Source organism: Manis javanica, chromosome 12, assembly GCF_040802235.1.
Source record: "Manis javanica isolate MJ-LG chromosome 12, MJ_LKY, whole genome shotgun sequence".
NCBI classification, from domain to species: domain Eukaryota; kingdom Metazoa; phylum Chordata; class Mammalia; order Pholidota; family Manidae; genus Manis; species Manis javanica.
In genome coordinates this window covers 72,503,161-72,723,606 of record NC_133167.1, presented here as the reverse complement: position 1 = coordinate 72,723,606, position 220,446 = coordinate 72,503,161, and the positions used below count along the sequence as shown (strand labels likewise).

General features: G+C 45.0%; 2 protein-coding genes, 1 long non-coding RNA gene and 1 pseudogene across 8 annotated transcripts; 1 reads left to right on the top strand and 3 right to left on the bottom strand.

Moving 5' to 3' along the window:
• The first annotated feature begins 14,044 nt into the window (after positions 1-14,044).
• LOC140845103 (ADAMTS-like protein 3) lies at positions 14,045-126,797 on the top strand. 4 transcript variants are annotated; one of them, XM_073218857.1, is made up of 7 exons: positions 14,045-14,210; positions 73,808-73,940; positions 75,469-75,534; positions 85,909-86,382; positions 104,325-105,012; positions 112,286-112,415; positions 121,157-121,644. In XM_073218857.1, the coding sequence occupies exons 5-7, from the start codon at positions 104,614-104,616 to the stop codon at positions 121,204-121,206; spliced, it is 579 nt and encodes a 192-aa protein (XP_073074958.1). In that variant the 5' UTR covers positions 14,045-14,210; positions 73,808-73,940; positions 75,469-75,534; positions 85,909-86,382; positions 104,325-104,613; the 3' UTR covers positions 121,207-121,644. The 4 variants fall into 4 exon arrangements, 3 of the variants coding, with proteins under 3 accessions (XP_073074958.1, XP_073074956.1, XP_073074957.1); XR_012123789.1 differs by lacking the exons at positions 14,045-14,210; positions 73,808-73,940; positions 75,469-75,534; positions 85,909-86,382 and adding exons at positions 95,580-96,852; positions 118,647-118,743 and having other exon boundaries at positions 121,157-122,003; XM_073218855.1 differs by lacking the exons at positions 14,045-14,210; positions 73,808-73,940; positions 75,469-75,534; positions 85,909-86,382 and adding an exon at positions 95,355-95,492.
• Positions 95,497-159,648, bottom strand: LOC140845101 (ly6/PLAUR domain-containing protein 3-like). Of its 3 annotated transcripts, none has more exons than XM_073218854.1 (5): positions 158,679-159,237; positions 157,775-157,921; positions 157,325-157,486; positions 151,495-151,587; positions 95,497-95,581 (listed from the first exon to the last, which is right to left on the bottom strand). In XM_073218854.1, the coding sequence occupies exons 1-5, from the start codon at positions 159,232-159,234 to the stop codon at positions 95,577-95,579; spliced, it is 963 nt and encodes a 320-aa protein (XP_073074955.1). In that variant the 5' UTR covers positions 159,235-159,237; the 3' UTR covers positions 95,497-95,576. The 3 variants fall into 3 exon arrangements, with proteins under 3 accessions (XP_073074955.1, XP_073074954.1, XP_073074953.1); XM_073218853.1 differs by lacking the exons at positions 95,497-95,581; positions 151,495-151,587 and adding exons at positions 155,597-156,613; positions 159,244-159,648 and having other exon boundaries at positions 158,679-158,810; XM_073218852.1 differs by lacking the exons at positions 95,497-95,581; positions 151,495-151,587 and adding an exon at positions 155,597-156,613.
• Positions 141,491-145,618, bottom strand: LOC140845108 (uncharacterized). The gene is made up of 3 exons (XR_012123802.1): positions 145,498-145,618; positions 143,849-143,940; positions 141,491-142,018 (listed from the first exon to the last, which is right to left on the bottom strand). It is a non-coding gene; the product is annotated as an uncharacterized lncRNA (long non-coding RNA).
• Positions 159,451-162,465, bottom strand: LOC140845102 (GATA zinc finger domain-containing protein 1 pseudogene; annotated as a pseudogene).
• Positions 162,466-220,446: the final 57,981 nt, after the last annotated feature.

Below are 220,446 nucleotides of genomic sequence, written 5' to 3'. Positions count from 1 at the left end.
TGTTCCACTTGTCTGTGGCTCTGTTCTTGTGCCAGTACCAAATTGTCTTGATTACTATGGCTTTGTAGAAGAGCTTGAAGTTGGGGAGTGAGATCCCCCCTACTTTATTCTTCTCTTTCAGGATTGCTTTGGCTATTCGGGGTCTTTGGTGTTTCCATATGAATTTTTGAATTATTTGTTCCAATTCATTGAAGAATGTTGCTGATAATTTGAGAGGGATTGCATCAAATCTGTATATTGCTTTGGGCAGGATGGCCATTTTGACGATATTAATTCTTCCTAGCCATGAGCATGGGATGAGTTTCCATTTATTAGTGTCCCCTTTAATTTCTCTTCAGAGTGACTTGTAGTTTTCAGAGTATAAGTCTTTCACTTCTTTGGTTAGGTTTATTCCTAGGTATTTTATTCTTTTTGATGCAATGGTGAATGGAATTGTTTTCCTGATTTCTCTTTCTATTGATTCATTGTTAGTGTATAGGAAAGCTACAGATTTCCGTGTGTTAGTTTTGTATCCTGCAACTTTGCTGTGTTCCAATATCAGTTCTAGTAGTTTTGGAGTGGAGTCTTTAGGGTTTTTTATGTACAGTATCATATCATCTGCAAATAGTGACAGTTTAACTTCTTCTTTACCAATCTGGATTCTTTGTATTTCTTTGTTTTGTCTGATTGCCGTGGCTAGGACCTCCAGTACTATGTTAAATAACAGTGGAGAGAGTGGGCATCCCTGTCTGGTTCCCGATCTCAGAGGAAATGCTTTCAGCTTCTCACTGTTCAGTATAATGCTGGCTGTGGGTTTATCATATATGGCCTTTATTATGTTGAGGTACTTGCCCTCTATTCCCATTTTGCTGAGAGTTTTTATCATGAATGGATGTTGAATTTTGTCAAATGCTTTTTCAGCATCTATGGAGATGATCATGTGGTTTTTGTCTTTCTTTTTGTTGATGTGGTGGATGATGTTGATGGATTTTTGAATGTTGTGCCATCCTTGCATCCCTGGGATGAACCCCACGTGGTCATGGTGTATGATCCTTTTGATATACTGTTGAATTCTGTTTGCTAATATTTTATTGAGTATTTTTGCATCTACATTCATCAGGGATATTGGTCTGTAATTTTCTTTTTTGGTGGGGTCTTTCCCTGGTTTTGGTATTAGGGTGATGTTGGCTTCATAGAATGAGTTTGGGAGTATTCCCTCTTCTTCTATTTTGTGGAACACTTTAAGGAGAATGGGTATTATGTCTTCTCTGTGTGTCTGATAAAATTCTGAGGTAAATTCGTCCGGCCCCGGGGTTTTGTTCTTGGGTAGTTTTTTGATTACTGTTTCAATTTCTTTGCTTGTAATTGGTTTGTTTAACTTTTGTGTTTCTTCCTTGGTCAGTCTTGGGAGGTTGTATTTTTCTAGGAAGTTGTCCATTTCTTCTAGGTTTTCCAGCTTGTTGGCATATAGGTTTTCATAGTAGTCTTTAATAATTCTTTGTATTTCTGTGGAGTCTGTCATGATTTTTCCATTCTCATTTCTGATTATGTTGATTTGTGTTGACTCTCTTTTTCTCTTAATAAGTTGAGCTAGAGGCTTATCTATTTTGTTTATTTTCTCGAAGAACCAGCTCTTGGTTTCGTTGATTTTTGCAGTTGTTTTATTCTTCTCAATTTTGTTTATTTCTTCTCTGATCTTTATTATGTCCCTCCTTCTGCTGACTTTAGGCCTCATTTGTTCTTCTTTTTCCAATTTCGATAATTGTGATGTTAGACTATTCATTTGGGATTCTTCGTCCTTCTTCCAGTGTGCCTGGATCGCTATATACTTTCCTCTTAGGACTGCTTTCACTGCATCCCACAGAAGTTGGGGCTTAGTGTTGTTGTTGTCATTTGTTTCTATATATTCCTTGATCTCTATTTTGATTTGTTCATTGATCCATTGATTATTCAGTAGCATGTTGTTAAGCCTCCATGTGTTTGTGAGCCTTTTTATTTTCTTTGTAGAATTTATTTCTACTTTTATACCTTTGTGGTCTGAAAAATTGGTTGGTAGAATTTCAATATTTTGGAATTTACTGAGGCTCTTTTTGTGAGCTAGTGTGTGGTCTATTCTGGAGAATGTTCCATGTGCACTTGAGAAGAATGTATATCCTGTTGCTTTTGGATGTAGAGTTCTATAGATGTCTATTAGGTCCATCTGTTCTAGTGTGTTGTTCATTGCCTGTGTGTCCTTACTTATTTTCTGCCCAGTGGATCTATCCTTTGGGGTGAGTGGTGTGTTGAAGTCTCCTACAATGAATGCATTGCAGTGTATTTCCGTCTTTAGTTCTGTTAGTATTTGCTTCACATACGCTGGTGCTCCTGTATTGGGTGCATATATATTTAGAATGGTTATATCCTCTTGTTGGACTGAGCCCTTTATCATTATGTAGTATCCTTCTTTATCTCTTGTTACTTTCTTTGTTTTGAAGTCTATTTTATCTGATATTAGTACTGCAACCCCTGCTTTCTTCTCACTGTTGTTTGCCTGAAATATGTTTTTCCATCCCTTGACTTTTAGTCTATGCTTATCTTTGGGTTTAAGGTGAATTTCTTGAAAGCAGCATATAGATGGGTCTTGCTTTTTTTTTTTTTTTTTTTTTTTTGAGAGGACAGCTCTCATATTTATTGATCGAATGGTTGTTAACAACAATAAAATTCTGTATAGGGGACTTAATGCACAATCATTAATCAACCCCAAACCTAATTCTCAACAGTCTCCAGTCTTCTGAAGCATAATGAACAAGTTCTTACATGGTAAACAAATTCTTACATAGTGAATAAGTTCTTACATGGTGAACGGTGCAAGGGCAGTCATATCACAGAAACTTTCGGTTTTGATCACACATCATGAACTATAAACAATCAAGTCAGATATGATTATTCATTTGATTTTTACACTTGATTTATATGTGAATCCCACATTTCTCCCTTATTATTATTATTATTAATTTTTTTTTTTTTTGAGAGGGCATCTCTCATATTTATTGATCAAATGGTTGTTAACAACAATAAAATTCAGTATAGGGGGGTCAATGCTCAATGTACAATCATTAATCCATCTCAAGCCTAATTCTCGTCAGTCTCCAATCTTCTGAAGCATAACGAACAAGTTCTTACATGGTGAACGAATTCTTACAGAGTGAATAAATTCTTACATGGTGAACAGTACAAGGGCATTCATCACAGAAACTTTCGGTTTTGATCATGCAATATGACCTATAAACCATCAGGTCAAATATGAATATTCATTTGATTTTTGTACTTGATTTATATGTTGATCCCACATTTCTCCTATTATTATTATTATTTTTATTTTTAATAAAATGCTGAAGTGGTAGGTAGATGCAAGATAAAGGTAGAAAACAGTTTAGTGCTGTAAGAAGGCAAATGTAGATGATCAGATGATCAGGTGTGTGCCTATGGACTAAGTATTAATCCAGGCTAGACAAGGGCAGCAAGACATCCACGGATGCAGAAGATTTCTCTCAAAGCAGGGGGGGTGAGGTTCTGAGCGTCACCTCTGTTGATCCCCAAATTCTCACCTGATGGCCCCCCTGCGACTGTGCCTGTCTTAGGTTGTTCCTCCCTTGAGGAATCTTACCCGTCTCTGGCTAACCAGTCATCTTCCGGGGCCATACAGGGAAATGTAAAGTTGGTAAGTGAGAGAGAAGCCATATTGTTTGCAAAGGTTAGCTTTTTACTTCTTTGCAGATTTATGCCCTGTGGCTTCTATGCCCAGCACTTGTCTCGAGGTATCTTTACCACCTGGAGGAATTATGATACTCGGTAAATTCGATATGAGGCACGAATTCTATTTAAGGTTTGTAATTAGGAAGGAAGAAGAAAAGCTATAGATGTAGCATATGAAGGAAACTTGGGAGGATTGATTATTTCTTTGACATATCTTCTTGTATAGTACCTTAAGTATGTATAGGTTTTAAACTACTAACTAATTTGCACACACATATTAACATAATAGGAATACGGTGACATAAACAAAGCAAATCTATAATTACCAGCCATCTCCAGTGAAGCCAAGAAAACCATTTAGGCACCCTAGGCATTTGTGAAAATTTATCTATGATATGATGGATATTTTCCAACTGTACTTGAACCATCAGACAAATTAAAGCAGCCCATTTCTGGGATCTGTTCACATCCCATATGTTCTTTTAACCATAGATAGTCTATAGTCATGAGATTTTGGGGTGCTACAACTTGCACCCCTCCCAACTCCTGGTTGAGTTCCAACAGTACAGATCCAGTCAAATTCGTTGTCTCACTGTATGCACATGCCAGCCTAGACATCTCCCTCCTCCTTCTTATGGCAAGTCCAGGAGACGGTGGGCTGGATGCAGCCACAACCGCAGCATCGTCCGGATCCCTGTGGAGGCTTTTTGATGATCATCCCCCGGCACAAGTCCTCCAGAGAGTGCTGATGCCGGAAGCTCCTCCTCATATCGTATCTTAGTTCATTTTCTGGGTATCCAAGCTAGGCCTTGATCTTCTGCGTAGAAACAAACAGATCCTTTGCCCACACTTTGACATGCCCTCTATACCACTGTGCAGAACTCATTGGAGGTCAGCACACAGTAACTGCTTTTTTTTTTTTTTTTAATTAAGAGAAAGGAATATTATCAGAAAAGAGTACCTCCATAGCTGATCATCTGACACCCTTTAAGTGATCAACATTAAGGATATTTAAAGCATGCGTTGATCTTTGATTTACCAATAGTTTTATCCTGTTAAGGAGTAATCCCCCTTTTCTTTCTTTCTTTCTTTTTTTTTTTTTTAATTTTTAATCTACACTTACCTGAAGAATACTATGTTTACTATGCTCTCCCCTATATCAGGTCCCCCCTAACAACCACATTACGGTTACTGTCCATCAGCTTAGCAAAATGTGGTAGAGTCACTACTTGTCCTCTCTGTGTTGTGCAGCCCACCCTCCCGTTTCTCCCTCCCCCCCATGCATGCTAATCTTAATACCCCCCTTCTTCTTCCCCCCCCTTATCCCTCCCTGCCCACCCATCCTCCCCAGTTCCTTTCCCTTTGGTACCTGTTAGACCATTTTTAGGTTCTGTAATTCTGCTGCTGTTTTGTTCCTTCAGTTTTTCCTTTGTTCCTATACTCCTCAGATGAGTGAAATCATTTGGTATTTCTCTTTCTCCGCTTGGCTTATTTCACTGAGCATAATACTCTCCAGCTCCATCCATGTTGCTGCAAATGGTTGGATTTTTCCACTTCTTATGGCTGAGTAGTATTCCATTGTGTATATGTACCACATCTTCTTTATCCATTCATCTACCGATGGACATTTAGGTTGCTTCCAATTCTTGGCTATTGTAAATAGTGCTGCGATAAACATAGGGGTGCATCTGTCTTTCTCAAACTTGATTGCTGTGTTCTTAGGGTAAATTCCTAGGAGTGGAATTCCTGGGTCAAATGGTAGGTCTGTTTTGAGCATTTTGATGCACCTCCATACTGCTTTCCACAATGGTTGAACTAATTTACATTCCCACCAGCAGTGTAGGAGGGTTCCCCTTTCTCCACAGCCTTGCCAACATTTGTTGTTGTTTGTCTTTTGGATGGCAGCTATCCTTACTGGTGTGAGGTGATACCTCATTGTAGTTTTAATTTGCATTTCTCTGATAATTAGCGATGTGGAGCATCTTTTCATGTGTCTGTTGGCCATCTGCATTTCTTTTTTGGAGAACTGTCTGTTCAGTTCCTCTGCCCATTTTTTAATTGGGTTATTTGTTTTTTGTTTGTTGAGGCGTGTGAGCTCTTTATATATTCTGGACGTCAAGCCTTTATCAGATCTGTCATTTTCAAATATATTCTCCCATACTGTAGGGTTCCTTTTTGTTCTATTGATGGTGTCTTTCGCTGTACAGAAGCTTTTCAGCTTAATGTAGTCCCACTTGCTCATTTTTGCTGTTGTTTTCCTTGCCCGGGGAGATATGTTCAAGAAGAGATCACTCATGTTTATGTCTAAGAGGTTTTTGCCTATGTTTTTTTCCAAGAGTTTAATGGTTTCGTGACTTACATTCAGGTCTTTGATCCATTTTGAGTTTACCTTTGTATATGGGGTTAGACAATGGTCCAGTTTCATTCTCCTACATGTAGCTGTCCAGTTTTGCCAGCACCATCTGTTGAAGAGACTGTCATTTTGCCATTGTATGTCCATGGCTCCTTTATCAAATATTAATTGACCATATATGTTTGGGTTAATTTCTGGGGTCTCTAATCTGTTCCACTGGTCTGTGGCTCTGTTCTTGTGCCAGTACCAAATTGTCTTGATTACTATGGCTTTGTAGTAGAGCTTGAAGTTGGGGAGTGAGATCCCCCCTACTTTATTCTTCTTTTTCAGGATTGCTTTGGCTATTCGGGGTCTTTGGTGTTTCCATATGAATTTTTGAATTATTTGTTCCAATTCATTGAAGAATGTTGCTGGTAATTTGAGAGGGATTGCATCAAATTTGTATATTGCTTTCGGCAGGATGGCCATTTTGACGATATTAATTCTTCCTAGCCATGAGCATGGGATGAGTTTCCATTTATTAGTGTCCCCTTTAATTTCTCTTAAGAGTGACTTGTAGTTTTCAGAGTATAAGTCTTTCACTTCCTTGGTTAGGTTTATTCCTAGGTATTTTATTCTTTTTGATGCAATGGTGAATGGAATTGTTTTCCTGATTTCTCTTTCTATTGATTCGTTGTTAGTGTATAGGAAAGCTACAGATTTCTGTGTGTTGATTTTGTATCCTGCAACTTTGCTGTATTCCGGTATCAGTTCTAGTAGTTTTGGAGTGGAGTCTTTAGGGTTTTTTATGTACAGTATCATATCATCTGCAAATAGTGACAGTTTAACTTCTTCTTTACCAATCTGGATTCCTTGTATTTCTTTGTTTTGTCTGATTGCCGTGGCTAGGACCTCCAGTACTATGTTAAATAACAGTGGGGAGAGTGGGCATCCCTGTCTGGTTCCCGATCTCAGTGGAAATGCTTTCAGCTTCTCGCTGTTCAGTATAATGCTGGCTGTGGGTTTATCATATATGGCCTTTATTATGTTGAGGTACTTGCCCTCTATTCCCATTTTGCTGAGAGTTTTTATCATGAATGGATGTTGAATTTTGTCAAATGCTTTTTCAGCATCTATGGAGATGATCATGTGGTTTTTGTCTTTCTTTTTGTTGATGTGGTGGATGATGTTGATGGATTTTCGAATGTTGTACCATCCTTGCATCCCTGGGATGAACCCCACTTGGTCATGGTGTATGATCCTTTTGATATACTGTTGAATTCTGTTTGCTAATATTTTATTGAGTATTTTTGCATCTACATTCATCAGGGATATTGGTCTGTAATTTTCTTTTTTGGTGGGGTCTTTTCCTGGTTTTGGTATTAGGGTGATGTTGGCTTCATAGAATGAGTTTGGGAGTATTCCCTCTTCTTCTATTTTGTGGAACACTTTAAGGAGAATGGGTATTATGTCTTCTCTGTGTGTCTGATAAAATTCTGAGGTAAATTCGTCCGGCCCCGGGGTTTTGTTCTTGGGTAGTTTTTTGATTACTGTTTCAATTTCTTTGCTTGTAATTGGTTTGTTTAACTTTTGTGTTTCTTCCTTGGTCAGTCTTGGGAGGTTGTATTTTTCTAGGAAGTTGTCCATTTCTTCTAGGTTTTCCAGCTTGTTGGCATATAGGTTTTCACAGTAGTCTTTAATAATTCTTTGTATTTCTGTGGAGTCTGTCGTGATTTTTCCATTCTCATTTCTGATTATGTTGATTTGTGTTGACTCTCTTTTTCTCTTAATAAGTTGGGCTAGAGGCTTATCTATTTTGTTTATTTTCTCGAAGAACCAGCTCTTGGTTTCGTTGATTTTTGCTATTGTTTTATTCTTCTCAATTTTGTTTATTTCTTCTCTGATCTTTATTATGTCCCTCCTTCTGCTGACTTTAGGCCTCATTTGTTCTTCTTTTTCCAGTTTTAATAATTGTGATGTTAGACTATTCATTTGGGATTGTTCTTCCTTCTTCAAGTGTGCCTGGATTGCTATATACTTGCCTCTTAAGACTGCTTTCGCTGCATCCCACAGAAGTTGGGGCTTAGTGTTGTTGTTGTCATTTGTTTCTATATATTCCTTGATCTCTATTTTGATTTGTTCATTGATCCATTGATTATTTAGTAGCATGTTGTTAAGCCTCCATGTGTTTGTGAGCCTTTTTGTTTTCTTTGTAGAATTTATTTCTACTTTCATACCTTTGTGGTCTGAAAAATTGGTTGGTAGAATTTCAATATTGTGGAATTTACTGAGGCTCTTTTTGTGAGCTAGTATGTGGTCTATTCTGGAGAATGTTCCATGTGCACTTGAGAAGAATGTATATCCTGTTGCTTTTGGATGTAGAGTTCTATAGATGTCTATTAGGTCCATCTGTTCTAGTGTGTTGTTCAGTGCCTGTGTGTCTTTACTTATTTTCTGCCCGGTGGATCTATCCTTTGGGGTGAGTGGTGTGTTGAAGTCTCCTACAATGAATGCATTGCAGTCTATTTCCCTCTTTAGTTCTGTTAGTATTTGCTTCACATATGCTGGTGCTCCTGTATTGGGTGCATATATATTTAGAATGGTTATATCCTCTTGTTGGACTGAGCCCTTTATCATTATGTAGTGGCCTTCTTTATCTCTTGTTACTTTCTTTGTTTTGAAGTCTATTTTGTCTGATATTACTACTGCAACCCCTGCTTTCTTCTCACTGTTGTTTGCCTGAAATATGTTTTTCCATCCCTTGACTTTTAGTCTATGCTTATCTTTGGGTTTAAGGTGAGTTTCTTGTAAGCAGCATACAGATGGGTCTTGCTTTTTTATCCATTCTATTACTCTATGTCTTTTGATTGGTGCATTAAGTCCATTTACATTTAGGGTGACTATTGAAAGATATGTACTTATTGCCATTGCAGGCTTTAGGTTCGTGGTTACCAAAGGTTCAAGGTTAGCTTCTTTAGTATCTTACTGCCTAACTTAGGTCGCTTATTGAGCTGTTGTATACACTGTCTGGAGATTCTTTTCTTCTCTCCCTTCTTATTCCTCCTCCTGCATTCTTCATATGTTGTGTGTTTTGTTCTGTGCTCTTTTTAGGGGTGCTCCCATCTAGAGCAGTCCCTGTAGGATGCCCTGTAGAGGTGGTTTGTGGGAAGCAAATTCCCTCAGCTTTTGCTTGTCTGGGAATTGTTTAATCCCACCATCATATTTAAATGATAGTCGTGCTGGATACAGTATCCTTGGTTCAAGGCCCTTCTGTTTCATTGCATTAAGTATATCATGCCATTCTCTTCTGGCCTGTAGGGTTCCTGTCGAGAAGTCTGATGTTAGCCTGATGGGTTTTCCTTTATAGGTGACCTTTTTCTGTCTAGGTGCCTTTAAAACTCTTTCCTTGTCCTTGATCCTTGCCATTTTAATTACTATGTGTCTTGGTGTTGTCCTCCTTGGATCCTTTCTGTTGGGGGTTCTGTGTAATTCCATGGTCTGTTCGATTATTTCCTCCCCCAGTTTGGGGAAGTTTTCAGCAATTATTTCTTCAAAGAGACTTTTTATCCCTTTTCCTCTTTCTTCTTCTTCTGGTATCCCTATAATACGAATATTATTCCTTTTGGCTTGGTCACATAGTTCTCTTAGTGTTGTTTCAGTCCTGGAGATCCTTTTATCTCTCTCTATGTCAGCTTCTATATGCTCCTGTTCTCTGGCTTCTATTCCTTCAATGGCCTCTTGCATCTTATCCATTCTGCTTATAAATCCTTCCAGGGATTGTTTCACTTCTGTGATCTCCTTCCTGACATCTGTGATCTCCTTCCAGACTTCATCCCACTACTCTTGCATTTTTCTCTGCATCTCATCCCATTGCTCTTGCATTTTTCTCTGCATCTCTGTCAGCATGTTCATGATTTTTATTTTGAATTCTTTTTCAGGAGGACTGGTTAGATCTGTCTCCTTCTCAGGTGTTGTCTCTGTGATCTTTGTCTGCCTGTAGTTTTGCCTTTTCATGGTGATAGAGAGAGTTTGCAGAGCTGGTACAAGTGACCGCTGGGAGAGCTTTCCTTCTTGTTGGTTTGTGGCCTTCCTCTCCTGGGAGAATAGCGACCTCTAGTGGCTTGTGCTGGGCAGCTGTGTGCAGACAGGGCTTCTGCTTCCTGCCCGGTTGCTATGGGGTTTATCTTCGCTGTTGCTGTGGGCGTGGCCTGGCTGGGGCTGCTCCTCCAAAATGGTGGAGCCCCGTTGGAGGGGGAGCAGCCAAGAGGCTATTTATCTCCGTAAGGGGCCTCTGTGCTTCCTGCTGCCCAGGGGGTTAGAGTGCCCAGAGATCCCCAGATTCCCTGCCTCTGGTCTATGTGACCTGTCCTGCCCCTTTAAGACTTCCAAAAAGCACCCTCCAAACCAAAACAACAACAGCAACAATGAGAGAGGGAACAGAAAAAAAAAAAAAAAAAAGGAAAAAACACGCGATTTTTTTTTTTGTACTCAGGCGCCGGTCCCAGGCACCCACTCACTGGTCCTGCTGCCCTGTCTCCCTAGCACCAGTGTCCCTGTCCCTTCAAGGCTTCCAAAAAGCACCCACCCACGAGTTCCGCAGGGAAAAACGCGCGATATTTTTTGTCCTCAGGCGCCGGTCCCAGGCACCCGCTCACCAGTCCTGCCACCCTGCCTTTCTAGCACCGGGGTCCCTGTCCCTTTAAGGCTTCCAAAAAGCATTCGCCAAAAAGAGAAAAAAAAAGGGGAAAAACGTGTGATTTCCTCCGTCCTCAGGTGCCGGTCTCAGGCACCTGTCCACCGGTCCCGCAGGGAAAAACGCGGGATATTCTTTGTCCTCAGGCGCTGGTCCCAGGCACCCGCTCACCGGTCCCACCACCCTGCCTCCCTAGCAACAGGGGCCCTGTCCCTTTAAGGCTTCCAAAAAGCACTTGCCAAAAAAAAAACTGCTGCGGTTTCTTTCCACCTGCAGGGAGCCGGGGGGGAGGGGCGCTCGGGTCCCGCTGGGCTGGGGCTTGTATCTTACCCCCTTCGCAGGGTGCTGGGTTCTTGCAGGTGTGGATGTGGTCTGGATGTTGTCCTGTGTCCTCTGGTCTCTATTTTAAGAAGATTTTTCTTTGTTATATTTTCATAGCTCTATGTGTTTTTGGGAGGAGATTTCCACTGCTCTACTCATGCCACCATCCTGGCTCCGCCCCCCTAATCTCTATATTTTTAAAATATAAAAAAAGTTTAATATTCTAATTTATCCTAGAAAGTATTAATTCCAGAAGATATGGAAAGTTAAATTAACACATTTTTTGAGAGAAATTCTCAGGGTGTGCTTGCTAAATTGAAATTTACTCCCACATAATATATTTTGATAATAGCACATGCAAATAACCAGAGTATCTGTTACATCTTGCTCATTTGGAAACATATGGAATACAAATATCATATGAGGTCTCTCTCCCCCTTGAAATCTAAATGATGTTTGCTCAAATCTCTATTCCAGAGTCTTGATCATTCTTTTTCTGTTTGCCCTGTTAGTATGATCCCAAGACAAAACACAAAACCCTTTCACAAAATGTCAAAGTAAATGAAAATTTTTATATGATTGAGATAGGTCACAAAAATTACTGCCATGAATTAGAACAATGTAAATTCATACATTAAACATTATTTTTCTTGGAAGGCCTTTTAAGGCATATCACCGGTGGGAGTCTCTCATTGTCCTGTGACCTCATATAATTGTTTGTTGTCCTTGCTTTTCTTTCTCCTCTTTTTGTTTCACATGGATGGTAAACCGTCTCCCTTTGCTGCTCATACCCATGATTTTAATACCTCAACCTTGCACCTGATGGTTCTCAACCCTGACTGTTTACAATAGCCACTGGACCTGGCCCCGGAGCTTTTGATGTGTCTCAGATGAAACCCAGGCATGGATATTTTTAAAATGCTCTTCAGATAATTCTTGAATTCAAGAGAATAATCAAGTCATTCTTCCAGATATTTCTCTTTCTATATCTAATCTTCTAAGTGTAAGTTTGTATTGTTCTTTCTATATCAACACTGACCTTCTTACTAAGAGAACTTCTAGAGCTCGATGATAAGAAAATAAAACTTACAACTTCTTATATGATCACATCTTTACAATCTGAAGGCACATAGCTCTTCTCACATTTATTTGAAGGCAGTCACAATTATTATTCTATCTTTTGGATTTTTATGCCAATTTTTGGTAATATGAATTCTGAAAATTTCTTGAATCTTTCTTATGTGTTATCCATGTGCACAATCTAATTGTTTGACTGACTTTTCCACTTGTTTTGTTTTTAGTTTTGTATCAACTTCAGCTGTGTAGAAATCTGATACCGGGTCAATTATGTGAGCTGTAATAATTCTTTACATTGCAATGACCATGGAGTAATTCCCATCTTTAAACACCATGCTTTGAATAATTTAATAAACAGTTCAGAGATTTTAAAAAATCATTGTCATGCTGCTTGTTGTCACTTAAGTCTGTAATTACAGCTTTAATCTCATTTTCTTGTGAAATCTTGTGAAACTACTTATTAGAGAGGATAAAATAGAGGCACTTAAAGTGATTGTGGATGAATGTTTGGAAAAATATATGGGTTGGATGTGTCATACATAACATGTAGGAAGAATTATATAGCCAAAATGATCAGTTTTTCACAGAGAGAAGGCATAACCTGGCAAATGAAAGTCCTCAGAATTTTCTTACTAGTCTTGCCTGTTGATTGAGAGTCTGGGATGTTCTATGAAGCTAGGAAGTAAATGATAACTAGTAGCATGTTACTGGTAATTGCCAATATTTGGATCTGGCTGTGAAAGAATAAAAAAAAAATGACTTGGCAGCAGAAGCTAAATGAACTTGACATAGTACAGGCAATTTCAAGCGAAAATTTGTGAAAATTTATTGAATTTGTTGGTTTAGGATAAATTCTCTTAAATATCTGTTGAATAAAAGAATATTAGTGTTCATCTGGCTCAGACAGGCGGCACTCACCGCGCGGGGGGCCCCGCGGGACGGGGGCCAACGGGTCGCGGGGAACGAACAGACCAGCCCACGCGCCCACCGGCCCAAGCTGAGGGGTCGCGGGCGGAGCCGAGAGGGGGCGACCGAGTGGAATCCCGCGCCGCCCTGGCCGCGCGCGGAGATCGCGAGAAGCGAAGCGGCGGGCTCCCAGGCTCCCCGAGCGCTGGGCCCCGCGCCTCAGTAGTAGCACAGTGCCGCCGCCGCCGCCTGCACGCGGGACCACGGCTGGCAGCCACAGCGCCGCGCGGTCGAGGGCCTCAGACACGCGAAGGCGCCCGGAAAGCACAAGCGGTCCCAAGTTGGCCAGCCGGAATGTGAAGAAAAACATTGCCCTGCCCGGCCTCCGTCCCGACCCCACCCAGCCGCGCTCCCACTGGCTGCCTGCCCCGCAACGCCGCGGGATCATTGGCCGCGGGGTCCGTCAGTCAGGGGCGGGCCGGTGCCGCGGCGAAGGCAGCCATTGGGCGCTCGCGGAGAAACGTTAAGTACCGTTAGTACCGTTGCTACCGTTGCTACCGTTGCGAGTGCCGGCGGGAGAGAGCGCTCCCGCGGCACCCTGCGTGCTTCGGTCCGTCGACCCTGCCCGCCGTCCCGTCTGCGCAGCGGAACCGGCGGAGACCAGATGTTGATGGACCCGCGAAGTTCTGGGCTCTCGGTGTGCTCGGCTGCGCCTTCCTCCAGATACCCGTGCGCTGGCGGCACCGACCTCGCCCCCAGCCTCGGATCGCCTCCTCGCGCCCGCTGGGCTCCCGGTGCCGTAGTTGCCCCTACTCGGCTTTCCCGCAGCAGGCGGAGGGCCAAAGCGGTCCAGGTGAGGGAGATCGACCCGGACTTCAGGCCGCTGGCCCGTCAGGACTTCAGCCAGTCGAGCTCTGCCACCTCTAGCCGGTGCCATCGGGCGGCTCGACCGGGAACCCCGATACCGCGCGGGACTGCTTTCGGCCTCGGCGGCCGCTGAGGGCAGCCGCGCAACACGTGGGGCAACCTGTCCCACGCCGACCGCATCGCTAAGGCCGTCGAGAGCTCGGCGGAGAAGCGGCTCCCGCTGCTGATCTGCGGTGGAGGGTCCAGAGCGGGACCCACGTCAGGGATGAGGGCGACAGCGACGGCCCTGCGCGCTGGAAGGTAGGTGGCCGTGGTGCGCGGCCGGACCCGGACGGGGCGCGGGGAACCTGCCCCCGCCTGAGGTCGCGGTGGAGCCGGTCAGGGGGCGGCCGTGCAAGTGGCTCGGCGGGCAGCGGGTGGCTCGGGGGGCTGGGAAGCGGCCGACGCAAGTGGTGGGCTCGCGGGGCCCGGCCGGGGTCGGGAGTCGGCGCGCCCCGCCGGAGGGGCTCCCCGGGAAGGGAGGGAGCGGAGCGGGTGTTGCCGGTGCGGACGCCCGACCGGCCGGCGAAGTTCGCCGGGACAGGAGCGTAGGGGCTCGCCGGAGCCGCTGCTGGTCAGTCCGGGCCCAGCTGGTGAGCGCGGCTGCTCTCCGCCCCGCTGCGCGCGTCCGCCCGGCCTGGAGCTGCGGCGCCGCCCTGCTCCCGCCGCCCGGGATGGGGCCGCAGGCGGAGGGGCCGGGCCGGGCCGCGCAGACGGGGAGGCCGCGGGCGTTTGCGTTTTGTGGATTTATCCGGCGGAGGCCTCGAGGGCAAGGTCCGGGCTAGCCGAAATTCAAGTGTGCCCCGCCCGGAGGAAGCGCCTTTAAAATTAAAAAATGTTTCATGAGGTGTCTCTCGTGTTTTTTACTTGGGAGTGAAGTTTCTTTCCTTTGGTCTGGGAACTGTCAGTCCATTTTCTTGTATTTAAAAGTTTGTATCTTTCTGTCATTTCGGTTTGTAATCTGCAGCTGAGTAATTTATAACTAGCCACAGAGATTCTGAGACAGGGACCGTGGGTGTAGTCAGTGTAGCGTGAGGGCCTCTGGAAAAAGACCCCTACCAAAACTCCCTATTAAACAATTAAGCAAAATCAGAGTCATGTTAATTCTCCAAAGTAAAATATCAAACTAGGAGTATAAGCACTCTTTAGTGAAGATTAGTTGAAACTAAGAAGCCAGGAGTAAGTTGACCTGGAAGGTTTGAACATCCCCCAAATAAGAAAATACCATACCTCAGCATGGCCCATGTGTTCATTGTGTCAATTAAATGAGGCTATTGTAAAATTTACTTTAGCCTGCTCAAAGGCCCAGTTTATCTTTAACTTTGCCCAGATGCTGCTTTTCCTCCTCCAGCCCCTAATCAAGTAATACATAACCTGGGCGATTAATATGGCAAGTAAACCGAGTCACAAGCAACACAGTGAAAGGCAGGAAGGATCCCATCTTAAAGATAAGATTGCATTTTAACACCCAGGAAGAAGTAAGATTCTTTGTTATTATTATTGTTAAGGTGTTACTGATATACAGCGCTATGAAGGTTTCACATGAAAACCAATGTGGTTAATACATTCACCCATGTTATCGAGTCCCCCCCATACCCCTTTGCAGTCACTGTCCATCAGTGAAGTAAGATGCCACAGATTCACTATTTGCCAAGAAGTAAGATTATTTATTTATTTACGTATTTTATTAAGGTATTATTGATATACACTCCTATGAAGGTTTCACATGAAAATCAATGTGGTTACTACATTCACCCCTGTTATCGTGTCCCTCCCATACCCCATTGCAGTCACTGCCCATCAGTGTAGTAAGATGCCAGAGTCACTGTTTGCCTTCTCTGTGCTACACTGTCTAGCCCCCGGCTACCCCCCCCCTACCATCTGTGCCAATCAAAATTCCCCTGAATCTCCTTCTCCCTCTCTCCCCACCGGCCCTCCCTCACCCCTCCCCTTTGGTAACCACCAGTCCCTTCTTGAAGTCTGAGTCTGTTGCTGTTTTGTACCTTCAGTTTTCCTTCGTTGTTATACACCACAAATGAGTGAAATCATTTGGTACTTGTCTTTCTTCGCCTGGCTTATTTCACGGAGCATAATATCCTCCAGTTCCATCCATATTGTTGCAAATGGTAGAATTTGTTTCTTTCTTCTGGCTGAGTTGTATTCGATTGTGTATATATACCACATCTTCTTTAGCCATTCATCTACTGATGGGCACTTAAATTGCTTCTGTATCTTAGCTATCGTAAACAGTGCTGCAATATACATAGGGGTGGGTATGTCTTTTTGAGTCCGAGAAATTACATTCTTGGGGTAAATTCCTAGGAGTGGAACACCGGGGTCAAATGGTATTTCTATTTTTCGTTTTTTGAGGAACTTCCATATTGCTTTCCACAATGGTCGAATTAACTTACATGCCAGCCAGCAAGTGTAGGAGGGTTCCCCTTTCTCCACATCCTCGCAAACATTTGTTCTTAGTCTTTTCGATACTGGCCATCCTAGCTGGTGTGAGGTGATATCTCATTGTGGTTTTTATTTGCATTTCCCTGATAATTAGTGATGTGGAGTATGTTTTCATGTGCCTGTTGGCCATCTGAATTTCTTCTTTGGAGAATTATCTGTTTATATCCTCGGCCCATTTTTTTAATCGGGTTATTTGCTCTTTGGGTGTTGAGACTTGTGAGTTCTTTATATATTTTGGATGTTTACCCGTTGTCGAATGTGTCGTTTACAAATATATACTCCAATACTGTAGGATGCCTTTTTGTTCTGTTGATGGTGTCCTTTGCTGTACAGCAGCTTTTAAGTTTGATGTAGTCCCATCAGTTCATTTTTGCTTTTGTTTCCCTTGCTCGAGGAGATGCATTCAGAAAAGAGGTGCTCATGCTGATATTCAGGGGATTTTTGCCTATGTTGTCTTCTAAGAGTTCTGTAGTTTCATGACTTACATTCAGGTCTTTGATCCATTTCAAGTTTACTTTTGTGTATGGGGATAGACAATAATCCAGTTTCGTTCTCTTGCACGTAGCTGTCCAATATGCAAACACCAGCTATTGAAGAGGCTGTCATTTCCCCATTGTCTGTCCATGGCTCCTTTATCATGTATGAATTGACCATATATATGCTTGGATGTATATCTGGGCTCTCCAGTCTGTTCCATTGGCTGCAGCTACGTACGGGTCCCTGAGCCTGCAGCAGCAGCCTGGGAAGCTGCCCAAGTCTGCTGATGGAAGAGGTGCAAGAGCACCTGCCCCAGACGAGGCTCAGGATGAGCAGCAGGAGGAAGAGGAGCAGGAAGCAGACTAGGGTCCTGGGGTGCCGGGTGCCTCCTGTCCAAAGGGGAAGCTCTCCTCTGCACACAGCCAGGGTACCAGCTGGGTCGTGGGCCCGATGACAGCAGCTACAGGGCCACGCAGGTGAACAGAAGAGGCAGGTTATCCCAGGTTCCCCCCGTTATCCTGCTTCCACCCTGTCCTCACTACCCTCTGTGCTCCTGGTCCTGTGCAGAGGATCCTGTCAATCACCGTCACCCATGGGGTCCCTGTCATGGTGAGGCGCATGAGCATCACCCACTCACAGAGGAGGAAATTGGGTCCCAGAGAGGGAGGGGAATCACCCTTGAGCCTGACAGGACTGTTCGGTGGTGGAGCAGAATCCCAGCCCAACCTGTCTTTATTACTCCCCCACACCCAACATGGCCCGAAGCTTCCCTGAGGCTGGGGAGCAGCCCACCCCTTGCGAATGGCCCCAGGCCAGAAACTTACCTGACTCTGGCCCCTAAGTTTAAATGTTGCGGGACCTGAAGAACAAGAGTCCCTTTCTGCCGGCCCTCTGGCCTGGGGGCTCCAGCTGGCAGGACAGGGTGTAGCTGCAGGACAGAGGGGCACCTGTGAGTCCCTGGAGCCACATGTCAGGGGCCCTTCTCCCAGAGCCTGCCAGCAGCTAGAACCCACACGTGACTCCTGCCATCCTCACCTCTCTTCCTCATCCAGGGTCTCCACAGCCTGGAAGAAGGATCTGAAGTGCTCCTCGGGTTCGAGGTGATGCGTCATGGCCACGTACTTGTGTATGAGCATCTCACGTACGATGGTACTTTCCTGAAGCAGAGGAAGGACAGGATGCACGCAAGGAGGGGCGTGAGGAGCGGAGCACTGGGATGGTCCCTTATCTTTGCTCAAGTGGGAACCCGCCTTCCCTCTGATGCTATCCAGCCCTGCCTGTTTCCACTGTTGGGTCTCTAGCTCCTCCTCCAGGAAGGCGGTCTTGATGCCACCCCCATCCCCCACCCGACAAAGCCTTGAGTGTCCTCAGCTCTGGGCGTGCTAACTTTCTCAAGACATGTCAGACTCAGGGGTTGGGCCGGACAGGGTCCTGCCCAGGGGCTCTGCACCCCCCACCCCCACTTTCTGTGGTGGGGTGTTACAGTAGCTCAACTCTGTCTTTCTCATCCTGTCACCCTGGAAGGCACCAAGGCAGCCAAAGTGCATCAGAAACAGCCCCCTGCACCCAGAACGAGGCCCAAACCTCCCCACCCTTTCTCAAGTTGGAGGACCACTGGGGCCCTCCAGGTGACAGGCCTGCCAGAAACAGCACCCAGACCTAGGCCAGGAGGAGGAGGTACTGGACTGGGGAGCTGAGGCCAAGCTTCCCATGCAACTCTCTCTGATGACTCTGTGATGACACGGAGACTGAGGCCTCAGGCAGGAAGGCATGGGCAGCCCCTTCCTGTACTTCCTGCCTTGAAGGAGCAACATCCCTCCCCGTGGGCATGGCCTGATGGAGAGGCCATCCTGCTCAGAGGCTGCAGACTGTAGCCCTCAGCCCCACCTGCCCTGGGGCCAGGAGCTGCGCTTAAGGGAGGGTGGGGTCCTTCTGTCTGCCCTCTCCAAGGAGCCCAGCCCCTGGGGTGGAGGGGAGACTCCCAAGAGGCAAGTGGCCTGGTGCTGAGAGCTCCGGCTCACTAGGGTCTCTCTCTTCTTCAAAGCTCACCATCCTGCACACCCTGTGCCCCTCTGGGCTCACTGACATCATTGTGTTCCAGGGGTTTCTCTAGGACGAGCAGGCCAGCCATGAACAATCCATAGAAGGGGACCATGCTGTGCCACTGGGGTGGGGAGGTGCCCTGTCTACCTCAGGGGCGCCCGTAGAGCCTCCACTGAACCCCTCACTCGCAGCCCCTAGCTCCCCTTGGACCACCCCTGCTTCCTTCCACACCCTCCCTTCACCCTGCTCTCCCCTCCTGTCCCTCCCAGGGCTGGCTTTTGGCCAATCCCAAGACCTGTGGTCCCTGCACCCATCCTCCAACTTCTCTCTATACCCAGCTGCTCTCTCCCTCCTGGTCACCCCAGTGCTGGCAGTTCAGGGCTGGTGGCGCCAGCAGCAAGTGCAGGGTCGCCCCCACTGCCATGACCCTGGCCAGGCCACTCTCACCTCCTGCCTATCCTCAGATCCCCGGAGGAAACGATGCTGTTGCATCACCATGGAGGTCGCCTCCTGCAAGGTCCGGGACACTCAGGTGCTCATGCTCCCCTCCCACATGGCCTCCCACAAACCAGACCTTCGTTGGTGGATGCCTCGCCCGAGTCCCCTGGTACTGTGCTGTTCCCACCTCCAGCAGGCTCTCAGCTGAGGGTGAATGCAGCTCCAGCACACACTCATACTCATGGGTGTCCTTGGGCCGCGGCCGGCCTCCCTGAGAGGCTTCCTCACTTGCAGAGGATCAGGGGAGTTCCGTCTGCCTCCCAGGGTGCCCTGAGCACTCACTGTCACCTGGCTATCACCACGGCTCCCCTCACACGACCAGGTGGGATGGGCACAAAGCTAAAGGCCATCTTGTGCTCCCTGGACCTTGCTCACCTGGGAGTCCCGCACCCCAGGGTGACAACCTTCCATGACCAGATGAGGAGCCTGAGGCCTCAGAGGGGTAGTGATGGGCTAAGGGGGCCCTAGGGAGGGGCCGACCTTGCTCAGCCATAGGCCCCACCCCTGCTGCCAGCCCAGTACCAGCCCTGACCAGGAGCCTGTCTTCTGGGTCCTCACTGGATGTCAGGCCCCCAGTCAAGTGGAGCCAGGGAGGGAGACAAACAGGACACCTTGGGGGCCGGGCGGAGCCTACTTCTCCCATCAGCTGTCCCCTCTCACCATGCACACCTCGAGTCAGCCCCTAGGCTGGGCCACAGCACTGCAGAGGGCTTGCCCCAAGGATCCCCTCCCTCCAGACCTCTAGCCTCCATTTACCTTGAGGAGCTACTTCTGGTTAAGCCACTTCTCCTCTATTAGCCTCTTATGCATCCTGGAGCTCTTCCGAAGGGGAGGAGAGAGGAGGGAGACATGTGGCCAACATGTGGAGGCTTTGGGGGTGTTGGACCCCTTTTCCACTAGCCTGCATGAGGCTTTCCACCATGGCTCTTAGCCCTGGGGAATCTGAGGCCTGCAGTTCTCCTGGGGGCGGATTTACTTTGGGACAGGTGGCTGTCCTTTGGGCAGGGACCTCCTGCTGCAGAACACATGCTGAACATCTCCCATTGGCTTCAACCCACACCTGACGAAGAAACCCGATTCCTGAGGGGGAACCGCTGGCCTAACCCACGGGAGCTCTGAGAGCCCACCATCCTGTAAGCCCCTGTCCCCAGGGTCTGCCGCCTCTCAGGAGCCCCAGCAGACTGAGAGGACACTGCCAGACCTAGGGGTGGTGTCTCTGGTCCACTCAGGTGATCTGGTCCCCTCAGGTGACCTGGTCCCAGTGACAGGACTACCTACCAGGAAACATGTCCCCAGGTGCATTGCAGACGACTCACAGCAGGGCTCTGCAGGGCCAAAAGAATGGCGTGGAGGGACGCAAAATTCTCGAGGTCCAGACACTCCTGGGACGGAAGACAGAGCTGAGAATGTGGCCTGCTTCTGACCCCCTATGAACTCCTGTCCTTAAGGAGGCAGACATCCAGGGAGCCCAGCACACCCAGGACCTGTTGAGCAGCCCTCCTGGGTGGAGGACTGTATCTCAACCCAAGGAAGGGGCCAGGGATGGCTGTCCCACCCCCAGGGCCTGCGAGTCCAGGTCAGCACGCCCCTGGCAGGAGGGGCCCAGGGACCGGGCAGGGTCAGACTGTAGTCCTCCATCCTGAGAGTTGGCCAAGGAGGGGAGAAGGTCCCAACATGCCAGGATGGACCCTGGGTGCTGTTCTATGGCACACCTTGGCCATCTGAATCCAGAACTCTACCACTTGGGCCCTGTCCCGCGCCGTCATGCCTGGGGCCCCGAGGCAGGAGGAGATGACCAGGTTGGCTGCGTCATCAAATTGTTTTATGATCTTATTGACGCTGGGGGCCAGGTGCTCAACGTTTCCATTATATGACTGGCTCCTGTAGCGGGTCATGTGGTCGGGCACTGCCACTTTGGTGAACAGTTCCTGGGGATAGCAAGGGGGGATCATTTAGCTGTGTCCACAGTGCCCCTGGGCCCAGGCAGTTACCTGTCAGAGCTGGAGCCCAGGCCACTGAGGATGTGGTGTGAGCCTTATGGCAGTCCAGGCTTTGGACTCCATCCACTGAGGCACCCAGGAACGGATGCACTGGACCCCACAGTGGTGGGGAACAGAGGGGTTCACTGAGAACAGGCATCCTCCCTCACCTTGTCCCTGCAGCACAAGGCAGCTCAGGCCTGCATGTCCTGGGGCATCTGCCTCCCATTCTGTCACCCCGTGGATCCCGCTACCCACTCAGGTGCAGTTACCCCTAAAACAACTCCAACCAGGCCTTTGTTGTTGTCTGTGTCTCCCATGCAGTCAGGTACATGGCAGAGGCCTCTGAAGTGTGGAGGCTGTGGAGGCCTGCCAGGCCAACGGCCTGAGGACCTAATGCCATGGCAGCACCTCTCTCAGCACCCCTCTACTACACTGCCCCTCCCACCCCAGCCAGGCCCTGCCCACCTTCCCTCTGCTATTTCTCATTGGTCCGCAAGGATCCCTAAGTGCCAGCCCTACTGTCCCTGTGGTCAGTGAAGGCTTGGGGGTGAGGAGAGTTTCTCAGGGCACATGGTGGGAAGGTGGCACGTCGGCCCAGATCACAGGAGTGCACATCGGGACAGCAGGTCTGGGGCAGCCCATGGCACAGGGAAGGTCCACCCCAACTTCGATCCTGCTCCACTCACCGCATACATCAGGGTCAGCTGCTCGGCCACCAGGCGGGGGGGGAATGCCAGGATGGTGGACTCTGGAGCTGGCTCTGCCTCTGCCAGGCCCGGTACCATTCTGGCAGGTGCCCTGGGCCCTGTGCCCGAGGGCTCATAGGGCTCAAGCTCAGGGCTTGGCGGTGGGGCTGAGGGCACTGCTGTGACATCCTCCAGCTCTTCAGGGGCTGAAACAGATGACACTGGCTGCAGCTCCAGCACAGGGGTCTCAGGGAGCTCCTGAACTGGTTCTAGCCATGAAGCCAGCCCTCCCTTTGTCTCTCGAGCCAGCTGCGTCTGCCGTGGTTCTGGGGCAGGGAGGACACAGAGAAAGGGACACCCCAGGGCTGATTCCCCGCACCTTACAATGACAGAAAAGCCCTCACTGTGTTGAAGGCAATCCCTGTCCGGGAAGCCCACCCTAAACGGTTCCCTGGCTGCAGCCCCTCACCTTCCAGCTCTGCCACAGTGGGCCCCAGGTGCTCCTCCTGGGCCAAGTGGTGGAGGACTTGGCCCTCTGGGATGGATGAAAGCTGGCTGCCATGGAGGATGCTGGGCACATGCTCTGGGGCTCCCAGGCACGGCGCCTAGCCTGGCCCATTCTGGGGCTGGGGGAAGGCATGGGAGTGGAAGAGTGAGAAGCCTGGTCTTCCCAGCCACACTGCCCTCCCAGCCCACCCTTGTGTGGGCCTGGCCACTCTGCATTCCCCTGCCTGTCCAGGCAACTGCTCCTCCCCCTTCTTGACCCTGTGTGTCCTGGGACCCCATCCTTTCCCATCCTCCCAAAGAGGAAGTCCCTAGTCAGCAGCCCGCCTGTGGGAATCCAAAGATTGGTCACCTGCTGGGTTCTGAAGGCTCATGGGGCTCCACCTCAGGGCCTGAGACCACTCCTGGGTTGTCCCAGATGCTCACCGCACCGGGTATGGTGGGCTCTGGACCTGGAGCTGGCTCTTCCAGGCCCGGTGCCAGTCCAGTAGGTGCTGTGGGCCCCAGGGCTGAAGCAGGTGACACCGGCCATAGCTCCAGCATAGGGGTCTCTCGTGCTGTCCTCATTCTCCATTTCTTCCTCACACTTGTCCAGGGAACCCTCCGCCTGCAGACCTTATTCCCACGGAGAGTTGACTCCTCTTCATGCTGAAGGGGGCAGGGGGCATATCGTCAGCAGGAAACCCAGGAACCACCAGGATGAGGGAGGTTTGCAGCCACCCGAGAGTCCCCAGCCCCCTGGGGTGCAATCAAGGAGAGGGAAGGGGTGCCCCCAGGCAATGAGATTCCAGGCCCTCTGGAGTGGGACTGTCGACCACTCTCGTGGGGAAGCCCTGGGAGGGCCCTGGCAGGTTGCCAGGTTTGGAACGGGTCCTGAGTGTAGACAGCCTGCCCCAGGCCTAGGGAGATGGAGTAGGTGTGAATCCATCCACCAGCAACTCCACGCTCCCCAGGGTGGAGTTCCGAAAAGCCAGTGCCTAGTAGCTTGGGAGGTGCCACCCGGGGCTGCCTGGACCTCTCCTCGGGGAAATGTGGGCCTCAGTCCCTGCCCCTGACATCAGGGACACAGGGCCATCTGCATATGACTGGTCACTGAGGGAAGGAGAGGACACACCCTGGGCTCAGGACTAACATGTGGGTGGAAGTACCTGGTCCCAACACTCACCTCCATGTCCTGAATGATGAGAGCAGAGGTGTGACACTGACTGCCCCACCAGGGGGCCACCACCTCACAACATGCTGGCACCCAGGAATGGCCCCCCTCCTCCCCAGCCTTCAGTCCTGCCCATACCCCACACCCACCACACACACACAGAAGGGGTGGAGGTGAAGGTCATCCCGGGATGGGTCACACTTGGGGCCTGGACCTGGAGTGGCCTGCTCTGGGCAGCCCTGTGTTACCTCGGGGTTCCTTGGACAACACGGACAGAGGCATTGGAGGTGGTCTCTGAGCCAACGCCCACAGCGAGCAGGAAGACTGTCCCTCTTTGCTTCCCTGACTTCCATGCCTTCAGAAGGGTCTGCACAACAAGACCGTATGTTGCTCTGTCGAGCGTCTCCGGTCAAGTGAGCAGGACTGGGGTCTGTGTCCAGGAACTGGGCACCGGGTCACTATTCAGGTTCTACTGGGCATGTCATCAGTGACATCACTTCCTGAAGGTTCCATTTCATGGGCCCCTCCCTGCATTCAAACACACCCACATGCCCCTCTGGGCTGCTGACTGCCCATCCTGGCCCCCTTGCCATGCATGACTACACAAATCTCCACCAGAGCCCTCCCCTTGCTCTTTGGCAATGTCACTAGGGTCCCAGCTCTGAGGAGACGAGCTGAGCTCAGACCTCTTTTTCTCACCAGTTCCCTGTCCTGATGAACCCACAGTGCCTCCCAGGAGCTACCCAATGTCCCAACCTGCACAGGCAGGGTCATGCCAGACATTTCTCCCTAGGGACATCCTCAGGGATATATGGATGACACCTCCAACTCCTGGGGGCTGGTGTCATGTGTGTCTGACACACAGGCTCAGAGATGGAACAATGCCAAGCAGGCTTGACATGGGGTGTGGAATACCACGCAAGTCAGGCCCGGGTTCGGGCCATGAGATCTTGAGCAAGTCATCCCCCCTCTAGGCCATTTTCAGGTGTGCACCTTGAAGGGGTGGCAATGACAGGAGACCCAGGTGTTGTCATCTACTCCCAAGGCATCCACCTACCAGAGGTCTCCATTCTCTGAGGACCATACCCAAGGGCCTCCCGTTGACATATGTGATGGGCATCCTTGTATGGTGAACCCAGTAATCCCTCCTAGGAAGCACATACCCTGCGACCACTGCATGGTGTGAACAGCACAGCCAAGGGGGTGTGCTGTCACAGCCACATTGCATGACAAGCAGTTACTTCCCCACTTTTCATACTTTCTGTACAAAAGGGTCCTGACACTGCCCAGGGCAGTGAGCTTGGTAGCCCATATCAGTGTGTATGTGTCATGGCTTCTACGCACATATTCTATTTCCCAGACATAAGGGGGAGGGGTTTGGATGCAGCAAGAAAATGGATACGTTCATCCATTTTGTTCACGGTGTGACATATTTACGGAACAAATGTCATGGTTAAGATCACAGAATTAAGTAGCTACTAGCTCATTTTCAACATCCAGCTTTAACCACTTGGTAGGCATTTGACTGCGGATGAGTCACTGACCTTGGTAGCACAGTTTCTCCACCTGTCCCTTGGCTGTGATCATAGGATCTTGATTACGTGAGGTCACAGAGAGCATTGAAGGAGTTACCCTGGGAAGAAGGCTTGGAAGGCCTGGCACATCACAAGTGCTTCATCTAGTTAGTATAAATCTATTGTTACATTCCTCTAAACTGTAAGCTCCAGAGGGCACAGAGCTAAGGGGTCAATGCAGAATTTCCAGAACCTCCCACGTAGCCATAGTCCACTTACAGATCAATGGTTGTAACCAGTGCAGGGCCTTACAACCTCCAGGACAAGGGGTGGAGAGGAAATAGCCATTCTGTCCTCCCGTCCATTCCTGATATGAACTGGTCTGGCATCTGCCAAGCACCAAAAACCCACTCACGGAATTCCTGCTAGAAGGGGCGGGTAGGGGAAGGAGAGCACCATCCGCGGCTGGACGAGATGGATGGTGCTGAGCCTGGCTAGTGACCATAACAAATAAAAGCCTTTCTACCTGCCCTTTCCCTTGACTGATTTCGGTTTTGCAGTCTCATAGGGGGACTTGCCCTGGCCTGGGAACATCTCTCCCTCCAAGGCTATATCTGGCATAGTTGGCAGGATCTGGTGAACCTGAAATCGGTCCTCATGGTTCCCTGTTGGTGCGGACTGCTCCTATAGATGGTGAGGAGGTACTCTTAGTTCCCTAGAGGCGGTGGGGATACATCTGGGAACACCCCTAGGGATGGCAGGGATTCCCCAGGGGATTCCTGTGTGGGTGGTGAGGCTTCACCTGGAGATCCCACAGTGGAGATGGTGTCCATGGCAAGTGCCTCCTGGAGAAGTGACCCTCTCCCCAGAATCTGGGGAAAATGGGGACCCTGGAGGTAGTGGAGTCAGTCCCGTGTAAAATGGGGGACTCGGGAACTGAGTGGCCATAACGTGGCAGGAAAAGTGGGGTGGTTGTTTCTCACAGCATTAGAAAGGGTTACTAATGAGAGAAATGCCCTCCAGTGGCAAGCGTCCAGGAAGATGAGTTGTGGGGTGGTCTGAGAAGGGAAAGAAAACTGAGGTCACACTGCTGAGAGACACACTGGTGGCAAGGGAGGGGGCAGCACAAAATGGTGGCGGAGGGGGAGAGGGTGGGGGTCGAGGACGGGGTGGTGCCTTCAGCCAAGCACATGGCAGGCTAGGAGGTGCAGGGGACAATGGCAGGGTGAGGCTGAGGACAGAGCTGTTGCTGAGCCTGCTGCCTGAGGCACCAACCCTCCCATATTGAAGGCCTACCCAGTTTGTTAGGCAAATAAAGATGCAACAACCTCAGGTTCCTCGCTGAGTGGAGCAGACCCCACCCCACTGTGGAGCACTCCACGCTCCATGCCTATACCCAGGCTGAGCTGGAGCCTCCGCCTACATGGCCTTTGCATCTTTGGAGTTCAGGAGTAGAGGGCATTGTTCTGTCAGGGTCAGAAATGAGTAAAGTGGCTTCCCTGACTCGACTCACCCATCTCTCTGGCATAGGATACAAAATGCCCGTGAGCACCAGGGAATGATGTACTTTTGGATTGCCAGACTGCAGCCCTAAGGGCAGTTTGGCCTAATCAGGGTGAGTTGCTGTCTTTCCCTGCTAGTTGGAAAACATGCAGCACTCCAGCAGGTGCTGGGGAGCTGGGCATGGAAAGTGTCAGCTGTTATGTGGACCGACAGGGCCCCTGTGAGGGGTTGTTCACCAGAGGAATGAGGACTCTGGTGCTCCCTACAGCTCTTCCATCCTTCTCTGGGTCCCTAGTGACTGTTCTTGCTCCTCCACGTAGGAAAACCCGTAAGTGAGGTCACTCCTGCTGCTCAGATCTGGGGGAGGCTGAAATCAGAAGAGCTCAGAAGGTAATATGGTCTGTGACTGAAAGAAGAGGTTTACAGGGCCCTGTGAAGGTCTCGAGGACCCAGACTATGGGTTGATTTGATAAAGGCGGAGGCAGTGAAAGAAATATTCCATGGAGAGCCCAGTAGAATCTTCCTAGAACTGTGGCACCAATTAAAGCCAAAGCAGCGGTTCAAGCCTCTGACGTACAAGACACGGAAGCCAGAGGCAAAGCCCCTCTTCTGGCCCATGTGCCTGCAGGACTTCCTGGGTCCCTGACCACACAGGAGGGTGATTGGGGATTGCCCCCACCTTGTGGGTGCGGTGAGGACTGAAGGCCACATTGTAGAGGAATGCAGGGAACAGGGCTGAGCCACCCTTCGTAGAAACTACGTGAGGCTAACATTCCTGGACCCTACCCTAAGTTAGATAACTAGAAGTAAATGACCCCCCTGGGGTCGAATCTCATGATAAGTCACATAGGAATGCTTGTGCAAAGGTCAGGCACCTGGTGTATCCCTGTTCCAATTTTATTGGCCAAAGTATAGAATGTGTTTCAAATTCATTGGTTGGGGTAATGTGCAGGCTCTGGTGCGATGACTGTAGGAATCCCATATAAACCATACCTAAAGTTGCTTGGGGGTCGGCAGCTCGGACTCGGCCTGCGTGTCAGGGGTGGTGCTGTCGACTCCAGCTTGCTGGCTGAATAAAGGCTTTGCTTGGATTTTCATCTCCATGTCCGTGTGTCTTGTTCTCTGGGAAACCCCGGAGTCCTGGACCCTAACACACATGACATGTACAATTAACAATTCACTGGTCCCCAGTGAATGTACAATGTGTTCTGGCACTGGTGGAGAGTGGAACTGAATGTTCTGTGATTTATGGTAACCCTGAGTGGTTTCCTGGGACTCCTACTGTGATAGATGCTCGGGGGTAAGGCAGTTAGAGTGAAGAAAGCCCAAAATACATTGGGAATGGGGCATTTACCCCCAAAGCAGTACACTGTGTATATTTCTCCAATCCCTGAATATATTTTGGGGTTGGATACCCTGCAGGGCCTGTGGTTACTGACCACTGCAGGTGAGTTTAGACTGAGGATATGTGTGGTAAAGGCAGCTCGGAGGGGACTTGCACTCGCCCATAGCTGTCTGTACCTCGGCAAGTGACAAATACTAAGCAGTATGTATTGCCAGGGGGCACAAAGAAATCGGAGAAACTCTACAGGAGCTGGAGAAGGTGGACATCATAATGTGCACTCATAGTCCTTTTACTTCCCTGGTGTGACACATCATGTTGAGGTCCTTGCTAATGCTTTCTTCTCTATTGACTTAACACAGGAGAGCCAGTAACAGTTTGCCTTCATGTGGGAAGGCTGGCTGAGGATGTTCGATGTCTATCTGCAGGGACATCTCTGCAGTCCCATATGAGTCATGGATTTGTAGCCCAGGACTTGGCAGCATGGGAGAAACTGCCAACAGTGAACCTGTTTCATTATCTTGATGACGTTATGCTCACATCTGATTCTCTTCCAGATCTACAAGGTGCAGTACCTAGAGTGCTGCAGCATCTACAGGAGAAAGGATGACAGGAGGGACAGAAGTTGAGACCAGCTATCCCTTTCTGCCTGGCCTCCTGGTTGGCTGCTGGTGGCAGAGGGGGATCTGTGATGTAAGTCTGGGGAGAGGAAATCCCAGGGCAAAATACCTTTAACAACAGAAATCAGTCAAAGGAAGAAATAAAGTTTAAAATTCATTTATTGCTTACAAACTGCAGTCTGTGGGCTTCTCTCTTTCCTGCTCCAGCAGAAGCAAAAGCAGCCCTCCCCGTCTCCTCTCAGGTACAGCCGATAAGCCCTCCATTGCGCAGGAAATTACCCATTGGTATGGAGATGAACTCCTCTCCACCCCTGAGGAATGATACAAATGCACTAAACCATATTTCTTTCCACCTCTGATTGCCTACTGATATGGAGATGTACTAAAACCAGGCAAGATATATTGGAAATATTACAGTTTTACCCACTCATGAGCTCTGGTGGAAGATTCTATAAAGGTCCAGGCAGAGATGCCCTGTGAGCAGATGAAAATGTAGAGCCAAAGGAGGGCTATCTGGAAATAAGTGGAAGAATCTAAGAAGGGAGGGACTTGGTTGGAAAAAGACCACACCAGGCAGTAATCATAGAGATATTCTGAGGCCTTAATGGGAGGCCAGAAGAGGAGACCAGAGCCGCCTATTCTGGCCCCAGAGGGGAATTGGGGCTAAGCGGCAGCTGTGGAGCTGGATTTCAGTCAACCTGAGTACCTTTTCCTACAGCTGGAACTGGGGGGAGAATGGAAAAACAGGGACAAGGGGCATGCCCCATGGCGTCAGGGAGGAGAGTTCCCTTCCAGGCAAAACGCACCCCCCACGGACCCACCAAAGCTGCTTTTCTGCCCCAACCCTCCCTTTACCAGAACCCCCACCTTCCAGGCAGCTGGCTAAGCAACCCATTAAGGCCATCTTCCTAACTCATAAATGAACCCTTCTGTTCCATGGGTTCTTGTTAATGGAGTCAAAGAATGAACTTGGCAAACACTCAAAAGTAGGAGAGCAAGAATGAACTTGGCCAACACAAAAGTAGGAGAGCAATGGAGAGGCTTTTATTTAGAGATGAAGCGTGAGGACAGAGCTCCTGGCTCATGCTGGGAGGGGCCAAGAGAGTCCAGGGTGGTGCGTTTTGTAGGGCATTTATAGGCGGTTGAGAGACAAAGGGCTAGGGATGCAGACCTGCTAAGTGGTCCCAAAGTGTTTATCTTTGAGGAGACATTAAGTTTCTTATCGGTCTTCTGCAAAATTAGCTTAACACAAGAAATGTACTGCTCTGATTCTCTCAGGATAGCAGCTTCTTGGTCTCGGAGCATATCATCCAAGACGGCCTGCTCTACTTTCAAGGTGGGCTGAGTTATTGTCTGTCTGTTAACGAGTATGTTAAGAAACTTACTTTTTAACATCATGGGTTTTAAAATGCAATCTTATCTTTAAGATGGAATCCTTCTTGTTTTTAACTACATACATGACTGGGCTTGTTTGCTGAAATCAATTGTCCAGGTTGCGTATTATTTTATTAGGGCTGGAGGAGGAAAAGCAGCATCTGAGTAAAGTTAAAAACATAAGCTGGGTCTTTCAGCAGGCTCAGGTAAATCTTACCATAGTATGACTTAATTGACACAATGAGGACTTGGGTTATGCTGAGGTATTTGCTTATCTGGGGCATAGTCAAACATTCTAGGCCAAGTTCTCCTGGCTTTTTAGTTTTAACTTATTTCACTGAAGAATGCCTATAACTCTCAGTTTGATATTTTTACCTTAGAGAATTAATGTGACTGACTTTGCTTAATGTTTAACATGGAGTTTCATAGGGGTTTCTTTGCACATTGTTACATTGTTCTGACTGTGATTAACCTGCTTTTCTTCCAGAGGCCCTCACCCTACTCTGTCTAAAGCCACAGCCCCTGTCTCACTTCCAACCCAAGTATTTGCAAAGATGAGTAAGAATTTGTTCATTTGAACAAATCCCCTAGGTGACAGGCGCACAGGGAAAATTTCCACTTTGCTCTGCATCCCACTCCCCACCCACCAGGCATGCTCTGGGGAGTAATTTATTAGGAAGAGGCCCTGGGCCCACAGAAGCAAGCAGCTGTCACCCAGCTCCCAGCAGGGCAAGTGGGCTGGTTGGCCTCAAGAAGGACATGGGGACTGTGTCAGTTGAATTGTTGAAGAAAATCCCTCTAGATTTCTACGTCACATGGATCACTCACATTCCACCAGATGCCAGTTGAGACAGAGACCAGAGTAGGGTGAGGGCCTCCAGAAAAAAGTAAAGCAAGATAATCACAGGAAAATGTTAACAATGTGCAATGAAACCCCTACCAAAACAAATAATTTGCAACCTGTGTGATTTAGCAAGCAAGCCCAGTAATAAACAAGTAGTAAAAACAGGAAAGATTCCATCTTACAGATAAGATTGTGAGCACCTCACTGATAAGGTCTTTGGAGCAGAATCCTGTAAGGAAGGGCATTCCTGTTAGGGCTGCGCTTCCAGTGATGAGGGCGGAGGTGGGGAGGGGAAGAGCCTCCTATTTTTCGGATGTCTTGTTCATCATTCAGACTATGAATAATTGACTCCAAGCACATAAACAATACGGCCTTAAAGAAGGCACGGGTTCAGGTATGTAGAAAGGCTAAATGTGGCTGATTAATGCCAATGGTAACTATTATTAGGCCGAGTTGACTTGAAGTTAATAAAGCTGCAATTTTTTTATGTCGTTTTGGGTAAAGGGTGCAAATAGCTGTAAACAGAGTTGTGGTAGCTCCTAAACATAAAGTTACTGTTCGAATTATTTTACTGTTTTCTATTAGAGGGTAAACTTGCATTAAAAGAAATATCCCTGCAACAGCTATTGTACCAGAATGAAGCAGTGCTGATACTGGGGTTGGCCCTTCCGTAGCAGAAGGAAGTCAGGGATGTAGGCCAAATTGTGCAGATTTTCTGGCTGCAGCCAGTAATAGTCCTATTGGAGGAATGTTTGTGTTTTCAGCACTGAGAATAAAGATTTGTTGAAATTCTCATGAGTTTAGGTTGGGAAGAAATCATGCTATAGATACATAGGAGAAATCCAGTGTCTCAATACGATTGTATAAGATTGCCTGTGTATAGCAGCAGTATTTGCAGCTGTGCACCCATATCACCAGCCAATGATTCCAACTCCTTCTCAAGCAATAAAAAGTTGGAATAGATTGTTTGCAGTGGTTAGAATTATTACTGTGATTAAGAAAGTTAATATTTGAAGACTCAATTAATATAAGGGTCTGACTCTGTTTATCATGAGGAGAATTCTATGATGGATCATGTGATGAATAGTGCTATGGTATGTTATAGAAAAATAATCTAATTTAAAGCTTGTTGATATTTTTATGGTTTGATTTGTTATCCAGTGTGGGTAAAATTGAAACATTTCCAGAGTATCTCTCCTGGCTTTAGTACACCTTCATATCAGCAGGTGTTCAGAGGTGGAAAGAAGTATAGCTTTAGTGCATTTGCATCTTTCTCAGGGGTGGAGAAGTCATCTCCATATCAGTGGGTAATTACCTGGGCAATGGAGGGCTTATCTGTACCTGAGAGGTGAGGGGGAGGGCCGGTTTTACTGCTGCTTGAGCTGGAGAGAGTGGTGGGCCGGACTGCAGTTTGTGAGCAATGAACGGTTTTAAACTTTATTTCTCCCTTTGACTAATTTTGGTTTTTAGAGGTATTTTGCCCCGGGATTTTCTTTCCCCAGATTTAACACCCAGTGTTGGTTAGAAATGCCTGTTTCTTTGTTTGAGTGAATGAATGCTATTGCAGGGATTATGCTAATAGCAAAAGCAAATGCAACTATATTTTTACGTACATATTGGTAGGACTAATTAAGATTGGTACAACTGATATTGTTAGTGTTATAAGTGAAGAGCATACTATGATATTAATTACTTTTTTTTTTTTTTTTTTTTTTTGAGAGGGCATCTCTCATATTTATTGATCAAATGGTTGTTAACAACAATAAAATTCAGTATAGGGGGGTCAATACTCAATGTACAATCATTAATCCATCTCAAGCCTAATTCTCGTCAGTCTCCAATCTTCTGAAGCATAACGAACAAGTTCTTACATGGTGAACGAATTCTTACAGAGTGAATAAATTCTTACATGGTGAACAGTACAAGGGCAGTCATCACAGAAACTTTCGGTTTTGATCATGCAATATGACCTATAAACCATCAGGTCAAATATGAATATTCATTTGATTTTTGTACTTGATTTATATGTTGATCCCACATTTCTCCTATTATTATTATTATTTTTATTTTTAATAAAATGCTGAAGTGGTAGGTAGATGCAAGATAAAGGTAGAAAACATAGTTTAGTGCTGTAAGAAGGCAAATGTAGATGATCAGATGATCAGGTGTGTGCCTATGGACTAAGTATTAATCCAGGCTAGACAAGGGCAGCAAGACATCCACGGATGCAGAAGATTTCTCTCAAAGCAGGGGGGGTGAGGTTCTGAGCCTCACCTCTGTTGATCCCCAAATTCTCACCTGATGGCCCCCCTGCGACTGTGCCTGTCTTAGGTTGTTCCTCCCTTGAGGAATCTTACCCGTCTCTGGCTAACCAGTCATCTTCCGGGGCCATACAGGGAAATGTAAAGTTGGTAAGTGAGAGAGAAGCCATATTGTTTGCAAAGGTTAGCTTTTTACTTCTTTGCAGATTTATGCCCTGTGGCTTCTATGCCCAGCACTTGTCTTGAGGTATCTCTACCACCTGGAGGAATTATGATACTCGGTAAATTCTATATGAGGCACGAATTCTATTTAAGGTTTGTAATTAGGAAGGAAGAAGAAAAGCTATAGATGTAGCATATGAAGGAAACTTGGGAGGATTGATTATTTCTTTGACATATCTTCTTGTATAGTACCTTAAGTATGTATAGGTTTTAAACTACTAACTAATTTGCACACACATATTAACATAATAGGAATACGGTGACATAAACAAAGCAAATCTATAATTACCAGCCATCTCCAGTGAAGCCAAGAAAACCATTTAGGCACCCTAGGCATTTGTGAAAATTTATCTATGATATGATGGATATTTTCCAACTGTACTTGAACCATCAGACAAATTAAAGCAGCCCATTTCTGGGATCTGTTCACATCCCATATGTTCTTTTAACCATAGATAGTCTATAGTCATGAGATTTTGGGGTGCTACAACTTGCACCCCTCCCAACTCCTGGTTGAGTTCCAACAGTACAGATCCAGTCAAATTTGTTGTCTCACTGTATGCACATGCCAGCCTAGACATCTCCCTCCTCCTTCTTATGGCAAGTCCAGGAGACGGTGGGCTGGATGCAGCCACAACCGCAGCATCGTCCGGATCCCTGTGGAGGCTTTTTGATGATCATCCCCCGGCACGAGTCCTCCAGAGAGTGCTGATGCCGGAAGCTCCTCCTCATATCGTATCTTAGTTCATTTTCTGGGTATCCAAGCTAGGCCTTGATCTTCTGCGTAGAAACAAACAGACCCTTTGCCCACACTTTGACATGCCCTCTATACCACTGTGCAGAACTCATTGGAGGTCAGCACACAGTAACTGCTTTTTTTTTTTTTTTTTTTAATTAAGAGAAAGGAATATTATCAGAAAAGAGTACCTCCATAGCTGATCATCTGACACCCTTTAAGTGATCAACATTAAGGATATTTAAAGCATGCGTTGATCTTTGATTTACCAATAGTTTTATCCTGTTAAGGAGTAATCCCCCTTTTCTTTCTTTCTTTCTTTTTTTTTTAAAAATTTTTAATCTACACTTACCTGAAGAATACTATGTTTACTATGCTCTCCCCTATATCAGGTCCCCCCTAACAACCACATTACGGTTACTGTCCATCAGCTTAGCAAAATGTGGTAGAGTCACTACTTGTCCTCTCTGTGTTGTGCAGCCCACCCTCCCCTTTCTCCCTCCCCCCCATGCATGCTAATCTTAATACCCCCCTTCTTCTTCCCCCCCCTTATCCCTCCCTGCCCACCCATCCTCCCCAGTTCCTTTCCCTTTGGTACCTGTTAGTCCATTTTTGGGTTCTGTAATTCTGCTGCTGTTTTGTTCCTTCAGTTTTTCCTTTGTTCCTATACTCCTCAGATGAGTGAAATCATTTGGTATTTCTCTTTCTCCGCTTGGCTTATTTCACTGAGCATAATACTCTCCAGCTCCATCCATGTTGCTGCAAATGGTTGGATTTTTCCACTTCTTATGGCTGAGTAGTATTCCATTGTGTATATGTACCACATCTTCTTTATCCATTCATCTACAGATGGACATTTAGGTTGCTTCCAATTCTTGGCTATTGTAAATAGTGCTGCGATAAACATAGGAGTGCATCTGTCTTTCTCAAACTTGATTGCTGCGTTCTTAGGGTAAATTCCTAGGAGTGGAATTCCTGGGTCAAATGGTAGGTCTGTTTTGAGCATTTTGATGCACCTCCATACTGCTTTCCACAATGGTTGAACTAATTTACATTCCCACCAGCAGTGTAGGAGGGTTCCCCTTTCTCCACAGCCTCGCCAACATTTGTTGTTGTTTGTCTTTTGGATGGCAGCTATCCTTACTGGTGTGAGGTGATACCTCATTGTAGTTTTAATTTGCATTTCTCTGATAATTAGCGATGTGGAGCATCTTTTCATGTGTCTGTTGGCCATCTGTATTTCTTTTTTGGAGAACTGTCTGTTCAGTTCCTCTGCCCATTTTTTAATTGGGTTATTTGTTTTTTGTTTGTTGAGGCGTGTGAGCTCTTTATATATTCTGGACGTCAAGCCTTTATCAGATCTGTCATTTTCAAATATATTCTCCCATACTGTAGGGTTCCTTTTTGTTCTATTGATGGTGTCTTTCGCTGTACAGAAGCTTTTCAGCTTAATGTAGTCCCACTTGCTCATTTTTGCTGTTGTTTTCCTTGCCCGGGGAGATATGTTCAAGAAGAGATCACTCATGTTTATGTCTAAGAGGTTTTTGCCTATGTTTTTTTCCAAGAGTTTAATGGTTTCGTGACTTACATTCAGGTCTTTGATCCATTTTGAGTTTACCTTTGTATATGGGGTTAGACAATGGTCCAGTTTCATTCTCCTACATGTAGCTGTCCAGTTTTGCCAGCACCATCTGTTGAAGAGACTGTCATTTTGCCATTGTATGTCCATGGCTCCTTTATCAAATATTAATTGACCATATATGTTTGGGTTAATTTCTGGGGTCTCTAATCTGTTCCACTGGTCTGTGGCTCTGTTCTTGTGCCAGTACCAAATTGTCTTGATTACTATGGCTTTGTAGTAGAGCTTGAAGTTGGGGAGTGAGATCCCCCCTACTTTATTCTTCTTTTTCAAGATTGCTTTGGCTATTCGGGGTCTTTGGTGTTTCCATATGAATTTTTGAATTATTTGTTCCAATTCATTGAAGAATGTTGCTGGTAATTTGAGAGGGATTGCATCAAATCTGTATATTGCTTTGGGCAGGATGGCCATTTTGACGATATTAATTCTTCCTAGCCATGAGCATGGGATGAGTTTCCATTTATTAGTGTCCCCTTTAATTTCTCTTAAGAGTGACTTGTAGTTTTCAGAGTATAAGTCTTTCACTTCCTTGGTTAGGTTTATTCCTAGGTATTTTATTCTTTTTGATGCAATGGTGAATGGAATTGTTTTCCTGATTTCTCTTTCTATTGATTCGTTGTTAGTGTATAGGAAAGCTACAGATTTCTGTGTGTTGATTTTGTATCCTGCAACTTTGCTGTATTCCGATATCAGTTCTAGTAGTTTTGGAGTGGAGTCTTTAGGGTTTTTTATGTACAGTATCATATCATCTGCAAATAGTGACAGTTTAACTTCTTCTTTACCAATCTGGATTCCTTGTATTTCTTTGTTTTGTCTGATTGCCGTGGCTAGGACCTCCAGTACTATGTTAAATAACAGTGGGGAGAGTGGGCATCCCTGTCTGGTTCCCGATCTCAGTGGAAATGCTTTCAGCTTCTCGCTGTTCAGTATAATGCTGGCTGTGGGTTTATCATATATGGCCTTTATTATGTTGAGGTACTTGCCCTCTATTCCCATTTTGCTGAGAGTTTTTATCATGAATGGATGTTGAATTTTGTCAAATGCTTTTTCAGCATCTATGGAGATGATCATGTGGTTTTTGTCTTTCTTTTTGTTTATGTGGTGGATGATGTTGATGGATTTTCGAATGTTGTACCATCCTTGCATCCCTGGGATGAACCCCACTTGGTCATGGTGTATGATCCTTTTGATATACTGTTGAATTCTGTTTGCTAATATTTTATTGAGTATTTTTGCATCTACGTTCATCAGGGATATTGGTCTGTAATTTTCTTTTTTGGTGGGGTCTTTGCCTGGTTTTGGTATTAGGTTGGCTTCATAGAATGAGTTTGGGAGTATTCCCTCTTCTTCTATTTTGTGGAACACTTTAAGGAGAATGGGTATTATGTCTTCTCTGTGTGTCTGATAAAATTCCGAGGTAAATCCGTCCGGCCCCGGGGTTTTGTTCTTGGGTAGTTTTTTGATTACTGTTTCAATTTCTTTGCTTGTAATTGGTTTGTTTAACTTTTGTGTTTCTTCCTTGGTCAGTCTTGGGAGGTTGTATTTTTCTAGGAAGTTGTCCATTTCTTCTAGGTTTTCCAGCTTGTTGGCATATAGGTTTTCATAGTAGTCTTTAATAATTCTTTGTATTTCTGTGGAGTCTGTCATGATTTTTCCATTCTCATTTCTGATTATGTTGATTTGTGTTGACTCTCTTTTTCTCTTAATAAGTTGGGCTAGAGGCTTATCTATTTTGTTTATTTTCTCAAAGAACCAGCTCTTGGTTTCGTTGATTTTTGCTATTGTTTTATTCTTCTCAATTTTGTTTATTTCTTCTCTGATCTTTATTATGTCCCTCCTTCTGCTGACTTTAGGCCTCATTTGTTCTTCTTTTTCCAGTTTTAATAATTGTGATGTTAGACTATTCATTTGGGATTGTTCTTCCTTCTTCAAGTGTGCCTGGATTGCTATATACTTTCCTCTTAAGACTGCTTTTGCTGCGTCCCACAGAAGTTGGGGCTTAGTGTTGTTGTTGTCATTTGTTTCTATATATTCCTTGATCTCTCTTTTGATTTGTTCATTGATCCATTGATTATTTAGTAGCATGTTGTTAAGCCTCCATGTGTTTGTGAGCCTTTTTGTTTTCTTTGTAGAATTTATTTCTACTTTCATACCTTTGTGGTCTGAAAAATTGGTTGGTAGAATTTCAATATTGTGGAATTTACTGAGGCTCTTTTTGTGGGCTAGTATGTGGTCTATTCTGGAGAATGTTCCATGTGCAATTGAGAAGAATGTATATCCTGTTGCTTTTGGATGTAAAGTTCTATAGATGTCTATTAGGTCCATCTGTTCTAGTGTGTTGTTCAGTGCCTGTGTGTCTTTACTTATTTTCTGCCCGGTGGATCTATCCTTTGGGGTGAGTGGTGTGTTGAAGTCTCCTACAATGAATGCATTGCAGTCTATTTCCCTCTTTAGTTCTGTTAGTATTTGCTTCACATATGCTGGTGCTCCTGTATTGGGTGCATATATATTTAGAATGGTTATATCCTCTTGTTGGACTGAGCCCTTTATCATTATGTAGTGGCCTTCTTTATCTCTTGTTACTTTCTTTGTTTTGAAGTCTATTTTGTCTGATATTAGTACTGCAACCCCTGCTTTCTTCTCACTGTTGTTTGCCTGAAATATGTTTTTCCATCCCTTGACTTTTAGTCTATGCTTATCTTTGGGTTTAAGGTGAGTTTCTTGTAAGCAGCATATAGATGGGTCTTGCTTTTTTATCCATTCTATTACTCTATGTCTTTTGATTGGTGCATTAAGTCCATTTACATTTAGGGTGACTATTGAAAGATATGTACTTATTGCCATTGCAGGCTTTAGATTCGTGGTTACCAAAGGTTCAAGGTTAGCTTCTTTAGTATCTTACTGCCTAACTTAGCTCGCTTATTGAGCTGTTATATACAGTGTCTGGAGAGTCTTTTCTTCTCTCCCTTCTTATTCCTCCTCCTCCATTCTTCATATGTTGTGTGTTTTGTTCTGTGCTCTTTTTAGGGGTGCTCCCATCTAGAGCAGTCCCTGTAGGATGCCCTGTAGAGGTGGTTTGTGGGAAGCAAATTCCCTCAGCTTTTGCTTGTCTGGGAATTGTTTGGTCCCACCATCATATTTAAATGATAGTCGTGCTGGATACAGTATCCTTGGTTCAAGGCCCTTCTGTTTCATTGCATTAAGTATATCATGCCATTCTCTTCTGGCCTGTAGGGTTTCTGTTGAGAAGTCTGATGTTAGCCTGATTGGTTTTCCTTTATAGGTGACCTTTTTCTCTCTAGCTGCCTTTAAAACTCTTTCCTTGTCCTTGATCCTTGCCATTTTAATTATTATGTGTCTTGGTGTTGTCCTCCTTGGATCCTTTCTGTTGGGGGTTCTGTATAATTCCATGGTCTGTTCGATTATTTCCTCCCCCAGTTTGGGGAAGTTTTCAGCAATTATTTCTTCAAAGACACTTTCTATCCCTTTTCCTCTTTCTTCCTCTTCTGGTATCCCTATAATACGAATGTTTTTCCTTTTGTATTGGTCACATATTTCTCTTAGTGTTGTTTCATTCCTGGAGATCCTTTTATCTCTCTCTATGTCAGCTTCTATACGTTCCTGTTCTCTGGCTTCTATTCCTTCAATGGCCTCTTGCATCTTATCCATTCTGCTTATAAATCCTTCCAGGGATTGTTTCACTTCTGTGATCTCTTTCCTGACATCTGTGATCTCCTTCCGGACTTCATCCCACTGCTCTTGCATTTTTCTCTGCATCTCATCCCACTGCTCTTGCATTTTTCTCTGCATCTCATCCCATTGCTCTTGCATTTTTTTCTGCATCTCTGTCAGCATGTTCATGATTTTTATTTTGAATTCTTTTTCAGGAGGACTAGTTAGGTCTGTCTCCTTCTCAGGTGTTGTCTCTGTGATCTTTGTCTGCCTGTAGTTTTGCCTTTTCATGGTGATAGAGATAGTTTGCAGAGCTGGTACAAGTGACCGCTGGAAGAGCTTCCCTTCTTGTTGGTTTGTAGCCTTTTCCTGGGAGAATAGCGACCTCTAGTGGCTTGTGCTGGGCAGCTGTGCGCAGACAGGGCTTCTGCTTCCTGCCCAGTTGCTTTGGGGTTTATCTCCACTGTTGCTGTGGGCTTGGCCTGGCTGGGGCTGTTCCTCCAAAATGGTGGAGCCCCGTTGGAGGGGGAGCAGCCAGGAGACTATTTATCTCCGTAAGGGGCCTCTGTGCTCCCTGCTGCCCAGGGGGTTAGAGTGCCCAGAGATCCCCAGATTCCCTGCTTCTGGTCTAAGTGACCTGTCCTGCCCCTTTAAGATTTCCAAAAAGCACTCTCCAAACCAAAACAACAACAGCAACAATGAGAGAGGGAACAGAAAGAAAGAGAAAAAAAAAAGGAAAAAAAAGGAAAAAACAAGCGATTTTTTTTTTTTTTTTGTCCTCAGGTGCCGGTACCAGGCACCCGCTCACTGGTCCTGCTGCCCTGTCTCCCTAGCACCAGGGTCCCTGTCCTTTCAAGGCTTCCAAAAAGCACCCACCCACCGGTCCCGCAGGGAAGGAACGCTCAATATTCTTGGTCCTCAGGCACTGGTCCCACGCACCCGCTCACCAGTCCCGCCGCCCTGCCTCCCTAGCACCAGGGTCCCTGTCCCTTCAAGGCTTCCAAAAAGCACTCGGCAAAAAGAGAGAAAAAAAAGGGGAAAAACGCGCGATTTCTTCCGTCCTCAGGTGCTGGTCTCAGGCACCCACCCACCGGTCCCACAGGGAAAAATGCGGGATATTCTTTGTCCTCAGGTGCCGGTCCCAGGCACCCGCTCACCAGTCCCGCTGCCCTGCCTCCCTAGCACCGGGGTCCCTGTCCCTTTTAGGCTTCCAAAAAGCACTCGCAGAAAAGAGAAAAAAAAAAGGGGAAAAACGCGCGATTTCCTCTGTCCTCAAGTGCCGGTCTCAGGCACCCGCCCACCGGTCCCGCAGGGAAAAACGGGGGATATTCTTTGTCCTCAGGCGCCGGTCCCAGCCACCCGCTCACCAGTCCCGCCACCGTGCCTCCCTAGCACTGGGGTCCCCGTCCCTTCAAGGCTTCCAAAAAGCGCTGGCCAAAAAGAGAAAAAAAAAAAAAGGGGAAAAACGCGCGACCTCCTCCGTCCTCAGGCACCGGTCTCAGGCACCCGCCCCCAGGTCTCGCAGGGAGAAACGCGGGATATTCTTTGTCCTCCGGCGCCGTTCCCAGGCACCTCCTCACCGGTCCCGCCACCCTGCCTCCCCAGCAACGGGGGCCCGTCCCTCTAAGGCTTCCAAAAAGCGCTCGCCAAAAAAAAAAAAAAAAAAACTGCTCCGGTTTCTCTCCACCCTCCGGGAGCCGGGGGGAGGGGCGCTCGGGTCCCGCCGGGCTGGGGCTTGTATCTTACCCCCTTCACAAGGCGCTGGGTTCTTGCAGGTGTGGATGTGGTCTGGATGTTGTCCTGTGTCCTGTGGTCTCTATTTTAGGAAGATTTTTCTTTGTTATATTTTCATAGCTCTATGTGTTTTTGGCAGGAGATTTCCACTGCTCTACTCACGCCGCCATCTTGGCTCCCGCTGATATTAATTACTTTTATTTGAAGTTGCACCAATTTTTTGATTCCTAAGACCAGTGGATAACTACCATCCTTTTAAAAGTTTGAGAAAGCCATATATTTACATATGGAAGCATGAATTAGCAGTTCTTGCAAGTTTTTTTCAGTAAATAAGAAGTCAGGGTCTTCTGTTATCAGATTCACAATCTGATGTTTTTGTTGAACTATATTTCCAGTAAAGTAAGCCTTGGATAATTTGGGGGTTAATAGATAGTATTACAAGGGGCAGTATGTATAGGGCTATTACGAGTATTCTCTCATGTAAAGGAGGGGTTAATGTTAATGTGATGTGTATATTTACTTCATTGAGTAGATATTAATATATATAAAGAGTAGATGGTCATGATAATAATATTTGTTCCTTTTTGAATAATGGTAGCGTGAGATCATGAAAATGTTGCTATTACTACAAGTAGTTCTCCAACTAATTGTAGGTGGCAGAGCTAAGTTGGTTAAACTTGTTCGAAGTCCTCAGGCAGCTATCAGTGGTAGGAGTGTCTGCAATCCTCATGCTAGTATCATAGTTCGACTGTGAATTCGTTCATAGTTTGTGTTGGCCAAGCAAAATAATATAGATGACGTGTGCAATTACGAGGGCTGTGGCCCTTATGTGGCTTCATGGTGTTTGGATTAAACTTGCTGTGATTACAAGTGCTATCTATGTAAGTTACAGATGAGTAGGCAATTAGTGACTTTAAATGGGTTTGTTTTAAACAGATATAACTTGTTATAATCATGCCTCATAGAGAGAATATTAGAAACGGATAGGCTATGAAAGTTGTTATTGGCTCAAGTATAATAGTAATGCGTAATATTCCATATCCCCTAAGCTTCAGTAGGACTGCTGCAAGTACTATGGATCCTGCAATGGGGGCTTCAACATGGGCTTTGGGCAATCAAAGGTGTAGGCCATATAATGGTATTTTTACTATAAATGCCAATATACATGGTAGTCAAATCAGTCAAATTGGATCAAGAGTTGTTTATAGGTTTTGCTCAGTATTGTAGTAGTAGATTGAGAGTTCATATTATATTTTGAGTGTATATGAGGATTACTAGGAGAGGAAGTGAGCCTACTATTGTATAAAAGAGAAAGTAAAATCCTGCATTTAAGCAGTCTGATTTCCTCAGCGTGTAAGGATGGTATGAGTTGGTACAAGTGTTGCCTCAAATAGGATATAAAATATAATAAATTCAGAGGGGGTAAATGTTATAATCAATAGTATTTGAAGTGTAATTAATATAGTGACAACTTTTTTCAGACTAAATGCTCATTAGATAAATGGGCTTGACTAGCTATTAGTATTAGAGGTAGAAGTCCTATTGTTAGTGTCAGTAGAGGTGCTGATAAGGGATCAGAGAGAAAAAAGTGAAGTTTAGGCTATTGCTGTCATGCTGATTTAGGGTGGATAAAGATACAAGGCTAATTAGCAATCTGTGAGATGTTATGTTAATTCATACCATATTGTTTGATAATCATGGTAGAGAGATTAGTATAACTGGGAATAATTAGTTTTAACATTGGAGAAGTTTAAGTTTTGTGCATAATCTGTGCCATATGTATTGGATACTAATACTAGTAAGGACAGGCCTAAGGCAGCTTCACATGCTGCAAATATGAGCAGAATATTGGGTACTATGCTAGCTAGTGTGAAATGGGTATTTAAGATTGTAATAGCGAGTATGATAAATAAAGATAATATCATGCCCTCTAGACATTGTAGTGAGGATATAAGGTGTGACGCTATATCAGTATTCCTATGAGGGAAATAATAAATGGCAATATAATGTTAGCAAATACTAAAGACACTTGATAGCTATGGGCAAGTCATGACCTAATGAGTTGAAATCATTCATTTTAGCTAAACTAGCTATCATTCAGTTCATTTCTAGGCCCTTTGTGTTCATTCATAAGCTAGGCTGGTAGCTAATAGCAAAATAAGTAATAAGGCTATTGTAAGTATCAAGTCTAGATAGTTTGTCTGTGATGCTCAGAGAATTGATAGAAGTAGTGCAATTTCCAAGTCAAATAGTAGAAATGTAATTGTGATTAGGAAAAATTTTGTAGAAAAGGGCAGACATGCTGACCCTATGGGGTCGAATCCACATCGTAAGGGTTACTTTTTCTGAGTATGCATTTATTGTGGGAGTCAGAATGCAAGTAATGTAAGTAAAGATGCTAATAAAGTGTTAGTTGCTATCGCTAGTAGTAGGTTTATTATTTTCTTCTGGTTTTTTACCAGAGCCTGTTGTTGATTAGAAGTCAACTATACTGTGCGTACTGAGAAAACAAGAGCCTCATCAATAAGTGGAGACATATAGAAGTAATCATACTATGTCTAACGAAGTGTCTATTTCAGGCAGCAGCTTCAAAACTGAAATGGTGGTTAGATGTAAAGTGATATTTGAGTTGTTGTAGAAGGCATACAACTAGGAAGGACGTCTCTTACAATTAAGAGAATGGGGATAATTCCTAGATCTAGATTCACAAACATGATTTGACCAGGGACCATCATGGGATTGTACAAATAAACCAGCCATCCGTGGTTAAGTTGTGGCCGATCTCTATAAAGCCCACTAAGTTGAAATGTATCAGGGCGGCCCGAATGATGATAAAGAACCCTGGAGCTCCTGAGGTTTGGGACAACGGACAGAACAATCTACAACAGACGTGCAATCTAGAACCACCACTTGTAACCGTGTGACCTCACACAAGTGTCTAATTTTTTCTGTGTCTCATTCTCCTGACTTATAAGTACACAGGTTGGGCTTTGTCCCGCCAGGGACCATTCCAATCACAAAATCCAATGACTTTTATCTATGGGTGATTTGGCAAATATGGATGGTAACACTATCAGTGGAATTTAATAATCAAGAGAAAAATCAAAGAAACGTTCTGGAGGCGGAAGTATAGGGATCTGACAAGAGCTAGGAGTCCAAGGTGCTCGGGATTTCCAGTCCAGGAGCCTAAGAGAACAGCAGCACCAATGATTGACTCAGCTAGTTGGACAGGATGGCTGAATCCACATCCAGTGTGTGCTGTCTGTGGTGCTGACAGGCTCTCTGCCGGGAGAGTAACTCCCAGGGCGTTGGAGGAAAGGGGGTCTCGGAGGCCACTTCCCTCTCAGAGCAGACATTTCTCCTTCAACACCTCAGCAATGGCAGAGCCCGCTGCTTTGAGAGGCAGCTCATTCTCGTGTGTGCAACCTGAGGTATTTGCAAGACTTTCCTCCTGTTGAGCTAAAATATACCTCCTTCAGATTTCTGCTTTCTTAAACAGAAAAAAACACATCCATGTCCCACCCCATGGGGCAAGTTCTCATGAATTTGAAGAAAGCTGTTTCCCAAGGGTATTGTCTTTCCCAAGCTCATCATTCTTAGCCTTTTCAGTGGTTTTCACGTGGTGGTGTTTTTAGACCCCTCACTGACCTCATTGCTGTTTTCAGAACACATTCTCATCTGTCAGTGGCCCTTGCAACTGTGCTCCAGCTCAGCAGGGCACCCTGGGGAGCGTGGATCACTTCTGTCTGAGAAGGCACCGTGCCTCTAGTTACACGTGCCAAGAGAATCAGCACATTACACTATGACATGTGCAGAACTTTGCCACGTGGACGGCTGTCAGGCCTGGATTTGAACCCAGAGGAAGGAAGTGTAGACGAGGTGACTGACCCCAGAGTAACTGATTGAGCAGAGAGGTGGGTTCACGACAGAAGCTTAGAGCTCTGGAGGAAGAGGGGGGATGAGGAGAGTGGACAGTGAGAAGTGGAGTGGAAGGAGGAGGGAGGGTCAAGGGAAGGTCACTGATAGAAAGACCAGGAACAGAGTTTAAGGGCGGCCCAACAGACCGCATTCAAAGCCCACAGAAAGCCAAGGGGAAACTGTGATGACGGAGGAAAGGCTGCATACGTGAACAAGGACGTCTTAACACAGTTCATTTTAGGGTAATACCATGCAAAGCGTGGATAAATAAATACTGCAGAGATTCAAGAAATGAATTCCAAATTAGAAGGAATGGGTATTTGACTGAAGAAGGAGCGAAGGTGGGCAGTCAAGTCGGTAGAAAAGAGTGGTTAGATATGTATGTTGGATTCCGCTGCTGTTTTTGAAGTTAGGACAGCCTTACATATGTTAAAAAATATCATAAGGATTTTAGGTAAGTCCATTAACATCTCCATACCTCCCAATTGTACAAGGAGGCTTTAGGCTAAATGCTACTGGAACCTTCTTCCAACCCTGGCCTCCTATGAGTCTGTAAGGGAAGGAACCTATACAAAGGCAGTGATTTACGGCCAGAAAGGGAGTACGCAGTTGTCATACAAGGAATGTTATAGAGTTTTCAGCCTAGAATGCTGTGTTCTACCAGGATCTTTTATTCTCAAAAACACTATTAGATAATTGCTCCTTCTTTGGGATGTCCTCTTGGTTAATGTCTGGTTTCCCAAGGTACAGCTGGAGTCATTTGTTCCTCTTCCTCATTCTTCCCTTATGTGTAATTAACTACCGAGGTGTGCCAGTCATGTCTGCTGAAATCTCTCGAGCTCTAACTCCTCTCCTACCACATCCTTGTCCAGGTCTTAAAATCGATTACCAGGGCATCTGCAGCAGCCTTCTGCTGTGCTCCCCACTTGATCCCCTCAAACTCCTCTTCAAAGTCCTTAGAGCAGTCCCGCTGAGGCACAGAGTGGATCCTTTCTTTCCAGCACTCAGAATGCCCCAGGGTTTCCCCATGGCCCAAACATTCACGCTCATTCGACAGACCATCAGGACACAGCAGGGTGGCGCCCTGCCTGGCCCCCAGCTTCATCTCCAACCACTTCGTTGCTTTGCCCTGAATGGGACGATTCAGCCATGCTGAACCATTGGATGTTCCCTGACTACAGTGGGCTGTAGCTCCCTTCCATCCCCAAGTCACACTCTCCTCTCTTTGCAGAATGGCCCCCACCTGCTTAAGTCTTTGCAAAAAGCTTTTTGTGTATGTGATTATAGAAAATTTCAGACTTCTTTAAAGAGGAGAGAATAGTATAGTGAACCCCGTGTGTTCACCATCCAGCTTCAACAGTTACCAGCTCAGGCCACTCTAGTTTCATCCACCCCACCAACATGCCCCCACACCCCCTGGGCCATCTTGGAAGCAAAATCCCAAACACTGTATCATTTCATTTGTAAATATGTCAGTACATATCTCTAAAAGAGAAGGATTCCTTTTTTTTTTTTTAATAGCTACAACACCATATTTTAAAGTGGGTCCTCAAATCATTTTCATTAGCATCACCTATGGTGCAATTTAAAATGCAGATTTCTAGGTTCCACTAAGTCAGACACTCCGGCAGCAGTTTTGTTTGTTTGTTTGTTCTGCAAGGTATTTTTTTACAAATATGTTAAAATATACATAACATAAAATTAATGAAGGGGATTAAGAGGTACAAGCTTCCAGTTATAAATAAGTTCTGTGGATGTACAGTCAAAAATAACTAGGGAATGCAGTCAGTAATAACCGTAATAACTTTGTTTTGGCCACTGATAGTAACTAGACTTACTGTGGAGATCGTTTTGTAACGTATAAAAATATTGAGCCACTATGCTGTATACCTAAAACTAATAGAATATTTGTATGTCCATTATATTTCAATTTTAAAGAATGACCATTTTAAACCTTTTAAGCATACAGTTAAGTAGCATTAAGTATACTACCATTGTTGTGCCACCATCACCACTATCTGAAGGGTCCCCACCAGTAAGATGGCAAACTTCCGGCTTCTCTTCGGGGTCCTCAGTTCCCGCCGGCGCCACCTGAAGCCCAATCACCTCTCACCCCCCTCCCAATCCCAGCACCTAGCCAACAGCCACCAGCCCCGTAGAAGTGACACCTCAATCAATTCATGCCCCCTCCTGTATAACCCAGCACCTTTCCCTAATAAAGCGGAACTCTCCGGTGAATTGCTGCTATGTGTCGCTCCTTTCCTTTCATTGGTGCCGAAACCCGGGAGACGGGACACCCCAACTAGGCCCCGTCTTCCCCCGACACCAGCAGCAGCTTGCCCTCGTCCTCTTTTTCCAGTGCTGGCTCATCACACTCACCACTCCTCTCTGGCCTTTAGGTAAGTTTTCCCCCCGGAGTGGGCCACTCTTCCCCAAGCTATCGCAGTGCCATTGACCGTGATCATCCGGCAAGGCCCTGACGCTCGGGGATGAGGAGGGAACGCTCCCCGCCTCAGGCCTTCACGGCTGCAGCGGACCCTCAGGCCCCTCCTCCAAAAGCCATAAATCCCCGCCTCAAGCCTTTACGGCTGCGGCGGACGCTCAGGCCCCTCCTCCGACAGTCAAACGCATTCACCATCCCTTCCATCAGTGCTGAAAGTTTTTAAGCAAAATTTCCCCGCGGTGGGCCACTCTTCCCCAAGCTATCACAGTGCCATTGACCGTGATCGTCCGGCAAGGCCCTGACGCTTGGGGATGAGGAGGGAACTCTCCCTGCCTCAGGCCTTCACGGCTGCGGTGGACCCTCAGGCCCCTCCCCAAACAGCCATAAATCCCCGCCTCAAGCCTTTACGGGTGCGGTGGACGCTCAGGCCCCTCCTCCGACAGTCATAAATCCCCGCCTCAGGCCTTCACGGCTGCAGCCGACTCTCAGGCACCCCCCTCCAACAGCCATAAACGAGGTGACTCCTTTGTGGATGAGAACGCTCCCTTTCCCCCCCTCCTCCTTCTGCTCCGTCCGCTGAAAACGCCTAGCGCTAGGTACCTCGTGACTCCGGCACTCTGCCTTCTTAGGGAAGTCTGGGTGACGACCCACACTTCCCAAGAAATTCCGACTCGTATACGAGTTTACGCAGACCACCAAGGATCATCGGGGACGCCCTTTGTCTCCTTGTGGTCTGCTTCCAGTCCGAGGATCTCCGTTCGTCTTCCCCTGTTTGTCTCCTTCTCTGTCCTTTAGCCATGGGAGCCTCCTCATCCCTCCCTGAAAGTTCACCTCTTGAATGCCTGCTTAAGCATCTGGCTACCCTCTCCCTAATGCCTGATATAAAACCAAAACTTCTCCGTAAATATTGCTCCCAAGACTGGCCGACATACCCCCTAGACAATAAAAACCAATGGCCTGCAGGGGGAACTCTTGATCCTAACATCACTCGCGATCTTTTTAACTACTGCCAGCGCCTGAAAAAATGGAAGGAGATTCCCTATATCGAAGCTTTCCGCCTCCTCCTCTCCCCGCCCCCTCCCAAGTTCTCCTAGCCTGCAAGCCGCCGCCCCCGCAGAAGCCTCCTGTTCACTCCCTTCCCCTTCTTCTCCTACAACAGCCCTTCTCCCTTCCTCCCCAACCATCTCCTCCCCCATCTCACCTCCTCCACCTTCATTCCCTGCAGATTAAGCCTGAGCCTTTCAGCCCCCCTTTAACTAGGTCCCAAGAGCCTCCTCCATCTTTGCCCTCATCACCTGTTTCTCCCCTGTTAGGGACCGCCTTTGTCTTCTCACATGTTTGTAGGGAGAATGGGAAAGCACCTCCCCCCATGTCTGAACGCAGCATGGGAAAGCACAAGCTAGAGAACAACCGGTGCAGTCCTTAGAAGTTATCTGTCCACAAAAACATATCTTGCCAAGACTCCTCACTCTGAAAATAGGGAGACCTTGAAGATGTGTAGAAACACCGCCCCTGCTTCTAGCTATGCCCTTCCCCCACTTGCCGATGTGGCAGGAATAGAAAACAACGCACTCCATAAGCAATTAACTGGAGCCCTGCTGTAGCTCAGTAGAGCATGGGACTCTTAACCTCAGAGTCATGAGTTCAAGCCCAACTAAAGCAGCAGAGGCAAGCAGCTGGGCTGCTAGCTGGCGACATGTGGGTCCGATTCTATCTTCCTTTATTTTCTTTGCCCCCCTTCTGCACTTCAGGACCTGCTCGACTAGGCACGGCTAGACCGCATCACTCCCCCACAGACTGAGCCAGAACCCTTCAGTCCCCCTCAGACTCAGTCCCGAGAGCCTCCCAAAATTATCGCCCCCCTCCGGGAGGTAGCAGGATCCGAAGGCAGCGTGCGCGTTCACATCCCTTTCTCCTTAAGAGATTTAGCCCAACTAGAGAAACGCTTAAGTTCCTTTTCCACTGATCCCATGACATACATCAGGGAGTTTCAATAGACCCTCCAGTCTTACAGCCTCACACATCATGACATTTTCATGCTCCTGGCCAATACTCTCCTCCCTGAAGAGCGTAGACGAGTTTAGGACTTCGCCCAAATGCAGGCTACTGAAACCCACAGGACTGACCCCACTTATCCCCCTGGCCCCACTGCTGTCCCCGAACAAGACCCACACTGAAATTATAACACCGCCATGAGTCTCCGCTCTTGAGATATTTTTGCCTCCTGCTTAATAGCAGGTCTGAAAAAGGGCAGCTGTAAAGTAGTCAATTTTCAAAAGCTCCAAGACATAATTCAAAAGAGAGATGAAATCCCCTCCGAGTTCTTAGACAGACTCACTCAAGCCCTATTACAGTATACCAGCCTGGACCCAGAAACAACTGAAGGAAGACATGTCCTTATGACATACTTCCTAGCTCAAGGCTACCCCGACATTAAAGCTAAACTCAAAAAGTTAGAACAGGGCCCCGCTACCCCACAGACTGAGATCCTAACAGTGGCCTTTAAAGTCTTCCATAAGTGGGAGGAGGAGAAAGAATGCCGTAAACAAAAGGCTGATCAGGCCAATTTCCAGATGTTGGCCCAGCTGATAAAACCACAACCTGGGCGCCCCTCTACAAACAAGCCCCCCCAAGAGCTTGTTTCAAGTGCAGAAAAGAGGGACATTGGTCAAGGGCGTGCCCCTCCCCCAGATCTCCTACCACCCCATGCCCCAGATGCCACAAAAAGGGCCACTGGGGATCTGATTGCCCAACCACCCGAAGGGGAGGCTGGACGAACAACCCCCATCCTAAGCCCGCCGTAGTGGGGCTGGCAGAAGAAGATTGATGGGGCCCGGGGGCTTCTCGCCCGACCATTTCCATCACCAAACAGGAGCCCAGGGTTACTTTAACAGTAGACAGTCACCCCATTTCCTCCTAGATACAGGAGTCACCTTCTCAGTCTTGTGAGAATACCGGGGCCCTACCACGCCAGCCATTACTCCTATAGTCAGAGTAGGAGGTAAACAGATTTTCCTATTAAACCCCCCACCCACCCTTTTATGCACAATCCAAGACAATCCCATACCTTTCTCCCACTCCTTCCTGGTTATGCCCCAGTGTCCCATCCCTTTACTAGGACGAGACATCCTTTCCCTCCTCCACGTTTCCATAACTATATCCACTCCCACAGCCCCCAGTACTCCCTTTCTGATGGCCCTCATAGCCGACGACCCCCCTCTACCCAATGAAAGCTCCGGTTCTGCCCTCATACACCCTGTAAATCCCAAAGTTTGGGACATTACAAGCCCCTCCGTGGCCCTATGTCCCCCTGCCTCTATCAAATTATGTGACCCCTCTCAGTATATCTGTCAGGCCCAATACCCCCTAACCACTTCAGCCCTCATAGGCCTCCAACCCATCATTCAAGCAGACCCACTCACTCCCCATTTAATACCCCCATATTAGCTGTTAAAAAAACCAATGGATCTTTCCGCCTTGTCCAAGACCTTCGCCTCATCAACATAGCCATTGTCCCTATCCATCCCTTAGTTCCAAATCCATACAGCCTCAGCATCCCACTTCTCAGTCCTAGATCTCAAAGACATACCCCCATATTAGCTGTTAAAAAAACCAACGGATCTTGCCGCCTTGTCCAAGACCTTCGCCTCATCAACATAGCCATTGTCCCTATCCATCCCTTAGTTCCAAATCCATACAGCCTCAGCATCCCACTTCTCAGTCCTAGATCTCAAAGACCCATTTTTCTATCCCTCTAGACCCCTGCTCCCAAGATTTTTTCATCTTCACCTGGACTGACCCATACACAAGACATTCTAAACAACTCACTTGGTCAGTTTTGCCACAAAGCTTCCGAGATAGTCCCCATATTTTTAGACAGGTCCTAGCTCAGGACCTCAAACAGTTTCATCATGATCACTCCAAGTCCACCTTATAATACATAGACAATCTTCTACTCTGCAGTCTCTCGTGGGAACAGTCTCAACTTGACACTGCCTCCCTACTTAACCTTCTAGCTTCCAGAAGTTACCGAGTATCCCCCGTCAAAGCTCAAATCTCTTCCCCTCCTATCACTTACCTCAGATTCCTTCTATCTCAACAAAGAAAGTCCATTACCTTAGAAAGAAAATGGCTCCTCTCTGACCTGCCCATTCCCAAAACCAAGTCAGAAATCCTTTCCTTTCTAGGCCCTTTCTAAGCCTAGCTAGATATTTTAGAACGTAGATCCCTAACTTCTCCCTGCACCCTGTTGGCAAGACCCCTATACAACCTCAGCAAGAGCCCCCCTAAAAAACCATTATCCTCCTCACCCCGACACTCCTTCATTAAGCTCCGTCAAGCCCTTGTAGAAGCCCCAGCTCTCCATCTTCCTGATTTGTCGAAACCCTTCTCATTATACATTCATGAGAGGTCCAGTCAAGCTCTAGGAGTCCTAGGCCAATATGCTTTGCCCCAGTAGCTTATCTCTCCAAGCAATTAGACCCCACAGTTCGGGGATGAGCCCCCTGCCTACGAGCATTAGCCGCTAGACAGCTCTTGCAGGAAGAAGCTCATAAACTGACATTCAGGGCGCCCCTTACCATTCTGTCCCCACATCACCTAAAAGATCTCTTAACCTACAAAAGTTTACAGACTCTCCCTCCCTCCAGACTCCTGACCTTACTGTCCTCTTTCCTCCAAAATCCCGTTCACCCCCTTTGCCATCCATACCCGAATCATGACTTTTTCCTCCTTTACTGCTCTCTCGCCTTTTTTTCCTCATTCCTATTGTCTTCCCCACCACCCCAGCCTCCTTTGTATGGCGATTCAAAGTCAGAGAGACTTACGCACAGCATCAAACAAAAGTTACTGCCCTCATTGCCACACCAGACTGCCCTCTGAAAAGCTGCTCTGAGCCTTTATACCTCCACTTTCCTCCCTCCACTGAAGTGTTCACTAGCAGCTACCCTTATTCTCCCTACCTCTGCTTCCTCTATGACCAAAAACAAGCCTATTGCAGGCGATGGCCAGACACCTACGGGAGATGTCCCTACTAGTCTTGCGCCATTCACTACATAGGTAACTTCCAGTACCCACAGTATTACTCCTCCAACCGTTTCATGAAATATCCCAATGGCTCATTCTCCTTATCAATCCCAGATCCCTGGGACTCTCGATGGGCTGCCAGAGTCACAGCCTCAGTTTACTACGGGGGGTCCTCGACCCCCCACAGTACCCTTCATATCTCTCGAAAGTATGTTCCCTCTCATTCCCAGATCTCTCAAGTTGCATCAGATAGCAGACATTCCGAAAAAGTCATTATCCAAACTCTTGATAGTGCCTCTTCATCTTCTTATCCCCACCCCTCTTCCCATTTCTCCTACTCTTCATTACAGCTCATTCAGGACACCACCATCTTTCTCAACCACACCCTTAACACAGCCAATTGTTTCTTGTGCGCATCACTACAGCGCCCACTGCTGGCCGCCGTGCCCCTTAATATTTCCAACTACTCCTTCCATGCAGAAAGACAACCCCTCTGCCCTCTGGCAGACATACCCCTATGGGAACCAGAATACGCAGATAATCTCACCATCCACCACTGTGTAAGCCCAACTCCACCCCCTTCCAGCACACTTCACTGCCTCTCTATCTACACCCCTACCTCCGGCTCTAAGACTTTTACGCAACCGGGACACTTCTTTTAGTGTAATAGCAGTCTTTTCAACTCACTGCCTCTCAACTCCGATACACCCTGCATTCTCATCACCCTAATCCCACAGTTAACACTTTACAGCATGGCAGAATTTCTTGAGCTCCAACCTCCCTTGCCCTCGCGCACAAAAAGAGCTGCTTTCCTTCCCATCATGGTCAGTAGCTCTTTGATCACCTCAGCCATTGGGGCAGGGTTTTCGGGAGAAGCCTTGGGTCACTCTCTATAGGCAGTTAGAGATCTCAACGCCAAACTTGAGGGAGCCCTGACATCCACTGCCGATTCTCTAGCCTCTCTCCAAAGACAGGTCACTTCGCTAGCTAAAGTCACCCTTCAAAACCGGCGGGCCCTAGATCTGCTTACAGCCGAGAAGGGCGGCACCTGCGTCTTCCTCTGGGAAGAGTGCTGCTATTACATCAACGAATCTGGCATTGTAGAAACTGACATTACCAAACTCACCGACCTTGCCTCCAGTCTCCACTCTGCTTCCAATTCCAACCCATTCTCGTCAACACTAACAAACCCCCTCCTCACCTGGCTCTGGCCCATTGCAGGCCCCATAATAATCATTCTTCTCGCCTGTCTCTTCTTACCCTGTATAATAAAGTTCATCAAATCCCAAGTCGGAAAAATCTCTAATCAAGCTTTCAACCAGCTTTTACTCAGGAACTACCAGCTTCTGGCCACAGAAGATCCCTCACCCTCACGTGACCTCCTCACCACACGCTGAGATGGACCCCTCTCTCCACTGGAAACTGTTCCTGGAAACAATAGCCGCAGACGCCTGGCTCCTGACACCCATATCCTCTTGGCCAACCTATGGTTACAGGGAACCTTCATTGATTTCCAACCTGAAGAAGTCCACATCTACTTGTCCTTACTGTGGGGAGTCCTATCAACCCTTTCCTCCCAGTCCTCAAGCCCTCACTCCCTTCTCCGCCCCTGTTCAGCAGGAAGCAGCCAGAGAGAAAGCAACGTCCACAAACCCATAGAGGAGAAAGGGGGGAATGAAGGGTCCCCACCAGTAAGATGGCAAACTTCCGGCTTCTCTTCGGGGTCCTCAGTTCCTGCCGGCGCCACCTGAAGCCCAATCACCTCTCGCCCCCCTCCCAATCCCAGCACCTAGCCAACAGCCAACAGCCCCGTAGAAGTGACACCTCAATCAATTCATGCCCCCTCCTATATAACCCAGCACCTTTCCCTAATAAAGCGGAACTCTCCGGTGAATTGCTGCTATGTGTCGCTCCTTTCCTTTCACTATCCATCTCCAGAAATTTTTCATCTTCCCTAACATAAACTCTGTCCCCATTAAAGATGAACTTCTCCACCCCACCCCACCCCCAGCCCCAGTAACATCTATTTTATTTTCCACCTCTATGAGTTTGTCACCAGCATTTTTAGCAAGAACCTCAGGTGATTTGGAGGGATGCATCCAAATTTGGGAACCACTGGATCAGATAGTCCCTAGGGTATGAAAATAGTGTTCATTTTATTGAATTGGAAAAGGATGATAGAACGTAAGCTACAGTGGCTTCAGACCCCACCTAACTTTGCCTTGTTCACTGAGCAAAGCTAATATGTGCTTTGCTGCAGAAGCACTGTGGCCTGGAAGGCTGAACTTGTGGCACCTGTTCGTGCCTGAGGGGCCACCTCCTCTCCATCTTCCACACGTTTTCCCTGTGGTCTTGGTGCAGTTTTCCTTTATAATTCACACTACTGGTGTTTTTTTGGCCTGTTCCTGGCTGTCTAGTGTGAAGTTTATAGTTTCGTCCCATCACTTCTGACTATTCATTCCCTCAATTTACAAACAAAACCACAACATATCTCAGCTTCCAGTTCATCCTTTTATTGCCACTGTCTTTTGTGGTTTGGGGATGCTTGCTTGTTGACACACTGAAGGAGAAGATGAACTTAGCTGTGTTCCGGATCCCTCCAGGAAAGCCTGCCAAGCCTGCCCAGGGGAGATCAAAATATCTGCCTTCGTGGTTTACTGTGAGCTGAGCTCTGAATTTACATAGGGAGCAGATGTTCAAGAGCTTCTTTTTTCTTTACTTAGGAAAAAATTAAACCTATACCTTATAAAGCTAAGCCAAGGCAACTGCAGTTTTGACCCTCTGAGGTTTCAGCTGTGAAATGTGTTGACATCTGATACAGTTAGTCGTCTCGAAGTCCTCCCCCGGAGCCTTCCTGGCTTCTATGAGATTCGCAAGACTTCAGGCTGCCGTGTTTCCCCCCTCTCCTGTTTTTTCCCTATGTGAAAACCAAGGAAACAGGACAGAATTTAGAACATTTTGTACAATTTCTTCATTGCTATTTTGGCTTCTCCATTTGTAGAAGTCGTATTTGCTAAAATCGAATTAGGTTGTATTTCAGGCATCCGTTTTTCTCACAACGACGGTAACAACTTCTTCTGTGTCACACTGTCTTCCCTTTAATTTTCACAATGACCCCGTGAGGATGCATTTTTGGGGAGAGGAAGCCAGAATGCAGGGAGGTGAGGGGATTGCCCAGTGGCTGCAGAGCTCCTGAGTGGTGGATGGTGGTTCTGTGGCGTGTGGTTCTAGGAAGAGCTCTGATCTGAATTCAAGTCTCACCCCTCCTTAGGCTAGTCTAATAAAGTAGACAGAGAAGTTAGTGATTATATTACGGTACTGGGAGGTTCAGGGTCAAGTATGGCTTCCTGGGAGAGGTGGTACATGAACTGAAGTCCTAAGATGTATGTAGGTGTTACAAGAATAACATACCAGGCATTTGGGGTTGCATGCAGGCCAACTGACCCTTGTGGGATATGCCAAGATGTTGAGGTGCTGAGTGTGGATAGGGGCCTGCAGGGTAGGAAGGTAGTAAAGACAGCATGGGTGCAGCTGGGAAAGTAAGCAAGTTTTGGAGGTCTTCCACAGTTCACTGAGGAAATTGGACTTCATCTGGAGGTAGTGGGTACAAACCACTTAAGAATTCTAGCAAATGATGTAATCACAGTTACATTTTAGAAATTCCTGCAGCTTGTTTCTCATTATACACTATGATAAAACTGTAGCAGCTCTCATATTGCAACTAGTTATCTCCTCAGGACACATTTACTGGGATGAAGTTTCTGGGCCAGAGGACAGGTACACTGAAGGCATATAATTTCTACTTCCAATTTCCTTTTTACAAAGTCAGTGCTGATTCGCCTATAAATAGCAGCGACCCAGCCCACCCTCTTTTCCACACTTTCAGGAACATGGGGAAATTACCTTTTTGAAAAAATGCTGTTTTCTAGTACTTTTTATGTTTTCATGTTTTACACTTGGCTTTAATCCATGGAGAGTTTACTTTGACGTGTCATGTGTAGTGTCAGTCTAACTTAATTTTCTTCCAAATGGTTAACCAATTGTCCTAGCACAATCTATTGAATAATTTGAACTACTCACTTGGATTTTAAAATACCATCATTGTGTAAACTGACTACTCATTGCCAGTACCTCACTGTTTGAATCTCTGTGATTTTTTAGTGCTTTCTTCCATCAGGCTACTAAAGTGCTATGTAAAAAGTTCTTGACTGTGCTCACCTAACTATGCATAAAACTTTAGGGTTGTCTTGTCTATTTCCAACCTCCCAAAAAATTGCCTAAGAGTTGGATTGGAACTGCATTATATAAATTAAAAATTGCATAAAATTTATTAATTAAATATAAATTAAGGGAGAAGACACATCTTTATAATTTTGAGTCTTTGCATTCAGAGACATGTGTTGTTCTCTCCATTAATTCAGATCTTTGGGGTTAGAATCCCCTCCATAGATTGTAGTTTTAATCATATCAGCCCTGCACATTCCATATAATGATTTCATTTGCAAGCTCACAGAATCTTGTCAGTTTTCTTACATTTTTTTATGCCTTTGTTTGCTCATCTGTAAAATCAGGAGAATAACATTACTTGTTCAATAAGGTTGTGAAAATTATATCAAGTAGTACAAGTGATATTCTTAGCACAGTGCCTACAGCTAATAGAAAGTTAGCTGAATTCTGGGGGATCTGGTAACAACAGGACACATAGGGACTATTTTAGTGAACTTTATATTTTTCCAAAAAGTTTCAATTAATTTTACTATGTTTCATAGTCATAAAGTCATCCTCAAATAATGATAATTTTGTCTAATGCTGGCTATTCTTTCCTAATATTCACACCTGTCTTGTGCCTTTCTTATCTCATTTTGTTATCTTTATACTTTTTACATTTCTGAAGTCATTTCATTTGTATCTTATATAGGTTTTCAAATTAGGTTAAGGTCATTATACTTTAATAGGACCGTTTAATTCATTTAAATGTACAATCATTACTTATAGTTCTGGCCTTCATTTTAAGTGTCCGCTCCTGCCTGCCCTGGGGCCGGATCCGCTTGCAGGTGCGGGTGGATGGCTGGTGGGAGTCAGTCCCAGTCACCGTGGAACTGAAATCTCCGTCTCCTTGCCGGTGCGGCCGAGCTGCTGTCCCTGCTCTGGGCCCCGGCACCTCTCCTCTCTCAGCAGCAGCAGCAGTTGGAGTGCCTCGAGCTTCTCATCTCTCTTTCCTCCTGTTTCTGCATCTTTCTGACTCCAGGCAAACAAATTTCTCTGTTTCTAAGGACTCGTGTGATTAGATTGGGCCCCGGGTGACCTCCCTGTCCTGAGGTCTGTGACCTTCATCACATCCTGCACAATCCACTTGGCCATGGAATGTCACCTAGTGGTCAGGGCAGGCATTTTTGTAGGGCCGTATTCTGCCTCCAACTCCAGGTTTCTATGTGAAGAATCACTTTTTGCCCCTTTTCCCTGGAAGACAGTTTGCCTTTCCAACTGTATGTTTGGTACATTTTTACAGGTTTCATTTCTGAACATTTTTTCTGTTCTGTTTTTGAACCTCTACTTGAAGAATCCAGTTAGTTACCTTCAATATTGGACTCTTTAGGTTCTCTCTCATTTTGTCTCTAAAAACTGCACTTAAAATAATCAATTTTAGAGAGGTATGATTTGCATGCGGAGAACTGTGTCTATTTAAAGTGGTGAGTTTGAAAAGATGTCCAAGCCCCAATCAGGACACAGGACAATTCTGTCACCCGCATAGGTTTTCTTGGCTGACCATGCCTCCCTCCACCCCTCTAAATGCTTTAAAAGCTTCTCTTTCTCCTTCTCTCAGCACTGCACACACTTCCAAGTCTTTCCTCTTGATCACCAGCTTGATCATAAGCCATGTTTCTTCTGTTTGTCCCTGGTCCTGAATCACCTGTTAGATCTGTAACAATGCTGTTATATTTCACATTGGTTTCCTCAGCTCTGTACTGTTATTCTGCTCTTTCATCATCTCATGTCTAAGCTCTCACCTTAGCAAATTGCTGTCCTTAAGTTCTACTGTGTGCAAAGATGTGGCTAACATGCTCTGTTTCTCTGGCTGTGTTTTGCTCAGAGGTGGTTCTTCTAATGTTTTTGTACAACTGTGCTCTTTTCTGTTCCTTTTTAAAAAATTACTGTGGGGAGAAAACAAGAGTAAAACAAGATTCAGAACTGAGTGACTATACATTTTTTTTAGTTGCCCTGGCTTTTTCTCCCCCCAAACTATTCATGGCTGATCTGGACAGCACCGACATCTTAAGAGGACAGCCTGAAAAATCTAGGATGCATAGGAAAGCATGGTGTCTGACCATTGTTTACCCTATTGGGAGTCGAGGCGAGCCTTCTGATTTACTCCTCCTCCTCTCAGGATTCTGAATTACTAGACACAGGAGTTCAATTTGAATGGAAAAAAAATCTGCTTCCCATTAAAAAATAATCCCAAATTTTAAGTTTTTATTACTAAGAAGGAAGGAGGAAAAGAATGAATCACCATCAAAAGTACAATATGTACATGGGCAGAAAATTCAAACATTTAAATATTTTAAAAAGCTACAGAACAAAAAGTATAAGCCTCCCTCTTTACCCACTCCGGTCCCTGGCACTTGCAATTGCTTCCAGAAAAGAGAAGTTATACATAAATCATCATATATAGACATATATGCTATAAATAGATATATACTATATCTCATATATATATTGTGTATGCATACATATATCCTTTTTTATATACTTAGATGAAAGTCCATAGTATATGAACTACCCCATCCTTGTTTGATTTAACCATCTCTAAGAGGAGACAATTCCTTATCAGCTTGTAGAACTGCCTCCTCCTTGTAAATGCCTCATGTTATTACATGGTAAGGATGTGTCATCTCAAATTTAATCAGCCTCCCCCTTTCCAGTTCTGCCATGGAAAGCAGTAGGAAAGAAAAGAGGAACTGCAGAAATCACTCCAGCGCTCCTCCATCCTGGGAGGGGAGGCTGAGCAAGCCTGCTCGCGGAATATGAGGATCAGGGAATAGAGCTCCCCACTGACAGCGTTCAACACAGTAAACAAAATTTGGGGGGTTTATTGGTATTTCTTTACTGGGCTCAGATATAGCAGTGGTGCTTCATTCTGCCAGTGGGAATATGCTATTGCAGACAACCGTACTGAAGTCTTGTCTGGAGAAAGTTGGATGACTGAGAGGCCCTTACTACCCATCTTTCTGAGATTTTAAACATTAAGTTTTGGAGCTGTACCTTAAGCAGACATCTTAGCAGTATTTTCTGAAGTTATTTAGTGCAACAGTATCCTGTGAATAGAGGTCTGTGTTCACTTAAATTTATGAAATGATGCCCATCATATTCCCCTTGTAGGTGTTTCTAGTACGTATTCACATAGCAGCGTCTGAGGGTAAGTTTGTGGTAAATAAACCTGGTGAACGTCACTCAACTCAAGGGTTCCGGACTCACTCTGTCACTGAACCTCTTGCCTGTCCCTTGAGATCTCATGATGCAACTGTTGCTTCAGAGTGTATTCAGTATGTGTGTCTGAGCCAAATCTATTTTTTAAATTAAGTGTAGAAATCAATAAACACACTCTGTAAAGGGCTAGATAGTAAATATTTTAGGCTTTGCAGGCCAGTCTCTGTTGCAAACATTCAGCTCTGCCATATAGCAAAAATATAGCCATAAACAACAGGTGAACAGGTGACCTGGCTATCTTCACTAAATCCTTTGTGAATGCTTAAATGGAATTTTATGTAATTTTCATATGACACAGGATATTATCCTTCTTTTGCCTTTTTCCCCTTAATCATTGACAACTATAAAAATCGTTCTTAGCTGGTAGTCTGTACAGAAACAGGTGGGTCAGATTTGACCCATAGGCCATAGGTGGATGACCTCTGACTTAGTGGACAGTATTTCAGGATGAGAAATAAGTGATTTATTCAGCCAGATTGTGCAATACCCTTGATGTTTTCCATCAGATTAGGAAGTTTAGAGTATTTATATATTAAATAGAAGATTATTGATACCTCATCTACTCTGCAGAAAGCATTTGTTATCCTGCAGTTCTGCTCCCAAATATTGAGACTGTTTAATAATAAAACTCTGCCTATTAACAAAAGACAAGCTCAATGATGATTTTTTTGAATAAATGTTGGTGAAAATCTCCATATTATAGGAGACATCAGGATAGAAATAATCTCTCCATAATGTTTTATTTATGACCAAATCTTAAAGAAAACCTTTCAATGATGTCATGCATAGATTTGAATTCTGAAACAGACACAAAAGTTTGTTATATGTAGAGTGAAAAAATTCTTCTGCTTCTACTAAGATTTGAAAATCTGTTAATTATATAACAGAGCATCAATAACAGTGCAGCATTCAAAAATGTATTGAATCCTCTCAGAATGAAGGTAATTTTTTGCTTCATTGAAGGCTTGTCACTCCTTTCTGTGGCTCCCTGGCTCCCCGCAGATTCATTCCGGACCCCTGGTCAGCCTGCAGCACCACGTGTGGGCCAGGCCTTGCACGGCAACGTGTTTGGGAGGTATTTGACCCTTGCAAATGGGGCAGCTGTGTCTTGTGTGGCTACTGGTTGGAGAGATGACTAGCTGAGCTTGAGCCAAACATGCACATTGGCAAGACGCTAAAGGGGGTTAAGTCATTCGAATAGCTGCAAACTATGCCTTTTCTTTCATTTTGCATTATGATTCTATATTCTAGGAAGATAAAGGAGAGCGGGACTATACCCTGAGCACAAAGTTAGGTTCCTTTGGCCTGAGCACCTGCATAAGCCAGGTGGGGAGAGAGCAGCTGATGAATATGGAATAAAAAGGAAAATGCAGAATTGAGGTCAAGGCAGTCTTGTGCATAAACCAGTGCTACAGATTGGGGCCGCCCGGGATTTACCGTCTCTGGTCTGCTCTCACTCAGAAGTCATCCTCAGAACATTTAGGTCATCTCTGTACACTGGGCCAGAAACCAGGGCAGAACACACATGCTGAGATGTGCGTGTGCGTGTGAGGAACACGCAGAGCCGGTGGCCTTGCTAGGGCTGGAAGAGCAGTGCAGTCAGGTGGCCGCATGAGGTGGAGGTTGGCTCCAGCTGACTCAGGCATCCCAGGGTCCCGAAGGGAGTGGGCAAGCAGGGGGCAGGAGTCCAGACGGGCCTTCTCCAGGGATGTCTGCTGGCAGTAAAAAGTTAGAAATAATCAATAGGAAAGCTACATCTTCTGCTCACATGAAGGAGACTCGTTTGTCTCTTCAGGAACCCAGAGCCCCTGACCCCTTACCCCTTGACTTGAGCTGTCACGGAGAAACCTGGGCTAGACATGCTCTGACCTCAGTCCTGCCCACGGAGGAAACGGGGCCTTCTAAGGCAGTTACAGGCATGCTCCACTCCCCCAGGTGGTCGCGGATGTGTTAGTAGGAGCTCAGGCCTGGTCGCTGTGCCTGAACCCCTACCCTTTCTTCCCCAGACCCAAGTAAATTCTCGACCCTTCCCATCCAGTCCCGTGACGTAATGGTGTCTGTCTTTCTCCTCTCCTGCCTTATTCAACCTCTAAACACCCTACACACTGTTCTCTAGCTTTGCCAGCCTGCCCTGCCAAAAACCCAGATAAAGCAGTGTACACTTTGCCCACCGGCCGCAGCTAAGCCACTGCCTGTCCTATGGAGTTCTACAGGTGGCATCTGGGAAAAGAAGACCTTGCCGTCTCCAGATTCTCTCTTCCTCTCTTGCTTCTCCTTGGTTCTTAGAAACCCTTCTCAGCTAGCTAGGAATTCAGCTCTCCTGGTTCACTTGTACCCTGGAGGTCTGCTGCGTCTCTTACCTCCAGGGCCCATCATCTGTCACTTTCACACTGCCTCCTGTCTGTGGCTGCCTGAAACTGCTCCCTCTGAGGTAAGTATTTGGGACTCGATTCCTCTTTTGTTATACCTTGGGAACCTTAATACTGGCATGCCCTTGGCAATCTGGGAGCTCATTTCTACTTTGCTGATGAGTAGAGGTAGTTGTTGAGATGCGAAAACGGTCCCCTATTCAGTTACAGTTACAGATGACTGGAACTTTCCATGGCATTCCTACAAAATATCAGCCCTCTGCCGTTTCTGAGCCCAGCGTTGCCGCAGTTTCCCCCAAGGACTGGAGCTTTGTCTTCTATTGTGAGAGCAGAAGTGAGCCCTGGCATTTCTTGTACAACCCACACGAACTTTATCAGTCTCCAGTTTTCAATCACTGCATCGAGAGGATCACTAGTTCATCTGGGTTCCGGCCATCCTTGAGTTCAGACCTTTTCCTCCCTAGAAAGGCCCCCTGCATTTGGGAAAGCAGATGGCACGTTGGGTCCTTAGCTCTCTACAGACCAGTTGTACTGCCCAATGACACACGGCGGGGGACCCCATTCAGCTGACTGTGTCAGATGGCATCTCCGAAGGCTGATGCCAGGATGCTGGACTCCGCTGTCGTGTGCCCAGCACTCAGCAAGATAGGCCTAGATTCCACCTCCAGGATGGCTGGAACCGACTGGAATGATTTTCTATTTTTATTGTTGTTAACAGCTTTATTATGATTTAACTCACATACTGTACAATTTATGCATTTAAGGTGTACAGTTGGGTGGTTTTTAGTATATTCACAAAGTTGTGCTACCATCACTGCAGTCAATTTCAGAACACTTTACTTACCCCCAAGAGAACCCTGCATCGTGCGCGGTCACTCCCCGTGTCCCTTCTAAGCCCGTTTTCCTAGCCAGTGGCAGCCCCTGGCAACTGCTCATCTGCCTTCTGCGTTACGTGTAAATGGAATCACAGATGTGTGGTCCGTGGGAACTGCCTTCTTTCACTTACTATAACGTCTTCAGTAGCAGTTCACCCCTCTGATTGCCTGAATCACTTCAGTTCTTCTTATGGCTCACATACTGTTCTACTGTAGGGATAGACTACATTTTATTATCTGTTTATCAGTTAGAAATATGGATTATTTACATGTCTTGGGTATTATGAATAACACTTCTGTGGGCATTAATGTACACATTTTCTCACGGATGTGTTTCCGTTTCTCCTGGGTATCTGCCTAGAAAGGTAAAATGACCTTTGAATCCACTTCAAGCCTACAAGTCATGTGAAACTTCACTAATTGACTTTATCCTCACTGGCACTGCGCACCTTTTGGCCAGCTGGGAGAGGACAAATTGCCTTGTAATGAAGTGAAATTTGGGTCAGAAGCTTCATGTGAAGGTGCCATCTGTTTTCCGGCATCTGGTTGTATATCTGGAACACATTTTACAAATTTTAACTCAAATTTTAGCTAAACCTGGTAATCTTTAAACACAAACAACTGGTTAAACAGCAGTTTAGCCTTATACGGGTGTATTGTGTCATACAATCCTAGAATAATATGTTTTAAATCAACCTTGGACACCCACTGTCCCAAACTTTACAATTGGGAAACCAAGGTTTAGGAGCTACCCCACAGTCCAAAATAGACAACAAACAAACCATTTAATTCTCCTTTTGAGAGGGTTGGTTGAACTCTTAAGTGCATACGGTAGGCTTCCCAACTTGGCAAAAAATGCTGTTTTTAATTTCTTGGGTTCAAGCTTAAAATTTCTTTCTAAATAAATAAGTGAATTCCATAAACCTCAAAAGCTCAGACATGAAACCAGAATCTATAAAGGTAAGGGACTGGGTGTCTATTTTGTGCTAGATGCCACGGCTCTGCCCTGGCTTCTGTGCTCTGTGTTGGGTTATGAAATGAGTGAGACACGGTCCTTGTCGTGATGAGGCAGAGCTCTTGGTGCTTGGCTGTACTACTTACAGGCGGTGACACTTGCCTGTCTGATCCATTTCCATGTGGTTTTGGAGAGTCGGCTTCTGCAAGTCCACTTACTTGTGCTTATAAACGTCAGTTTTTAACTCTGAATCTGGATTACAGTGGGGGAAAGCGCAGTGACTGTAAACCACGGGAAAATGGAACATTCACAGACGTGCGGTTATTCCTGTTTCTGGTAGAAAGATAATACATGCAAATTACAGATTTCTGGAAAGATAAAACTTTTGGTCACATCCTGATAGTCTTCATACTTTTATTTTCCGATTTGTCCTCACAGCCATACGGGAAATAAAAATAAATCCATTTGTTGTTGGCATGGACACTTAAGAACCTTTCCTAAGTCAGCTTTCATACTGGAGTGCGACAGAGAATCCTTTCTTAATCTCCAAAGCATGAAGAATCTAGACATATTCAGTGTCCTGCTTCCAGAACATATGTCCATATGTATGGAGCACTGTGTGTGTGTGAGTTGGTACACGTACACCCTGGAAGATAGGCTCACTTTTTTAATAGCTTCTGGTAAGGTTTTATAATCTGCGATGTCATGAACATGCCTTATCAAAGTTTTTCTTTTGCATTTTATGTTACCTGTTGCATCAATGACCTTTCTTTTCCACCTCTTCATGTTCTAACAACACAAGCTAGTAATACATGCATGGACTTTGACCCCTTGGACCCCTGTCTCTTCCACTCTTTTTGGGCAAGGAATTTAAGTTTGTCAAGGTTTCTTTTTGTAGAATGAGAAGGGCCACACCTATCTCATTAATATTAATGAAAGGACTGAAAATAATAATTAAACAAGGTGATGTTAGAATGTTTAGTCACAGTGCCTGACACATGGTATGTAGTAAATGTTAGTGGGGTGATTCTTTATGACTAAATTTCTTTAGTCAGATTGAACTAGACTCAGTGCATCTTAAACTTAATGCATGCTGAACCCCTTAAAGTGTCCAAGAATTCTTATGAATTCTCTAGGTAAATAATCATCTGGAATTAATGATGATGTCATCTTTCCTTTTCCAATACTTATTTATCTCATTTAAGTTTTATATCTTATTGGATTGTCTAGAACTTCACCAACAATAGTAAATAATGTGGATAATGCTAGCCTTGCCTTGGCCCTGGAAGTAGCAAGAACTCTCTAGTGTCTCATTCAAATACAGCATTCTGAAATAATTTATTGCATGTTTCTTTCAGGCACTGGGCTAGGATATAGTGACTCAGTAGTTCTTGCCTTTGGAACTCAAATCATCTAGCGGGGAAATGCATTAATCACATAACCACATTCACGTATGTAAAATTACAGCCGGTTGTAGCAGCTAAAAAGGAAACATGTGGGTGACCTCTTCTTGAAAGCATATCTCCCCGGGCAAGGGAAACAAATGCAAAAATTAACAAATGGGACTATATCAAGCTGAAAGGCTTCTGTACAGCAAAGGACACCATCACTAGAGCAAAAAGGTATCCTACAGTATGGGAGAATATATTCAAAAATGACAGATCCGATAAAGGGTTGACATCCAAAATATATAAAGAGCTCACACACCTCAACAAACAAAAAGCAAATAATCCAATTAAAAAATGGGCAGAGGAGCTGAATAGACAGTTCTCTAAAGAAGAAATTCACATGGCCAACAGACACATGAAAACATACTCCACATCACTAATTATCAGGGAAATGCAAATTAAAACCACAATGAGATATCATCTCACACCAGTAAGGATGGCTACCATCCAAAAGACAAACAACAACAAATGTTGGTGAGGTTGTGGAGAAAGGGGAACCCTCCTACACTGCTGGTGGGAATGTAAAGTAGTTCAACCATTGTGGAAAGCAGTATGGAGGTTCCTCAAAATAGAAATACCATTTGACCCAGGAATTCCACTTCTAGGAATTTACCCCAAGAATGCAGCACTCCAGTTTGAAAAAGACAGATGCACCCCTATGTTTATCACTGCACTATTTACAATAGCCAAGAAATGGAAGCAACCTAAATGTCCATCAGTAGATGAATGGATAAAGAAGATGTGGTACCTATACACAATGGAATATTACTCAGCTATAAGAAAAAAACAGATCCTACCATTTGCAACAACATAGATGGAGCTAGAGGGTATTATGCTCAGTGAAATAAGCCAGGCAGAGAAAAACAAGTACCAAATGATTTCACACCTATGTGGAGTATAAGAACAAAAGACAACTGAAGGAACAAAACAGCAGCAGAAGCACAGAACCCAAGAATGGACTAACAGTTACCAAAGGGAAAGGGACTGGGGAGGATGGGTGGGAAGGGAGGGATAAGGGCAGGGAAAAAGAAAGGGGGCATTACGATTAACATGTATAGTGTGGTGGGGGCACGGGGAGGGCTGTGCAACACAGAGAAGACAAGTAGTGATTTTACAGCATCATACTATGTTGATGGACAGTGACTGTGAATGGGTATGTGGGGGGGACTTGGTGAAGGGGGAGCCTAGTAAACATAATGTCCTTCATGTAATTGTAGATTAATGATACCAAAATAAAACTTATAAAAAAAAAAAGGAAGCATGTGGGGCTATGAAGGCAGAGAAGAGGAGGAACTTGGCCTAATTAAGGAAGTAAGGAAAAGCTTCTCTAGAAACAATTATACTTAAATCTGAAAGATGAGGAATTAATTAAGCAAAAGAGGCATTGGAAAGGGTGGCACAAAGAGAATTTCCAGCAGAAAAAAGAGCTTGTGCAAAGGCCCCAGGTGGCAGGAGGGTGTCTGGTACCTTCCAGGAACTGCAGAAGGCAGGCACAGCTGGAGTTCATGGAAGCCCGGGTTTCATGTGAGATGATGCTAGAGAGGAAGGTAGGGGCCAGGCAGTTAAGGCCTTGCTGGCTGTATTGATTTCTGTTCTTATCCCAAGATCAAGGGGAAGCCATTCAAGTGGGAGTCACATGATCAAATTTTTATTTATTTCAAAAAGCTTAATCCAGCCGTATTGTAAAAAATGGATTAGAAGGGATAGAATGGATGTAAGGGAGGCCAGGTAGGAAGCCATTGCCTAGTCCCGGTGAGAGCCTGGGCTGGGGCGGTGGGGTGGCGGAGACGGGCAGCAGCAGTGTCCCTGAGCAGTGCATAAAGGTGGACACCTGTCTGTGGGGTGGGCAGCCAGAGTGGAGGCTAAGTCTGAGTCCCGGAGTTGTTTTCTGAGATGATGAGAGCTTACAGGAGGTCTGGCCAGGCAGAAGGAATTGTGAGGTCAGTGTATACACTGTGCATGGACAGCAGTGAAGCTCGGGGCCCGGACAGGCATCTTCAGGGAGAGAATACCTGTCCGGAGGGCCTAAGAATGAGCTTTGAGGACAGTCAGCATTTGCCAGTTGAGTGGAGGATGCTGAGCTGCAGTCAATGAAAGTAAGAGTCAGCAAGACAGGAGGAAAGCTGGGAGGGAGTGGCGTGGTGGCGAGCGCAGTTAGCCACGTGATGGACACAGGGCTGGAGGTGAGAACTCGAGTGTGTGGGGGGCTCAGCGCGGGGGGTGGTGGTTCAGGGGCGCCATGGACACGGAAGCCAGGTGGGAAAGGATGGAGGGAAGAGGGACAAGTGACAAAATGGAAATGAATAGAATGGATTACTGGTTTGTGGCAAACTTTATGATCAAGAAGACAAAGAGAGGATGGCAGCCAGAGGCCCTGTGGGTTGAGGTAGGTGCTGTGTGTGTGTGTCATGTTTGATCACAGAGAGTCTTGGGTAAATTTGAAAGGCCGTGAGAAAGTTCTGGAATGAAAGTGAAAGGCGGGGTGATCAGCCCCCTTCCCAAGAAGATGGAAGGGAATGCAATCCAAAGCACAGTGGTGGAGATGAGGTGAAGACGTGGCTCCCCCTGAAATGGGGAGACAGAAAAGGATAGGATGGATTTGAGAGCAGGGTGATGTGTTCCTGTCTGGTGTGTGCATGCAAACCTGTGTGCCAGGTGTAAGATAAATTCTAGCTGGAATAAGCAGGCAAAGAGAGGCAACAAAGGGCCAGGTAATTTATTTAAATACCCCCGGGTGAGGTTCTGTGGCCTTATTGTCAGAGGCCAGAGAAGTCACACACGGTTAGGGAGGTGGGGCGCTTATAAGGGATTAGGAGGGGGAGGAGTGTGCAAGCTATCCTAAGGGGTGTTGAGAGGTATGATTGGCTAAAGGTGACATAATAGTCAAGTAGAAACTTTTTTCTTTCCAAGAGAGAGGAGGCTGACATCCGGCCTCCTCTTAGTTGGCACATCTGGATGGAATTGATCTGGATGGAATTGAGGGAGAGCTGTCCCCTTTCCATATACGGCACGGACTTTTGGGTCTGGTCTGTTCTCCCCTTATGGCATCTCTCTGTTCTGTTTGCATGTCCTTGTTTTTCCTTTCTCCATCCTAACATTCCAGCCTTTTGGTCATAATGGGCGACGACTCAATCTGGCTACTTCCGGCTGACAAGGGGCATCATGTGGGTTTGAGGCTGGTATTAGGCTGAAGAAGGGGGTTCAGTGGGAGGAGGTGCGTAACGGTGAAGTAACGTCTGGTTGGTGGCAACCCGGGTCATCTGGGTTAGCCGCTGTTGGAGGAAACTGAGGACACAAGGGGCAACTAAGAGTAAACCACAAACTGTTATTAAGAGGCCCAGTAGGGGCATTAGCCAGGCTGTTATGGGGGACTGGAATTCTGGATCGAGTTTACATTTCAATGACTAGTATTAGGATTTAGTATAGATAAGACTGCATTATTGAAACAATACTTTTCTCTAAAATCACCCTTATTTTTATTAGAAGTAGTTAGATTAAGAAAATAACAGTTGGCTTGATTATTTGCATAAGTGCAGCAAGAAGAGCAATTGATTACATGGGCTCTTTTAAATATGGTTTGCTGGAACTTTTTGTAAGGAATTTCAGATTGGACTTTTAAGGGCTTCTTGAGGCTAGAAAGCCAAGCCAGACTTGCCATCAGGTTGTGCTTGCAGTACCTGTAGATTTGGATGAATTCCTCTCTTGAGGTTCCTGCACCTGCCAGGAAGTGACCTTCTTTACTCACCTGGTAAAGCTGCTGGGAACTCTGTAAGCAAGGTACCAGGCCAGTTTTTTTAAGGGGCTTTGTTGGCTTTATAAAGTCAATCTTAGTTCCTTAAAGCTGTCTGTTTATATCTGAGTTTACACACATGTCTCTCAGGTATGACATTCCAGTCAAAGCCTTGGTAATATAACCAGTGATTTTAATTGGTTCTCTTACAAGGAAAGCAGATTCTTATTGAACTTGTGCAAATAAATATACTGCCTTGAAATATAAAAATAGTTCCTGAGAGTTTTTAAATTCTGGAGGGATCAGGTAGAGAGAAAAATAAAGTTTTAATTCTGCTTATAAAGGCAGTCATTTACTAAACTGTTGTCAGCTTAAGAAAAAAAGCTTAAAACACTTTATCAACAGCATTTGAAACAAAAAGCCACAAAATCATCTTCTTCAGCTTACTTAATCTTATGTAACCAATACCTGTTCTGCTGAAATCTAGTTCTTTACTAGTGTAGGAGTAATAAAACAGTGACTATAAATGGCAAAAGACTTACAAATGACAATGGTTAAAGATCTGATGAGAGCTTACAGCAGGGATTTGGTGGGTGAACCGACAGGCGGTTGAGGTCATCCTGTGTTCTTTTTTACGGTGCTGACTGCAGTGTGCTAGCACTTACTGGAGGGTTTTGCACACACGCAGACCTGAATGTATTGCTGTGTGTGGGTGCCCTCTGTTTAGCTCTGTGGAGTACAAAAATGCTTTCCCGCAAACAGGAAAACACGTGAACTCGGAACTGGCTCACTGTGGGCTCATTTTAGCACACTGTCTATGGAGGCTGTTCCCGACATGGTACATTAACAATCTCTGTTTTGTTCTCTTCGAACCCTGCAAATCATGACAGGCCTCTAGCTGTACTTTCTTCCAGGTACTCTTGATATAATTGGTCACTTCCTCTTGGGCTCTAGTGATGTTTCTGATGCCCTTCATAAGGCCAAGTGTCTTTCAACAATCCTTAATCTTTACCAGCTGTCTCCTTAACCGGTTCCTAAAAAGAACTCACCTATTTGGACAGCTGTAAAACTTGCAGTTGACACCAAAAATGGTACTGTCCTTCTGCACTTGGCTGGGCCCATAGCATTTTATTTTTCCCCTCTGTTCCGTTTCCTGGGAGCTGATCCAGTGCTCACTCTATCACACTGGCTAATCAGCAGAGAGAAGCCTGTACATTAGCTATTTTTTTCAGTATGGCTGTAGGTTTCTGCACTAGAGCATCACAGGGCAACACTATGTGAAGCAGATCTATTTTTTTCCTTTTATAGATTTTTCTCATCAGGGTTATAGTAGTTTTGTAAGAAGAATGGAGTTTTCCACTCCCTTCAATCATCTTAAATGGTTGACATCAGAGATATCATCTGTTTAAAAATTTGAAAGAACTTTTTCTAATGTTCTAATGGTTCCTAAATGATGTGTTCTTATTTTTCCCTCTTGGGAGCCAGAGGGCTGGGGGGAGCACCTTGACTGGATTTTACCCATCCTTTCAAGCCTCCCCCCGACTTGACTATAACTTATGGTTATAGTCAAGGTCTTGATTTTTAAGTAAATTCCATAATTTAGATGTTGTTGGAAAGAAGTTATCCATTTCATGACACTTTATTATCCAGAGGTGTCCATCTAGCCTCAAGTTGCTGTTAGTCACTTTCTTCTCTTTTTTCCTTGCCATGAATGATGTGACATCTATTCATTCTTTTTGACCTAGGAGTTATATAAGAAACGGCTTTTAAAAAATTCTAGTGATTGGGTGTTGGGGGGTTAATTGTTTGTTGTTAATTTAAACTTGGACTGTATTATGGTTAGAGACTGTTACCTGCATAATTTCTGGCTTTTGGAACTTAGTGCATTTTTCTTTATAACTAAAATAGGATCAATTTTTGTTAATGTTCTGTTGGTACTAAAAAAGAGCATATTGCATCCATTTCTAAGGCCCAGGGTTATTTGGTTATTAAGTCAACATAATTTTCTTATTCAAATCATTTTTCCATATTTATTTTACAACTTGATATACTAAGTGCTGGGTGGCACTTAAAGCTTCTGACTTACATATTTTCTTCATTGTTCTGGGTATTTCTTACCCGGTGTATGTGTGTTATGTTATTGGCATGTTGATCTAGTCAAGACTTGTTTGCAAGAAACCCCACTCAAACTAACCTGAAGTCAATAGAAGGGGATATATTAGCTCATTTATTGGCTCTGCTTTCCCTCTCCGAGTCCATGGTTTTACCCTTGAATCATTAATTCATTTCTTGATGAAGGCTTTGCATATGTTTTTTGCCAAAAAAATCCCCAAACACCAAAATGATCCTCTCATTACGACTTTATGGAAGTCAAATGTGAAGTGGATAATGTTGCTTATGCTACCAAGGAATTTATTATAAAAATTTTATTGAAATCTCAGCACTTGATTTACATCTTCTGAATGCATTCTTGCAATTACTATCCAAATTTTGTTAAGTGTAAAATAAAGAAAACTTATTTTTATAATTTTTACTTTTACTTTGAAGATAAAGGTTTGATGATGCCTCTTGACATGAAGGGGTGTCCAAGTCATGCTGTAGATGCAGAAGGCGGGGTGGGAGGGATCTCTGTGGCCATCCTTGGAAAATATGTTCTACCTCAATAAGTATGCTAAGAAATCTATTTACCTTTTACGTTCTTTTGCATAGACTTGCTTTAAGCCAGCAACATTTTTCATGAGTGTTACAAAATTTCACCCATATGGTTGAAATGAGATAACTATGGTGCTTTAAGACCCACGTGCACAATCTCCAGAAAACATCCCAACATAGTCTCTGTGGATATTTTCTAAAGAATTTTGATTACAAATTAAAATATATATGAAACATAGCTGGATTTTTCTCAGATTAAAAAGAAATGAAACCTGCCAGAAGATAAACATCTATGTCCCAGTAAAGTCACTAAGGAAGTTGGACATTTGCAAATGAGAACTAGTTGTTAAACTATAGCATTTGTCTCCTTGTATCTCAGGTTAGCCAGTGTTTATATTTTTTAAAAAGTTCATGGGAGATGCATGGAGGCTTAAGATGGGGCATCCTGCCATGGCCAGAAATGTGAGTTTATAGCTGAAGAACGCAGGGGAAGCTTTAGTGGAAAGAACTGAACATCACAAATACGTATTTTATACACACTTTTGGCCCATACCGCATTCTGTAAAACACTGTAAAATGATTGAATTGAAACATGGCATTTGGAAAAAGAACCACAATCTTATAACATAAGGGAACACACATTCTTGCATGAAACCAAATATATTTGCATATTTCAAATAGCATTGCGCTTTTTATTTCTTTTTTTTTTTTTCATCGAAAGTTTGATTTATATTTTGTTCAGTTCTGATTTCCTTTTGTCTCAGCTGACAAAGAATAGTAGTTGAGACATAGGCTTTGGGGTCAGATGGGCCTGTCTGGCCTCAGAGGAAAAATGTGCCCCTGAAAGTTCCTATTTGAACAAGGAGCAGCTGCTGATTTGAGAAACCAGCTAGCTGTATTACATTTTGGAATCCCTCGTGTACAAAAGAGAGACCCTTGAATTAGAAGGCAGGAAATCTGATTTTTAGTTTTGCACCTACCACTTTGTGTTGTCTTAATTTCTCTCTAAACCTTAGTTTTCTGATGATGAAATTAATAAAATGAAGATAATGATACCATTCTTTTGACCTCACGGGGTATTGTGGGCTCAGCTAATGTATTTGAAGGCACTTCATACCATCAAACCACTTGCCCGCTGGGAGGTATTTCTGTTGTTTGTCTGGCAATACAGTATCACCAATCACAGGAACAGTGAGTGGGAGCTCAGAGTGCCATGAAAATTTTCATAAGGCTTGTACATCAGAGTTAGCACATATGCAATGATATGTAGAAAATATTATTCTTTAGTAGCTGATGTGAAAACTCCTTTTCAGGAAACAGCTGTCTGTGTTTGGAAGGAACATTTTGATGCTTCGTTTGAGGGAACTTTTTATTTGAGTCCATTTGGAATGCAGATACGTCTGAAGGTAGATAAGGAGCTGGGGGTGCTCTTAAAGTTTTGAGATGAATGTATTTGGGGGAGAAAAAAGAGAGGGGCTGAGTTTAAAAGGAGACTGAGAGAATATTAGAGACTGGGAGCCTTTGGAAAAATGGGAGCAGTTGTTTTCTCCCATTTGTGCCCAGAAGGCAGCCTACAGCCATGCGTTGTGGTGAAAGGGGAAGTGGCTTCAGAACCAGAAGCCCAAGAGCCTGTTCTCTTTTTCCCTGCAGTAAGTCATTCTAAATCATTTACATTGTTTTCTCTTTGCAACCAGCAGGGCGCCAGGAAGCCATAGCAGTGTGCTTGCACACCCAGACCCAGCAGACAGTCAATAACACCTTGTGTGATATGGCCCGCCGTCCTCCAGCAATGAGCCGAGCCTGTAACACGGATCCCTGCCCGCCCAGGTGCGTGCCATCTTGTGCTCCTGGGACATGCTGTATCTGATGACAACTCTCTCTTCTGCCAAGAAATGCATGTGTGTGTAGACTTGCTGGTTCACCCAAGATGGATCAGCCTCGCCTACCTCAGTGTTCTCCCTTCTCGGCCCAAATCACGCTCCGACCAGATTCTTGCTTGTGCACACAAATACTGCCCTGTGGACCTTTGTTTGCATCCAGTATGAGTGAACATAAACTGGCCTGCTGCTGGGAAAGCCGTGAGGTCAGCAGTTCTGTTCTCTTTCTCTGATCTGTCTCCTCAAGGGCACTTGTTTGCCTAAATTCGCATCAAAGAGCACAAGATCTGACTTGGAGAGGCCCTGGGTCACGGTAGATACTTAATGAATGACCATGTGCCCTCCTGTTTGTTAGCTAGAATTTATCCCAGTATGTCATTACACTTCCCACTGACTTGCCTTAGATCTCAGAATGGGGTGTATAACGTTACAGGCCCCAAAGAATGGCAAAGTTGACTTATTTTGGTCTCCTAGGTCAAGAGGTTGACCTTAAAAGTTAATCTGTCTCCTTGCTTAACTATAAGACCTTGGGGAATTTTACCAGAAGGGAGGGTAGGTTTTCCCCGTGTCCCCTTAGCCCTGGGTGTTGCCGGCCACAGAATTATAACTCAGCATCACTCGGTTCTCACATAAGACCTTCCAGAACCTGCGCCCTGCCTTTCCCTTCTTCTCTCCTTTACCTGTATTGTCTGGAACACTTTTCTATGATTAGAATCAGTTGCCAAAAATTTAGAGTCTGTTCCCCATCACCCCCACCCTCTCTGCCAGGATCTCTTTGCTGCCTCTTAACACTTACATCTGCCCACTGAATGAAGTACCTTTATTGGCTAATGGCAAGTTTTGCTATTTTTAGGAATCTCTGTAATTAAGAAAGCGTATCACACCCCCCTGCCATACTGGAGTAAGGACAGGTCTGCTTTATGTTTATTTAGGACATAATTTGCGCCTCTGGAATTCTCGTGACCCATCTGATTTTGATTCCATGGAAAGAGTTGGCTGTGATGTAAAAACTCCTGCCTTTTGGTGTGAGAGTAGGGATCACCCAAGTGAGTCCCACCTGGAATCCAGCCCTCCGCTTCCCAGAGACGGGCCCTTGCCTGCTGACTCTCACCCTCCATCCTGGACAACCTCGGGAGAGGCAGGTCCCATGGGCACCCATCCTTGGCTAGAGCACCCCTACGGCGAGCCAGGCCATGGTTCATAGCCTTTATAGTATTCCTGACTTCAGTTGTATGCTAAGGAGATACAGACACACCTCGTTTTATTGCACTTTATTGCACTTTGCAGGTACTGAGTTTTTTTTACCAATCGATGGTTTGTGGCAGCTTGGCACTGAGCAAGAGCAGTAAGACCTTCCAGAACTGCCCCCAGCTGGCGGCAGCACCATTTTTCCAACAGCAGTTGCTCACTTCATGTTTCTGTATCATATTTTGGCAATTCTAGTAATATCTCAAACATTTTCATTCTTATATTTACAGTGTCTTTGGTTAGTGATTAGGACTCTTTAGAAGCTCAGAGGATGGTTATCATTGTTTAACAATAAGGTATGTTTAAATTAAGGTATGTACACTGTTTTTATTTTAGACATACTGCTATTGCACACATAATGGACTACTGTATAGGGTAAATGTAACTATTATGTGCACTGGGAGACCAGAAGACTCAGTGGACTCACTTTATTGGGGTGTTGGCTTTATTGCAGTGGTCTAGAACCGAACTCTCAATATCTCTGGGGCGTGTCTGTGCCAGGAGCTTCCCGGCTTGTGTCAGAGCCATGGTGATGTGCTTGGCTGAGATGAAGCCACAAAGACCTGCAGGCTGACTTTGGTGGGCCAGGCCTAGAAACAGCCTAGGGAAATTGCTCCCCTAGGCCCCCTACCCTGGCATACTGCTTTCCAGAGCAGTCCACAGTGGGATGCTCGCAGAGGCCCACAGGAGAGACAGTCCAGGAGGGGGTTTGGGAAGGTTTGGTCTGACTCCGGGTGGGATGTCTACTTTGTTAGGTGTGTTCAGAGTGTTCCAAGAACATCCAGTATGGGGAGGAGAGCCGGACATACCACGTGGGACATCCCCTGTATCCTTAGGGAAATGGCAGCTATGCAGTGTGTAAGCCTTAGTCACCCAAGTTACTTATCTAGGTTTCTTGGGCTTTTTCTTATTCTAACATTGGAACCACTGACTCAGACTTTTTGGAAAAGCCAGCTTTTCTGTTTTCCTTCTCTGACACATCCCTCCCCTGAGGCTACACAAATGGGAAGTGATGACTACCTGTCTGAACTGGGGTAAGGGATGGGAGGATATCAAGGGAGGGGAAGAAACAGAATTCACTGCTTCAGCATGCTGGAATCAGGCGCTGCGTCCCCTTTCTCTATATTAGCTGGCACTCTCTGGAACAGTAACCATAGAAGGAAAGTACTTGAAATTTGTACCAACTTTAAATGGTGACCACGGTTTGGTCAAGCATGAAATTCTCATAGCCATAAACAAAGAAGACTAAAAAGAAAATATTACCCCAAAATTTGAGGTGAATTTTATTTCTAGATTCAAACCATACTCCATATCAGCATAAAGCTAGTCTTCACCACCCTACTGTCTTGTATTTCTAGCCTAAGCCATTGGCAAAGGAGGATATTGGCAAAAGTATATCAGATGACAAACAGAAAATGAAAACAGATAACAGCATGGAAGATGCTTGCAGTGAGAGGAATTTGCAGGTCGCAAGGTTCAGAGGGGCTGAGAACAGAACTCAGTTTTGTTGGCTAAAAATAACCCTGTTGTGATCTTACTCCGCGAGTGAAGACAGCCATAATGTGTCATCATATGATTTCTTCAGGAAAAAAAAAAAATGAAAATACAAAACAGTTCATTCCCTTTCTAAAAATGAGTGTACACACTTGTAATCTTGTAATTACGACCTAAATTACATTCAATATAAGACAGCAACTTGATTTCTTAAGTTTTAGTTCAATTTTTCATAACCAAGTCAGAGTCAAACATTCTTCCCACTATTTATGATAGGATCTGAGTCCGTTCTTAGAGGGAGATTCATACCAAGTGGCTTTTTCGGGTTTCAGTTATCCTCCAAAATCACAGACGGGGCACTCCTGACGACTTCCGTCACGATGTTCTGTAAATCTGTCCTATCCGTTCCTCACTGCCGCTGCCTTAATTCAGACGTGTTTTGCCTGAACTGTTTCAAGAGGATCTAAATACACTCCTGCCTCTTATGTTTCCGCTCTGGCCCATGTGCACATGTGTTGCTATGAAAGATCTTTCTAAACTGTAGAGTGACTGTGGGAACCTCCCACGTAAACCCTTCAGTGACTTTCCTTTCTTTGCAGATTAAAATCCACCTTCTTTTTTTGGCGTGTGTACTGGTTTCCTGGGCTGCTGTGGCAAAGCACCACAACCTGGGGGCTTAAGCAACAGAAACTGCCCACCTCCCAGTTCTGGAGGCTGGAAGGCCACAGGCTCCGTGAGGGCAGGGCTGGGGCGCCTGTTGCCTGCCTCTCTCCTAGCTCCGGGTGGCCTCAGACCCCCTTGGCTTGTGGGTGGTGCCCTCCCTGTGTTTTGATGCTGCCGCCCTTCTGTGTGTCTGTGTCCAAATTCCCCGTTTCATAAGAACACTGCTTGTAATAGATCAGGGCTCACACCCTAAAGACCTCATCCAAATGTGGTCACAAACACCCTGTTTCTAAATAGTCATATTTATAGATACCAGGATTCAGGACCTCAGCATCTTTTGGGGGAAACAATTCAATCCGTAAGAGCATATAAAGTCCTTTGAGCCTAGTTTAGGTTCTTGAACCACTTGGCCTGTCAGTACCACCTCTCTCCCCACCCCACCCCTACACCCACCCTGAGGACCTGGCGCAGCAGCCATAGGAGATTTGCGTGGTGACCGATGCTTGGGCTGTCTATGCCTTCGGACCTTTGCACACACTGTGGCCTCCGCCTGGAACCCTTCTCTCCCATGCAGTAAGTTAGTTCTCCCCCGCAGAAGTCATCATCGGCTCACTGCTGAAGCATAATAGGAACCTAACCTGAGACACTTGATAGGGAAACACAGCAGTCAGAAGAGAGCCGGGAATGGGTCAGGGTCGGGGGCAGCACTCCATGTCTACCCCTCTCGAGGAATTTCAGACAAGCCCCTTAGCTCTGGACCTACCTTCTTAATCTGAATGATGATGAAAACTGCTAGACTTTATGATCTCCAAAGTCCCTCTCAGCTCCAGTCCTTCCTTGTTGAGCCGCACTTACAAGTTGCATTTTTCACTCAAATCTCCAGAACTCTGCCTAGCCTTTTTGCAATAATCCTCCTGCCTATTCATGAGCAGTTTGAGATGCTCAGGGTTTGTTTCAGTGCTAAGAGCAACAGCCTTTGCTTGGCCTGCCCGGGAGGTCAAGGCAGGGTTGAGGCTAATGTATAGTGCTGTCTTCCTTTGCTCTCCAAATCACAGCAAGGTTTAGCATAAAGTCTAGAAACTGTCTGGTGAGGTGTGCTGAGGGCTTCATGCTGTTTTATTTGTGCACTGGCCCATGTGCAGTATTCCCTTCCCCATGTCACTGTGCCTCAGCAAGGCCCATCACCTTCTCCAGCAGCACCTGGCCCACGGAGCTTCCACGCTAGGAATGACAGAGCACACACTGTGTCCTGGCCGCTTTGCAGAATTAGGAGTCTGTTTTTCTTTTATGTGATGGGAAATACTGTTCCTCATTTCAAAATTGCAAATTTTATAAACTTTTTGACGGTTGAGAGTTATGTTGGAAAAAACCCAGCAGAGACAAAGAGTTGATGCCAAAATAAAGGTAAGTTTACAAAAATGTTTTAGGTTCTAGGAACCAGTGGTGTAGGAATCACAGGAACAGGGTATTGCACAATATTTTCCATATAAATATTTATTGATTCCAAGGGCAATAGCAATAAGATATCACCCCAGGGGTAACTTACCACTGAGATTGGGCTGGACAGTCGGTGGATCTTTATTTACCCAGAGGAAAATGGATCTGATGTATTAGCCTGGACTCTGCAAGGTAGGGTGGTGCATGTTTATTTGCTCTTACGGCATTGCTCCCCTTACCCTACAACTGCCGAGTGTCTTCTATTCATGGAGTTTGCTTTTTCCAGGAGAAAGCAGCAGCTGATAGAAACAGGCATGGTTACATAATGGTTCCACTAGTGTGAGGAGAGCTTTCTCCTCTGGCAGGATTTAACACTGTTGGGAGGGAAGTAGGAAAGTAAGAGGCAAGACTGATGTGTTTCTATACCAACTTGTTCCCTAGTTCTTGAATTTTAAAAAATTCTGTATTTAGTCCATTGTCTGTTAATGAGAAATTGTTACCCACTTCTTGAATAAAAATGGCTCCATTTCTCATCACATGTACCTATAATTGATTCTTCTAGCTATATACTTTCTCAAAAGATGATCATCCTAAAATCATCTAAAATAAATTACATATTTAAGCTGCTTATTGTTTTTTTAGTGAAACAAAAGCCATGTATTATTTACCTATGTAGCCTATGTAGTCCAGTTGTCATTAATGTATGGCTTAGATATCTATGGTTAGTGATTCCCCTCATCTCTAAAGCTACTGGAAACTTAGATAGGATCAAGTATAATCTAACTAACTAATAAACTTCCAATTAAGATGGTGTTTTAATTTCTTATTCTGCTCCAAATACAGATCAATGATAGATGCAGGATGAGAACAGGGAAATTAAAACAACATACCCAGGGCAAAATTATGAAGACAACTGCCTGGGCTAGGAAAGGAATAGAGGTGTGAAGTGGTGGGTGGAACTGGACCTGTGGGCCTGAGACCCCAGAGCAGTTGGGGTGAATGAGAATTCAGTTCCTTTGGAGCCATAGGGACTGAACATCTTTCATTTGATTCATTAGAAAGGACCCAGGTTCACTGCTTCCTTGTGAATGAATGCGCAAAAAGGCTGTTGCTAATCACAAGCTGAAGCTGCTGTGTCGCTGAGGCCACTCACCCAGGGACATGGAGGACAGACACAGAGAGACCCTGTGACCGGATGCAGCCCCAGATTACCTGTTAGCGACTGGATCTTCAGTGTCCGCACGGTGCTTCTCTGCCATGTTGTCCACATGAGATCTGTTTCTAGACTGGAGACTGGAGGGCTAGAGGGAGGCAAACGAAAGTAGACAGGGAGGGTTAAGAGATGGGGGAAAGAATAAAGGGAGGTGGAGACAAGAGCCTTCTTTCAAATTGAGCCTGCAAAATGAAATGCCAAAGCACGTGAAGAAATCTAATACTATTGAAGATAGCCAACAGATTCAACAGTCGAAAGATGAATTTACCCCAGGTGAAATTAAAATACAAAACAATCTGAAAAAGACTACATGTTAGGGTCTTTGGTGATGCAAGTTGATAAATATCCATATAAAGAACTAGAAATTGTGAAACATAAATAGCAGGAATGAAGTAAGAATAGGAGAGTATTAAAAAAGAACCAGTTAGAAAACCTAGAAGTTTTAAAAGTCAGTGAAATAAAAGAATAGTCTGTAGACAATTAGAGAAAGAACTGGTGACTTGAATAAAGTGCTGGAGAAGCTGAATGAATGAAAGCACAGAAAGTTGGAGATTGGGGGAAAAGTAAAGGAAATTAAGAAATAGGAAGGTAACAGCGGAGAAACAAGTATGAAACTATTTACAAAAACTTAAAAAAATATATCTACTCCAAGTATCAAGAGAAATAAATGAAAATAAATCCCCGCTTAGAAACATAATAGTGAAACTATAGAAAATCAAGAAAGATGAGAAAATCTTAAAAGCTACAAGACATGAAAGACATATTATCTACAAACAATAACAACTGGAGTGTCCAGAAAAGCAAAGCAATAGCATCCTTAGAGGAGTAGGGGAAATCGTGATCAACCTAGAGCTTAATTTGTTAAACTGTTATATCAAGTTTGTGAACATGGAATGTCTGTTTTTAGCCATGAAATAGACAAGATATCCTGAGCCCTTCTGCTAAAATATTTAGAAACACTAGCTATTCATGTAAAAACCACTTGAAATCCAGAACTAAGCTTGAAGGAAGTAAAAGGAATCCACAGAAAACAGAGAAAAGCCCGAATCTAGAGTGGTAACCTCGTATTAAAGTTAGTGCCTCCACAGGGGACAGTCGCCAATCCCAGGAATCCTGACCTTTTGGCTTTAACAGTTTTTTTTCCTGGCAACAGACAACTCTTTGAACCCGCAGACATTAAAAAGTGGAACAGAGATCCCCATATAAAGCCAGGACCTACCTCAGCGAAAGATCAAATTAGAAAAAAAATCTGCCCAGAACAACAGATTGCAAGGAAAGTGATCTCTTTTCAAGTAACCCGGATTTGCTGTTCCGTGGGGAAACCTCCCAGCTTTGTTTATTTTTTGCTCTCGAGCTAGTTAATATTTCCAGGGAGGATTTCTGCAGTCTTTTGCCTGAGAGTAAAGAAGGGGTAGAATCCAGGTAGTGTTTTCTGTGAGCCAAGGCAGGGAAGAGGTCTGGTGGTCCCACCAGACAGTATGTAGACCCTCACTTAACCCCTGTTTTCAGGGTAGTCCCCACTTTTTGCTATTCTTCAAGCCTGTAAGGAAACCCTAGTCTTCTGGGCTTGGGAGAATAAATCCCCTACATGTCCAGGATAGACAAAGGGATTTCAAGTTTATATAGATTTTCAAAGAACCTATTTACCTTCAGCTGTATCCCACTTTTAGAAGTGTCTTGTATCTGATCCTTTTCTGGATTCTTGCTTCTGGACTTTCCCAACTATCAGCATAGTTTTCGTATTTCTCCAGGCTATTAAATTAGTCACCACCTCTCCATCTTCTCTCCAGCTCACAAAGTGTTTCAGCTGCATCTCTCACAGTCTCGTTGTCTTTGTGGATATATGTCTTTGTTTAATCCCCTTACTGTCTTTTTAGTGGGTATTGTTTTGGGTGAGGGTGGAAAGGAACAGAAGTAAGTGCGTGGAATCACTCTGATATTTCCTGGATCACTTTCAGCCCCTGGGAATAACACACACACACAGACACACACACAGTTATATTAAAGATTTTTTTCATACTCTGATGATAAAATGAGTGTAATGTTAAAATCTACTGTGGGAGGTAAGGGCTATGCAAATATTGCCATTGTTATTTCTATTTCCTTAGGAGAGAATTCTCTCATCTCTTGAGTGTGTTTGCTGTCTTTCATGTCATTAAATTTTTTTTCTTTCTTTGGACCAGTTGGTTTGCGAGCCCATATTGAATGGGAGTTATGTGTTCCTATTTGGAACTAATGTGTTGACTTGAACAAATACCTCTCCCCACAATCCCCAGATCAGAACCAGGTCTCCTATCGCTTCTTTAGGCTTTGGGGGAATTGTTGCAGAACCCCTCCCACAATTGTATGATAGCTTAGCTCAACAACCAGGCTGAAGGTTATCTCCATTCTTTCATGTCATCCCAGGCTGCTGACAAACTCCAGCCACATACAGGCCCCAGTTGAATCATATGTCTAGTGTTCAATTATGGGTCTTGGAGTCTTAGCCCTACTCCTGTGTTCCTAGAAATGAGCTGCGTGTCAGTCACCCACCTCACCATGGTGCCATTTGTTTCAATTCCTGGTACAAATTGAACTCCTGGCTGACATTGCAAATTTCCAATCCTGGCATCCAGTAAGCCTGGAGAACTTCAGTCCACGTCAGCACCATTTCCATTTGATTTCTGGTTTACTGAGATGCTGATTTTTTTTTTGTTTTAATAGGAGAATGTCTTTACCCTTATGTCTTTAATTATTATTGATACTTTTTTGAAACAGAGGGGAACTCTGATATCTTGCTCTCTTCCTCTGCTCCCCCGCTACCACTTGGGTTTTGGTAGCTTACTTTTGTCAGAAAATTTTTAATCATGAAACATCTGTTGAAATTTGTTAAATGTTTTTTTCACCTCTGTTGAAATGATCACATGATTTCTTTCCTGTATTTTGTTAAAGTCATAAATACCAATTAAATTTCCAAGGTTGAACCAGCTTTGCCTCTCTTAAATAACCCCTACTTGGTCATGATGTAATATTCTTTTTATATATCACCTCATCGCTAATATTTTGTTTAGGATTTTTACATATGTGTTTCTGAGTGACATTGACTTAAATTAATTGGGAAGTTTTACCTTTACTTATATTTTCTGGGGAGTATATGTAATGTTGAACTTTTTTATGCCTTAAATGTTTAGTAGAATTTCATCAAGAAAGCCATCTGACGCTGGAGTTTATTTTTTAAAATATTTTAAGTTACACATTTAAGAGAGAGAGGACTATCCAGATTCCTCTCCATTTTTGTGTTAGTTTTGGTAAGTTAGTTTTTGTAGGAATATTTTCAGTTCATGTAAATCTTAAAATTTATTGTTTATGTAGTGACAGTACATTATTGATATGTTTTCATCTACAGATATTATATTCTTATTCTTTTTAATGCCTTTGAGATCCTCCCTTAAATTCCTGAAGTTGGTAAATTATGTATTCTCTTTTTTGTTCTTTCTGTTTCACCATAAATTTATCAATTTTGTTAGTCTTTTGAAGTGCCAACTTTTGTTTTCATGTATCTGTTCTCATCTTGTTTTCTCTCTTCTGTCTTTGGTTTAATTTGCTGGTCTTTTTTTAACTTCTTGAAATGAATACTTAGATTATGATTATTTTCCACCTTTCTTTCTTTTTAACATATTCATTAAAGGCTATTGATTTCCTTCTGATCATGAAGGAGAGAGCTCTCTGGTTTCTCTTCCTATAAGGGTACTAATCCTATCATGAGGGCCCACCCACCTTCATGCCGTCAGGTAACTCTGATTACCTCTAAAAGCCCTAATGTCCTCACACCATCACACTGGAGGTTGGGGATTCTACATAGGAATTTGGGGAGGGGCACAAGCATTCAGTTCATGACATGTACTGTGTATTATGCTTATCCTTTGATTATCTTGTTTCTATTTCACTTAGGAGTTATACTTCTCTTTTACTTAGGATTTAGAATATATAGTCATATGTAAAAAATTTTTCTTTATATATATTTGTCATGTTTTGCTCAGGTTTTTCCTACCTTCATAATATACATTAAACTATTTTAATCCTTTTTTTTAAACCTTTTAAAATAACATTTGAAATAACATGGGCAATTACCTGTTTCTTGAAAATTTGTAGGAACTCTACAAAATTAGCAGGACCTAGGCCCTTTCTTGAGTAGAACTTTTGTAGCTTCTTAAAAACATGTCTATTTCATCAAGATTTTTGAATGTATTGTTAAGTTCTCTATGTTCTTATTAAAGTTTGCTTGCTTGATATGCCAGGAGCTTAGAGAAGTGTTTTATAGCTTTTAACATTTTTTATTACACATCCTTCCATTTTTCTTGTATCTAACAGCTTACACTTCATTCCTATTTATGCTTTTTATCCAGGCTTCATACTTGTATTCTTTCCATATCTTCACTGTGAACTTTTGCCTTCATAAGTAAAAATTTTACTCTTTTTGTCCTATTATATTTGTCTTGAATCCTACCTTTTATTTCTCATTTTTCCGCTTATTTACACAAGCAAAACATTTTTATTCTAGAAAATCAGACATCAGAAAAACTGGAAGTCACCTTAAGATAAATACTAACTTTTTTAAAGATAAAACACTAATTTTTTTTCAAAGACTTGACTTTTTCTAACCATGACTGTTTATTAGAAGAAAAGTCAGGAAAAAATACTGGCAAGAATAAAGAAAATAAAAATCTTTCTCTTGGAAATCATCACTGTTAACATTTCAATGTATAATGATCTGGACATTTTTTTCTGCATGCATTTATATATAAATGCATAAAATAATATAATCATACTCTAAGGTACTGAATGGTCCATTTTCTAATAAAAATATATCATGAAGATATTTCCATGTCAATAACTATATACCTACTTTATTTTTTAATGGCTACTGGCATTAAGCTGTATGAATAGCCCCATTATTTATTTGGCCTTTCATTGTTAAAGATCTAGATAGTCTCCTTCCATTTTGTAAAATTTAATTTAGTTTTTTATTTTTTTTCTATGACATACTAACCCTGGAGTGAATATCCTTTCCATGGCAACTTAAAGCATTGTAAAATTGTTTCCTCATGATAAATCTCTGTGGTAACTAGTTAAAAATGAATGCTCACTAATAATTAAATATCCACAAATTAAAACAACCATAATGTGCAATTCTTCACCCAACAGATGGGCAGAGACTGTTAAAAATTCTGTTGTCCAGGGTTGAAATGGATGTAGAATCTAGGCCCTCGCAGGTGCTCCTAGTGGGACTGCAAACTGAGAGATTCGTCCTTGATGGAACTTGGAAATATGTGTCAGCAGCAGCCACCCTGGTTTTTCATTTGTACAGATGTTTCATGAGAAAACCTGATTTTTCCAAGATCTTACTGGAAAGGAATCACTTTATAGTACGTGTTGTAAATTCAATCCTAACAAAAAATTTTTCTTAGGTATAGTCCAAAGAGTGAATCCAGGTGCCCTGAAGTTTTCCTGAAGTGTGCTTTTAAGCATTTAAAATTTCTTTTGACAACTATATAAATCATCTTTGCCTTGGGTCTTTGTTCAAAACAAAACCAAGATTTTATTATTGATATATGGTGGTAAGATGGAGATAAAGTTGCTTCTTTTTTACTCTGGACTTTCTCAAATGGGTAAAATCTTTAACCACTTTCCTGACATTTCTTGTCTTTAAAACTTGTGTTCCTGTATTTTGATCCCATACATTGATGGGGATGCTGTGGCTCTCAGGTCTGTATATGGGGGGGGGGGGTGAGGTCTGGGAGCTCTGAGAACCTTAAGTGTCCATGCTGTGACTGGTGCATGTGGCCTCAGGGGACAGTCACTTGCCCTGCTTGTCTTCTTACAGGTGGCACACCAGCCCTTGGGGGCCCTGCTCAGCCACCTGTGGTGTTGGAATCCAGACCCGAGATGTGTGCTGCCTGCACCCCGGCGAGTCCCCAGCCCCTCCTGCAGAATGCAGAGATGCAAAGCCCCACACCTTACAGGCCTGCAATCAGTTTGATTGCCCTCCCAGCTGGCATATTGAGGAATGGCAGCGGGTACGGCACACTGCAGGCCCCAGGCATGACCACGAGCGCTCTCTGTTGAACTAACGTGCAGCAGTCCGGATCCTCTGACCCCCCTCCTCCTGCCTTCTCAGTGTTCCGGGACATGTGGTGGGGGGACTCAGAACCAGCGAATCACTTGCCGGCAGCTGTTAACAGATGGCAGCATTTTGAGTCTCTCAGATGAATGGTGCCCGGGACCCAAGGCATCTTCCCATAAATCCTATGCGAGAACAGACTGCCCTCCACAGCTAGCCTTGGGAGACTGGTCCAAGGTAAGGCCTAGCCCCACCTCTGCAGCCCCTTCTTTTGGCCTCTCCTGGCTTTCGGCCTCTAAACACTGCCTCCACGGGATGAGAGCTGGGGCCCCTGGGAGGTGGGGAGGGCGGCCAGGGAGCCACATTTCAGGGGCCGTGCGCTCCTTCCTCCCCAGGGCTGGGCAGATGCCCTGGTCTGGGCCCCCAGGGACTCATCTTCAGTTTGACTCAGTATTATTTAAGCAGGACTCGCCACCTGCCTCCTAAACCAGACCCCATCACCCCCTTCTTTGGAACTGCCCAAGTCATACCCTCACAATCAGCGTGGTTCTCCTCCCTGCATCGCCTTGGATGGAGTTATTAGCCCCATCACTTCCACTCGGTGCCCCTCTGCATTCAATTACTACCCGCCGGTTTTGCCCTTTAGCATCTCAAACTCAGATTACTTGCGACAAGCTGAGTCCAGCACATCGTTTCCCTGCCGGAGGGATTTACCACAGTCCAGCGAAGATCCCTTATTTGTCAGGTGGGAAAAATTAAACCCAAATAAGTGAAGTACATGGCCTGAGCTCCCACAGCTGGCAAAGTGGGGGCACAATCTGTGCCTTTCAACTTTGTTCCAAGGGGTCCTGCACCCCCTGATCTCCCCACCCATGTCCAAACCTCCTCGCACCCCAGTGTTCTCATCCTTGTGTCCACCAAGTCACCCGCTTGTTCAGGATCTCCAGTGGCCATATAGCCTGCAAAGCAAGTGTGATTCCCTGGGGACCCTGCAGGGCTTTCCTTCAACTGTTGCCCCTTGCATTCTAGCCCTTTATTCTGCACCCAGTCCTGTGCTCCCGTCTTGCATGCTTGACACCGACAGGCTGAGGTTCTGGCACAGAATCAGAAGCAGGTAGTTGAGGCATGGGGTCAGAGGTCTGTGACCACCAGTGGGGCTAGAGAGGCAATCTGACATCAGAAACAGTCTCTGCAGATGAGAAGGGTCAGTACCTGATGTTGATGGTCCTGAATCCTATGGTGCTGGGCTCGCATCTGCCACTCTCATCTCATCCTACACCAGCCCTGGAAGTAGGCATTGTCTCCATTTCTGTAGATGGGGAAACAGACGTACCTTCAAGTTAATAACATCCCCAAGGGTAGAGCCAGGATTCAAACCTGGGGTTAGTGTGCAGGGTGTGTGGTCAGTCATGTCTTTGATGCAGAAGCACAGGGTTTTGTACCAAACGGACCCGTGATGGACCCCAGCCTAATGCCTAAAACTGGTGTCCTTGTTCAAGACCCTTAATCTGTTTGAACCCCATTTTCCTTCTAAGTGCGGTGGTGGTTGTGAGGATAACCTGAGATATTGGGTGTAGGGACACCCAGGAGACAGACCCCTGCCCACCCTCCTGAGGAATAGCCCACCTTCCTCTGCCTGTGTGTTCTTCAGCTTTACATTTTCCCTCTTTTAATTGTCTGGCTCAATGAAATGGTAGGATTTTAAAAATATCTTAACTAACACAGCAGGTTGTCCTACAGGCCTCTGAGGGTAAACTTAAATGTTGCCCCAAACCCCCAGAAAGGCTCAAGAAAAGAGAGAAGCCCCGCTCTCCAGGGTCTGCAGAACAGCAGAGGCCCAGGTCCAGCCACTGTGCCCCCTCCCTCGGCGGGGCTTCCATGGAGCTGGAGCTGCCGCCATGGCCGGGACTCTCCTCCAGCTGGGTCGCCCTGCAGGCAGGGCCTGGACCAAGGGGCAGCTGCCCAGGTGTGGTGTCCTCCCAGGCTGCAGCGGGGAAGGGGGGATGGAAGTCTGCCCTGGGGAGCTTTGTGTGCAAAAGCTTTGCTGTACTTCTGCTCCTGTGTCCGCGTGGAGTAGGAGAGGCCCCAAGACAGCTTTCCTTTGGGAATTCCTCTGGGTCTGGGTCAGGCCTAGCAGAAGGCCTCTGCGTAGGCTGGTGGGTGGGCAGCATCTATCGCGGTCACCCAGCTAAGCCCCAGCAGCGCAGTCGGGCTGCTCCCCGCTGTCAGAGGTGAGGCGTCTGGTGCCCGTCTCCGTGAAGCTGGGACAGAGCTGCAGGGAGGGGAGGCCACAGCTTCCTGCAGAGAGCTCTTGGCACTGGGAATGCTTTGTGTCCTTACTGCACTGAGCGTGACACAGGGACCAGCCAAGGTGGCGTCTTCCTACAAGTTGGGAGCTCATAAGGCAGGAGGAATCTTACGTCCGCCACCCAGACCCAAGGAATCGGCATCTGCATGCCAGCAGGGTCCCCAGGGGTAGCGAAACAGTTCCGGTTTGAGAACATTTCCCAGGCCGCCCCTCATCCTCATGTGTCCGAGCTAGGAACGGCCTGGGAAATGACTTCTTGGGGCAGGTACTGCTCTCCCTTGAGGGCAGAGGCAGGAACAGGAGTGGTGGGAGTGAGCAGGGGCCGTGGCGAGGCCAGGCACCTTGCTTCTGTGTGCCGCCAGGGAGCCCCCGGAGCCGCCCGGGGTTCTGACCCAGCTGTGCTGCTCTAGGAACAAACAGTCCTTCACAGTTCCACCTTGCGTTCTGGAACAAACTCTTCCTACTGGCCTTGTAGAGATGAGATGGGGAGACACCCCCTGTTCATTTTCTCTGTGAGCCGGTGAACCTGGGTGGCTGGTTATTCCACGGAAGTGACACCCGTGGCTGGGTTTTTCTCATTCCTGCCTTTGTTCCTCAGCTCTGGTCATTGTCCTCCAATCCCGGATCCTTCCCCCACTCTGTGAAGCCCTCCATGCCCTGAAATCATGCAGCATCTCCCAACCTTAACTCACAGTGACCCCAGTCTTCATTGCATTTCAATGGGGAGCTACTTCCTGACCGTTCATACGGTCTTCCTGTATGGCTTATGGTGTCCCTGAGGCCAGTGCCTCTGAGATTGCTGACAAGTCCTTGGGCCCAAGAGAGCTCTGAGCGGGTAAGCACTCTTCCTCAAGGGTCCTTACAAGCTCAGGAGAAAGGCAGTGGTACTGGAGTGGTGATCTTTAGACAGGCTCAGGCCTGTTGACCAGGACGAACGAACCATTCCTTAGAGCCAGAGGAAACTGAAGAGAAGGTCACCCACCCGAGCAGGGCTGGACCTGTTGTAGGTCCGTTTCCTAGGCAACCATTCTCAGGCAAGAGCAGGCTGTGCATGCTCCAAGGGTTCAGTGCGAGCACAATCAACACGTTTCCCCCTCCCAGGCAAGGCCTGGTCTCCAGAAAACCTCCAGCTGGAAGAGTGGGTGTGTGCACACTCACGGGGAGGCAGAGCCGGCCTCGACCTTGGAGACCAAAAGCCTCCATTCAGACTTGGGTGCAGCCAACACGCGCTGCCCAGCAGCTCGGGCTTCCTACCTGGTTCAGCTTTTCTCCTGTGAGCAGCAACTTCACTTCAGAGTAGCTTTGTTACGTCAAGGACGCTGGTGCCAAGCTGCCATCCTCTCAGCGCTTTCTGCTGTGCTAGTCCCTCTGCCATAGGATGGCTCACTCGGGGCAGCTGTCCATCCTGGGGTCCTCGATATGGGCCCTCCCGCCCTCCCACCCCCTCCCACCCTGGAACTGGCCACTAACCCAGGACACAGAGAGGCTGAGGGGTCACACCATAATTTCCGTTTTCCGCAGAACCAGCCCTCTAGGCCGGTCGCCCCTTTCTGGGACACTAGTTCAATTCATGGCATGTTTGGGCTTTATTCACTTGCTGCCTCATTAGGTTTCCTTGATTCCTTAAACCTGAACCATGTCTTAGGCAGAAAGGAGCCTTCAGCTCTTACACTGCTTTTCAAATTTAAAGAAAAGAGCATTGACTTACATGGGGCAGTCTTCCCAAACGGTGTGTTTCTGTGACCCACATACCACCTGCAGCCTGTTTTGTGGCCCCATCCCTTGACTGAAATCCAGTAACTTTCCTCATCCTTTATTCTCTGCACTTTGATGGAGCATTTGGCCATTTTGTCTCCCTTTATCTTTCTCCTTTTTGGTATTTCTTGGTACTTCTTAGTTGCACCAAGACTGCATCTTTACAACTGGGTCGTATTCTCTCAAATCTCCAAGACTCAATATCTGACCCTCTCATTTCTATCCCTGAATTTTTGATTCCCTGCACAGTTGATTCTGTGTCCTGACCTTTTCTCTAACTTCTACAAGTGATCCTCCATCTCCAGGAACAGACTATAACCTTTAGTTCAATACCACACCCCCAGCTCTCTGAAGAGGACCCTCCTCATCATGGGGAAGCATAGGGATGTCCTCCTCCCAGCCCGCCGGCCCTGTCACTCCCCATCACTGTCAGGGCACTACTATCCATGTAATCGTCTCTGACTTCTTCAACTCCTGTGTTCAGTTACCTACACCTGCCAGCTCTTCAGTTCTTAAAATACATCCATATGCTAAGTACAAAGGAAAAGCTCTCTATAAACGATAAATTTCAAGGAGAACAGCTCAAGGTATATCCTGGACACAAGGATTTCCAAATATGGCATGCTAATTTTCAATAGAATGATTAATTATGACTCACAAGGTAATGTGTTGGAGCCGGTTCATACCAGCTTGCAAGAGCCAACTGTGGTCTCTCTCTAACTCATGCTCAGTGATATTAGACTGATAGCTTGAAACCAGCCATGATTGGAGTATGTACACCAGGGGCATTGGCCAGTGTTATAATCAGCTCGCTCCCCAAGAACTTGTAAAGCATTTACAGCACACAGCTGCATGAACGGGCTCCACACACACATGCACACACACTCTCTTATTGATAAGACAGTTTCAGTTTATTGATGGTACTTAGAAGGAAAATGCTCTCAAGAAGTTCCAAACTCTGGACTCTTTTTTACAAAGCCTAAGAACCTTGGTTGAGCTTCTCTAAGGTTTTTTTAAATCTTTATCTTCATACTTGGTGTCTGGTAGAGCTAGGACATATCTGATCTCTAGATGAAGATCCATTCTATCAGTCATTATCCTGAAGAGTTAGTTTGGTCTTATCCAGGGTGTTTGATCCGTATGCATTAGCTCTGTTCAGATATTCCTTCTGTGAATAAAAGAATATTCCAATTTTCAAGGTTTGGTCTAAAGCCTTCCTTTTACTCTTTTTTTTAGGTAGTATTAATTATGAGTTTCTACTACTAATCACTATGTAGATAACCACTCTTTTACTTGAATAAGTGTCTTTCTAGATGCAATCTGACAGTTTATTCTTATATTTCGACCCATTCAGAATATACCCAGTGTATTCAGGTCCTCACACTTCTCTCTGTTCCACTTACTTTAAACCTTGCACACACATACACACACATGCACCTGAATATGTCTCATTTTCTCAACTGATTGCAGCTGCCGTAGGGGACGGGCTCTCTATGCACGTGTGTGTCTCCCACTTGGTGCTTGGCAGATACTTGTTGACAGAGTTGAAAAAAGACCTCTAAAGCTTCTCCTAAACCAAATCTTGTCATTGCCACAGCCCTTGAAGCCACCGGCACTCGGCCAGCAGACATTTATTGAGACAACCCAGAATACAGTCTTCAGTGAGTTCCCAGTTTGATGACACAAGACGGATGAAAACTTGTGTAAAAAGCCAAATAAATGTCTGTCCACAGAACTGTGTGAAAATCGAGGGGAAACAGCTGTCTGTCGGGTCCCCAGAAAGTGTCATACAAGATGCAGCTTGAGATAGATACCATGGTAAATAAGAATAAACTGTTTACAGTAGTTCCTTTAAAAATGGTTAGGAGCCTTCCAGGGAAGCAAAATCATGATGGCAGCATTGTTGTTTACTCTCCCCAAATCCCTCATTAAAAATAAACAAGCAACTGGAAACAGAGCAATTAGGGTTGCCAAAGGAAAGGAAAAACACGCAAGTAATAACTTCCGCAAAAGTGATTCAAGTGAGGCCAAGCCCTATGCAACAGGAGAGACAGTAGCTGCTAGGCAGAGATTAAAGGAAATTGAAAGGGTCAAGAATCCTGAGGCAGAGAATCACTAATAAATGCTACCACAGGACACAGTCCTACTCCGAACAGAGCCCTCAGCAAGTAGAGCTGAGGCCAAACAGTCCAGGACCCAGTGTGCGGCTGAGGGCAGCCCAGGTCCCGCAGACCCACCCGGGGAACTCAGGAAGGTCAGAGAGCACCAGAGGGGATCACATCCTATGCCCCGAAGAAACACCCAACAGAATCTGCCGGAATTACAGCCCAAGCTGAGAAGGAATGCAGGTAAAGGAACGGGAATGCTCAGACCCTTGGGCCTGGAGGAGTCCAGAAGGTACAGCTGTCAGAATTGTGAAGAAAGGGCGTCTACAAATGATTCTCCCATTCACAATAGGGAGAAAAAGTCAAATGTTTATCATTAGAAATGGCTTTTGAGTGGAGATCAGCAATGACTTAACTTCCTGTTACATGAACAAAAATAGTTAACAATGGTAGTTTAATAAAAAGTGGACATTAATTTTTCTTGTGTGGGAAATTCCTAGATGATGATCTGACTTGTTAAAAAAGCAACTCATAATTGGGTGAATGATAATTTTAACTTATTTGTTCAGATACTTACAAAAAGCTTTTCTCTGTATGGAAAAATATTAATAACTAGGGCTTTCTGTTAAAGATGACAACAAAGGCATTTTTAAAAATTCCATTCCCTTCCTTTGAAATTCAACAAAAATCCCACAAAGAGAATGAGAGAGGGAACACTGTCTTCAGTGAACAATGAAATGGCCACAATCCCAAACTATAAATTAGGAAACCCACCAGCCAGAGACCATAAAATCTGGACCAGAATGAGAGGGAAGGCTGAGAGCTGACAGACACTCCCCCAGGGGCCGAGTGGGGTATAGATTTCCCTGGGAAGAAGTGTGACAGTCCTGGAAGTGACAGTCTTTGATTTCAGAGACCAGATCGAGGACAAAGCACGAGCTGCCGCTGGGGACAGAGCCGTCCTGGGGGGACCGGAGCTGACGGAGGAAGCACCTGTCAGGCCTCCTGGCTCCAGGCTGAGGAGATGAGGTGGTGGGCAGGAAGGGGGGGCGGCAACTGCCAGGTTATTACGCCGTGAGCCAGGTGTGTCAGAGGTTCTTCTCTGAGTCACACCACCCATGTGAGTGCCCAAATCTGAAGAGAGATGTGGGCAAAAGAAATAAGAATTTGGTGACAGAGTTGAAGATGATGAACAGAGGAAGTGCCCAGCTCACTGCCTGCCACTGTGTGATTCACAAAGTGCTGGCTGCATTCAAAGCTCAGCATAAAATCTATGCACCCAAACCGAGGGGGAAATTGAAGGGGAAAGGAGCAGGAAGCAAGAGTCACGTGCACAACATGACATCACAAAGATATCGCCCAGAGTGACGTTTCAACATACAGGATTGTGTTTCCGAGGCAATTACAACTCTGGTATCTGGGGGAAGAGCGGCTTCTGAGTGAGGTTTGAGTTCAAAAGGAGATTATAAGTCAACAGAAGGAGATGACCAGCCAGGGAAAAAACCTGAAAAGAATAAGTTCAAAAAAAATAATGTAATAAAAATTATATTACAAGCAACAACAAAAAAAATGACTGTAAACAGATATGGTGCACAAGCTGGAATAACTCCCATAAAATGAGATGGAAGGGAGTAAAGATGTTGAATTGATTTTTAGAAACAATGATGGATATGAAAGGCAGACAGATAAGCATCACGGATATTTGTGAGAATGAAACAGGTGGAACAAAGAATGTTCAGGGATGATAAAGGGGAATTAACTTCCCTAACAGGAGCTTTGATCTGTGAGTCATCACGGTGTACCATGCCCCAAGAAAGGTGACCCACTACACAGCACACTTCAGGAGCTGAGCTTCATGGAAGAAGATTCCACAGGCCTCTGAGCCGGGAAAGGCAACAACAAAAAGCCCCTGCTTGGCCTCACACATCACCCAGCATTCAGTGCATAAAGGCAGCGGGACGGGGTCTGCACGCTCGGAAGGGAAAGGAAGTGTGACCCACAGATCATCTCTTCATCTGGGCTGCTCTTCATGTCGAAAGGCAACAGAGGCGGTCGGAGAACGCATTCCCATGAGCCCCTCCGGGAAAGCCAGGGCCCTTCTTTGCCCCCCGCAGGGCCAAGTCACTGAAGGAGAAGGAGGGCATCCAGGCACTACAGGTGCTGGTGAGAACTATGGGAGCTGAGCGCTGAGGTTGGTGCAGGACAGAATTAAGACTCGTCAGTCCGTCAGGAGTTGCATTTCAGAGCAGTGTAAATATCAGAAGCCTTGCATTATCTAAAGAAGAGGACGGAAACTAACTGGAGGTTGGGGGTGTTGGGAGGAAATGCAAAGGTGCTTGTTTCCTCATCCTTCCTGGTAGCAAGTCTACACTTTGCTAAGTCAAGATACGTCATTAAAAACAACTATCAAAATCTCTGTTTGGTTTCTTTTATCTTCTTTCTTAACTTTAGAGGATTCTTTGGAGAATTATTCACTTGGGGGGAGAAAGAGAAAATATGTTCCACAACCTTAAAATCTTAGTTTCTTTTTTTCTAATTCACCTAATAAAATTGTTAATTAAAGCTGCACATACATGAAATGATCATCAAATATCTATTGCTGTACACACACTGGTTATCAAACATTGATGTTATGAGTTGCAGTTCAGGTGATTTTTTAAAAAAATGTTATACTTTTTTTTGAATTGTTGGTCATGGGTATGTTTTGTTTTTATTCAAAAGCAAAGTCATTTTGCAATATAAATAAATTCGATATCAAAAGTAACAGTGCCCAAAGTGAGCCATGGCAGGAAAGTCCTGGAAACTAATTAAAGAAAGACGAGGTGGAAGGAAGGAAGGAAAGGGGGAAGGGAGGGCAGGGGAGAGGAGAGGAGAGCCCCCCGGATCCTGAGTGACCTTCGAGCCTGGGAAGCAGCTTGCTTATTGGCACCCCCTGTATAAAACTCCCCTGCATTTCACCATCTGAGACTTGGCTGTTGCCGGCCAGGCACGTGGCTCACGCTCCATCTAACTTGCACAATTCTCCTTGCAGTGTTCTGTGAGCTGTGGTGTCGGAATCCAGCGAAGAGAGCAGGTGTGTCAGAAGCTCACAGCCAAAGGCCGGCTTGTTCCCTGAGCGAGAGGGTGTGCAGGGACCTGCCCACAGACCCCTTGTAAGGTCTTGCCAGATGCCTACAGGAGTAAGTATGTGAAGTTCCTGCTTCACCGGATGCGCGGACTCTGTCCATCTTGTCCCAGTGGCTTCGTTTTCCACAGCAGCACATCTAATCTGTAGGTAAAGCAAATCAGACAGAGCTCCGAATTGTTTAAAGCAGCAAACAGCACAACACTGAAGACCAAGATGTAGTTCTCTGAAGAGGCAGTTTTAAGGAACGTTCACTCGCTTAAAAGATGCATCTTCTAGGTTTCCTCGCTTGGATTTATACTTCCTCATATCCTTTACTTTACCATCATTTCTTTTATTTAGAATTCACAAGCATTCCATGTAGGACTGAAGCCAATATACCTTCTGGTTTACTTTGCTAATGATATATTTGGATTCATTCTATTAAAAATAGAAGAGTTAAGTATGTTTAAATACTTAAGTACTTTTCTTATGTATAGTCTGAAACCAGCAAGGATGCAAATACGAAATAATTTTGGTTTTAAAAATAATTTGGACCCTTCCTCAACTAATTTTAAATAATAAGCTTAGTATAAAGAATCAAAATTATGGCTTCATTATATACAAAAGCTACTATGCGTGTAGCATTCGACTATTTTCAATACACATGACAATATGTATTACAGGTGCATATGTGTGTTTCAGGTAGGAAGCTGACAGGTGAGTTGAGGGCCCTACAGCCACTGAAAATAAAGCAGCAGAGTGGTGGCAGGAGGTGTGGCAGAGAGGTGGGGACAGGCACACGAGGAGCACACCCAGTGTCTGGGTCTGTTTTCCTGTTTTGTTTTTCACTGTCCTTATCGGTAAAAAAATAAACAAACATTAATTCCTTCAGGTCCCCTCCTGAGCTTACGATAAGAAAAAAAATCAGAAATTAACAATTATTTTAAAGTTGCTTAGGAAGAAAATACACATATATGTATTATATACACATATAAAATCTAAGTTTGCCAACAACTTTCCTGGAAAATCTCACAACACAAAGTAAAAAAAACAACAATAGCTTTAAAAAAATTGCTAGTATTTATTGTGTGCTTACTGTATGGAGTTCCTTGCATGTGTATTAACCTACTTAACCAACAGCAAGACAGACATTATCCCCATTTCGAGAGGAGGAATCACGGCTTAGACAAGGTCTGAGACTTCACCGAAGGCCTGTAGCTGCCAGCTGGATCCCGTGGCCTGTTTGACCGCAAGTCCGTCTCATTCCTGAGCCTGTGTTCCTCCCCGCCTCTCTCCTGACTCATGGACGATGTTAACTTTTTTCTCTGGGAATTCTTTGAGGACAGATTTTTAAAATCTTGAGATCCCCCAAACTGGAGATTCCACATTTTATGATATTTTGGAATTCAAGAATATTTGTGGCGTATGGCACGGTATGATGCTGCGCCAGCTGCTTATCTGTCTGAATTTTATTAATTGTGGACATTTGCCTAGCAGGGGAACTAGATCATAAACTGCCTTAAAGGAGAAGTAATTACTTAGAAGTAAGATTGGAGCTTCCTCTAAAATAATCACAGAATAACATGTGGGAATACGTCGTGGTTATTCGGGCATGCAGTGTGGTACCAGATGAAATTATAAATTATTATGGCATGCAGTGGAGAGCCAGAACAAAATTGCAAGTTTTAGGGAGAAAAAAATAAAAAAAAGGAAAAAGGCAGTCGTATTTCTTCTTCACCCCACCCCACCCCATTTCCTAGCCAGTCAGCGTTCATGATGACCTTTCTAACACCCTGAGGACTTTTTTCCCAACATTGTCAATTCACGGACCCCCATCACTGTGGCATGGTGACCCCTTAGAATTCCCCATTGCTTGGCACTCAGAAATAATGTCCTGCTCTTCACCTTCCCCCACTGCAAGCCTGCCTACGTCTTTAATGCCTGTCTGCGACCTCTGGTTTTCCGTCCCTGTGGTCCCTAAGCTCTCTATTGTTACACTAGACACCACTCCTCTTAGCTGGCATTCTCTGGTCACTCGTGTACCCAGTTCAGTAGGCAGATGCTTCATGCCCTTCCTTGGCCCATCACTGATTGCCCTTCATCTTTGAGCTGATACTACTTTTTGGGTGATTTTCGTTTGTTGCTTGGTCCCCTGGCCTGAGATACTAAGATTTGCCAAAGGAATAATACCACCATGCTGATCAGACACACGGCATATTTGTGCTGCCCAGCTTAGCTGGACAGTATGTGTTTTTTTCCTGTTGCCTAAGAATTCCCTAGAAATCCGCCATAGCAGCTATGTCCTAGTTACTGCACTGACATCTGTTTGATGAACTTGTCTTTTAGTCTAGTAGGAATATCAAGGCTGTGTGGTGTAAGGTCCGTCGGCTTTTCTTATGTCTTCACCTCAAATCTACCTACCCTACTCTGCTTCCCAGACTGGACATGTGTGGTATTGATTATAGGCCTAATCCCTCCATCACCGAAGGGCATCTGAGGACAAGAAAAACCAAATCCAGCTGTGCTGTGATCTGTATTTCTTTTAAAGCTCCACTTCTAGGGATGTGCCTCAATCGGTGCCTTGGGTTTAAGGCACCCTCTTTGGAGGAGTGGATTCCTTGATCTTTATTTTGACCATTTGGGTGTGCAGTGGGGGGAGGGCAGGTAGCAGTGATGTTCTAAGCACCATACAGTCCAGGTGAACCCCAGATAATCCCTGCCTTCTCCCACCTCAGGCTTTTTTTTGCCCTTTGCTTGAATTCTTTCCTCTACCCTATCCAGTGACTTACTTACATCTCCCTGCTCTTGAAAGGCCTCCACAAGCCCCACCCTCCCCAGCAGTCTTCCTCAGTTGCCCTTTATCTCTGAAGGGTCATATAACACTGTGGTCCAGCTGACTCACCTGAGTTCAAATCCCAGTTCCTGTAAGACCTCGTCCTGTGACGTTGAGCAGGTTATGTAGTCTCTGAAAGTCTCGGTTTTCTCATCTATAAATGGGCTTAGTACCTGCACCTGCCTCATAGGATTGTTCTGAGAAAAAATAACCTATAAAGTGTTTAGAAACAGTAGTAGGCACATACTGAAGGCTCAAAAACATTAGTTATGTTGATGTCACCACCTCTCTCTAAGACCTTGTATAGCTGCAAAGACAGGATAAAATGTGGTAGGGTAACTTGTGGTACATCTTCTGTACCCGGCTCAGTGCTGTGCCCTAAGGATAGAGGCGTGTCTATCCTGCCTGGGCGCATGGCCTTCTCAGTGTCACAGGATAGCATTTCTTTGTTAATTCATTCAGCAAGTATTCCTCAGAGGCCACTGTGTTTTAGATGTTGTGATACAAAATTAAAAGACACATTCTCTTGTCTCTAAGAGCTCCTAGTTCAGTGGGCGATAAATATGATAACCAGGAAGGGTGACGTGCTATTGGTGCCGTTACTGGATGAGAGGGTGGCGTTCAGCGCCCCTGGGGGTGGGGGGCCGGGAAAAGCTTCATGAAGGAGGAACCCTTGAGCAGCATTCTGAAAGATGAGTCTTTTCATCAGGCCCTTGGGAGGGAGGGTTCAGGAGAACGTGGGAGAGGAGAGCAGGGACAGAGGCAGGGGGCAACAAATGAGTCGTATGTTTGGGGAAATTGCAAGGAATTCCGTAGGGCCAGAACACAGGTTCAGGATGGGTTGTGACAGGAGAATGCTTGAGAAGTCAGCTGTAGAAGATACAGAACCCCAGGCTAAGGAGTTTAGACTTTATACAAGAAGGAAATGATATGGTCTGCTTTTATTTTGGTTTATTTACTCTGTACAGATACATGCTGTACAGATGTACTGGATAAATATGGGAGTGTAGACAGCGAGTCTGGCTGAGGGAATCCGGCCGGGTCCAGGGGAAGAGCGTGAGGAGAGGAGCAGTGGGGATGAATTCTAACCGTGTTCCCAGGGTCTAATCTGAGCACACGATGCCTGACTGGAGTTGGGAGCTGAAGATGGGGACCGTGGTGTGCTTGGAAATGTCTAATGGCCAGCGGTGGGGCAGGTGGTAAGGGGGAGAGGAAGCCGTCATTTGCTGTCTCTGCCGATTTCTGTGGTGCGAGTTCCCCCATCAGGGCTGATTTGGGGCTACCAGTGCGACAGCACTGAAGCTGGAATAGACACCGACAGTCTCGCACACCCGCGAGCCGGAGCATCAGGCCACACCCCGCTGGGCAGGGCAGGGTCCGGGTGCCTTCTGGGCTCTGCTTGAGGAAGCTGGTGGAAAGTGATGCCATGAACTCCAGGGAAAGGAGGATAATTGGGAAGGGACGGGGAGACAGAGATAATGTGTCTAGATGACAATATTCCAAGCTTGAAGTTGCTGGAGAAGATTTCTAGTAAGCAGTGGACGATTAGGTCTGGAGTCCCAGAGGAAGGCCCGGGCTGCGCAGATAAACTTGGGAGGCATCAGTCTGGAGATGAGTTACAACCACAAGTTACAACCACAAGATTGTCAGGAAGAAGTTTAGTGCAAGAAGAGAGAGAGACGAGGTGGCCAGGACTGACAGCTGAGGGCCGGGAACGGCCCGGGGCAGCCCAGACGGGCAGCTGTCACCGAGGGCCAGAAGCAAGCAGGGTGGGGACTTTTTCAAAGCGGATGACGAGGGCACTGGAGGGAGGCGTGCAGTTGTCACGGGGGCCGTGGGTGGCCTTTCCCAGAGCCCTCCGCGGGGAGCTGTGGGCAGAGGCCGGCTGCCCTCAGCTGCAAAGCGGGCAGATGCCCCTTTCAGGCCCAGGGCGGCGTTCGCTCCAGCGTCTCCCAGGCAGCTCGGCCTCCGCGCCCCTTCCGCGGGTCCCCACAGCCTCCCCTGCAGCCAGCCACCCCGCTTCCTCTGCCTCTGGCCCCGGACGAGCCTGAAGGAGGCTGGAATGGCCCAAGTTGTCATGAGAGCCCCCCGTGAGCCTGTCAGACCATTGGTGCTGGTGGGAGGGGTGCATCCCACCCTGCCAAGTGGCACCCTCAGGGCCGGATTCTGGGGTGTGGGCCTCTGGCGGGGTAATGGGAAGGCAGACAGGCCACCAGGCCTGTTCGGAAGCTGCTTGAGTCAAGTGCTGGTGAGACCAAGTGTAAATGCCGGGCCCAGGTGGCATGGGGTAGAAACCTGGCACCAAGATGTAGCAGTGGCAGGGACATGACTGGAGTTAGGACAGGACACAAGCAGGCAGGGAGCTGAGGCAATCGCCCTACATAGCCTTGAGCACCTAGAACTGGCCTTTAGTGGGTACAGTGGGCTGGCCCAGAGGCCCAGAAGGGGGACATCCAGAAAAAGATCTTGTCGTTTTCTAGAAGAGCCCACAGATGTTGCATTTCTCACATCCAGCGTGGTGGGCCAGGTGGAGGGTTGGGCTGGTAGCCACGCATGGCCCCCAGCGCCTGCAGGATGAGGCGCCTGACCACCCCGCAGAGCACGTGACAGCCCTGTCATGTCAGGCTTGGCCAGCGTGGCACTTAGGAGCACGTTCAGATGCAGAAGGAGGCCGTCACCCAAGAACTGTGTCTGATGACACCATGCTGCAGGTGCTGCTCTGAAGGCACTCACCGGGGTCCGGTCCCAAGAGAGGAACTGGCCCGGGCTGTGGAACTGTGCAGCCTGCCAGGGCCTGAATCCCAGGCCACGCCCCAGGCACACCTGCTGTGAGCTGCTCTGTATTCTGCATGAGCAATTGCACTTAAAGTGGGGTGGAGATGCAGCCAGAGGAAGCGGCTGGCTTCTCATGGTGCACCCAGCCAGTTGGCAGGTTCTTCACCACGGCTGAAGCCTGCCTGCCATCTGCAGACTCCCCAGCTGCCTCAGGAGTCAGGGTGCCATCTCCGTGCTTGAGACCTGGGCACCAGGCTTACAGCAGCCTCAGGTCACCCTCGGCCTAAGCCAGTCAGCCAGACTAGTGTCTTCATTCCCCACCTGGGCTTCTGCACCATCCCAGTAGGATCAGAAACACTCAGGCTATGACCTCATCCTTACCAGCCATGGCTACCGAAACAGTGTGTGTCCACACGTTCCTCAGCTGCATGGATTCAGAAGCCTGATCTCAACCCCATTTGTATTCTGATTTTGAAGAATGAGTTTCAGATGCACATCGATCTTCTCCATTGTCCACCACCAAGGGGCCAGTGACCCCACAGCGTGTTCATCTGGAACCTTTTAAATCATAATAAGAGATCTCTATAGTAGATAATACACATGTATGTATAGATATTATGGGTAATGTATTTATGTATATTTTGAGAATTCTGGCACCAGGCTGCACACAAATACACACACACACACACAAATACATACACACATACCCTGCCTTATGACAACAGGCCACTTAGAAGTATGTATAAAATGTAACCAGATAAGTAGATATTCTAAAATTCTAATTCTGAATTCTAAAATTAGAATCAGATATGCAATAAAAAAGGAGCCAGACAAGGCAAATGCATGATTATGTCTTGAATTTCACACTCATGTACATGTGGCACAAATCTGGCCCTAGACTAACCAACAGCAACAGCTGTCTTGGATAAGGCAGCCTGGCCAGTGTTCATTGGACAGGACATGAAGTAATCACTCGGAGCAGATCACAATGATTCCTGGTGCTGCCCAGAGAGAGAGCCTGCTGTGGTCTTACCGAAGACCCTGCGGTTGTAAAGACTGGCGGGTTTGCAGAGAAAACACTGCTCCTGTTTATGTTCCCTTCCGTCTGACCAGCCGCATCCCATCAAACTGTCTTTCAAGTAAAAGAAAGTGGGTCAGGAACTCCTCTCTCTCTACTGTGGCATAATCCACTGGTAATTTGGGGGGCAGTGGTTCCCAGACCTTGCTGTGCATTTCAGCCACTGGGTGCTTTAAGAAATTCTGATGCCAGGCTGCACTCCGTTAATCAAAATATTTGGGGATGGGATCCACAGCATTGAGATGAAAAAAAAAAAGTAACATACAGCAAAGTTTGGGAGCCTCTGCCTGGAGCACCTGTGGTCGGAGGTGCTGTTGAACCTGTGCACACCAGTGTATCCAGACTGGCGGTTAAAATATGGAACTCCTTCCCAAAGGCTTGCTAGGTAGCTTCTGCCTCAACCCATGACTATCTTGCAGCTGCTTGGGCCCCCTTCCCGGAGCTGCCTGACATCCCTGTAATCTAACAGCGACGGGGGGAACACTCAGAGAAGCAGTGTTTCAGCAAGACCCGCTCCAGGGCCCCTTCAGCACCTGCTCTGGCTGATGGTGCCCTTTGCTGGGTGCATTGTTGATTATTTTGCACACCATCTCTGCCTTTGATAACGGATGAACTACAAATTTACCAGGGAGTCCATCATTTTTTTTTTCCTGCTTTTGGTCTCTGTTGAACAACTAAGTTCAAAATTTTATGCTATCAACTAAGAAGAAAATCTATATACTGTAACTGGCTGGGGTGAGTTTGACATCCTTTGTGGAGACTCCACATCCAGTAGGGAAACATGTGCATGGTGGGAGATGTGTGCACAGCAGGAGACGTGTCACCAGCTCCACTTAGATGAGTCCAGGGAGCGTCCCCAGGCAGAACTCTGGACGAGAGGCCTGCCTACCAATCGCATGTCTATGGAATTTACATGTAAACTCAGTGCGCTTGTCCTTCACCAAGAACATTCTCTGCCATGGAAATTATGGGTCTGCCCTGCTGTATTCCTGAACCTACTGGCACCACCACACCCTGGCAGGCAGCTGACCCTCTAGTGCTTGTGAGCCCCCCAGGGGGACTCCAGGAGTTGTTCTGGAAAACCTGAATACCACTACACATGCTGTTTATAGCTAGCGCCTGTGTGCTCCAACCAGGAGGACCTGCAACTGGGGTTCCCCAAGGGAGCGAGGCCCCCAGGAGCTTGATTTTGTGAACCCAGCAATACCTTTGATGTGAGCCAGCGTCCCCTCTCCCTGGTGCTAGGAGGCCCTCTGGGCCTGTCCCTTAACTGCCCACAGACCTAAGCACATCGTCAAATAGGAACCAGACTTCCACCCCCATCACTCCCAGCCCCTCACTGCAGAGCCACCCAGAGCACACTGAGGCCTTCCTGCAGGTGAGCTGCGGGGGAGCAGCCTCTTCCTGCAGATGGGATCCGAGGAGGGTCCGCGTTGGCTCTAGCCCGTTACCTGGAGCAGATGCCCAGGAACAGTGGCAGCCAAGCTCACCTCTGAGTCCGCCTCTGGTTGCCCTGCTGCGTGTTGGCTGGGCCTGCCTGTCAGCTGTCAGGGGTCGCAGCCACCACATCTGAGCCTGTGAGGGACCCGCTGCTGCGCCATGCACTTAATGCAAATAATCACAACCCGGCTTCCTCTGACGGAGGGGCTAACATTACCCACAGTTCACAGGTGAGAAAACGGGCTCAGAGAGGTGGAATGACTGGTCCAAGCAGCAGAGCTGAGATGCACACTCAGATGTGTCTGGCTTCAGAGGGCCTGTGCTGCCTCTTCTGCGGTCTCTTACCTGCCTCATCCTCCTCTTCACGAACTCCAAATGCATTCGCCCCTTCCCTATGCTCGCTGCCCCCCTCTGACCTGGTGTAGCTGTGGCCAGGCCATGCCAGCTCGGTCCTCCCTGCCGGATGGCAGAGACACCCATGCCAGGCAGCCCCCGCTGATGGAAGCACTTAACCTCAGGCCTCCAGGCTTTGTACAGCATTGTACATGTTTTCGTGCGGTTCAGTCAAATGTGCATTCTTGGCTGCTAAAGACTAGGTAGTTGAGGAATTTACCCATCCAAGGATGTAAACCATTATTCATGTTTTAGTACTCAAATGTTTTAAAAGAGGAAAAAAAGATACATTTGTTGACATAGATCAGCCCTGGAAGATTGCTGTCAAGAAGTTTTCATTATTGATATGTTTGCTTGTGTTTTCTTTTCTCCTCTTTTTCCTGTAGAAATGAAACCAGAGGTAAGGTCAAACTTGGTGAGCAGGGCCCTCAGATCCTGGGTGTCCAGAGAGTCTATATTCAGAGGAGGGAAGAGAAACGCATCAGCCTGACTATTGGAGGCAGGGCGTATTTGCTGTCCAACACGTCTGTGATTATTAAATGCCCAGTGCAATGATTCCAGAAATCTCTGATCCAGTGGGACAAGGATGGCCGCTGCCTGTGGAACTCCAGATGACTCGGCATCACCGAGTCACGCTCACTGAAGATCCACAGCCCCGCCGCCCCCGACATCGGCATGTACCGGTGCATCGCGGGCTCGGCACGAGATACGGTGGTTCTCAAGCTCATTGTCACTGACAACCAGCTCATTGCACCCCCAGCCCTCAGGGAGCTTGGGAGGGAGTATCCCGGGCTGGGCCACGAAGAAGCCAATGGTTTGGAAGCCATGTGGCATAAGATGAGGCAAATGTGGAGTAACAAAAACGAGCTTTACCTGGACCACGGCCAGATCAACAAGCAGCCTTTCTTGAGCGCTCTGTTGGGCCACTGCAGCGATTCTGCAGGAAACACCAACTCCTGGGAGTCTGGGAAAAAATGGTTTGGAGCAGCCATTAAGCAGGGAGCACACAGCATGGATGCTGCCCAGTTCGACGAGCTGATAAGAAACATGAGCCAGCTCCTGGACGCTGGAGAGGTCAGTGACGACTTGGCCTTGCAGCTGATCTACCAGCTGGTGGCCGACTTAGGGTGCAGCCAGACCCCATGCAGTGGAGGGGTACCCATGGGGAAGTGCCCCCCTCAGCCCTGAGGGGGGAGACAGGAAGTGTGCCCCAGAGCTCCAGTGGGACGAACTTCAGCAAGCTGACCTTCAAGCCACAAGGGCCCACTCTCATGTGGCAAAGTCAGCCTTCCTCGGTCTCATTTAATAGAACGGTGACTTCAAGGATTTGCGGGATGGTGTACATTACAGAAAGAACATAGGTCGTCAGTATACTTTGTGAGCTTGTTACCCCCGGGCGGGCCATGTATACATGGACCAAGAATGGAGAACCCATACAACCCTCAGAAAAGTGAGTGAAGTAAGAATTTTTGGGATACCTTCTAGATGGTTCACTTTGTGATACTTTCTTAATGATGTTTACAGCTTCCTTGAAAATATTTTCAAATTCTTTCTTCTAAGAACGTGTTTCCAACAGCATTATTTGGGAAAGAAACTCCAAAATGTCAGGATGTACTTATCATATATGCACTGGAATTTGTGAAGTTAAACCACACTGTCCCAGTCACTCTCCTGTAGGTGTGACACAAGACTGGGTATGGGAAGCCTGAGTTTAAGCATGTGTAGACACTGCAGAGCATTCAGACAAAATCCGTACAAGGCCATTAGGAAGTAACACACCTGCAGTGATCCTATATCAGGTAGGAACTGCAAGTTAGAATTCACAGTCCTTCCAGGTCTGGGACACAAGGCCCCTCATTTGAGCTCCCTTCAGCTCCATGAGTTGGGCAGGGCAGGTGTTAATTGTTTTCTGATGAGGTCATTGAGAAACAGAATCACATGACTAATTCATGGCCAGTCTGACCCAGGCACCGTATCTCCTGAACATTCCCAGCAATGTTTGAATATCACACGAGGCCTGAGTAGAAAGATCTGGCATCTGAAGGAGTTTTCTATATTGTGCAAATTTTTTTCATAAAATCCAAAACTAAGATGATAAGGCTCTGAGTTTTTTGAGATGTTTGAAACACAGTATTAAGTCATTCATTTTATTGTGTTCTCTGTATCGGTGCAAGAATATCACATATCATTCATTTTACATAAAATAATGGAGGATAACAGAAATATGAATTCACATTTGCATTCTCTGTTGCCTCTAAATCTTGCTGTTGTGCACATAGGACTGGAGATGTTTTGCTTTCTTTTAATTTGCATTTAAGCAGAAGCTGTACCTTCTCTGCCTCTAGGGACTGTTAAGAGACAAACAGAACTGCAGATGTGAAATTGTTTGCAGACCATCAGGTACTTTAGAAATGCAAGTTTTATTTTTGTCACGCCTTTTGTACATTGAGCCCAACATGTGAAACATCGGAAGAAATCTAGGTAAAAGAAATCTAGGTAAAATTCAATTTTTTATAGTAAATTATTAGGCTATGTCTTAGAATAAAAATGTAAGACGAATCTCATTTTTAAATTTTTTGCCCTGGAACTTTGAACACAATATGTAATGAAGTTTTAGAAGTGGAATAAACCTTCCAGATCAACTAGCTTAGCAATTCTTAAATCTTGGATCTTAGGACCTGTTTAAAGTTAAAAAGGGATTGAGAAGCCCAAAGAGCTTTTGTTAATATGAGTTACATCTATTGATGCTTATCATACTGGAAATTAAAACCAAGAAACATTTAAAATATTTGTTTATTAAACTATCTAGAAATAACAGTAAGTAGCCCATTACATGTTCACATAAATTACATAGTTTCTGAAAAGTGATATTTTTAAAGATTTACTGATAACAATGGCATTGTTTTACATCTTTGTAAATCTCTTTAATGCCTGACTTAATAAAATACAGCTGGGTTCCCATAAATGCTTCTACACTCATCTTCCATGTATGTTGTTTCAGTTGAGATTCTAGAGAAAATTTAGCTTCATACAGATATGTTGGTTGGAAAAAGAAGGAATATTTTAATAGCCCCTTCAGATAATTGGCTATTCTTTATTACTACACTAAAACTGGACAAAATGGTAGTATCTTATGGGTTTATTGGAACATTCAATCTGAGACCATGTAATTTTGACACTCTGTTACAATGAAATCTATTGTTTTATCTTGAACTTTCAATGGATCTTTTACCTATACAAATTTTATGACATTGTGCATTGGGCATTTGGAAAATATTGGCTGAGTTATATAGCTCTTCCAAATGTTGACACATTTGATTATTCAATGTAAAAAATATTCTTTAACATTTACCCATCTCATCTCATCAGAGAAGCCTCTGAGTTTTGGGAAGTTACCAGACTCACACTGGAGGATACAAATTTCCCAAAATTTGATTTTTATTTGAATACTTGAATTTTATCACAGTCAACAAGTACTGTCAGATGTTTTCCTTGAATTGTCCAGCTCATTTTCATTCATCTAAAAAAAACATCTGGCTTATATACCCAAGTCCTAGTAATCATAGTTTATCTGTCATTCTTTCAAGTCGAAAAGAAGCAACTAGTTCAGCTACCAGTTCACACTGTCACACCGACATACTTAGGCTTGCAGAAGGGCTGTGTGTGTTCACACAGAATCTTAGAAACATCTGCACTCAAGGGCTGAGATTTAGTAAAATTAATGAGATTTACTGCCTCATTAAGGACATCCTTAGGGAAAACTGGCATGTTTGTTTTTACTGTGAGCGTGTGGTGGTCAGGAATACAGGGACTTCTGGGGCCCCCAGGACGCACTGTTTTCGTTCCTTCTGTCATGCCAGCAGTTTCTACCTCTGCTACTCTTACTATCCATGCAAATGTCAGCACCACAAAAATGGCAAATGATGCCTTAGTATTGTTAGGAAAATAGCCTTGGCCTCATGGCCACCCCATGGTCCATGCCCCACCCTAGGAGGGCTGCTCAACAATTTCATTTTATAAATGGTGAGGAAACAGAGGCTGAGAAAGGTAAGTGATCAGCTGACCTATGGCCACAGTAGAACAGGGATGAGCTAGGGCATGGTCACTTTAGGTAAATGTTTGTTGAAGTCAGTTGATTTTAAAAAGTTTGACTTGATCAAATGGAATTAACACTAGTGTCCGAGGCTGAGACTCCTGGAGGTTTTATATAAAGAAGTTTTGACATGGTACCACCTACTCAGATGTGTTTCTGCCATACTTTAAGAATCAGCCACTTGATATCTGAAGCAATTCCATAGGGCCATTAAAAGTTCTTGTTTTAATTTTTAAGAGAAAAAAAAAGATCCATTTTCATTTCCATTTTTTTTCAAGCTTACCTAAGTCGTTCAACTTATGCTTAATATCTTTTATGTAACAAAGGTCCGCACTTCTAGATATATTTTTCCTAAATAAGTAAGTGTATTTATTTTTCTGAATCTCATAAAGCTTTCCAAGTGAAGCAATTCAGAAATGGAATTATGTTTCTGAGAGCCTGTATCCAATAAGAGGAAACCGTATAGACAAGCATGTTTTGATGCCAGCTGAGTAAGAAATCTCAGGAAGAGAAGGTGGGTGGGCCCCGGAGGCTGGTGCCGATGGAATGAACAGCTCTGTTGTTACTTCAAGATTAAGGTTGTGCAGCAGAGACCAAGGTTAGATCCCTGTAAGAACTCCCCACACTGGTTCTCCAGCCCAGGGACCCATCCAGGCTACATACCTACGCGGCTCACCCTGGCAGCAAGGGTTGCTGTGCTCAGCTATTCCTAACCTCAGTAATTTCTCACTGCACTGTAAAATTGAAGCCTACAAAATAAAGGCATTTTCTGAGAATTGCCAAATGATACAACATATATATGAAATGATTTGAGAAAAGATTTTAGTGTATCATTTTTTTCTAGTTACTAGCTACACTTTTGTTCTTAATCAGCTATTCCTTTATAGGGATTTGACAGTGAAAGTCCAGTCCTACCAGCAGCTCCTCTGCCATACTCCTGGTTTTGTGCTGGGCAATTCAGCTCTTAGAATTTCTGCCCACTTCTGTAGATTCCATGTGTGACTGGCAAGGGGGCTCGCATCCTTCTAGTATATTCCCTCTATGCCCTTATTCTGTGCCATTCTGAGCATACATATAGTCAAAGGTTTTCGAGAATTTGCTGTATGAAAGTCACTGTGCTAAATAAGCCCAGAAAACACACAGCTGTGAGTAAGATTTGGTCCCTGTGCTTGAAACGATCACAATCTAGTGGGAAGAAACAGAGATTTCACCAAATAAGTACATGAACCGGAGCAGCAGGAGCCCAGAGGGGCAGAAGATAACTCGGGGTGTTGGGGAAAGGTTTACAGGAGAAAGTACGTTTGATCCAGGAGTCAGGGAGTCCATTGGAGTTTGTCCGAAGGGTAACATATGCAAAAGCTCAGGGTGATGAATGAGCATGGAACGTTCTGGAACCCGTGAGAGGTCCATTATGGCTGGACCCTAGGATGAGCAACATGCAGTGACAAGAAATGGAGAGGTGGCCCAGCTCAATGGGCTCATGTTGTCCATGAAGAAACATAGTATTTTGTGGTCAGAACAGTCTGTATTGCTAAGATCAGTAAAGTGGGAGGGGGGCGGGGAAAAAGTACTACATGGATCATTGATCCAGACTATTAAGAAGCAATTTCAAATCATTTAAGAAAAAACATTTAAATTGAAACAAAAGCAGACCATGCCCTCCTTTCCATCCCCTGAATAATCACTCCCCCGTCAGGATTCACCTGACCAACTCTTGAGTCTCAGGTGGCGTCTGCATGCAGGTGCTTATGAGCCTCAGCAACTGGGAAACGAGGAGCCCGCAGAGGTCAGCCCTGCCTGTCAGCCACATGGTCCAATCCAGTGCGATGCCGCTGTAGCGTTCTTACCTCCGCTGACTTCTTCCTACAGGGACAGTGTGACAGTGAGTGTGTAACTGTCACCCAGCAGCATTAACTCAAGACCCACTCCCAGTGTGAAAATCTGAATTAAAAATCCACACCTTGTTAGGAAGGATTTGGGCAGAAAATGAGGGTTTAACATTCAGCAAACTAAGGTTTGCTAGTTTATCTCTTTTAAAACGTGGTGTGTGGAGCACTGAGTCCATCCAGAAATCTGTTCTTATGCCAAGTGTGATAGGAAGACTGAGTCTCCAAGCACTGTCCAGCCCGGCCACCTCCGTGAGTTTAACACAAGGAGAAAGACTTTCCCACTCTCTAGTTGGTATAGTTTCCTGCCGGTAGGCAGGAGACCTGACAGGATGATCCTCTGGGATCCTTACCAGCCCGAAGTCTGTAACCTGGCAGTCTTCTTTCTTGTGACCTGGTGTCGTCCTTGGGCAGTTAAACGTGCTCCATGAATGCATCCTCTTTCTAACTGGCCTGCAGAGTGGTTTTGGATGGAACCAGAAACTTACAGATACGGAGCCCTACGAGGAAAGAGCAAGGAAGATACAGGTGCTCTGTAGTTAGTCATCTCGGTTCAGATGCAGGAAGTTCTTCCATGCTGTATGCGGGTAATGCCCATTGTTGAAATTTGGAATGCCTGGTTTGGGGGGGTTCGTTTTTAATATTAAACTCTAGAACAGCGGTTCTCAAACTTCAGTGTGCACCAGAACCACTTGGGGGGGGGGGGTTTGTTAAAACAGATCTCTTAACCCCATTCCTGGAGATTTGGACCCAGTAGGTTTGGGATGCAGTCTGAGAATTTTGCATTTCTTAACACGTTCTCAGGTCATGCGGACACTGCCGGCCAGAGGACCATACTTTGGAATCGGCTGCGCAGGAGCTCGCTTTCTGAGAACTGGTCATTAATGAGACAGCATGAAATTAGCAGCACTGATCATGTGGCTTTGCCCCTTTAAGTGCCATGAGCCACTGAGAGAGAATAATTACTCTTGCCAGGTCGCTATATCCGCCCCTAGGCATACCCACCACTCCTTAGAAACACTTTGAGGAGGTCAGAACTGTCAGAGTAATCTTCCCAGGAGGAAGGCAATGTCCTTTCAATATTAAATGTGCTTTAATTACGAAGGAACATTTTAGGTGATATGGTTGTAAGCAGTGACTCCCTGTGGCAAACTCATGTTCTGGGATTAAAAATAAAACGAGAGTGTACCTCCAAATCTCTTTGGTTTCTGGGGTCTGATGTTCAAATGGACTAACTGAGGAGAGGGGCAATATCAGGGGTTAGAATCCGGGATTCAGACAACTAAGCATTGAGCTTTGTAGCAAGTACTCTTGTCCAGAAACTGAGGAGGTGGACCCGTTGGTTTTAAAAGCTCCCTGAGTCTGTTGGCTGGAGTCTGAGTCCCTCCCCGGACTGCATTCCCGACGAAGGGCCTTGATTTCCTGGGCCTTAATCCTCCTGGGTTGTTCTTTCCTGTGCATATCAGCCCCTTTCCAGAAAACATCTGTTCCAAGGCTCTGGAATTGTGGAAGGAATGGCCATCCCCCTTGCATCTCCAAGGCTCCCCTCCAGTCCATCCTAGAACAATCCAGCTTCCTAAGGGAGCTGGTGCAACGTCCTCGGGGCCCAGGGGACATGCTGAGACAGGCCCAGCCCTCATCCCGCCCAAGGTCTCCTATCTTTTCAGCTCTCAGGATAGCTGTCCACTGTCCCCAGACCTCCAGGAGAGGATGGGACATTCGGTTACCCAAGCAGGATCGTTCCAAAGTTCTCTTCCCCAGAATACATGGTTTCCAAACACCTGGCTAAGATGTTATTCTTTCATGCACTACGCATGGGCAATGAAACACATTCAGCAAATGCGGCCCCACACTCCAGGAGCTCCGGCGCCTACGGTGGAATAGGGGGTTCAGCTGCAGCGATAGGTCAGCCTTGAGGGAAGCTCTGGTAACACCCTCTCTGGGATGCTGCCTCGCTGGCCCCACATGCTACAGAGAGAACCCTGGGCAGCCAGCACCTCTTTCCCTCTCAAAGCCCACCACCTGAATGCTGCAGGTGTCTGCCGCCAGCCTGTGAGCTGCTTGCCGGCAAAAAGAGCTATTTTCTGACTCTTAACTCCTGGTGTTCAGCTCAGGCACAGAGTTCATTTCCGAAATATCCTCCTGGTCTGTATATGGTCATTGCAATGCACCCTTGTAGCCATTTCTTTGCCTGCACCCACCCATCGCCTGTCTGTCCGTCTGTCCCCTGAGCACCCCGAGGCTGTGTATGTGCAGGTGCCCAGGGAGCCATTACTCTGCCTCTGTCCCCAAAGCCCACCAGAGGCAGCACTGTTTACCAAAGAGCAAAAACCGAGCCTAACCTCATTTCCCTCTCCCTTTGACTTAGGAGGTGCCTGTCATCTTGTCTGTTGAAAGAAATATCACCAGACTGGAGCCTGGCCATCTGTCCGTCGTGGTTGGAGGCCTCATGGAGGCAGCTCTGGGGGCAACTGTGGCGATCCGGTGTCCTGTGAGAGGTGAGTGTGTGCATGTCCTGGCTGGCCCACTGTTGCCAGGGGGACACCCGCTGGCATTTTGGCATCCAAGCCTCTAAGCATCAGCCTGGGAGGCTCCAAGCTCTTGTTCTCCCGCACAGTGACAGGAAAGCCATCCCTCAAGGGTGAGTCCTCACTAGGGAGCTCAGAGACCAGTGTGGAAACAGAGTGCTGCCTTGCTCAAGGCCCCTGAGGACTGGGACTGCTTTGCACGCTGGCACTGGCAGGACCAGGACGAGGGTCCCTGTGGCAGGTCTGCCCACGAGGCCAACTTCCAGCCTAGAACATGGAGTCCGAGCGAGGGCATTTGTAGGAAGCTGTTAGGGGATCTCCAGCGAGAAGGGGTCTGTGCTGGGCCCAGCCAGGGTGGGCAGGGGCTGGCCCACACCCCATCTGTGCCGTGGCTGGGTGGGCAGCACGTCTGTGCCCAGTGGCTTTTTCTGCTTGTTTATAAGGGCAGATAAATCTCTGTTCTAACCAATTCATTCTGTCTTAGGAGAAATAATACTTTCAGTCTGACTTTGCCCTAACCCCACAGCCATTCTTCGTCTGGAAACCACAGATTCTTAATCTTACCACGGCCACATGCATCTCCAAACCCATAAAACATGCTTCACACATGTCTATTTTCCGGCCAGGAGGCTGTGTGAATGGCTTGGTTGGTTTTTCGAAGAGGTGGTGGGCTCCTCAAAACTAAGGTCTGCTGTTTTAAGGTGACTTTGCATGGGCCTGTGACTTACGTGCATTGATTTAACTCTCAGGCCAGCTGTGTCTTCCCGGTTTGCAGGTTCTAACGAAGTGCCCGTAGTTGCAGCCACTTATGATAAATCCAGCTAAGGCTGTGACCCAAATAGCCCAAGGTGACTAGGGGAGGCCTGGCTGCAGTTCTCCGTGACACCGAGAGGGTGCACGGAAGGAAGGGGCCCTAGGACACCCCACCCGGGCCCCAGCTCCCCGGCCCCTGCAATGGCTGGTCCCCTGCCATGTTGCCAGGGCTGCACCTTTGCCTCCACAAACTGGAAATCTGCTAACCCCCAAGGTATTATTTTTAACCCCTTGGAAGTCCCTGAATGTTTGGCTTACACAGGCTTGAAAAATCCCTCCAGCTTCCCAACTGACTCCACCCACAAATAATGTGAGCCCATTTGTTAATTGAATTATTTCCTTTTTGGGTGTTGAGGCATCTAAGTTCTTTATATATTTTGGATGTTAAACCTTTGTTGGATATGTCATTTACAAATATATTCTCCTATATTGTAGGATGCCTTTTTGTTCTGTTGATGGTGTCCTTTGCCATACAGAAACTTTTTGTTTGTTTCCCTTTCTCGAGGAGATGCGTTCAGGAAGAAGTTACTCATGCTTATATTCAGGAGATGTTTGCCTACGTTGTCTTCTAAGGTTATATGGTTTCATGACTTACATTCAAGTCTTTAATCCATTTCAAGTTTACTTTTGTGTATGCAGTTAAACAATAATCCAGTTTCATTCTCTTGCATGTAGCTGTCCAGTTTTTCCAACACCAGCTGTTGAAGAGGCTGTCTTTTCCCCCATTGTATGTCCATGGCTCCTTTATCATATATTAATTGAACATATATGGTTGGGTTTATATCAGAGCTCTCTAGTCTGCTCCATTGGTCTATGGGTCTGCTCTTGTGCCAGTACCAAATTGTCTTGATTACTGTGGCTTTGTAGTAGAGCTTGAAGTTGGGAAGCATAATTCCCCCTGCTTTATTCTTCCTTCTCAGGATTGTTTTGGCTATTTGGGGTCTTTTGTGGTTCCATATGAATTTTAAGATGATTTTCTCTAGTTCGTTGAAGAATGCTGTTGGTATTTTGATAGGAATTGCTTTGAATCTATAGATTGCTTTAGGCAGGATGGCCATTTTGCCAATATTCATTCTTCCTATCCATGAGCACAGGATGTGTTTCCATTTATTGGTACCTTCCTTAATTTATCTCATAAGTGTCCTGTAGTTTTCAGAGTATAGGTCTTTCACTTACTTGGTTAGGTTTATTTCTAGGTATATTATTCTTTTTGAAGCAATTGTGAATGGAATTGTTTTCCTGATTTCTCTTTCTGCTAGTTCATTGTTAGTGTATAGGAAAGCCACAGATTTCTGTGTGTTAATTTTGCATCCTGCAACTTTGCTGAATTCAGATATTAGACCTAGTAGTTTTGGAGTGGATTCTGTAGGGTTTTTTATGTACAATATCATGTCATCTGCAAACAGGGACAGTTTAACTTCTTCCTTGCCAATCTGGATGCCTTTTATTTCTTTCTGTTGTCTGATTCCTGTGGCTAGGACCTCCAGGACTATGTTGAATAGGAGTGGGTAGAGTGGGCATCCTTGTCTTGTTCCCAATCTTAAAGGAAAACATTTCAGCTTCTTGCTGTTAAGTATAATGTTGGCTGTGGGTTTATCATATATGGCCTTTATTATGTTGAGATACTTGCCCTCTATACACATTTTGTTGAGAGATTTTATCAAGAATGGATGTTGAATTTTGTCGAATGCTTTTTCAGCATCTTTGGAGATGATCATGTGGTTTTTGTCCTTCTTTTTGTTGATGTGGTGGATGGTGTTGACGCATTTTCAAGTGTTGTACCATCCTTGCATCCCTGGAATAAATCCTACTTGATCATGATGGATGAACCTCTTGAATATATTTTGAATTCAGTTTGCTAATATTTTGTTGAGTATTTTTGCTTCTATGTTTATCAAGGATATTGGTCTGTAATTTTCTATTTTTGTGGTGTCTTTGCCTGGTTTTGGTATTAGAGTGATGCTGGCCTCATACAATGAGTTTGGGAGTATTCCCTCCTCTTCTATTTTTTTGGAAAACTTTAAGAAGAATAGGTATTAGGTCTTCACTAAATGTTTGATAAAATTCAGCGGTGAAGCCATCTGTTCCAGGGGTTTTGTTCTTAGGTAGATTTTTGATTACCAGTTCAATTTCGTTGCTGGTAATTGATCTGTTCAGATTTTCTGTTTCTTCTTTGGTCAGCCTTGGAAGGTTGTATTTTTCTAGAAAGTTATCCATTTCTTCTAGGTTATCCAGTTTGTTAGCATATGATTTTTCATAGTATTCTCTAATAATTCTTTGTATTTCTGTGGTGTCTGTAGTGACTTTTTCTTTCTCATTTCTGATTCTGTTTATGTGTGTAGACTCTTTTTTTCTTGATAAGTTTGGCTAGGGGTTTATCTATTTTGTTTATTTTCTCAAGGAACCAGCTCTTGCTTTCATTGATTCTTTCTATTGTTTTATTCTTCTCAATGTTATTTATTTCTGCTCTAATCTTTATTAGGTCCCTCCTTCTACTCACTTTGGGCCTCATTTGTTCTTCTTTTTCTAGTTTCATTAATTGTGAGTTTAGACTGCTTATATGGGATTGTTCTTTCCTGAGGTAGGCCTATATTGCAGTATACTTTCCTCTTAGCACAGCCTTGGCTATGTCCCACAGATTTTGTGGTGTTCAATTCTTGTTGTCATTTGTCTCAATATATTTCTTGATCTCTGTTTTTATTTGGTCATTGATCCATTGGTTATTTAGGACCATGCTGTGAAGCCTCCATGTATTTGTGGGATTTTTCATTTTCTTTGCGTAATTAATTTCTGGTTTGATACCTTTGTGGTCTGAGAAACTGGTTGGTAAATTTCAATCTTTTTTAATTTACTGAGTCTCTTTCTGTGGCCTAGATATGATCTATTCTTAAAAATGTTCCATGTGCACTTGAGAAGAATGTGTATTCTGTTGCTTTTGGGTGTAGAGTTGTGTAGATGTCTGTTAGGTCCATCTGTTCTAGAGTGTTGTTCAGTGCCTCTGTGTCCTTACTTATTTTCTGTCTGGTTGATCTGTCCTTCAGAGTGAGTGGAGTGTTGAAGTTTCCTAAAATGAATGCATTTCATTCTATTTCCCCCTTTAATTCTGCATTTGTTTCACATATGTAGGTGTTCCTGTGTTGGGAGCACAGATATTTATAATGGTTATACCTTCTTGCTGGATTGACCCCTTTATCATTATGTGATGTCCTTTGTCTCTTGTGACTTTCTTTGTTTGGAAGTCTATTTTGTCTCATACAAGTACTGCAACTCCTGCTTTTTTCTATTAGTTGCATGAAATATCTTTTTCCATCCCTTCACTTTTAGTCTGTGTATGTCTTTGGGTTTAAAGTGAATCTCTTATAAGCAGCATATAGATGGGTCTTGTTTTTTTCAGTGACTCTGTCTTTTGATTGGTGCATTCAGTCCATTTACATTTAGGGTGATTATCGATAGGTATGTACTTATTGCCATTGCAGGCTTTAGATTCATGGTTACCAAAGGTTCAAGGTTAACTTCCTTACTATCTAAGAGTCTAACTTAACTCACTTAATATGCTATTACAAACACAATCTAAAGGTTCTTTTCTTTTTCTCCTCCTTTTTCTTCATCATTCTTTATATTTTAGGTCTCATATTCTGTACTCTTTGTCTATCCCTTGATTGACTTTGGGGATAGTTAATTTGATTTTGCATTTGCTTAGTAATTAGCTGTTCTACTTTCTTTACTGTGGTTTTATTACCTCTGGTGACAGCTATTAAACCTTAGGAACACTTCCATCTATAGCAGTCCCTCTAAAATACACTTTAGAGATGGTTTGTGGGAGGTAAATTCTCTCAGCTTTGCTTATCTGAAAATTGTTTAATCCCTCCTTCAAATTTAAAGGATAATCTTGGTGGATAAAGTAATCTTGGTGGATAAAGTAATCTTGGTTCAAGGCCCTTCTGCTTCACTGTAGTAAGAATATTCACCAAACCAACTTGATTATTGGGTCAAGGCTTTAATGGACAAAAATACTGATTTTTAAAGAGCAGAGAGCAGATCTGTTTTTAATTAGAAATATCTTTGATCCATAGTATAATTATCAAGAAAATATTAGGCAATCATTCATTTATTCATTCACAGCACGAATATACAATGTAATGATTCACCCTTACATTCACTCCAAGGAAGCCAACTTCTGAATTCTACACTCAAAATACAGTAGAATACTTTATAGCACTGGTGCTAGGGTGTGGGTAAAATTGCAATATTTCCAGAATCTCTCACCTGGCCTTAATTCATCTCCATATCAATAGGTGTTTCTAAGGGATGGAGAGGAGTAGTCCATCTTCATATCAATAGGTGATTACAAGGGTGGGGGAAATGGGGGGATATCTGGATGGGAGAGGTTTGGTGGGGTCCCTTTTTCCTGCAGCCTCTAGATACACTGGGGAGCAGAAGTGGATGACTGCTTGTAAGTAATAAATGGATTTCTCCCACTTTATTTGTCCCTTTGACTGATTTTGGCTTCAAAAGTAATTTGCCCAGGTCTGGGAACATATTTTCCCCACTGGAGTTACAAAGGGCCACAATTACTACTCACGCTCAAGGTAAACTGTGGAATATCACATTCAAAGAGGAGTTTACCACATGTGCTTGTTTGGATCCTACACTGGGTTGGATACAAGGCAGATACATAATTTGAGATTGAAGGGAGAAAAAATCCTACAAACATTAAAGAAGTTTGATCAGTATGGGCTAATCTTTAAATCTGAAAAAATCATTAGAAGCAAACTTTTTCTTTCTCAAATTATGATGCATGTGGAGAATAAGATGATAAACACTCTTTACACCAACCTTTAAGAAAATTTAACATTTAGCCATATTTTCTACAAACATTTTCAAAAACATTACAGTTATACTTGAGTCCTTCTATAGGTCTCTCTTCAATCCTGCATCCCTTTCTCTGTTTCAAGAGGAGACAGAAAGGAAGCAAACAAGCAAGTAAGCTCAATATTTTGTTTATAATTACTTGAACTTTTTCATAAGCTTCCTTCTAGGACATGTAGCCATGAGTAGTCCATGGCATAAGTCCCTCCGTGATGTCCCACTTTGACATGCAGATGATGTTGAAGTGAAAACAACCAAGGCCCAAATGACTTAGAAGGAAATTGTCACCTTCCCACTAACTGCATATAAAGAGTTTAGATAGAAGGCCTGCTCCAGGAAGAGAGCTATCACCACAGATAATACCTATAATAGGAACTACAGGTGGTAGACAGGGAGGAGTCGGGGAAGTCTGTTAAAATTCCTAAGTCCCATTGTTTCTGTGAGGCCCAGCAAACATTTGTGTACTAAACATTTACTCTTTTTCATCTCCCTATGATTTGCTTCCTTTTCTCTTTGAAGTCCCAGACCTCTACCCCCCTTCCTCTCAGTCAGGATGATGTATATACCCCATTCTCTCTGTCTTTGGAATCACCAGTCTGTGCACTTCCCTTATAAGGTAGGTAAGCTTTGTGGCTTGTTCCTCATGTTTATCTGTCCCATGTGAATCTGATTCTTAAACTAGCTAGAATGTTGAAGGGTAGAGGAAAATTTTTCCTCACCAACATTATTGCACGTTTTTAAACTTTATTCATGACACCCTACCATATGCTTCATTCTACAGTGTGTTTTTATATTTGCTGAATATTGTTCAATATTTTATCCATGTTCATATACAATGCTCTAACTTCCTTATTTAACCAATATGTATTATTTCATACAAGAATTACCACAATGTACCAATACTATTGAATGTTTCTGGGTTATTTCCAAATGGTTACATTAAGATTGATGTTATGATAAACAATGTCATGAAAAGATAAAGGGTCTGAGAGCATACAAGTCTTCATTTACTGGATATTGCCAAATTTCTCTCCAAAATGGTTTGGTAGTTCTTATTTCTCCACATCTTGGACAATATTCAGTATTATCAGATTTTAAATTATTCCCTATCTATTTGACATGAAATTATATTTCACACCACTATTTAAATGTATATTTTCATAATGACAATTAGATTTGAGTTTTATTTTTTTATCTGGTAGTCTTTTGTTATATTTAAATGTTGTGGATACTCAATTTTACATATAAAGTTTTATATATATATAAATTTTCATATACATAAAATTCACATACACACACAACATATACATATATATATGTATACACTCACACACACACACACATATATATATAATAAAATCAGTGGATACCCTGTTGCAAATAACATTAGTGAGAGAAGAATCAAAACTATGGAGTCCAGGTTCAGAACAAACTGTTTGTATATAAATTCATCCCTCATGTTCACTCCACAATCCTATCCCAGACTCCCCCAAGGCAGACCTAGTGAGACATATACTTCCATGCCTGTTCACTATTTATTTAATTTACTGGTGACTTTTTCATATGATATGGCCACTTGAGGAAGGGAGCCACATCCAACAGCAGCTAAACCAACAAGACTCAATTGAAATCTGTTTCATGCTGTCAAACTTCAAAGGCACTTCAGTTCACCTTGCTCTCGTGGTAAAGAAAGTAATGCAGTCATCCTCCCTGACTCGCCTGTTTTATCACCATGACTTTCTCACCTGTACATGTTGCTGGGAAATCACTGGCTTCATGCTACCTAATTCTACTAACTAATCTCGATACATTCTCCTCCTCTCAGGTGGTACATTCCTCTTATGAGCAATACAATTCTACAATATTCTAAATTCTTGTCAGAAAACGCTCCTGCAGCAAATGTTTCATTTTATTTCTGCAAGCATGTATTTCTAGGAAAACTTGTGTAAATTTTTTGCACACAAGAAGCTTTTTTGAAAAACCAATAGATAATATAAATGGGAACAAACCTGACAAACATACTATTGGATATATTTCATTTTTGTTCTACCCATCATATCAACACATTAACTTTATTTTCTATTATCTCTTTCAATAAGGCCAATATCTCTTTCTTGAAAGGAGTTTTGGGTCTCTGTTAAAATTAATAAACATTGATTCAGTTTACTGATTTTTCTAAATAGGTCATTGTCTCCACTATGGTAACTTAGTTGATCCACTAGCTGGATAGTGGAGTTGTCCTCATAAAATGGATATAAACATCACTGTGTAATGAAAGAAACCATATTATTTTTACAGTGTAGAAGAATTGCTAAGCTTTTGCCTCTTTTTTTTTTTGATTAATTTCATGCTTGACTCAGTCAGAGATTAGACCCTGACACAGGTTATAATTAAATATTGAAATCATGAAGTGCAACAATGTTTAATTTTTAAAATATGAGTTTTAATTTACCTCATACAGAGAATAGCTCTGGTCACCTGCAGAGATGCATTACACACAGCATTGCCTAATGCAGGATGCCTGAATAAGGCTGAGCATACAGTTAAAGTAAACTAATGCAATTTACTGAGCAGCAGTCAAATATTTAGCCAGTTGATGAAGCAGACTTTATGTGAAACTCAGACAATAATTAAAGAGAAGCCTTGCTTAAAACAGGCTTACTCCAGTTTTCACAAATACGTTACATCCTTTCTGCATCTTCCATTTTCCTATTTCTGTGAAATATTCCCGAAGCACTCCGCAGTGAGCATTCTATAACATTATATTGAATGTATTCCCTAATATTTTACAGTATTTTAAAGTCAGGAAGGCAGATTGACTACAGAAGCAGCCCAGTTCTCCTCCTCCTTGGAACTTACCTTCTGCAATGCGAGTGTGCAGTACCTGCCACTGATGGTGGATTCTATTTCCCCACTTTCTGAATCTGCCTGGATTATGACTTGCTTTGGCCAATAGAATGTAGCGGCTGTACTGTCGTGCCAGTTTAGAACCTCTATCTCAAGAGACTGCATGCTTCTTGTTTTCTTAGAACACTGCCGTGGGCATGAGAAGCAGCCCAGACTGCCCGCCAGAGGATGAGAAACCACACGGAAGCCATCCGAGGCTGATATCTGCCAGCCACCCTGCTGTGTTACCACAATGAGTACAGATGAGATCCGTCAAATCGAACCTAAGTCGGCAGAACCATTGAGATTACTTGCAGACCCATGAGAAATAATGAATGGTTGCTATTTTAAGCCCCTGTGTTTATGATCATTTGTTATACCACCATAGCCAACTGAAGCAGGATATGGAGCTCTAATTCAACTTCTCCATTTTACAGATGAGCCAACTAAGGCTCAGAGGTTAAGAACCTTGGTCACATCTACACACTGTCAGTGGCAGACCAGGTTTGGGGAACGCACTGTCCTGCAACTCTGCCAAAGCTCTTTCTATCCTACAATACAGCATTTCTATTTCTTCTTTTTGACAACAAAAATCAGTAATAGCTTGCCAGCAGGATCAGAGTTTCAGCATAATAAAATAGCATTTGTTAAAAATAATTGTAAGGGTCTTAAATATATTTATGACAGTCAAAATACAGATATTATCTGACAGTATTTCTTAGATTCCTTTTTGTAAGTTCTGTGAAGAGAATTACAACTGACAGAATGAAGATTATTTTTAAGTGGAGTAATCCCATAATCTCCAGTTATCGTGATCTTACCATTAATCCTTACTTTTGGACTATTTCTCAAATGCTAATGTTAACAGGAATCTTGTTAGAGCTTTGTTTAGCAGAACTAAAATTTTCTCTGAACCTATCATTCAGAATATTACTAATAGATAGTACAACAAAGTCATACTGTATTAATCCATATGCTCAAGATACTTACATCTGAAGAAATGCTCAGATACCTACATCATGTTGAATGAAGGAACTAAAGCTAAATCTATCATGTCATTGGATGGCATGCTGTGAAATCTTGCTTAGTCAGATTTGCCTCAGAATACAAACCGTTTACAAAATTATGCTTGGCCTTCTTTTTAGAGTAGAAAATAGTTCTATTTTAACTCCCGTTATACCTGCAACTCTTAGGTTCTATAGCACGGGTTCTAATGTTGAGTTCACCCAATTCCCCCCAACAGCTTGTTAAAATCACACATCGGTGGATTCCACTGCGAGAGTCTCAGATTTGATGAGCCTGGGCTGGGACTGCTGATCTGTATTTCTAACAAGTTCCCAGGTGATGATGAGGCTGTTGGGCTCACGCTTTAAGAACCACTGCTCTACCATTTTCAACAGTTGTTGAAATAATCTGTGGACAGGCCATCTTACAATATACCTCACTACAATATTTTAGTGGGAGCAGAGGGAAGTATATCAACTATATTCATAATTTACGCTAGTGAATTACACAGTACAAACTCCTATCAGTCAAAATCAATGAGACATCACTACACTCAGAGTTTGAACAGCCTTGACTCTTGATTAAGACATTGGTTAGGCAGTCTAGAGTCTGCCCAGACCCCAAGGGAACTTTCCAAAAGAAAAAAATGGTTCTTCAAGACTCGTAATATTTGGAATGCAGGCAAATTAGCTCAAATGATCATCCTCCAAAGGGCTATAATATGCCAGCATTTTTATAAGGTAAAGAAATGCCTATTTCCAATCCACAACCTTTTTTTTTTTTAATGGGAGTATTCACATAACACTTTACGTGGCAGCTTCTGCTTTCCATCACTCAGCTCTTTGGGAAAATAGTCCATTTTTGGCTTACTGACTTTGTTTGAACTTAGTCCAAAAATGAACTATTTGGAAGCTTTACCAAAAAATATAATAATTTCAGTTTTTAAAATTCCTGACTGCTTCAGATAAACAAATGATGAAAAGGGTAGTGGGATTTAAATGGCATTTTTTGCATTTTAATATCAGATAACTTCCTAATGGACCTTTACACATCTCTGTCCTCTATAGAAATCCCTTACTTTTCTCAATTTGAAAACACAGCTGAGATTAGAAAGAGATTGGCGTCTGAAAACATCCCCTGAGAAAACACACCCAAAGGCGCATGTGCGTGGAACTCCTGAGTACACACATTTCAGAGGCACCGGCCGACTCGATCTTTCTTCTGGTAAACATGCCTCACTGGGTATTCAGAGAGTCTGCTTCGTGAGGGGTCCATGAAATATTGTTTATAATTTTTATCTGCATGTTCTTTCTCCTACCACTTACTTAAAAGCTCATTTTTCAATTTCTGAACTTCTGTTAATTGCCTTCTAAGAAAAGAAAGAAAAAAAGCAATCAGAGCTACCCTGAGCCATGGGGCAGGGAAGACTTTTCTTAAGCTTTCTGTTTTTAACATTGAGCACTGTCTTAGTTTACACTTTCCTCATCTTTTCAGCTGACACTATGTATAGAGTGAAGGTTTCTGGGCACATAGAAAAACACAGCGGTTATCCTGCGTGGCAGGTCCCAGGCGAGGAAAGACTTCTCAGAGAGTTAGTCTGATTCTAATTCTTTAATAGCTGATTGTATTCACATATTTTTATGTATAGGGACATCTTTTAATAACTTATAACACTCTCTCTGTATTTGTGTCATTATTAGACATGGTGAAGTGCCTTTAACTGCAGAGCAGATTTTTCCATCCTTCATACACATGGAATTTCTAACTGCAAATGTTTTCAATTCCTTCACATTTCCTGGTTAACTCCAACGTACAGTGATCCTGTGAACTTACATGGCTTCTATTCTTGCTATCATTCCTTTCATATTTACCTTATGTAATATTGTGATGCTGCCAGCTAACTTTTGATGGACATGTGTTCAGCCTCCCTAATTGCATTTTAAGCACACTGAGGACAGAGACTTTGTGGGGCTCTGACACACACCGTGCCTTGCACACGGAGGGCGCCCCATGCAAATGTGCTAATGCCAGGTGCTGGCGGGGTGAGTGGGTCAATCCCTTCATCCAGGGCGGGAATGGCTGGCATGAGTGAGAAGGAAATCAGGACAGTGAGAGAATGGGTTCCCAACCCAGTTAAGGGTTTCTTTGGCCAAAAACAACCCCAGCATGGAAGGTTATTTTTTACAGGGAAGAGAAAATAGACCCTGAACTACAATAATTATTTCTGGCTGAAGCAATGATATGTTGAAGTTGCTATTGAAGACGCAGAGGGAGAAATACCTACTGTATAACAGGTAAAGTCACAGACTAACCATCCATTTCAGTGGCCTCTAGTGAGTTATACTGGGCTGTAAGGTAGGAAAAGGGTATGCCGGAGAAGAAAGGCTGACACTGAGACCAGGAATACACAAGCACGTGCTGAGGTTGTGTAAGAAGGAAGTTGCAGCAAGCCAGGGAACTTCACTTATGCCAAGTCATTATCCCCACAAGGAGCGCGTTGCCATGAGGAGTCTGTTATACTGTACGCCCGGAGGAGCCCCTGTCAGTGTCTGGTCGGATGCCTACCAGACTCCTCCAACTTGTCTCTTTCTTATTAGCTATACATTGAAAGAATTTTCCCCTTTAAAATTAGTTATGGTTGTAGAGAGAAGCTATGGCCAAATGTACTAGACATTTCTTCACCAGAGGTTAAGCTCTCCTATGTTGAAATATTTTTCAATGAATGAATTCATGCATTACTACAAAGTGTATTAATAACTATGCTTAGGATACTTATTAGGATAACACACACACACACCTATTTGTGTGTGCCTGTGGTTTAGTGCTCACATCATCACATATGTGTGCTGGAGGGTATTGCAGTTACTACATCTTGGAATTGGATTAACACAGGTCCACGTTTCAGTTCCATCATTTACCACTCAACAGTAAATATATGTGTGTGTATGTTTATTCTGTGTCTATCTTACTTTTGTATCTATGTTTAGAATTCACTTTCTTATGTGTATTTATAGAATTGCTATATATTCAACTGTTATATGAAATATACATTGAGTTCATATCTTGGAAAGTAGCATATGGTGAAATAGTAATGTACACTGAAGCATGCCAACTGTTTAACTATGCATATAAATGCCACAAAACAATTTAGACCCTAAATGAAGAATGTTATGTCCAAGTGAAACAACTGCGGGCACAGAGGTCAGCAGAAAATAATTACCCTCAGGAGAATTTGGACAGGATGTCAACAGAGAGCACAGACCATGAAGTCTCCAGTGACCCAAACAGTTGAGAATTACAACCAAGATCTGTAACTATCATCCAGGGAGAGACGCTTTCCACAAACTTGATCATTTTTCAACCCTCACCTTCTGGCAAGGCTTAGCCAAGGGGCTGGAATGCGCAGTGCTGACGGACCCACAGACTAGTTGGGTGGAGGGGAACACAAAGTATCAACTATTCTTTCCAAATGGATGAGTAGTTCAAGATGTACGCAGCAGGTGTGGAGACTAGCAGACATGGGACCAGAAATCTCTGCCAGGGCCACTGTGCTGCCACACTTCAGGGGGCACCACTTCTACTGCCAGGTCTGGGTACCCCCCTCCCTCATAAAGTGAGCCACACAAAAAAGCCTGATGGGTTTTAGCTCTACACCTGCCACTTACCAGTTGTACGAATTGGACAAATCACTGCACCTCCTTGAACATATACCAAGGTTTTTTACTTTATTCTGTGTGCTATGGATTCCTTTGATAATAAGGTGAATGTCATGGATAGTCTCTCACAATGAGGTTTTATTGCATAATGAAATGGAGGATTTTGAAGAATCAATTATTAATTTCTTCTGATATAGTAAAAATGTGCTTCTGTATTTTCATGCTAAATATCAGCATCAAGAGACAGATCTCAAATACCATAATTTTGAAGTAGTTGATGAATGTAAATAACTTGAGCTATCTGTAACTGTAATGTGTAATGAAAATATCTGTCTTATCTATTGATGACAAAATGATAGGAACCTATAATATTTCTGTTTGTTGTTTACATTCACTAAAGTAAGTGCTAAATTTCAGTTGGCAGTTCCTTAAAATGAGATGCCATCCATTTAAGTTCAAGGACTCCCTGAATTTTATTCATTGACCCCAGGATAAAAGCTACTGCTCTTTGCTCTTTTATGTAAAGAGGGGAAACAACACCAGCTCTCCAGAACTCAATGAATTTTGCCAGAATCAAATCAGATGAAGTTAACTTAACAAATATTTAGTGAACAATGCCTATGTGCCAGGCTGTTTTAGGCTCTGGGGGTATATCAGTGAACAAAAGAGACACTGTCTAATGGAAGAAAAGTTTTAGTCATGTATGATAGACCTTAAATATATGTCTAATAGAGTACATATATGAAACATATATAATGTCAGGGGATAATACAGGAAAATGATAAGGAAAATAAACCAGAGGAAGGTGTATAGGAGAGAGAGAGAGAAGCCTCTGATATAAGGAGCCACCACAGCAGAGGCCTGCAGGAAGTGAGGGAGCTTTAGGGACCCACAGGGAAAAGTGTCTACAAATAAAAGTTTTTTTTAGTATCACCTTTCGTCTGGTCAATTAGCACGTGGTCAATTAAAATATAAGCCAACATGAGTAGGAAAATAATATGTAGTCTTCCTGCTAGAATACAAAATTTATATCAGCATTAACATATACATTGCTTTAAAGTCCTATTTGAAAACTTGGTTTCTGTTAGTTTTATTGTGCAGACAATTTTTTTAACATATGTTATTTCATGCCAGGTACTCTTTAACCAAATTAACAAATGTATCCCTAATAAGAATCCAACAGGGTTCAATCTGGACCCTTAAGTGTCAGGAAACATTAAGTGCAGTGGGTTGAACCAGAGGTTAAACTCTGAAAAGGCCAGAGATTTTGTGAAGTGGATACGAGTAAGTGAATGGGAAGAGCACAGTGATATCTTTAAAATCAAAGCCGACAAATTTTGGAGACAATGAGACTAACAATAAAACAAAAATTAGATTTAAATTACACTCCATCTTATTTTTCTTTCTGAATTTGTTTTCTTGTTCCACGATCGTTCCTCTTCTCAGGAGTGTACTGCAGGGGCTCCAGCGAGAGGTGACAAAAGCCTGAAGAGAATCAGTTAATAGTGGAGGTGGCTGGTGAAGCAAAGAAAGGAGGTGAGCGGTATTTAATATCGGGGGTAGGCGCTGGGGACCGGGGAGAAGGCTGGTGCCAAAGGGGAGAGTCCAGATTGACTTTGGTTTCTGTCATGAATGCCAAGTGGATGGCAATTTATAAACAAGATGATAAGCGAAAGACAGAACCAGAAGGAAGGCAGGGAGCACATTTGGATGTGTTGATTATTAACTTGTAATTGCATACTTCAATGTTGTAATTTTGGGACAGCCAGATGGCAATGACTATAGATAGTTGGATGTGCAAATCTGGAACTCAGGAGAGAAATCTGGAACTTGGGAAAGAAAAATATAGCTAGACATAGAGCTTCACGAGTCATCAGCATGTGGACAAAGACAGAAAATTCCACCAAACATTTAAAGTATGCCCAGAGGATAAAGGAGGCTTCAGTGGACTAGTTAGAGGGTGTGACAGTCAGGAGAACACAGCGTCAGATGCCCCTGAAAAAGTCAAGTAAAGACTGTGGGTGGAGAGCACGGGATGCCGGGCCCCGGGGGCTGCAGCCTTGGCTGGGGCACTTGTGTGGAGGTGGTGACAGAAAGTCTGAAAGCGCACAGGATGGGAGCTGAATAGGAAGCTAAATATATACTATAACTCATTTCATTCATGACCTTGATGGTCAAATAGAGAGACAGACTGAGTACATATATGAAATATATGTAATGTCAGGGGATAATACAGGAAAATGATAAGGAAAATCAACCAGAGGAAGGTGTATAGGTAGCTGGATGCCAAGACAGAGTCAACAAGTGGAACGGTTGACATTGCCTGGGAAAAGAAGGGTCAACGGGCAAGTACCTAAAAGAAACAAGAAGGGACAGGCCTAAGAGCACGGATACAGGTGTGACCACTCAGGAGGAAAAGCAGGAGCTTCACCTCTGAGGCTACGCAAGCAGGGGCTCTCAGTGTGAGCAGAGAACACGTTATAAATGTGCAGAGGCAATGGTCCTGCTTCACAAAACGAATGAAGCCCAATTGGCACTGAGTAGGACCAACGAGGGAAAAACGTCACAATTCACGAGACACAGTGAAGAACTGTTCCATGCCCCACATCACTGTCAAATATCCCAAGGGACATTCATGTGGGTGAATAATGTGTTTGTGAGGAAGACTGCTGTACAACAGGCACCAAGTGCCACTGAAAGGCTCCGACCGGTACAGGTTGTCTGGGAATACAACCACTGTGCCATTCAAGGGAAAAGCAACCTAGGCTTGTTCAGCAATTTCCCAAGAATTGGTCATAATTTCAGAAATTCACACGATCAACAAGAAATACAATTAGCATTATGTTCAGCAGAAGAAATGACACTAAAGGTCACATACTACAATCCCTTTATGTGAAATATCCAGAGTAGGCAGATCCACACAGAGCAGCTCCTTGCACTGATGTTTTAGTTTGGGGATACACCGCATTCCTGGTCAAAGGCTAAACCTAAACTGGGCTTGTCAGCTGGAGCCGGAAGACAGGCCATCCAACTCAGTGCAAATTTTCTAAAAGTAAAATCAGATTAGAAATTGGCTTTGAAAGGGAGAAGATACGCTGAAGAATGGGCGTGTTACACACAAAGCCAGGCAGGATCATCCACCGGGGGCTCCTTTGGACAGGAGTGATTTAGTGGCTGAAACTTCTGTAAGACACATGGTGAAGTGCTTCTATCATTCAGTCAATAAAATTATATTGAACATCTACCACAGGCTAGGCGCAGAGCCACGCCAGGTGCGGAGCCTAGGCCTGGGGACCGAAAGATGAATGAAATACTTTAAGACCTTGCAGAGTACTTGGCCTAGTGAGGAAAGTAAACAATTGAACAGAAAGTGAACGCCAATGCTAGTTTTGAAATGCTCTTAAGGCCTTTGCTATTTAAAGCACCAGCTCTGGGGGCTGGCAGCACGGGCATTCCCGGGAGCTTGTTAAAAACAGAACCTCAGGCTGCTCCCGGGCTGCAACCAGAACCTGCACTTTTAACACAATCTCCAGGTGATTCCTATATACTTTGGGCTTGGGAAGGGCTACCTACTCTGGGGGTGTTCAGCTTTAGCCTAGGCTGTAAGGGGAGGCCCAGGTTTTGACTATCATGTTTCTTTTCTTCAGAGCCTCTGCTTTTTGTAAAAGTACCTTGGTATTTCCTAAACAACTACCCACATGACTATATTAAACACTGTTTCCCAGTCTGGAAGGTGGTGGCTGTTAGCATTATGACACCTTCTGGTCACTAGCTGGTAAATTTAATACCACAGGGTATTAATATCACATAGCTATTGATGTCACCCACCCTTGAAGCAGGCAGGGTCACCGTGGTCAGCTGGAGACATCCAAGCCAACCTACCTAGACTATCCCCTAGTTTTTCTGTTTGTCACTAACCTAGTCGCTAATAGCTTGTTTCCCTTGAGTACTTATTTGCCAGGTTAGAACTTTACATTGATTACTACATAATCCTCCCATCACCCATGTAAAATAGGTGGTGTTATCACCCCCATTCCATGGATGAGCAGAGGGAGACACTGCCACAAGACCCATGCTGGTAAGGCCAGGCTCTTCGCCATGCCCACCACATGGCCTCTCCACGTCTCTGCCTTTACGACTTCCCCACCAAACTTCACCCAACTTCTCTACAGCTCAGATGTCATGAGCTCAGGGAGCCGCCCTGGGCTTTCCCTGCACAGAGGCTGCCCCCCGGGCCTGCTGGGGAGCTGTGCTTCCAGGCAGCGTCACACCCTCCCATTTTCGGGAGGGCCTTGGGGAGCCTGACTGGCCCTGTTTGCCTGGGAAACTGCTGTTGACACAGGGGAGAGCTTCTTGACAGAGGGGAGGTTGTGACTATAATCAAAACTGTAGATGTAACCCAGTCCTGGTTCCCCAAAGTGTGCAACACAGAGAAGACAAGTAGTGACTCTATAGCATCTTAGTACACTGATGGACAGTGACTGTGATGGGGTTTGTTGGGGGGACTTGGTGAAGGAGGGAGCCTAGTAAACAATGTTCTTCGTGTAATTGTAGATTAATGATACCAAAAAAAAATGTTCTAACCCTAGTCCAGGCACTTTGTATGTTTCACCTCATTGAATAATGACCACAACTATGAGGGAGGTCCTATTAATAACCTAATTTTATAGGTAAAGGAAGTGAAGCCCCAGGCGAGTTGAACAACGTGCTCGAGGTCACACAATGTGTCAGAGATAACTGCCCACCAAAGATTCATGCTGTCTTCACGGTGTAAAGATATTCCTAAGAGGATTCTGCACAGCCAGGGACTATAGTTCCCAGCCCCCCTCGCCTCCAGGTGGACCATGTGACTAGTTCCTACCAATGGAACATGGGCAGAAGTGGCGGGTGTCGCTTGTGAGCTGGGGTGATTAATGAGCAGGAGTGCCTTCTTCTTCCCTGCTGTATACTGACACCGTGCCTCACGTGACAGGTGGCAGGGCACCTGGCAGCCTCAGCCCCGAAAGCCTGAGTAAAGTTGGGCACACACACCCCCAACCCCAAAATACTCCACCACGACACGTGATGCAAGTGAGAAACAAACACCTATTGTGTTAAGGGACAGGAATTTAATTTGATTTTGTATCTGCGGAAGTTGCTAAAATTTCGAATACACTCAGCTGGGAAGTGCTTCCCTTGGGATGGATGTCCTGGCGCAGAGCCAAAGGCAGGAATTCTTCTTCAAGTGCCTTCCTGAGACAGAGTTCTCAGGAGAGAAGGGGAGTGAGGGATGCAGGCAGGCGAGTGCAGAAAGGCTACAGCGGTGTCCTGGCCGCAAACACACTCTAACTGGATCCCATGCGCTGCACCACAGAGATGCGCTGCACATAAAACAAGTCCGCCTGAACGATCCCAGTCGGCCACTGGCCACGGCCGGCCCCTGACGTCAAGGGAGTGTGGCCTCCCTGGTAAGGGGCCCCCAGTGGCTAAGGGCAATTTTCCAGAGAAGGGGTAGCTGTGAGATGTTCTCAGCCCACAGCACACTGGCCAGCGCAGGAGAGAGACCTGCCTCAGAGGCCAGCTCCTAACCACGACACCATGCACGGCTATCAGCTAACTTCTACAAATACCAGCTTCATCACCAGAACAGAAATACCAATGGTGATAAGCACCCCGGGGTCCTGATGCCACAGAGCACCACAGTTAGGGGTTCTGGGGCACCAGTGCCAGCACTCGTTCAGTTATTTTCCCTTCCCTCCCCTACCTGCCCTCCCCTCCCCTCTTCTCTTTTCTTCCCTTCTTTTTCTTTTGTTTTCTTTTCCTATCAAGAGCAACAATTGCAACAATTCCTCTCTCCTCGAGGATCCAGACCCTGAAAGAGGGAAAGGGGCTTGATGAGGTGTCTGGGTTGGGCTGTGCACAGCTAGAGTCAGTTCTGGGCCCCACTGCACACAGTTTGGTTGACTCAGTCTTTCCACTTCTTGGCTGGCCAATGGGTTCACCAGGTAGAAGCCTGGGCCCTGCCAGGCTGTGGATATTTACCTATAGAAGACAAAGCAGACCCACTCACACCTGGGTGGGCCTTCCTCTATGACATATGCCCAGCAAACATAGTTTTTGCCCCCTGAGACTTAACGGTGTGAGGATCAAGTGTTTCTTCTCTGGGTTTCTCCAGTCTACCCCCTACCTCCCTCACTGCCCTCATTTCCCTGGGCAATGCCTGCCCCCACCTGTTCCCCATCTCAGCCCTGAGCAAGGCCCCACACGGGCCCAGACCACACCAGGGGGCTACAGAGAGTCAAGAGCCTCTGAGTCCATTTGTCTTCAAGGAGCCAAATTTTTTTACTCCCCAAGGTGTTCATTTCGAAAAATTCTAAACCTACTGAAATGCCGCAAGGACAGTAAATACACAGAACACTCTATCTGTGGCTCCTCCAATTGTTTACATTGTGCTGTACTTGTTTATACACACACACACAATTTTAAAATATATTTAAAGTTTAAAAATAAGCTGTAGACCTTGTAACACTCACTGCTAAATGCTTCAGCAAGTACCTCCTCAAGAATAAAAGCCTGGTGCTACACAACCAGAGGTCTGATGATCCAAGTCATTTACACTGGAACAATGCTATGGCCTCTCTTGCTGCTCTTTGCTGTTCATGTCCAAGTTCATACCGATGCCTGGGGCCTGGCCTCCACCTCTGCTGGCCTCTGGAAACTTCTAACCCTTTGTGGGCACTGCTGGGCATCCACGCAGGCCCTCAGCTACTGCTGGTCTCTTGCATCTGCTCTCAAGTGCCGCTGGGGTGCTTCAGGAATCTGGGGATGCCCTGGTGTCCCAGATGATGAGCCCCCACCCCCAACATCTGGAGAAATAGTGACTTCACAGGAACTTGCTTCCTTCACCCCAAGGTACTAGACCCAGCCCCCTGAATTTACTGTCCCCCTTACACAGCCCACTACCACACATTCGGCTCAAATCTACTGCTGTTTGCAACAATCAGGCCACGAGGTCTTCATTCTTAAACTGGAACTTGAAAACGCCATACTTTGCATTTCTAGGGCAACAGCTCTAGGACTGAATGGGGGAGAAAGGGGCGAGAGAAGCAGCAGAGAGTTGGGGAGGGAGAGACTGCAGTGACGGCAGCGGTAATTCTGCAGCACGTCTGCTCCCCCCATCCCACTGGCCTTAGCCTCTGTCCTCAGACCAGATAGTCACTGCTCCCTCCCAGGCTGTTCTTGTTCCCTCCCCAAAATTCCATCTCCCCTTCCCAGCTACCCACCCACGGGGGCCCCACTAAGCACCTCACTGCCAGCTCCGGGGCCTTTACTGACTGGCCCCCCTCAGCAGGGTCCCGGCACCCCTGGACGCCTTAACTTCACTATCTCACTGTTTCCACACAAAGGATTGCCCCCTCTGAGGAGGTAACAGCCCCTCAGGGACAGGCCTCGTCGCCAACAGCTTTACAACTTAACAGCACCCACAACGCTGACTGGCAATTTGATGTGATGGGTCTTCTGAAGCTGCTTATTGAAGTGAACCGAACTTTTACTACACACCCCGCTCTCCACAATGAAACTGACCATCACCACCGGTATCCAATCGCTTTAAATTTTACACTAATATGGAGAGAAAAGCATAAACAAAAAAGGCAGAAGCTCAGGAAGGATGTGCATTACAGAAAGGTAAGAATTCGAAAATTCCTCTATTTCCTTAATAGTGTTGCATGGCCGTGTGGCCACATCCTGGTTTGGGACAGTGAAGTCAGTGTGAGGTCAGTTTTGATCAGCGGCTAGAAAACTAGTTGTTCAGGTCCTTTAATTATTATTTAATATTAATAAAAATAGTCATTTATTGGACAATCTGGTTTTCGTTCCATGCTAAAATTTTGAGAATTACAGTTTGCGTAATCCTACCGTGTGTTTTTGGTGGGGAGTTGGAGGCGACTGAAATATCCATTACCAGGGGAATGGATAAGCAGAATGCGGCAGACACATTCTCTGGACGTGCAACACTTACCATTAAACCAGTGCTACAATAAAACAAATTATTTTGCAGCAAAATATCACTTGGACAAGTTAAACAATGCCACAAGCAGAATACTTTCTTCACCCCAAAAACTCTCGCATTCTATTCCTTTGTAATCACATCCTCCTTTCCTCCCAGCCCTGACAACCACTGATCCGTTCTCTATCACTATAGATTCAGCTTTTCAAAAACATCACAGGCATGGAACCACACAGTGTGGAACCTTTGAGATCAGCTACTTTCACTTGGCACAATGCCTTTGAGATTCATCCATGTTGTGTATATGAACACTTTGGTCTTTTTTATTGATAAAACATTATATAGACATGCCAGTGTTTGTCTTTTAGCCCACTGAAGATGTTTGGTTTTTTTCTAGTTTTTGTCAGTTATGAGTTAAATTGCTATTCCCATTTGTGTACAGGTTTTTGTGTAAACAAAATTTTATTTCTCCAGGATAAACTGGGGTAGGATTGCTGGGTCATACGTCAGGAGTTGTTTAATTTCACAAGAAATGAAAGAGCTGTTTTCCCGAGTGCTTGTATCATTTTTATTCCTACCAGCAATGTATGCGAATTCTAGTTTTGAAATTTCCAAAATACAGATCCTGTACATGTATTGTTAGATTTGTATTTCACTTTTTGGAGCAATTGTAAAGGGTACTTTTAATTTTAGTCTGCAATTTGTTATTGCTAATACATATAGTAAATGCCACTGGTTTTTGTGTGTTGACATTACAGCCTGCAGCCTTGCCAAACTCATTCATTAGTTCTAGGAATTTTCTTTTTTTTAGATTCGATAGGATTTTCTAAGTAGACAATCATGTCATCTGCAAATAAGGACCATTTTATTTTTATTTTTCCAGTATGTAGGTCTTTTATTTCTTTTCTTATTATACTGGTGAGGACTTCTGGTACCACAAGTGACAGTAGTGAGGGCGGACACTTTGCTTTGTCCCCGATCTCAGGAAGTTTCTCTAAAAACTAAACACGCACTTAGCACAGTATTCAGCCATTCCTTTCCCAAGTCCTACCCAAAAGAAGCAAAAGCATAAGGTCATACAATGGTTTTTATACAAATGTTCATCACAGTTTTATTTATAATAGCCAAAAACTGGAAACAACTTTAAATGCCCATCAACACTGAACAGATCAATAACGGTAAGTCTTTAGAATCCTGCTCAGTCAAAAAAAAAAAAAAAAGGAATGAACTGTTGATACATACAGAAACACAGATGAATCTCAAAATAATTATCCTGAATGAAAGAAGCTAGACAGAAAAGAGTACATACTGTATGGCTTCATTTATGTACAACCTTAGAGATTGAAAGCTGCATCTACAGGGACAGAAGGCAGGTCTGTGGTCATCTAGGATGGGCTTGGGGGGAGAAATGGATAACAGAAGCACGAAGAAGCTTGTGGCGTGATAGGTATGTTCATTATCTTGACTGTGGTAATAGTGAAGTTTCTCAGGTATAAGCATATGCCCCAAATCATCAAAGTGTATGCTTTAAATATGTGCAATGTATTGTATTTCAATTATAACTCAATAAAGCTGTAAACACACACACACACAAACTGTAATACTGTAACAATTTTTCTGTTTTTCAGTCCTATCTTAAATTACCTTTTTTTTAAACAAAATCAGAGTAGAGATGGAGGGGAGGATTGTTATACCAAGAAAATTAATTTTGTGTTTGGTGGTTTGCGAGATTCCAATCCAACCCATTTGTTCCTGCTATCACCAATAAATCAACTGTTAATTTTTTTTTCCTTTGAACGGCCATATTTTCCTGTTTCTTTGTATGCCTTGTGATTTTATGTTGAATACTGGACATTTGGATCTAACGATGTGTTAATTCTGGGCACCCAAGTCTTCCTTTCCCCCAGGGTTTGCTGTCTTTCCTGGTTTTGTGTTTTGGTTGTTGTAGGCTGTCTCTGCACTAAGATCAGCCTGAGGTGTAACCTTAAGTCTCTCAGGTCTCTTCTGAATCTTTCCCTAGGCATACACAGTCACTTTATAATTTTTTTCCATATATATAGTTGTTTTTGAATGCCTTACTCTTTAATGTCTGACTTCCCAAATAGGAAAAAGCAAAGATGAAGGAAGGAAAAAAGGTGTCAGCCCTTTAAATCCCCTGGGAGTCACTTCAGCTGGAGAGAGAGGGACTTGCAACAGTAGAGGTGTGACAGCCATAGCTGCCCACCGGTTAGTCTGTACTTCTGTGATCAGGAGCAGCAACCAGTGACCAGAGAACAGACCCCCGGTATTTGGAAGACAGGATCCTTATTGCCCGTTCTGGTTCCTGCAAGCTGCACGCAACCTACTCCAGGAGCATGTCAGTCACGTGGCCCCAGGTGGCAGATGGGTAGCTGCTACTGTACTAAGAGCTGAAGTTGACTGAAATGAACCGCAATTTGCCATCCAAGCCTGCCCCTGCAAGTTGCAAACCTTGAACAGACTCTGGAGTTCCAAGCTGGTTATATCAGACAGATTCTACCAGTGTGTAGAAGTATAGGTCAGGGTGGGAAGGTGGATTTCTGGTTCTTCCTACTCTGTCATCTTCCCACTGTTTGTCATAGTTTTTAAGCTGCATAGCTTAGATCAGTAGTTCTAACTACCAAGTTAAAAGGAATTTACTGGGCAAAAGAGCATGTCAAACGACACCACGGATATACAATCAGCAAAATCCAGACTGTGGGAACTCTACAAGACAATGACCTGACTTTGTTAAAAATTATTTTTAGAGAGAGATAAAAAAGAGGGGAAGCTGTAGCTTAAAAGAGACTTAATCACACAAAATCAAGTGCAGTGTGTGGATTTTGTTCGGATCCTGACTTGACAAAACAGGAAAAATATTTTTATGAGACAGGTAAGGAAATCAATGAATTGATTGGCTATTGAAACCTATTAACTATTTAAACTCTACTAGATATGAGAACTGAAACCAGGTATTTCAACATGACTTATTGGTTTGCTCCAAGGAAGTCTTGCCTGAAAGAATGAGTCTGTAAAACAATAGACAACTCATTGTTTGCTCCAGGAAATTCCTACAAACCAATTTATCTGGGCAAGCAGCTCTCCTGGCAGGGGAACACACTGCTCACTTAGGCAAAAAGCTCACTTATCAGACAGTTGTTGGCTTATCAAGACGTCACAAGCTCCCCGTTTTGTTGTGCTCACTGATCATCAACCATTGCATCATAATCCTTGCCCAATCCTAGCCGGTTCCTTGTTGGGAAGAACCTGCCTCAAATAGCCTTACTTACCTCTTCCCTTTGTGGCATTCCGAAGACTCTGGTGGTCTTTATGAAAGTCAACCATTCACAGGTAAAATAATAGTTTTATGTCATGTCTGTTAACAAAAAGGGGGCACTTTTATATCTTTGAAGAAGTATACTGAAGGATTTACAAATTACATGAAATAAAGTCTGAGATTCGCTTTATAATATGGGATGGAATATGGGTAGCTTCATAGGAGAAATGAAATTGATCAAAGGTGATTATTCCTGAGGCTCGTAGGTGCCTGCGTGGGGCTTCCTATACTATTTCTGTCTTCTTTCATGTATGCTTGAAATCATCCATGATAAAAGGGTTTTTAAGTGTGCTATTCAGACCACAGTAGTGGAGTTATGCTTGACCTTCTCTTCCTCTCCTAGGCTGTATCCAATCCACTCACACAGCCTAATTCCTAATTTGGAAAAATTCCTCCAGGATCTGCCCATTTCTCATTACCTCCACTGCTACTTCCCTGGTCCAAGCCAGCACCAGTCTCCACCTTGATTACTGCAAAAGCCAGTGGTCTCTATGCTTCAGCCTGTGCCCTCCCACAGTCCCATTCTATTCTCAACACAGCAGCCACAATGGTCCTTCTTAAAATTAAGTCTAAACCCTCTTCTCAAAACTCCACAGTGGCTTCCACCTCACTCAGAGTCAGAGTCAAGGTATCACATGGCCTACAAGGTCCTGCTCTCTGTACCACCTCCTTATCTCTCTGACCTCATCTCCTAACACATCCCGTGAGTCACTGGACTCTGGCCACACTGGACTCCCTCTTGCTCTGCCAAAGAACCAGGCATGCTCCCACCTTAGGACCTTTGCACTGGCTGTTCCTTCTGTTCTACAGTGCACTCTTTCCCCTCCTTCAAGTCTTTGCTAGAAATTGCTAGATCATAGGGCATACATATGGGTAATGCTCTTAGCGATGCCTCTCTGACCACCCTTTGTAAAACTGCAACCATGCCCTCCCAACCCAGGCTTTTCTCTCTCCTTTGTACTTAGTGCCATCATACATCACACTCGTTTGTAGCATTTACTCCGTCCTTAGACAACAAGCCCCACAAGAGCAGGGATTTCTGTCTGTCCATTTGCTGCTGTAGCCCCAGTGCCTACAACAGTGTCTGCAACAGAACAGGTGCTCAGCAAACATTTGTTCAGTGACTTCGGTCACTGCTGTCTTCCATACAGTGTTCTTGGCCACCACACTATTCCTCCAGGGTTCCAAAGTAAGTGTTAAGTCTGGATGGGATAATTAAGAAAGAAAGTCTTGATTTTTAAAAGAATTATCGTAAAGGAAGAGAGGTAGGACCCTAGGACAGTAGTCTACAGTGGTCTCTGTAAATGTAAATGGGGTAGAATCTATGAGGGGTGCCTATGGGGTGGTTGTCCGCGAACCCTACACCCCCGCCATGGACCCAGGCCTGAGACAATGGCATTACCCAGAAATGATGTAGTCTGCTAGGAGATTGGAAGAGATGTTCAATTCCTCTCCCTACGAAGCCAGGAAATGTAAACTAAAACAACAACATGTTACCTTGGCAGCTTTACAAACAAGGGGAGGATAATCAGGAAATGAGCGATGTTAATTCAAGACAAACTTTTAACACAGTGTTTGATTTTCTGGGCATGTCTCAAAACAAATGACTCTGATTTCTTTTTCAAATACTGAAATAATTATTTCATGGATAAAAAATACTGGTATTCACTTTGGGAAAAACGTTTGGCGGTATGTACAAGATTGCTCATATTTATGCCCTATAACCTACCAATTCCACCTCTGGGTATATTCCCAAGGAAAGTGATTGCATTTATCCATGTAGAGGGATGTCCATGGCAGCTCTACTCATAATAGCTAAAAACTGGAAACAGCCCAAATCAGTAATAGACATTGGGGTAAATAAATGTGGTATATTCATAAAATGAAATGCTTCACAGCAATTTTTAAAAAATAATATTGCTACATGTAATCTGGGTGAATCTCATGACATGAAGTGAAAGAAGTCAGACATAAGAACCTGTCATTGTATGACTCCTTTATATAAATATCAGAAACAGGCGTATGTAACCTGTGCATCAGAAAGTGGTTACCTTTGGGTGGTATCGACTGGAAGCAGGCACAAGGGAACCTTCTGGAATTATTAGAACATTATATATTTTGGCCAAGGTGGTAGTTACATTGTATACATAGACACATAGATTCATTGAGCTGTGCCCCTCAATTTTTTGTTCTATGTTTTAACCCATAAAAAAAGTTAGAAGTTTTAAATTTTTCTGTAAAACAGACTAAAAGACAAGTATGTCTCTACTTTCTAGACCCGAGACACCAGAATGCAGGACTGGCTGGGTGGCGTGTACATGGGGAAAAAAGCCCTGGTGCTCAGATTCCCTCTCTCGCCACAAGGTGGCTCTCCCTTCTCTCAAGTGTCTCCCAGGCCTCTGGGAAAAGTCAGGACGGTCACTGCAGGGGGAGGGCCTTGTGCTCCTGAAAGGGACGGCAGGGGCCTGGCGTGGGAATGTTGCTTAATGCCGCTGGCCTCACTACGGAAAAATACAGCTCTTCCAGGACAAAGGCTTGAATCCCAGCTGTGCCATGTCTTAGCTGTGTGACCTTGGGAATGTTCCTTAACTTCTCTGTGCCTCAGGATCCTCATTTGTACAGTGGAAATAATAACGGTACAAAAACTTGTGGTGACATTGCTGGTGGTAGTACTGGTGGTGGCGGTGGTGGTGTAAAATGAGTTAATTCTCATGAAACTCTTAGGACATCACTTGGCACAGGAAGACCTCAATGTCATTATCTGAATTGATATTAAGAGATAAAGTCTCAGTAACCAGTAGGGGAAGACCTGACACTCCACTTCTTCAGGGCCTTGCTAGGCCTTGGGAACCTGGCTGAGCTAGACAGGATGGAGCCTGTTCTGGCTGTTACGTTCTTTCCCAGAACCTGATGGTCCATTCACAGGGGCCTCACAAGTCTTTCTGTACCTCAATGAGGGAGACAGAATAATGGCCCCCAAATTCCCACTCCTAATCCTCTGGGCCTATGAATATGTTAGTTTACACAGCGAAAGGGACCTGGTACTATCATTAAGTATCTTGAGATGGGGAGATGATCCTGGATTATCAGGAAAAGTACAATGTAGTCACCTGGGTCCTTCTAACAGGGAGGCAAGAGGATGAGAGAAAAGAAAACCTGACGCCAGAAGGACAAGTCCAAGCGGGGAGGCCAGGAGCTGAGGAATGGGGGTGGCCCCAGCAGCTGGGACGTGCAAGGAGCAGATGCTCCCCCAGAGGTTCTAGGAGGACCACAGCCTGTGATTTTAGCCCTGTGAGACCTATTTAAGGTTTGTGACCTCCAGAACTGTATGAAAATAAAGCTGTGCTGTTCTAAACCACTAAGTTTGTGGCGATTTGTTACGGCAGCAATTAGAAACTAATACATTCAACTTCAAGCAATGTCTGGGCAACTTGGTGGCATTTGTAGTTGTACATCTTCATTTTCTTTGAATAGGAAATACAGTCTCATGGCTTAAAATTCAGTAAGTATATATGACCACTTTGGAAGATGGTCTGTCGGTATTTAGCTGAACATATGCACACCCTGGGACCCCGCACTTCCAGTCCTGCCTACGTCCTCAACAGAAATGCACAGGGACAGCTCCAAGGCTGTTCCTAGCAGCACTCCTTGTCACGGTCCCAGCTGCAAGCAATCCAAATGCCTGTCAGCAGCAGGACAGACAAATACGCTCACCGTGTCGTACAAGCCACCGTGGGCCCTGCATCCTCCCCATTCTTGGCGCCCACAGTGCCCAGGAGTGGGATCGATGTGTCTGGAAGAGTCCGACTCCTTGTGAGTGATTATAATATGGACAGTGTTTGCGGAGTGCTCGAAGCACTTTCCACGTGTCAACTGATCTCATCCTCACAACTCTGTGAGGTCAGTGCTTTTATATTATCCCTGTTTTCCTGGTGGGGAAACTGAGGGACGAGGCATCAAAATAAGATGCCAAAGCACACTTTCTAGTGCAGAATGAGGAGCTGAACCCAAGCACTCTGGCTGTACCTTCAGAGCAGGAGACACGGAAAGGCAGGAGCTGGCAGGAGCCTGGGGCCAGCAAGCCTGTCCCCGCCCAGTGGAGCAACCGGGGCCCTCAGGACTCAAGCTGCCAGAGGCCAGCTGTCTCCAGGTCCCATGCACGCACTTCCTAATCCATGGGCTGTCCTGACATGTGAGCAGCCTTCCCAGGAGGTTGGTGGTCACAGGCTGAGGGTGCCAGGGTTGGGGGGCTGCTAGATTCCTTCCTAGCTCTACCTGAGCTGGGGAGTAGGAATTTGTTCCTGGGCCAATGGTCACTGCTGGGAAAGCTCTTATGGTCGCAGTGGTGGCATCGGCGGGGGAGTCGGGTGTATCTTCAATATTGCAAAAGCCCCACACTTGAGCCAGGTTCTTTGCTCTGGGCCAGAATGACACCTGAGCGGCCAGGACGTACTGGCTGTCTGTCTCCCACTGCTCAGAGACCAAGGACGGGAAGAGCTGAGTTCTGATGGGCAAAACACAGGGATATTGGTTTACACTCCGAAGGCACCAGGAGAGACAAGTCTTTTAATTGTGGAAGGCTGGGTTTGGGTTGGTCAGACCAGCTGATAAAGAGCTGTTATTGCAGACGTGAGCCTCTCCAAGTCTGTGAGCTCTGAGGAGAAGGAGGCCATTGCAGGAGACCAGGAGCCAGGAAAGCCAGCCCCGCAGTTACTGTGAGGATGAACGGCTGCTGCAGACGGGACTGTCCCTCCGTTCCACATCCCAGGAGCCCGAGAGGTGGGAGTGTGCCCAGCCAGCCTTGCCTTACCCAGGGAAGTTCTAGAATCATCTGGGGTTAGTTATTTTCTACAAGCAGCAGAAGTCCTGGGAAATTGGCTTGGGCAAACCACTAAATCTCCTTCACTTGTAAAATGTGGCTGGTCCAGGTTCCGGCTTTATGAGCTCTTGTGACAAGTAAGTGCCTTCCACACATCACAGGCATGGAGCCGGGATGGAGCACAAGTTTGTAAGGCCTGAAGACCTACGAGGAAAGATTCTGAAATGAACCCAAAAGATTTTGGGATACGTGAAACCCTCACCTGCACCTTTATTACAAACCAGCGCTCAATTGAGCCAAAGGCAAAAATTAAGAAAGAGAGATCTAAATGAATCTCTCTAGGTTAAAGAGCTCAAAACAGATAATACAGTGGCCTAAACTAAGTAATGTCAAGGCATTCCACTCAACAACCAGCAGATGTGGACGTTTCCAAAGCTTCCTGCCAGCTGCTTCTGGACAATCAGGACAATCACACCCGAACCAGAAACACACACACAGCGGCTTCTCTGCTCAGCCGCCCTCTACCACTTGGTTGCCTTCCCCAGTACCAACCCTGGCCACCCTGAGCCTGAGAGCTTTCTTCAAAGATGCCCCACCCTCGAGCTTCCAGGGATCCTCCTCCTCCAAACGGGCCTCTGACCTCTCCTGCCCGGGAGCAGAGTACAAAACTTAGCTGATGGAACTATGCAGACTGTGATGCCGGCCCCGCTTCTTTACCACGTAACTGCATAGTTATACGACTCTGGCTTGGCCATGTGACTAGCTTTCATAGACAGAATGAGGTGCCCGTTTCCAGCCTAGGTCTCAGTTGTGGGGCCTTGCACATTGCCACTTGTACTTTTGCACCAGCATAAGAACAAGCCTGGGCTAGCCTACTGGAAGGTGACAGACATGTAGTGCAAAACCAAGCCTCTCAGCCAAGACCCAGCCGGGTAGGCTAACAGTTGATCCCCAGACATATGAGCGAGCAAAGCCAATGATAATGCCAAAAGAAAAAGCATGGGCTTAAAAGAAACATGAAATTCAAGAAAATGGTCATTTAAACAATAGGGGAAAATGGTAAGAGCTTGAACCAGCCTGCTCAGGATTCAAATCATGACTTTGTAACTTCCCAGCCCTGGGCGTGCCGCGTCATCTCTCCTGTCCAGCTCACTGCGAAGGAGGTAGCCTAGGGGACTGGAGGAGGCACGAAAGGCTTGTGTCCCAATACTACAGAAAACATTTGCATAATGGTTTTTCCAGAATTGGGTGTTTCCCCATCCCAAATCCCCAGAATATAAGAAATGACCATAAAAATCATGAGACCTATTTTTTAAATAATATAAAGAGTAAAGGCTTTCAAGCTTATTCCCTTCTATCTCCAAAGTCATCTATAAGCCCCTCACCTCAACACATTCCCAGCAGTTCATTCCGGCCCTGACCTTGTCCTGCAATTATCTTTAATGTCATCCATTCCTTCCACGAAGGGCTTTCTGTGACTCTAGACAAGAGACCCAGACCCTGCCCGAGACCATTCCCTAGTACACAGTAGGTGCTCAATAAAAGCCTTCAGCATGCCTAATAATGCCTCTTTTTTTAAAGTCCGTACTAGCAGAATAAAAAACCCTACGCCTCACCCTCCAATTCTGTCTTTGGAATTTTCTGGTTCACAGGCTCCTAACTGGGTCACAGGACAAAGTTCCAAGGTTAAGGTTCTTTCCCAAATGGGCTTGGACCTATCTCGCCAGCCCCCTCTCATTATTCCCTCCCACACAAAGCTGCGTCCTTCTTCCCAGAACAGGGCGGGCTCTTTCAAGCCTCTGCCGCTTGTGGTTTGAGGACCTGCTCCAACATATCTCCCTCAAGGAGACCCTGGAGAACCCAGACAGAGTCCATGTGTTGGTGTGTCTGTGGAGGGTTTAGTTGAACGTTGTAGCCTCGTTGGCCAAAAACCAAGAGCTGACTATGCTCCTCTAGGCCACCAGGGGGCGCCTTCAACCACCAACCTGACTTCTTGCCTCAAAACCCCCAACAGTGGTGCACATTTGTTCTTACCTTTAGCAGTTAAGACTGGGTTCAGATCCTGGACCAGCCAATTACTCATTCTGAAACTGAGCTAGTGACATCACCTCTGCAGTCCTCTGTTTCTGCAAAGAGTCATCAGGTGGATTAAATAGATTGTTTCCAATAAAATGCTTGGAGTGATTGGGGATGCTCTGATTGGTGACAGGGATTTGGCTGGCACAGGTGGACACATCTGTCATGTCTCCTTTAACAGTGCATTTAAGATGTGTGCATTTCAGTGCATGCAAACTTTACCTCAGTGAAAACAAAGTAAGAATAAAATGTAAATAAATATTGGGCTCTGTTGATTTTACACACGGGATGGTGCTAATGGGAGATTGTACTGGAGATGGCAACTTACTTTGAAATGCATCAGAAAAATTAGAGGAAGTGATGGATAGACAGAGGGATAGAAAGATGGCTGGGTAAGTGATAAAACAAGTTGAGTAAAATGTTAATTGAAGAATCTAGGTAATAGGTACCTGAGTTTAGTTTTCACTATAAAACTGAATTTCAAATGTGTGAAATTTTTCATTACACATGTTTGGGAAAATGCAAAAAACAAAAGTTGGTGAAGCTGTTGAGTCAGCAAAGAAATTTGGATTGAATTGGTTAGAGGTAACCAATTCAAGTAACATTCAGGTGAAATGCAAGATGTTGTTCAGAATGTGTAAATTTCCAGTCATAAGATGGGTAAATTCTGGGGCTCTAATGGACAGCTTGGTGATGGTAGTTAAGAATATTCTATTGTATACTTGAAAGTTGCTAAGAGTAAATCCTAAGGGTTCTCAACATGGATGGAGCTAGAGGGTATTATGCTCAGTGAAATAAGCCAGGCGGAGAAAGACAAGTACCAAATGATTTCACTCATATGTGGAGTATAAGAACAAAAGAAAACTGAAGGAACAAAACAGCAGCAGAAGCACAGAACCCAAGAATGGGCTAACAGTTACCAAAGGGAAAGGGACTGGGGAGGACCGGTGGGAAGGGAGGGTTAAGGGTGGGAAAAAAGAAAGGGGACCTTACAATTAACATGTATAGTGTGGGGGGGGGGGTACGGAGAGGGCTGTGCAACACAGAGAAGACAAGTAGTGATTTTACAGCATCTTACTATGCTGATGGACAGTGACTGTAAACGGGGATGTGGGGGGGACTTGGTGAAGGGGGGAGCCTAGTAAACATAATGTCCTTCATGTAATTGTAGATTAATGATACCAAAATAAAATTTTTAAAAATCCTAAGGGTTCTCACTATGTGAAGTGACAGATAAGTTAATTAGCTTGAGTGTTGTCATTATTTCACAATGTATACTATATCCAATCATCATTTTGTACACCTTAGGTATATTTTTATTCATCAATTACACCTCAATAAAGCTGGGGGGGGAGAAATCCAGTGACTGTTAAAACAAAAAATGGGCTCTAGGATGCTTGCAGCTACAATTCGGGTGCTCAGCACTTTTCTAAGTCAGCACCATCCAATAGAAATACAATGCGAGACATATGCAAATCTAAATTTCCTAGTAGACTCATTTAAAAAAGCAGAAAGAAACATGTGGGTTTAATCATACTTTAACCCAACATATCCAAAATATCATTTTAGAATGTGAGCAATACAAAATTACTAATGAAGTACTTTACCTTCTTTTATTTTTCACACTAAGTCTTTAAAACCCGGGTGCATTTCCCACTTGCGCACACCTCCGTTCAGACCAGCCACCTTCCAGGCGCTCAACGGCCACGGGTGGCAGGTGGCTGCCCTGCTGGACAGTGCAGACGGAGACCTATCAGCTAATTCGTACGTGTTCACAACAGCCTTGTGACGTAGGTATTGCTTTCATTCTGGAGAGGAGGAAACTGAGGCACAGACAGATGGCATGCCCAAAGTCACACGCTGGGGAAGGAGCGGGCTCTGGAGCCGGCCAACAGGGCTCCGTGCGCGCGGAACCCGGGAGGGCTCCCCCAGGCAGCACATCAGGCTGAGCGAGCAGCAGCCCAGGGACCCCCTCTCACGATCCCAGGAGAGGGAATGATGGTGGTTCTCCAGAGTCCGAAGGGGAAACTCACAGCTGGACCCGGGCATAAGGGTGTGGAGGGAATGAAGAGACACGGGAAAGGATGGCATCATCTTCCCTCTTACCACAGACTGCCAGGGAATCAGGAAAATCACGCACACATCCGGCTGCTGACGTGGCTGCAGATGCTCCCGGCCCTTTACCTCGGGCTGCAGCAGGAAGCTGGGGGGAGCCCCTGTGAAGGCCCCGCCCAGGAGGGTGGGGGTGGCAAAGCCTCTTGCAATGGCCTGTCCAGTGGGCCAGCCCCACAGTGAGAACCCCCGTTTCTCATTCAATGACCCTCCCTTTCCAAATGGGGAAACTGAGGCCCAGAGAAGCCATATGACTTGTCCAGAATCACATAGGAAGGATGGAAGATGTATCAGAAAGTACAGGAAAGCCCCCTCCTGCCCCCAGCCCATGGCTACCCAATGCCCTTTCCAGGAGCAACGGTATTTACTGCCTGGTGGGTATTTCCAGAAGTTTTCTAGGCATAGACAAGCATTTGCGCAGAGATTTTGGTTTTCACACTGCTCTGCGTCTTTTTTCACTTAACAATATCATCTTCACGAACTCTCCAGGTTAACACACATAAATGTGCCTTGTTTTTTAAATGCCCACCGAGCACCACGCTGTCTGAATGTACGATAAATAACGTGATCAGCCCCCTCCTGATAAACATTTAGGCTATTCCTAGCTTGTTGCCACTACAAACACTACTGGGATCAGGATCACTTGGGCAGACCCCGTGTCAGCCACATGAGTCGGTGCCTGAAAGGTAAATTCCTAAGAGGAAAACCGCCAAGTCAACAGTGACGTGCGTGCGTCATTTTGAAAACATTTTTTCATCGCGTTCCCAGTTGCCCCCCTGCCACTGGTTGACTGCCCGTTTCTCAAAGGGCCTTTTTGCTCTCTCTGTATTACTTGAATATTTTACAGCAAGAAGATATTCATGTATTACTTATGTAATTCAAATTAAATAAGCCCTTCATTAAAAACACAAACCCGGGAAGAAGCGAAACCAGCAAGGCCAGTTGGGGCGGAGCCTCCCGCCCTGTCCCCAGCCAGCCTTGCCTGGGGTTGGAATCCATTTCCCAAGCGCAAACATGGACCTCGAAGAGCAAACCTTGGGAAAAATACAGGGATGAGATTATGTCATTTTCCCGCCTCTGTTGCCTTGCACAGGGCTAGATCCTCCTGCTCTGGAGGGTCGTCCTCTTTCTCCTTCTTCTTTCTCTAACTCCTCTTTAGCCCTGTACCAGGAACAATTTTAAGCTATGTCCAGGTCAATAAAAGAACATGGAAGTCAAGCAGAATCTAGCATTTCTAACAAGAAAAAGGAGAGGAAAGCAGAGCTAGAAACTTAGCAGTAGAAACTGGAAGAGCAAAATAATAATCTATCTATTTGAAACACATGAATCTCTTCCTCTCTTTTCCCTTCCCTTCCTGAACACAAGGAAGGAGGTGTCCGGAAAAGGGGTTGAAGTGGAGGGAACATGGAGCTCAGAACAGGGCGTCGGAGCCCAGGTGGGGTAAGCAGGGTGTCCACCCAAGGGACCGGGGGTGTGGACAGTGGCAGAGTAAGAGACTGGTTACTTTCAGGGGGAATTGAGCTGGTAAATAAGTACATTAAGGACTTTAGGAGCCAGATTTCTCGCCGATGGAGAATTGAGCTGCAATTACACGGAAGAAAAAGCTAGAATAAACCCTGTAGCATTGGGTTGGAATTGAAGATACCAGGGAAAACTCATGAGTTTCAATATACAGAGATGTAAAAATAAATATAGATGTAAATATGTATATAAATATTTACATGTGTATATATGTGTATAATTGTAACCCATTGATGCTCTCAGTTTATTCTGATGAGACTAAATAAATAAATAAATCGGAAGTTTGATGAGGAATGGGATATTTGCATCACCCCAAAATATCTCCCCAGAACAAACATTAATTACAAAAGGGAAAAGAGTGACTTTGCAGTGGAGTCCAGAAGACACCGCCTCGCAGGAGCAACACCGCACACATCCTGATGGGAAGGAGGAAGATGCTAACAGCTTTTCTGTGACACTCCTGTCCAAGGTGCATAACCTGACCATGGCAAATATGAGATGAATGCAAATTAGTGGAACTCCTACCAGAAAAACTGGCCTGTAATGTCCACAAGAGACATGAAGCTCCAGGAAAGAGGGAAGACATTTTCCAGACTAAAGGAAGCTAAGGAGCCAGGACAGGGGGATGCAGTGCAAGCTTCTAGATTGGAACCTTCGCTGGGAAGGTCATTATTGGGACATCTGGTGAAACTTGAATGGAGAAGGAGGATTAGATGTAGTAATTTATCAATGCTAACACTTTTCATTTTTGAGGTCATACTTTGGTTTTGTAGGAGAAGGTCCTTACTCATAGGAAATGCACACTAAACATCCAGAGGTGATGGGACATAATACTGGCAACTCACTCCTGGACAGTTTAGGATAAATCATTTATTTGTACTCTGCTTATAACTCTTCTATAATTTCGAGGTCTTTCCACTTAAAAAAATATTAAAGCAGTGCTTTTAAAACTTGTCTGATTGATTACACTGGGACTAAGAAATATGTTTGACATCAAGACTAGTATGAAACATACTTGTGAAACAAAAACAAAAGCATCACAAAGCAAAACAGCGTTGCCTAAAAAGAGAACATCAAACATGGTTTTTATAAATTGTTAATGCAACACGGGAAAATAACTCCCAAGAGAAACAGTAAAGAAACCCCAAAATCACCAGTGGAGACTCACTGAATTATTTCGTGACCTACAATTTTTGTCCAGTCTTTTCACAAGTACATTATAATGAAGCAAATACACATACAGGTTGAATCATGTCCCAGGCACTGCTGTGAGTACTCTGCAGATACTACTTAATCCTCACAATAATCTTACGAGGGAGGTAATATTAATTCCCAAATTAAAGCTGATGAAACTGAGGCCGAGAAAAGTTAAGTAACTTGCCTAAGGTCACACAGCTAGGAAAAGGCAGAGCTGCCTTAGGATTTTAGCCTGACTTCACAACACCTTGCAAAAGGGATATTATCATCCCTCATTTGACAGATTAGGTATCAAAGTTCCTGAGAAACTAAATGGCCAGTGCACGGCCACACTGATTCTGAAAAGCACAGACACCAGTCCCCAAAAATGGTCTTATGAAGTCGGTGGGGAAATGATGTCAATGCTTAGATCCCAAATCAGGAATCACAATTCGTTCGACCAAGCCAGGGATCAGTAGCAAGCCCTCCAGCTGTTTCACCAATGCTCAGGCTCTCCACGCAGAGCTTCACTGTCCAGTACGGGGCCCACAAGTCACAGGTGGCTGTGTGAATTTCAGTTAATTCAAATTAAATAAAATGAAAACTTCGGGGTCTGTGCTCTTGACTACCACGTTGCACAGCAGAGATGGGTGGATGCTTCCATTGGCACGGAAGTCCTACTGGGCAAGGAGGGATCTAGGGATTGCTTTGCAAGGAAATGACAATTATTCTTTGTAAAGGGGGGGACTGGGATATTCTGGCCATTCTTTAATTAAATGACAACACAGGAGCACATTCTATCAGATCTTTTGTTAACAACCACATTGCCCGTTTTTGCTGAAGTGGTAGTCAGATTTTTTCACAGGAACAAATTAAGAAAAGTCCAATGGCCCACACACCCCAACGTGAGTTTCCATCCATAGATGTGACCCCTGACGGTACCTGTAAACTGTCATCGTGTAGATTTCTAATTCACTGGCTTGGAATCCTAGATCTTGTTTCTGTAGTTGGCACTCTGTGTCACGAACAAATGCACTGCCCTGAAGAACTCCAAGCAGAGAAGGCAGAGGACAGCGTTTGTAAAATAACAGCAGCTACCGATTACTAAATGCGCTACACAGCCAGGGCTGTTACTGGCCTCCTTGTCATCGGACCCCTGCTATCCCAGGAAGCACACGTGGTTACGACCATTTCACAGACACAGTGGCTCACCAAGGCGAAGTCACCTGCCCAAATCCACGCAGGTAATAAACAGAGGACACAAACCTGGACCTCTCCCAACCCAACCTCCACACCCGGCTTCTCCCTGTGAATATACTCAGTCTGAAGCAAGCCAAAGAGACACATTGACTCCAGTGTAAAAACAGTTCTGACTCAGCCCACTGGAAAGTTCAACATGACACTTGACGTCTGTCGACACAATTAGGAAACCATAACAACTGAATTGATGTTAATGATAGACAGGCCAGAGGGAGGGTGGAGAGTAGGAAAAAATAACAGGTACAAGAGGGCAGATTAAAGGTTAAAAAGAGTAGACTAAAGATAAGAGGGGAGGAAATGTCCAGCTGGCTGAATTGCTCCCCAGTCTGTTGCCCCTATTTTCTAACCAGGCCCTGACACCCGCCACCCCTACCACTGCCATGTGGATGGAAATCACAGGCCTTTTCTATCTTACCCATGAAGTCCAGTCCTGTAATAATGGAAATTTCTACATCTGCACCATCCATACAATGACCACACGTGGCTATTTGAGCACTTGAAATATGCCTGAGACACTGAATTTGAAATTTTATTTAATGGTAATGATTTAAACTTCAATATATACCTCTGCAGGCTGGTGCAGCACTAAATGGTGAGCCACAGATTAGGGCAGGGCCTTCCCATCTGTGTCGCCCAACACTTAACATGTGAGCTAGCTGTTTGGGGGGCACCCTCCAGGGTCGGATTCCCTGGGTCCGGATCCCAGCTCCAGGAAACCCTGGGGAAGTGACCTGATCCTGTTTGTACCTCGGTGTTTGCATCTGTAAAACGAAGCATCGTAAGGGGGCCTGAAAAATGGTGAAGGTGATTGAATCTAAGTGGAAGGCGAGTGGATATGCGTGGCATGATCTTTCCAACTTGTCATTAGTGTGAGATTTTCCATAATAAAAGTTGCAAAACAAACCGTTAACTTTACAAGCGTGCCCTGAACATTCATGGGGCACGTAAAACGCTTACCACGGCACCTGGCACTGGAACAGCGGGTGCTTTAACAGACTGAACAAGCATTTACCTGGCAGGTATCTACTCTCTGGAAGGTGTCAGAGACTTAAAGATGAAAGAAACAATAACAGTGGGGATTTCTTAGATGCCACATGCTGTCCTGTTTTATACAAATGAGCTTGTTGTAGGCCTCGCAACTACTCCATGTGGTAGGTATGTTGTTATTCTCTCCTTTTAGTATAGTTTTACTGTTGCTGGGTTTTTTCTAATGTTTTAACTTCAGACTTACAGAAAAGTTGTAAAAATGACACAAAGAATTCCTAGACACACTTTAGCCAGATTCCTCAAAGTCAACATTTTACCACATTTACTTTATCATTTTCTCTTTCTCTATATAAAAAGTTTTCCTAAATAGCTTGACAGTAAGTGGCAGACACGGTTGCCCCTTCATCTCTTAATACACAATGGTGTGTTTTTCCTAAAAACAAGGCCATATTCATGAATACATTAATCTAAATCAGGAAATTAACACTGAACATAAATTTCCTAATGGATGGGGCTTCCTTGAGATTTTCATCAAATGTTAAACTCACGTCTCTTGCAGCAGCAGCAATTTTGCAGCAGCAGCATTTTGCAGTCAGGGCCCTTCCGTGTCCTTTCACCCGCCAATCTTTGCGGTGCATGACCTGGATATTGTTGAAGAGCAGAGGTCAGCTTTTTGGTAGAATCACCCTGAGTTTAGGCTTGCCCCATGTTTCCACAAGATCAGATTCAGGTTGTACACGATTTTGCCCAAGACCATGGAGGCGATGCTGTGTCCTAAGTTGTAAAGCTTTAGATATTGAGCACTTAAAACAGGGCTAGTGCAAACTGACATGTAATAGAAACGTGAAATAAACATGGGACTCCAAAGAGTACAAAAAAAGTCCCCCAAGTATCTCATTGATAATGTTTTTCTATTGATGACATATTTAAATGATAATGTTTATGTATGTGGAATTAAAAGCTATTACTAAAACTAAGTACACCTTGTTTTTACTTTTTCAATGTGAATACTAGAAAATTTTTAATTACAGATATAATTTCAACATGTCTTCCAATATCTTTCTGTTGGGTACTGCTGATTTAAAACTTAGAAATAAAACAAAGGGGAACCACATATATTTCCAGTATCTTACTGGAGCATTGTCTAATAGACCCACTCAGGGGTGATCTGATTTTGGGAGGGAATGTAGCTTTGTATGTCTTACTATTTATTATTGATAAGGGCCCAAACTCTGTAAAGTCTGGACATTAACTTTGCAAATAATTTTGCAAATGACAAGAAAATTGGTAAGTTGCAAGGGATTTTTGCCTGGGAAAGATGGAAATTATTTCTGCCCAGTAGACAAAATAACCTGAGATTAAGGCTTTATTGCCCTGTAGGACAAGAACTGCTTTTGAATCTCCCTTTGCAATCTTATTTCAGTAATCTTTCATTGATTAAATATACTTTTCATCTCAACCCTATGCGTTTGAATCACCCTTACCAGCTCTATGGGTTCCCAATATTCTAAGCATTTATCATATGCCAGGCACTATTCTTGGCCTTCATTACCAGTTTCTCCCAAGAGTCCTAAAGGTAGGAACTATTATTACCATTTCATAGATGAGGAAACTGAGGCTTGGAGAGAATTTCCAGCTCAACTTCAGAGTGAAACCGTAATCGTAGTAGAGGGTGCAGATTAACAAGAGAGCTGAGATTTAAAAGGGTTTGCTGACGCAGGTCTGGCCTCTGGCCTCTCTTCTATGCTGTCTTTGTTATGATGTGCTGAAGTCCTAACCCCCAGGACCTGTGAATGTGGCCTTATTTGGAAATAGGGTCTCTGAAGATTTAATCAAGTTAAAATGAGGTCATGAGGGTAGAACCACACCTAATATGACTGGTGTCCTTATAAGAAGAGGGAAATTTGGACACAGAGAAACAGGGAGTACTCCATATGAAAAAGGCAGAGACTGATGTGGTGAGTCTACAGGCCATGGGAAGCTGAGGACCATCAGAAGCTGGAAGGGAGGATCCTCCCTAGACCCAGAGGCTTCCAAGGCAGTGTGCACAGGCCAGCATCCCTATTGTGGACTTCTAACCTCCAGGACCGCGAGACAGTAAATTTCTGCTGTTCAACCGCCAGTTTGTGGAACTTGTTACAGCAGCCGTAGGAAACTAATAGTCTCTGAAATGCACCACCCTGGGTGGCTGCACAGTCGTGGTGAAAGAGGTGCCACCATCAGTATGGGAGCCACTAGGACGACATCTTTCCTCTGTCCCCTCATCTGCACCTGTGAAACCCCTCACTCCAATTCTTGTGGCACCATCTGAGGACAGACTGTCTGGGCCTCTGCCACCACACCCAGGGCTCCTAGGGGGGAAAGGCTTTGTATGGACAGAAAGGATTACTGGGTGTCCTGTCTAGCACACACTTCTGGGTTAGCTCCACCTTTCATTGTCTTCAACTACTACAGCAACACAAAACTGAGAGCAAAGAGAGGCAAAGCAAAAGCTTCCTGCGTGGAAGAATACAGTTGATTATCTCCCCCTGGATATTGACCAGTTTGACATCCACCTATAAATTTCAGCATTCTCCATCACCAATACACAGGTGTTTGTTAATTCTTCTTTGAACTGTTGGAACATATTACTCAGTCCCTCATTAAAATAAGTTAAATAAAATCTTCGACAGGTGTTCATTTTCTATCTGCAAGAGCTGTGATTTTACCTTTTTAAAAATGTTATTCTTCAACACCTGTTTCAGCTCTAAGGCTGTGGTATGGCCGCCCACCGCAGGCCTCAGCAGGCCATGGGGGTCCCGGAGACTTCAGGTCAGAAAGGAGCCCTAGGCTGAGCTACGCAAGCGGGGTATCCCAGAGTCTTTTTCCCACCTTAGAACTTCCTTCAAAGAACAGAAAAAGCCCCCATGGAGTGAAGGTGATGAAGTTCCAGCCCCAGCACCCTCAGGAACCTGGGCCGCCTCAGCCCTACACTGCTGAGGTGGCAAAAACAGCTCAGTTACCTAGTGGTCGGCCTGAAGCTGTGGAACATCAGGTTGAAAGCTCATGATTGTCAAAGAAAAACTGTACCCAACGAATTAAACAGGCAAGGACGTCTCATGCATTGCACAGCAGGGGAGAGAGGCCAGCACTCAGTCTGAGCTCAACTCAACTGAAACAAAGGGCAGTGGGCTTTTTAAGAGTTGGGCTTGGGGAGCCAGCGGGTTGTCTGGGTTTGCTGATTGGCTGTGACCTCGGGGAAAGGAAACCTACTCACATCTTCAGGACAGGAGGTAGTTTACTACTTGAAGAAAGGCATCCGCAAAGTTAGGGGAAACTGGGAGACAGAAGGGGTAGCTCCTTTCATGTTTACATTTCAAAGAGAAGGTTCCCAGGTCTGAGAAAGACATTTCCTGGACTGTAAAACTGGCAAGAGGCTTTTTAAGGAGATTTACCTACTTTTCAAAACAACAGAGAAAGACTTTATAACGACAAGTTTTCTAAAGTAAATGATCTAAGAAAAAGGATGTCTGGGGTCTCTGTGGCTAGGCCATCTGAATTCTGGAAGGCTCCGGATGAAAGAAAGGTGAGGGGTTTAAGAAGCAGGAATAAGCCTAAATTCAGTCAAGCTGAGGGAAAAGTTATGGCTCCACTGTTTATTCGCTGGGTACCCTAGGGCAAGTTTATCAACCTCTCTGGGCCTGGTTTCTCATCTTGTAAAATGCAGACGGCTGATACCTACCTCGTGAGATGGTTGTGTAGGTTATGTTAACTCAAGTACAGCATTTGAAAGAGTACCTGGCACATGATAAATGTACTACTTGCTGTTGGTTATTTTGCCATCTGAGCCTCGGTTTCCCCAATCATCCACTCTGAGAAGGTATACAAAAAATTAAAACATGATGGATGCAAACACCCTTAGAATAGGCCTGGCCTCCGTGGCTAAGAATTCTTTTGCAATGATCAACATTCCTAGAACTATAGTTACTGTTACTGATGCTCTGTGGCTGATGATGCTTGTGCTCTCATGAATTCCCTATTTTGTTACTAAGATCATTTACTATTGTTTTCTCATGCTATTCCCTATTAATAGTGATATCACAGTGTTACTGTTATTATCTCCTATTCCCTGCATCTGGCCGCCCTTCCCTCAAGCAGTCCCCAAGCCTGCCAGGGCCTCCCATTCCCAAGCCAGGCTTTTCCTCCCTGAGGCCTCTACACTTTCATTTGATCGGAGGAGACGGAGGTGGGGCTCAGACTCCAGGTCCCCAACAGCAAGCAAAGACTGACTGCAGCACCTCAAGCCCTCTGGACAAGTGGGAGGCAGTGGCTAGGCCCCTGATGAGTCTGAAGAAATGAGACATACGGCAAGGCAGCTGAGGCCTGGGGATGTGCGCAAACCAGTAGATGGAGCTCCCCTCTGCTCCCAAACACTGCCAGGAGCTCCATTCACCCGACACTGCTTTCACCCACGCGCCCCTCACAGTGGAATCGCCCACAGGCTGGCTAAACCCCAGGACACACAAGAGGTTCAAACCCCGCCTTCCCCCATGGCTGCGGCTCTAGATCTCAGCTTCTCTACCTGCTGAAGGTCTTGGCATTTCTGCCCAGCTCCGCTTCAAGAAGTTAGTGTAAGAAATGAGATAGAAATGACTCCTTTAAAACACTATACAAAGTAATTAAATTTTTATTGAGGCCTTTCTGTGCCAGAAAGAGACCATAAGGAGGCACAAGGCCCGGTCCCTGCTCTTGAGGAGCTCACAGTCTAGTAAGAAGACGCCAAAATAATTCCCACGAAGATGGGGTGCAGGTGCAGCAGCCATCAGAGGAAGGAACCGTAAATCCTTGCTGCCCCCCATATTCCAGCTGGACTGAGAGAAAGCAAATGGGAGGCTTCGCACTGCCTCTCACACCTTCCCTGTCACAGCTCTGACCTCTCTGCTCCGGGCACCATGTGGAGATGAGGGAGAGACAAGGATAAAGGGAATCCACTCACTGCCCTCAAAAAGCTAGGACACCCTGCAGGAGATACACAACAGTAACTTTTATTTCCCGAAGCCGCAAACCAGTGCAGCGGAAGCTGGGGAGACTGGGTGAGACTGGAAGAACAGGGGCTGGGCCAGGAAAGGGAAGTAATGGGAAGAGAAGGTGCCCAGGGCCAGGGAACTAGGACAGGAGGGAGGTTTCCCAGTGGAGAAGCTCAGAGCAGGGTGCCAGCAGCCACAGCCAACAGAAGGGCCGCCAACACAGCGGAAGGCACTGCAGAGCCTTTGTTATGGGGTCCACCTTGTGTGGGGTACTGCCCCATATTACTACGGTCCTGGTGGCCAGCAGCACTTTCGGCCACCCTGGAGTCCTCATCCTGGGAGATCTCGGGTTCTGCTTCCTGTGGAGGAGTCCGGCTGGTTGGGGCTGGAGGGGGCTTCAAGGTGGAGGTGCGGGTGGTCGGGGGTGGCGTGGAAGTAGTGACAGAGGTTGTCGGGGCCAGAGTGGTGGGCTGAGGAGGCGGCATCAGGACAACGGGCGGGAACCGCGGGGAGAAGTAGGTCTTGTTTCGGAGGTCGGAGTTACAGCGGGATCCCTGGCAGCAGGAGCCTTTGAGGGTAAATCCCGGGCCTGTCACGGAATCCCGGGGGTACAAATCGTCCAGGACGTAGCCCCGGACAGGCAAGGCCACAGTCACGTTAGCTGCAGGAGGGAGACACTGGTAGGTACGCGGTTGGAGAGAGGGGGGGCAGGCAGAGCCAGAATGAAACGCGAGTAAAATGAGGGCAGAACCACCAAAACACGAGATAGACAGGCTCTGCATCCACTAATCCAAGTCTCGATTCAGGCCACACGCTGAAGCATGTGAGCGGAACTGGGAGCGCCACAATGCCTCGTAAGAAAGGTTTGGGCAGGGCTACACCTCTCACACGACCAGAGGGGACAAACTTCCCCTTCATCCCTCCCACCCAGCCCAGACAAAATGCAGTCTTAGAGTCAGAACTACACCTCCCAGAACACACCTGGCAGACGCCAGGAGGCCGGCGGAGCATCTCTTCTAAGTAGTTAGGTGCAGGTGCTAACCCGGGTTTTAAGGAATGAAAACTATACTCCACAAAATGCCCGGGCAGAAGCCTGGAAGCTGAAATACGTTTCCGAAAGCACCTCGTCGCACCCTGCACCTGGCAGGAAACATATTTCCCCAAAGCACTGCAGACAAAAGCACCAGTATCCCCATGCCCTATTAGGGACAGCACATTTCTCAAGTGCTCTGGGTCAAGACGCACACTTAGGCCAACGATTCCCAGAATGTGCTGGAGGGAGAGCCCTTTGGGGAAAGGACTCCAAGCAACCAAGAGACCTGAGAAAAGCTACCGCAACCCCTGTAAGCTTCGAGCTCCCGGGCTCTCTCACCTGCCGTCAAGGTGACGTTGCCATCAAAACATCCCTTGTAGACGCGGTCGCTGGCGTTGTAGCAGCTCACGACAGGCGGCACCGTACCCTGGCACGCCTCGTGGCTCAGCCCCACGCAGCTGTAGCACTCGACACCGTTGGGCTCGGATGCACTCTCATTGCCTGAGAGGGGATTGAGTAGGAAAGAAAGGTCGAGAAGCTCTGCTCCGGGTCCCTCTGGTCCACATCTCCACTCCTAAACGGATGCCCAGCTCAACCTCGGGCCCACCTGGGGAATAGCCCTGCCCACCCCGTGGGCGGGCCGCCCCCGCTCCAGCCTCCTGGCGCTTAGAGCAGTGAAGCTCCGCCTCCTGCCTCATGGCCCCGCCCCCAGCCCTGCCTCGCTCTCCCGCCTACAGCACGTGATCACTCCCAGCCCCTCAGTCTGCGTGGTTGCTCCCCTGGTCCTACCTGCGGGGCTGAGTACTCGCGAGGTGAGGTTGAGCTTGGCATTGCAGCGGTCCTGGGAGCACTGCTGCAGCTGGATAAAGGCCAGCATCCCGTATAGGTCCAGTCCGCGGTCATTCTTGCCCTGGAGTCCCGATCTGCAGCCCTGCACTGCCGAAGGGGGAGGGGAGGGGTCAGCGGGCAGGGCATTGGGGGCGGGGCCTGCAGTAGATCTGCACCCGAGGATCGCCAGCCCAGAGTCGGAGGGCTGGGGCCTCCGAAAGAGCAGATTGGAGGGGAAAGAATCACAGACAGAGGGGCGCAACTTCAGAGGGCTGACTCCGAGGGGACGTACAGGTTGACAGACGCTGGACAGAGCCAGGGATGCAGGAGAGCCACAGGGGGGCAAAACCGCAGAAAGCAACTTCAGAAAGAGCTAAGCGACTGTCAAAAAGGCACAGGATCAGAGAGGGATGGGGCCTCCTAGGAGCCCTGGCCTCAGATGGAGGCGGGATCCCTCGAGGACGGGTCGGCGGGGTGGAGTCTCAGTCTAAGGAACCTAAGAGGACCTAGAGGGATCTCTATCACCAGGGAGCCCGATGGGTAGGGGAGGCTGTTTGGGGAGGAGAGGCTTCTGGCAGGACAGACTGGAGAAGGGCTCTCAGTAGTTGGGCGGAAATGGACAGGGTGTGCCTCCGAAGAGGACGAGGTACCAGATCCGGGCTCTCCCAATTCACCCCCTCAGCCCCGCACCCCTCAAAACCTTAATGCTTGGTTACGACGAAGGACTCAGGCCCGGCTCAATGGGAGGGATGGGGCTGCGTTGACGGGGTGTGGCCAAATTCAGGGGGCGGGGTGGGCTATAAGGAGGCGGGGCCTAGCTGGAGGAGCTTGAAGGGGTATGCCTGGACCAGGGGCCCCCACTTACTGGTCTCCGCCGCCCCCACGGCCTCTGTGCGGACGTCCACGCCGGGCGCGCACTTCACGGTCTTGGTCTTCTGCGGATAGCACCCGTCATCTGCTTTCTGCACACAGCTGTAGCACTCCAGGGCCTGCGCTCCTGGGGGTGCAGGGCCCAGTGGGACTGCGTGATCCCTACTGAAGCCTCCTGCCCCAAAGGAGAAATAGCCCTTCCCACGCCCTCCGTTCCCGGCCGAGCCATTCCTTTTGCACACCCTTTTCCAGGACAGGAGTAAGGAAAACCATTCCACAAATCTGGTGCCATGAGATACACTGTGGCACATTTCCTTTAAGCCCCTGTGCCTGCGGCGGGAGCATTCTTCCACAGCTCCCTTATACTCAGGTGGAGGATCCCTGCCATGAATAGGGACACCTTCCCACAGTTCTCCACTGAAGATGGGAGAACTCTCCCCACAGCTGAATCGGCTCAGTGATGGATCCCTTCTCACGACCCTCTCTGCAGGCGGTGAAGGGACCCTCCTCCCTAGAGACCCCACTCTACCCGCTCCGCCCCTTCGAGGCATCAGACCCACCTTCTCGGAGCAGCAGTGACAGCAGCAGCCAGACTATAGTCCAGATCACTGCGCGGGCGCCTGCTCTTCCGGCCAGGTCCATGGTGCGCCCTGCTCCCTCGGCGTCCCCCCTGGGTGTGCCGCCTCCCAACCTGGGCCCTCTTACCTGAGCCCGGGATGAGTAACGTCCCCCCAGGCAACCCTGGCCTTGCCCAACCGGGCCAGTCCTGAAGGATCAAGAGCCAGAAGCAGACTTAGCCTACCCTCACATTGCTGGGAGATGTCAAATAGACCCCGTGGGTAGGAAAGAGAAAAAAGCACTTCGTTGAGTATTTCCTGGTCACTCTGCAGTGTGAAGAGAGAGGAATATGTCTGGAGGTGAGCCACTGAGGTAGGATATCTGAGTAACCGTGACGGCAGAAGAGGCAAAGGTAGAGAAGCAGAGTTAAGTGTTTTTTTTTTTTTGCATTATAAAAAATATTTTAATCCAAAAGTTTGAATATTGACGTTTATTTACAATTTCACTGTAATTTTTGTGTACAAAGAGGTAACTATGTACATAGAATTATCTACAGTCACTTCTGTTCAACACACAAATCATGACTGTGTAGAAAAATGTTTACAGTTAAAACTGCTACAGCTCGAAATCATTCTGATTGTTAGATTCTCACAAATCCTCCTGGGGTTGATAAGTGCTGCTTAAGTCAGGATACAAAGGGAGGCAAGTGTGTGCAATCCCCACTTCCTCCCATTTTCACACTCCCTTACTTAGCTGACCTGCACCCGAAGTAAAACCTGTACCTGAATTCTGGACAATTTCCTGAACAACAGGCATTGTAAGTATAAGATGTTTGTTTTAGGCCTGTTATTAGGAGTCTAAAAGCAGAAGGTTTAACTTTGGGGTAGACTTTTTAAAGATATTGATGCTAATGACCTATTTAATCATTTGTATGACTGCCCACGTTGTTCTAATGGTAGTCAGGAAACTACCCAGTGAGATGCCTGAACACTGGTTTCCCTGGTGCTTTTAGTGAAGTTGCCTGTTAGCACCAGAAAATTTTATGATTTGATTGGAAGCCTTGTTTTGACTAAGAAGGTAAGAGAGAACAATGGAGAACAGATCCATTAAGAGCAACAAAATGATTCTGAATCCCTGTTTGCTACAGAAGAATTAAAAGGAAGTTTTAAAAAGCTTGGGGATAATAAAATAATCCACCAATCAGTTTCTTTAAGGTTAAAGCAGCCAACAGGCTGTTTAGCATTTTCTAGATGAAGAAATTAAAGCTTGTGTAACTTTGTGATAGATACTGTTAGATGTAGCTTAATTAATTTTTTTTGGGTTTTTTTTGTTATCATTAATATACAATCACATGAGCAACATTGTAGTTACTATATTCCCCCCATAATCAAGTCCCCACCACATACTCCCATACAGCCACTGTCCATCAGCGTAGCAAGATGCTATAGAGTCACTACTTGTCTTCTCTGTGCTATCCTGCCTTCCCCGTGGTACCTTAATTAATTTACCTTAATTTTTTGTTCTTATAGAAAAATACAATCCATTTAGTGAGTTTCTAGATATAAATTATGGAGAAAAATAGACACTACCAGTTCCTAATGATCTCTGGAAATGATAGCTTTTGCCTGTGAAGATACACATACAGAATGTAGTATTTAACTTGAAAATGTATTTAATTCTTTGCTATCCCTTTTAATTTCTCAAGTGACTAGCAATAAATGAGCTAATTATTACTGGGTAGTTGGGAAAAACTTTTGAGTCATTTTTCTATCTAAGAATGTCATTAAAAGAAACATGTGGAATATCCTGTAGTACTATAAATACAAGATAACTGGAAATCAGTCTTACCTTTGAAACTACAAACGACTGGCAACTGTTTCCTTCATAGTTATTGCAGGAGTAGGTCCAACATGAGTCCAAATACAGCCCTTCTCTGGTCTGGTGGGAACTGTGGGAAATGGTGATGAACGTGACGTGACATACTCAGAAGGTGCATGACAGATAAATTCCAAGTATTCCATCTTCCTTGGAAGATCCGCCTCTAGTCCTGTGATGTGGGACGCAGGATCCCTGGGGCTAGAGAGAGAGTGGGGATGAGCCACGTCAGTGCTGCGCTCTTCTCCCAATCCTGGTCCTGGATGAAACCCCTGATCTGAGCACAGTTAAGGTTTTCCATCTTGTTCATCAATTACAGAAACAACATCTCCAATTTGGTAATACACTCCCTTGTAAAGATTGATTCTGCAGTGATTATGGGAGAAACAGACTCAGGAGCTTTGATGGGATTTTTTAATTTAAAAATATGTCTTCTGCCTTTTCCTTCGGTGGAAACTTTTTTTTCAGCAGCTGGAGCAGATTTGCATTCAGTGTCTCTGAGCCGAGCAGACCTGCTGTGAGTTTCCTGCTCCCTCCGCCTGCCGCCCCCGCTCCCGCTGCTCTGCGGAGCGGCGGCCGAGGTGCAGCGCGGGGCTCGCCGCCGCCCCCAGTCCCACCGACCGCCCCGAGCCGGCGCCCCGCAGCCCGCGCCGCCCCGGCCCGCGCCGCGGTGGCGGAGGATCGCCCCCTTCGGGCCCTGCTTCCCCACGGAGGACGACGTGGGCTTGCAGACGCTGCAGGTGGGCTTCAGGCCCAGGGGCGCCGTGGGCGGCTCGGGCGGCCCCCGCGGGCGCAGAGACCCGGGAACGGCGACTGCAGGCCCTGGCCGCCCGCTGGTCAGCCGGCCACTCGCAGCGACAGGAGGAGCGGCGCGGGCGCCGAGCTGTCCCCGCGGGGGACAGGCCGCGGCCGCTGCCCCCTGGGGACAGGAAGCGGGTCCGCTCGCTGAGCGCGGGGAACAGCTCTGCGCGGCCGGAGGCGCCGAGAGCATGTATTCTTAACAAGCTCATCACCATCCTCCCTCACCGTCACCACCGCTGTGACAGAGACTTAGGAGTCCCCGCTGCAGCACTTAGGACGCAACCTGAGATTGAGAGGGTCGTTTGTGAATGCCTGACTCCCCTGGAAATCAAAGGCGGGTAGGAGAACTACTCAGACACCTCTGGAAGAAGCCTCCGTCTTCCAGTACTACACAGTCCATGTCATTCTTTCACAATCTTTCCTATCAGAAGTAAACACTGTAAATTGAGACATAATATTTTAGAGGCAGAAATGTCACCTTGGAGAGCAAACAGATGCTTAATATTTGTTCTGACTGGAGATTACAATGACCTGGTACCAAATTTACGCTGGGGCTATGCAAGGGACTTCCATTCCTACAATCTCACTTACAATACAGTGTGAAGAGCTCTGGGTACCAGTTCCTAGTACACAAGGACCTCTTGTAAAAATCAACTGCCATAGAAGCTTTATAATAGTGGGATTTCCGTCTGTATTTCATGTCTGTTTTTTATAGCTTACTGTCAGATGGTTTATATGATGCCAAGTCTTTGTTCAGAAGGGCTGCCCCTTCCATAATGATATTCTCTTAGACAAACCTCTGTTTTAAAATAAAGCACTTTGTGGCACTGTTGCCAGGAATACGTTGAGGCAGAATATAGGGGCTTCTCTGTAGTTCTCAAGGCAAACAAAGCAAGATGACATGGGTATTACATGCTACTGCAAATCTTTTCTTTTTCCTAGCAAATTCAAACACTGCACAGAAATTCTCATTTTAATTGTTGAGGAACTTATCAATGCCAATATCTTAGTATATGATGTCAAATCCTATTTTTATGATTGATCCTTTTCAAATCAATAAATCTAAACTTTAATCTGAAAAATGGTCTTATATATGTATAATCAATTAGTTTTGTGGCTTTTCCTTTGCTTTTAATGCAAACTCTTGGACAGAACATCTAAGAAGGGTCGCCCAGTTGTACATAACCTGAACCCTAAGGGACTCCTGTGCCTATTAGCTTTAACTTGGAATAATGGCTTAGTAACAACTGTCTCTCCTAAAAATTTCTACGTAAGTCATGTTTTATGATATATTTTGGAAACTTACTAGGGATTTTGCTATATTTCACAGTGATATGGCTTGAAAAGGTTACAACCTTTGATTCCAATCAAATCTAGTACAACAGCAGATCAAAGAAAGTTTTGAATGTTGCTGGGTATTTTATTCAAGGACAGTATTTACACTTTTGGCAAAACTAATCAAGATTATTAAAATCAGTGAAGTTCCTCCTTTAAATTTCTCCCCCTCTTCAAGTTCACTAATCATCTTCGAATAATAACTTGTCTCAAGATGGGTTAAAAAAAACTAAACTACAATAAGCACATTTTCATTTTAAGTATGTTTTCAGGGATAATAGTTCAAAAGACATAAAAGGAAGGCTGGCAAAGAGCTTATTCCTTCAAGTAGGAAAGCATGGTTAGGGATGCTCTAAATTGAGGGTTAGAGGTCACCTGAATGGTAGCCCTGCTTCTGGGATGACTGACTGTATATGCCTCCCTCTGAAGTGGACGTTAAACATCTCTTGTTGAAAACACCTATTAAAAGACAGTATTAGAATGGTGTTCTCTAAGATTTAGAGGTTCCTTCACACCTTTAGAAGGTTATATGGTTCTAATTAAACTTAGAATTCGGTTTCAGTAATGTCTTAAAAACCCATCTTTCCAATTAAAAATGTTCCATCTCCTGTAAATGTCACTACCAATCTGATATCCTGCCATGACATTCCAGACATGAGACAGGAGAATATGTGACGGGCTTATGTAGATGCTATTCCCATCCTTTCACTACCCAAACTTTGCCAGGAGCCAGCTTAATCCTGGAACACTTCAAAAAACATGTCCTTACCACTATGGTTTTAGACTAGAGATTCAAAATTTAAAGGTAAGAGAAGGCCTCAGCTGGATTTGACCCAGCCGTGTGACTTTACACCTGCCTCTGACACTACCATTCATTTGGGCCTCGGTTTATTTCTCCAAATAGCGGAAAATAACAAATCACGTTGGCAAATACTGTTAGATTTAAGTAGGTTAATTGTTTTAAGATAGAATTAGAGGAGGATGGGCAAAAGAGCTTTTAGCTCCTTGGACTCTTGGGAAGGCGTGTGCTACCCCTACCATCACCACTGGATCACGTATCTTGTTGTAACTTATTATTCTGAAATGCTCAAAAATATCTATGGATGATGATGATGACAAAGAAGATGTCAACATTTAAATTTGATAAATTCCAAAGAGGAGGACATGTGATATACAGGAAGGGGTTCAAACCCTAGCTAACCATCATTAACTACACGGTGTAAGACAAGTTAGTTGCCCTGACCTCCCTGCACATGTTCTCCCATTTATTAAATAGGGAAATTATGACTTTTCTTATTTGCATCGTTTTGAGTAATAAAAGATACATGACATGTATCGAGTCCATTACAGTGCCTGGCACATAGTAGGTATGTGATAAATGTTAGTCATTATTGTGTAGCAAACAATGACTTTATTAAGAAAACTCAAATATCCTGGACATCAGATCCCATTTACCCACTACTAATATTACAAGCTTCCTTTGAGACTCCAACAGTAATCCTTGACTTGTAACTTGCAAGCAGCTATTTTTAAGAAAAGACAATCTATACTCCACAGAAGATGCATGTTAAATAACTTCCTTTACCTGAAACTGCCTAATTTTCATCTCCATAATTGTGGAATTATTCCATATTTACTTAGAACCACAGCCTTTTAAAGTCTGAAGGAATCTTAGGGAACACCATTTTCATATTCTTTTTATAGATCCGTATGCAGAGTGTTTTTTAAGATACTGTATTTTTTTAGCTCTAAAATTTCCCTTTTGTTCTTCTTTTTTTTGGTATCATTAATCCACAACTACATGAGGAACATTATGTTTACTAGACTCCCCCCATCACCAAGTCCCCCCCACAAACCCCATTACAGTCACTGTCCATCAGTGTAGTAAGATGCTGTAGAGTCACTACTTGTCTTCTCTGTGTTGCACAGCCCCCCCCGTGACCCCCCCCCACATTATACATGCTAATTGTAATGCCCCCTTTCTTCTGCCCCACCTTATCCCTCCCTTCCCACACAACCTCCCCAGTCCCTTTCCCTTTGGTAACTGTTAGTCCAGTCTTGGGTTCTGTGTTTCTGCTGCTGTTTTGTTTTTTGTTCTTTTTTATACCAATTTTCCTACTGAAATTTCCTATACTTTCACACATTTGTTACAGGAACATTTTCCTTTATCTCAATTATATGAATTGCTTTAAAATCATCATCTGATGAATCCAAAATGTGGATCATCTCAGGGTTGGCTTTTGACCATTTTTCTCTTGAAAATGTGACCTAGTTCTTTGTAGTCCATTAACTTTGGGTTATACAGTGGATTATACAATTTGTGTTCTGTGTGTGGAGACTCCAGAGTTTGTTATATTGCTCTGAATAGTGTTAATGTTTATTTTAACAGGCAATTAACTTTGTTAAGCTACCAACTTTGTCTTACCTACAGTAGATAACAGATCAAATCTCAGTTAAGGTCTTTTATCTTTACCTGTGATGCTTTGGGTCTGTCCAGGAGTCACCCAGAGACTTGAGCAGTTTACACCTACAACTCAGAGCTCTCCTTGTCAGATTCTCTCCTTGCTTGTACTCCCCTTTCAATCTCAGGTAGCTGCAGTCACACCAGCCTCTGTCCTCTTGTTAACTCAGGCAAGAAAGAGGGCAATTTTTATCCGAGCTTCAGCTGTCTTGTGACAGGACACAACTGCAGCCTGCTTCCAGACCAGAGCTGTGAAAATGGACAACTCACCCCATTACAGATCCTTCTTCCAGACACCTACTGCTCTTCAAAACCTGCCTGCCTTTTTTCACTCTCAAAACCTTCAGGTAGCTATTTTTTTATATTTGGACTGAGTTTATACTCATTGTCTGTGGATAATTAGTATATTCAAAGCTTACTCCATCACACTAGAGGTAGAACCCACAAATACCTCAATTTTTAAAAATGCATATATATATATATATATGGAATCTAAACTTTAAATGTTATACTGTAGGCTGCCAAGTCTTTCTGCATCTTTCAGTCTCATTTTACCCCACTCCTGCAAGAATCATGCTGCTACTTATCATGCACCAGTAAGTATATTTTATTGTGGAGACAGTTCTTTCTACTCATCCTCAAGCCTTCATTCACATCTGGTCTGTACTTAGTCAGTCTTTGTTTCCCAAGTGCAGACGTGTACCACTAGTAAACCAGATGACTTCACATAGCTGAGACACAACATTAAATAGCACTGAACCACACTAAGGGGAAGTTATTTTCAGTTCTTTGTCAGCACTTCTGAGTCTGTCAAGGAATAAATCTCAGTTTGGTGCTAATATGCCTTTGACACTTTTCTAATAGCGGCTACTTTCCTCCTTTCAAACATAGAGAAAGCAGGTCTCATATGAAAAACCTTCTCCAGGCAACTGCATCTATCTAGAAATGATTAATGTTATTTTGTTTTCAGCCTATGTATTTTTAGAGCTACCTTCTATTCATAGTGATACTGTTTTCCATTTGTGATAATGAAATAAAGTTTAATTTTAAAGTAAAAATTCACAAAAGTGAACTGATTTAAAAATAAGTGGCAGTATAGGTTATATACAGATAAGAACAGGAAAAAGATTTGTAGTAGAGTGGATAACATCCGGATGCTTTAACAAGCACCCCTCTTCCCTAATCTCAGTAGCTTAACACAACAGAACCTATTTCTTGCTTATGAAAATTCCAATAATATGTTTCTGATCTGTGGTAGTTTTCCACGTATTCATCCAGGGACTAAGAATGACAAAGTCTCTCCCTTCTTCAACACATGGATTCTAAGATCACTTTGAGCATGTTTGGTCTGAAGACCAGGAAAACACAGAAAAAGCAAGACAAAGAATTGGGAGGTTTTTACTTCCAGGCGTAGAAAAAATATGCTCCTTCTGCCCACACTCCCCTGGCTGGAACTCAGTCTATGGCCACGCATTACTGTGAGAAGGAAATGGGTCTACTCTGTGCCTAGGGGGAAGAGAATTTAGGGTTGTAATGAGTGCAAAGTTTAGGAAACTGCACTAAAATGTGGGAAACTCCACTAGGGTCTGAGGGAAATGGGGAGTCATCAGGTTTCAGAAACCTCCCTTTATTTTGTTAAGAATGTCTCTGGATATTATTGTCTTTCCTTCCCGCTCACCTTCCAGCCCCCAGTGTTAGGGTGAGATGCAGAGACAGAAAGGCAGTCCTCAGGAATGTTCTGTTTCAGCAGACTTCTGCCCACACAGAAACCTGGGGTGCCCACTCTAGCTCCAAGGTGCTCAGGCCTCCTGTCCCCTCCCTGTCTTTTTCTTCCTAGCAGCTTTGTGATCACAATTTACTAATCCTGCCTCTCACCCTCTCCTCTTGGCTTTCTGAGAGTTCAGCTGGCTGACCTGAAAGAGTAACCAGTGTTCAGGTTCATTGAAAGCTCTTCCTCCTTCCTTCTCTCCAGGGACATTAGGACCACTTCACACAGAGGCTTCTAGAGCCCACACCCAGTGCTTCCGGGCCATCTGTTGCACCTGCAGCCAGCCCGTCAGCGCCCCCAGGCCCAGGGAGGGAGCCCACCAGGCCCAGGGAGGGAGCCCGCCGGCGGGGCAGGCCTTCCCGATGGGGTCACTATTGCTCCACAGCCCCATGTCTAGTATATCTGGCCTGTTCTGATTTGGTGGCTCACTCATGCAAAGAAAGGGGGCAGGTCTTTAAAAGCAGGACACGTCGTCCTTCCCCAGGATCTCCCTTTGATCCTCACAGATCACAAAGGACCTCATACAGGATCTGAGCTCTCTGCTTGGGTTCCAATTCAAATCGTTGATTCAGTGCCATTGAGGCATTAGCAGTCATTTAAGTTGAGTTCTGTATATTCCTTAAAAATGGTGTATTTTCAAACAGTCAGGAATAAGTGTCAAGCCTTTGATCACTCCAGAAATGCTGCAGTTAATGAGTTTGCTCCTCACACTTGATGGGAGTACAGCGGGAGACCCCCACGGGCTCAGGCCTTCAGTCAGATGTCACCTATGCTTGATCCCCGCTTTGTTAAATTCTTGAACTGGCAGCAGAGTGCATCCGCAAATAGTGATTTCTACAAATATGTTTCAGGAGATAAGCAGCCCCTGCAGTAAACTGGAGTTTCATGAATGCATCAATGAAATGCTGCTACACTTTCAATACTGAGTCCTGCACCCACTCTCCACACACTCACACCCTTACGAAATTATGTGGAGCACCTAGATTCAAAAATAGTTTGGAGGTTCCCAGGAGGACTGTTAGTTACACTGATTTTTTAATAACAACATCATCATAGCAGTCTGCCCAGTGGTCCTGTTTCTCACCCCCACCTTTTCCCCCCAGCACAGGTACTGGAGCCAGACCGCAGAGGCTTGAATCCGGGAGTCAGCACTTTCTAGTTATGAGATCTGGAGTAGTAAGTACTTCAAATGACATCTAGGATCTGCTTTAAAATTCTCCAACTGAAAAATAAAAGAGGGGCAGCGATGGAGTAGTGGATGGAACAAGATGGGCCAAATTCTGATGGTTTCTGAGGATGGGCAAAGGGAAGCTAATTCATTCTTTCATGTTTGTTTGAAAATTTAAAAGAACACTTTATAATTCTCTGGAATGTACACTATTTCCCAAGTCCTCCTTTCACAGAACTCTCTCCTCTCTTCCGGAGATATGTGGTAGAGAATACAGCAGGAATTCTATGCTCATTGTGCAGAACGATTTCTGTCAGGCTTCCCTGTCCCTACAGGCTGATGATGTAACAAGAGCGGCTGCTTCCTCCTCTGCCACCGCAGCTGCTCAGACCGAGGACATCACACTGCCTGGTGCACCTCACTGCGGTCCTTGCCTCTCACAGGCCAGGAAAGATACTAGGTGTCTGGACTATACCTCGCAGGGGTATATGATTTAGGACTGTACCTGAATTAGACAGCTATAATTTAGTGCCATTCTCAGTGTTTTCTCTGAGATTCCAGTCCCTCAAGACCTCCCGTTTCCAAAAGGGGAGAGAGATTGGAGGTGGGAGGAGGAGAAAACAAAAAGAAAAGGAATATACTGCATTCCATTTCAAGCACCAACACAGCTCCACTCTCTCCCGGTTGGCTGCAACAGCCAGAGTGAGCACCACCCCGGTGCCGCACCCACAGAGATGGCACAGATAAGGCGAGCTGCGGGGCTCCGCACACACGTGTTCTCTTCACCCTCCCCTCAACCTTTCACACATGGTTTCTGGCTGGAGCTCCGGCAGTGCCAACATAAATTGCTGGCCTCCCCAGCTTCTATGAACAGGACTGTCAGGGCTGCGTGTGATCACGTCACAATTGCATAGACTGGAGAAAGGCCGTTTACAAGGCTTTCCCCCAAATTATCAATTCTTAATTACACCTCAACAGAATATTGACATCTCTCTCATCACTGACAGATCCTATGAAATTCAGAGACTGTTTTCCTTCAGGTCTTTGAGAAACACTGAAAACTGAATATAATTTTATTACTCCTTTCATGTCTTCATCAGCTAACTTAACCGGGATCTGTCTTTTTAATTTCAAGTGTAAAAAATGAAATCAGTTGTGAGTTTTAGGGTAAGAATTTAATAATTATCACCAAAGGAAAGGTTAAAAATATATTTAAAGCCAGCTGATATCAGCATCAGAGTAAGAGAAAGTGCATGATGACAGTTCTGATTTTTACACTCTCTTGCTTTGCGCCTCTGAGGAGCGGCAATCCAATCTCTGCTCAGACTTGTGTGGAGGGTAGGATGTTCTGCACCCGCAGGACTGACACTGCCTCACGCCCTCTGGCTGCACAGGCCTCAGCTCCCTGGGCCGCAGACTTCAGGTCACAATGGCGAATGCGAACTGTTCTAAGAACAGCACTACGTCGCCGATGAGGCAGGACAGCGTTTACCTACCACTTGATATCCATTGAATACGAACAAGTACAAAATGATCTTCCTGGCATCTACCACGGTCACTATAGACTGAAGCATGTGTGGATTTCCATCCAGGCAGCATGCATGGACCGACGGCAGGTTCTGAAGACTGGAATACTGTCCCAGCCTTGGGCAAACCCCTCCCTCTGCATCTATGATTCTCTACCTCTTTCTAAGGGCGATTACTGTGCAAGCACTTTGTGAATGTAAAGCATTCCCACGTGAACCGGTTTGGGGTTACCCTCCATTTGTAAGAGTGCTCAGCCAGATCGGTAGATTCACTCTGGGGAAATGCCCATCTGTGGCAAAGGCAATATGCTCCCTAAATATTCTACCTGTTCCCTGACATTCCCCAGCCTGGGCATTAGTTTGGGCCATATGACAGTTCTGAGTAAGCTGTGGGCAGAAGTGACTTGGGTCACTTTTAGGCAAAGGATGGAAGAGCTGGTACGTGACCTTCTGGCTGTGTCCTTTCCTGTTGGGATGAAGGAGGGGACCATGAGTTGCAGATGCTGCAGCTACAAGATGTTAAAAGCTGCTGCCCTCAGTCTGGGTCCCTGAATGGCTGTGTGGGGCACACCAACACTGCCAACTCTTGCTGGGCATGTACAGTGAAAAAGAAACAAGCCTTTGTGTGTTAAGCCACACACAAAGATGGAAGATGGGGCTATTCTGAAGCATATCTTAGGTAAAATTAGTCCCTGAAGCATATCTTAGATAAAATTATATCTGAAGTTCAAAAACCTCAAAATTTTCACCTACCCAGCTTCAGAGGGCTCCAGATGCTGTGCTTCTGAAGCTTCCTCCCACGCTGGGAGCCGGGCAGGGCACTCCGCAGGGAACGTCTCCACCACAGCATGCTGGCAACCTGGCACGTCCCCACACAGGCCACGGAAGGCAAAGCAGAACCGCAGTCTGACCCGGGTCTTGGCAATTCCTCCCAAAGTGAAGGGAGACAAGCGGTCTTGTGGGCAGCTGCCAAGCAGCCATTTCTCACTTATGTTCCCTCATGTGGGGGTGGGGTGGGGGCTGCCACAAGACCGTTTCCCATGCACCACGCGCATTTTGGGTGAGCACAGGATTTCCACCTCCCTCCCTCCCCCACAGGGCACAGCTGCAGGCTTCTGTGTCTGTCAGACTACTTGGCTGTAACTGGGGGACGGCTCCCCCAGCGCAGTGACCCACCACCCAGACCACCTGCCGGCTGCTCCCTCTGCTTCAGAATCACCCTGTGTGGGGGGCTAAGGAGGTGGGGAACTGCTGCCCTGCTGGTCTGACTTCTGCTGTCTAAGTGATAAACGTGTGAATCCACCTGGACTCCTGTGTCCTTAGCGGCCAAGTTCCTGGAGCGTGGGGACCCAGGAGGGCAGCACGGCCACCAACCTGCTGCTGTGGATGCTTGACAACTGAACACAGTGCAGGTGCCTTCACGATAACCATCTGTGGTTCAGCCTCAGACAGTCTTGTGCTGGGACACCTCTCTCCTGCTTGGAGAATGAAGTGGGGTTCCAAACAGGCCAGCCCTCTGAAGGGACATTGAGGAGCAAATGAACCAGGCTGATTTCCTTTCCTTTTAATGTCTTCAACATTTTAATAAAGTTAGCAAAGTTAGAAGGCTCCAGCAAGGAACCCAGTTTGGCCACATGGGGTGACATTCTGTGTCTGACATGTGCTGACTGGTGCAACAGTAAGAGAATGCCAGTGCCCTGCCTAACACGCAGTGGGATGGTGTGTGGCATTTCCCACTTTTGCCGTTCCAATGAACCAGAAAAGTATATCACAAGGATGAATCGTTCCTTCCAAATCAATCAATGGTGATGCTAACACTAACTTTCCTGAACATTAATAAACATGAACGGTATACAAATTCATTCACTAACTGGTAGCCATCAGGAACTGTGTGAGAAAGGGTTTACAAAGATAAACAGCATTACATCTTTGGATGTAAACCAAGAGTTCTCCAAGATGGGCGATGTTTCCAACTTGGCAGCAAGATCCAGAAATAAATTCTGGTTTATAGGTCTGTGGATGTGAGATGATGTACAGGTAACTTTGTGACAGGTGAACCATCTGTGCTTGTTACAAAGGAGCAGCCCTACAGAGCTGTCTCGGTGGCAATCACACAGCAAGGCCATGCCCTATGGACCACCAAGAATGGCGGCAGAGTTTTGCTTCTCTCAAGTTTACAAATATCCTAGTGAGAGTCAAAATCAACAGGACAAATTTTGATGGTTGCCAGGGAGAGATTTTCTCAGAAAGAGAAAGGGGAAAAAATGCCTCATATTATTTCTAGAAGGAAGACATCATTTCTTTATAGGACTTGGAAATATGTTGCTCTTAAGATGATTTTGAGCAAAGACTGATGAGTAGAAATCTGTGCTTTTAATGAAAATGATGGCAATAGAAGAAATGCTGCAGGCCAGTGAAACCACAGTGCACATGGCTTCCAATCCTCATGCTTTCCTCAGGGCAATAGCCTGGTGTTCTAAGCAGAAACTGCTAGAACTAATTAAAAAGAAACAGTAAAGTGCCATCCTTCTTATCATTGTCTCCACCACATATGTTGATCTGGGCCTCTCTCCATGCCAGACATGATGCCAGGCAGAAAGGGCACAAAGGAGGAGAGGATACATGTCTGATCAATCAGTGCCTCGGCAGTGTTACTGCCTTGAAGGTCCATTTTCTTACAACTTTCTTGGTTTCTACAGTAACGAGTAGGGCTCAATTAAAAGTTTCTGGGCTTTGACAATCATCAAAATAATAATTGATTCAGGCAAGGATTCTCCATGGATGTCAAATTATTGGGTCAGAGTTTGGAAGACAACAAGGGAGTCACATAGTTTTCAAAGAATTACCCCTTAGGGTGCTTATTAAATACAAAAAGGGAAAAGAGTAAATTTTGCAATGGAGAAATCTGGTGGGTACCATTTTCCCCAAGGGATTAAACTCAGCATCAGCAGTAATGGGACAAGCATTATTCTGGTTCCTGATGTGGTACAATGTGAAAGACAAAATATTCCCCATGTGGTATGTCTGCAAAATTAACTAACTTGAATATAATGATAAGGAAGCAAGCAGACAAATCCAAATTGTGACACTGGGCAGGACTTTTTTAATACTGCACTGAAGTGTTTAGACTCTTCTATAGTAAAAGAACTAAAGGCAATGCAGGAGTGTTCAGCAAACCAAACAGCTGTACCGATAAGTAAGTGAATTGCTGGGGAAATTAAATAAGGACTGGGTATTCAGTGGCATTATTGTATAGGCACCAAACTCCCGAGGACTTAACAGTTTTGTGATTATAGAGGGACAAGTCCTTGTTCAAAGATGACAACGCTCAACAACTGAGAGGTGGAAGTGCGTGATATTCGCAACTTACTTTCAAATAGTTTAGAGAAAAGAAATGCATGTGAACAGATGTACATACATACATATGGGAGGAGACACAAAGTAAAAATTGTAAAGTGTTCACAATCGGTAAATTCAGAAGAAGTGTATATGGGTGTGCATCTTTCTATTCTCACAAGTCTTCATCTTAATCTGAAACTTTTCATTTAAAAAAGTGTGGAGAAAAGAAAAGAAAAAAACAGCAACCAGCTGAGCTTGTGTTAAGTTGTGCATCATGGAAAACAGAAATACTCAGGAGTCACTTGGCCGAAGACTGTGCTCCAGGGTCCGCGAGCCCCTCTCTGACGGGGGTGGGGGAGGGCCTCATCTGAAGCATGGGACCATCCAGGAAGTGCATTCCTAGTTTGAAATGGTTCAAGATGCTTCAAGTACCACACCCAAAGAGATTCATCTGTTTCACTGTACTGCAGACTTAAAACCACCATGCTTCAGCAAATGGACAACTTCTCATTTGTTATTTAGGCCAGTGAAAACCAGCAGAGATTTCTACAACTGACATGGCAGGAACTGCTCAGTAACTTGAGAAACAATGTGGGTGAGCGTGCCTACATCCTTGAACATAGTCTCAATCAAGCTCTGGCTGCAGTGGGAACTTAAACGAGAGTTGAAGATTTTCTTTTGAATTATGAGTTCTCTGCTGAATAGTCAATACCATACACCTTAAAATTCTGGCAGAAGTCCGCATATGGAAATATGTCAGTCTAAAGATGATTTTGAGCAAAGACTGGTGAGTAGAAATCTGTGCTTTTTCAAGTCATGAATTCTTTGTAAGTAATATTTTGGTATCTAATGAGAAAAACCAGGAGATGTTACTCGTACACAAAGAAATGATGACTCAAGGTCCATCCCTCCGCTGTCTCTCACTGCTCTTTGGCAAAGCCCTTGGCACCTGGCGGGGATGCCCACCTGTGTCTGTCCTAGAGCCCCATCTCACCCGAGAGCTCTGCGTCCAGCCAAGGCTCTCGTGCTCAGGGGGTCTCTTTTCCTTATTATTATCAACCAGCCTTTCCAGCTGTGTCTACATGGCGCTGGATCAGATCCATATAGCAAAGTGTTTACTTTTCTTTACAGATTGTCTAGTACTAACATTATAACAAAAGGCCTTTACAACAAAGGGCCAATACCAACACAAAATTTGTGAAGTTAAACAAAATCAAATTTCTTTATTAGACAGCTAAAAATAATATTCCTACTAAATTTGTACAAGATTAAAATAACTCTTCCCTCATCTTTCACTGTTCAATACTAGTACAAACAAACAGTTACTCCTGGGAAAAACGTTGATATTGAAGACAGTTACCTCTCCTTCCTCCAAACTCTAAAGAATCGGTACATCCATTTCCCTTCCCACATGCCCCAACCCCAGGCTCTAGATGGCCTAAGGCATGAGGTTGGCATTATGTAAATTAATAATCTGTCACATTTTCATACTGTAAGTTTTATTGAACACTATGAAACACATATTTCAAGTATCAATGTATCTGATGTCAGTGTAGATAGAACCGGAAAATATCCTTTTAATCAACGTATGTAAAAATATTTTTGACAGCTCACCGCAAACCCATATTTTCCCAAATACATAAACACAGAATACACAACATTTCAAAACATTCAAATTATGTGGCTAAATGTTTGCCTCTCCATCAAAAATTTAGGGCATAGCCTCCACACAAAAAGCTTAGAAGTCCGCACTCCAAAGCTCAGCTCACACATTTCTCCTGTGCGGTCTCCAGTCTGTCAAACATATGTATATAATTGTTCCTCTAAGACCAACTCTTCAAAAGCTAGTGTGCATGAATCAACGCTCTATCCATGCTCCCCTCGGTTTACCCGGGTCCTCTGGTGGTGCAGCCTGTGGGCCTGTCTCCAGCGGGAAGGAAACACGGGGTCTCAGGAGTGTACACTGGATCTGTGCACGGGAGCTGAGGGGTCAGTCAGTGTGGACTCACGCCTTCGTGGAGGAAGCACGACTGAGATGCGCATGGATGGAGGGGGATCTGGTGAGATGAAGGCTGTGAAAGGACAGAAGGACCGCAGCATGGGGTGCCTGCGGGGAAGGGAGGCGCCCCAGGATGAGGAGGGTTAAGGCGTGGTAGAAAAGTACCTGCTGCCAGGGCGGTAGGTGCCAATAACATGAAAGCCCTACAAGGAAAGCAGGGCAGGAGCCATGTCCTGGGGTAAGAAAGATGGGCCACGGGCAAGATTTATATAAGAAAGGGGCTTGGGAACAACATTACCAAACACTAGATCATCGGCGATGCTGACCTGGAGAGCTAAACATGACCCTGCCTTAATGTGGCCGTTACACAGCACATGATTTTTTGTTTCCCTTCTTTCTCTTCAACCAGAGAGATTTTGTGGAAGAAAAAGAAGGAGAGGTTTAAGGGGAAGACCACACTGAGTGCAACAATAGTCAAAGATCCAAAGCATTCCTTACCCATCAAAGAAAATCTTTCATTTGGATTTTCATTTGGAACTCATTTCATAGCTTTGCATCACAGATCTGGTAGTGTGGAGCAGAAAGCAATAGTATTTAAAATAAGAACACAGGTTATAGATGCCAGCTATGCTCCTCGGGGCTTGCAAAATGACATATTATTAGATTTAAAGCAGAAAAAATAAGCAAATGAAAATTTCTGATCTTTCCATTTCAGTGATCAATGATGAAGCATTTGGACTCCATTTGAACAACAAAAATAAAAGGTCTCTGGATGACAATCATCTCATTCAAGTGGATTTTCAGGAGACAATGAAATGACAGGGCCTCCATGTAAATGCCACCAAAGCCCCAGGAATCTGAGAGAAAAACAACCAGTCAGGAAAATTGGCTCTCAGTGGTCAGACGCAGCAGCAGTGATTCCCAGCAATTCCATTCTCACCTTTTCTTGGAATAACAAACTCTGGAAAGAGAGAAGGCGTGCGGTGCTCTGCTGACATGGCAATGGGAAAAATCTCAGCCAGCAGCGACAGGACTGACTGGGCAGATTGGCGGCCGGCAGCCCTGGGACCCAAGCCAACAGCAAGCTCCAAGCTTGAGGGAGGCTCACCTGGGCATCTTCAGAAGACAGACCGACCATGAGACTCAAGACCACAGTCAGACGGCAACTAGAAAAAGGGCAGCTAGTGTCAAAAACATCTGCTGTAGTTCTGAACCTTCCTTGAAGCTTCCAAAACCTCTGTTTTCATTTAATGCTATTGGCCTCTGAACTGTTCAGACACAGAGTTTTATGAATGGTGATGGGGAAAGGGGGTGGTGAGGCCAGGCTGAAATATGGCAGCATGGCTATTCTGTGCTATCGGTCTGGGAGGACACTTGGAAGCTGAAGGTGGTGACAGGCCAGTGGTGATGAAATTGAAACTCTATCTCCAGGCTGATCTGTGTAAACTGGGACTGCAAGGGAGAGACTCTTCTTAAATACTTCCAAGTTTGGAGTCTACACACACACCCCATGTTCATTCACTTACACCAAGGGCTGGGATGTTCCTTATGATTAAAATACATTCTCTTCACTCAGTTGACTCATAAATCTAATGTAGTATGTTTAAAAATGATGTAAAGTTAGAAATCATTGAATTTTTCTTTTGTTTGGTGTTATTATAGAGTTTTCTTTCTTTTTTGATCACCAAACAGTTCCAATTCTGGACTACAAAGCAATCTGTAAAAGTCAACCTTCTTTATTTCTAACCCTTCATACAAAGTTATTCATCCAGGAAAAAGAAGTGGGTGACCGTTGACTGCAAGAATCGGTGCAATCACCCCAGATGTGAGTATGAACAGCTATTGCATGGATGGTGTCAAGTGGTTCTCAAAGTGGTTCAGGGGCCTCAGATGGTTTCTGAGACCCATTCGGGAGGCCCATGAAGTCAGTCTATCTTCTAATCATACTAGGATGTTATCTGCCTTTTTCGCTCTCATGCTTCACAACTGTAGACTTTTCCAGAGGCTATGTGCCTCCGGATGAAGTCAGCGCTCTACAGCTAATGGAATGTGTGCTTGTATATTCAGGTACTTCAAAAATTCCCAATTGTATTTTATAAATTCTCACTTATTAATCACACAATAAACATTGATAGATATACTGCACCTGAACAAGAGCTTTTTGGAGTCTTCAAAAACTTTAAATGTAAAGGAGTTCTGAGACCAAACTTTTATTAGACACAGGGGTCTTCTTCAGAGAGTCCTTTCATTCAAAATCTTACTAACTAGTAACTTAGTAATGTGGAACCATGCAAGCAGCTGGGTGTTTAAAAAATTAAAAATGTAAATATCCTTAACCTTTTTTTTTACTTGAGTGGTAGAATTTTAGTGATCTCTAGCTCTCACCAGTAGCCTGGCCTTTTCCTTCCCTGGAATTACATTTGAGAAGGAATTCATCTCATTCAACATCCACTATTCCTCCATTCTGCATTTGCAAGGAAACCTTTTTTCTGAAACCCCACCACGACTGTCACTCACTGAGCCTCTTAATCACATACCTCCTGGCCTGTTAACTTCTCCCCAGTGTGGTGATCACTTCCACTTCTTTTACTCATTTTCGATTATTTATAACCTATGTACTTTTTCAAATTTGTAGTGATCTATTTCAAAAGATGCGTGTTACTGCCTCTCCTATGATGTCCTTCCCACAGCTCCCCACCTGGCCAGTGGAAGGACTCCCACGTGCTGGGTCTGGTCTGCGTCTTCTCCCTCCACAGAGGTAGGTGTGGGCTTGGTGGTGTACAGCTTCTGTTCAACTACAGGGTTTGTTTACAGGGTTTCAACCCACCAAGACTGTGAGATTTATAGGGTTTTTTTCCCCCTTTCCTTTAAGACTAGCACAGAGAATATGTTTGATGATTGAACTGAATATGGGGCTGTTAATTTAGAAATTAAAAAGTTGAGAGATAAAGGGAAGCAAATGAACAAAATCATGAAGCTACAATTACTGTGTATAATACATTAAATCTGATTCTGAACTTCCTGAAGGCTAAGATAGAAAATAGAGGTTTGACTTCATTGGTTCCAGGCCCCCACCTACTAGAATAGGTACTTAATCAATACTCCTCGTAAACTAATGCCTCTTCTCAGAGGACAAAGTTTGACTTTCTGTTCAGTGGTATACTGGACATCACTGAAGACGCACCTCAAGACACGCCGGAGGTCTGAAGAAGCCCCCAACACCCATTCCTATATACAGAATGGAATTTCCCATATCCCCGTCATTCCCTTCATTAGAGTTTAATGACAAAAACAAAGTTACTTCACCAAAGGAAATGAGAGAAACTTAAGAGAATTCAGTTTATTGAGAAGGAAATACATCAAGTTTAGAAAGTGGACTAAATAGTGAGGGGGATTAAAAACTGAAGTTGAAAAATAAGGGATTTCATTAGATTTTTTTGACCTTTTTGTATGAAATTTTTTCTCAATTCCTTTTCCTTTACTATACAATTATTAGGCAATCTCTCACTATATACTAATAATATTTAAATAAAGCTTGCATTTTTCAGGCATTACAATACAAAGCCTACTAGTCTACTCCTTACATGTCAATAAGCAGAGTACAAAGCTGATACCAAATTCTTCTGACTGGCTACCACAAAAAAAAAATAAAAATATTTACTTGTAAAATTTAATTCTAAAATTATACCAATTACTTATGAAACATGTGCTACCTTGTTATTTCAGACCAGGATCTGTTTCCCCAAATACATGTATCTTTCACTCAAACACCAATGACCCACAAATCTCAATTTCCATTCACTGCTCCCACTCATTAAAAATCTTGGGGTGTGGGGAGGGGTCAATGAGAATGTAATAAGAGAAAACCACACATTTCAAGTTTTGTTAAAAAATGTAAAGGCAGGTGGACAGCTACATGCAAGAGAATGAAGCTGGATTATTGTCTAACCCCATACACAAAAGTAAACTCAAAATGGATTACAGACCTGAATGTAAGTCATGAAACCATAAAACTCTTAGAAGAAAACATAGGCAAAAATCTCCTGAATATAAACATGAGCAACTTTTTCCTGAACGTTATCTCCTCAGGCAAGGGAAACAAAATAAAAATGAACAAATGGGACTACATCAAGCTCAAAAGCTTCTGTACAGTGAAGGACACCATCAGCAGAACAAAAGGCATCCTACAGTATGGGAGAATATATTCGTAAATGACATATACAACAAGTGGTTAACATCCAGAATATATAAAAAACTCAAATACCTCAATACCCAAAAAGCAAATAACCCTGTTAAAGAATGGGTGGAGGATATGAACAGACAGTTCTCCAAAAAATAAATTCAGGTGGCCAACAGGCACATGAAAAGATGCTCCATATCACTAAAGATCAGGGAAATGCAAATTAAAACCACAATAAGCTATCACCTCACACCAGTTAGGATGGCCAACACAGAAAAGACTAGGAACAACAAATGCTGGTGAGCATGTGGAGAAAGGGGAACCCTCCTACACTGCTGGTGGGAATGTAAGCTAGTTCAACCATTTTGGAAAGCAGTATGGAGGTTCCTCAAAAAACTAAAAATAGAAATACCATTCAACCTGGAAATTCCACTCCTAGGAATTTACCCAAAGAAAACAACTTCTCAGATTCAAGAAGACATATGCACCCCTATGTTTACGGCAGCACTATTTACAACGGCCAAGATATGGAAGCAACCTAAGTGTCCACCAGTAGATGAATGGATAAAGAAGATGTGGTACATACACGCAATGGAATACTATTCAGCCATAAGAAAGAAACAAATCCTACCATTTGCAACAACATGGATGGAGCTGGAGGGTATTATGCTTAGTGAAATAAGTCAGGCAGAGGAAGACAAGTGCCAGATGATTTCCCTCATTTGTGGAGTATAAGAACAAAGCAAAACTGAAGGAACAAAAATAGCAGCAGACTCACAGACTCCAAGAAGGGACTAGAGGTTACCAAAGGGAAGGGGTGTGGGAGGGCAGGTGGGGAGGGAGGGAGAAGGGGATTGAGGGGTATTATGTTTAGTACACGTGGTGAGGGGGATCACGAGGAAAACAGTGTAGCACCGAGAATGCAAATAGTGACTATGGCATCTTGCTGCACTGATGGACAGTGACTGCCTTGGGGTTTGGGGGGGGCACTTGATAATATGGGTGAATGTAGTAACCACATTTTTTCCTGCAAAACCTTCATAAGAGTGTATATCAATAATACCTTAATAAAAAATTTAAAAGGGGGTGGCATTTTTATAGTGTGTTTACTGCACTGTTGAGGAGAGAGGGTAAAAGAAGTGCTGTGGAAACTGGGAACTCGGGAGTAGAAACTTAATGTGTTAGGAAGCGACAGTGTATTTCATCCCGATCAAGCTCCCATGTGAGGAAAGGTCTGCACTGGGGCAGGGCAGGAGAGGAGCAGAGGGACAAGGGGCATGTGGGATCAGAGCTTCTGCTTGCACATCTGTACAAATGTAATTACACAAGGGCAACTAAACTACCATTCTTTTTAGAAAAGAACTGTTTTAAAAAGTAGCAGAATATACGCCGTTTCTGACTTTTGGAATTATAAGCACGGGAAAAGATGGAAGAGATTTAAAAGGGACAATATCTGATGTTGCACAGAGAAAGATTTTGTCTATGGCAACGTTTGCTATAAAATTTTTTAAGATTAATATCCCATGAGCTCCACTTCTAAGAATATATTCAGGAGAAACATATACAGATATTCCAGGAGATATGAGCAATGTTTTCAGCAGGACTGGGGAAGAAAAAAAACCAAGAAATGCCCATCAACAATGATGGGTGAGTTTATTCTGTACACACACATTCATAGACAATAAAATCTTGCAACCAGTAAAACAAAGTAGGGAGACGGGTTCTGAATGTTCATTCCTGGCTTGGTGGGCAGAGTTTATTTGGGAAGCAAAGCTAGTAAGAGGTTCTTTTTACAAGTCAGAGCATTTCAAGGATGTAATCAAATGAGTTCAAAAAGGAATCCCACTTCATCATGAATTATACAATTTAGTTTTTAAAAAGAAGCTTAAATTTCACATATAAATGTGACAGGGGTAGATCCCTTGTTTTTTGTTAAAAACATAGTGTCCTTTTTGCTGGGCTTCCGTAAATACTTAAACTCATATCCCTCAGTCTCTTAACACAACCTCTTTAATAAAAAAGACACGGCCATCAAGAAAGGAGAGCAGTAAACTCCAGGCACTCACTACCTATGGAGACACTAAATTAACAATAATATACAAAGAAAAAATTATTTAGGAATCTACATAAAACTAGTCCAAATGCTGCAGCTCTCAAATGACTACCCCCAAAACAGTGAGACAAAAAAATGTATGAAAGTTCATAACAATTTGCAGTAAATCGAGTGCTGGTACCCTGAAAAGACTGACAAAATTGAAAAACCCATAGCAAGATTAATGAGAAATCCCAAGAGAATACTCAACTATGTCTGATGGATGATGTAAAAATCAACAACAAAACAACTGTAAACCATCTTCGTTCCTCTCACAGAAGATCATTGGCCTGAATCGGGCTCTGGGGACCTCAGTCATTTTAGAGGAGTCAGAATAAGAGGACCCAAAGCCTGAACTTGCCAAGCGGACTCTGTTTGCGAAGGCACTGTTCAGCATGCCCCTGGCTCCAGAACAATGCTGGGATGACCCCTGCTGAGGGACCAGGGGTCACTGACAGGAGACCGAGGACAGAAGCTCACTGCCTGCGCTCACCAAGAAAACACCACGTTCAAAGATGAAACAGCCGCCATCACTGGAGCATCTATCTTGTCTCCTGGGCCTTCAAACATTAAATGGACACATTTTAATACTACGGCTCCAACCGATTTTCTGTGTGAGATCACATACAGAGGAATCAGACTAATTTGAGATTATACGTCCGCTGTCCTTTCCTATGAAATGTCTCTTCCTATTTCTAATTCTTCTTCTTCTATGACAAATGCCAAGATGTCAAAATGATCCCTGTTAAGTATGCGAAGTGCCAGGAACCTGGGATCATGGGGTGCTGTTTCCCCATGCCTGGGTGAGCTCTGTTGTCAGTGCTGAATGTAAGGGATACATGTGCCCAAAGGTCATGGAATTTGGGTTCCTTTGAATGAGAGGGAAGCAGCTCCATGGGCTGCACTGTTTGCACAAGAAGCTATCATATCAGTCCCTGCTGCCACCTATGGGTGGGTATGCAGAGAGCTGGTGTGAGGAGAGCAGTAGATCCGTCCAGATCCTTCCCTGACGCTGGGAATGACATGACAAAGTCAGCACCCTGTGCTCCAACCAGTGTGGTTGGTGAGAGGCCAGCAGGACAAGGTGCCAGAGGATGACACCAAGTCCCCATTTTGTCTTTTACAGCCAACTGACTCAGTAAAATAACTTTTATTGAGCACCCACTGTGTACACAGAGCAGTCAGGACTTTCATAGACTCTCTGCTAGTCTTCAAAACAATATCAAAAAGTGGTTATTATTACCACGATGAGGATATGGGCGCGTTGGAAGTACTATTTGCTTAAGATCACAAAGCCACAGTGAAGTAGAGTCAGGGTCTGAACTCAGATCGTTGTCACTTCTCACTGTTGTGCTTCATCTCTGAGTCCTCTTTTCCTCTCTTAGAAAATAAGGAGGGTAACCTCATGGGTGTGAGGGTCAGATGGAGAAGGAAGAGCATGTATAACAGGCTTGGCCGCTGCAAAGATGCGGCAGGTGGGGGGGCGGGTGAGCGTGACTGTCAGTTGTGGTTCCATCTGCCATTGGTTTCTGACATTGATGTCTGTATAGCTACAATTAGGTGGCTGTTGATGGGCACCTATATAGGTCAGATGTCCTATAAAATGCTCTCTATTTCCCTTTCTATGAAGCAGAAGAATCACTGATTCTGGGCTTCCTTTCTGCCTCAAATGACTAGGGAGACAAGAAGTCCATTCCATTGTTGGACAAAGAGCAGTCATTCTCACCATCCCCAGACTACATGAGGGAGACACAGTTAATGGGAAAATCCAAATTTTGATGAATAAGAAAGACCTGGGACATAGTATCTCCACCTTCTCATCACCAAATGGGACTCAATGTGACTGAGAACAGAATCATCCTTTTTTTTTTTTTTTTTTTTTTTATCAAATCCAGATATCTCCATCCAACACAGAGTGATTTACAACACTTCATTCCAATCTCTCTGCAAGAGTGGCTCCTGGCTTGGCTATCAGACACCCTCCAAGCAGTTCCTCAGTTTTATACAAACATCTGTGTCCCTTAAGCTCATGCACTCCATTGATTCATATGAACAAGAACAGGGAGGATCATCCTGGCCATCTTCCACTGGACTTACCGTGTCACTGACAGTCTGATGCAGTGCTGTTTGGGGGCATCCTCCACTCAAGCCGTCAGCCCACTCCACGCAGAGGAGGTAGGAAGCCAGGCGCCTGAGTGGATCCAAGCAGTGGTGATTGTGTTTAACCAGCATGGGTATTCTGGGTCAGCAGTCATAGCAACTGATCCTAGGTGGGTCCCCAAAGGGTCCCATACATCCAAAATGGAGGGGGAAGTGGACAAGGTTCACACACAGTGGCCGTTTTTGGTGGGCAAGATGGCACTGTGCAATTTTGAGTCTTATCACTTATACTTGAAATCAACCTGATGCATTCATGATTTCTCTGTATTCCTGATTCGTCTTTGTCTGACTCTGTGTCCCTCTGTCCTCTCATTCTTTTATGCCTTTGTTGCTCTGTCTCTCTGATGTTCTGACTCCCAATTGTGAAGAGCCCAGGAATGAGTCGGACTTGGATTTTTACACTGCTTTTCCCCTTAGCAGTCTGTGATCTTGACATGTCTCTGAACGTCAGTTTCCCCATCTTTAAAATGGAGACAGTAATAATGATCTTGTTGAGTTGCCATGAGGATAAAAATGAAACAAAGTATATAAAGCAGACAACTCTGTTCCTGGCTCATAACGAGTGCTCAATAAATATTAGTTCCCTCCCCCATCCCCAGTGCCCTTTGCCCTCATGATAGATTAGAATTCCACCAATCTGTTGGCTTTCTTCTAGTGTGGCTTGCCCTTGACCCATTTTCAGGTCAGCCAATGGAGCCAGAACTGGCTGAAACCATTTTTCATCTCATTGCCTTTATTCCAGCAGTTTCACGTGGCCTCTTGCTGTAAATCAGTCCGGGAAAATAAATGTCCCCAATCCATTAGTGACTTTCCACAAGCCAATTTGAGCCACAAACCGGGCAAGGCTTGTTAATGGCCACTTAAATACAGTCCTGCATCCCAGCCTGGGGAGCCTCAGCCTCAAATCCTGCCAGTTCCTGTCCCAGACAAGCTCCACTGTGATAAGACTGCTGGTGGCAAAGGCCGAAGACTGACCCTTAAGGTTAGGGGAACCACGTACCCTGGTTTGCCTAGAACAGTCCCCTTCCCTGCTGCTGTCCTGGGGGAATTATTAGCAGTGCCCCTGTACTGTCAAAAGAGTTCCAGTTTGAAGGGGAACCTACAGAGAGCCTATAGAAACCAAGAGTAATAGTTGAAATAGTAATAGCTATCATTTTGACTAGGAGCCAGGCATCATTGAAAAGGTCTTTACGTCTGTATCTCATTTAAACTCCATTACCACACTCTGAAGGGAGGTGCTATTATTATCGCCATTTTATAGACCAGGAAACTGAGGTTTAGAGGAGTAAGTGGCACATTCAAGGTCACAGGGGCGCTCACTCTGCCTCACTCGGATCCCTTTCCCTGGGCAGTGCACCCATCTTCCAGCTGCTCGTAGTGCTGGCCACTTAAGGCTCAGAGTGGTCCCCTCGCCTCCCCACTGGCCTCCTTCCAAGGGGAACTGCTGTCTGTCAAACAGAAGCCATCTCCACTTGAGAGGCTCCAGGCCCCCACTCAGGAGGCAGCCCACAGCCCATAACTGGGAGGGGGTACAGGGGCACAAAAGGCTCCCTGCATTGCTTGGAGGTTAGATCGACTCCATGGTACAACTCATGCTCCAAGACGCCTGGTGGGATCCAGCTGAGACCACATCCTTGTTGAGCTCCTGCCCTGCCCTGTCCTGCTTCCCGTGCCCCCATTCTTCTAAAAGCACCCCCCTAAAAAAGCATTGCTGTCTCAGGCTCTGCCTCCGGGGGACCAGACCCAAGACATCCCATTAGCAAGTGGTAGAGCTGGGACTCATGCCTGGAAGGTCTCACTCTTCACCACTAGGCAGATGTGACATGATAGTGCCTATAGCATATATATGATTAAAATGTGTCATAGAGGCATAAATATGACGATACAAGAAGCCACAGCAACCACTTAGTTCCGGTGTCTCTCTTGCATCTGATCCCCTCAACACCATGAGCTTCATCCTATTGTCCCCACTTTGTAATTGAGGCACAGAAAGCTTGCAGAGATTAAGAGCGATGTCCACCGTGTTTATACCGATAGAAAGCAGTGGGGCTTGGGCTGACATCCGGCTCCATTTTTCTCCAAAGGCCACATGCTTTTTCCACTTGGCCACTTAAATCATTTGCTGTGTAAATTGTTCAAAGAATGGTTGGTGAAATGGGTCTGATGGTTCCGCCATCAAAGCTGATGCTCTTGGAACAATTTAGACAGAAGACTCTGCTATCCCCCACACCCCACATGCTTCACAGTGGTCCGTCTTGAACTGCATGTCTCCACGTTTGGGGGAAAAGTCATATTACTTAGGGAACAGCCAGGGAATGTTTCCCTAAGTCAGCATAAAAAGATCAAAGGAGCCGTATTCATTGAAGAAAGGAAGGCAAGCAGGTTTACATGCCACAGGTCCAGAGGGGTAAATCACATTCTTATGGCTTTTCCATGGAGGAAAATAAAATGGAATAAAAGGAAAACTGCAGAGCTTTAAGGAGAGACAGAACAGGACTCTAATCTGGACTCTACTATCCGTGTGATGTTTTTGGGAAATTAGTCAACACCTCCAAGCCTCAATTTGCTATGCCGTAACACTTACCTCATTGGGCCATAAATGAAAGGGGGCAAATGAGGTAAAATATGTATTTCCCCCCCCGGCTCTTCCATTTCTGTAAAGTTTATAGAGTAACCATGTTGAACCCTCATTCCAGGTCTGAATGATACTAGTTCACTTGGACTCTGCTTTATTCCCAAGCAAAAAGCATATTCTATTTGATGATAAAAGGTTTCTATTAGAAAAGAGAGAGCAGATAAAAGGGAGACCTTTATCCAGGAGGCTATCAGCTGATGCATAAAAATATGGAATGAGGCACGCTGGCTCCCAAGGCTACGCTGACAATCAATGGGCATCTCTGGCCAGCCAGTCTCAGCCCAGTGGAGGAGGAAGGGCCCAGCGGGCAATCTTCACAAACCTATTCCAATCTCTTCTTGCAAAACCAATTAAGTCTGCTTCCAGGTTGGAGAAATGAAAATCAGTCTGAGCCCTTTGCAATACCATATTCCAAATGCTTTCCCGTGCCTGCTTTGAGTTCTGAACAACCAGGGTGGAGGGTCTGCACTGATTCCATTGGGTGCGTGCGGGTGTGTGTGTACAGCTCCTATGAAGGCTTAAGTGTCTGGCTTTGAAAATCAGTCTCCTGGCCTTCATCTTGACATTCATTACTTCAAAATGCTTCAGTTCCTATCGGTATTTATGCAGTTAACATAAGGCTGGAGAACCCAGACCTATCCACAATACAAATGATACTCTTTTCTTTAAAAAGTAGCTTTAACACTTTTATTCTCTGAATATATACTCTGATGGAGCCCCAGAATCCAATCCTCAATTTGAATGGAGGGCTTTATATATCGCTATATAAGGATATGTTAAACTATATATATTTTACATATAAGGAGAATTATCAATACATGGTTTAATTTACCTAAGCAAACATTCTTCCACCAGTGAATAAAGAAAAATAATGACTCCACAATCCCCTTCCAAGCATCTTTTCTCAGTCCATCCATTCAGCAAGCACTTGTTTAGGACATTTCATGTGCCAAGTATTGTGCTGGGCATTGGGGATTTATTGGTGAAAAGGGCAGGTGTGAGCTCTGCCTTCTGGGTCAGTTTGGGTCCACAAGTTTGTTTCTGTTAAAACAATAGAACTGTATAGGATCCCCTAGTTTGCAAAAGCCTCTTCCCTTAACCTGAATTCCCCAGGGAGAGGCTCAAGGGTCTGTTTCGAGTCCATCCTGACCAGCCATGTACATGAGGAGCCGGCCAGAGATCAGCGCCTGCCTCTCTCGCCCCCTGCCTTGCAGTCTGGCAAATCAAACGTGTACCTGCTCTTGCCGGAAAGAGGGGGGGGATCTCCTGGCATTTTTTCTTGCCTCTAGATACATTCCCAGATTCCTGGTTTGGGGGGTGGAGGTCTAGCCTGGGAACTGGTGATTTGGCTGCTGCTTTAGGGAGCAGAGTCTGTTGGGGGCTTTAAAACACGGAGGTAAGGATAGGCCCATATCACTGTGCTGACAGCAAGTCCCCCATAGGAGCTTCCTGTGCTGCTGGATGCAGAACTCAGTGCGGGGTCCAGTGAACCCCAGGGGTGAGCCCTCCCTCCCCAGAACTTCAGGGAAATGACCATATAGTGACAGCACACACACAGAGGCTTAAACACTCCAGAGGAATCCCAGTGGGGCAGGGAGGAGTGGGGAATGAGCTCCTTCCCAAACGGGAGCAGGAGTTCTGAGAAGATTATCCCTGTTTTGTTTGTTTTTGTTTGTCCTCTTGGGAGAAACCCAGAAGATGCTAGTGGGGAAGAGGGAGCCTTGGCCTCACCCCTCCCAGGCTCAGATGCTTGGTACCGCCACTCTGTCCCCACACAGGGCCACCTGGAGGAAAGTGTGCAGGAGCAGGGAGGAGGCACAGTCTCCCCAGCCCTGCACTCCGGCCCTGGCCTTACAAAGATCCAGGACCAAATCCTGGCCATGCCACTTAGTGGCGGCCGAGGGATCGTGGGCAGAGGACTCCCTCTCGGCCCTGCTTCCATCGCCTGTAACAGGGATAACGGTGGTACCTAAGTCACTGGGTCCCAGGAAGTATTAAATAAGATCACACACAGAAAACTCTAAAAACGGCGTCCGTATGCAGGAAGCCGACAGTTAGGATTTTTTAACCATGTTATGGTCAGACCCCCTCTCCTGGCAGCTGAGCTGTCCTACCCCACCGAGCGCTCCGTCGGCGCAACCTTCCAGACCTGGAGCACCGGGTGCCACCGCCCACCGCTCTCCTCCGCGCGCAGGAGCTTGGTCCCCCACGGTGCCCCCGGATGCGGCTTGGGGAGGGCGACTGCCGGCTTCTAGCATCCTCCGCGCAGGACGGGCCGCGCGGAGACTGAGACGCCCGGGGCGCGCGGAGGAGGGGAGCGCCCCCAGGCCCCTCCAGGGGCAGCGTGCCCTCCGCGGCGCTGCCAACTCCCCACCCCCACCCTCACCCCCACCCCGGGCGCCGAATGCGCGGAAAATCGAGCAAGCGAGTAAGGCGCGGATATTGGACCGGGCTTTGACGCGGATCTTGGGCTCGCCGTCCTGCGGCTCGGGCATGGCCTTCCTGGTGACCCGCAGCTTGCTGAGCCCCCCGAAGCCGGCCAGCACCACAGCACACATCTCCTGGGCGTCCCCGAGGCGGTGAGAGCCGCCGCCGCCGCCCTCCGCCGGCTCCTTGCCTGCCTCCTTCTCGATCATTTGCTCCGTCCCCTTCGCCTTCTCCACGCCTTCCTTGGCCGTGGTGCGCGGGGTCGCGGGGCTCACGGGCTGCGGCGGCTGCTGCGCGGGGCTTGGGGCACGCCTCCCGCGGGTTCCTCCTGTAATGTGGGGTGCTCGGCGGTGCAATGGCTGCAACCTCCGCGAGCCGCGCGAGGGCCACAGTCTCCGCCGTAAACCTGGCAAGAGCCGGGCGCCCGTGTGCCCCACCCCCGCACCCCACCTCTCTTCCCTGCCCGAGGGAAGCCGCAACTCCAGCTCCTGAACCAGTCTCAGGTCGGGATCGCAGCCCCAGAGCCCATAGGTGGCCCAAGACTCGTGAATAAAACGCGCAGGGAGGACGCCGTCTTCTCCGGCGTGGACGCACTACTCGGTTATATACGGCGCGGGCTTGGCGCCTTGAAATGGACAGAGATGAATGCCTGGGCCTGGAGGACGCCTCCCGCGACCAGGCTGCCTCCTCTCCCCACCACATCTGCGGGGCGGGAGGGATGGACGGGAAATGCAGCAGGTCTCGCTGGAGGGCGGAGAGGTTGGGGAAGCGGGAAACTAGAAATCCCACTCACCACCCTGAAGGGCCCAAGCCCAGGGTCTCGGCCTCGGGACCTCAGGGTCAGCGGGGATGCTCGTCACCCGGCGTCACCAGCAGAGTCGGCTGTGGCTAATTCTCCCCACCGGCACCATCTACGGCCACGGGAAACAATCCCGTGCCAGAAGCTGGTCCTGTTTCTACACACACACACACACACACACACACACACACACACAAACACACACGCACAGCAGTAACTGGCTTTTCGGGGTTTTTTTTTGGTTTTTGTTAATGGATCCCTCTGAAAAGAGCTCGTAGGAAAACTTGGATTTTTTAAGGAGAAACGATGGGGGGAGTGCTGGTTTGCCCTGCTCAAGAAAGATACAGTTGAAGACTGGTAGATATATATGATAGTTCCGTGCGCGGCCCAACTGCCAATTGCGGGGTCTTGGGCAATGCATTCAACCTTTCTGAGCCTCAACTCTCTTATCCATAAAGTGAGTACATCCTGTTTGTTTACTCACATTGTGCTGAGTGCTGGCTTTCAGCGACACATGGTCCTTACCTTTAAGGAGCTCATCCCCAGAGCAGGAGACAGGAAGGCAGGACACAGCCAAGTAGAGGGGACTCAATGGATGGTTTAAGTGCCTCTTCTACCTCCATTCCCCCTGCTCCTCTCTGCTTTAAATGTCCTGGTCTTCTATTCCTCAAAAGGAGTATTGTGTTCCCTCCTACCCGCTGTTGTTCGGAGGCCTGGGGCATGCTCCACCTCCTTCATATGGTATCATCTCCTACCCACTTTGAACTCAAGCACCCATTCCTCGAAAGCTCTCCAGCCCCCAGGCTGGGTCAGCATCCGTTAGGATTACTCTCAAGGCAGTTTGTAACAGGCCTTTGTATGATTATCTACTGCCCGGTCTCATTTTCCCAGCTGTGAATTATCTGGTTTTATCCAGCATGGTTTCCCCCCAGGGATTAGCTCATGACTGGTATCTGGCAGAATATGCTCAGAAAAAGGCTTGTTGAATGACTGACTGAGTTCCATGCCTGCAGATGCTGCTATGGAGGCCCAGAGGAGGGAACTGTTAACTTGCCTGGGGAGTGGAGAAGTCCTTGGAGAGGGGGGACATACGAGCCAGACCTTGATTGATGAGCCAGGCTCTTCACACGGGAAAGATCTAGCACATTCAGACACATCCAAAGGTAGTGGGTGAAAAGCCTTTTGAGAAGACCCTGGCTTGTTCTATGTGGGCAGAGCATCAGCTCACTGGAGATAAGGCTGGAAGATTGGTTGGAACCAGCTTTTGAAGGGTTTTACATACTGTGTTATAAAACTTAACACATAACCCTGGAGGCAGCCAGTGCCACTGAAGACTGAAGAAACAAAGACAAGGGACTGGCATTTCCCGAAGTGCATTTCGAGGTAATAGCTTTGGCAGTAAGTGGCTGATGAGTTAGATGATACAGTTACTGGAAGCATGGAAAGCAGACATAAATAAATTCAAAAAATAAATAGGAAGAGCCTTAACTGAGGCAATGGCTGGGGAATGGAAGAGAGGGGTTTGGAAGAAGCTGAATAGACAAGTCTTGGTTAATGAATTGAATATTTTATTTTAAACCCAATCGTCCAAAATACTAAGCCTGTTTACATTTTGAGATACAGTGTTGAGGCTGGTTTCCATCCTGAAACAAGAATCTGAGTGTGAGTGGTTTATTCTGGAGGCAATCCCAGAAAGCTCCTGCCAGGAGAGAGGAAAGTGAGACAGGGAAGTGACAGAAGCCAGCACAGGGTGCGTGAATGAGCAGGTTACCACATGGACAAATGGAATCCAAGTGCACAGGAGTCCCTAGGAAGGCAGTATGGAACAAATCTCAGAGTTGTCCCACCCAAGGAGTGAAGAAATGGGTATGTATCACTAAATTTTCTGCATGAATCGCTAGGGGCTGTCCCTGGAAGTGTTAAGTTCCTGGCCCTTCCAGCCTGCCCCGTGTACCTGGGCAGAGAGAACCCCCAGGCTGAGAACTTCAGATGCTCTCAGTAGGAAGCCATCCTCTGGTACAGGAGATGGTGAGCTCAGAGGAGATACGAGTTTGGAGCTGATAACATCTGCAATATATGGTATTGTTTTGGGGTTTATCTACTGTTGGAGATACTTTAGGTATGTTCTGTAATTTTAATCTCAGAATAACTTTACTAGGGAGGCATTAGTATTCCCACTTCACAGAAGAGGAAACTGAGTTTTAACATGGTAAATTATCATGCTCAGAGGGACAGAGTGAATGTGGTGAGAACCAAAACCAACTCCAAATAGACGCTCCTACCATCTTACCACGCGTATTTATTTGGATAAGTGAAACCACGTCTTCCCCTGGTTGATAATATTCTGTGGCATTTTTTATGTTGTCTGCCCCACCTTTGCCTGGATTCTGAGGGTTTCCCTTTAGCATCAGAAAAGTAAATCAACATTGCAGTCAGCACACAACATGTTTTAATAAAAAGTGTTTACCTTATAGTATGTTAAAGGCAATCTAATTACTCCTCCAAGGGAATCTTTTGGCTGCTGACAACCCCCAGAGTGTAATTGGTATGCAGCTGATTGTCACAACAACTGAGAAAAACCACACCACAGTCTGTGCTGCCTGGGAAGGAACACCTTCCTGGGAGTCCCAGACACCACCATTTGGGTTGTTAAGTGTTCCCAAATCTGCTCCTCTGTGGTGCAGTGTGGGGCAGGAGCCGTGCTGGAAGGCATATCCACAAATAAAGGAATATCCACAAATAAACACAATCAATCTATTTTCAGTTTATAAAATTGATTGCTGGGACATGCATTCACTCAGCCTCCGTTTGAAACAGCTGACACTGAAGGGCAGCGTGAAACAGTGGCCCCTGCTGGTGAAACCTAGCATTCCAGCTTAGCTCTATTAACTTGTACATAGCCTGGGAGCAGGTTCGCGTGCCCTTGGGAAGAGTGTAGAAGGTCAAATTCAGGAACCCCTCAAGGTACTGGCCATCTGAGGGGAGTGTCACACAGCAGAGGTGAAGTCTTTAAATAAGAATATGTGGGAAACAATGTTAGTATGATTTTTTTGTGTGGTTTTCTAAATAACTTGGAATGGTTCAGTAGCTTTCCAGAGAAATGTTACCTTTGGACAAGTGGTTTATGTCTTCAACCATATCCTTTAATATTTCTTCTATTGCATTTTCCTTAATACAATTAGAGCCATTTATTATACATGTATTATAGTATTTAATCTGCAAAACAATCCTGTGCCCTAGGTACTATTATCCCTATTTTATGCAGGAGGAAATTTAATAGGAACTGAGTAACTTTCGTAAGGTCACCATCTGAATCTCTGGCAGAGCTGGGGTTTGAGGTGGGAGCCATTTTGCCTCTTGAATGTGGATTCTTAGCCACTATTCTATAATGTCTATGGTTTGATATGCTGTTATGTGTTTTAAAAATTTAAGAAAGAATAGGTCAAGAGGAAGGAGGCAAATTTAGAGGGTCAGTAATGAAGAAAGGTAGTAGATTCTGGCCATTGAAAGAACTTAGTAAAACCCAGGGGATCATGTTAAGGATGTGTGCCTTAACTTCTTATAGCTTGGACTGATGTAATTTCAAGGATAATGGAGCATGATTGCCATGAGCAGAGCATTATCTTCAGAGAAGTCCTGGATAGTCATGTGCGGCCCATCTTGTAAGTAGTAGAATATACTTCCTATTTATATCTTGTAGGACCAGTCATAGGCAGTTAACTCTAGATGTGTCAGAGGGAAAAAAAGTGAACTGACATTTATTCATCACCTCTTGAGTGCTGACCTTGTGCTATTGCAAACTAGTGGAGATAGAATGGTGAATAAGACAAACCTATTCCCAGTCCTAAAGAAGGTAGCATTCTAACCAAGGAGACATATAAGGGGTTAGCTTGGGTTCCCTAAAAGCAAACCATTCTTAATTCAAATATTTAAGAGCAAATGGCTTATTTGAGAGGTGAATCCAGCAAGTAGGGGCCTGTGGGGGAAATGAGACTGCCAAGGAAAGTGGTCCCTACAAGGTGTAGTGTCTAGCAGGTCATCGTTCCCATTAACTCAGTTTATATCCTGCTTAAGAGCTCTAGATGACAGTGTAGAACATCCCTCAAAGGCATCCTATTCAAGAGGCAATGTAGTGTCCACCAACTCTTGTCCGTCATTGGTCCAGGGCTGTTTCTGGGGGTCTACTAACCATCTACCCTTTCTGTTCTGCCCTGTACGTGGGCTGATTGAGGATAAGCAGCTAGACCAAGCTCTCCCCAAAGAGGTGCAGGTGTTTCCGTTTAAAGCCATTGGACCCTTGCTCACAGCAATGGTGAGTTCCAAGAGCGTGTGGGTGGAACATCGGCTGCATCTGCTACAGATATTAAACCAAAAACAGAAAACAAAACAAAAATCACATAAGTAACTAATCATTTACCAATATGATAAGCTCCGTCAGGATGAAATATAAAGTGCTATCTAGAAGGTCAGAGAAGGCTTCGGTATGCAAGTGAGAGTAAAGTAATAGATTCAGCTATGAAAAACAAAAAACCTGAAGTAGGAAGTGCCTTAAGAAGACAGCATATGTAAGGGTGGTATTGAGTCCCACAAAGTCATCAAGGATCCAAGTTCCTTCCAGCTCTGTATTTCAACTAGATGAAGGATAGGCCCTCATTCTCACAGCTCAAGATACAGCCCTCACGTCCTCATTCCAGGTAGCATGATGGAGATGAGTGGGAGGAGGGGAAGGGTCCTCAGCTTTAACTACACTTCGGGAGTCGGCCCCAACACATCTACTTACCTCTTATTGGCCAGAGCCTTGTCACATGGCTGTTACAAAGGACACTGGGAAATGTAGTTTTTTTCTTAGTTAAGTGGCACTCTCCCAGGTAAAGGTCAGGGTTCTATAATGTATGGGGAAGAGCAGAGATAATACTGGGAGGTATGGCAGTGGTGTAAAGCAGATGCTGCCAAAGGGCTTAAACGAAGGATAGGATATGTGGAGGATGGAGGCTAGTCCCCATGCCTCCCGAGAGCAGAGCTCTAAGACCCCAGCACTTAGTGCTGCTCTCTCAACTCCTTTAGGAGAACTTTTCACCCTCTTGGTTTTTTTCTCTTCATGGGAATTCAGCGGTAATTTTATAATGGAGGTTAATGAGAAAACCCACTTCTCTGTCCAGAACCAAAAGATGCTCATCATAAGAAACTGAAAATCATTTTAGCTCTTTATGAAACGGACATGTACAAATAGAATCAGAAACATTTCACCTACTCTTACCCGTTTATTCATTTAAGATTTATTTGTAAGTAGTTGTTACCCATGGAGAGATGATCTTATGGATTGTTTAGTAACGTTTGGTAAACATGGTCGCGGAGTGAGGAGGAGAATATACTGCATAAGATTGAGTAAGGAATTTCAATAAAGTAATTTATGTTCTGAAACCTTGCTTCTGCTTAAAGGTAATTTCTGAGTGGTTTCTTTCATCCCTTACCCTGAATATTATTATCTGGGCTTTTCCCTCAATGTGAGGCTGTTTGGTTTCTTGTATGAATCATTGCTACAATGGTGGTGTTTGCTTCTTTCAAATGCTGCAGAGGGCGGTTTACCCCAAAGTACTTTGCTGTAGATCATTATGAATAATGGGAATGAGGTGGCGATGTAAAATTCAGGTTCAGAAATGAGCAAAAGCATTTATTCCTCAGAGGGAGTCCATGAGAAGCCAGAAAGGAGGAACATTCCCTCCCCTACCACATCATCACAATTTTTTTTCCTTACAAGCTGCGAGCATTCTACTATAATAAATCACGAGGAAATAACCCTCCAGCTAACTCAGTCTCTTTTCCCTGATGTCTCTTGTCTGGGCTAAGAGCTGATTTCCCTGAGAGTTTTGTCTGCTTTATTATTTTGCTGGCCTATATCTAGTTGGTCGAGGCTTTCTCAGAGTAACAACTGTGGGAAGCTATGAGACCTTGAATGCAAACTGAAAATGCTAATAATGAGAAAGGCACGTTTTGCCTTTTCTGTTCTGAGACTAGAAGGCACAAACCCCAGGAGATGGGAAAAGCTCTTCCAGGGCAGGCATCTGACCCTATTCCATCCAAGATGCCTCTCCTCTTCACAAAGGTGAGGAACTTTGCAGAAAGTAAGTGGGCAAGAAGGGATGTGCATCCATAACCCATCCATCCAGTTCCTGTATTCTTGCTATGCAATAAGCAAAATGGAAGGAACACATACCTTGTTTCCAAAACTTGTTCAGATTCTAATTTTCCATTTACTAGCTATGTGGCTTTTAGGCTCCAAGATGGTAAGAGAGTTTCCCAATTAAAGGGGAATCAGAAGACCTAGGTTTCAGGCATGCTGTGAAAAACTGCATGAGATACCATGCCAAACTCTTGCAGATATTATTTCTCCAAGTTGATGAATGAACAATAATTCCCTTTCTGCTTCCCTCATGAGTAAGGCCTGGTACACATCCTGAGAGGGAGACAGACACATAAACAACTCGGCACAGTGTCCCAGGGAGACAGAACAGTGTAGACAGAGGAGTAGTACATAGGCTCTAAAGTCCAGTGGGCTACGGTCCAGTCCTGGCCTGAACTCTTCTAGCTGTGTAACCGTGGGCTAATTCTTTAATCTTTTCCTGTTGCTTTATTTTCTAATCTGTAAGATGTGGGTACTGATCACACCTGCCTTATAAATTTGTAGGGGAAATTTAAAATAGGTAATCTAAATAAAAGTCTATGCTTGGAAAAATTACCCGTTATATGTTACTTTATATGTTTTACTCATGTTTGTATGTCTTTACTGCCTTTGTCATAGCACTTAATATTTCAGCCTCTGTGTTTAATTTGAAAACTTTAGAGTTCAAATCCAGGCTTTTCCAAAGCATGTTCCATAGAACAGTAGTTTCTTGGGATATTGATTGATGCTAGGACAAAAGGGAGTTCTATGGTCAAGTTTTCTTGGGACTCTCTAGGTCAAGTGCAATTCAAGTTTTCTTTAATGCACTTTTAGAGCCTTGTGCAAATATGATATTTGAGTCTCTAAATGGGGATACAGAATGCAGCACCACCCAGACTGGCCTGACCTCCAGCCCTTTGCCCTTGAAGTCCACAAGACTAGTATTCTACAAGATATCTTTTGGGGAAAACTGCTCTAAACAAATCAATAGATAACTGTCTCTGAGTGTCTGCTCAGAGCTGAGCATTGTGGGGAAAACAAAAGGAGAAAATGGCATGACCTGTGGGCCTAGGGACTTACTTAAGGGAAAATAAAACCACAAACAGTTTTGAGAAGTCTTAAACACTAAATTGGGCCCAGGAAGATTATGAAACAAACTAGGTCTGATGTAGAGCACAGTAGAGAGTGGTGGGGACTGTGACAAACAGGTGTACAGGTGGTCGTTCTACAGGGAGTATCAACTGACCTTCAATACATCATAGCCATGTGAGAACGTGTGCTCAGGGTTGCCAGGTCTTCCAAATGTTCAAGAGAAGCCAGAAATCTGGATTTTTATGTGAAATCTCCCAAATTTTCAAAATCCTGATAAATATTGCATAGGATGAACAAAACATATGTGAGCCAAATTTAGCCCATGTGGCACCAATTTGAATTTTTGCCCTTATCCAGTAGTTTTTATCTAGGGGGTGATTTTGTGCCCTACCCCACCCCCACCCCAGCCTGATATTTGGCAACATTCAGAGACTTGTGGGGTTATCACAACTGCTGCTACAAAAAACTAATGGGCAGAGGGTAAGGATGCTGCTAGATACCCTAAAATGTACAGAGAAGCCCCACAACAAAGAGTTATCCAGCCCCAGATGTCAGTACTGCCGAAGCTGAGAAATCCTGCTCTGAGCCCTGGATCCTTAAATCCCAAGGGCAAGGAGGCCTGTGGTTCTGACTTGCACACGTGTGACTTTGGAAATGTCCTTGTTCCAGTTGGTAAAGGGAGAGAATTGGACTAATTGATGCTCAGGGGACTTTCCAGCCCAGGGGCTGAGGTCACATCAGTCGTCCATGTTGGCAGTGGCCTGGCACAGGGCTCTCTCTGCAGAAAGGACATTGATCAGAAATGATAGTTACTGAAATGACAACACACGCTAAGGGAACATTTCCAACCCAGAATATGGTTTGTCCTTCTGAAGAGTTCAGAAGCCAGGTTTCATGCAGGTCTCACTCCAGACACTTGAATAAATTTGGAGCTGATTTTAGAAGACTACTAAATCATCCTGGTCAAATATGTTTTAGAAACTGTTCATATTTTGTTGAGGGGAAAAATCAAAAGGCATACTTTGATGTAATATACTACTGCCTTCCATACAGAGACAGAGTGAAATTGATTTGGAGCTTTGGCATCGCATAAGCCTGTTTATCTCAGTGGTCATCACAGACAAAGTTGAGTTTGTGTGTGTGTATGTGTGTGTGTGTGTGTGTGTGTGTGTGTGTGTGTGTGTGTGGCATGTGTGTGGCGTGTGTGTGTGTGTGTGTGTGTGTGGAGCGTGTGTGTGTGTGTGGAGTGTGTCTGTGTGTGTGGAGTGTGTGTGCATGTGGAGTGTGTGTGTGTGTGGAGTCTGTGTGTGTGTGTGTAGTGTGTGTGTAGTGTGCGTCTGTGTGTGGAGAGTATGTGTGTGGAATGTGTGTGTGTGGAGTGTGGGTGTGTGTGGAGTGTGTCTGTGTGTGTGGCGTGTGTGTGTGTGTGTAATGTGTGTGTGTGGAGTGTGTGTGTGTGTGTGTGTGGAGTGTGTCTGTGTGTGTGGAGTGTGTGGGGGGTGTGTGTGTGGAGTGTGTGTGTGTGTGGAGTGTGTGTGTGTGTGTAGTGTGTGCGTGTGTGTGTAGTGTGTGTGTGTGTGGACTGTGTGTGTGTGTGGAGTGTGTCTGTGTGTGTGTGGAGTGTGTGTGTGTGGAGTGTGTGTATGTCTGGAGTCTATGTGTGTGTGTGTGGAGTGTGTGTGTGGAGTGTGTATGTGGGGTGTGTGTGTGTGTGTGTGGAGTGTGTGTGTGTGTGGAGTGTGTGTGTGTGTATGGAGTGTGTGTGTGGAGTGTGTGTGTGTGGAGTGTGTGTGTGTGTGTTGAGTGTGTGTGTGGAGTGTGTGTGTGTGGAGTGTGTCTGTGTGTATGTATAGTGTGTGTGTGGAGTGTGTGTGTGGAGTGTTTGTGTGGAGTGTGTGTGGACTGTGTGTGTGTGTGGAGTGTGTGTGTGTGTGTGTGTGTGGAGTGTGTGTGTGTGTGGAGTGTTTGTGTGTGTGTGTGTGTGGAGTGTGTGTGTGTGGAGTGTGTGTGTGTGTGTGGAGTGTGTGTGTGTGTGAGAGTGAGTGTGTGTCTGTGTGTGTGTGGAGTGTGTGTGTGTGTGAGAGTGAGTGTGTGTGGAGTGTGTGTGTGTGTCTGTGTGTGGAGTGTGTGTGGGGGGTGTGCTCACAGTGGCACTGAGGCAGACTGCAGGACAAGGTGATGAGGGGGTTCGATCCTTTAACCAGGATAAGCAGTGACAGAGGAAAACAGGGCAGCAGTAAATGAAAGTAACAAAAACTGCACATTCCCGCCAGTGTCTGCTCAGACTCACCTCCGGGCAGGGGGAGTCACTCGCTTCTCAGGCTGCCCTTGTGTGGCTTCATTCCTCCTAGTCCTTGACATGCTGCAGGGCTTCTCAAAGGGGGATCAGTGGCCTTCTGCAATCCTGGAGAGGTAGAGGCAGGAATGTTGTTTAGGCTTCTGGGCACTGACCCCATTCTCCCTGCAGGAGGAGGTTGTGGCCTTTGGGGCACTGGGTTCATTCAGGGACCAGGAGACAGGCATTTGCCGCATTTGCTTTAACAGCAGCATGTAGAGTGCTAAGGTAAGTTCTTCTGGAATGGTGACACAAGCTTAAGGACACAAGGGCAGTGGCAAAGCACAGCCCCGTGCTGTGTGGACAGTATTGTCAGCCCCTGTTAGGGCCTCTGGGACCCGGAGGAGCTGCACCAGACACCAAAGCCGCCTCTCTGGGAAGCATTCCCTCTTGCAAGAGCGTCCTGTGTCCTTAGACCATCGCGTTGGGAGGTCAGTCTAATGGTATGGCCGGCATATGTGTGAATGCACACAACCCCGCTGGTCCCTAACGCACATGATATGCAGGCACAATGCTGACTGATGGGTGGGCGTCTCGGTTAAGGTTTCCCTTAAAGCAGACCCTGAGACTAGGGTTTGAATCCAAGCAGTTTATTTGGGAGAAGATCCCAGGAAATACATGTAGTGGAGTGAGAAAGTTAGATGGGGATTGCAAGGAAGCAGCAAGAGGGTGCATTTCCAAGTAAGTGGCACCTGGGGCCCATTCCCACTGGGAATTATGGAAGACAGGGTAGAACATGCTTTTGGAGCATATTGTAGATGGGCAGTGACAAAGCTGAGGTATTTTTGCACCAATAATTCCCTTCTATGATTTAATGAAGGCTGCTTTCAAGAGTGTTCACTTTTAGGAGTGTCTGGCTTGCCCTGCTTGCAGGGAAAACAGGCTCCCACTGCAAAACGCCTGTGGCAGAAAGCAGCAGGTATTCACAGCCAGAAGCTTTGGGAGTGCAGAGCTGGGTGCTTAGGGCATATGGACTGGGCAGCATGGCACCTGCCACAGCATATTGATTTAGACTATTAGTATCATCTTACTACTGAAAGGAATGCAAGCCAACTAGAAGGTCCTGATGTTTATAGCTCTTACAAACAACTCCAAAAAAAGCAAACCATGCTTGCATACTACATTTTTGAACAGTAAAATGAATAAAAGTCGAAATTACAACAACGGGCTGGGATCATTTGATCAAACAAAATCAAGCCTTGCAATGCCATATGGTACAAGGGGCAGGTCATTTTGAATCCAGATTCCAGTAACGTCTTGTGATCACTAGACTTCTCCCTGCCTTTCTATATTCCAGCTGCTGCAAAGAGTCAGCCCTGCAGCTATGAGGTCATTTGGTCATGTGACATAGTGCCTCATTTCCTCCTAAGTCTTTTCAGTCAAGGTTCTTCCTTGAAACTGGCTGCTTTATCCATAAAGGGAAGGAACTAACTGGAAGGATCTAACTGGAAGGATGTGGAGCAGTTCACAGGGTCACTGGGAAGTCTGCAGAATCAGGCTTTGGAGACCTGCTTGAATGGCAGAGGTAGGGGAGCAGCCACACCCCAGCTAAGATCATGCCAAGGAACCTGTCCGGTGAGGGCACCACTCTTACCGATTTGGTAAACAAGGGACCCTTTACTTGGGCTACCACCACCCGCAGAAGGCAGTGGGTACCACTGCTGCTCCATCACCCTGTTGCTGCTAAATCTTGACATTGCTGCCCCTTCAGTTGCCCACAAGCAGAATCTATTCTGTGCTTCCTTGCTTCAAGGCCCAGGGCGGGTGTGATCTGATTACAGGAGCTTGGACCATGGTTGGCATCCTCGCAGGGAGGGAGGATGGCAAAGCAAGGACCTTGTACCATCAGGTTCTTGAGTGGGATTCGCGTCTTGCCTACCTCTGGGGTTCAAGGTGGGGTATTCCCCAGACATAGAAAGGAGGTTCAGGTGTTGGGCAGCCAAAACCGCGACTGATACCTACTATGGTCTTTCCCTTCTCTTTTCTCATTAGTGTGTCACGACGAAAGAGGGGAAGGAAAACCTAGTGGGCTGGCAGCAGTCCACTGAAAGTATCCCAAAAGACTATTAAAGTGGTCAAATGAAAAAAGAAAATTTTAAAGTTCCCCAAATAAGGAAATGGGAAGTGCTGAATACATGAGGGGAGCATAGTCTTGTCTCTCCATGCCTCTTTCTACATTTCACCCTAAAAGGCAAGGGTTATCTCTTATTTATTTCTTTGTGCATGAGAATAGGCATTGAATGCATGCTTAAAGGCATAAAAGAAGGTGACAAGGGAGGGAAGGAATCGTTTCTATTAGGTCTTCAGCTCTTGAACATGACTGGGGCATTGCGCAAGCAAAACCAGAAGACTACTGCAATTTTTAGAATAGAGCAGAAAAGAAATTCCAGGTAGTGTGAGAAAAGGGACTGAGAAATGCTATTTTGGAGGCTAGTGAATCTCAGCTGTGCTTTGAAGAAAGAACTCATGGGTATAAAACCAAGAAAGTAAAATATTTATAAGAATACTGAGTGTTCTACATGAACAAGTGTTAGAGGAACATTCAAGGGTAACTTGGCTTTCCACAGTTCTTGCCCTGGAAATAAAACAAAAAAACTATTAATCAAGACCCCTTAGACAGCAGCACTCACTGACTGCAGTTAATACATAGAGCTTCTTTGGAGAAAAATGAAGGTTTTATTCATTTTATTAAAATATTCTAGGGTCCCAGGTACATTTACTTAACCAACTTTTCTCTAATTATGTAAAAATAAAATTTTTCCCATAATAGCAATATTGGACACAGACGGGCTACATAATCTATGTAAGATTTTTCCATCTGTATTCTCGGCATCTGGGTATTAACTTGGGATTTCATGGAACGGCATATGCTCAGAAGGAAAAGTCATTTTCAGACAGACACAGCTCAAGTGAAAATACCCTCTCCATTCATGGAAAGGGCCCAAGACAATCTGCACAGGGCAGTGATTTATTTAAGAATGTTCCAGTTGGTAAGCAACTGAAAAAATAAGCTCAAATAAATATCAGTTTAAATGCTGACCTCCTTTCTTTTGCTAGTAAATTTAAGAAGTATGTGAGGAGTGAGTGTGTGTGTGTGTGTGTGTGTGTCTTTGAATGCTACAGTCCAGGGTGATTGTCAGTATAGGGCAAAGGACCCACATGGCGTATTTTGGAGGTGTAAAGTGGTACAAACATTTGACAGGGGAATCAGTGCATGTGAAACCAAAGACTTGAGGAGATGTAAACTTTTGACTCAGCAATTCCTTTTTTAGAAAGATACATTAAGGAAATTAGTAAGGACACATGCAAGTATTACCACTCTAAGCATTAATTCTGATGCCCCAAGCCTGCAAACTTAAGCTTCCATAACCCGAGTAGGGTAAGAGGTTTGCTTTTCATATCCACAGAATTGAAAATCATGGGATCTTTGAAAATATTATTGATGGAAGACTATTTTAAGCAGGTTTTCAGAGCCCCCGGGTAAGTGATGCACAAATGCATGTGTACTTGATGTTAAGAAGACCTGGGAAGATCCTCGTGGTGATCATCCCTGGTTGATGCTTTTATGAATATCCTGAAAATGTTATTCTTTATGCACATCTGTACTTTCTAATTTTTCTACAATTAACATATTTTTTATACTTGAGCATTTTAAGTGACCTGTTTTAAGAAAAAAATAATAACTGCCAGCATCCATCTTCCCTTCTAGCTTTATTGATGAGAGAAGAAAGAGGTAATTTTTCATAAGAAGAGAGCCACATGGTGTATGATGTTTTATACACATGATCTCATGAATTGACACAGTATCTTGAGAAGGAGAAAGTACTTTTATCTTAATTTTACCTCTGTTTACAAGAAACCGAGGCGCACACCACCAGGATGTGGGGAAGCTGGGACTCTTCCCCTCTCCTGCTCTTCACTCTGAGTCCCAGCCTCAGATTGACTTTGAGGGGCCAGGATTCCTTCTGGGGAGTGGGTGGAACAAGAGCTTGGTCTGTCAGACTTGAAACACCCAACAAAGATTTGCCCTTGGGTGGGATTATTTCTCTCCGTGCTCCTCTTCCTGGGACAGAATGTTCCAAGTCCAGGAAAACAGGCAGGATTTGGTGATAGGACATGAGGTGGAGAAAGAGACACTCTCTGGAGCGGCACAGAGGGAAGGTCACAAGTGACAGCATAGAGCCCAGCTGCTGTGTAGGTGCTGTGCAGGCAGGTCCACCACAAACCTGCACCTGCTTTCCCAGGGAGCCAGCCAGGAGAAACTGAATGAATGAATGAATGAATGAATGAGTGAGATGAGCTTTCCCACCGTGCACAGAGCTAAAATATTAGAGACTCCAAGGGCAATGGAGGGAAGGAGCAGAGAGAATTTCCCAAAGGAGGAAAGTATTTTTTAACCTTCTAACTGCTAAATAAGTGGCACTAAGGCATGGCCTCAGATACCTGGATGGAAGGTCCCATCCCTATTCAGTTGGAACCAAATTGAAAAAATAGGGGAGCCACTGGCTCTAGGGTTGGTATGGGCTGGGTGGTACAACTCAAACCCAGCAGGAAGAACCGTTTGGCACACGTCAGACCTTGTCTCACGTTGACCTGAGCGTGTTAGTGACCGGCTGACGTTGGATTGCATAACATTGGATGGTACCACTCCTCCCTTCTTGTCCTTATTGATTTCATTTTATTTAACATGCTTACAAAAAGCGTGTAAGAAAAGCCAAAACTACCCAAAAAGCCAGAGAAAAGTGACTCCCTTTGTACCCCTTCTGTCCTATTCTTCCTACCCACCCCTTGTAGGCACCAAGTTCATTGTTTTTTGGAGTATCCGTTGTGTGTCTTTTGGAAAGATTAGTGCATATACATATACATTTTCTTTTTCCCCTCTTTGAGCACAAGAGGCTGTGTTCCCAGTGTACCTTTTTGCTCTTTGCTCTCTTCACCAGTCTCCCCTGGAAATCACTCCATTTCACAGAGCTCTTCCCCATTTTTTTTATAGTCGCTTAGTAATGCATTGTGTGTGTGTGTGTGTACCAGAGTTTATTCTTACCCAGTTTAATTCAGTTTTTAAAATAGAATAAAACACATCCATTAGCTCTGAGCCTATCATCTCTGACCTGCACATTTGCATGAGTAGAAATGTCCCACAGGGAAGGGGCAGGTTCTGGGGTTGGGAGACTGGGGAGACAGAAGCACCCAGCGTGCTCAGATGGGCATTGAGAACCTTTCCCAGCCCGGAGAGGGCTGTGCTGCCCACCAGTGATTGGACCCACACCGCACTCCCTCACCGCACCCCACAGTGGGGACAGACATCAGAGCAAAGCGGCCCAGGGCCCCACACTTCTAAGAGGCAGATACGGCATTCAAACCGAGGCCTGTCTCATTAAAACCACACTCTCTGACTAGAAAACAGGAAGAACTTTCCTTTTCCTGGCTCCTATATGGACTGATTGGGGACTTCAGATAAGATGCTATAATGTAGGAATGAAAGAGAACCCTCTAGATGGGAAAAGTGCTACTCCTACCACGGCCATCAAGTGTAGACATGACCTCGGGATCCGGATTGGCGGAGGAGTGAGATGAGCTGGACCAACACCGGTGCAGATCCTGACTTTATTACAATGTGGCTTTGGGGTTATCGTGAATTCTTGCATTCATTTTGATTTCTGGAACTCAGGCATTAGGATGTTATTTACTGCGATTACATTTGGCATCTCAGTGAGTGCCTCGCTCTCCTGACCTGGTCCTGCCCTGCACTGCTTTACCTTAGCAGAGGGTTTCCCAAGGTGGGGAACACATAGAAGACACCGTTAGGCGGCACATTGTGGTGACATAAAATATCGCTGCTCTCTTCATGAGAAAATTATTTTCCCTTTTCCCCATTCTTCTCCAAGCCTTCTGATCAGTTAAGGAGAAAGTATCAGGTTGGGTGTTAGCAAATATTTGACATCTCTCTGCATCTTGCTACTGTGTTCTTTCCCTCAGAGGTTAGACTTTGGGCTCAAATACCCCGCAGGTGTGCTTGGTGTCTTCTGTTTGCCCTCCAGGCCACTTACCCCCTCCACCCTGCTTTGTGTCCTGAAAGGCTGATCTCCATGAACTCATAGGAAGACATCAACAGGCTCACCTGTCCACTAGTTTCCGGATTGTCTGAATAATGGGAAATTCCAGAAGGCAACGGGAAGACTGGAGGAGGAGAGGGAGTTCAGTTCTGGGTTCCCCCAGTGTGGTGTGTTCCTTGCCTTTATGGTTCTATCCCTCTGACAAGGGCTACAACCCCACTAGGCAGCCCCTCTCCTGCAGACACCGCACTACCCGTGTGTTCATAACCACTGCCTGCCCTAGTCTTTCCCAATGGGACAGTGTTGCCAGAAAAAATACAAGCTGTCTGGTTAAATTTTAATTTCAGATAATAACAAACAATCTTAGTACAAGTAGGTACCAAATATTGCATGGAACCTACTTATACTAAAACAAACTATTTGTTGTTTCCTGAGATTCAAATTTCCCTGGACCTCCTATGTTTTTATTTGCTCAATCTATCAAGCCTACCCTAAGCGGCTCATTGCTGCCCACATTGCTTGCCCCTTATTAATCCCCCTTAACTCTTGCTTATATCTTTGTTAATAGTTTCTTGAATGCTCCTTAGCTTCCCCATTTGAGGGGGCCTCCTGTTTCCCCATGAGCCCAGGACTAACACTAGTAAGCACTAATACCTGGCTAGAATTTTATAGCCATGTTTTGTTTCTCATTTTGAGTTTACCTTCTCTTTGTGGCACGCAATATTGATTTTCCATCCATAGTAGTGAAATCTATTTTCCCTTTAAGATAAGGGTATTTAACTTTGGAAATGTTTGTAGAGGTGGAACATGGCTATGACAAAAATCTCAAAGATGGTGTAGGAGCCAACTGGCTTTTGAGAAAAAGGAGTTGAAAAGCATGGCATGTGGAATCAGACCCTCTGTGGTTCAAATCCCAACCACACAGGGTTGTTGTGTTGTGAAGATTAAATGAGATCATGAACGCAAAGTACCCAGCAGAGGATGGGGCGCTGTTTATAGTGCGCCATGTTTACATATAAACAAGCTTGTGTACTGTCAGCCACCCAGAGAGGTAAAGTGACTCGGCCAGGGGCCCACAGCAAGCAGGAGAAGATCTGGGGTAGAGTGCAGTGTGTTTCCATGATACCCAGGGCCTCCCAGTCATATGTGCAGAGGAGAAGCTGCATCCACTCTGGCCCTGATCTTTGCTTTGCAGTCTGTCTGGCCAGAGTGGTCAGTCCGCATGACTCTGGTTTTTTGGAATGGTGGAATGAAGGCCTTTGAGTCTGGCCAGGTTGATGTTTCAGAGGGAGATGTCCAAGGCAAACTTTTCCTTGAGTTTCATAAACTCAGAGAAGGAAAGGAGTGGTGTCATGCACTCGTGAATGAAGGAGGGAAGGAAGGAGCTGAGGGAGATGTGAGGTGAGACTCAAGCTGCCGAGCTCTGGTTGTGCCCCACCCCATGGTCTCTGGACACACCTCACCAGCTGCCAGCTGCCTTCTTGGGGCAGCGTCTCCTCTCCTGGGTCCCACCACAGGAGGTTGGGTCTGGCCAGATCTCAGGTAACCTATGAAGTGCTGTTGCACTCTTCACAATTACTAACAAAGAACCTACTGCATGCAAAGCACATCATTCGGCACAGAGAAAGCCCCCAAGAATGAGCAAGAAGGAAAGAAGGCCCCCCTTTTCCCCAGTCAAGGACAGGGATAACAGCCAGTGAGACACTCCTGCAGCCACGGACTGTCCTGGGAACTCACACACCTTTCCTCCCTTCCACACAGACATCCTGAGATGGGGACACTGAGACTCGCATAGCCATGGTGTCATCACACATGTCCTGTTAACTCACCAATCCTCGCCACTTACACCAGGAAGAAGGTACTATCATTTCCTCAATTTACAGATGCGATGCTGAGACTTCCAGGGGTTTGTGGTTTGTGACTTGCCCAAATGTGCTGGATGCTGTGTGCTGCCACATGCTAGACTCATGACTGAGACTCAGAAATGTGGCCCCAGATCCTGGATTTTATCCCATCAGGGCCTGTGGGGCATGGCAGTTAAGGGATTTGCTTTTGCAGCTGCAAGAGGCAGAGTGAGATTTAAATCCATACTCTTTTCTTTATATAGTAGCGTTTCTTAAGAAATTTAGTGTGTCACAGTCTTAGAACCTATGTTTCTGTTGAACTGAGTTAAAGTACCAGAAAAGTGCTATGGGAACAAGACAGGGAAGTGAGGGGGTGGGGTGGGGGAGAAAGATCAAAGGTTGGTGTAATAAGACAACATTGAAGGATGGCCAGGATTTGGATAAGATGGTTGCATGGAGCAGACGTTACAGGACAGAGAACAATGTGGCCAAAGGTTGGAGGTGGGAGGGCAGTGTAGGGACACGATTGAAGACTGGTAGTGCCTCCTGTGCATACCAATCTCAGCTGGCTCTGTTGGCAGGGTTTCTGGTGTGTGTCGGTCTGGGTCCCATTCTTCAAGATTCTGTAGAGATTGTCCTTCTGATATTGGACTCTAGATTTCTCAATAGACAGCCACCTATCCCATGCATCTTCTGCACCTTTGGCTTTCAGGTTTTTTTATTTTTTTTTTTACTATGAAATATTTCTTTGTTATTTAGGGCCTTCTTTACAAACACTTGGCCTATTTTTAACCAATATTTATGTCTGAAAAAGATACGGGTTTAAATACTACTAAAAATAATAGTAATAAACATTTATCGATTTATACTCATTTTCTAGGCACACTATTAACTATAGATATTTTCTTATTTTGTTTACAATCATCCTATAGGGTAAGTATTATTCTTTTTTTTTAAGTTGAATTTGTTTAATATTTGGTTGTAGTAAGACTTAACAAAGACATTTGGTTATTTTATCAGGATAATACAATGGTAACCACAAAGATAAATTAAACCATGTCACAAGGTAAAGAATATAGTCAGCATGCTAACTGTCCAGAAAATGCAATTTCAAGAAGTAATAAGTCTTTACCTAGAACAAAAATTAATTTTGGGTGTACAGTATACATATATCAGAGGTTTATTTTCTTTTTCTTTTTTTTTTTTTTTTGAGAGGGCATCTCTCATATTTATTGATCAAATGTTTGTTAACAACAATAAAATTCTGTATAGGGGAGTCAATGCTCAATGCACAATCATTAATCCACCCCAAGCCTAATTCTCATCAGTCTCCAATCTTCTGAAGCATAACGAACAAGTTCTTACATGGTGAATGAATTCTTACATAGTGAATAAGTTCTTACATGGTGAACAGTACAAGGGCAGTCATCACAGAAACTTTCAGTTTTGATCACACGTTATGAACTATTAACAATCAGGTCAAATATGAATATTCGTTTGATTTTTATACTTGATTTATATGTGGATCCAACATTTCTCCCTTTATTATTATTATTATTTTTATTTTTAATAAAATGCTGGAGTGGTAGGTAGATGCAAGATAAAGATAGAAAACATAGTTTAGTGTTGTATGGCTTTCAGTTTTCATGAGCAAAGGGTTTGCTGGGAGAGCTGAGGGCAGGCACAGGTTACATGAATGTCCCCAGCCCTATAGTACATTGTCTCTAACACATCTGCCTTTCCTGGGTGAGTGGTATTGGGGACGCACTTCCAGGGTCCAGCACTGAAATCGCACGTGGCCCTGGAGGGACACATACCTGCTTATAGGGTATGTGTCAATTAGGTGACCAGCCAGCCACATTACCTTTCTTGGAAAGAAACAAGATTTTTTTTGGCAAAATACTGTATTGTGTTGGGCCTTTTATTTCTGGAGCAAGGAATGCATGGCTTTCATACTGGCTTCTCTGATGAGAGGGCAGAGCTGAGGACTTTGCATATTTCTGACCTCTTTGCAAAGTGGGCCCTTCAAGAATGGTAAGCAAGTGAAGAACTGTCATTTGTACCATTTACAAAAAGGCCTTCGCACTTTTGGTCCTTAGTATAACTAACCGGAGGGACAGCTGTTGTTCACTGGTGGCGAGCAAGTCATTGAGCTCTGGACACAGCCAAGGGATCTGAGACTGGAGCTGGTTAGCAGGATTCAGGGAGGACAGTGAAGTAGGTACAGAGCTTCCAGGGCTCAGCTCCGTACATATGCCATCGCATTGCTGTTTCGCTGGGGCTGTATCTACTTCACTTAAATTAGGTTCACATTACACTCCCACTGGCCCATTGGCCACTGTGTCATCAGGGCTTAATTGTTATTTTTTATGTCACCGCTATGGCTGTGACCACTTCTCTGCTGCACTGAGGCATTTGTCCCCATAGCAGACGTTCTGTGACTTGGGGTGTGGGGTGATGTGATAGGACCAGCATGGAGTTCACAGCAGATGGGGTTTTGTGTCGCCTTGGGAATGTTGCTTAATCCCTCTCACCCTTGATTATTTTGCCAGGATAATGGGGACAGCCAGAGCCACCTTTCACTTTTGACCTGCAGCTCACTAAATCAATTTAACACACAATGACCAACATTGAAAACATGAAATAAAATAGAACAGAGTATGAAATACCCTAGTGCGTCACATGCAGTGTGTAGTCTGATGGACTGTTCCCACGCATATATGTGTATAGTGCATTGCAGTAGAAAATGAATTTCTTACTGTGGGTGATATTCAAAAGTTTTGGGAACAGTTTTGCAAAGATTAAAGACCATTTAGGCTAAGTAAGTGCTAGGCACAAGGTCAGAGAGCAAATGGTCATTGTGATCAGCATCTTCATCATCATCTCCATCTCTGGACAAAACAGGAAAATCCATGGCTTCTACCTACATCGAACCAGATGGTCTGCCAATGTCAGACCACCAAAGGATAGCTCAAGTGGCCAGGCTCCTTAATTCTGCCAACCATCTGAGCTACCTAGAGATGCCCTTCCAGAAGAAAGATGACTGAGGCTGACACAAACATCTTGAATCTGAGAAGCACTGAGCAAAGAACAGACTGAGCTTGTCCTGAAGGAATCCAGGTACCTTCCAGGAATGCTAGGCCAAGAGCTCCCTTGCCATCTAATACCTCGTGTCCATGTCTAGTGAGAAAGGATTGAGAAGCAACTGGTGTGTTGGTTATTACTGAGTACACTGGACAGCTGTGTCCTCAGCTCAACTCAGAGTGGCATCTGCTTGGGACAGAACATCTTGTTATCCTGGGTCCCTGTTCGTAGAGCACTTCAAGTGTGATGGTGCATATGTGAGGCATTGAGCAGATATTTATTCAAACACCTACCATGAACTGAAAAGCTAATTTAATTGTGTTGAGCTTTTGCAGAAGAGCCTCCTCATGGTCATCAGGATGGCCTTTCTTCAACAATGCTCTGATCTTGTCAATACGCTGATTTTAGCCCTTTAATGATTGCCTGCTATCTACAGGATAGAAACCAGCTTCCTCGGTGAGGCATTGAAAACCCTTCCTAATGTGGTCGTTCCTGACTCTCTTTGCTTCATCTTCTGATCTCCCCAGCTTCACACTCACGCTCCATTTTCCCTAATGCTTACAGCTCCTTTAAGGGGTTTTGCTATTTTGTGTATCCTTCCTTGATCCAATGTTGCTCCCTCTGTGTGGAATGTCTCTCTCTGTTTTGGTCACTTTCCTTGCTGATTTCTATTCATTTTTCAGGACTCAGTTTATCTCTTGTGAAGCCTTTAAGGTTAATTACTTCTTCCATTGAAAACATATGAACCTAAGGGATATGTTCATTGATACTTCATTATAATAAGTTATAGTCAATGTATTTAGTTGCCTGTCTCCATCAGAGCATCTCCAGGTGGACATATGCTAATTGTAACATTCACAAAATGAATAAAAATGTCAATCAACTCTTATTAAAGACCTACTAAGTGCCAGATTAGAGACCCAGGTATGATAAACTGTAGAATGCCCCCCCTCCAAAGGCTACATCCCAGCTGGAACCTGCGACTGTTACCTTGTATGACAAAAGGAACCTTGCAGATGAGATTCAGTTAAGAACCTTCAAATACAGAGATTATCCTGGATTATCTGGCTGGGCCCTCAGTGGGACCCCAAGAGTCTTTATCAGAGGCAGGTCGGGGAGAGACAAAGGCAACGTGAAGATTGGAGTAAGATGCTGCGTGGCTGGTTTTGAAGATGGAGAAGGGAGCCACCAGCCGAGGAATACAGTTCTAGGAGCTGGAAAAGGCAGAACAGATCCTCCCTAAGAACCTCCGAAGGGAACACAGCCTTGCCGATACTTTGTTTCAGCCCAGGAAACTACTTTTGGCCTTCTGGCCCCTGGGTATTCAAGAGAATAAATTTGTGTTGTTTTCAGCCACTAAGAGCAACAGGAGTCTAATACCCCAGGTCATGCATAATATAGGACAAAAATTACAAATGATAGTTACTGGTGAAAAATAAAATATAGCAGTGCTTCTCAAACTTCAGTTGCACAAGATCGTCCAGGGATCTTGCTACAGTGCAGAATCTGATTCCCTAGGTCTGGGGAAGGATCTAAGATTCTGCATTTCACACGTGCTCCCAACTGAGGACTGTGCTGCTTATCCTGGGACCACACTTTGAGTAGCGACTGACTAGAGAGCAGAGGGGTGAACATAAACTACACTGATCACAATAAAGAGTTTTGGGGAGGTAGTTGTGAGCACATAGTTTTAGAGCCAAAAATCTGATGGACAGGAAGGAGTCTTGCAGTGATGGCCCCAGAGTGTGTATGTGATGGGACCGGTGATCACTCCATGCCCCTCTTGTTGGGAGTCGGAGGCCACTCACTTTTATTGCCTCTATTACTCGGAACATCCCTGCAGACTAGATGCCTAATGCTTCTTTGGCAGATAAGGACTTTGGCCACACCTGAGTGGAGTCAAATTGGTCTAGAAGTGTTTAACTCAAAATAAGTGGGGTGTTTCCTCCCTAATGAGTAACAGACACGTGCTGTGGGGCTTTGCAGACAGAGCAGTGATTTTAGTTTTCCTGCAGTGTCTGGAGCCCACCTCAGTGGAGATCTTCAAATCCCCTCATGAAATATGCTCATAGTACCAGGGACTGAAATTGGACTTGCCAAAACCCAGCTGAGAAGAAACCAGATATTTTGCCAGGGTGTCCTGTTAGGTAAAGTGACAGTCCAAGTGCTGAGGGGCAGAGAGTCAGCTGCAGAGAGTTGGGGCCGAGTGGGTGGAGAAGTAAGAGGCATCTTTTTCCTATTGGTGTGTAGTGGAGAAAGGGGGTTACTGAGCATGAGCCGGCCATTAAGAGCTCCCAGAGGGTCCAATCAGAGAAGCCAAGGGCGTTCAGCAAACCCAAAGAGCAGGGACAGGGCTCAAATAGGAAGAGAAGGTGCAGATATGGAACTAGAACAGACCAGCAATGGGACTAGGAGCCAAACAGGTCGTGGAGAGAGACCGTGTCCGGCCTCCCCTGGCCTGTGGCTGTGGTGGGTCTCTCCATCGGAGGCATGGGAATGGTTCTACTGGTGCAGGAGGTTGTGGTGAAGATGAGAACGAAACTACGTAAAGCTCATGTCACCCTAAGCTGTCATGAAAATAACTCATGCCTCTTGGTCTTAATGCATTATTGGTTTTAGATGGAACAAGATGACCTGAGATCCAAGCCTGCCCCAGAGTTCCTGCAAGCTCTCACTGACCAAGTTCTAGGTCAGCAAGTTTGTTTTTTGTTTTTGTTTTTTTGGTGGTGTTTTGTGCTGTGTTGTTCTATGGCACAGGATGTATAGGGAAATCCTTGAATTTTTCCCAAATTATTAAAGATCATTTGAGATTAGGAGGAGAAGAGAGTAGTTTGGGCAGAGAAGTTTTAATTTCGTGGTGACATCTTTGAACACTGGCTGGTATTTATGGTTATGCAGCATAAGGAAGGGCCTTCCCTCTTAACTCCTGCACCCTTCCCCCTTAGTCCACCCTTGAGAGGTTCCTGGCATCGTCTCCAGGGCCACTTTGCCTGCCTGGGCAGCAGATTGTATAGATTCTAGAAGGCACTGGTGGTGGGGTAGGACAATGCCATTGTAGGCTTTAGGGAGACAGCACAGAGGACTCAGGAAGTGTTAGTATTAGAAGCGGATTGAGCCCTTGCTTTCCTTGGAGGAATTATTAATCTTCCCTGGGTCTCAGTTCCTTTGAGCATGGAAATAGCCTCAACCTACCTGACAGTCTTTGTGAAGCTTAAATAGGAAAATGCTGGAAGAGCATTTAGACCAGGGTTCAGTAGGGTTCTGACACTTTTTCTATAAAGGATTGGAGAGTAAATATTTTTGGCTTTGTGGGTCACTGGTCTCTACTGCAATACTCTATCAGTGTAGATAGAGCAAAGGCAGCCGCAGGCCATATGTTAATGATGGGGCTGGCTGTGTTCCATCTACGAAACTTAATTTACAAAAACAGGCCTTGGGCCATAGTCTGCAGATCTCTGCTTCAGAGCAAAACCAGGAAACCTTCAAAAGTGGTGGTAGTGATGACCATTCCATGCTATCATTGTTAGAAATGTCATCATATTAACCTAGTCCTTATTCTTTTGACTATCAGGTTCTCAAAAATTGGGGCTGATAACATTCATTTTTTATCATCTTTGAAGTAGTTGTTTTTGTAGCAGTGCCTGTGAGGAGTGGGTAGATTTTTTCCTTGGGGCGTTAAATCTGACCACAGAATCCTATAATCCAAGTGTTTTTTGGTATTGCTTTTTTAATATGTTGACCCATTAATGACATAATTTTTATTGGGCAAACCTTAGAGAAACTGAAGATAATTTGAGAAGTAAGTGATAGCTTGGTTCATTTCCTATTAACACAGCCAAGCTTCAACTGAAGAGCTGGAGAAAGGAAATTTTAAATGGAACAATCAACTGCAAAATGTGAGTAGATCCAGAAAATCTAATTGTTTACTTGTAGTTATCCCTGAGGTCTGAATATTTGTAGCCAAGAGAATTTATCTGATGAGTTTAGTCCAAGAAACACAGTTTTATTTTCCCCTACTAATAGAGTGTAAGCATTACTTTAACAGAGCCGCATGCCCTGCAAACATCAGTGGCCTTATGTTCCAAATGAAAGAGTTCATCAGTGAGTTTATCACCTTAAGTGTTATTAGCTGGAAGTCAAAATTAATGACTTTTGTCAGATTGCCTTAAGTAGAGATAGAAAAGGTTAGAATTCTTTGTCAGTCAATTTCCACCCTGATAACCTGCTTAGTTATTTTCTGGATGTCATTCCTAGGGGTCTTCTGGATTTAGTACTGCTTGAAATTCTTAGGACACAAGATGGAATAGTACCTTATTTCCCCTTACTTCTGTGATGTCCTTTAAAATGTCTGTAAACTTGCTGCCCAGGCAGGGAAACAACACTGGGATCCATGACAGTGTTGGGGGAGTGTTGTGTATTTTCCTCGGTTCTTGTCCCCACTGCAACAAAGAATTCAAGGGCAGAGACACAGTGGTGGAGCAGAGCAAAAGTTTTAAGTTACTTAAAGAGAGGAAAAACTGTGGATGACCTCAGGAAGGAGAGGTGCCCTGAAAGGTTTAAGCTTTATTTAAAGAGAGCAAGTGCACACTTGGAGAAAGGGGAGTGTGAGCTACCTCACAGAAGAGGCGTGCTGAAAGGTTGAGATACAGCTCACGGCTACACACTTAGAATGTGTGGGTGACCTCAGAGAGAGGTACGCACTGAAAGGTTTAGGGTCTGGGGTTAATAGGCAGTTGAAGATTTTCAGGAATGTGACACAGGGCCAGGTGTGGATCAGTCAAATTGTCCGAGAATGTTCATCTTTGTTAAGACATAATTTTCATTTTTTTTTTAACTTAACACAAGAAATATACTGCTTTGATTCCCTTCCAGGATATCAGCTTCTGCCTGGAAGCATATCAATCAAGACTGTCTGCCCTGCCTCCACGGTGGGCTGAGCCACCGGCTGTTTGATTAAAATGTAATCTTAGCTTTAAGATAGAATTCTTCCTGAATAAGCTGGGCCTTTAGCAGGTGCTAAAGTAAATCTTACAATGGTATGTTCTAACTGACATAGTGAAACCATAGACTATGCTGACATACTTTTCTTAAACTGGGGAATATTCAAAATTCTTGGCCAAGTTGCTCCTGGCCTTCTGAGCTTTCTATTTTTAACTGGTTAACTCTTTGAGTCCCTTCTAGTGCGTTTTACTGGCCTTATTCTCTTTCCACCTTGCTCATATCTGTTTTCCTGCCTAACAAAAGGAACCTCAGAAAAAAAGTGACTGAGAAAAGTCAAAGATGTCAGAAATTAATGCATTTGGTGTTAGGGTTCCTTTGATTACAAAGGACAGAGACCCAACTCAGACTAGCTTAAGCAAAAACATAACTTTACAGACACATGTAACTAGGAGGTTCACCCTGACAATGAGTGACAGCCAAGAGAGATATGAAAACATGCCGCTCAGATCAAACACAGTCACCGCAGAATCCGGCAGCAATGCACCTGACTTCTCTTTGTCTTTCGTGGGGAGTTTGGCATGGGTAGAACTGGAATATAGGCTCTGCAGTAGGGATCCTTGCTTAAATAGCCTTGTGCTCTTCAGCAACATTGAACCGCACCAAATCTCCTTACAGTGAACAAGGGCCAACTGTTCCACCCTTGCACACACGGTCATAAAGACAACGAAAAAAGATGCAGCATGAAAGCACCCTGTAAGCACACATAACTGTTTGTTATTTGGGCCCTCTTAAACCCAACTGTTTCCAGTAGGAGTGGTTGGAAAAGGAGGCCATGGCCTGATCAATGCAGGCAGAGGAATAAAGGTTTTCAAAAGCTACCAGTTCCATGAAAAGAGCTTCTCTTAGTTTTGTATTAAAAATATCTGTGATAAGAGAACCGAGTGTCTTCTGCATCTGATCGTTACAATTCTTTTCTTCAAATAATCATCTATGTGTGGCCATAAACTAAAGCCAGATCTTCAGTTCAGGATGCTTGTGACTCTTCAGTGGCCTTGAAATTTTGCATGACGACAAAATATTTTACTCCCATCTTGGTGAACTATCTCAGGGGATGGTCTTGGGATAGGTATACATCAGCATTCTGTGTGGCACATGAATGGCAGGAACCTCAAAGCCCCTCAGGGTCTCACACATTTAGCTCTGTGAAGACACGTTTGCCCCACTGAGGCTGCACATGTGCACCACTGAAGCAGCAGAGGGAATACCAGATGGCAGTATGTGTCTTGTGCCATGATTTCCCTTTCCAAAAATTCAGAAGAACTTGCAGTTTTTTTGCCCCCTCTCCATCTGTTATTCTAGACTTTCTTCCTTCCAGGTTGATTTTCTCTAGGGCTCTGTGGTTCTCCTGGCAACTTGTTTGCAGTGGGTTCCCCCCATGTGGTTCTGACATGCCCGTGCATTGGCTGGGCCCCACTGCTGGCAAGTTTCAAGTTACTTTCCCAGGACGGGATTTATCCCCCGTGGAAATTAATTGATGAAATTAACTGCCTAGGAGAGCGAGCGGACACGGTCTCAGATACCTTCCTTCGTTTAGAAAACCTTCTCAGACTTCTCTGAGTGGTTTACACATGGCCAATTTGTAATGCAGGCATGTGAATATAATACACGGGAGTGTACAGTGATGATGCTTTAGAGGGTGGAGGGCCGTGCAGGAAATGGAGCTGGAGAAAGAACATAAATGGGAACATGGCCCAGGGTGAGAGGAGCCAGGAGCCAGTTTTGTCAGCCAGGAAAGAAGTTTGAACTTCATCATAGGTACACCTGGAAGGTATTAGATGGTTTTAAGCCAAGGAGTAACATGGTATTACTCAAGTTTTCCAGACATCACTCTAGATGTTGACTGAAGGACAGAGTTCAGGGCACAAGAATAGGTGTAAGGGGGAAACTAGTTAGGAGGCCATTGGGGGTCTGTGTGGGAGACGATGGTGGCTGAGACCAGGTGTCACAAGAGAAGAGGAGAGAACTGGATGAATTTGGGGTACAAATTGGACACAGAATGAACAAGATTTGCTGATGGGATATGCAAGTGAGGGATGTAGGAAGTAAAAACAGACCCAAGCATGATGCCAATGGAACTCCTGAGAAGAACAGTTATTTTTTCTCAGAAAAAAGGTCAGCATTTTTAGAAAAATAGGATGGTTGAGCAGCTATTATAATATGAAGCATAGTGGGGTTTTTTCTGATAATAATAATAGTACCTTCCATTTATTGAGTGCTTACCGCATGCCTGTCACTCTGTGTGTAGGAGGTACAAAGAGGTACAGTGAATTAAATTAAATTCTATTCCTGTCACCTCACTTACTACATTACAAAATGACCCATGTTTTCCTTATAGCCCTGGTCCCTCTGAGGAGTGCATTGCCAGGGAAACAGAATGCTAAGCAGAGTCGTTGTAGCTAAATCCTATTAACATGCGATAATTTAAACAAAATACACAAAGCCAACTAGCACTTGGGTTTGGAATATTGGCTTCCAAATGCCCCCCAACTAACACTTAACTATATGCCTAATAAGGTTCGGTGTTGAGGTGCCCACCTAATTCTACCCAGGCTTCTGGACTTGTACATTCTTGTGCCAAATCCCTGATCTGAATGTCAGAATTTTTAATTAATCTTCCCAAATGGCATTTTTGCATTATAAGCTTTCTGCATGTTGCTAGCTTCAAACAGCAGACAAAAGCAATTCTTTGCTTTGCCTCTGTTGGGTCCCTTCCCTGTCTCTGACCCACAGATGAGGGAAGAGACGCGATTGCTCGTCGAAGATCTTAAGGACCAGCCAGGGGACTCAAGGCGTGATAGCGCAAGAGTGGTGCCGAGAAGGCATCTCTCATATTTATTGATAAAATGGTTGTTAACAACAATATTGTACTTTCCATGCACAATCATTAATTAAGTTCAACTCTCAACAGTTTCACTTTCTGAAGGATAACGAACAAATCCTCATGGTGAACGAACACAGAAACTCTTTCTGTCTTGGCTACTGTTTCTGTCTTGACTACAATCATGAACCATAAACAAACCATCAAGGTAAAAGTGCTTATACATATGATTTTCATACTTTATATATAAATTCCATATAATTCCCACAACCTCTGTCAGATTTTTCCTTTGTAAAATATTAAGCAGAACTGCTTAAGTACCTGTAGATACTCAAAGGTGGCTGGAGAATGTCTAGAATTAGAGAGTTCAAAAGTAAAATTTGTTTACAGGCCAACTACTTTAGATCCACTTTACACATAAGGAATCTGAGTTTCAGAAAGACTGATTTGTCTCCAAACTTGCAGTTTATTCGTAACAGGCCGTGCCAGGGCCAATGGCTCACTTCCCCTGGATGGTGACCCAATACTGTATTTGTTCCAAGGTTGTTCTTCTCACCTCATCCCTCCCAAGTGTCCTGACTACTCTTTCAGCATAAATGTTTCATTTCCTACTGTCTCTCACGTTCATCCCTTGCACACCCATCTGATCATTATTGCTCATCCCTGCCCTCCCTCTGCCCACTCCTCACATGCAGCTTCCTACTTGGATCTTATCATTCATGCCTGTACCATTTCTTAGGCTCATCTATCTCCTTACAAGGTCAATTTATTTGCACAAAAAATGTGTTCTGCACAAATGTGTTTTTTCAACCCAGTGCCCAGGATTTTGCTATAAGACTGTCCTCAGTAGACCCTATCTTTTCATTTAAAAAAAAGGAAGAAAGAAAGAGAGAAAAAAGAAATCCAGTGGAGTGAGGGAAAAAAGGATGATTGGTATCAACATATCACATATAGATACAGTCTTCTTATTTTGGAAAATTCATTGCTAAGCTTCTTGGATGTGGAAGGCGAGTCCTAGTGGGCATGAGATGCAAGGAGTCAGATAGAGAGATACAATCTGTTTGCTAAAGAAATGTGTGCCACGTTAGTAGTGTGAGCTAATAGAGAAAACGAAGGCAAGGGTGAGGGCACCGAGGAAAAACAGCATCAGCCTGGAAACTGGTTTGGCAGAAATGGACAGGGCCTTTGAGATCAAGAAAACACAACATTCAAATTAAATTTTTCTCCCCTCATGTTACAACCCAAGTTTATTTGATTGATCTCACAGAGTCTCCAACTAAAGTCACTCTGAGATTTCTGTAAAAGGTATCTTGGGAATAACAAGGAGTAGTGATTTCTGTCTGGACTTGCGTGGACACTAGGGTAAAGAGGGAGGGGGGAAAGAACTCAGGATACAGAATGCAGAACTAAGAGTCGCTGAAGCTGGAAACTGTACCAGAGGGGATTAGAGGAAATGTACGTCCTTAAGGGCTTGACTAACTTGCGGGAAGACTGGGCGCTTTGCATTGGAATTACAGTGAGGATTCAAGTCGAGTTTATGGAAGTCTGAAGGGGCAAGGGCCCCAAACACATGCCAGGTGCTGGAGAGAGAAGGATGAAGAAGATCTAATTCTTATCCTCTAGTAGCTCCTAGGAAAGGGCATCAAGACAGCTAGATATGGAAATGACTAAGTAAGAAGGCAAAAATTGGTTAAAGGTGGTTGGGGCTCCCTCATGTCCACTCTTGGTAGGGTGCTCTGTACATTCTATGCAGTGAATGGGGGTGACTCACAACAATGTTGGGCCACCTTACATTGACCTTTGTCAGGTAGACTATTGAGAAGAGACTGAATTTTTGCTCATCCCACTGAATTGGCTGCTGGATTAGAAATAAATGTCTAATTTATTTAACTTTATTCTTATTTAGTTTTGTTCTGCACTAACAGCTAGAGGTACAGTGATAGAACAAAACAGACATGACAGCTCTGTTCAGAACTCAGAGTCTAGAGGAGGAGAGGGGCATTTATCAGAGGAGCAGGAAAAGGGATGTCATATTGTACGTGACGGGAGTTATGTAGAGGTACACGGCCCAAGGGAATTTATAACCAGGGGAACTGACCTGGTCAAGGCGCCAGAGGAGGCTTCCCTGAGGAGCTGAGATAGGAACGGTGAGTAAGAGTTAACAGTAGGCAGAGGTGAACGGGCAGTTTTTCCAGACTGAAGTGTCAGCTTGTGCAAGAACCCCGTGGCACCCATGAACTGCACGAACGC

Excerpts from the sequence above, each read along its gene's own strand:
- LOC140845103 (XM_073218856.1), top strand. The coding sequence starts at position 104,614 with ATGTACCGGTGCATCGCGGGCTCGGCACGAGATACGGTGGTTCTCAAG. Across the intron at positions 105,013-112,285 it reads AGCTCCTGGACGCTGGAGAG|GAGGTGCCTGTCATCTTGTC; the intron begins GTCAGTGACGAC and ends CCTTTGACTTAG. Across the intron at positions 112,416-121,156 it reads GATCCGGTGTCCTGTGAGAG|AACACTGCCGTGGGCATGAG; the intron begins GTGAGTGTGTGC and ends TTGTTTTCTTAG.
- LOC140845101 (XM_073218852.1), bottom strand. The coding sequence starts at position 159,234 with ATGCCTCGAAGGGGCGGAGCGGGTAGAGTGGGGTCTCTAGGGAGGAGG. Across the intron at positions 157,922-158,678 it reads CGTGGGGGCGGCGGAGACCA|TGCAGGGCTGCAGATCGGGA; the intron begins GTAAGTGGGGGC and ends CCCCTTCGGCAG. Across the intron at positions 156,614-157,324 it reads CAACGTCACCTTGACGGCAG|CTAACGTGACTGTGGCCTTG; the intron begins GTGAGAGAGCCC and ends TCCCTCCTGCAG.